The sequence below is a fragment of the Dama dama genome, chromosome 21 (assembly GCF_033118175.1).
Source record: "Dama dama isolate Ldn47 chromosome 21, ASM3311817v1, whole genome shotgun sequence".
NCBI lineage: Eukaryota > Metazoa > Chordata > Mammalia > Artiodactyla > Cervidae > Dama > Dama dama.
The window spans coordinates 29,275,593-29,563,950 of record NC_083701.1 but is presented as its reverse complement, the minus strand read 5'-3'; the positions used below and the strand labels follow the sequence as shown (position 1 = coordinate 29,563,950).

At 40.2% G+C, this 288,358-nt stretch overlaps 2 protein-coding genes across 2 annotated transcripts; one reads left to right on the top strand and one right to left on the bottom strand.

The window, feature by feature from the left end:
* Nucleotides 1-77,438: 77,438 nt before the first annotated feature.
* LOC133042622 (cytochrome P450 7B1) lies at nt 77,439-250,084 on the top strand. Its single transcript, XM_061123388.1, has 6 exons — nt 77,439-77,700; nt 217,857-217,993; nt 225,656-226,243; nt 226,708-226,914; nt 235,985-236,160; nt 244,220-250,084. Exons 1-6 carry the CDS (start codon nt 77,576-77,578, stop codon nt 244,505-244,507), a joined length of 1,521 nt encoding a protein of 506 aa, XP_060979371.1. The 5' UTR covers nt 77,439-77,575; the 3' UTR covers nt 244,508-250,084.
* Nucleotides 250,085-259,297: 9,213 nt separating this feature from the next.
* BHLHE22 (basic helix-loop-helix family member e22) lies at nt 259,298-260,386 on the bottom strand. Its single transcript, XM_061122820.1, has one exon. The coding sequence runs from the start codon at nt 260,384-260,386 to the stop codon at nt 259,298-259,300; it is 1,089 nt and encodes a 362-aa protein (XP_060978803.1).
* Nucleotides 260,387-288,358: the final 27,972 nt, after the last annotated feature.

Below are 288,358 nucleotides of genomic sequence, written 5' to 3'. Positions count from 1 at the left end.
TTTTGGGAGACTGTGGGGCCCTCTGGCTGAAGAGTGATCTTTCCAGAGTGGGAAATAGCAAATGCTTGGGAGTCAATATGCTTGAGTACTGGTCCTACTTCTATTGCACTCAGGAATCACCAGAGATGCTGTAAAATGCAGACTCCAAAGTCAAAGTGTTAGTTGCTCTGTCGTGTCCAACTCTTTGGAGATCCTATAGATTGTAGCCCACCAGGCTCCTCTGTCCATGGGATTCTCCAGGCAAGAATACTGGAACAGATTGCCATTTCCTTCTCCAGGGGATCTTCCCAACCCAGAGATCGAACCCCATGTCTCCTGCATTGGCAAGCAGATTCGTTATAATTAGTGCCACCTAGGAAGCCCAATGGGGCTGCTTCCTCACAGACACATTGTAGAAATTAAATGAGACAATGAATGGAATCCACTGGAGAAGGCAATGGCACCCCACTCCAGTACTCTTGCCTGGAGAATCCCACGGACGGAGGAGCCTGGAGGGCTGCAGTCCATGGGGTCGCTGAGAGTCGGACATGACTAAGTGACTTCACTTTCACTTTTCACTTTTATGCATTGGAGAAGGAAATGGCAACCCACTCCAGTATTCTTGCCTAGAGAATCCCAGGGACTGGGGGGCCTGGTGGGCTGCCGTCTATGAGGTCGCACAGAGTCGGACACGACTGAAGCGACTTAGCAGCAGCAGCAGCAGGAATCCACGAAGCTGGACTGGCACAGAGGAAATGTTTAATTGGAGATGGGTATTCGGTTCTTTAAGCTTTGTCCATGTATAGAATTAACTCATCAGAAAGCACAGACAAAACTTTTTGGACAGTGCTAATGTATGCATTGACCTCTGTTGAGGAGTAAATGTCTAGATAATTTTGTTTTTTGCTGAATCAGGAATCCTTCTTGTGGTGGGCTTGAAGGTAGGCTGAGAGGACACCCATTCTTCTGTAGTAAACAAAGTATATTGATGAAGCTATTTGCAGGGAAGGAATGGAGAAACAGATGTAGAGAATGGACTTATGGACACAGTGGGGGAAGGAAAGAGTGGGATGCATGGAGAAAGTAGGATCAACATATACACACTACCATGGGTAAAAAGATAGCTGGTGAGAAGTTGCTTTTTAATACAGGGAGCCCAACCAGGTGCACTGGGATGATGTAGAGAAGTGGGGCAGGGGAGGGGAGGGAGGCTCCCAAGGGAGGGAATATATAATTATAATGTATAATTATGGCATTGCTGTATAGCAGAAACCACACAACATTTTAAAGCAATTTTCCTCCAATTAAAAAATAAATTAAAAAAAGAACCATACAAAAATTTTTTAAAAAAAGAAACATTGAAAAAAAATAGAGTAACTGGTGAGGCTGAGAGTATATTGAAACTCTTTGTTGTGCTGAGGCAGAAAAACCATGCCCTAAATGGACATGTATAATTTTTTTTTTCAGATAATATAACTTCTAACTTTCTCATACACAATACATAGAATGTCACCTTTTGCCACCAGCAACACCCATTGACCTACACCTGACATTCTATGTATTGTGCATGTGGAAGGCCATGAAAGTAGGAAGGATGAGAAAGGGAGAGGGATGGATATAAGTGAAAGATAAAAGAAGAATTTTACTATTCTCCCCAGAACTTCCCCTTTAGCCCCTTTAGCTTTAGAGAAAACTTAGAGCTTGGTGTCAGGCACACATTTTTTTGGTACAGAGCTACTGAGGATCAACATACACATTTGCATGTGAGCTCTTCCCCACCAATTAAACCAGATGCAATGAGAATTCTTTTTTCTAGCATATTTGAATGTTGTTCTGGGGGGAAGAAAAGAGTATCCAGACACTTAACTGGCACGGGATGTTAAAACGAGAGAGAATTTGTATGCATTAGGCAGCAATATGCAAAGAGTCAATTCCCAATGCTCTATGCCAATGGAAGATGCACACTATCACAAACTGTGGATGATCTAACAGCCATTTGTGCTTGGCATTGATATGCTTTTGTAATTTAGTTTTGCCAGACATTTTTTAGTTTAGGCAAAAATGAAAGTGTAGTATTTCTTGAATATACAGGAATGATCCATATGAATAACAGGTTGAAGAAGGATGATTCAAAGCATATAATCTAGTCCCCATTAATTTTTGATGGAGGGGAGACAGAGAAGAAAGTCATCATTGGATGTCTGTGCTATATCATGCCTTTTACATTCAGTGTATAAGAAAATCTACAAAATAATCCTAGGTTATATTTATCCATTTTGTTAGATGAGAAAACTGATTCTCAAACAGTTCAGTTAACTTACTTGTACCATTTTTCAGACCTTATGTCGGTGAGGCACTTTTGTTTTGTTTTGGGATTATTGTTGTTTGCATGTGTTGCTTATCAACAAAGTATTGGGCTCTGTGTCTTTTTATTCCACATCCTTTTATCTTTCAAGTTCACCATTGTCTCAGAGTGGGTCTGTGAAACCCCAAGGGCTCCAAGGGGCAGAGTTGAAAACCAGGCCACTCTTCTCTAATTAAAATATTTCTACCGTTACTCTTAAAGTATTATTATGATGTAATTTGAGAGCAGTTTTAGGTTAATTATAGAATTGAGAGGAAGGTAAAGAAATTCCCCATATCCCCCGACCGGCACATGCATAGCCGTCCCCATAATGAACATCACCCTCCTGAATGGTATTAATGTATTTTTTACCAAAGATAAACCCACACATCATAATCGCCCAAAGTCCACAGTTTACATTAAGGTTCACTCTTGGTGTTGTATAGTCTATGGGTTTGTACAGATGTATAACAACATATCTGGCTCAGCCGTAAAGAATCTACCTGCATTGCAGGAGACATGGGAAACTCGGATTTGATCCTTGAGTCAGGAAGACCCCCTGGAGAAGGAAATGGCAACCCACCCCATTATTCTTGCCTGGGAAATCCTATAGCCGGGGAAGCCTGGTGGCTACAGTCCATGTGGTTACAAAAGAGTCAGGCACGGCTAAGCAACTGAACAACAACAAAGTTGGAGTGAGCCTTCACATAGTATTTTTAAAAGTATACATTGATTTTTATTTTCTGATTGCATGTATACCTGATAAAATCTTTGCTGTTATTTCTTCATTGAAATTTATAGAGTTAACTTTTCCCTACAAATATTGAAGAATTGATGCTTTTGAACTGTGGTGTTGGAGAATACTCTTGAGGTTGTCTTGGACTGCAAGGAGATCCAACCAGTTCATCCTAAATGAAATCAGTCCTGAATATTCATTGGAAGGACTGATGCTGAAGCTGAAATTCCAATACTTTGGCCACCTGATGTGAAGATCTGACTCATTTGAAAAGACCCTGATGCTGGGAAAGATTGAGGGCAGGAGGAGAAGGGGACGACAGAGGATGAGATGGTTGGACGGAATCACCGACTCAATGGACGAGTCTGAGTAAACTCCGGGAGTTGGTGATGGACAGGGAGGCCTGTCGTGCTGCAGTCCATGGGGTTGCAAAGAGCGACTGAGTGACTGAACTGAACTGAACTGAACAAATATTGTAAGCATCTATTGATTTTCTTCCTACTCATATATTACGGGTGAGGTTTGAGGCTAACCTGATTCAATGGTTTTAAAGATAAGCTATTTTTACTACAGGAGTCTTTTGGGAATATTTTCACTTTCCTGGCTGTCCAAAAATTTCAGTAGGAAATATGTTGGTATGTGCCACTTATTAAATTGGGCTTCCCAGGTGGCACTAATGGCAAAGAATCCACCTGCTAGTAGAAGACCTGGGTTTGATCCCTGGGTCTGGAAGATCCCTTGGAGAAGTAAATGGAAACTCATTCCAATATTCTTGCCTAGGAAATCCCATGACAGGAAGGAGCCTGGTGGGCTACAGTTTGTGGGGTCACAAAAGAGTCAGACATGACTTAGTGACTAAAAAATAACAAAAACTTATTAAATTTACCCATTTATGGTGGGGACTTGCAATGTGCATGCTTTTGCCTTCCTTTAGCTCAGGAAATTTCCAATATTATGTCAAAGTTACTGATATTTAGTTCCTCTTTTTTTCTTCAGACACATTATTTGTATATTGAGTCTCCAGGCTATATCTTAAAAAATTGTCCCATCACTTTTATTTTTATTTTTTTACTTTTTCTCTGAGTTCTAAGAAAGCCTATACTCCACATTACTGGCTCCATTTTCTGCCTTGGCAATTCTGCTTTTTATTGACCCCATAGGGCTTCTCTGGTGGCTCAGAGGTAAAAAATCTGCCTGCCAATGCAGGAGATGTGGGTTCAATCCCTGGGTCAGGAATATCCCCTGGAGAACGAAATGGCAACCCACTCCAATATTCTTGGCTGGGAAATCCCGTGGACAGAGGAGCCTGGTGGGCTACAGTCCATGGGGTCACAAAAGAGTAGGACATGACTATGCAATTAAACAAATGATGATTTTGCATTTCTTTGGCTTAATCTTTGCTTCAAAATAAGTTTATGCAGTTGTATATGAGTTTAGTAGCCTGTTATAGTTTATGTACATATAATTTATACATTTAAAATTAATTTTTTTCCCTAAGCCCTAATTAACCTCAGCCCACAGCTCATTAATGAGTTTTCTTTCAGTGCAGTGCATTAACTTCTCAGGTCTATTTTTACTTAATTGTTGTTAGATAATTTAGCGCAGTAGAGAGAGAGGTTAAGAAATGGATGCAGTGGATTCAAGTTAAATTAATACAAGTGACAGGAAGAGCTATTTAGAGTCAAATGTTACTGTGACTGTTCAGTCTTTACAAGACAACAAGAATACAAGAAGAATCTCTTGTATTCTGGCTACTGGTAAAGTTAATTGAGGAGGGAGAGAAAAGGAAAATGGTTTCAGAGGTTCTTACCTATACAAGAACACAAAATCTGAAAGTAAAAACCTACATCATGCCTTGGTGATAGAAATTAATGTGAATATCCCCAAATCCCATAAGTAACTTAGAAAATTGCTACAGAAGACAGAAGCCTAGGGTTAGTTTAATGGGGACATCATGAAGAGAGAACTTGGAAGTTCATGTAATTTATAAGATCATTTGTTAGTTTGGCAGGATCTAAAGGTATAGGGGTTTTACCAGCAATCTCAGCATTACAACACATTCTATTAAATTATCCCGAACACTTATGGTGATGCTTAAGCAATCGCAACATCAAAATCCCCAGCCTCCTTCTCTCCCCATGGAGACAGTTAGACTTAGAATGGGCTTTAGACATTGGGATTGGAATTGCAGCCTACACCATAGCCTCTAGTCCCAAAGCTGGGTGATTTCCCAAGTTTCAAAAATATCTGTTTTCAGCTCATTGCCCTTTCTATGTCTATTGCTCTTCCATGTGGGAAGCTGGACAAATTTGTAAAATAAACTTCGAGTTTCTTGTCTTTCTCCCTCTGCTTATTGCCACCATTTGTATTCCTTATGGAGTAAATATTTTTGAATCTGAGCTGGGAGTTAAAACAACTGGGAAACACTCACAGACTCTGAAAGTTATTGGCTCGCTCCTTTTCCTTCACATTCTTGTTCCTGTTTAGACTCTTCTCATACTAGGAAGCAGGGAAATGAATCACTTTTCCAGAACTTTAATGCCCGCCTTGTGTAACTTGATAAAGGCCAGCCAGGATGGCAGAGATCCAACAAAAACAAAAAAGGGCTAAAATAGGATTATTTTAGGGTTTTTTTGTCCAAATATATAGAGGAGCCAAATGCATTTTCACACACAGAAGTTTTTTTTTTTGTTGTTGTTGTTTGTTTGTCTTTTTTTGCGTTCACTGCCTATATAAAGGAAAACACCTTGTCTTTCAAAAGGGGAACTCCACCTCTGAAATTATGGAACACTGACACAGCATCATTCATCTTGGCAAAAGTTGACTGAGCAGATGATGTAGATCCACTTAACTTGGACTCAATCAAAGGTTTTGCTATTTTCATTTCACAGGCCAGATGTAGCTCATCATCGGTTGGAATCAATTCCAGAAGAGGTGTTAGAGTCTGTTGGTCCAAGAGAAAGTCTGATCCAGACACTGAAAAGAGCCATGAGGAAAATGGATACCATCTCCACTGATCTCCCAGCAATTTAGTTAGTCCAATATTCAGTTCAGATTAAGCAGTGGGATAATCGAGAAATGATGCTGTCAATATTTTAGTTCATTTAGAAGTTACTCAGTCCCCAGTCATTGTGAAATCATCTCCTACATTCTCTTTCTGTGATGATGCTCTCATATCTGAATGGACAGGAAAACTGAATAGTTAATAATACACACTCTTGGTTTCCAAAAAATGTAGGAAGAGCTAGAGACCAATTACATGCTCGGGATGTGTTTCACTGGGTTACTTGAGTCATCTGTGTTAACTTGAATCTGACCAGTAAATGCTTCATAATTTGTTGTTGCAACTCCTATATCTCAAAAAAAAAAAAAAACAAAGTTTAACTTATTGAATAGAATACAATGAGTCAGCATTATGAGATTGAAATAGAAGTTTAGAATCTTTTTTTCTCTTATGCACGTTCCTGATCAACTGTCATCTTCTCATTGCAACCTTTCCTGATAGCTATATCAAATGCTACTCTTTTTATTCTCCATCTTAATTATATTATATATAAATGTATTGGTTTAATGACTTCCTCTTTCAATAGAATGTAAGCTTCAGGAGGGTAATATGAGGTTTCCCTAGCAAAGAGACAGTACTTTGCAAATAGTGATAATTTAATACATATTTGTTGAATTAGGAGCCCCGTCCCAAAATCTTGTGGTTAAACTCACAGATGTTCAGTGACTAATTTCTTGCCCCTATCCCTTTATTTTCATTTTTTGCAAGGCTAGAATAATTGGAAGAGAAGAAGTAAAACAATAAATAGATTTTCTTGGCTGGAAGCAAGGTAAAGAAAGTACAGTACAGAGTCATTTTAGTTTTACGTTTTTAAAAAGAAGGTGAAGAATAGGACTAAGCCTTTGGCTCAGAAAAAAAATGTGAAAAAGAAAAAAATAATGTATCTCTCCTTCCATATCCTTTTGTAAAAATAAAGTCAATATTTTGAATATGATTCAAAATTTCTATGTCTGTTTTACAACTGCATTTTTTTTCTTTTTTTACTTTTTGACACCCTTCACCCATTTCTCGGGATGTGTTTCACTGGGTTATAAGCAATCCAGTCCTGGCTCCACTACTAGCCTTGTTATGTTACCCTTTGTAAGATGGGATAATTAAAGCAATCAATTCCAAGAGCTTTTGTAAGGATTGGATCAAATAATGCAAATGAAGTGTTCAATGCATAGTAAATGCTCAGCACATGTTAGTTAGCTGTTGTTAGTTAACATACAAAGAAACTAAGGCTAATAAGGGCTTCCTTGGAGGCTCAAATGGTCAAGAATCTGCCTGCAATGCTGGAGTTCTGGATTCAATCCCCAGGTCAGGAAGATCCCCTGGAGAAGGGAGTGCTAACCCACTCTAGTATGCTTCCTTGGAGAATTCCATGGACAGAGGAGCCTGGCGCTACAGTCCATAGGATTGCAAAGAGTTGGACACAACTGAAGTGACTTAGCATGCATGCAAGGCTGAAAGGTTACTTAAGTCTTCCAAGGCTAGTAGGCTACTAAATGGTGGAGATTGGATTAAAAACAGATCAGTCCATGGGGTTGTAAAGAGCTGGACACCCCTGAGGGATTGAACAACAACTCGTTTTGGAGTTATACTTTTTTCTTGAGAACTGTATCCAGACTTCTAAGTTACATACTTAATATCACAGAAAAAAAAGAGCATGTACTTCAAACATTTATTATAAATGTTACCTGCAATAGTCTAATCATAAGAGTGTGTACATTACAAATAACACACAAAATTAGAAGTCAAAGGAAGGCTATAAGAAATAAACACAAATTTAATATACTTTCACTTCATGTTATTACTCTTACTACCTCCAGGTAGGTGTTTGTCTAACTCTAGTTTGTGTCCCCAACCCTAGTGTAAAATAGAAAGCCTTGCCTGTAGCAGATGCTCAGTAAGTGTGGTGAATAAAAGAGTGTGAGCTGTAACTTTATGCTGTTATGCTCTATGCTCACTGCTATAACATACAGACATATTTGAATGCAAATATGCTCAAAAGCAGTGTCCTTGAATTGATTTTTAATATATCCACTAGCTTTCAGCTACGAAAGGTCAAGCTTCAGTCATCTTCCTCAGAGCATTAGTTAAAACAGAGAGTTTGTTATACCAGCATGAACAGCTGGTATCCCAAAAGGGACATTTACAAGGAAAAGGAGGAAGGTCCTCAAAGGCCTCCATATCCCATTCAAAATTGTTTGCTTAATTCTCCTATCTGTATGCCTACAGAAAATAAATTCTGTTGCTGTCTCTTTAAAAACTCCAGATCTGCTGGGGAATTTGTGATTGTTTTCTAACCATGGCTCTCAATCTTTTTTTTTTTCCGATGAATGGAATAAACGATAAGTATAGATCTTCAACCTGGAGGTGATTGCTTGTGGACCGGATGGAAGTGTGTGTTTTATTTCCTTCTCCACCAGATGAGAGGGTATAAAAGCAGTCACCTGTCAACCCACTCCAGCCATGAAATTCAGCAGCCTATTGTCCCAATCACTGCTCTCAATCACTCTAAACGGCCTCCAGGGGCCATCATTATTATAGGACATGTTCCTAAGAGTAGATAAATGGAACTCCACCTGCCAGCCTGCATAGGAAAAGATGGACATTCTTGGCCAAAAATATGAAAGGGCCTGGAGCTTTATTGACATTTACATCAAAAATAGTTAGCAATGAAAGCAGCTGTTGTGGCGTGCTTTCACCACGACGTGTTTGGAATATGCTGTGAATTGAAATACAGACCTCCTGACAAGCAATTTACCTTCTGTCAGTCTCCATGTGCTTGCGGCATTACAGGGTACTCACTGTGATAGGCCACTTAAAGCCACACATGTGTACAGTTTGGATGAAAGATTAACTACAATTTGAGGCAGGAAGTAACGAATTGTGGAGTGTCATTCATAATGGCCGACATTGTCATCTGCAGGGTGACACCACAGCAAGAAGGTGCCTCTGTTGTGACTGCCTTATGGAATCAGATGTCATTCATTCTAATGAAGTTCTGACTGCAATTCTAATAAGCAGAGTGCAAGACAGCTCAGGACTGGAAGCATTAATCTGCCTTGTTTGTTGACATTATAGTGATGACTAAAATGCCATTATGCAAGAAATTCTTTCAGAAGTGATTCAACAGGGGCAATTGTAACACAATGTATAACGGGCCAGAACAAAGGATGTGCCAGGAGTTAATTTCTGTATTTATTCTTCGCAGTTGGTTCAGTCCATTGAATTCTCCCTCCCTTTAAACAGTTCTCCTAGATGAAATATAAGGATGCCTCATAAGTAAAGTACTGGCTGCTTTGGCTAAGCAAGATCTAGAATTTCAGTCTTTTCAATACACAGTTCTGTACCAAGTTTTCGTGACAGTTTCAGAAAGCAGTGTAGCACGACAAATAAGAGTAGATTAAATATTTAGCTGTTCTTTCTCTAAAACTGTTGCCCCAAACCATGTTATCTGCCATTCTAGAAATAATCTTTAGTGAAATCGAAAGAGAACGCTAGGGGTAAAGGACCCACCTGCCAGTGCAGGAGCCATAAGAGACTCAGGATCTATCCCTGGAGGAGGAAATGGCAACTCACTCCAGTATTCTTGCCTGGAGAATCCCATGGACAGAGAAGCCTGGTGGGCTACAGTCCATGGGGTCGCAAAGAGTCAGATATGACTGAAGTGACTTAGCATGCACGCAAAAAGAAATAAACAACTGATGGAGTTTTTCCTCACTTAGACAAGGAGTTCATCATTTTCAACCTGATAAACTGCTCAGCAGCGAAGGGGTTAGTGGGCACCTGTCAAAGCTGGTATTTCTACAAGAATCAAACATCTCCAGAGTCAGTATCAACATCAACATCATGAGTCATTACACATTTCTTTTGAAAAGAGGACACAACACAGGGTGTCATTTTCCTTGCTTAGTGTTGAGAAGCTTCTCTGTATTTCTTTTCTTCTCCCTAACATTGAATTCTTTGGGTTCCTGGGGGTAGTGGCTGATAAGGAAATGATTCATACCTGTTTACATCTTCACAGTTCAGGTAGGAAGAAGGCATTTAGTACAAATGATGTCTCAAATATCCAATGCATTTGTCTTCCCTGCCGTTGGTAATCAATCCGTGAATCATTCCGCATACAATTCTATCAATTGTTGCCCCCCACCTTCGGCCCTAGAATCACAGACTATGTGTGTCCAGTGTTTCTATTTCTACTTCAGATCAAATAGAGGTCTAAAGTCCTTAATAAGCTCAGGAATCTAGCCTTTTAAACCTCCCGATACTTATAACCAAACTGCTCTGAGAATCTAAAACTATCAGCAAAAGCAATTTTTGTTGTTTTACACTCTATTTTGTCAAAAAAAAAAAAAAAGAGGTGGATATTAACATTGATTTAAACTTACTTCAGATGTATAGTCCTACTAACAACAATTCCAAACATGTTCCCTGAGTGTAAATATAAGCATGTATTTTGGAGATCACAAATTCACGGAATCATGTGCTACGATTGGTTCCTGGGTGTTTGGCAGGTATTGCTGGCTCAACCCAGAAAATCTATGTGAGGTGGGTTCTAACAGGTCTGGGTCTATCAGAGCAGAAGTGATATTGTGGGTAACTCCCTTTCAGCGAAACTGCCTGCATTGAGTCTTCTGGTAACTTCCGGCCAACGAGAGGCTGAAGGGACCCCCAGGCAGCTGTCTAGCTGCTGGCAGACCCAGACTTCCGAGGCTGTTATGCAAATTAGCATATTCCTGGAGCCCCTCCCCCAAAACAAACAGGCTGCCAACAGTAGCATTTCTATTGAAAGACTTACTTTTGACTGTTAACTCAGGCCTGTTCCTAATTCCTATTGCTTCTGTGATAATTTAGTGACTGAAAACAATACAAATTTATTATTTACACTTCTGTAGGGCTTCCCTGGTGGCTCAGAGGTAAAGAATCTGCCTACAATGCAGGAGATGCAGGTTTGACCCCTGGGCTGGGAATATTCCCTGGCGAAAGGAATGGCTACCCACTCCAGTATTCTTGCCTGAAGAATCCCATGGACAGAGGAGCCTGGTGGGCTATAGTCCATGGGGTTGCAAAGAGTTGGACACGACTGAGCACAACAGTATCAAGGAGAAGTGAGCTCTCACAGAGAGGACCTGGTCTTGTTTGATGACGGGCTGCTTCTTTCCCATACCAGCCTCTCCTGCTTGAGTCTTTGCTTTCTCTGGCCCCTGAAGCTGAGTTTAACAGATAACACATCTTTCATTTCCCTTTGTTAGACCTCCTAGTTGCTCTTGGCCTATGAAGCACTCATGTACCTTAATCTTTCATTTCCATTCATATAACAAGTTTCTTTTAAAAACAAATATTACTTATGAGGTAGTGCATTAGATTAAACTTTCTGGTAGACTGAAGGCAAACATTCACAGCATCACAATTCCAACAGTACAATACTGAGACCTGGATTCAGTTCTCAACACATTCTTTTCTATCTGGGTGACCTTGGCCAAATTACTTTGTGCTTCTCTCAATCTTAAGGACTTTTTAAAAAAAGGTGATAACTTGGCACTATTATTAATGATTAAAAAGGATGATATACGATGGTACCAGATATGTGGAATGGTTAACATATGTTTTTTCCTTCTTTTTCTCTCTTGTTGCCCAAGACAAACAGGAGAGCTGAACCTGGAACCAAATTAGAGGTATTTGAACATTAAAAAAAAAAAAAAAAAAACAAGAGGAGAATTTTTATTTGGCAATATTTAACGTTGGGAATTTGGAGAAGGAAACGGCAACCCACTCCAGTGTTCTTGCCTGGAGAATCCCAGGGACGGGGGAGCCTGGTGGGCTGCCATCTATGCAGACGCACAGAGTCGGACACGACTGAAGCGACTTAGCAGCAGCAGCAGCAGCAGCAACGTTGGGAATAACTCTAAAAATTTGGAATCTCAAGCAGAATGGCAGGTGCAGAGGTGTTTCTCAGTAAGCACCTTCCAGCTATTTGTCAAATTTCATCACATAGGTGTAGATCCCAGATTGCAAGGTATCACAGTCATTCTAATAAATTACATGGGCGATTACTTCAGATATACGATTACAAAATGACTGTGTAATACAAATTTCTTTCCTTAATACAGGAGAACATAGGGAAGTGGAAAATAGTAAAACAAAAGTCCTTGTCCTATCTCCATTTCATTCATTCATTTTTTTGCTTATTCATTAACTCACTTGATATTTCTTGAACATATACCTGTGCCACTTTCATGAACCTGGGAATACCATGATTAATAAAACTAGGCTGTCTCCCAAGATGGCATAGACAAGCATTAGCAACTGAGGAAAATGAATACTATGACAAAGAATGTCAAGATGCTTTAGGAGCAAAACAGAAGGGCATCCATTGTAGCCATTGAGGTAAAGGAGTCAGGGATGTCTTCCTAGAAGGAGAATGTCTAATATGAGATCTGATTGATAAGTAGGAGTTACCCAGTAAAGAGAGAGAGGAGCAAGGGTATTCTAGGCAAAAGCCGAGCATATACAGAGTCACGAGGAAGAGAGCACATGCCATGTTGAGGTGAATACAAGATGGTAAACATCAGAGGGATGACATTGTATACATGCATGCTAAGTCGCTTCAGTTGTGTCCGACTCTTTGCAACCCCTTGGACTGTAGCCCGCCAGGCTCCTCTGCCCATAGGATTCTTCAGGCAAGAATACTGGAGTGGGTTGCCAGGCCCTCCTCTAGGGGATCTTCCCAACCCAGGGACTGAACCTGTGTCTCTTATGGCTCTTGCATTGGCAGGTGGGTTTTTTTTTGTTTTTTGTTTTTTGTTTTTTACCACTAGCAACATCTGGGAAACCCATGGATGACATTAGGAAACTCCAGACTGTGAGAAACTATGGAAAAACCACCTGGATTCCTTGATAAATTTCATAAAAGGTGGGGGAGAAGCAGGATTGAACAAGAGTAAAAATTAAAAGATATTTAGAATATCAAACAATTACAATCTAAGTTCTTACTTGGATCCTCATTTCAGTTAACAAATAGTTTGTTAAATATTTAAAATGGCTCTTAGCCTGAGGGTTGGGAGCTGTGGTTAAAACCACAAAAGAGGTTTTAATGCCCACCAAAGAGGTGAGTCATAGGCTTTGTGAACCAGGGAGGTGGAGCTGGACTTTCTGCAGTCAGGAGCCACCGAAAATCTGCTGGTCTGTGAATTAAGGATGGGAAATGCCTCTACACACTTGGGAAATGGTAAGGAAGCTGGTTAATTTGGGGAGCAGGGTAGGGATGTGTTTCAAATTCAGTGGATCCAAAATACTCTGAAATATTTATCAGAAGATGAATGTAGGATATTTCTTTAAAAGGAGAATAAAAATGTTAATTAACCTTGGGGCTGTCCTGGGTATATATATCAAAAGTTTAAAGCAGCCATTGGGAGAATGAAAGAGTCATGTATAACTTCCAAAGAGAAGGAAGCTTTCAAGTAGAGGAAAACAGAAGACGGAAAAGTCCATTAAGTCCAGTAAAAAAAGGAAAAGGCAACAAAGAAGAGCCATGCTTTTTTTTTTTCTTTTGAGTTGAAATAATAAAAAAAATAATTGACCATATATGATGCCCAACAAATATGTCACACAGTTCTAAAATACTGGAAATCTGTAATAAAGATCTATTCCCCCAAGCCCATATATTTAGAAACTAAAGTGAGTCTAGCTAATTAAAGAGAAAGGAAAATCATACTAGAAATTTCAAATATTCAGATTTCATTAATTGGTTACAAAAGAAGACGAAATCATTTCCTTGTTCCTCAGTCTTTTAAAAGCCCATTGTTTCCTGAGTTTCAGTTTATTCTGCATCTCAGTGCCTCTTTTTGAGGCCTCTGCTCTATCCAGGCTGTAGGTCCCCCAGCTTCTCAGAGCCCTGTGGGAGCTCTGACGGCGGCTCCCTTTATAGCTCCTGATCTCTTCTGCCCTCGCCAGCAGAGGTTCGCCCTGTGTGTGCGGAGATGAGTACAACGACCAATCCAGGATCCTCTGTGTCCTGGAGCTCTTTCTGTGTGGCCCACACCGCACCCTCTCTGGTTCTCTGCTCCACAGGCTCCGGTTCCCCAGCCTCCCCTCACTCCAGACTGTGGCCCTGACTCAGCCAGTGCCCTGCGCGCCAGGTAGGAAAGTGCCTCCAGGCGGAAAGCCAGGGCAGTCCTTCTCTGGGATCGCAGCCCTGCAGGGCTGTTACTCAATGGCTGAAAGCAGGCCCATATATTTTTGTCCAGTTTTGATTATTTATAGCAGGAAGACAAGTCCAGACCCAGTTATACTCTCCTAGCAAGAAGCAGCAGTGCGACCTTTACTAATTTTAGCAATTTTCCCATTCACACAGAATGGGAAAAGGCCCTAGTGTGAGACGTGTTCTTTCTTGTTGTTTCTGCACCCCACCCCCAAGAATTTCAAGGCAATTTGAAATTTGATTTCTTTTTTTAAAATTGAAGTACTCTTGTCTGGAAAATCCCATGGACGGAGGAGCCTGGTAGGCTGCAGTCCCTGGGGTCACTCAGTGGGACATGACTGAGCAACTTCATTTTCACTTTTCACTTTCATGCACTGGAGAAGGAAATGGCAACCCCCTCCAGTGTTCTTGCTTGGAGACTCCCAAGGATGGGGGAGCCTGGTGGGCTCCCATCTATGGGGTCGCGCAGAGTCGGACACGACTGAAGCGACTCAGCAGCAGCAGCATAGTTGATTTATAGATATCCCAGTAGCTCAGTGGTAAAGAATCTGCCTGCCAATGCAGGAGATAGGGCTTTGGTCCCCGGGTCAGGAAAATCCTCTGGAGAAGGGAATGATAACCCACTCCAGTATTCTTGCCTGGGAAATCCCATGGACAGAGGAGGCCAGTGGGCTACAGTCCATGGGGTCACAAAAGAGTCGGATACAACTTATTGACTGAAAAACAACAACAATGTAGTTTGTTTACAATACTATGTTAATTTCAGGTATACAACAAGAATTTTATATTTTTACAGATTATGCTCCATTTAAAGTTATGAGAAAATACTAACTATATTCTCTATGCTGTATATTCCACCCTTGTATCTTATTTATTTTATGCCTAATAGTTTGTACCTTTTAATGCCCTTTCTCCATCCTGTCCATTCCTCCACCCTTATCTCCTTGGTTAACTACTAGTTTGCTCTCTATAGCTGTGAGTCTGTTTCTATGTTATTTTCATACAGTATCTGTCTTTCTTTGATTGGCTTCACTAAACAGAATACCCTCTAGGTCTATCTGTATTTATAAATGGCAAAATTCCATTCTTTTTTATGACTAAGTAGTATTTCATTTTATGTACACATGCATATGTCACATTTTTATCCATTCATCTATTGATTGACACTTCAGTTATTTCCATATCTTGACTATGGTAAATAATGTGACTATGCAAATATCGTTTCAAATTGGTATTTTTGTTTTATTTGAATATGTATATCCAGAAATGTAACTGCTAGATCTTATGGCAATTCTAGTTTCAGTTTTCTGAGGAACCTTCATACTGATTTGCATAGTGGCTGCATCAACTTACGTTTGCACCCATAGTGGCAGGGTTCCCTTTTCTCCACATCCTCACCAACATTCATTGTTTGTTCTTTTTTTGATAATAGTTATTCTGAGAAGTGTGAGATGATAACTCATTGTGGTTTGGATTTACATTTAATAGATGATTGTGTGTTAGTTGCTCAGTTGTGCCCGACTCTTTGTAAACCCATGGACTGTAGCTTTCCAGCTCCTCTATCCATGGGGTTCTCCAGGCAAGAATACTGGAGTGGGTTGCCATTCCCTTCTCCAGGAGATCTTCCCAACCCAGGGATCAAACCCAGGACTCCTGCATTGCAGACAGATTCTTTACTGTCTGAGCCATCAGGAAAGCCCAATAAATGGGTAGTGATACTGAACATCTTTTCATGTTCCTCTTGGCCATCCATATGTCTTCTTTGGAAAATATTTTTATTCAGGTCTTCCCCCCATTTTTTAAATTGGATTGTTTTTAGATATTGATTATATGAGCTCTTTATATATTTTGGATATTAACCCCTTATCAGACTTATCATTTGCAAGTATCTTCTCCCATTCAGTAGGTGCTGTGTGCTGGAGTGTATGTACTGGGGATGGCTGTCTCTGGCCTGATCAGAGACAGGACTGGCATCCACCCAGCTCTGTTCAAAGTGTGCACATTCTCTTTGGCAAAGCAGCCTCTGCCTTAGTGGGGAGCAGCGTAAGAGACAGACAGGCTGAAACAAGAACCTACTGTGTGCTGGTGGGTGCTTGGAGTGGTCCTGGCCACCCAGCCAGAGCACCAGGCAAATGCCTGAGATATTTTTGGTTAAGTTCATAATAGCTTATATCACAGATTAAGCTCCAACTTGGTAACAGAGAAATACTTCTGTTTTGCTTGCATATATTGTCTTTTGCCTTATTTTAATGGGTAAGTAGCATTTGGGAAGGTTTTAAGTTAGAGATGATTGAAACATTAACAACCGACTTTATATCATCCCAAATCATTTTCTTGCATTTGCCTAAAAGACTGAAATTATGGCCTACATCCCTTATTATTTTCAATTTTTATGGAAGATCAAAAAAATATGTAACTTGCATTTATATACACTCCATGGTAAAACATGGAAAAAAGTTTATGCAGATAGAGAATATTAAAGTATGAAAGCTACCAAGATAAAAAAGACTATTTACTTATGAATATGGCAATTAGACTTGTCTAAACTGTACAGTTTTTTTCTTATGAGATTCCCAAAGAAACTTCACAATAACATTTGCAAATGTTTCCGTAAGAAGGAAAGTTTATGAAACATGTTTAAATATTTATAGAATGTTAAAACTGAGGCATTAATTGGCAAACAACTTAATTAAAATGCTTTCTCAAGTAATTAGCAACAAATACTTCCCTATCTCTTTTGCATGCCATTTGTCTTGTGTTTGTTAAACCCGCCTGTCAGTCAAACTTTGCTTCAGGTAATTTTTTGGCTCTATGGGGAAAATCTTCAAAAATTACATCTGAATTTAAAATATTTTGATTATCATTTTTATCTAACAAATCCTCTTTTTCACTTCATCTTCTATATGTCCCAGTAAACCACCATCCTGGGAATTTAGGGCCTGAAGATGAAATTCCGCATCAAGGCAGAACTGAGTTTCCAAAAACACTCTCCAGAGAACAAACTGAATCAATCTAGAATCAACAAACAGTGCAGTTAATTAATGAGAACACCATAAGGGAGCTTTTTTAAACAATGTTGACGGCTGCTGCCCCAGGACCAATAGCACCAGAAGTTATTGCTGATTTGAAAGAAGTGACTCTGAGGGGTCCCCCAAGGCACCTTGTGCTTACATTAGCTATTTACCACAACTTTTCCTTTTATTTGCACCCCAGGGGGAGTACACTTATTTCCTAAATTACTTTTTAAGTGATGCTTCTTCCTGCCAGTAGCCTGAGGGGCAGCGAAGGTACCACAGAGTGAAGAAACGCAGAAACCAAATCCACAAAAGCACAGAACAGTCTGCCGAAAAATCCCTGTACTAGAGGGTTGTTTTCCAAACCACAAGTCCTAAGATGGCACAGAATGTACAGGGGCTCCTTCCTCCAGTCTGGTCTAAGTGGGGGCGGGTTGTGGGGAATGAACAGGGAACGGCGAAGCTGGAGGGAGCGTCAGAGACAGGTGGTAGTGAGGTCTGATGGATAAGGAAGATGTAAATACTTAGCTCACCGCTTCTTAAAACTCAGGCAGCTGAAAACCACTTAGACCTCATAATGAAGTCTCACTACATCTTGTGGTTTAGAGGCACTGATCTACAAAAGTTCAGTTCAGTTCGGTCGGTCAGTCGTGTCCGATTCTTTGCAACCCCATGGACTGCAGCACACCAGGCCTTCCTGTCCATCACCAACTCCCAAAGTTTACCCAAACTCACGTCCATTGAGTCGGTGATGCCATCCAACCATCTCATCCTCTGTCCTCCCCCTCTCCTTCCACCTTCAATCTTTCCCAGCATCAGCGTCTTTTCCAGTGAGTCAGTTCTTCGCATCAGGTGGCCAAAGTATTGGAGTTTCAGCTTCAACGTCAGTCCTTGCAATGAGCAATAAGGACTGATCTTCTCTAGGATGGACTGGTTGGATCTCCTTGCAGTCCAAGGGACTCTCCAAAGTCTTCTCCAACACCACAGTTCAAAAGCATTAATTCTTCAGTGCTCAGCTTTCTTCACAGTCCAACACTCACATCTATACATGACCCCTGGAAAAACCATCGCCTTGACTAGATGGACCTTTGTTGGCAAAGTAATGTCTCTGCTTTTTACTGCCCACAGAATATAAGTGCCTCAAAGGCAAGCAGCTGTCGTTGTTCACTGACAAACCTCAGCTTCAGGAACAGTGCCTTGGGACTTCTCTGGTGGTCCAGTGGTTAAAAATCTACCTTGCAATACAGAAGACACAGGTTCAGTCCTGGGTCTGGGAACTAATATCCCACATGCTGAGGGGTAACTAAGCCAGTGTGTTGCAATGAAAGATCCTGCATGATGCAATGAAGTTCCCAGGTGCTGCAAATAAGACCCAACACTGTCAAATAAATATTAAAACAAAGCAACAACAAAAACAATGCCTGGCACACGATAAACACTCAAAAAAAGGTTGCTGAATGAGTGATTAGATGCTTAATGACTGAAGTGAGTGGATTTGGTAATCACTTCCAGTGATTCTCCCAGCAATTGAGAGGACCTAAAGAAATCCTGAAATTTTAGAGTTAGCCATAATGGCAACCCACTCCAGTAATCTTGCCTAGAAAATCCCTTGGACAGGGGAGCCTGGCAGGCTATAGTCCATGGTATTGCAAAAGAGTTGGACATCACTGAGCCATAAACGACATCGATGTCTAATGCATGCTACAAAAAATAAGACCTATAAGATTCAGTCATTCCTTGTTGTTGTTCAGCTATCCACTCGTGTCCAACCCTCTGCGACCCCACAGACTGCAGCATGCCAGGCCTCTCTGTCCCTCACCATCTCCTGGAGTTTTCCCAAGTTTATGTCCATTGCATTGGTGATGCCATTGTACTGGTATAAAACCTAGTTGACATCGTTTGTTTTGACAGATCTGGGCATCAACAGTGATTAAAAGACAACTTGGTTCCTGCCCTGAGTTTGTGGTCTGATCAGGAAATCAAATATCAATCTAATAATTATACCAATATATAATTAAGAAAATGTAATCAATGCCTGAAAACAATACTGGGGCCTATGAAAGTATATAACAAGTGTTCAGAAAATTGGAGTGGTCATATATGGCCATCTTCTTATATGATAAAAATATTTTATCCATTCATCTGCTGATGGGCATCTAGGTTGCTTCCATGTCCTGGCTATTATAAACAGTGCTGCGATGAACATTGGGGTGCACGTGTCTCTTTCAGATCTGGTTTCCTCAGTGTGTATGCCCAGAAGTGGGATTGCTGGGTCATATGGCAGTTCTATTTCCAGTTTTTTAAGAAATCTCCACACTGTTCTCCATAGCGGCTGTACTAGTTTGCATTCCCACCAACAGTGTAAGAGGGTTCCCTTTTCTCCACACCCTCTCCAGCATTTATTGCTTGTAGACTTTTGGATAGCAGCCATCCTGACTGGCGTGTAATGGTACCTCATTGTGGTTTTGATTTGCATTTCTCTAATAATGAGTGATGCTGAGCATCTGTGGTACATATACACCATGGAATATTACTCGGCCGTTAAAAAGAATTCATTTGAATCAGTCCTAATGAGATGGATGAAACTGGAGCCCCTTATACAGAGTGAAGTAAGCCAGAAAGATAAAGAACATTACAGCATACTAACACATATATATGGAATTTAGAAAGATGGTAACGATAACCCTATATGCAAAACAGAAAAACAGACAGAAATACAGAACAGACTTTTGAACTCTGTGGGAGAAGGTGAGGGTGGGATGTTTTGAAAGAACAGCATGTATATTATCTATGGTGAAACAGATCACCAGCCCAGGTGGGATGCATGAGACAAGTGCTCGGGCCTGATGCACTGGGAAGACCCAGAGGAATCGGGTGGAGAGGGAGGTGGGAGGGGGGATCAGGATGGGGAATACATGTAAATCCATGGCTGATTCATATCAATGTGTGACAAAACCCACTGAAATGTTGTGAAGTTATTAGCCTCCAACTAATAAAAAAAAATATTTTAAATGCAGAATAGATAATTTAAGGAAGATAAGGGGTTTAGGGGTTCACAAAGCTAGAATATTCATCTCCCATCTTTTCTTGGGAATTCCAGTCTCAACTAAACCTCTGAAATAGTTATTCAAGATGTTAATTGTTTCAAACTATGCCGTGCAATTCCAAAAACTTTCAAAAGTTGTACACCCACATAGGACTATTTTAGTAGAATAAGTAGGCATTAAATTCAGTAAGTCTTAATTCTTTTTCCTATAATTAGGATTTTTAAATATCTTAACAAAAAAGAGATTACTCCTTTAATTAATGAATAATAAACTTCTAAAAGTTTTGACTTAAAAAAAATGTTTAGGTTTCATACTAAGCACAGTAATGGGGGGAGGGGGGGAATATTTATTGACTGCTTTTTGTGCACCAAGAACAATGCTAGTCTTTTACTCATTTTAAATACTTAATTGGGCTTCCCAGGTGGCGCTAGTGGTTAAGAATCCACCTGCCAATGCAGGAGACACAAGAGATGCAAGTTTGATCCCTGGGTAGGGAGATCTCCTGGAGGAGGGCATAGCAACCATTCCAGAGAATCCCAAGGACAGAGGAGGCTGGCGGGCTATAGTCCATAGGGTCATAAAGAGGCAGACATAACTGAGCTCACACAAATACTCAATCATAGTTTAGTTTGCTTTCTAGACAAGATTTCTGTTTTTATACTCTTTATTTTACTTATTTATGTATTTACCTATCTATTTATTTAATGTAAGAATGAATAAGGTGAAATAGTTTACATGCTGGTGACCATTTGTAAAAATTTAAAGAAAAATATGGATACAGACACAGAAGCATAAAGCATACAGACCAGTGCATAAAGCATTAGTCAAATAAAGATGCTCCACTGTGGAATCAATAAGTGAGTTATCTGGAGATCCCCTGGTTTTTTTTGTTGTTGTTGTCTTTGACTGTATGTGTCTGCGTGTGCTCAGGAGAAGTGAGGATGGGGAGGGGAATAGACTGTTAGTGTCCTACTGCTCACACTTCATTCTTCCCAGTTTCTTGATTTTGTAGGTTATTTGCTACCTAATAAAATTAAATTTCATCAATGATAAAAGCTACCAGAATTGGTTAGGAGTTATATTTTAAAAAATGATGGTGTCATGAGAACCTAACAACAAAAAAAAGACAGAAGAGCAGCTTGGATGTTTAAGCATAATCCATGGTGGACACAGGCAAAGGTTAGAGAGCCTATTTTCTAGGCTAGCAAGCTTCTAGGAGTACAGTGGGGCTGGGGGTGCCGATCTACATAAATTGCTCTAACTGACTCCACTGCTATTCAGAAATACTCAAGTACTTATGTCTTGGTGAACATGGTACTTCTCTTCACTTTGGTAGTCACATATCCTCCTGATCTCTTTCACAAGTTTGAGAATTCCAGACGGTAGGGCAAGTTAGCTAAATTGATAGGACATTCAGATTGGACTTGAATCCAGGGAAGAAAAGATCAGTAAAAGATGGACAGACAAAGATCTTACTTATCAAAATAAGTGTTTTTAGAAATAAAAACATATCTACTTGGCCTCCAAAGAATCTGATGTGTACCATTCAATGACCAAAAGAAGACTGAAGACCATAGGGAAATAATAAATGTGTCACAGAAAACTGGACCTGGAGAAGAAAACTGAAAATAAAGACATTGGAAAAATAACTTTTAAGGTGACAATATTTGAGAATAGTACTAAATGAAATACCAGGCCACCTGACCTGCCTCTTGAGAAATCTATATGCAGGTCAGGAAGCAACAGTTAGAACTGGACATGGAACAACAGACTGGTTCCAAATAGGAAAAGGAATACATCAAGGCTGTATATTGTCACCCTGCTTATTTAACTTATATGTAGGGTACATCATGAGAAACGCTGTGCTGGATGAAGCACAAGCTGGAATCAAGATTGCCAGGAGAAATATCAATAACCTCAGATATGCAGATGACACCACCCTTGTGGCAGAAAGTGAAGAAGAACTAAAGAGCCTGTTGATGAAAGTGAAAGAAGAGAGTGAAAAAGTTGGCTTAAAGCTCAACATTCAGAAAACTAAGATCATGGCATCTGGTCCCATCACTTCATGGCAAATAGATGGGGAAACAGTGGAAACAGTGACAGACTTTATTTTTTGGGGCTCAAAAGTCACTGCAGATGGTGACTGTAGCCATGAAATTAAAAGACACTTGCTCCTTGGAAGAAAAGTTACGACCAACCTAGACAGCTTATTAAAAAGCAGAGACATTACTTTGCCAACAAAGGTCCGTCTAGTCAAAGCTGTGCTTCTTCCAGTAGTCATGTATGGATGTGAGAGTTGGACTGTAAAGAAAGCTGAGTGCCGAAGAATCTATGCTTTTGAACTGTGGTGTTGGAGAAGACTCTTGAGAGTCCCTTGGACTACAAGGAGATCCAACCAGTCCATCCTAAAGGAAATCAGTCCTGAATATTCTTTGGAAGGACTGATTCTGAAGCTGAAACTCCAATACTTTGGCCACCTGATGCAAAGAACTGACCCACTGGAAAAGACCCTGATGCTGGGAATGATTGAAGGTGGGAAGAGAAGGGGACGACAGAGCATGAGATGGTTGGATGGCATCACCAACTCAATGGACATGGGTTTGGGTGGACTCCAGGAGTTGGTGATGGACAGGGAGGCCTGGTGTGCTGCAGTCCATGGGGTCCGCAAAGAGCTGGACATGACTGAGCATCTGAATGATACTGAACTACATGAAATATTTGCTGAAACAAGTATTAAGTGCTCAAGGATGGTAGAAATGCATGAAATGAGGACTGTAGAATAATAGAAAGGATATCAAATGTATGAACAAAAGCAAGAGAGGAAAGTATTAAGAAATTATTTTGGGACAATTTCCATTTATATAAACAACGATTCTCTGGTAAAGGGGAAGATTAATGTGATTCCAGAAAGCAATAAACACGAACAGGAAACAAGTATGCTTCAACAGTAACAATAAAAAGTCATATTTTTGTGAAGCTAGTAATGAGTAAACACTGTCCTCTTCTCCAGCAACAAACGACAAATCAAGGAACTGAATTAACTAGCAGCAGACTTTCAGAGAACTAAACAAGTAGCATTCAACTATCACATATCTTGGCACATTAACATTCTAACAGTCTAAAAAAGTAGGGAGCAATGCCAGACACCAGAGATAATCTACAAAAAGAACACAAATAGAAGTATTAAATGCAATAATTTTAACCCAGATGATGTTTGGCAGTCTGTGTAAATATTAGTGTATAACTAAGTACACTTAATCTTAAAATAGAAGTTCCCCAAAAGTTTTACGTGACAAAAAACAATATCCAATGTAATTGTAATTCTGAAAAAAAAAATCAGTCCAATTCTATAGCATTTGCAGATTCATTCTTGAATATGAAGACTAGTTTTAAGAGCCTAGGGCTATGGAACAAGCCTAGGTTATTCTTATATTACAAGCTAGGTTATATCTTCTCTAAATCCATAAGATTCTTTTCAGTTTGACAGCAATATATGAAGGGAGTTGTGGATTTGTATCAAATTAGATTCCCAGATAGCCTCTTTCTTTGTGGGTAACTTGCTCTTTTCTAGAATTCTCTCGTTGGGGCTTCTCCACAATTTAGCCAAACTCCATGGTGGCCAGGACATCTGGACGTTTACCTCAATGTGTTCAACACGTTGTCAGATCGAGAGATATATATGCATCACAGAATGGAAACTTTTGGTTTCACAGAGCACTGGAAATACCTCCTAAGAAGAGAAGTGTCTGTTTGGATTAGATGGTTTCCAGTGAAACAGATGGGGTACCAGCCTCCTGGGTTTAAAACTGGCAGAACCTTTTAGGGCATTCAATAAAAGAATCAACAGTGTTTAAAGAGGAAGCAGAAACACTGGGGTCAAAAACATGACATATTTTCACATGCCAAATAATAAAGTTAACACGTCTACAAGTTAAATGTGCCAATAAGTTTGATAAATTTGATTCTTTGACAGAGTACAATTGCTTGAAGTAATGGAAAATTTGATTTACTTTTTAAGATTTCAATATTTTTGTCCTGTAGTCATTCAATTTAGCACATAAATTTCAATGTTATAGAAAACATTTATTTTCCTATAGTCTAGAGTTAGGACAAACTAACCTTAGAGTGAGTTCAACCAAGGCTCAACCAAGAGTGAGTTCAGGTTAATTCAATAATCAATGTGATTATTGAGCTACTTAATATGCTCAAGCTGCTGTGCTAGTTTCAAAAGATGAGTAACACTCAGTCTCTGCCTTAAAGGATTCACCATTTAAGAATAAGTTCCTAGCATTTTTCCTGTTTCCACATGCAGCACATGGGCAAGACATTACAGAAGTGAGTTATAACCTGAAGGTTATATGGAAGTCACATATCCTCCATATGGATACGTGGAGTGGGCTTCCATATCCTCCAGCTTCTAACCTGAATATTGTTGATCTAGTAGAATGAAACCAATTTAGACTCAGTGGCAAAGAATCCGTCTGCCGATGCAGGAGACATGGGTCCGATCCCTGGGTTGGGAAGATCCCCTGGAGGAGGAGACGGCAATTCACTCCATATTCTTGCCTGAGAAATCCTATGGACAGAGGAGCCTGGCAGGCTGCTGTCCATGGGGTCTCAAAGAGTTGGACAGGACTGAGCATGCATGCACTTATAACAAAGGCTTTCAGGTGCTATGTAGAAATCTGAATCAAATACAGTTGAAGGAAGACAATGAGTTCAGTTTTGTATGTGTTCTCTTAGATTCTTTTGGGATATCCACATACACTATCCAGCATTCCAGCATTCTGGGAAAGAGGATTCCAGATTGAGAGAACAGCAGGGCCAAATATCCAGAATCTGTTTCTTATACAAGGTACTTAAGCAGGCAAGTGAGGATAGGATGAAATGAAGGGGGCGGGGAGATAACTGGAGATGAGAGACAGGAAGGGCCAGTCCCTGCAGGATTTCCTAGGACAATTTAGAATTTTGCCCTTTACTCTGCAAAAGAGAGGAGTCCTTGAGGATTCAGAGTAAAGGAAACCCTTGGCTGAAGTCAGCACTGAGGAAATGCGGGTGTTATTCAAAGGACAACAGTGGCCTGCCCAACAGTCTTGCTCAGTCACATTCATGAGGTTATGAAGGATGTCCTTCAAGAGAGAACTATACAAAAGCAGAAGACAATTTATATCAAAGAAGACTTTTTATATCAATTTCTAATTTTTATATATGTGGAGAATGGCTTTTATTCTTCCATTGAGTTTTAATCTTTTGCCACAATCATGTTATCAGACAAAATAATAAAGTTACAATCACAGGCAATATATAGACAAAGATAAAGGTAACAAAGAAAAAAGCAATCTAGGATCAAAATCACAGAAAAAACTGAAGGAAATAAGTAAAGAGTACAGGGAAAGGAGTTGGTTTAATAGGCAAAGAACACATCTTTCCAAAAGACAGGAAGAAAAATAGAAGTAGGAAATAGATGTGTTTTCAGGCATGTTGATGAGAGAGTTACGGGATTTCTATTAAGAAACCCTTACTCTCCTCTGTAACATATAAAAGAGGTTAATTTGCTTAGAGAAAGATTCTAGATGTTGGAATTGGGGACTTGAAGGGATTGGCAAGCATTTGAAATAGCTGTAATGGGAAATGGTGCTGAGAAGGCAGCTGAAATTGAGAACCATAAAAATATAATGTCACCATTCCTCACATTTATGTGATTTTTTTTTCTCCAGCGGCCCCCCAGCATCTCAGAAATAGAAATAGAGAAGGCAGATGTTTGGATTAAACGAAGTTTCAAAAATGCATATAACAAGGGACAGGCTCTGGGAGACTTGAACTTCCGGCCATGATGTACTAACAGGGATAGGGTTTCCCCTCACTCCTTGAAAACTACATGTGTGTGTGTGTTAGTCGCTCAGTCATGTCCAATTCTTTGCAACCCCATGGACTGTTGCCCATCAGGCTCCTCTGTCCATGCAATTTCCCAGGCAAGAATACTGGAATGGGTTGCCATTCCCTTCTCCAGGGAATATATCTTCCTGACCCAGGGACTGAACCCACGTCTCCTGCATTACAAGCAAATTCTTTACCATCTTGAGCCACCAGGGAAGCCCCCAGATTTACAATAGCTAGTATCTAATAAAAGAAACCCAATTCAGGCAAAGAAGCAAAAAAGTAGAATTCAAAACCAGGTGATAAATCAATCAATATTAAACAGACATGGAAATAGCATGTTGAGAAAATTATCAGACCATTTAACACTCTCAGATAGTGCTAAATCCACTGTCTCAGATATATTCTATGTAATAAAGGAACTCACGAGCATGATGAGAACGGTAGTGGAGTACATGAAAGAGACTTCCAGGGTGAAATATTCCCCATCTCCCCATGGGATTGAGGTATCTAAGTTAATGGTTATGTACTTAAGTGATGCACTGTGACTTTAAAAGATGCAAACTTTATCGCTAAACATAATCTCAAAGAAAGTAATATTTCTATTGATAAATACAGCCAAACCAACTGACATAAAACTATATCTAAACTCAGTTAAACTAAATCTAAAATTATAAACATTTTATTTATTTATTTATTTATTTTTATTTTATTTTATTTTTTTCATTTATTTTCATTAGTTGGAGGCCAATCACCCCACAATACTGCAGTGGTCTTTGTCATACATTGACATGAAATCAGCCGTGGATTTACATGTATTCCCCATCCCGATCCCCCCTCCCACCTCCCTCTCCACCCGATCCCTCCGGGTTTTCCTTTAGAAAGAAGTAGAAGATCTTTAATTTAGGCATATATTTCTCAGATAAATCACTAAAACCACAATCCAAAAGGGAAAAATTGATAAATTGATTTTATTAAAATTAACAGTGGGACTTCCCCCTGGTTGTCCAGCAGCTAAGACTCCATGCTCCCAAGGCAGGGGACCCATGTTCAATACCTGGTCAGGGAACTAGATCCCACATGCCACAACTAAGAGTTCGCATGCTTCAACTAAAAAAAAAAAAGAGAGATCCTGCATGTCCCAATGAAGATTGAAGATCCCACATACTGCAACTAAGAACTGGCTCAGCCAAAGAAAGAAAGAAATAAAAATAGATATTAAAACAATTATTAAGATGAACAATGTCAGTTCTTTGAAAGAATAAAAAGATAAGTCACAGATGAGAAAAATACATTTACAACTTACATTATCTGATTAAGGACTCATGTTTAGAATATATAAAAATGCTCAAACCTCCAAAATAAGAAAACAAACATTTCAATAAAAATGGCAAATGGTTTGAGCAGAGGTACATATATTATCTTACCAGAGATACAAATGGCAAAAATACACCCCCAAAGATATTTAACATCATTAGTCATTAGGAAATACACATTATAAATCACAAGACACCACTTTACACCTATTAGAATGATTAAAACGTGAAAAACCAACAATAACAACAAAAACTGCCAATACCAAATACTGATGAGAACATAGACCAACTAGAGCTCACATTCATTGCTGGTGGGAAAGCAAAATGGTAGAGACACTTTGGAACACAGTTTGATATTTACTCATAAAGTTAAACACGTGCTTACCATATAATAGGAAATTCCCTTTTTTTTCTTTTGGTATTTTCCCAGGAGAAATGAATACCCATGCGCACGCAAAAACCTTTAGGCAAATAATACAGCTTTATTCATAAACACTAAATACAAGGACAATCCAAATGCTCTTTGGCTGGCAAATAGATAAGTGCTGGTACAACCATACAGTTGGATATTACTCAGCAATACAAAGGAATAGATTACTGATATGAGCAACTAGATGGACGGACTTCAAAAGCATGATGCAAAGCCCAAAAGCTACATACTGTTTGGCTCCATTTCTCTGATATCCTGGAAATGGCAAAAATAAAGGAGTGGGTATCTGGGGACAGATAAGGGTTGACCTCAGAGGGGTGTGAGGGAAATTGTGGGTTGGTGGAACAGTTCTACATCTTGACTGTGGTGGTGAAAGCACAACCACACATATGCATCAAAGATCACAGAACTGTATACTTTAACAAGGGAATCTCACTGTAAACTATATTTTAATATCCGTGACTGAAAAGAGAATTACATGGAGACAGTTATAAATAAGTGTGTACCTATAGGTCAAAATTTTTGTACTTTTAAAAAGTTTTAATTCACCTAAGAAAAAAAAACACACACACACCCCCCTTGATGATTACTTCTTGGAATCTTTGATATAGATATTAACAAAAAACACATAGAAATGTAAGTATAAGCATGTTTATGATCATGTCACTGTTTGGATTAAGAAAAAAAATCAACAGTTAATGTAGCAAAATATATAAAGGATGCAACAACAACCATTAGGAGAATGGTTAAATAAATTATTGTGTGTGCATATACACGCATGGGCTTCCCAGGTGGCTCAGTGGTAAAGAATCTGCCTGCCAATGCAGAAGATACAGAGCGACTGAGTTCATACACACAACGGGTAGCATCATGGTCAAGAGCGTGGACTTGGGTCAGATCTTCCTGTTCAAATGCTGGTTCTACTACTATGAGTTGTGTGACTTTGGAAATATTACTTCCTCTCTGTGACTCAATTTTCTCCTCTGTAAAACAGAAATAATAACAACAGTATTGAACTCACAGGATTTTTGTGAAGATTAAATGCTACATACATGTCAGAATATATAAAGTGCTAGGTACACCACCTGATACATAAACAGTCAATAAACGCTTGCTATTGTTAGTAGTAAAAATTGAGATTTCAGCTCATTCTAGAATCTCAAGAGATAAGATCATGATTGCTTCAACTAGAGGATCAGAATCTAAGCAAGTCTCTTTTTCTTAATTAGTCAAGGGAAAGAACAACAACAACAACAAAAATCCATATATCCAAAACGGATAGGACTGAAATTGTCTTTTCACAAAAAGGAAAAGTACTCTCTACTCGTAATGTAATCCTGTAGATTAAGCCTGACACTTTCCCCCCTTTCTTCACCTCCTTATCCAAAATTGTGCCCAGGTGCAGAAAAAGGATTTGAGCTAGTAGAAGGGAATTCATTGCCATCTAAACTCCATATGGTCACAAGAGATACCAGAAAATGAAAGAAGGTTCAGTCAAAAAGACACTCGCAGTAAAACTGAATTTTTAAAGCTACATCTGTCATATTATTTGTGCCACATGAATCATTTGGTTGCAGTGAGGACAAAAGGAACTCAGTGCTAGAACTACAGGATGTGTGTGTATCCGTGTGTGTGTGTGTGTGGCACACGCCTGTGCCTTTCCCAGAACATATGTCATCCCACTCGGCTTTTGCCAAAGGTGAAATTGGATCTTGTACTAAAATATAGCAATACACAATCAAAATGTTGGGGTTTAGTCCTCGTTGGGAAAAAAAGCATTTGATTTGAACTTGGGTTAGGCGGCTTTGTTGACATTTTCCTATGAATGAAACAAACAAACAAAATGATGCTTTTATCTTTTCCATATTCTTCTCCTCTTCTTTTTCCCTCCCTGCCTTGTTTGTGGCATTCCACAACAAGAACGGAGACTTTGCAGGCAATCAATGCAGCTGAACCGTGTGAAAAAAATAAATAAATAAAATGGATGGAATGGAATCACTGGGCGACTCGCATGGTATGGCTACAGCGAGGCAGATCCTAGAGTTGGAATCATATCATTGTAGCATCTGCAGCGGCCTCCTTAGAGAGTACATAGTAATCATCTCTCTTCATGGTCAGTAACCACATAAGGACAACACCAGACGATGCCAGTGGTTTTGGTCCTGTAGCATTTATATGCTTCCCCGCAAAGACAGTCATGCCAGATAATATTCGTCAACCTTGTCCTTGGTCTTCTCTCTTGATGGAGGCAGATGTTTATTCTCCATCTGTACTATATGTCAGTGTAACTGCAGCCTTAATCTGGCAAAGGGTGCCTCTGATATGATGAGGCCATCACAGAAGCTGCTGGAAAGATTACTCTGGTGAATAAAATCAGTTTATGGCTAAAAACATTTATTCTTCATTTTGATAAGCTCTTAACAAATGGAAATTTGCCTTCCCACACTTTTGCCAAGCACAGGACTATGTTTATTTCTCGCTATATGGGTCACCGAGGATTCCCAGCTGTTAGCTAGAGTCAGTTGTGCATTGCTGCACTCAGCAACATCTGTTTCGCAAAAACAGTATCCAGCTTTTAGCGCTCAAATGGAGGTTATACCATATGCCGGCAGACCACTTAGTTTTTACCTTGGGAACTAACTTTACTCGAGTCAAGGTAACAGAGGAAAAACTGAATATTTAAATGTTACCCGGCTTCAGTCACATCTTCATGTGTGCCTGTCATTTCCAACTATATATAGTAAAGTTACTTCCAAGCATACACTGCAAGCTGTTCCTCTGTTTAATTATTAATTGGAAGAAAGTTTGTTTGCAAAACAGTTGAGATGTATTTTGTGATAGATGTGGATGTTGAAAGTAGTGCCATAAGGTGATTTTGCTAAGAGAGCAGTCTGTTAAAACGTCGATTATTAGCTACGGACAAAAGCAAATCAGGTGGATAGCCCCTAAGGTGTGCTGTGATGGAAATGTACAGCATGCCAAATATTTTCTTACATTACAGAATAGACTTCATTGCTTGACTTTTGCCTTGGTTCCCTTGTCTTAGCCCAACATACTTTTTAAATGAAAATAGAAAATAAAACTTGTGTTTTCAGTTTATAAGAAATTTAAACTTAAAAAAAACATATATTCAAATGCATGTTGGTTTAAAGTTTATATCCCTGTTACTGTTGCAACGTCATGGCCGACACTTGTGGCCCCATAGACTGTAGCCAGCCAGGTTCCTCTGGCCATGAGATTTCCCAGATAAGAATACTGGAGTGGGTAGCCATTTCCTTCTCCAGGGGATCTTCCCCACCCAGGGATTAAACCTGGGTCTCCCACATTGCAGGCAGATTCTTTCCCTGGTCTGAGCCACTGGGGAAGCCCTATAACTTTGGTTACCTTCTATTTTAAAGAATTTTCTGTTTCAAAAGCTAAGTCAAGGCCAGTCCTAGGTAGAAATGTGAATTTATTCATCTTGGCCCCCTGTGTAGCTGAGTCCCTCTCTCCTTTCCTTGAAATCTGAAGTTATCTATCTTTTGAGTTATCCTCAATGAACTTCACTTTCAACTATTTGCCAATAAAACTTTTCTGAAACATTTGCTAACAAAATTCAAGCCCCTCCCACCCTTTTTCCAGAAAAAGTCCCCCCCCGCACCCCCTGCCCCCGCACAGGTAACCTTGGGAAGGAGAAATGGTGAGGATGAGAGTGATAATGGTAATAAATAACTGATAGCCTTGTCCACAAACAAGTACCAAGATGACCAGTGTGGCTGTTAGATACCCAATTTGAAAACTTTGATTATAACGAATAGCAATCTCATCATATCCAATGAAGCCAAGGCAGAAAGAGCAAATAGATCTGACAGTGAACTCAAGGTGGGAACTGGAAACCAGAGATCAAAGTCCTTCTCTCCATTTCTCTGAGGCCATGCAGCCTTCGCTTTTCTCTGCAGTAGTTCACGTGACGCACAGACCACACATGAGCATACCCTGCGGGAAATGGCTATGGAAGCCTTGACTTTACACATCTACAGTCCTGATGGGGTGCTGACTCCAAATTCCTAGGATAGAGAACCTTCCTGGCCCAGGTGGAGTCATGTGTCCAAGGCTGATCCATTCAGAGACAAATGACCTCATAGAATAACATCAAGAGAAACTTTGCTGTTGTTCAGTCACTCACGTGTGCCTAACTCTTTGCGACCCCATGGACTGCAGCACGCCGGGCTTCCTTGTCCTTCATCATCTCCCGGGTTTGCTCACACGTCCATTGAGTCAGTGATGCCATCCAACCATCTCATCCTCTGTCGCCCCCTTCTCTTCCTGCCTTCAACCTCACCTAGCACCAGGGTCTTTTCCAGTGAGTCGGCTCTTTGCATCAGGTGGCCAAAGTATCATTAGCTACTGATGAATCTTTTTAGGCTAAATCTGCCTCAGTTAGTATGGTTCTGACAACAGAGAAAGCAAAAATATTTCATAGGTTTAATCCTGCTCTTTCACAAGAAATGTATATCTGCATACTTTGATATAATTCAGTTAATATTCAATTAAGAACCAAACTTTTACTGACCATTTACTATGTGCTACTGAGTGTTCAAGAACATTCCTTCTCTGGTCTTACCCTTTGGGAACGCTCAAGCTGCTAGGGGGTGAGGAGCGGAGTAGGTGGGTGATGTTTACAGCCCAGCACTGGATACTGCACAGGGTAGGGGAGGTGTTAGAAGTTCCGTAGAAAATTCAGAAAAACCCTTTCTTATGAAAGTGAAAATACTTCTGCTAATTTTTCAGGATCAATTCCTCTTTCATTGGCACAGGTGGGGCTGTGTGTGCATGCATACCTCATAAAAAATACGATGGGGATTTTTTTTTTTCTGAAGAAAGCAAAGAAAGGAAAGAACTCTGTGATAAAGCAATCGATGGGCTCTGAAGAATTTCTGATTTTCCATGAGGCTTGGGGACTCATCTTGGTCCAGGAGGAGGCTCACAAACTCCTCTTATCTGTAATAAAATCAATTTTATAGATCAATGGTCTTCCCTTTCTTTAGGATCATTGGGCCCATGATAATCTGATGAAGCTGGAAATCCTTTCCTCAGGAAGAAAAAAAAACAACTGTCACCTAATTTTTGCACATAATTGGAAAAAAACTTTTCCCCTCCAAAATTCTAGAAAAGTATATGGACTCCCTGACACCCATCCACAGAATCCTATTTAAGAACCCCTATTTCACACTGATGGAGAAGGAAATGGCAACCCACTCCAGTATTCTTGCCTGGAGAATCCCATGGCCAGAGGAGCCTGGTAGGCTACAGTCCATGGGGTTGCAAAGAGTCCGACACAACTGAGCGACTTCACTTTCACTTTCACTTTATTTCACACTGAACTTCCAAAAGGTAGGGAACAGGTGGGGGATGTCATCATATCCTCTTTTATTCCTACATTCTGGCAGAGGGTCTCCAAGAATTTTTAACAAATATTGAATGATAATAATAAAGTTGATATTTAACATCTAGCGTTTTTCAATGGTTAGCAGCAAAATTTTTCTCTAAGCAAACTGTAACTAATCTAATCTTCACCACAACTTTTGAGGTAGATTTTATTACCTCCTTTTTATGGAGGAGAAAATTGGTCAAAGAAGTTGCATAAGACATAAATGAATTCATTAAAATCCTTTCCAGGTCTCTTAAACCTAGCAGACCAAGGCTTAAGTTATATCTTTCTTTAAGTTCTTAAGTACTTACCTAAGTTTAGTTGAGAGATAGTAACTCAGATTTCCTATAAAGAAAAAAATTCCCATAAGGAAATAACTTGTGTCATTTCACAGAGAATTTAAAAAAAGAGAAAGAATGCCATGAAGTTCCACCTCTTCTTTTCTACAGATTATGAACACCAGTAACTTCCCCACATGGTTTCTCATTCATCACTTATTATTAAAAACAAAAAGTCTGTCCTGTGATTACCAAGGCAAAACTTCCAAACACCTAAGATAAGCAAATCTCACTATGGAGTTAATTTTAATGTTAGATCACAGATTCTTTCAAATGGACTGTCTAACATTTCCCAGAGAAGCACACACTATTATTTCATTTTTGACTCCATCTTCCTTCTCCATTGGTATTTTTGTTATGATTTGTTGTTGCTTTATTCTCCTCATTTCTTGTTCTATATTACTTTCATTTAAGTTTTCCCTAACCTACAAGCTTGATGAGCTGTCTATAAAGAAAGCAGGAAAGATATTAAAAATAAGAGGATTTTCCAGGTGGGTTCTCCCAAGCTCTCGGCTCTCTCGTTAGAATCAAGATTTTACAGTTACATCTGCATAGTTCTTTTTTTTAAAAAAAATAAAAAGTTTTATAAAGGGGAAAAATAGAAAAGGGTCCGAAATACCTCATCTCTCTTCGTCCACCACCATCCAGCTGTGCAGTGGCATCAGAGGACAGTACAAAGACCCAGGGTGAAACCCACTATGAGCGCACTGGATCAAAGACGCCAGCTCCCTTCACACAGGCAACAGGAGCAGCAGTCTCTACCTGTCAACATGCAAGCTAAAAGTCTTCATCCTGTATTTATATATCGTATTACATCTTATTGAGATTCGACTAGTTAGTAAGAATTAAGGGAAGGGCTTTCTCAGGTGGCTCAGTGGTAAAGAATCTACCAGCCAATGAAGGAGACACAGGTTCTATCCCTGGGTTGGAAAGACCCCCTGGAGGAGGAAAGGGTAACTCACTCCAGTATTCTTGCTGGGAAATCCATGGACAAGAGGAGCCTGGTGGGTTACAGTTCGTGTGGGTGACAAAAGAGTCAGACATGACTTAGTGACTAAACAACAACAAACAGCATGTATTTAGCATCTAGAGAAATGAAAGAAAATAAGGTGCAAATCTGTTGAACTAACTTACTGAAATACTTTTTCTACCTCTAGAATTGGAAAGAAAGTGAAAGTGTTAGTCGCTCAGTCGTGTCTGACTCTTTGCAACCCCATGGACTGTAGCCTGCCAGTCTGGGACTGGCTCCTCTGTCTATGGGATTCTCCAGGCCAGAATACTGGAGTGGGTAGTCATTCCCTTCTCTAAGAGATCTTCCCGACCCAGGGATGGAACCTGGGTCTCCCACATTGCAGGCAGATTCTTTACTGTCTGAGTCACCAGGGAAATCCCTTTAAATACAAATCTGAGTGTTATTTTAAATACAAGGGCCAGAGTGTCTTATTTTAAATTACTGATGGGATATTCTGATGAAACCTTTAAATACTCACCTATCGGGTTAACTTAAGCTGCTTGACTCAGCATATGGAGCTCTATGAGATCTGAACCCATGTCTGGATTTTACCGTTTCACTTTCCACCTCCCACCTCTACTTGGAGTTCCCCACACACACATACTCCTGCACACACCTTGCCTTTGCTCAAATCTCTTCTGCCTAGAGTCCCTTGTCCACCTTCATCTACTTCTATTAGATTCAGCAGAGGCAATGCCTCCTTCAGTAAGCTCTTCTGTTCCATGCTGATCAGTTCAGGTTCACTTTATCTGTGGTCCAGTAAGACTAGCACCTACTTCTATCACTGGATTCAAGTTGTTTTTATAAATAGGTGCTATTATGTCTGTTCAGTTGAGGTCAGTGCTGTCTATTTTGAGTTTGTATTTTCTGTCCCTGGCACGGTGCTAGGCATATAGGGAGAGCTCAACACCCTTCCTTTAAATCAAAGAAAGAAACATAAAGATGTTTTAAAAATAAATTATCCAGATTTATTGTCTTCTTTAAGGGGTTCTGTTGCTACTTATGCATCAGGAATCACATCTGAAGTCAAGATTTTATTATTTTATACCATGAAGTTTTTCCCTCTAATTCAAGTCTTAAAATGTTTCCCTGTTGATTAAATTCTTTGGGAAAATATTACAGTTGTTTTATGTTGCAAATTGCTTTTCATAAAATAGAAAACTTTTTAAAGTGCTTGTTTTAAAAAATGAATCTTTTGAATGCAATATTCATAATATTCCATATTAGATAGTGATATTTAATCATTTAATTTAGTCTCAGCATGTTAATATAAAAAGGTTTACATCTAATTTGGGCACTAATATTCAATGCATTTTAGGAAAATGGGAGTTTATAAATTTGAAATTTATAAAGCATTAATTATATAGCATGCTTAGTGCTTTACATAACAGATGTAATCTTCAGAAAATGTCCATTATTTGCGTGCCATTATTCTAATTTTACAAATGAGGAAACAGTCTTAAAAGTTTAATGAACTTTTTAGAAAATTAATTATTAATTAATTTGGCTGCACTGGGTCTTAGTTGCAGCATGTGAGCTCTTAAGTCGTGCCACATGGGATCTAGTTACCTGAGCAGGGATTGAACCCAGGTCCCCTGCATTGGGAGCCCAGAATCTTAGCCATTGGACCACCAGGGAAGTCTCTGAACCTTCATCTTTTCTTTCAATAGTTAGATTTGCTAAAATAAATGAGCTTGTTCATTATTATCTTCTAAGTCCTCATTCTTAACTCTGAAGCCACTCACTTCCTTCTCTTAACTTCCTTCTTTTTCTTTCCACTAGGAACCTGATAATAGAGATAGAAAGGGCTAGTGTATGCAACCAATTCTTAAGAAATTGGATAGAAAATAGTATTTATTATTACTTGCTCCTGATAAGAATGCCTTTGAGAAAGTCAGATAGACCTGTCCCATTTCTGTGGTCAGTGGAAAAGTCACTCTCAGATGAAGCATGCACTGAACTCTTCCTTCAACACATAAAAAGTCTTTCTTGAAAAAAAAAATCCATCTCCCCTATGCAGAGTTCAAATATTAGCAGTCTTGATCCAGCTAAACACAGTTAGAAGCAACTAAAAATACTCTGCCCTTGGCCACGGAAACAAGCAGAAGAGAAGAGACTCATTGGAGTTCACTCGCTCTACTGAGTTGTCAACCTCCCTTGGTCCCTCTGAGCACATTCACTCCTTGCTTTTAGCAAGTTTCTTTACATTGTTTCCAAGTCCACTTCACGTAAATAGCAGAAGGTCATCGGGAGAAAAGTAGTCAGTCCACTCAGATATACTGACAATCACAAGAGATGGCAGCTGAAAGCAAGGGAAGACCCTGGGACACTGCAGAAGTGTGTAGAATGTTAACATCCAGGAGTGACATACTCAAGAAGTTTGTCTAGGATCAACACAGTAGACTGACTTGCAACTTGAAATTTTCGAATAAGGGTGTTACAGGAAGAAGAACTTCTGGCCAGTGTTCACTGTCTCAGCTCAGAGTGCCACACACGGGTCCTCACTGGAGTTGAAATTTTAGTAAAGCTAAAGCTGTTTTAGTAAAGCTGTTTAAGACTGAGTATAAAACAGATCTCGAACAGTCCTGCAGTACTCCAGGTTAGGAGTCGCAGCAGATGACAAATACCTTTAATTAAACAGGGATGCAAATAGTCTCAACCTGAGTTTGCAGTGAACCAGGCTGCAAACATTAACTTCACAGGCAAGGTCCTCTCGAACACAGTTTACTTTTCTCCTTTCTCAAGTTTATTTAAGTAGCTTTCCTCCTCTGTATGTTGTATGCAATTTCAGCATGTTTTGTAGTTTTAAAAATACTGTTCAGTAAGGTGGGTACATGCATGTTTGAGTGTGTGTGTGTTTAATTTTTTGGTAGCAAGGAACTGCAATCTCTGATGAATTGGTTTCATTTAACCAAATTAACTCTGTTAGTTATATGAAAAATTAGGCAGTATTCTTATTCCGGTATGCAGAGAGTTACACAGAAGTACAAAATGTACATCAAGGGCCAATTACATATGAAGAACTACTGATAATTATGAAAGTTGGTTAATATTTCTGAATTATTAAGTCTGACAGCATAATCCTGCTTTCTGTGTTGTTTGGTCTATTGATACCAGATGCTTAATGCATAGTAAAATGTGACAGTGCAGTGGAAGTTAATGCTATTTTGCAAAACAAGGAAAATGACTGTGTGGAACGTGAAATGCAGCAGGCAGAAGTTAGAATTAGTTTTAAACAGAAGGGTGGCTGTATGTCTGAAGCCGTGTTAAACTTCAAACACTGTTAGATCTTATCTTAGCATGGAGTGGAAGTTAGAGGGCTGCAGTAACCTTCCACCATGACACCTGCTTAGAGACTATCCCTTCCCAGTGTCATTGGAACTCTTTCATCTTTGAGGACAATGCTTTGGGGTCATGGGTCATTTGCCATCACATTGATGTTCAACAGTGGTTCAGTGATGGTGACGGAAAACTTTTTTTCTTAAGTACTCAAAACCACTTTCTACAAAGCAGCACCAGAGATAAGAGAGAACCACGCACCAGAGGAGCTTCTCGGTGGCTCAGTGGTAAAGAATCCACCTGCCAAAGTAGGAGACCTGGGTCGATTCCTGGATCAGGAAGATCCCCTGGAGAAGGAGACGCCAACTCACTTCAGTGTTCTTGCCTGGAAAATCCCAGAGACAGAGGAGCCTGGCGGGCCACAGTCCAAAGGGTCGCAAGGAGCTGGACACGACTTAGTGACTAAACAACAACAACAACAAGTGATACAAGAGAGAAAAAGTCACAAGGTCTGATTATGCATTATACACGATAGGTTATTATAAGAGCAGATTAATACTCTGAATTATGAACTCTGACAGTACAATCACGTTATTTTCTTGTTTCTTCTGTTGATACCAGATGTTTAATGCAGAGTGAAATGTGACTGCAACATTATCTGTATGTGTAGCTAGAAAATACAAAAGTATACACTGTCATGAATGTAAAGACATATGAAACATATAAGACAAACCATATGTTCTTACTCTCATTTAAAGTAAGTGAATCCCCCATAGAAATGATAAGGGAATTTTCTATGACAAATGACATAGCATTTTATCTCTTTGATTATAAAATATGTCCCTTTTGTTAATTGGGCTTCCCCATGGCTCAGCGGTAAAGAAGCCACATGCAATGGAGAGCAGCAGGAACCATGGGTTTGATTCCTGCTTGGGAAAATCCCCTGGAGAAGGAAATGGCAACCCACTCCAGCATTCTTGCCTGGGAAATCCCATGGACAGAGGAGCCTGGCAGGCTACAGTCCACAGTGTGGCAAAAGAGTCAGACGTGCCTTAGCAACTAAACAACAAATAACAAGTTGCAGAGGTGTGGGATATGATGTATCAGACCCTGTCCACATAAACTGAAATTTCAGTTGGCATCAACCCTGGTCAGTGAAATAGCTTAATGATATTAGCTATGCATGCATGCATGCTGTCTTTTCAGTTGTGTACAACTCTTTTCGACCCCATGGACTGTAGCCTGACAGGTTCCTCTGTCTTGGGATTCTTCAGGCAAGAATACTGGAGTGGGTTGCCATGCCTTCCTCCAAGAGATCTTTCTGACCCAGGGATTGAACCTGTATCTCCCATGGTTCCTGCTTGGCAGGTGGAGTCTTTACTGCTGAGCCACTGGAGAAGCCCAATGCCATCAGCTAAGTAACGACATAAAACATGCTAAGTATATTTATGTATGTTATTTGGCTCTTAAATAATAGTATGCTTACCAATAGTTAAGCATACTACATGTATTTACTTAATTTTTATAATAGCCCTATGAGATGAGAACTAGCATTATCCTTACTTTACAGATACAGAATAGACAAAACCAGGTTAAACAAGTTAGCCAAGATTATTCAGATATTAAATGGCAGAACTGAGCTTTGAACTCAGAGAATCTGGTTTCTGAGGCCACAAACTTAAAATAAATGTTAAGGTGAGCAGAAGAAGATGGCGGAGGAGTAAGATGGGGAGATTGCCTGCCTCCCCACAAATACATCAGAAACTCATCAAAATAGGGAACAACTCCTACAGATCAACTTCTAAACAACAGCAGAAGATCCCAGGCCTCCAAAAATGCAAGCTAATCTCTTTGGAAGGGGAAATGAAACCAATATTGTAAAACAATTATCCTTCAATTAAAAATAAATAAAAAATACATGTTAACACTATCACTACCCATAGGCTACCTCTAACACCCTCATTCGACTCTCCCTTACATTCAGCCTAACTTGTTTAGGACACAAAGTCATGGCTCTAGCTGATGGGAAGCCTCTATCCTCTTGTTAATAGGACATGGGGATTTAAAAATATGCAAATATTCATACATTACTGTATGCTTTTAATTCTTTAACAATGGTTTTTCTACTTCATAGCATAAATGAGCTCTTTCAGGTAAAACAGCTTCTCTTACTTACCAGATCATTCAATGGCTAGAAACTTAATCCTCAAGTTTCAGTTTTAAAAGAACCTAAGCTATCATTGGAACAGAAGATGCAGACACCAGAGATGTATTAATAACTGGTATCAGATCCACAGTAGTGCCCCCTGCATAAATGGCAACCCTGGTTGTTCTCAGCATTTGTTTAACTTGAAATAAAACAAAATACAAAGCTCCAAAGAATTCTAGGCTCTTTATATACAAGATAGTCAAATTCCATGTTTTTTTTTTTTTTGCCACTTTTGAAAAGTATTTTGACAAAAAATAAGGTTTCATTTTAGCAAAGTATTTTAAGTGGTTGTTTTTTCTTTTTAAAAAATATTATTTATTTACTTACATATTTATTTTTGGCTGTGCTGGGTCTTCATTGCTGCATGGACTTTCTCTAGTTGCTGTGAGTGGGGGGCTACTGTTCAGTTGCAGTGTGTGGGCTTGTCATTGCAGTGGCTTCTTCTGTTGTGGAGTGACTCCTGGTCTCTAGAACACAAGCTCAATAGTTATGGCACACCAGTTTAGTTTCTTCGTGGCATGTGGGATCTACCCAGACCAGGAATTGAACCCGTGTCTCTTCCATTGGCAGGTGGATTCTTAACCACTGAGCTACCAGGGCAAAGTATTTTAACAAAAATAATTGCTTGGTATTTATAAGAGGATTATATATAGTGAGGGCTTCCCTGGGAGCTCAGTTGGTAAAGAATCCACCTGCAATGGAGGAGACCCTGGTTCGATTCCTGGGTCGGGAAGATCCGCTGGAGAAAGGACAGGCTACCCACTCAGTCTTCTTGGGCTTCCCTTGTGGCTCAGCTGGTAAAGAATCCACCTACAATGCAGGAGACCTGGGTTCCATCCCTGGTTTGGGAAGAACCTCTGGAGAAGGAAAAGGCTACCCACTCCAGTATTCTGGCTTGGAGAATTTCATGGACTGTACAGTCCATGGGGTCTCAAAGAATCAGACACGACTGAGCAAATTTCATTTTCACTTTATATATAGTATACACTTTCACTTTATATACAGTATACATATATATATTGATACTTGTTCAAATTTCTTTTATGTAGCTTATATTATTACAACAACTGTCATCAGAATTTCTTTTAGGAATAGGGATGTCTTTCTAAACAGACATTCTTTAGAGGGGAAGGAAGTGTTGAATTACTAAAAGGAAAGAAGAAAGAATGTCTATTGAAGAACATTAGCAGTTTCTCTCAGACAACCCTCCTCACACTCTCTCCCCTTATTGCCAACATGGTCAGGTTGTGTGATAACACTCAGGAATGCTCGTACAAGGAAGTAAACATCAAAGGAGGACTCAGTTTTCAGTCACAGTGCACACGGTTTAGGCACAGGTAACAGGAGGCACAAGTTAAAGAGCCCAGAAGGGGACTTCCCTGGTGGTCCAGTGGTTGAGAATCTGCCTTCCAGTGCAGGGGATGCTGGTTCAATCACTGGGCAGGGAACTAAGATCCCACAAGCCACAGAGCAACCGAGCCTGAGCACCACAACAAAAGATCTTCAGGTGGTGCGACTAAGACCAGAAGCAGAATTCTGAGGATGCAAAAATCTTAAAGAAGGCTTTCAGTCACTCCAGGCCCAGGAATTAAAATGCTGGAGGCGATTTCCACTGACCTATCAGTATAACCGAGCAGGATACTATGGGGTCTTTTGGGGACAGGCCCTTCCCCATATCCTCTGCTGTAGGTCCTCTCTGAAGCACTTAGATAATAATATCTGATGCATACTTCCTGAGTTATTTCAATACAATTCAGTCGCTCAGTTGTGTCTGCCTCTTTGCGACCCCATGGACTTCAGCACACCAGGCTTCCCCATCCATCACCAGCTCCCAGAGCATGCTCAAACTCATGTCCATAGAGTCGGTGATGCCATCCAACCATCTCATCTTCTGTCGTCCCCTTCTCCTCCTGCCTTCAATCTTTCCCAGCATCTGGGTTTCTTCAGGGAGTCAGTTCTTCGAATCAGGTGGCCAAAGTATTGGAATTTCAGCTTCAGCATCAGTCCTTCCAATGAATATTCAGGACTGATTTTCTTTAGGATTGACTGGTTGGATCTCCTTGCTGTCCAAGGGACTCTCAAGAGTCTTCTCCAACACCACAGCTCAAAAGCATCAATTCTTCAACACTCAGCTTTCTTTACAGTCCAACTCTCACATCCATACATGACTACTGGAAAAACCATAGCTTTGACTAGATGGACCCTTGTCAGCAAAGTAATGTCTCTGCTTTTTAATATGCTATCTAGGTTGGTCATAGCTTTTCTTTCAAGAAGCAAGCATCTTTTAATTTCATGGCTGCAGTCACCATCTGCAGTGATTTTGGAGCCCCCAAAAATAAAGTCTCTCACTGTAACAGATGCTAAAATCACCACCAAATGAAACCACCACTACTTGATGAGCATGTAGCCCCCAGACGTACTAGCCCCAAAGGTTTGATCATGTGAGAGTGGGACCATAAAGAAGGCTGAGCACCGAAGAATTGATACTTTCAAACTGTGGTGCTGGAGAAGACTCTTTAGATTCCCTTGGACAGCAAGGAGATCCAACCAGTCAATCCTAAAGAAAATCAGTCCTGAATATTCATTGGAAGGACTGATGCTGAAGCTGAAGGTCCAATACTTTGGCCACCTGATGTGAAAAGCTGACTCATTGGGAAAGACTTTGATGCTGGGAAAGGTTAAGGGCAGAAGGAGAAAGGGGTGACAGAAGATGAGATGATTAAATGGCATCACTGACTCAATGGACATGAGTTTGAGCAAACTCCAGGAGATAGTGAAGGGCAGGGAACCCTGGTGTGCTATAGTCCATGGGGTCACAGAGTTGGACATGACTTAACTGCTGAACAACAGCAAGCACCCAGTTAAATGCAACCTGGGTCCCATTATCAGCATTTGGAAGATACTGCAGTTTGTATAGACAGGCATTTGTGGATATGGAAGTTTTAGGGTACTCAAAGAACAGTGAACTAGAGGACAAACTAATTACTAAAGTTCTATGAAGAAAAAAACAAAAAGACTTAGGATATTTGAGAACTGCTTCTCTCTGAGAACAATTTTATTTCCAGTATATTTAATGACATAGTACACTGGGCAACTGCTGAATTTGGAGGGGTGGCTCTCAATACTGATTGAAAATTATATTCACCTATGACGAAGGTGAATAAATAGCCGTAGGAAGCGAGGGGGCCAACCTAGTGAACACCTGAGAGGCAGTTCAGGGTACTTGGTAGAAAAGATAGAACGAGAGTGAAATGAATTGGAGACACAGTCAGGAGGGATAATGTTGGGTCTTCTGGCTTGTAGTGAAAACTGACTTTCATTCTGCTGTTTTTCATAACAAAAGCATTTTATTTGGAAAAAATAAGATTATACTAAAATAAGGAAAGCACTGTTTGTATTGAAAGAAGATTGTTGATAACAGAATAATTATAGCAGAAGCTGGCATTTGATGTGGTCACAATTTGAAGAAGATGACGGAATTTGAATTATTATTTTAAAATTTATTTTTAACTGGAGGATAATTGCTTTACAATGATGCACTGGTTTCTGCCATACAACAATGTGAATCAGCCATAGCTATACATATGTCCCCTCCCTCTAGAACCTCCCTCCCACCCCAGCCCTCATTCCAACCTTCCAGGTTGTCAGAGTCTGGTTTGCACTTCCTGTGTTATATAGCACTTCCCACTAGCCACCTATTTTACATATGGTAATTTATATGTTTCAGTGTTACTCAATTTGTCTCACCCTTTCCAACCCCGTAGGGTTTCCCAGGAAGCTCAGTTGTAAAGAATCTACCTACCATTGCAGGAGACATAGATTTGATCCCTGATCCAGGAAGATCCCTTGGAGAAGGAAACAGCAACGCACTCTAAAACCCCATGGAGCCTGGAGGGCTACAATCCAGGGGGTCACAAAGAGTCAGACACGACTTAGCAGCTGAGTTTTGGTTTGGCTCCTTCCCCAACTGTGTCCACAGGTCTGTTCTCTATGTTCGCGTCTCTTCTCAGTAAGGAAAGAATCTGCTGAAGAGTTTTACCCAGAGAAGAGACATAAGCAGACTCATGTTTAACAGAATCATTCTGGGTATCGTGTTTGAGAATGCCAGCAAAGGGTCACAGGCAGGGAGACCAACAAGGAAACAACTGCAGTCATGCAAGTGAGAGATGAGGGTGTCTTGGATTGGGGTGATTTTTGATGAGGGTCAGGGGTCTGAGGATTGATGTTACCTACTTATAAAATAATACACTAAACTCTGTTTCACAGATTCTGGCAGAAGACATGAGACTCTTGGGTCAGAGACAAAGGACTTTATTGCTCACACCATAACAAGCAGCATGAGCGTCGAATTTGTGTTGGTTCCCCTTGTCCTGCCAAGTCCCTTAGAGGCAATATGGGTGGGCCCAAATGAATGCTGCCTAATTGGTGGGCATGTGTTGCAGCTGTGGAACATTGAGCTTAGGAAATCCATCTCTTTTACAGCACTAAGCAGTAAGCCAACCTGTTCTTTATCCCTCATCCCATGACATTGCCCCATCCCTTCAGGTTGCTCACTGCAAACATAACCCTAAGAAGTGTCCTAAGTGAGGACTGGGCAGGACCTGCCACTCTTGGGGTACTTGGGAAGAATGTACGGGGACCTTCAGGTGGTTGGCTAGCAAGTCGGAGTGAGAAGTAGTCAGATCCTCAACATATTTTTTTCAGTAAAGTTAACAAGATTTTTCTGGGGCTTTTGTTCAAAATATTTTTCTAAATGATCCCTCTTTCACTGGTTTATTTTGTTTGAGAATAGTTTCATCTGCTAAGGTCTGGGAGTATCTTATATTCACTTCCAGTATACTGAATATATCTCACCCCACCCAAATCTAAACTTCAAAATAGTGCATCCAGGTCACAACGTGCTTTAAGATTCTCAGATGAAAGAACAGATTAACATCTGAGTGTTTTACTTTGTCAAAATCTGTCAACTAGTAAGATAACGCAGTAGAAACAATATAGCTTATAAAAAGTGGAGAAATTATAATTTCATTTTTCTAAGGAAAATATTATTTTCTTGTCACAAATTCTACTACTTGTATCATCAGCTTCTAGAAGATACCCACTTTCAAACCATGTCTTGCATTTGTGGAAATTTCCAATTATAACCTTCTTTAACTTTACCAGAGATTCAAATATCCAAATTTGCAAGCTAATACTTGCATTATCCTTTCAAAGGGCCAAATGTATAAACTTGCTTTATCATGCACTTTTTTAAAATAACAGGAATGATTAAATTAATATTCAAGTTGTTACAAGCAACACTGCAGAAAACCAAGGTGTGTTTGAACTTCTTAGTTCCTTAGTCTAAGTTTTTTAGTTCTCCAGATTACAGTCATACAAAATCAAAGAATAATGAAAGCTCAACTGCTGGAGTATGATCAGTGAAAATCCTTATTAATATGTTCCACTGAAGCATGTCGTCCTGTTAGAACATTACTTTGTGCAGTTGTTCTCAATACAGACTAGACATTGAGTCACTATCTTTGAAAAATGTAGTCTGACACAAATGATTTTTGGGCTTCCCAGGTGGTGCTAGTGGTAAAGAATCTGCCTGCCAATGCAGGAGATTAAGAGATGCAGGTTCAATCCCTCGGTTGGGAAGATCCCCTGGAGAAGGGTCTGGCAACCCCACTTCAGTATTCTTGCCTGGAGAATCCCATGGGCAGAGGAACCTGGTGGGCTATGGCCAATGAGGTCGCAGAGTCAGACACAACTTAAGCTACCTAGCAACACTGATTTTCAAAGAAGGGTAAACTATAAAATTGGGGAGCACACATTTAGCAGTCTCCACACAGCTTGAATGAAGGCAAAAGACCCTGATTTTGCCAGAAAAGAGTGTTCCATTAATGAGAACTTGGACTTGACTTTGCTACAGGAAAAGTTTGTGAGTGTTTTTTTCCCCAGGGTAAAGGATATTCTCTTCTCAAAACCATCCATTCCCCATGCTTTCTTTTCTCCCTTCACCAAATCACACATTTATTTCACTATCAATGACTTCAACAGAGTTAAAGTATTTCCTGCTTGACAAAGAAAATTAACACACTCTTATTTTGACTCACATGTTCATCTTTAGTCACTTTATTTAGAATGAACTTATTCTGCCTGCTAAGTCGCTTCAGTCATGTCCGACTCTGCGACCCGTTGGACTGTAGCTCACCAGGCTCCTCTGTCCATGGGATTCTCCATGCCTTCTTCCAGGGGACCTTCCCCACAGAAGGATCAAACTTGCATCTCTTATGTCTCCTACAGTGGCAGTGGGTTCTTTGTCACTAGCACCACCTGATCGACTCTGCTCCACAGAAAGTCAAATTTCTCCCTTTATAAAACCAGAACCCAGTGACCCCACTAACAAACCACCAGCTTGTGAGGTGCCATATCAGCAGCCAACTGACCTTTGATGTCATATTTATCTTACCTCAACCTAAGATTCTAGGAGTTTCAATGTATATCATTTTTTCTTAGAAAATAGCAGACAATCCTTTGGAAAGCTGTTCATGTAGATGACAGAAAAATCTATTGTGTAGTCATAGTCACTTCAGAGTCCACTCATATGGTTCTAGGATTTGATTCATTGAAAGTTCACATTTATGGAATTCTTACTAAGTGCTAGGCATTGTAGTAAATGCTTCATATGCATTATCTCATATGGGCATGTGTCAGGGAGTGTTTAACGGGAGGATTCCTACGTGCTGTCTCTCATGAGTCCTTTGTCCCTCTTCAAGCGGAACAGCACGCTGCTCCCAGGGACTGAGGTCATTGTGTGAGGCAAGCATGAGTCTCCTTTAGTAAACATTCTCCTTAGGACAAAACAGCTTAGTCTCCTTCCCCTTTCTTGAGATAAGGATTGTCTTCTGACCTTGTGACTAACTTTAGCCCATGTTTCCTTGGTAACGTTTGCTGTACATTTGGTTTTCTGATCTCTATCATTCCCGAAAGAAGTTTCTTGTACTGCAGCCTATATATACTCAAAGAAAAATCATTAAAGCACCTTTGCTCCATCAGAGCTTGGGTCCCCGGGTCTTTTTTGTCTCTCTCTCTCTCTCTCTCTCCTTTTCTGGCTGACTCTCTGGAGCGTGGAGACCCGTCGTGCTCACTTTTCTGCCCGGGCTTCTAAGACCCCCTCGAGAGGGCGCCTGGTGCCTTCGTGAGCGATGCAAGTCCTGTGTCAAGGACTTTATTGGTCCTCTGCGTAAACCAAGGGACATCGGCCTCTTTCTCTCTTTCACTTTCTTATCGTCGACTCCGTACCTCCAGATTCCGGTCCTTTAAAGGGCCCCAACAGGCATGGGTTCTATTATTCTCAATTTCTTACAGATAAAAATCGAAAGCTACAGAAAAGGTAAAGAATTTGCTAAAAGCCACTTGGCTACTAACGATCCAGTGATTCTACTTATTTAATCATTTCCTTATAGACTACCTCACTTTATATTTCTTCTTGTTTGCAAAACAAATATGTAATGCTCAAGAAAATAATAATTGACTATAAAACTATTTTCACCTACAATGCTAGTGTTAGCATTCACTGTGTTTTTTATTTTATATAAACATACATTATTGTAAATATATTTACACAGAAATAATGTATAATTGAGGGCTTCCCAGGTGGCTCAGTGGTAAAGTGCCTGCCAATGTAGGAGCCGCAGGAGACTTGGGTTTGATCCCTGGGTTGGGAAAATCCCCTGGAGAAGGAAATGACTACCCACTCTAGCTTCTTGCCTGGAAAATCCCATGGATGGAGGGGATGGCTATAGTCCATGAAGTTGCAAAGAGTGGGACATGACTGAACACACATGTACAAATGTATAAGTATTTATAAAATATGAATATTCATAATATACTAAAAATTTAAAGTCTATCAAACCCCCAACTAAAGTTAGCTAATTAGAAATTCAACTTTCTTTGCTAGTGTTATTTACAAAAATTATTGAAAGGAAGAGATTCTGCTATTTCTTCTTTCAGGGTAACTTATGGTCTTGGCAAGATTAGCCTGCCTAATCTCTTTTGTTTATACTCTGCTAATTTGGGGAGAGAAAGCAGAAGTTTTACAGCAGCTTAATTTAGCAAAACAATTGATTAAACCAGTTACTCTTTTGTAGTGAAAATACAGAAGCTATCAGAATGCATGGTATCAGTGCTCTGATAGGACTTGAGCTCCATGGGTTTGGATGGGATCTGAGAAACAGATCTGTCTGGTATTTGGAAGCTTTTAGAATTCTTCCCCTACTCAAAATGCTTTGTTATCAAGTTGGTGAGAGGTAGGAGTGTGTGTGTGCTCAGTCATTAAGTTGCATCCAACTCTGCAACCCCATGAACTGTAGCCCACCAAGCTCCTCTGTCCATGGGACTTCCCAGATAAGAATACTGGAGGACACAATCAAAAAAGATTCTTTATTCATAATGCTATTAATATTTGGAGTGATGTTCTTCTCTAAAAAAATGAAAGTGTTACTAACTTACTGCTACGTTAAGATGCAGTAACAAAACTTTCATTCAAACTAAGTGGAAAAGCACAAGAATTATTAAGGATCTGCTGATGATGTACATGGGTATACCTCACTGCTAATTCTTTGTTGAGCATCTCACATCAACTTCCAGGAACCTTCTAGTTGCCCACTGTACCCCTCAATTTTGAATGAGACTCAGTATTTCTGATCCATTTCCATAGATATGATTGCTTGAAGTAGCACTGTTTTAGTAGGGTTTCAGCCTCCATATGGCTGAGATTAAAAATGAATACAACTACACATCTGTCAGATGCAACTCATTTTTTAATGAGGCCTCAGAATGTTCAGTGACGTTTCTGTTTGATCATTTTGTGGTATGGCATCACTTCTCTTATGAGCTCAGGAAAGTGACTATTTTCTTGTATTTCTCTATTATCTTTCATTTATTTCCGTTAGTCTATTGAAATCAAGCATATTCTTCTTTCCCTGAGGCACGCGACATGTATAAATATGCATCATCATTTTACCCTCTCCTTCTTTCCCACTCTCTCAAAGTAACCACTATTTACAAAAACTGACCACTTTTCAGTTATTGGGTGAACAAAAATTACTTGAAGATGCTCAGAAGACAAATATGCAAATAAGAATCCTTAGAGAGATCTCACATGTATTTCATTTTATTCATAAATGAACAAGTGTGTTTAAACAGCAAGTGATTCCATGAGTAGTTCAAATGTATAGTAACTAGAGGCATGTAAAAACAGTAAATCTAGATAGAATGCTTGTAATCCAAAAATCACGTTGGAAAGGATTCAATTTTCCATTCAGGAAAGTCTTCCTCTACTGATTATCCAGTGCTTTGTGGAAATTGGGTGGGTGGGGGGGGAAGGAACCCAAGGAGGAAATCCATGAAAATTAATTGCTGTTCTTGCACAAATCAAATAAATTCTTTTGTATGATCATCAAAAACAGGATATAAACAAACTGTCTTGATATCTTTCCTTTTCTCAATATCACTTGGCAGGAATCTACATTCCAGCTGATGAGGATCAGTCTGTCTAACTCAATAACAGGCTTATTTTATTCCCCACTGGCCACCACTGGAAGACTTGTGTGAAAATGACCTTTGTCACTTTCATGATTGCTAATCATGTCCTGAAGACTGAAAGAATGACTGTTTCCAGAATTCAAAAGAGATGTGTGATGTGATGTTTATTTCAATTTCAGTTAACTCTGCCCATCTTACAGAGAATTTGCTGTGACTACTTTGGGACAAACTGCTCCTTAGTCATGCTGACTTAATCTTTCTTTCTCAGCTTCTTACAGTGATTAACCTATGTTTACTCTTCCACAAATAGCAAGAGAACACACCAAAGTTACTCTAACTCAAAGATACAGAGAACAAATCAGTGATCAGGGAGGAAACAGGTGAAGAGGATGAAGAGGTACAGACTACTAAGTATAAAATAAATGAGTTAGCCAACATTTTACAGTAACTTTAAATGGGGCATAATCTATAAAAATATAAAATCATTATGTTGTACCTCTAAAACTAATATGATATTGTAAGTCAACAATACTTCACCCCCCAAAAAAAGCAAGATAAGTTTTTCTAGCAATTACTCTTAGCAAACATTCTTGTATTAAGGTCCTTTACATAACTGTCAGCAGCATTTGAAGCAGGGCAGGAAAATTATAGTTACCTTTTGTGGTAGACACAAAGGAGCACCACCCAGACTCCCTCTAGGGACGACCTGCTGCCTCACAGAAGGGACTGTGGTCAACGACAGGCTCCGGATCTCAATGTCTTCAGGATCTGCCTCAGCTGCAGAGAGAATCTTGCCCAAGAGCACATGCTTCCCGAACTGTCCACACTCAGTGGCAGTGGCAGGTAAGGCCATAAAGGCCTCGACAGTTTTGACCCAACAAGGGACACTCTGATGGTCGAACAGTCATTCAGATTTCCAACGGGTTTACCAAGACTTTGCAGGTCTTATATTGGTCGCAATTGAACTTCTTTTTCTAACCCACGCTTCCTTCCCCCGTTCTTTCAGTTACTGATCCCTAATAAACATCTTGCACCCCAAACTACATCTCAGGGTTTTCTTCTAGAGAGCCCACCCCATGAAAATTACTTTAGCTCTTTCTGTTTTTATTGAAGATGCTCTTCCTGTGACCCTGAAATTGATGATTGGTAACAAAAGCTGAGGACAAAGATGCCAACAGCCAATATCGATGAATTACGGATCAGGCTGCCTGCATCTCAGTCTGGCTTAGAGTGACCACACTGACCTTGTTATACCAACTTATTACCCCTGGACCCTCTCTCCACCCAGCTTTGTAAGCTGAAGGACAGCTGGACAGGGAGGAAACTTCTGGTAGGGCTGCTGCTCCATTTTCGTCCCCTCCATTATGCAAGAGAGGAGGGGAGTATGCCCCTTAAAGAGGATACCAAGAAAATCAGTCATGGAGATTCAGGATACTTGCAAAGTGGAGACTCAGAGTCTATCTCCAAACTTTTCTGTCACTGAGCTTCTTTAAGAGGCAGGAACACAGGAAGAGATAGAACTGGAAAATAAAATGAACAGCCTGCACTAACACATTTCAGGTTGGCAAGGATGTATGAGTTTCTTGTTGGTCAAATGAACACCATTTGATACCAGGCTTGGCCCGTCTTATGAGTTTCCCGTCCCATCAAGAGGGCTGGTCACCTGGGAGAGGACCTATCAGAGCAGAATCTATGGCTTAGACCTTAGGGAATGGGGTTGAGAGGGCAGAGCTCTTCCAGAAAACATCTTCTGCCCCAGGTGCTGGGGAGCAGGAGCTCAGGTAGTAGGCAAGGTGAAGTGGCAGCCAGCAATGCGTGATTGCCTTGTAGCTCAGTGGGTAAAGAATCTGCCTGCAGTGCAGGAGTTCTGGGTTTGATCCCTGGGTTGAGAAAATCCCCTGGAGAAGCAAATGGCAACCCACTCCAGTATCCTTGCCTGGAAAAATCTCATGGACAGAGGAGCCTGGTGGGCTGCAGTCCATGGGGTCACAAAGGGTCGAGCACGACTGAGCAGTTAACACTTACACTAAGTGATCAAAGAAGTAAATGTATTAAGGATTATAGGAGCTGTGTTTCTCAGAGTTGCCAAAGGGGCTACAAATACAGAAAGGAAGAAAACTAAAATGAATTCGGAACTATGGAATTAGACGTTATGTGTGAACTCACAGTGTTCAATATATCAACACATACCCAGGGCTGTCCACTGAGATTATCTGAGAACAACTACCCAACAGCAACTGATACTTAGCAAACAGAAGCTGGCTGCCCAACACTATCCTCCTCAAAAAGAAATCAGAGCTTCTTGGAAGACTGAGGCACAGAGTGTACAAGAAAGCCTGGAACATTTTGTTTGCCAGAAAGCAAAGAAATGCTCAAAAAAATGATAAGAATGTATCCGAAGAACATAGATTCCATGTTGAAGTAGTTTCCACTGGCCAAATGTTAGATAATTTGAGTCTGAAAGAGTGACAGGAAGGAAAAATAAAAGAATGACAAGAACAGAGTATATGCCTTTTAATAAATTAGGAATCATGCATCTACACTGATCTAAATAAATCAACAAATGAATAAATAAAATTCTGACAAAGAGTCGGACACAACTGAGTGACTAACACTGAAATTCTGCCCAGGAATACAATATTCACAAAGTTTCCAAGTTTCTCCCAATACTGTGCATGCATGCTAAGTTGCTTCAGTTGTGTTCAACTCCTTTGCAACCCCATGGACTGTAGCCTTCCAGGCTTCTCTGTCCATGGGATTTCCCAGGCAAGAATACTGGAGTGGGTTGCCATGCCCTCCTCCAGGGGATCTTCCTGAACCTGGGATCGAACCAGGGTCTCCTGCCTCCTGCACTGTAGGCAGATTCTTTACCTCTGAGCCACTGGGGAAATCCAAGATAGCCCTTAGCAATGCCTTTAAGGACCTCTTTCTCTAATTATAAAAAGTAATAAGAAAAATTGTGGAGAATATAGACAAGTATAAAAATATTTTAACCACTTTAACCCCCACCAGCCACTGTTAATATTTTGGTATGTTTCTGTCTAATCTCTTACTTTGGAGATGTAAATCCCTAAAATATTTCTTCTGTTTAACTCATATGAGCTTAATGATTAACCCCGGATACAAGTACAGACCACTAACCTTAGAACTAGTTATCTTAATTTTTAAGTTACTTTTTTAGATCTTTAAAATAAATTCAAGAAAAATGTATAGAATTAACTTAAATACGAAAATAAATGCTCGGTTCAGTTATTGGCAAAGCTTTAAGCATGCTTGGGACATCTTGGGTATGTGAATCCACTTTTTCAACTGTTATTTTTATGAAATCCCGATGCAAACTCAGTATGTTGAAAAAAAATTAACATTAAAAAAAAAGCAGAGATTTATAAAGAAGAGAACAACGGTCATTTGTATTAATATTTCGATTGGGTTGGCCAAAAATTTGTTCTGGTTTATCTTAAGAAAAACCTGAACAAATTCTTTAGCCAATCCAGTCCTAACAAGTGATAACCACTGGCTCTCATAATTTAAATAAGTCCTTACATTCAACAAGGAAATTCCCCACACTACTAACTAAAACAGTGCAAGTTATTAAAGCTAGTGTTCTGGTCTCGCTCAGATCACAGGTAACAAGGGCCACTCCACTCACACAAGGCATTGGTAAGTTCCTGCCAATCATTTTTCTTTCAAGAGAATTTAGGTGAAATTTCTCAAAGTCTCAAACCAAAGATGAAAGGGACAAGATGAAGGCATACAGAGGACAAACGAAATACTTCCTGACAACCAGAAAGCCCTAGTCACACTTAATATGATTTCCTTTGCTAATTCATCTTGGAAGTTGAAGTCTAGTCATTGACAACCTATCATTAATTCTTTAAAGTAAAACTCAGATCAGTTAATGTATATAAATATGGCACTCTGAGAATCAATGATTTGGAGATAACTGTTACATGTCATGTTGGCCTCTTTGTTTTCTTAATTGACAGAAGTGCAGAATTTCACAAGAACGAGGAGGAAAAAATATATTAAGAACGATTGCTTTTTAAAAACAAAACAAAACAAAGTCTTAACAAAAAAGTTTGGGCAATATCTAGAAAACCCAAGCAATTTCCTTGGCACATCTCACTTTTCACACTCCTTTTTCCAGTTATCAAGCATTCCCTCAGTTGTGCTCTGTACTTAAAACAAAATAACTTCTAATGACTCCTTTGTCACTATAACCATAGTGATAATTATGCTCTAACCCTATAGCTGGGGCTTCCCGGGTGGTGTAGTGGTAAAGAATCTGCCTGCCAATGCAAGAGACACAAGAGACGAGGGTTCAATCCCTGGGTTGGGAAGATTCCCTGGAAGGGGAAATGGAACCCACTGTAGTATTATTGCCTGGAAAATCCCATGGACAGAGGAGCCTGGCAGATCACAAAGAGTCAGACACGACAGAGCAACCGAGTGTGCGCACGCATGCACACACAAAGCCCTGTGGCTACTCTGGGTTGCTCTAGGAATGTCAGGTAATAGAGAGTTGGGGACAGGGGTTGGCTTTACAAAGAAATATTCAGTCACACACTATCAAGTCTAAGTACAGAGAACATGGAATTCAGCAAGAATGTGGAAGTTTCATCTTATGTGTCATCAGCAAGATGCTAATTTCTATAAATAAAGGGGCTATGTATTTAACTCTTTTAAACCACATGCTATGAAAACAAATAGATTTTTCACCTAATTTTGAGAGTATGTTTGGAATGCTCTGATTTATAATCTAAACTATACACTATGCACGATCATGCAAATTATGTATGGGGGTTGAGGGAGCATAATTTTAAATATTTCCATTATTTATGCTGTACATATTTTAAAAAAAACTTTACGTTTTAAATGAAGAGAGCTCCAAATGTTCACTGATGTTCTAATACCAAGAATTTCAATGTTCTTTTGGCTACAGTCATGAGAAATTATCCCAGACAAAAGGCAAGCTCAAAAATGAGTAAATCTTAAATTCACATCATCAAAAGCCTGAAAACAAAAGTGAGAATTCTAAGTGAGTCCGAAGGTGGTCTGGAAAGGATAAATCTCTTGAGGACACTTGGGAGAGGCATGTTTTGCAAAAGACACTGAGGCTTGAAGTTTGGTGTAAGGAACAGCTGACCACCCAGTGACGGGCATCTTCAAGAACCGCTGAAACCCAGGCATGCCCAGGTGACTGCCAATCCAATGGGCTTGCCACGGGTAGTTAAAAGTCCAGCCTGAGGGAAATTTGGCGGCCACTCAAGAGAGACATGCCATGCATATTAAGATTCCATGGACAGAGAAAACAAACAATGGTTTTAAACACAAGCCGGGAACCAAGGAAGGCAATATGGGTTCAATGGCTGTAATGTGTCATTATTGATAAATACTGAAAATAAAAGATCAGTGCAAAGGTTCCACACTGAGATCAATTAATGAGCTTCCAGAACTACTGAAATGGTTACTAATAGGGAAAAAATCAGAACAATTTTTTTTAAATGACATCAACATCAAAAACATTGTATGAACATAGGGTGCAGTAAAAGGAAAGCAGTGTGTTAGATGCTGGGCCTCACCGCTTCCCTTGGACCAGCTTCCCCTTTGAAAACCATGATGGTGTCCGTGGAGTGTTTATTTCACCCTGGACATGAACAGGCCACAGCGTAGAGGATACAAACTGCAGGCACTGGCTGTGACTGAGTTGCTTCTGTGTGTTACGTGCTGCACAGTGAGAATAGCATCCATGTGTCAATCATATAGCAAATGTATGTACGTATGAAACCAACTTTTATAAACTATAAATTATTAACTGTCTTAATTTTATTACACTTATAGAAAAATATTATAGCCTTGACATTATTTTATATAAAGATGGTTGAGTATCTTTTCAAAGAAAGCTGGGCAGAATTGCCTAAATATAAAGAGAGAGAAGCTTCCCTGGTGGCTCAGATGGTAAAGAATATGCCTGCAATGCAGGAGACTCTGGTTCGATCCCTGGGTCGGGAAGATCCCCTGGAGAAGGAAATGGCAACCCACTCCAGTATTCACTGCCTGGAGAATTCCATGGACAGAGGAATTCTATGGTGGGCTATAGTCCATGGGGTCACAAAGAGTTGGACATGACTGAGTGGAAACTAGCAAAGAGAGAGAAATAGGAGGGAACAGGAGAAAGAAAGAAAGAGGATGAGGGGGAGAGGAGCAAAGGAGACAAACAGCATTGTAGGTACTGACTCAGTTTTTAAAAACCTTTTATTGGAGTATAGGTTCTTGACAATGTTATATTATTTTCTGCTGTATAGCAAAGTGAATCAGCCATAGGTAAACAAATACCCTCTGTGTTTTGGATTTCCTTCCCATTTAGGTCACCACAGAGCACTGAGTGGAGTTACCTATGCTATACAGTTGGTTCTCATTAGTTATCTATTTTATACACCATTACATTTGTTGTTTAGTCACTGTCATGTCCTACTTTGTGACCCCGTGGACTGCAGCAGGCCAGGATTCCCTGTTCTTCACTGTCTCCTGGAGTTTGCTGAAAATCATGTCCATTGAGTCAGTGATGCCATCCGACCGCCTCATTCTCTGTCACCCACTTTTCCTCCTGCCTTCTATCCTTCCCAGCAACATGGTCTTTTCCAATGAGTTGACTCTTCGCGCCAGGTGGCAGCTTAAGCATCAGTCCTTCTAATGCATAGTCAGGATTGATTTCCTTTAGGATTGATTCATCTCCTTGCTGCCCAAGGGACTCTCAAGAGTCTTCTCCAGTACTACAATTGGAAAGCATCAATTCTTCAGGGCTCAGCCTTCTTCATGGTTCAACTCTCACATCCGTACATGACTTACTGGAAAAAACATACACAGTAGTGTATACATGTCAATCCCAATCTCCCAGTTCATCCCACCTCCCTTTCCCTCTTTGGTGTCCATACATTTTTTCTCTGTCTGTTGTCTCCATTTCTGCTTTGCAAATAGATTCATGTATCCCATTTTTCTAGGTTCCAAATATATGCATTAATATACAATACTCATTTTTCTCTTTATGACTTACTTCACTCTGTATGACACTCTCTAGGTCCATCCACGTCTCTGTAAATGAAACAATTTTGTTCCTTTTTTAATGACTGAGTACAATATACACTATTCCATTGTATTTATGGGCACATATTCTCTATCCATTCAGTTTTAAAATATAAACTATTAGAAACTAATGAGCTAACTTTTCTATAAGAAGATGAACCAGATACAGATTTTAGTTCATGGTTGAAGACTGGAGTAGACATTCCTACCCACAATATACTTTCTTTTCCTTTCAGTAGAAACCCTGCCCTCCCCATTATTTTTCCAACCTTAACGAACCTCCTTTTTTTTTGTACTTATGGTGAAACTACCATTTACAGTCACACAACTATTCCCAGAGATAGAAACACAACACAAGCTACATCAACCATACTCACCCTTGTGGGATTTAAATAACAGCAAAGATCCACAGATGCAGAAGGTGTCCATGACAGGATGATCCAATGGAATTATTAAAAATAGAGTTCTCAGGTTCCTGAAGCTGAAAGCCACAGGGATATTCTAGAGCTTATCTTTCATTTTGTCAAGCTAATCTAGGTTCTGTACATGGATCTTATTTTCTTGTTTAAGTTATAGCTCCTTTTGCTTTCATCAAAGGGTGATGCATCTCCACGGATGCAGGGACCATACTGAATTTCACTCATTGTTAGATTCCCTGTGTTTGGCTCCACTGAGTTTTTGGTAGGCATTCAACTATTTGCTGAATCATGAAACAACAGGGTGAATAAGTTCACCCAATGCCTAAAAGTATTTCCTGCTGTTACGATTTAACATTTTAGGGGCTTCCCTGGTGGTCTATGCTTCCACTGCAGGGGGTAAGGGTTCAATTCCTGGTCCAAGAACTAGGATCCCCCATGCTGCATGGTGTGGCCCCAGAAATTTAACATCTTAAATCTAAATAGTTGAGGTATTTCTCATTAAACATCTATTAATAAAATAATGTGACAGAGATGAGTATTAATATGAAAAATGGATTTAAAAGGGCAGAAGGTTTTGACAAAAATTTTTAAAAATGATTTTTATATTGTCCATTATATGTCCTAGTAGAATTAAAGTGCAATCCCTACTTACTCTTTGATGAATAACATTTTAACATACTTCTTTTTGTTCTCATCCATGAACATTATTGATTATCTGCACAAATTGTTTTTCCACAGCCATCAATTCACTATTTAATTTTGTAAAGCACTGTTATGGACTGAATGTTAGTGTCCCCCTTGCAAAATTCTTATGTTAAAATTTAATTCCTAATATGGTATTTGGAGGTGGGACCTTTGGAGGTAATTAGATCATGAGGGTACAGCCTTCATGAAAAGGACTAGTGCCCATATAGTAAAAGGCCAGAGAGCCTCTTTCTACAATATGAGGACACAACAGGAATGTTGTGTAGCCATGAATTGTAGCCATCTACAATTCAGAAGAGGGCTCTCAACAGAATCCTTGATCTCAGACTCTCAGTCTCCAGAAGTAAGAGAAATAAATTTCTGTGGTTTATAATCCATACGGTCTATGTTACTTTGTTGTAGCAACTCAAATTGACTAAGAGACAAATACATAGGCCAATAATTACCAAATTTGGTAGATATGCCTCTGAGTATCCATGAAGATTTTTCAAGAACTTTGTAGGCAGTAGATGAAAATCCATTTTCATATTCTCAACTTTTTGCAAAAATTGATCTGCCTGAGAATAGATCTAGGGTCAAGGCATCAATTTAGTTTTTTTTTTCCATTTCCTTCTAACAATCAAACTTCCCTCATATTACAAAAGAAGGGGTTATGTTTCACCCAATCCAAATCTTAGGGAAAAGTATCTGAAAACTTCCTCAACCAAATCAACATAAATTTTTGATAAGACTTTGATAAGGCTTATCTTTCCCTTTCTACTATGTTTTTGTCTTCCAGACAAACTAGGGCATTAGAAATAGGGTATCCTGCCCATGCTGGAATATTCTGAAATCAGATATATATGTAGGGTTGGGTTAAAGAAGAAGTGACAATCATCTCTAAAGATCTATTTTCTTCTATCCCCCTAATTCCTGTCAACAAAATTGTGGACGCTGAGGAAGATCCTGAGAAGAAAGCAACAGTAGTGTGTCAGTAATAAAAACTAAAGGGTATTATAGGCTATTTCTCATCGAAACTCATAGAAAGGCTGTAATTAATTATGTCCAATGTCTATTTCAGAATTAAAAAGTTAAGATTTGTAAACACACATGGTCCCTTCCCTCTCCCTATCTGGTTTCCTTTCAGAAAAACTGAGTCCACACACCAGTAGTTAGGGCAGAGCAAAATAACATGAAGAGGGGAAACAGGAGCACAAGCCCAGCACTGAGCGTCTGTCTGAGCATCATTAAGAAGGTGTCTGCACGGTGGCCAGGGCTTCCCAGGTGGTGCTGTGACAAAGAATCTGCCTGCCAAGCAGGAGACACTGGTTTGATCCCTGGGTGGAGGACATCTCCTGGAGAAGGAAGTGGCAATCCATTCTTGTATTATTGCCTGGAAAAATCCCATGGACAGAGGAGCCTGGTTGGCTACAGTCTATGGGGTTGCAAAGAGTTGGATATGACTTAGGACTGAGCATGACTTAGGACTGGCCACACTGCACAGTGGCCCCATGTGGGGTGTCAGAGCTAAGAGGTGTGAGGCGCTTATGGTGATGGAACAGTGGTGATGGAAAACTGTCCATAGGCAGGATTGATCAGATAAGTAAATATTTTAAGGATGATGGAATCCATGTTTCTCACTGTCAGAGGGGAGAGTTATATATGCATATGTATTCAGATATATTATACACACTGGTTTCCCTTGTAGCTCAGTCATAAAGAATCTGCCAGCAATGCAGGAGACCCAGGTTCGATTCCTGGATCAGGAAGATCCCCTGGAGAAGGAAATGGCAACCCACTCCAGTACTCTTGCCTAGAGAATCCCAGGGACAGAGGATCCCGGCAGGCTACAGTCCATGGTGTCACAACAGTCAGCCATGACTTAGTGACTAAACCACCACCATTATACCTATTAAAATGTATATTTCTAATTAACTTGTATTTTCAAGGTTTACCTATCCATTTCTGTAAAATTCTAAGTTTCTTTGATCAATAATAAGCCAATAATAATTGTAATGATAACTTAATCCAGATGAAGGAAGAATAGCACTTAGGTCCTCTGGTCACAGAGAATATAAAAAAAATAATTTCAATTTATATACCTAATTTTATAGCAGAAAGATATAAAATGTGATCAATAAAAGACCGTCAAGCATAAAAATATATTATGTTAGGATAAAATTCTGTAGGAGAAATGGAATGGAAATATGAGTTCAAGGAGAAAATGGGACAATGTTAAAATTTCTGGTTGTTAAAGAAGAGCTTATTCATGGATTTTTAAAATGAGGATGGTGGGCATAAAGTCCCTATAGCATTTAAATTATATTGATTAGAACATATTAAAGGATGACAATATGATTTCTATATCAAATGTCAATAATTGAAATATGCTGAAAATCACATCTTTTGATACTATTTTACCTTATGATGAAAATGTTTCACTGTTAATTTAAAATTTGGGAAAAGGGTAAAATAGTTTTTAAAAACTATCAGAGGTGTGCAAGCAATCCCTAAATGTAAATATTCCATCTGTCTTTTCCAACTAGAAAAACAGAAATTCATAAAAATTAATTAAGGTTTACAAGTTCACAATAGTAAATGATGAAAGCAGGAAGAGTCTGTTTGACTCCGATCTTCTAAACTTACCACTGTACCTTCAATTTCCCAGATTTTCCTCACTTCACTTCACTTCCTGGCCTGTTTATCTTTCCAACTGTTGGCCTGGCTGACCCACAGGGACCCCAAGATTACCCCTGATGCTGCAGTGCAGACTTGTAAAGGCAAGAGCCACACAGAGGCCCCCACTTCCCACACACTTCTCGTGAGCCCACGTGAGCAGATGTGTCCATGACGTCTCTGTAAGCTCCACCACGTCCACCTACCACAGGGCTTCAGGAGGCCTGGTTGGTGCTTTGCTCAGTGGTCCTCTGAGTTTCCCTTCTGTGCCTTCACTTCCCTAGCTCCTCCCATAATCGTGTAAAGTTTAATCAGATTAATAAATTTCCTATTCTCACAAATATGCATGACGGCTCTGCTTCTTGATCAACACAATTATTTTTACATAGAATAATTCCAGAGTAACAGGATCTTCGGAGAAGGCAATGGCACCCCACTCCAGTACTCTTGCCTGGAAAATCCCATGGATGGAGGAGCCTGGTAGGCTGCATGCAGTCCATGGGGTCGCTGAGAGTCGGACACGACTGAGCGACTTCACTTTCACTTTTCACTTTCATGCATTGGAGAAGGAAATGGCAACCCACTTCAGAGTTCTTGCCTGGAGAATCCCAGGGATGGGGGAGCCTGGTGGGCTGCCGTCTATGGGGTTGCACAGAGTCGGACACAACTGAAGCGACTTAGCAGCAGTAGCAGCAACAGGATCTTGGTATTAGCAATCTAGAACAGGTTCTTTGATTTGGCTGGATTTAAAGACCATCATGATCCAGTTTCCAGTTGCAAATAGGGCAGTGGTAGTCCGTGGCATGCAGTGGGCAAACACTACCTATATTTTTTAATATTTTTTTTTAGTTAATTTATTTTTGGCTGTGCTGAATCTTCATTGCTGTGCATGGGCTGTCTCTAGTTGCAGCAAGTGGGGGCTACTCTCTAGTTGAGGTGTGCAGACTTCTCATTGGGATGGCTTCTCTTGTTGTAGAACATGGGCTCTAGGATACACAGGCTTCAGTAGTTGTGGCACATAGGCTTAGTTGTGGGATCTTATTAATATTAATAGTTCCTGGATTAGGGACTGAACCCATGTTCCTTGAATTGACAGGCAGATTCTTATCCACTGGACCACCAGGGAAGTCCTCGAAGAACACTACTTAAAGTCTCACCTCTAGCCATCTGGAAAGACCTTGCATATCCAAGTGGTTCCTGCCATAGGACATTTTAGTGGAAATAAACATAAAACTACCATGGATTGATTTGGTTGTATCTAAATGTGCTGGGCAACATGGAGGGGGGAAAATGGGATTAGGGTTTTAAATTCATAACTCAAGGTCTTGGTAAGGAATTGAAAACTTCTATAATGGCCCTTAAGGTGACTTTTTTTATCCTCTGTAATCAAAGAATTGAAATTTCTAAAAACTAAACCCAAAATTCAATCCTGTGGATGGCTGAACTGCAAGGCAAATTTAATTCTAAGTTCTTAAGGTCTTTTAGAAAATTAATTAGAAATTTATTAGAAAAGAGTGAGTTTCTGAAATTTGGGAGGAAGGCACATACACAAATTCCAAGAAAGCTGAGGATTTTGAAGACCCAAATTCTACTATTTTCTTTGACAATCAAAGTGAGACTTCTACCACTTTCTGAGATTAGTCACCTTTTGTCTGAAGAAACTGTACAAGATCTCTTATTTTCAGGGCACTACTATCATCCTTAAGGCCTACTCCCATCACCTCTCATTGTTTCTAACTCTACAAACAGATTCAAATCCCAGATGACTCCAGAGGTTCAGCTACAGAGTATGACCCATGAGGATGTCCTCCTAAGGGATAGGAGGGAGAATAAAATTATTTTTTATTATAAGGAACTTGTACTCCTTGTGAAGCAGTACCGTGTTATTTGAAAGTGGTCTTGAATTAGTTGTAAATGTGTATTGCAAGTTCTAGGAAAGCCACTAAACACAGTAAAAGGAAGAAGTATAATTGATAGACTGAGAAAGAGAAAAGGAAAATTAATATGAAATATTCAATGAAAACCTCAAAAGGCAGAAAAAGAGTAGAGAACAAAATAGGAACAAGGGAAACAAAGAGAAAACAGTAGCCACACTAATACTAATCAAAAGAAAGCTATAATACTTTCTGACAAAGTGGATTTTGGGACAAGGAAAGTTATCAGGGATAAAGAGGGACATTACATAATGATTAAGTGGCCAATTCTCTAAGAAGGCATAACAGTCCTTAAAATGTATGTACCTAGCAACAGAACATCAAAATACATAAGGCAAAATCTGATGGAGCTGCAAGAAGAAACAGATGAATCCACTACTATATGTGGCTTCCCTGGTGGGCAGGATGGTAAAGAATGCAATCTGGGAGACCTGGGTTCAATCCCTGAGTCAGGAAGATCCCCTGGAGAAGGTAATGGCTACCCACTCCAGTATTCTTACCAGGAGAATGCTATGGACAGAAGAGCCTGGTGGGCTACAGTCCATAGGGTTGCAAAGAGTTGGACATGACTGACATGACTTAGCATGCACGCATGCACTTTTATAGATAGAGGCCTTAACATCCCTCCTTCAGAAATAGGCAGATAAAGCAGACAGAAAGAACATATGAACTCAAAAACACTGTCAATCAACTGGGTATCATGGACAGCCATAGACTACTTCATTCAACAACAGCAGAATATACATTCTTCCCAAGCTCACTTGGAACATTTGCCAAGACAGACCACATTCTGGACCATAAAGTTCACCTTATCACATTTATAAAGATAGAAATATTACAATGTCAGCTCTCAGATCATGATGAAATTAAACTAGAAATCAATAGCAGAAAGACAGGTAGAAAATTCCCAAACACATGGAGATTAAACAATATACTTCTAAATAATATTTGGGCCAAAGAAAAAGATCTCAAGAAAAATTTTAAAATATTTTGAAGTAAATGAAAATGAAAATACAGCTATAAAAATTTTTAGATGCAAAAAGCAATGTTTAGTGGGAAATTTATAGCATTGAATGCATATATTAGGAAAGAGAAAAGTTTAAAATCAGTCGTCTAAGCTTCCACCTTAGGAAACTAGAAAAAGAAGAGCAAATTAATCCAAAATAAGCAGAAGAAAATAAATAATAAGAATTGGAATAGGAATCAATGAAATTGTTGACAGAGACAATCAATGAAATTAAAAGCCGTTTTTTTGAAGAAATCAACAAAATTTACAAGCCTCTAGTCAGGTTAACTAGAGACAGTATGCAACTCACTAACATGAAAAGTGAAAGAGGGGCCATCACTACAGACCTCACAGGCATTAAAAGGATGATTAAGGAATATTATGCATCATCAAAAGCATAAAGAAAAAAAAAAACATAAAGAAGGCAGGAGTGGTAATTCCTACTGTATCCCCATTTTACTTCCTATGTTGACTATGCAGGACACAGGTAAATCCTCAGGAATGACAATGGTGTATTGTGAGGTTAATAAGATGATGATTTGAATTAGAGTTGCTGTACCCCATGTGGGCTTCCCCGATAGCTCAGTGGTAAAGAATTTGCCTGCAATGCAGGAGACCCCAGTTTGATTCCTGGGTTGGGAAGATCCCCATTGCAGCACACCAATACATCCCTGGACACTGCAGCTATTAATCTCAGAAATGCAGTTTGCTTTCACCTAGAAGGGTCAGCAATAAACAGTCACTGTCCCATCCACTTATATCAAGTCTTTAGCCCTTGTCATAATCAAAATCCAATTAGGAGAGGCCTTTATTGCTTCTTCATTCACATATTCACATATTCTTCATTCACATATTCATTCTTCATTCTTGATCTACTACACTGATTGTTATCATGCTGATTTGACCTTATGAAGAGGAAATTAAACTTTTCTAGACATCCCGTTAGACACATGTATGCCACCTTGATGGATTTTTTAAGGGGATGGTGATCAAGGGTCAAGAAAAGCAGGTTGCTGCATCTGATTCCTCCTACCTCCAGGAAGAAGCACAACAGTTACTAAACATTTTGGATTTTTAAGGAAAAAAAGTGTCTCATTAGGGTTTGACACCCCAATATGTTTACTGAGTAACCCAGAAGCCTTCCAGTATTGATAGGGTTCAGAGCAAGACAAAGTCCTGAACAGGTTCAGGCTGTAATGTAAGTGACTCCGCTGCTGGGTTCATTTGATCCAGCAGGTCCGATAGTGTCTGAAGTGTCTATGGACAACAGAGATGCCCTCTGGAGCCACTGAAGGTGAGTCACAGAAAAACCTATAAGATTTCACAGCAAAGCCATAATTCTCTGCTTATAACAATTCTTTTGAAAAACTTCTGTCTTGCCTCTGGGTCTCATGGAAACCAAACATTTGATTGCGGCCAGCAAATTACCATGCAACCTGAGCTGCCCATGGAGAACTAGGTCTGACTCATCAAGCCATGAAGTTGGATGTAGAGAGCAGCACTCCATCATCAAGTGTAACATGTATATATCAGGCTCAAGAAAATCTTAAAAGCACAATTAATTTCTAGAACCACTTCTCATATTTCTGCTACATTACTTCCTTTTACAACCTACCACAATTTTGTGCAGTCTGATGACTTAAAAAGAAACAAAACAAAACAAAACTCAGCCTGCTCTGTAAAGAGTATTGCACGATATGGTGACACCACCCAAAAATAAATGGCTACAACAGTACAGCCCATTTCACAACTGAAAAATGGTTTGAAAGTAAACCCTCCAAATGGACAGAACTTCAGGCAATGTACCTGGTGGTTTGTTCTTCCAGAAACGAAAGATGACCAGAAATACAGATCTTCATTGAATGATGGGTATTAGATGAGAGTTCAGTTGTACAATCAGTTATTTAGAAGAAAAACGATCGGAAGACTGTTGACAAGAGGTCTAGGGCAGAGATATGTGGATAAGCCTTGCCACATGGTTATTAACTGTAAAAGCATTTTTTTTGGTTTCATATTAATGCTTCCCAAAGACCAACTTCAGCAGATCTCAATAAATAGCCTCTTTTCTCAGCTATTCTTATTGTCAATCATGAGTTCACAGACAAGACGGTCATGGTGGCAGGAATGGAGATTATATGCCTGCAAGTTATTCATCTTCTTGTACCTGTTTTCTCATATTTAAAATAGAGATTATAAAAGTACCAACCCAGTGGGGTTATTGTGAGGGCAGATGAAAATACATATGAAAGAACATAGAACAGTAAGCAACACATAAAAAGTGATTAATAGATACTGAGTGATTTTCTATCTATGAAATATGTATAAAGCACTGGCTATACTGAAGGCCCTGTGTGAGGATGTTGTGAACTAGATAGTCAAAGTACCTGTTTTCTGAAGCTGACATTCTTGTGGAGAAGGTTTTCAACCGTTTATTACAATAAATGTTATTTAATGATAATGTCATAAATGCTAGCCAAATGAAATTCAATACTCTAAGGAGGCAAAGAACAGGTTGAGATGTTTTCTTTCTAAAACAGATAGCTTAACTAAGCCTTAAGAGAGACTGTTGTTAATCATTCCTGTTATTTTGGCAAGCGACTCTTGTCCTGTCAACAAACCATCTATTCTAGATTACTTCTTTAGAAAAATGAAACACACAAAATTACCCAGCCTCTATCCTTAAGGGTCCCTACTGTCTGTTCTTCTTATTTCTCAGAAACAACCAACTAAACCTACCCTTTGCTCCCTCCCTCTAAGTTAGTTCTGTAATCATGATGTTTTCCTCAAATTAAAGCTTTGTCATTGCGTAAATATTGACCCAAGATCTAGAAATATCTTTTAGAAAAGAGAAAAATTATACGGTAGGTTGATATGCATTATACATAGTACATATTTATAAGACATTTTCTAGAAATAATCTAGAAATGCATTACATATAGTGAGGCAACCCTACACAGTAGAAAATGTGCCAATAAAATTCAGATTTTATTGAAAATCCATTTGCTTGCAAAATCTAGCTCCTGCACTTGGTCAACCTCATAGGAATACTGTGTAGATAAAATGTAGATGAAAATATTTAGATTGGTGATCAGCCCATTGTGGGTACTCAATAAATATTCATTCCATTTAATTTGTGAACATTAGTTTGCCAATGTTCATTCATTTAACAAGTATTTATTGAGACTCTACTAAGTGGCACATATTCTGCCAAGCATGGTGTGTGCACTGGTGAGACAGTCAAGGTTCTTGATGGCCGAGAAGTTATCAGGTCTGTGTGTCAAGTGAAGATAATAAGATTCAGCCAGCTAGATTGTCCAGTGGGCACATGAGATAATGTTTGAAAAACCAGCAAAGAACTATGCTAGTTCATTCTCAGACTTCTACTTACCAAATAATTATGTTCTGATTCCTGATGCAGAAATGCAGAGAAAAGTAGGTGGGTAGAAGTCTAACCTATTCTTTAATTTCTGTGTGAGCATAGAAAGTTCCTTAGAGCATTGTATTACACTTTTCTTGGCTCGGGGCTTGTGTATATGCTAGAGGGTTAAGCAGCTTACTGAGAAATGGCAGATAAGAAATCTAGGTAAGGAAGAGATTTTTAGGCTGTTCAAAGAACTGATACAGAAGAAGCAAAAACCCAGGAGACATGAGAAAAGAGTATGGGATTTTGAGATTCTAGAATACCAGAGGCAGAAGAAGGAAATTCTGAAAAGCTAAACTGGCCCGTGGACCTTTCCAGATTAAGAATCGTTAAAAAGGTGGGGAGTAACAGGTAGAGAAAAGACATAATGTCTATAAGTGGGACTCTCTGAGACACCTACCAATGCAGAAAGGGCTCATGTTATTATTTGCCCACCAAGTATTCAGTGAATATCTGAATATTCACTGGAAGGACTGATGCTGAAACTCCAACACTTTGGCCACTTGATGTGAAAAGACGACTCATTGGCAAAGACCCAGATGCTGGGAAAGAATTGAAGGCAAAAGAGGAAGGGAGCAGCAGAGAATGAGACGGTTAGAGAGCATCACCGACTCAGTGGACATGAATTTGGGCAAACTCTGGGAGATAGTAAAGGACAGAGGAGCCTGGGGTGCTGCAGTCCATGGGGTCACGCAGAGTTGGACACAACTCAGTGACTGAACAGCAACAAGACGCTCTGACCAATCACTGTCATCACGGTAACTTTAAGGATGGGAGGGAAGGAACATTATTATTCTTTAATTTCCTTAACATTTACTTATATTTTTGAAAGACAGCATAGTTAATTTTGCTTAAAATTTTTTTAAATTGATATTTTTGATGATGATAATTGTATTTTGAAAATATTATATGCTCATTGTTCAGAAGAAATTTTTCTATTGCTTCTTGACATGAGAGTGGTTGGCACAAATAACTGGTGTGAACTGAAGTGCTCAGCTTCACAAAAGCAGGAGGTATTTGATATTTGAAGAGGAAAATTCTGGAGGGAGAGAAGAACCGGAGAGGCTGGACTCTGTCAGGAGGAAGAGAAACATATATAAGGCTGGACATTTTGGGTGTCCACTGGGGGTCTTGGAAGGTATCCCCTGTAGATAAGGGGCCTACTGCAGTCTACAGGTTTTAGTCTAAAGGTTTTTTTTTCTTTAACATTAGAAGCATTTAATAAACATGACTGCTATATCATCACAAAAGCTGAGAGGCTAGTGTTGCTGTGGTTCTGCTAGTAAGAAAGAGAGCAACTCCAAAATGAATGAATACAGGAATCAGCAGCACCCATCACCACCTGCCCTGTTCTGTTTCTGCGGCACTGGAACAGACACTCCATGTGTACTGATCACTGAATATATGGTGGACACTGTGTATTCAGTCGTCACTGGGTATGTACTGGACACTGTGTATTTGGTGAACAATGCATACGTGCTCACTGGGTTGTGTCACCCAGATTCTGTCAGGGTGGGTGGATCCGTGCTCCCAGCTTCTGGGAGTGCCACTAGTAGCTTTAGGAACTGCCTTTAGCTAAAGAGAGCTCCTTTCCAAGGTTGCCCACCCCCGCCCCCAGCCTTCCACCACCCTGAGGGCAGTCCATAGCCAATGGCATGTTGCTACTGAGCTCTGAAAGCCTGGATCTTCACCCTAACCTTGGGACAATTCTAGGGGCAGTGTGGACTCTAGATATCCTTGTGGGCTGAATCTTTGGGTTTTTTTTTTTTTAATTTTTAATTGGGGACTAAATTGCTTTACAATGTTGTGTTGGTTTCTGCTGTAAAACAACATGAATGAACCACAAGTATCTATTAATATACATCCCCTCCCCTGTGAGCCTCCCTCCCCCCCCTCCCCCGCCGAGTCTTTGGTTGAGGTTGCATCCTGAGCCAATTTCTCCCTGTGTCTGCATGTTTCAACCCCCTGGCACTTATCCTCAGACTCTGTCCTAGTAAAGTCCCATGCTGGTCTATCTCTCTCTGTCTCCCTGGACCTCTTCTGTAACAGGTAGAAACAGCAAAACCTGGTGGTGGTGGAGAGGTGGTGTGGATAGACTTTATTTCAGACTAGAGCTTTTGTGGCTTCTCTAAGAACCAGCCCAGCCCAAAACAGCCACCCCTACCCCCCAGAAAAGAGTTTGTGGGTGTCTATAACTTTCCCTTAGTGAACAGAGATAGTTGGGGGCGGTGAGGGTGAAATCTAGGTTCAGAGGCTAATGAGAAAACGAAATGTTGGAAAAGCCAGTGAATCAGAAACAGAGCTGGAGTCTCAAATCTTGGCGTGGGAAGTAGGGTCAGATCATGAGAATGAACTAAGGTTCAGCATGGGATTGTAAATTTATAAGCCAGAGTATTCAAAACTCAAGTGTGAATAAGGAATGCCAAGACTATTAAACAAGAAATGACAAAACTCTTGAATCTTTTCCTTCCTCTTGGAGATAATCAGAGCCATCTGTTCCACCATTTTTAAAGCTGCTTCAAAATAATTACAACCAGGCCTTACCTAAAATTGTACTTTATTAAGAAAAAGATTTACATTTAACAATGGTCTCTACTATTGGGTCACTCTTCATTCAACAGCAATTTTTTTTTTCTAATAAGCATGCTTGCTTGCCATGTCTGTATGTGTAAAGTGAGTGCTAGGTTGACATTCTGAGGAGAAAGAGAAACTAAAGGAAAAATAAGTGCAATTTTTTTTAATTTTAAAGAAAGACAGAATAAGAGGAAGCATTTGTGATTTAAGATATTTTTGCTCAGATTCAAGGCCAACATCTGAGGTGCCTTGCTATTTACTATGTGCTAACTAAACAATACTAACAGCAATCTTAGGAGATATATATGTATATATATATATATATATATATATATATTTACATATGTATAATTACTGTCTCAGATGCAATCAGGATAGCCACCTTAAGCAAATAAGAAATGGCACATTTTACATTTTAATTGGGCAGAAGTAATTATCAATAAGCTAACACCTTAGCTGGGCGGAACTTGTCTGATAAGCTCATTTCTACTCACACCCTCTGCCAATGGAGCAGAAGGTGCTCAAATATGAAAAAGAGGAGAAGTACCAGGCATTTTGACTGTCATATATTTACTGCTCACAATTTCATTCTCATAAAGCTATAGGCAAAGTAGTCTTCTGCCATTTTTCAGATGGAAAAACCAAGACTAGCCTCTGAGCTAGTGAGAGAGCTCTGAGGTAGGCCAAGGTATAAAGCAGAGAACCAACTGAACTCATGGGGTGCTATGGTTATGGACGGCTCAAAGTAAAAACAGTATCCCTAAAAATGGAGGCCAGAAGGACTGGATGGGAAAGGTTCGTGAAATAAAGCTCTAAAGAAGACAGGATGGTACTCTGGAAGGAGAGATGACTCTGTAGTACAAGCTGAATAATCACAGGTAACCTGAAACTCTTTTGAGGCTTGGTTTTTTGTATGCATGCTAAGCGGCTTCAGTCGTGTCTGACTCTTTGGGACCCTAATCAACTGTAACCCAGCCTCCTCTGTCCATGGGATTCTCCAGGCAAGAATACTGGAGTGGGTTGCCATGCCCTCCTCCAGGGGACCTTCCTGACCCAGGGAGTGAACCATGTCTCTTCTGTCTCCTGCACTGGCAGGTGGGTTTTTTACCACTAGTGTTACCTGGGAAGCCTAATTTTCTTTTGCCTCTAACAAATAGTAACGCCTACATCAGAGACTGGTTTTAAAGACCAGGAAAAACATGTCAGTAAAACACAAAGCAGTACCTGGCACATGGCAGGTCCTCTTAATCCTTGTTCCTTTCTTTGATTTTCTTCCCTTCCTCTGCCTCACTCTTTGGCCCAGAAGCAGTCTTAATTCTAACAGGGGGGTAGGAAGTCAAGGATAGTTAAGACAAAGCTCATGAGGAAGGGGAGAACGGTAACTGCAGTCATTCTTTTTAAAGATATGACTCAAACTCAATCTACATTTTATGTCAAAAGTTAATGGGAACTTGCAGGCGTGAGTACTCAAACCTGCTTTTAAAAGACTTCCAATTTTTTAAAAAAGAGTATGTGTGGAATTCTTCTTTGACAATTCCTACAGTGGGACTTTCAACTGTTTCCCAATAACTGGAGCCCACAAGCCTCCTTTCCCCAAAACATTATCTGTTTCCCAGGAACTCATAAGATTGCAGCCATATGGGTGCATGTTTTAAAATCCCCTCATCTTACCCCACAATCTCATGTTGACCAGCCTCCTTTCTTTCTCTCTTCCAATGTCAACCTTTCTAGTCCTCTTAGGTCCAGCTCTTTGAAAGAACAATCTCATCCACTTTTATAGCTCTGCAGGACGGGCATAGGGCCACGGACACAATGTGCACTAAACAGAAGTTATTGACCACACAGAGGTGGACTTGGAGGTCTCAATCACATAGGGGTGGATTTGGAGGTCTCAAGCCAATGTATTTGTATTTGCAAAGTCACAGCAGGACTGGGAATTCCCTGACGGTCCAGGGATTAGGACTCCAAACTTTTACTGACATACAGCCGGGGTTCAATCCCTGGTTGGGGACCTAAGATCCCACAGTCAAGCAGTCAAAAACAGAACAAAACAAAAGAAAGTCAGAGCAGGGGGATTAGGACATAGACGTTGAAATGCAGGGACATAGTCATTTTTCAAGTTTTGGTGATTTCCAAACACGTATGTAAAAGAGAAGGCCTCAAGGGAAGCAGGGCCAAGATTCAAGCCTTAATCATAGATTAGAAGGAAGACAGCAAAAAAGGCAGACAGCTAAGACCGCTTGGTGGATGAGGGTCAGCGGGGCTGGAGGCAGAAGGCTTTGGGGTATACCTGTCATCTGGACCTTCATGGCTCTTCCTTTAGAGGCTCCAGTTTATCACCCTCTCCCTTTATTTCCTCTGGTCCTATTTCTGTTTTTGCATGTATTTTTCTCTCTCCATGGGATTCATAATCAATATTTTCTGAAGATAAGATGATTAGGCTAGTTGCTATCTATTCTGAAAACATTTCCATATCTGGGTATCTCAAAATCTAAAGGCCACCCCTTGACCTTTAGACCTAACTGTTGATTCTGGTCTAATTAGCAGAGTCGATGTATGTAAGACACTAACGTTGGTAGCCAGTGTTTGAAGGAGAAACTTTTGGCTGATTTCTGAAGGGGATGTTGGGCAACTAGAATTTTACTGTTGCCTTACCTGGATGCCTTATGAACTCCTGTGTTGAAATTAAGCTAGTTACCAGATGTAGCAAAAAATATAAAGGATCCCGTTAAATCTGAATTTCATATAAACAACAAATAACACTGAATATAATATTTGGGATATACTTATACATGCTCCAATGGCTGCCTGGGTTCCAGACGTGTGTCTATATTCTAAATAGCAGAAAAGAGAATAGCAGAAGTAAAGGGGCTGGCCATGCCTATTAGGGACGCTTGTCTGAAGTAACACCTTAAACTTGGCATACTGGTGAGAATTCAGTCACAAGGTTATATCTAACTATTTATACAAGGAAGGCTGAGAAAGCAGTCTTTGTAATGGACAGCCATGTACTGAGTTAAAAATTGAGGACCCTTATGAGGAAGAGTGGGCAGATATGGTGGGTCAACTAGTCATCTCTGTCAGAGTAAGTGATGGAAATTGAGGCATGCTTTGGAAATAAAATAAATTGAACTGGATTGAATATATTGATGTTGACGCTGGGTTACAAAATCAAAAGGGGAATCAAAAAGGTCTTCAGATTTTATCTCAACCAGGTTAGTTTACAGTATGTGTGTGGTAGTCGCTCAGTCATGTCCGATTCTTTGCAACCCCATGGACTGTAGCCCGTCAGGTTCCTCTGTCCTGTCTTGTGGGATTCTTCAGGCAAGAATACTAGACTGGGTTGCCATTCCCTTCTCCAGGGAATGTTCCTGACCCAGGGATCGAACCCAGGTCTCCTGCATTGCAGGCAGATTCTTTACCATCTGAGTTACCAGAGAAGCCCCAGTTTACAGTATGGAGTCCCCTTTTAGCAGAAATAGCAAACCTAAGAGAAACACATATTCAAAATGTATTAAGTATATGCTACAAAGCAGTGGTCACAAACCTTTTTGGCACGAGGGACGAATTTCATTGAAGATAATTTTTCCACGGACCAGGGAGGGAGTGGGGATGGTTTGGGGATGATTCAAGCACATTACATTTATTGTGCACTTTATTTCTAATTTAATGCTGTCACTGATCTAACAGGAGGTACCAGTCCAAGGCCTGGAGGTTGGGAACCCCTGCCATAAAGCATTCTAAATAAGATACTATAGCAATATCACAGGGAGATAGCAATATCACAGTTGCCAACCATATTCAGTGGGTTGACAGTGTAGTCTTCCTCCTTCCACCTACCTAAGACACTGTGATTGACTGCTGGCACTGTCTGTTATTAATGCTATAAAATAAAAGGTTTAGCATGGTGCCTGGCCCATGGTAAACATTCAATAAACTAATGATGAACATTTTAACGTATCTTTTCAAACAGAAGAGTCATCCAGGAGTCAAATGAAAAACTGAAGCATAAAAGTTGAGGCTTCTTGTGAAAATTAGTGAGAGGGCTTTTCTTCAGTGGATACAGAAATGCGAGGCATTGATTCCATCCTGTAAACTGACTCTGCTGGCCAGGTAGTGATGAAAACCAATTTGCTTTTTCTCAGAGGGGACAGGATAGCTGTTGGCTCACTGTATGCTCATTTCCTGGAAAACTGAATCTATCACAGGAGATAGGAGGGGCAGTACAAAAAACCCTGGAATCAAAGTACAAGATAAAAAAGCTCAAAAACATTAGAGTTCTGCTTGCCCAGACATTCCCAGTTTTAAGGCCAAGGACAGCAACACAAGTAATTCAGTTTTGGACCATGAACTAAGGGCAAGGCACATGGAAAGTTATTCCAACTATTGGGTTAGTCAAAAAGTTCATTTTTTTTTTTTTCCCTGCAAGATGACTCTAGAGGTGTTTTGTTGTCTTTAACTTCATTAGAAACAATTTTGTTAGATTGTATTGTGACAACAATATCAGCCCGCATTAAAAATAAAGGGTGAATTTTTGTATAACCATTTTAATATTGAAGATGGAAGAAAAAAGCAACATTGATATATTATGCTTTATTATTTCAAGAAGGGTATGGAGAAAGTGCAGAGACTGATCAAATGGGTCAAAAGTGGAGATTTCTCACTGGTTGATGCTCCATGCTCCAGAAGACCAATTGAAGTTGATAGTGATCAAATCAAGACATTAAGTGAGCACAAGCAACCTTATGTCATGTGGGAGATAGCTGACATACTCAAAATATCCAGATCAAGCGCTGAAAATCATTTGCAACAGTTTCGTTATGTTCATTGCTTTGAATTTCAGTTCCACGTAAGATAAGCAGAAAAAAAGTTCTTGATAGTATTTCTGCATGCAATTCTCTACTTAAATGTAATGAAAACATGTTGTTTTTAAATCAAATCGTGACAGAGGATGAAAAGTAGATACTGTATAACAACATAGGACAGAAGAGATTGTGGACCAAGTGAAATGAACCACCACCAACCACTCTAAAGGTTGGTCTCCATCCAAAGAAGGTGATGGTATGTATATGGGGGATTGGAAGGCAGTCTTCTAATATTCTGGAAAACCAAGGGCTTCCCTGTGGCTCATCTGGTAAAGAATCTGCCTGCAATGTGGGAGACCTGGGTTTGATCCATGGGTTGGGAAGATCCTCTGGCGAAGGGAACGGCTACCCCACTCCATTATTCTGACCTGGAGAATTCCATGGTCTGTATGGTCCATGGGGTCGCAGAGTTGGACATGACAGAACGACTTTCACTTTCTTTCTGGAAAACCAAATGATTAATTCCAACAAGTACTGATCCCAACTAGACCAAACTGAAAGTAGCATCAGAGAAAAGTGTCTGGAATTAATTGACAGAAAACACATACTCTTCCATCATAATATCACAAGACCACGTGTTTTTTTGATGACCAGGCAAAAGCTGTTAAAGCTTAGCTGGGAAGCTCTGATTCATCCAATGTATTCATCACACATGGTACCTTCAGTTTTCTATTTATTTAAATCTTTACAAAATTCTCTTAACGGAAAAAATTTCCATTCCCTGGAAGACTGTAAAAGGCACCTGGAACAGTTCTTTGCTCAAAAAGCTAAAAGGTTTTGGGAAGATGGAATTACAAAGTTGCTGAAAAATGGCAGAAGGTAGTGGAACAAAGCAGTGAATACACTGTTCAGTAAAGTTCTTGGCGAAAATGAAAAATGTTTCTTTCATTTTTACATAAAAACTGAAGAAACCTTTTGGCCAACCCAATACATTATCTCAACTCCAGGGTCGGGGACCAGGGAGATAAGGGGCAGAGTGTAGGTGCAGACAAGATTGTCTAAGAGCGGGGTCTCAACTTCTATAGCAGGTGAGACAGAAGTAACCCGCCTTGGGAAAATGTGAAATGTGAAAATTCACACGTGTGTATTTACTCTCCACACCAAACTTGGAACGTAATTTTCAGCATTGTGTTAGAGAACATATAGGGTTTTCCAGGTGGCTCAGTGGTAAAGAATCTGCCTGACAATGCAGGAGATGCAGGACTCAGGTTTGATTCCTGGAATGAAAAGCAGAGAGTGTTAAAAGTCTGGAAGAGGGAAAGATTAATTACAAGACTTAGTAGTAATTTCTACCAGGAAGTGGTATTTGGGCTGGGTCTTGACAGGTAGGTATAATAGAATTTTAGTATTTAGGGGAAAGAGGAAACTTTTTCAGGCTGAGAACATCATAAACAAAGGTGTGAAAGGACTGATTGTGAGGGACACAGTGGCTCAAGCGTTTCAGTATACGGACCTATCCTAGCCATGGATGGAGGCAGATTGTGGAGGGCTTCTCATTTCAGGTCCAAGATTAATGACTTTATCACAAAGGCAACCAGTGAGAATTTTGAACAGGGTTAAATCTGGCTAACTCTGTGTTGTACGGATGTGGCAACTGGGAGATGGGCTGGAAAACTCAAAGGTCAGACGTATGGAGACCAGTTCCGAGGCCACTGTAACAGTCTGGAGAACACTGAAATAAAATCTTACCTAAAGGAAACAGCATGATGGTACTGGAACAGTCCTGGTTAGAATGGTTATTAATTACTTAACTGGGTGGCCAGAGTAAGTTACTTCACCTGAAAGTTAAAGTGTTAGTCGCTCAGTCTTGTTTGGCTCTTTGTGACCCCATGGACTATAGGCTGCCAAGATCCTCTGTGCATGGGATTCTCCTGGCAAAGATACTGGAGTAGGTCGCCATTTCCTTCTCCACAGGATCTTCCAACCCAGGGATCCGACTGGGTCTCTGGCATTGCAGGTAAACTCTTCACAGTTTGAGCCCCAGGGAAGCCCTTAAACTGAGCCTCATTATATATTCTCTTGCATACCTGCTCAGTCCTCTGGGAGTCTTTATGACCCCATGGACTATAGCCCACCAGGTTCCTGTCCATGGGATTCTCCAGGCAAGAATACTGGAGTGGGTTGCCATTTCCTCCTCCAGGAGATCTTCCGGACACAGGGATAGAACCCAAGTCTCCTGAGGCTCCTGCATGGTCAGGCAGATTCTTTACCACTAAGTCACATGGGAAGCCCTATATGTTCTCTAACACACAAAAAAAGTACTGCTCCCAGTTTGGTGTGGAGGGCAAATAAACATGTGTCAAGCAATGTGAATGATCATTTCTAAGGAAGAGATCTTTTCAAAAGTTTCTCCCTTGTCCTAAGGACAACTTGGGGGGCTTGTACCACTTCTGCTGTAGTCAGTACCTCAGCGTTCTTTTGTAACAGCTCGTTTCACGTGTCTTCTCGCTTCTGGAAGTCTTGCCCCATCAGGGCTTCTGGAAGGTCCCATCTGGGTCCCCGGTTTTCGGGCCCCTGGGACTGGCATGGGTGCCCAGCAAGCGCGGGAGGGAGCCGAGGAGCGCGGCGTAGACCAGGCAGGAGGAGGGCAGCGCGGCCCGCAGGCACCCCGCGGGATGGACGGGGGCGGGGATGGGGAGGCGTGTGGGGATTTCTATGTGGTCGCCGGGGCCCTAGCGCAGCGGGCACGGTTCCAAACCTCCTCGAGGGCCAGCGCGGTCCCTCCGACCCGGGGCGCGGGCTAAGGGACGCCAGACGCAAGCGACTCACTTCCAGCTCAGAACTGAAATCCCCTTCTCTCCGGCCTTTAGCGGCTCCAGCCGGGGAAATCCTAGCCCCTTCCCCCTCGGCTCTAGCCCTTTTTCCTTCCTACCCCCCGACAGGGACCCGAGGGGTGGGGGTGGGGGGCGGCGCGCCGCGTTCCAGAAGCTCCGGGCGGGAGGCGGTGGCCGAGCGGGGCGGTGCGCGTGGGTGAGCCGGAGGAGGGGAGTCTGGGAACTTTGAGACTCGGCCCTCGGTGACATCCAGGCGGCGCCACGGCCTGGCCAGCCTCCTGGGCCCTTGCAGAGTCGCGAGGCCGCGCCGCTCGGAGAGAGACCCCGGCTACCTTGATCTGCGCGCAATCGGGACGGCGGAAGACATGAGCGCGGGCATGGGCGGCTTCTGGCCGGAGCCGTGGCTGCCGCGGTCGCTCGGCTCCCCGGGCCTGGCCCTCGCCGCGGCCCTGCTGCTGCTGGTCTTGTGCCTGAGCGCGCAGCGCACCAGGTAAGCGCCCCGCTGACCCCGCGCCCGCCGGGGCCACGCATGCGTCCTGGGCCCAGAGCGCCCTCCAGCATCCCCGGCGCGCGGGCTCACAACTTGTGGGCAGGCCGGCGTCTCTGGGGGTCGGATGTTAACACAAAGCTTCCCTGCCTCTTTCTCAGGCACGCGCAGACCGTGTGCAAGCGTGGGCACCGAATTCGAATTCGATTCGCTGCTCCAGGCTCGGTTGTAGTCAGCCCTGGGTTTGCCATTACACACTAGGTGTCACGCATGGTTTCCAGACACGTTTTGGTGCCTTGCTGCAGTGAGTTGGTGCTTTATGGCCTAGCCTGCGAAGTATCTCAGGAGGGGAATTCTGTTTCATTTCATTTTGTTAGAAGTGAAATGTTTTAGGAAAATCCCAGTGTATGGTATGAATAGTACCTCTGGCTGCCTCTTTGGGACTCAGTTTACCACTGACCGGCATCTGGAAAAAAGAATAGTAACTCCTGGGATTTTTGTGGATACTTAATGAGCTTGCAGGGGCTTCCCTGGTAGCTCAGCTGGTAAGGAATCTGCCTGCAGTGCAGGAGACCCGGGTTCGATTCCTGGTTGGGGAAGATTCCCCAGGAGAAGGGATAGGCTACCTTCGGTTTCTTGGGCTTCCCTGGCGGCTCAGACCGTAAAGAATCCGCCTGCTACTGGGGAGACCTGGGTTCGATCCCTGGGTTGGGAATGGTCCCCTGAAGGAGGGCATAGCAACCCACTCCAGTATTCTTGCCTGGAGAATCCCATGGACAGAGGTGAGGAGCCTGGTGGTCTGCAGTACATGGGTCCCACAAAGAGTGTGCAAAGAGTCCCACACGACTGAACGACTAAGCACAGCAGTGAGCTTGTAGTGTGTATTTTATACACAGAACAGAACACAGAACAGAAAAAACAGCATATTAACAACAACAAACTAAGAAGTGCGTCACTTCGTTATCTGATTTGAAAAGGGGAAGAACAGAACATAAAAGTACTCACTTTGAAATCTGTTTGTCTTTTCTTGCTGAGTCACTTTTTCATAACACCAGGTTCTTCATAGCTTTTTTTCCTCTCCCTTTTTTGTCTGATCACGTGGGTGGATCTCGGTCAGGTGGGGAGGTTGGGAAGATCAGTGATTTTGTTGGGGACATGTTAGATCAGTAGAGAAGTCTGTTTCTGGTGCTTGGTGGCAAGGTCCAGGGAAGATGTTTAATGATAAAAGTCACAATATGAAAATGGAACATCAAGTCATGAGTAAGGTTGGTCACCTTGTGAAAGAGTGATGAAGAAGCAGGGGTCCCAGGGCATTCTTCTTATTGAAGAGCCAGGCAGAAGAAGATCACCAAAGAAGGCTGAGAAGGAGGGGCCGACGGCATGGGAAGAAAACCAAGGGAATGTGGTGTCTTGGAAGCTAGATAGAAACGTGTTTAAACAGGTAAGGGAGTTACCTGAGTCAGATGCTGCTGAGAAGTCTAGTTTGTTGAGGACAAAGGACCTTCAGAGTTGATAAGGCGGAGAATTCTCCTGCAACGTGGGAGACCTGGGTTCGATCCCTGGTTTGGGAAGATCCTATGGAGGAGAACATGACAACTCACTCCAGTATTCTTGCCTGGAGAATCGCCATGGACAGAGGAGCCCTCGGACTACAGTCCGTGGGGGTGCAAAGAGTCGGACACAACTGAGCGACTCAGCGTGGCTCACAGCACAACACAGAATTGATAAGAGTGAAACTGAGAGTTGATGGACATCTAGCCTGTTTGAAGTGGATTTAAACACTGTCTGTCCTACAGTAGTAGCTCCTAAGGTTTTATATTCAGATGAGAGTGCAATGTAGTATTATGTTTCATATCTCTTGAGGCAATAATTCCAGTAATTTTATTTAAAGGAATCTCTCCTGGTGAAGTAATCATGAAGGTCCTTAAAGATTTAATTAGCACAGTGCTCATTAGGGCTACTTATAACAGTGAGACATTAGAAAAAAACTGTTTTCCAAAAAAATACTGTTTTAGTTAAAAATATTATTGCATATCAGAGTCATAGAAACTTCTGTAGCCATGATGAAGACATAGAAATCTACATTCAAGATACAGTAAGTGAACAAACTTACAAAACAGAATATGTTCATGTACATGGTTCAATGACGTCCAGCCAAAGACCACTGGGAACACATCTGGAATGAGCTGAATTATTGCTTATCGCTATGAGAAAGAACACACACCATTCGTTCTGGATAAGAGTGTTAGAAAGGACCTATTAATGGGATTTGGGTTTCTGTTATGTGATTTTGGGGACAGTTCAAGGAAGCAAGATTTTGCTCTGTTGGTAAGATACTCTCAGATGGTTGAGGCTAGTCTGTGATTGGACGCCTTAATAAGTCTCCTTGATGAGGCAAGAGGAATGCATTGAGGCTGAATCAGCAATTAGTATAAAAGCAACAGACACTAGAATTAGTAATGTTTGAGGGATATTTGGTCATTTTATTGATGTAGACAGTGATTTCTGTCAGTATTTAGACATGGTTTCTGTCAATATTTAGACGTGATTATGGATTGATCTCATTTTTGACTTTGTAATAGTCATGGAGTGGCTTTCTTTGATCACTTAATCAAATGTTTGAGTAATAATGGCTTCACATTTGCTCTGTAGAAGTGTGTAGTGCCATAGCTATTGTCAACTGAAGAGAAATGCACAACCTAAAGTTAAGAGTTATGTTGTATCCGGAACCTTATGAAAACTATATAGCCCAATAGACAGCCTTACACATAGCTCTGAGGAACTGTTCCAAAAAGGCAAGGGAGGAGCCAGGATATATAGGAGTTTTTGCTGAGGAAGAAAAAAAAATAATCCATGTACATCAAAAGGTTACTTCTAATCACAAAAAAATAGGCATCTCAAGTTAATGACTTTAGTTCTTTTCTATGTATAGGTAGGGGCTTTCCAGGCAGCTCACTGGTAAAGAATCTGCCTACCAAGCAGGAGACTCAGGTTTGATCCTTAGGTGGGGATGATCTCCTGGAGAAGGAAATGGCAACCAGTCCAGTATTCTTGCCTGGGAAATCTCAGACAGAGGAGCTTGGCAGGCTATAATCCATGGGGTTACAAAAGAGTCGGATACCACTGAAGTGACTGGGCATGCATGTGCAAACATTCTTTTATAAGACTCTTTGTGGGCATATATTTATTTATTTCTTGGGTTAAAATCCTGAAACCTTTGAGAAGATTGATGGGTCATGGGGTAGAGACTTACACTCGTAACTGTGTTGGAAAATGCCACTTTTCCAAAGTATACTGTTTGTTATATACACTTCTACCAGTACATACTATTCAAGAGTTCCAGTTGCTCTGTATCTTCACCTGTATCAGATGTGGCCGGTCTGTGGGTTTATAAACCCAGCTTTCTAGATTCTGAATGTTTGTCTTCCCCGAAGAGAGTTGAATTTTGTTTTAGAGTGTGGATGTATTTCTCTTGAACTTGGGGAAGCTTAGCTTTATTTTTTTTATAAAGTCTATGGAAAGTTCCATATACTGGGAAATCCACTTCTGGTGGGATTGCCAGGGAAATCCAGTGGACAGAGGATCCTGGTGGGCTACAGTCCATGGGGTCGCACAGAGTCGGACATGACTGAGTGACTGACACACACATGGAAAGCTGAGGATATTTTCTAAGCGTCTTTTCTTTGATAGGATTCAAACCCTCAACTCTGTCCCCCCAGGAGTGGGCAGCACCTGAAACCTCTGTTCAGTTCTTTGAATCTTCCAACTGACTCCTTCCAAAGGGCTCTTTGAAATCTCCTCCACAGATCCACACTCCTGAGTTTGGCCAACAATTTGAGGGGTGATTATATGCATATTTTTTCTAGGTTTCTCTTCTGGATTTACACCCACTTCCAACCCCAAACTCTGACACCTCGATCAGTAATACTGTAGCATGTTGCTTGAGTTTCAGCTGCCTCTCCCTCTTGCAGATCTATCAGAGGAACTGCTGTGTACCCTGGACCTAATTCATTATGAGTCTGTTCTTTCAGGGGTGACTTCCCTTCAGTATCTGCCTTCTTTTGCTTGTTCTTTAACACATTTAAAACATTTTTTTTTGGGGTTTGTTTATTTTATATTTTATTATCTGTGAAAATGTTAGGTTATTTTAAGCTACTTCACCATTCCTGCTGTGTCTGACTCTTTGTGACCCACCAGGCTTCTCTCTGTCCATGGAATTTTCCAGGCAAGAATATTGGAGACGGTTGCCATTCCTCCTTCAGGGGATCTTCCTGACCCAGGGATTGAACTCACATCTCCTGTGTTGGCAGGCAGGTTCTTTACCACTGAGCCACCTGAGAAGTCCTACTTCATCATTAACAAGAACCTAAACCCACATTTCTAACAGTGATTATATCTAGGTGATTTCTTTTTGTGGGATAATTTTTTATCTCCTATTTTATGCCTATATTTTATGCATATATTCCAATTAATTGGAAAATATGACAATTTTCCAATTGTCATAATACATATGCCTTTCTTTCATAATATAGAATAAGCAATACATTTAAATAAAACTTTGAAAAATTATTTTAAATGTTTTAAATAATTTTTTCTTTTTCAAAGAACCAGCATTCTGGATCAGTGGTAGTGGTTAGGATTCTAACTTAGAAAGTATGATTTGAGTGGTTCTAGGAATTCCAATTCATTTCCAGAACATCATTAGTAACATATGATATATGTTTTTGTCCAATAATTAGCTACATTAAAAAAAAACAAAACACTGTTTACTAATAATAGACTTAAATACAGATACTTTCCAATATATTTTAGAAGACAACATCATATAAATACAGAGTCTGTGTAGCAACACAGAGTTGAAAACAAACACATCTCTGTTATTCTTTCTCTACTTCCCCATCCCCTGTAAAAAGGACCAAAATCAGTCCTACCAAAAAATATAAAATAAATATAAAATTGTTAAATTGTTTTAAATGAGATTAAAAGTGGCACTAAATATCATGTTTCCTGAAGAGGACACATAAAACAGAATTAAAAGCTTTATAATCAATGGGAGAAAGTATTTACAGAAAATGTCATGGGGAGAGGGCAGTAACAGATTTTTTAAAAATTTATTTATCTGATTATGCCAGGTCTTAGCTGCAGCATGTAGGATCTTTAATTGTGTAACACAGATTTTTTAATCTTACAGTTTGGGATATGAGAAGTCTGAAAATGGGTGTTACTGACTTTAGTCAAGGTGTTGGTAGGCCACATTCCTTTTGGTGGATCAATAAGAGAATCCATCTCCTTCCTTCTCCCAGCTTCTAGAGGCCACCAGAACTCAAATCTCTTTTTTCCGACTCTGACACTCCTTTCTTCTGAGAACCTTTGTGACTACATTGAACCACCCAGGATAATCTTCCCATCTCAAGGTCCTTAATTCAGTCACATTGGCAAAGTCCTTTTTGCCATGTTAGGTAACATATTGAGGTTAGGGATTAAGGATTAAGACATGGACATCTTTGGTTTTAGGGATTAAGACATGGACCTCTTTGGGGGATGCTATTCTTCCTATCAGGGCTTCCCTGGTATTCTTCCAATATTCTTGCCTGGAAAATCCCATGGACAGAGGAGCCTGGTGGGCTACAGTCCACGGGGTCGCAAAGAGTTGGACACAACTGAATGACTTAACTAACTCTAACTGTTCTTCCTATCACAGTGCTCCCTCTGACCTTCAGAGATTTATGTCCATTTTACGTGCAAAATATAACCACCCTATCACAACATCCATAAAATTCTCTACCAATTACAGCATCAAATCAAAGCTCAAAATCTCATCTAAATTTCATCAGCTTAGAAGTCCCAAGTTTCATTATTTCAATCATCTAAATCAGGTGTGGGCCTCTGGGTATGATCTATGCTAGGACAAAAATTCCCAAGAACCTTGTGGGCCTCCCATGTATGTCATAGTGATTTACTCTATCAGACTTTTCCACAGATATTTTCTGGGTAACCCCATTTATATTCCTGGCTTCTTCTGAGATGCCTGAGGGGAAACATGAGTCACGTTCCTAATGTTTTCGATGACTGACTAATTATATATTAATGAACGTGTATGACTAAACATGCCAACCTTTTGACTCTTCCCCTGTGTGTGTGCTAAGTCGCTTCAGTTGTGTTTGATTCTCTGCGACCCCATGGACTGGAGCCCGCCAGGCTCCTCTGTCCATGGGATTCTCCAGGCAAGAATACTGGAGTGAGTTACTGAGCCCTCTTCCAGGGGATCTTCCCGACCCAGGGATCAAACCCATATCTCCTGCATTGCAGAGAAGCCCTGATTCTTCCCAGGCACTAGCAAAAATTGTCCAGCCACATCCTTGACTTTCTCTTCAGAGCACGCTTTCCTGATAGTGAATCTTCTAGTTTTAGGGTCTCTTGCAATTAGGATAGGCTGAGAATTTTCCCCAAATTAATTTCTGTGTCCTTTGTACAATGCTTAACAGTTTCCCCTTAATCTGTAGCTTTCTCTCACACTTTCATATAAGCAGCAAGAAACCAGTCTGTCCTTTCAGCACTTTGCTTAAAAATCTCCCCAGCTAAATAGCCAAATTCACTGTTTACAAAATCTACTTTCCACGTTACTGCAGGACACACTGTGTATGATTAAGATCCATTTTCTCCGGTTTCCAGTAACAGGCTCCTCATTTCACCTGAGTCCTCAGCAGCAGTGCCCTTAATGTTCGTATTTTTACTTACAGTTTATTTGTGATAAAGTAAGTGTTCTTTAAGATAATTGTTTCAATATATATTCCTTCTGAGTCCTCACTAGTGGAATTGTTGATATCCATATTTCTACTTACCATCTATTCAAGGAGATCAGTTTTTTTTTTTAAGAGGAACAAATTATTGATACTTTATTTTTAAACTACTTTATTTATTTATTTATTCATTTATTTTGGCTGCACCACTGAGCATGTGGGAACTTAGTTCCCTGAGCAGGGCTGGAACCCATGCCACCCTGCAGTGGAGGCTTGGAGTCTAAACCACTGGACCACCAGGGAAGTCCAATCTATGTTTTTCCTATCATCCTCCTCAAAATTCTTCTAGCCTCTGCCCATTGCCCAATTCCAAAGCCACTTCTGTGTTTTTTGGTTTTTGTTTACAGTGGCACGTCATTTCCAGATAGCAAAATCTGTATGAGTTTCCTGCTGCTGTAATCAGTTACCACAGATGTAGTGATGTTAAACAGCACAGAAGGACTCTCTCTTAGTCCTAGAGGTCAGAGTCCTACTGGGCCGCTATCAAGGAGTTAGCAGGGTGAGACCTTTTGGAGGGTCTAGGGGAGAACGCTGGCTGAGAAAAATCTTCAACTAGAGAAAGACCTCAAAGATTGAGCCCAGGAGAGAACACCTCACTGAATGACATTCTCTGGATGATGCCATAGGGCGTCACCCTCCTCAACAGGAGGTTCAAAGGGTCCATAGTCCAATAACCACTGAATCATCTTCCTCAATATAAAGTGGAAGTGACAGCTACCGCACAGGTAGATATGAGAAGTGAAGTGCACATTTTGTAAAATGTGAAGTCACTTGGAAGACCGTTGGCTTGCACCATCAGGTTTCCTTGGTATTTCCCAGAAACACTTTTCTCCTCGTTGCTATTTAAGAGGAAAAAAGTAGAATGAGTTTCCTTCCCTTTTTCATTCTTCCACATATCCCCACCTCACCCTACCCCCAATGCTCTCATTGGTAAGAAATCCTATTTAAATATTTTAAGATAAATTGTAGTCAATGTAAACAATCTGATTTTTTTTTTTTAAGTTATAAGATGTCAAGGTTATGTAGATAACGAGTTGTTTTGAAATGTGGATTTGTTGACATCTCTGTAGCACACAAATCAATTATTTCCTCTTTCTAATTACTTAATTACTCCCCAATGAGACCCTGATGCTCCGGATCCCTCACGCTGTTACCACTGCCAAGAGAATGAGAGGAACTAGATTGTCATCATTAGTGGATGGTTTTCTTGTTTCTTCCCTTTTTCTCATGACAGAATGTGGGAGAAGGATGTGGGCCCCTGAAAGCAAAGTCATTATCTACTTGAGAGGATGCTAATTCAGCAGGTGGGTTTGTATGACTTTTACATAGGAGGTAATAGGAAGCTCTCCAGGCTCAGCTGAGACTCTTGACTAATTGACTGATCAGTTAGAGGTTGCTATACTTACCCTGACTAAGCCAAGGAGCTTGGATTGCTCTTACCTTTTGTGACCTTTCAGGCTGCATCACTGTCTTATTTTGTATCTTTTTAAAAAAAGGGTCCTGAAGATGGTGTTCCTACTGTGTAATGAGAGGAACAGCTGAGTTTTGGAAAATGCAGTACTTTGCTGTTTATTTGTATGTCATTCAAAGAGACTATTCTCTGGGTCTTGGGAAGTTCCAAACTGCTGACAGAATCTACACTGAGGATTGCTGAAACACTGGAATTACAATTTGCTGATAAATCCTGGCTATCCCTTTAAACAGGGGTTCTGAACCTCTGGGATCTAATGCCTGATGATCTGAGGTGGAGCTGATGTAATAATAACAGAAATAAAGTGCACCATAAATGCCATGCGCTTGTAATGAATCATCCCCAAACCGTGCCCCTCCCTGATCTGTGGAAAAACTGTCTTCCATGAAACTGGTTCTCTGCTGCCTTTGAATATTCAGACTTTATGCCAGATCAGCATAAATCTCTTATCATTATCAGAGTGAAATCTTGAAGTGCTTACCTTAGTCATGAGGGATAAAATTATGTATGTAAAATCATCCATAGCTCAGTGTTCCCTAGTAGTAGAAGAAGTGAGGTGTAAGGCAAGGAGCGAGCCTGTGAAGCCCCCTAATGGACCTGGGTCCACAATCCTTCTCCACCCCACTAGGAAGCTGACTTTTGAGAGGAAGTTACGGGAAGATGAAAATGAACATACCAGGCTCTGTGCTTAGCTGGTTTTGCACATATTGTCTCATTTAACCTTCCCTACGGTTCATGAGATAGCTGTGAAGCTATTTTTTCAGAAGAAGAGATGAACACAATGAGAAATGAACCAGTTTGCAGGGCTATGTGGGTAGAACTGGGTGTTTGATTCCAGGTTCATTATAGCTGTGGTAGACAGACTAATGCCCTCTTAATCCCCAAATTGTTCCCACCTTAATCTCTAGAACCTATGACTAAGTCCCTTGGCAGAGTGGAATGAAGGTTGCTAATCAGCTAACCTTAAAATGGGTGGTGATCCCAAACTATTTGGTGTGCTCAATGCAATCACAAATTAAAATGAGGAGAGGGAGGCAGGAGGGAAAGTCAGCTGACCATTGCTGCTCTGGAGATGGATTAAGGAGCGCAAAGATCAAAGAATGCAGGCACCTCTTGAAGCTGGATAAGCAAGGAGATAGAGCCCTTTCTAGAGGCTCCAGAATGGAGACTTACCCTGCTAACACCTTGATCTTTACCTGGGGAGAGCCACTTTGGACAAATGGCCTACAGAACCATCTGATAGTAAATTAGTATTGTTTAAGCTACAGATTCAGGGTTCCCAGGTGGTGGTAGTGGTAAAGAACCTGCCTGCCAATGCAGGAAGTGACATGGGTTCGATCCCTAGGTTGGGAAGATCCCCTGGGGCAGGGCATGGCAACTCTCTCCAGTATTCTTGCCTGGAGAGTCCCATGGACAGAGGAACCTGGTGGGTTACAGCAATGGGGTTGCAGAAAGTCAGACATGACTGAAGTGACTTAGCTCACTCACATGCAAGCCACAGATTCATGCTAGTTTGTTATAATGGCCCTAGAAAGTTAACACAACAGCCTCTTGCAAGGAAGTTCAGAGGGTGGAAAAGATTGGAACTGGGGTCACTTTTCTGGTTGCCCATGAGGAGCAGGATAGAAGGTAAGCATTTAAACATACTCTCTATCAGGCTTCTTTGGTGATCTAGCACTTATGAGTCCACCTACCAATCCAGGAGACACAGGTTCCATCACTGGTCTGGGAAGACCCCATATGCCTTGGAGCAACTAAGCCTGTGCCCTGCAGCTATTGAAGCCAGTGTGCCTAGAGCCGGTGCTTCCCAACAAGAGAAACCACCACAATGAGAAATCTGCGCATCACAGCTAGAGGGTAGCCCCCACTTGACACAACTAGAGAAAAGCTCTCAAGCACAACTAGAGAAAGGTCTCTCACAGCAACGAAGACCCAGTGCAACCAAAAATAAGTACATCTTTAAAAAAAAACTTCATAAAAAAAATACTCAGGCTTTGCTAATACATAACAATTGGAGATTACCATGAGCTATTCATTGATGTCTCTTCCTTATCCATCAATTCACAAGTAAGGTTTATTGTGTGTCTGTGTAACTCCATGCATCTTTTAAATATATATATTTTTTAATCCAAATGCACTTTCTGTACTGAAACTGCTCAGCAGAAAGACATGAAGCCCAGAGTGTTTCTGATGGGCTGGCCTGGCCTCCTCATCCCTGATGCAAGAGAGGGCTCCACAGCACTCCTACAGACACGCTTAGGCACACCAGTCACCAAAAGCAGAGAATAAATAAAAAACAACACACAGTAGATTTCTTCTTGAAGTTTCTGAAGTTTCTGGACCAACTAGTCCCAACCTTCAAAGCCTGGAGCAAGGGACTAGAAACACCCCTCACCTCCACCAGTGCCAACGGAAGCCCAGTTTTAAATTAAAAAATAAGTGAGTATATGTCTTAAATTCTCCTTAAAAATCTCGCAATTTGTAAATGTATATATTTTTCTTTAACATAAAAGTTTACAATATATGTTAAAGGTTCAGGAAAAATGGTTTCCAAAAAAAGGAAGAAAAAGCTAAAGTTATGAATTAAAATTGAATTTTTTTTAATCCTGTTGTTGAACCAGTGACTTTTTAAAAAGTATGCTGATAGGTTGTTGTTCCTTAGTCGCTAAGTCATGTCCAACTTTTTTTGTGACCCCATTGACTGTAGCCCGCTAGGCTCCTCTATCCATGGGATTCTCCAGGCAAGAATACTGGAATGAGTTGCCATTTCCTCCTTCAGGGGATCTTCCTGAACCAGGAATCAAACCAGGGTCTCCTGCATTGGCAGGCAGATTCTTTACCGCTGAGCCACCAAGGGAGCCCGCTGATAGGTTAAAGAAAGGAATATATTTTTTTTAAGTGTGATGCCGACTGTGGGCACTGAGGTTCATCCCTGTTTGCTGCTACCCATGGCCTGGAGGAGAAAGCAAAGGGGGACTCGGGGAGTTGAAGGGACCTGGGTGGCAGGATGCTGTATGTCCCGGGTTTCCCCCAAATTGAGTGGAGCAGAGAGCGCCGTCAGCTGCAGAGGAAAGATTAACGACTTCTTGGAGAAGGATATTTTTGTACTTTATCCGAAGTAAAACCCCATTGAAACAACTTCAGGTTACTGTTCTGTGAAAGGCAAAGGACAAAATTATAGAAAGCTGCTTTGCCGAGTAAGAGAAGGTGACATCTATTATATAATGCATTTTTATGGCCCAAGTGCTCATTTTTATGGCTTTGGCATTTTTTTCTAACAATGAAGTATTTGAGATTGGATCTTTTTTTTTTTTTTTTTAGTCTATAGCAAAGTGGAGAGGATTCATTAAGTCTGTAATTGCTTAATACAAAAATTAATAGAAATTTTATTAAAAGTACAATCATAACAGGATTTAAGTCCATTGTCATTTCTCTTCGTAACTTTATCCTAAATAATTGATAATAATGAAGAAGAAACTTTGAAAGCTTGACTTTAGTTTTTGCACGAAGCACAATATCTGACACTGAATAGGTCCTCAGTCAATACTTATTACAATGCAGGATGAGGGAATGGGTTTGGCGCAGTAATTGTTATTTATTTCAGTATAACTATTTTAGAGTCATAGGTATTGATATCAAACATAAAAACTACATACAAAAATGATAAATGTCATATGTATCAATTTTTCTGCAACTTTAATAAAAAGATTTCATAAGCGAGTGCTTACCTAGCATGAGTATTTAAATGGAGAACATATATTGGTGCAATGATAATTTATTTATTTTTGGTTGTTCGGGGTCTTCATTGCTTTGTACAGGTTTTCTCTAGTTGCAGTGAGTGGGGGCTGCTCTTCATTGTGGTGCTCGGGCTTCTCATGGCGGTGGCCTCTCTTGTGGAGCATGGGCTCTGGATCACAGGGTCAGTAATAGTGGTGCATGGGCCTATTTGCTCCTCAGCTTGTGGGATCTTCCTGGATCAAGAATTCTTTACCGTTGGACCAGCAGGGAAGTCCACTGGATTATTTGATTAATCTTAGTGTAAACAGTTCTAACTGAAAACATAGCAACTAGAGTGCCGTCAATTCCTAAAATTTCCTGCTTCTAAAAATTCAGAATTTAAAAATACATATTGTTAACTTCCAGGTCTAGACACTGGATTTGTGTAACTGGGCTTATGGTTCCTCTCCCCTCTGTTGGTGAATAGCGTGCTTTGTTGAGCAAATCAGAGCTTGTCTGTGAAAGAGCAGAGCCTGATTTGGGTTAATCACATAGATTCACACACATTTTGGTCTTTAGTACCCTGATCGCTAATAATGGTGGGCTGATTACTTGTAAGTATTAAAGAGACGAGGTTTTCTGTTTGAAAATCAGATTGCCCTGGTGAAAGCTCTGCTTTGTATCAGCTGCTCTTTAGAAGTCTGGTCCCCAAACCACTTTATTCCAGAAGACAGGCGGCTTGTTGTTTGGTCACGTCTAGTTGTGACCCAGCGTTTCGGCAGGGCTGTATTTTGGGGGCAGGAAGTGAAGGGATTAACATCTTTGGATGATGGACAGTTACCTGGTGGAGATGTTCAGCTACTCTGATATTACTGACTTTCCAGTCTATTTTTGTGTCTTGAGTACACACTCTTACAGAATTTGCTTGACTTGTAATAATGGTGGCCAACCCTTCTGAGCACTTCCTGTGTGCCTAAGAGACACTGAAGCAAGACGTTATAGCCATTAGTAGAATTAATTGATAGAATCCTCCCTCACAGTTGGAGAAGGAAATGGCAACCCACTCCAGTATTCTTGCCTGGAGAATCCCATGGACAGAGGAACCTGGTGGGCTACAGTCCATGGGTCGCAAAGAATCAGACACGACTAAGTGACATCACTTCACTTCACTTCCCTCACAATAACCTTCCTCATTTTTATAGGGGTACAAAAGTAAGTCTCATTGAAATAATGTTCCCAAAGTCACACAGCTAGAATACAGTGCAGTTAGGGTTTAAAGCCATAGTGCTGACTTCATCTTTAAAAAATTTAGCATTTTTTTTCCCATGTTATTTTGAAGTTTTCTTGCAATAATGTTCTGGCATATGCCCTTACTCTTGACTAAGAATGAAAGTATTAAGATCTAATTGACTTTTAAGCATTTCTAGTAAAAATTTAACTAAGATATGAATATGTACACTTGGACTTTTAAAAGAAGAATATGTTAAGATTGAAAAAATAAGCAGGCAGTGCTAGTCTGCTGTCTCCTTACATTAGATTGTATAAAAGTCACATTTGTTGGCCACCTTGAGAAAACATCTCTTTTTCCTTTTTCTATGTTACTGGCTTTTGCACCCCCTCACTTAATGGCTTAGCAGAGGAATTGAGGTTCACTGTATCATCCTTTGTTCAGAGACAGTGGAGTACAGGACAGATCATGCAGGACCCTGTCTCTCTCTCTCCTTCTTCTTTTTTTGACATATGCAAAGCTGTATATGTTTAATGTATACCATTTGATGAATTTGGAGATAATTATACATCAATGTGGAGAAGGCAATGGCACCCCACTCCAATATTCTTGCCTGGAAAATCCCATAGACAGAGGAGCCTGGTAGGCTGCAGTCCATCGGGTTGCTACGAGTCGGACACGACTGAGCGACTTCACTTTCACTTTTCACTTTCACACATTGGAGTAGGAAATGGCAGCCCACTCCAGTGTTCTTGCCTTGAGAATCCCAGGGACGGGGGAGCCTGGTGGGCTGCCGTCTATGGGGTGGCACAGGGTCGGACAAGACTGAAGTGACTTAGCAGCAGCAGCAGCATACATCAATGAGAGCTTCCCTGGTGGTTCATCTGGTAAAGAATCTGCCTGCAATGTGGGAGACCCCAGTTTGATTTTTGGGTCAGGAAGATCCCCTAGAGAAGTGATAGGCTACCCACTCCAGTATTTTTGCCTGGGGAATCGCCATGGACAGAGGAGCCTGGTGGGCTGCAGTCCACGGGGTCACAAAGAGTCAGACACGATTCATCAATGAAACCATCACAACATGTGTCATAAACATAATCCTTCATCTGCAAAAGTTTTCTCCCATCTACTTTCTTTATTATTATTAAGAACACTTAACATAGTATCTACATCTACCCTCTTAGCAAATTTTTAAGTATACATGACAACCTAGACAGTGTATTAAAAAACAGAGACATCACTTTTCTGACAAAGGTCCATATAGTCAAAGCTATTTTCCAGTAGTCATGAATGGATGTAAGAGTTGTACCCTAAAGAAGGCTGAGTGCCGAAGAATTGATAACTTTTGAATTGTGGTGCTGGAAAAGACTATTGAGAGTCCTTTGGACTGCACGGAGATCAAACCAGTCAATCCTAAAGGAAATCAACCCTGAATATTCACTGAAAGTACTGCTGCTAAAGCTGAAACTCCCATACTTTGGCCACCTGATGCAAAGAGCCAACTCATTGGAAAAGACCCTGATGCTGGGAAAGATTGAGGGCAGGAGGAGAAGGGGACGACAGAGGATGAGATGGTTAGAGAACATCACCAACTCAATGAACATGAATTTGAGCAAACTCTGGGAGGTGGTGGAGGACAAAGGGGCCTGCGGTGCTGCAGTCCATGGGGTCACAAAGAGTCGGACACGACTTAGCGACTGAACACCACCACCACCACAGTATTAATTAGAGGCACGATGGTGTACAGTGGATCTCTAGGACTTATTTATCTGGTGTAACTGAAACTTTGTACCTTTTGACTAATACCTGTCTGTTTTCTCCTCCCTCTAGCTCCTGTTAACCTGAATTCTAGTTTCTTCTTCTACAAGTTTGACTATTTGTGATTCCTCATATAAGTGATATGACATGGTATTATCCTTTTGTGCTTGGCTTATATGACTTAACATCATTTCCCTGAGGTTCATTCATGTTGTCACAAATGGCAGGGCTTCCTTCTTAAGGCTGAATAACAATCCATTGTAGTATAAACCCCATTTTCTTTATGTGTTTGCCCACTGATGAACGTTCAGGTTGCTTCTGTGTCTTGGGCTATTATGAATAATGCTTTAATGAACGTGGAAGTGCACATATCTCTTTGGGAAGTACACATATCCTTATTTCAATTTTTTGGGGGATATATACCCAGAAGTGGAATTGTTGGATCATATGGTAGTTCTAATTTTAATTTTTTGAGGAACTTTCTGTTTTTTTAGAGTGACTGTACCAATTTACATCCCCACCAACAGTACAAAAGTTCCCTTTCCTCTACATCTTTGCCAACACTTGGCTTTTTTCTTTTTAATAGTAGTCATCCTTACAGGTGTGAGGTTATATCTCATTCTAGTTTTGATTTGCATTGCTCTGACGATTAGTCATGTTGAGCACCTTCTCACATTTGTATGAGAAGGACATTTGTATGTCTTCTTTAGAAGAACATCTATTCAGTTCATTTTTGCATTTTTAATCAGGTTATTTTTTTTTTTTTTTTTTGCTATCAAGTTGTTGGAGTTACTTATAGATATTGAACAGTAAATGCTTTGTCAGATGTATGGTTTGCAAATATTTTCTCCAATCCCATAGGTTGCTTTTTCATTTTATCAGTCATTTCCTTTCCTGTGCAGAAGCTCTTGGGTTTGGCATGGCCCTGTTTGTTCAATTTTGCTTTTGTTGCCTGTGCTTTTGGTGTCCTATCCAAGAAATCATTGTTAAGAAGCTTTTCCTCTGTGTGTTTTCTCCGGGTTCCTACCTACTTTCCTGGTGGCTCAGACAGTAAAGAATCTGCCTGCAATGCAGGAGACATTGGTTCTATCCCTGAGCTGAGAAGATCCCCTGGAGAAGGGAATGGCTACCCACCCCAGTATTCTTGCCTGGAAGATTCCATAGAAATAATAATGAGCAGGCTGTTACACCTTAATCTTTTTGAAAACTTGTAAAATCTGATTCAAGATCACTGTTTTCAAAATGAAAATCACGTTGGCTCAGTGGTAAAGACTCCGCCTGCTAATGCGGGACACCCTGGTTTAATCCTTGGGTAGGGAAGATCCCCTGGAGAAGGAAATGGCAACCCACTCCAGTATTCTTGCCTGGGAAATCCCATGGACAGGGGAACCTGGCGGGCTACAGTCCATGAGGTCACAGAATCGGACATGACTGAGCAACTGAACAACGAAAACGACCTCTTGATGGGAAGAATAATGAGCAGGCTGTGTCACACACACCTTAATCTTTTTGATTGTAAAATTTGATTCAAGATCACTGTTTTCAAAAGGAAAATCATGTTGAAGGAAACTGAAATCCAATATGAAGGATATTTTCACCCTCTGGAATCCATTAAAGATAGTTTAGTGTATTTCCCGTTTTAACTCTGTTTCCTAAATGGATTCTGCAACTTGTTGTGTGGGGCTGCTGCAGTTACTATTGCACTTAGAGAAGCAGCATTAAATATTGTGTGAAAAAGTGTTACAGGCAGTTCAAATATTACTTGATACTGTAGCAAAGCATAGGGGTTTCTGATGTGTCTCTTGAATGCTTTCAGGCCTATAGTGAACTTTCAGTCTTGCTTTGGATTTTGAATGACCTTTTTCCACAGGGACAAAGAAGCTCAGTTCTGTATGCAGAGTGTGTCGCTTTGCCCTTATTTCTTTGCAGGCATCCATGCAACTTCTTTCACTATGCATGCAGTGTATGTGTGTGTGAATATATAAATGTATAAATATATGTGTGTATATATGTGTATATATTTCAAACTAGTTCTACCCTTTTTGCTTGTCAGTGTGTTATACCATATGGTATAGAGCATCATGCCAAAAGATAAAAATATTCCTAGAACATATGAAATCACCAGTCAACTGAAGAAGGGGAAAGACTTTTGACCACAGCACTTGTGACTCTGATACATCTGTGGGCAAATGGCAACATGGCTTAATACTGCAATTCTAAAAAAAAAAAAAGAAAGGACATATTTTGAAGTTAAAGTGCCTCTTTGTATTTAAGGGAATAAATCCAAAAGTGAAGTCTTTCAAATTTTTATTTTTCTAAAGGAATTGATTCAAATAAGTGTTTTTCTTTCTCTGTTGAAAATTTCCCGTATGTGTTTATGGAACTTTCCCCTCTTATTTTAATCTCTAGATTTACCGTGCAGGGAGACACTGGAGATGGAACTCACTCCATCGGTGGTTGGAGTTGGAGTCTTTGGACTGCAAATAACACAGCCATCACACAGCTTTTTCTAACTTATTCTTTGAGTGGGATGTTTCAACCTAAAAAGAAAGGTATAGAAAATCAAATCCTACAGTATTGCTAGGGACCGTGGAATAAAGTCATAGTGTCAGTGTGACTCAGGGCTGTTTGAGTCCCAGCCACAAGCAATAAAGAGTCTGCAGATGATAGAGACTAATGCCTTATTAGTGTAGACTAATGTCTGATTGTGCTACTTAGATTTCACTCATTTTACTTGTCAAGTAGACTCAGGTTCCTTTGCGCTATGTGGAATATTATTTCCAACTACTTAATTAAACAAAAATAGGGGGGAAACTTTAGCAGGTAGTTTCCTAGCCAAGGATTGAGTATATTTTTTTTTTACTAAAGAGATAAGCTATCACAGAAAATAGAGGAAGTGCCATTGCCATGAAATTTCTGGGTAACAGTTCTGTAAATAATTCTCATGTTATTTGACAAAGATCCAACCTTAATGTTTCATCTCTTCACTGATTATGTTTCTTCTTCTTTTGTATTTAATCAGCTCTTCTATTTTTCTTTTTCTTTTTTTTTACAAAATAACTCTGCCTGGGCTTGATTTTTACAGGGTGGATCTATAATAGAATAGTATTGCTAGACCAAATCTTAGCAATGCCCTTTCTCATTTTATATGACTTCTGTCTGAACCCTGTGATATTTCAAATGACTTCCTGGGCAGTGTTTGCCTTGCTTTGAGAAAAACATATAGTTCTCAAAAATGTTCAAACAAAAGTCTTGTTCCTGAAGCATCTACATATTTTATTTGTTCTTGTGCTTTTCCGTATGTTGAGATCTACTCTCAAGTGGTTTCTTTAGTTCCAAACATAAGTTAATAAAGTTGTGTGCTGCTGCTGCTGCTAAGTCACTTCAGTCGTGTCCGACTCTGTGCGATCCCATAGACGGCAGCCCACCAGGCTCCCCCATCCCTGGGATTCTTCAGGCAAGAACACTGGATGGGTTGCCATTTCCTTCTCCAATGCATGAAAGTGAAAAGTGAAAGTGAAGTCGCTCCATTGTGTCCGACTCTTAGCGACCCCATGGACTGCAGCCTACCAGGCTCCTCTGTCCATGGGATTTTCCAGGCAAGAGTACTGGAGTGGGGTGCCATTGCCTTCTAGGTAAAAATGTTCTTAATTACATTGCCTTGCAAGATAGATGAAAATTGCCTTCCACTTTATAGGCAACTATAATATTTTTAAAGGGCTAGTTTTTCCTCTTTTTAGATGCCAGTGTGACTGATTCGTGTCAGTTTTCTCAGTCTGCTTTAGTGGGACTAAGATAACTCAATCCCCATTTGAAACTCTGTATTTGTACTCTTTTAAGACAGTCATATTTGAGAAGAAATGCTGGCCAAATAGAACCAACAGCTGAAATAGCGTCTGTTTTTGGACTTTAAAACTGTCACTGTCTTATAAAAAAAAACACAGAACTGGAGTCTTAAGCACTGTGTTTCTGTGATGGGAAAGAGGGCCTTTAAGTAATTGAGGATGATTCATATTTGAGGCCATCTCATGACATGGGTAATACATTTAGAATAATACTAGGTTATTCAACCGGTTAGAATTGATCGTTCTTGATCTGTCAACAACTTCGAATACTGACAGTTTTCTAACTGTTTTGTGATAGGTATAGATTTATTTTCAAATCCACCCCCTTCCTTAAAACTGATTATTATCAATAAAAGGAAAAACAAGGAAGAAACGTTGCAGGAGCATTGTTCTGTCTGTCACAGGATGACAGAAAGTGACAGGAATCTTGATGATATCCAGAGCACACTTTTCACAGGGTCTCTGAAACCTTGGGAGTGAAGAAGAATACAGAACAGTGGGAGCTTTTTAATTTTTTTTTCCAACTGCTATTTCCAAATTTACTAAGATGCTACTGTTGCATGCAGGTGAGGAAAATAACCTGTATATGTATATCTGTATCCTTATTCAAAGAGAACAAGGATCATGGTATTTATGAAGTCCCACAGAAGAGGAAATGGTATGATAACATTTCTCACTGCTTCTGAGCCTCAGTGTTCTCATCTGTGAATGAGCAAGTCAGAGGACATAATCACTAAGGAAGTGATGTGATTCTACCAGAAGTCTGACATTCTCAAATTAATTCCCAAAATACATGTATTTCAGCTCTACAGAAGATACCTGTCCTCAAACACAGCATCTTTCTCTGGTTTAAAAAAAAATTTTTTTTTTTTTTAAAATATGGACCTCTTTTAAAGTCTTTATTAAATTTGTTAAAATATTGCTTCTGTCTTTATGTTTTGGTTTTTTGATCACAAGGCATGTGGGATCTTAGTTCCCTGACCAAGGATTGAACCCTCACCCCCTGTTTGGAAGGCGAAGTCTTAACCTTTGGACCACCAGGGAAGTCCCAGTATGTCTCTTTCTGACTCTATTATCATTCCTTTCTTTCTGCCCTTTTCGTCCCAGTGTCAAAGCTCCATCTCTCTGGAAGGTTTCCAGATCTTTCCTAAGCAGAGTTTGCCCTCTCCTCCCTTAGCCTCTCCCGGCATCTCAGAATTCACTTCACAGTGTGTCACAGCTATCTGTCAGTACGCATTGCTCCCCCGTCAGCGTGTCAGCAACTAGTACGACAATCACTTTTCTTTTCATTCATCTCTGTGTTCTCAGCGCTTAAAAAAAAATGCCTGGTGCATTTAGTAATATATTAGTAAGTAATGCATTCATAATTTAAAAATAGAACTTCCCTTGGAAAGAATCAATATTCATCATAATATGGAATTAAAAGGCTGTGGACAGTTTTCTCTGTAGTCATTATTGGTTCACAAAATGCTGGGAAACCTGACATGCAGATGTCTATGAAGAGCATGACCTATGACTCCACCTGAGTCAGAGCTAAGCCAGTTATCAGGAATTCCCCTTTGACAGTTACAAGCTATAATAATGGTTTCAGGGCCCAACATAGAGGACTCACAAGACCCTGAATCCCAGAGTAAATTCAAGGCTATGAAAAGCATAGCATTCCTGAAGACTCAGAGCAACACTGTTTCTGAGGATTAAGCAGAGAGTTGTTTGAAAGGGATTGAATAAGGACATTTGGAAATTAAAGCATGTCCATGGAACTTAGAGCAGAGACAGGAAGGCCATTTCAGGAATAATCAGATGAAACTCTTGGTACAAAACCAGAACAGAAGAGAGTGAGTTATTTGATCATTTACACTTGTTCAGAATATGTCAGGTGGCAATATATCAGAATGGTTCAGGCTATAGAACCAAAGAGAAGAGTTAAATTTCTAGTTGTGCTACTTATTTGAGGTAAGACTTTTCACAAGTTATTTTACCGCTGGGTATAGAAATAGTATTGGAGGCAGACAGGTGAGTTTGAAACGGTCTCATTGCTGAGGCCCTTAAAGGAAAGCAGGTGTTCACTGTTCAGTGACTTCAAGTGTGAAAAACCCTGAGGTAAGTAGACAGCAGAATAAGATGCCATTTTTGCTTCCGAGGAGTTTATAGCGGAGTTAGTAAGCCATGTACAAATAGGTCCCGGTCTTCAAAGTTCAGACTTCCCTATTCTCTTAAGTCCATATTGTTTAACACCTTTGTTTGCCATTGTGTACACTTCTGTTTCCCACCTTCCCTTCCCTTTGGTTCTCAAACTCCTGACACCTGGTCCACCATATTCACTCTTATCAGAGGACCTTGCTTCCTATTTTTCGGGAGGACTGAAGTTATCTGAAGAGAATTTTCACAGACTCAGCACCACACACACCTGCCAATCAGCTCCCAGTCCTTCATTCTGCCTTCCTACCTCATCCTGTGAGTAACAGTCAGTGCCCTTGTCTAACCCGGCCCTCATTTTCCACAAGAGGTCTGTTTGGGAGAGATCCACCACGATGTCAACTTGGAAGGGCCGCGTTGCCCAGATACGTGGTTGAGCACTATTCTAGATGTTTCTGTGAGGGTGTTTTTGGATGAGATAAATATTTAAGTGGGTGGATCTCAGTAAAGCAGATTGCCCTCCATACTTTTAGTCGGCCTTAATCAATCAATCAATTTAGTCACTCAGTCGTGTCCGACTCTTTGAGACCCCATGGACTGCTGCACACCAGGCTTCCTTGTCCATCACCAACTCCAGAAGCTTGCTCAAACTCATGTCCATCTAGTCGATGATGCCATCCAACCATCTCATCCTCTGTCGTTCCCTTCTCTTCCTGCCTTCAATCTTTCCCAGCATCAGGTCTTTTCAAATGAATCAGTTCTTCGTGTCAGGTTGTGTCAAGGTTGTGTATTCTCACCCTGCTTATTAAACTTATGTGCAGAAGACATAATGCGAAATGCCGGGCTGGATGAAGCATGGGTTGGAATCAAGATTGCCGGGAGAAATATCAATAACCTCAGATATGCAGATGATACCACCTTTATAGCAGAAAGCAAAGAACTAATGAGCCTCTTGATGAAAGTGAAAGAGGAGAGTGAAAAAGTTGGCTTAAAACTCAACATTCAGAAAACGAAAATCATGGCATCCGGTCCCATCACTTCATGGCAAATAGGTGGGGAAACAGTGGAAACAGTGACAGACTTTAATTTTGGGGGCTCCAAAATCACTGTAGATGGTGACTGCAGCCATGAAATTAAAATCAGCCTTACCCGCTCCATTAAAGGTGAGAATTGTTATCCAGAAACAGGGAGTGAGTGGAGTGGGGCAACGTGGCGGGATTCGGGCTCACTTGGGGTCGGGGCCGTGAACTGGTGGGGAGAGCTGTCAGCATGAAGGTGGGTTTTGCTCTGGCCACACTCACTGCAGTGGCTCTGGGTGGAGAAAGCAGAGCTTGCGCTTCTGCTCATGGCCCTGTGTCATGTGAGAGGGACAGGACTCTTGAAGGAGTAAGTCAGGGAGTGATTACGATGCCTGGCCATGGAATTTAAGCTGGGAGACAGGCCAGAAGGGCCGTCAAGTGAGAGAGGGACTCAGAAAATAGGGGGTCTCAGGGGGATGTTCCGAGGCACCCCATCCCTGCTTCCTGTCACTCCTGACTTCAGTTACATGAGCACTTCCCCTCTGAGCTGAAGAAGCGTGGGATTTTGTCACTTGCAGTTGAAAAAGTCTTGCCAATTGGACAGGAAACAGAAAGAAAAAAAGGGAAGGACCCAAGTGACAAAACTTCCACCCTTCAAACATATGGTTCTCAAGTCTCAGTGTGTCAGAATTATCAGAATTAAAGTGATGAATCAAATTAAGTGATGCTCAGATCCCATCCCCGAGATTCTGATTCATTTGGTGAAGTCTAAGGAAGTTGTTTTCAACACCCCCTGTAAAATCCAATCTTCATCCTGGCTTGAGAATCTTAGTTCCAAATCCTCTCAATTGAGGTCTTTCATGACAGCTTCAAATTATTTAGATGCTACAAATTAATCTTTGAATTCAATGATCGATAATTTTTGGATTATATCGGCCTGCTACTGGGAGATTTATGAGGAAAGGAAGAGGTGTTCAGATTTCCCCTGGATACACTTTACAGCCCTAGTGCCCAGCCACAGGCAGGGCCAGAGGAGGCCGGCATTGGACGGTGGGATCCCCCATAGCATAGGTGTGACCCAAGGGTGCTGGGCACCATGAGGATAGAGGTGTGGCTGCTACTCCCTGGGAGCTTACCATGTGGTTTTTGTGTTATTGTTTGTTTAATGTTTATTGTGAGAAGTGTATTGGTTTTAGATTTATGGTTCAGTAGTTTTATTCTGTGTGGTAGTGGAACACTTTATTGCAAATTAAGGCTCCTTAAGTAATTGGTGTGTAAAGTATACCCTTTTAATAGGCATTTACAACAGGACAGTAGAATTCCATGGACAGAGGAGCCTGGAGGGCTACAGTCCATGAGGTTGCAAAGAGTTGGACATGGCTGAGCGACTGCCACATTCACTTTTCTTTTGCAGTAGACTGTCCTAGAAAGAGCTTTGGTCTGTGTGTCAGCAACTCTGCTCAAGTTCTGTTCCTGTCCCATCCTAGCTCTGAAATTCAGGACAAGTTTCTCACCGCTTTTGCATTAGGGTCTCCACCTGTAAACTGAGGGGCTCCAAGATTCATTTCAGCCCTAAAATTCTATGACATAAGCCGTGGTTTCTCCCCCATTTTTTTTTAAAGATACAGAAGTGTTTTATATATATATATATATATATATATATATATATATAAATTTTATATTATATATAATATTATATATATAATATTATATATATATTTATATATAATATTATATATATTGGCCTCACACTGTTGGCCTCACCTATGGCTTATTGTCACTCCTTGTTTTTGTAGTATCTTGGATGGTGCCCCGTGAAGGACATGAATAGGCTTGGTGATAGTCTGCTTTCCAACTTTCCAGTATGGCTTTTAGTGATGCATTGTGGTGAAGAGTGAGGGCATGTGATCAGAGAACAGCATCATTGACACTAAGCAATGAAGATGGGTAAAGAAGAATGGGGAGAACACGGGCTCCGGGTGGACTTCTAAAAGGAAGGGGAGAGCACTGCTTCCTTGTTGGTCTGGGAACAGCCCAGGGAGGAGGTGGCAACTGACCCAGTGTTTGCAGGATGAGCTGGATCTCAGTCTTCAGGGAAAAGAAGACTTTCCCTTGTGCGCTTAGCTGGGGCGATGGGATGGAAGTAGAGATGTGGACAAAGATGGATGAAATTTGAGGGATGGAGGAAGAAGATCAACTTGCCTTGGAGGAGGAGAAGAAAGACTAGAAATACAGAAAGTTCAGACTGTCCATGAGTGGTTGATACTGCTGCTGCTGCTAAGTCACTTCAGTCGTGTCCGACTCTGTGCGACCCCATAGACGGCAGCCCACCAGGTTCCCCTGTCCCTGGGATTCTCCAGGCAAGAACACTGGAGTGGGTTGCCATTTCCTTCTCCAATGCACGAAAGTGAAAAGTGAAAGTGAAGTCGCTCAGTCGTGTCCGACTCTACTGTGAAATGTAATGGATAGAGCACATTCAAGTATTTTAAAAATCTTTTTTTTTTTTTACCTTTTTATTTTATATTGGAGTAGAGTTGATTAACGAGGTTGTGTTAGTTTCATATGTACAGCAAGTGGTTCAGTTGTATATATACATGTAACTATTCTTTTTCACATTCAAATATTAATATTTAAATATTTTTATGAAAGATTGAAAAACCAAAATGTAACAGGGAATGGAAATGTAACACGGGATAAAGCAATCTGTATTGAAAGATTGAGGGTAGAAGGAGAAGAGGGCGTCAGAGGATGATTTGGGCTGGATGGCATCACTGACACAATGGACATGAACTTGGGCAAACTTCGGGAGATGGTGAGGGACAGGGAGGCCTGGCGTGCTGCAGTCCCAGCGGTCACAAAGAGTCAGACACAAATGGGTGACTGAACAATAACAAAGAAATCTTTAGAAAAAGGGAATAAAAAATGGCTTTTGTACATCCCTTGGAGGACAGGCAGAGCATGGTGTGAAGGCAGTCTGCTTCTGGGCTCTCTGCTTTTATGTACTTTATAAACTTTTAATCTAACAGTGATATGCCTGAGACATGCTTGGATATCCAAGGAGTCTGCCTTTTCTTTAACAATCTTCCCACTCTTACTGAATCTTACCATTGTCTCAAAGTATAAAGATCTCTTTGCTGAAGAAAAAAGAGTGAAGATTCAAAGTATCTGTGTTTGTCAAGTCTCCTTTCATCAAAGCACTCCCCCAGCCCTCCCATGCATTTCTTAAGGGATTTGTTTCCAATTTTAAAGTTTAATAATGTATTAAAATGTGTAATGCATTTAATTTGTTTTGTTCAATGAGTGATGCTAATGATTTTATAATTTAATGATGGTTTAACCCAGAAGAATGAACATGTTTAGCAGAGTATGATGGTCATGATCATGAAAAATAATATTTTAAATTTTAATACACATAATACTTTTTGCAGAGATGTATAGTGGGGTGACATATGAAAAAGCTGGCATGTAGCTCATAATTCTGTGCAACTAATCTCATGTAGTTTGCAGTCTGTTTTGGAAAATCCATTAGGCATTAGAACCACTCAAAGGTAGGTGATTCTTTTATTGAGGAAATTGTTTCGATTGGGTTTGATTTTTCAAATTGTCAAGTCAGGCATTTGGGTTATACCTAAAATCAAATGAATCTTTGAATTCAAGTGTAGCCAACTATTGATTATATAATTTTATTAGTTTTATAATCTTAATCTCATAATCTCTTAAATTACTTCTTTGGGCCTCAGTGCTTTCCTAAGTAAACTGGGGATAATAACACATATCACAGTTTTGATTTGAGGAGTAAATGGGATCATGGTGTTAAATGCTTAGTATAGTTCAGGTACCAGAAGATTCTGTCAGTGGCCTTGCTCTTTCTTGCTCTCTCATTATATGTAGGAAATGTGTGTGTGTGTGCGTGTACTCGGTCTTATCCAACTCTTTGCGACTCCGTGGACTGTAGCCTGCCAGGCTTCTCTACCCATGGAATTCTCCAGGTAAAAATATGGGAATGGGTTGCCATTTCCTTCTCCAGGGGATCTTCCAGACCCAGGGATCAAACCCATGTCTCCTGCATTGGCAGTTGAATTCTTTACCACTAGTGCCATCTGGGAAGACCATATGTAGGAAACTCAGGTTGAGTATAGATCAATCATTAATTTAAATATGGCTTTAAAAAGTAAACCTCACTTGGGGGAAAAAAAAAGTAAACCTCACTTGGAAAATTATTAGAAAAAGCAATGAATATATTAGTTTTTTTTTTTTTAAAGAAAAGATTGGAAATGCATCAGAAGAGCAAATTACAAAGTAATTCCTCCTTGAAATATAAATAATACCTCTTAGTTCCCCTCTTGTAGTTTATATTTTTATATATTGTTTATCTACTTGCCTATCTACCTTATCAGTTTAATAATGTTAGATATACCTGAAAAACATTTATTATTCTCTAATAACCATAACAATGAATAATAGAACATGGAATCTTTTGGTTAATTTAGATTCATAAGATTAATGCATATAACAGTTATCTGAAAGCTCATTGAAGGGATTTGAGCTTTTACATGAATAATGGCCACCAAAACTAGCTTCCTCTTGAAAAGGATATGAACTATTAAAATAGACACCTTAATACTGTGTAAACTTGTACTGTCGTAAATGGTTGGTAGCCCTATTCACTGAATCATTTAACCAAGGCTTCAAAGGCACTATGAGAACTAAGTGAAATAATGTATTTTCTTACCTGTTTGTGTTATCTTCTCAAGCTAATTCTACACAGGTATTAATAATTCATTGTTTTAATTCCATTGCATGTTAATTATTATCAGTGTTACAGAAATTCTAGAAATTTGGGGGGCTCATTATTTGGTTAATATAAATAAAAGTGACCTAAATTAAGCATGTAACTGAAGAGGAATCTGAAAAGAAAATCAATATGATCACTCATGAGCAGGTAAGTTTATTTTCCTATTGTATCAAAAATAAATTTAATACATCCCAGTGACCCTTTCCAGATGTCTATAGACTTTTTTACAAATACGTACTGAGATAAAATTTCAACTATAATATTCTTGATGCATTAAAAAATTTACTGTAGTAGATTTTTGAGCTGTAATTAGGATAGCTACCATACTGTGTGATTCTCCAAAAGCTGAATGTATATGTTCTGTGCTATCATTTATAACAGTTTTTGCAAACTAAAGAAATTTTCACATCTGAAAAAATTTGGAAAGCAGTTCAGAATCTCAACTTTGGAACATGCCTGTCTTTCTCATTTCCTGCCTCTCTCACAAACCCTGCATTCCTCCTCACCATGGAATATGCAATAGGAACCAACCAACGGGTTGAAGACAGTACTATACACGGTTCACACAAGGTCTTGTGAAGAAGATGGGACCCCATCTTCAACCATATGGAATACCGGAATTTTTGGGAGCAACCCAAAATGGTAATACGAAGTCTTATTTAGGAAACAAAACTTGTATGACTAGAAATAGACCAGCCTCTAAATATATTCAGGTTTATGTGCATTCGGGTAGAAACTACATGTCACTCCGTAGGGTTTTAGGTGGTCAACAGAGGGCAAGCATATTTTTTACCTTAAAAAAAAAAAGTGTCCACCAGTCCAGGAACTGATTATATTTTCTAGTTTGATCATTTCAAGTCTTTTCTAACCCAGTGACAAATCTGTACTTCTATATACATATTTTAAAATATTGTCAGTCCCTTTGAGGAAGTAAATGTTCATTTCAAGACCATTTTGATTATGAATTTTGACTTCAGAGATCTCATTTCTACATTTAATTTTTAAAATTATCATATAAAATATTCTGTGAAATATTGATCCTCTCCTAGGCTTGCCCAACTGAAAATGAAGTTGTAAACTGTTGGAATTTCTTTATTTTTCCCCGAAATAATCCATGTTACCTATGATATGTAGTTATGCTAGAGTGGGTTCACATCTCTAGACTTTCAAGCATCAATATTTTTCTTATTTGTTTGCTGCTTCATCTTAAAGCAGTTTATTTAGCCACTCTGAACTTGTGTCCTTGTTCATAGGATAAAGATTTTCGTATTTCATAATCTCTCAGACTTCTTGCAGTCTGAATTTCTATCTTCATAAAAGTCTGATATCCTCTACTCACATTAGAGTTTGATCATTTTCCACATTTTTTAAAATAAATCACTGGCCTGCCATCCTCTTTGTTTGCTAGTTCTTGTAATTTGGCATATGATTATTCTTTGTTGCTGGCTGTTTCTTTAATTTTTCTGAAACCTTTCTTGTGTAGCTAATAGATAAAAGGGAACCTTTTGAGTTTTTTTTTTCTTAAATAATGTAAAGAGTATAGCTATTTAGAGATGTGTCCAACTCTTTGTGACCCCAATGGACTGTAGCCTGCCAGGCTCCTCTGTCCAGGTCCATTCCACTCTCCAGGGGATCTTTCTGACCCAGGGATCGAACCCAGGTCTCCTGCATTGCAGGCAGATTCTTTACCATCTGAGCCACCAGGGAAGCCCATTTAGAGATGTAAGTGATCATAAACATCATCAAGCCCATCCATCAAAAAGAAGAAAAGTGATGGCAGAATTGTTCATGGCCTTGATTTTGGTTTAGAGGGAGGACGTTTGGAGTCAGAAATTAGCAGCTTGATGACCTCTCACATTTTATCATGTATACCTCCTTTTAGCTGTGACATCAGAAGTGATGTCTCTCCTCTCATGTAAACACTGGTTGTGACATTTAAGAATAAATCTTTTATTGTGGTGAGCTACAGCAGTTTCAGGTTTCTGTAGTCAAGACTTCAGATTCTTCCCCCATCACTGGGTTCAGAGCTGACCAGGCCAGGAAGGTCACCCTAAGACTTATTGAATTTCCTCCTCCTTCCCCTTCCCACCATCCTGCAGGGCCCCCAAGGTGCTTGGAGAACTCCTTGGTCAGTATTTGTTGATCAACAGTCCCTGCCTTGGGCTTGTCTTCCTGTAGATGGTGGTCAGGTTTGCCCACTGCCTTAGATGGGAGGCAGCTCAGTGTAATAGATCAGGGACTGAGGGTTCTGCCTTCAATCAGGTAGGTGACATTGATCTCTGAGCCTCATTGTTTTAATATGAGGGTTTGTTTTGTTAGTATTCAGGTATGGTGAATAATGCCACACTGGGGGTGAGAGTGGGGGCACCTAGGGAAGCACCAGAGTTGGTCAGGAGGCCGAGAGAGCAAGGGAAAAATATAAGGAAGAAAGCTTTCTGTGGTTTCCAGAGGAAGGGACAGCAAGGCAGGGTAAACAGGCTTAGGATTGGCTAGTTTGAATGATTTTAGCAGGCTCTGGGGCATAGGGGCTGTTACTAGCTGTCTGGTGCCAGGCCATGGGGTGACTAGGGCAGGGGAATAGTCACCCAAATTGTGAGACTCCAAAATAAAGGAGGTGGTTGCGGTGTGAACTCTGGGTTGATGAGTTTGCATATGAAAGTTGTGCTTGTATGTGATCCATATCTTATCTCTAGGTAAGAATGGTTGGGTAATGCTGGGAGAGGCGGTCCCTCTAGTGTCAGTGAGGCCCCGGATGTCAAACCATCAAAAATAGAGTGAAAAGAAATGCTTACTACACTCACTAGCCTTAGAATTTTTCATTTGAAATAATGTGAGTAATGATATTATTACTAACTTAATGTTTGTAATACTCCTAATGTTATTACTGGAAACAGTACTATGATCTATTCACTATGTTGTTTGATTCTCCCTACAATGAGGAGTGGCATATAAATTATTATATCCTTTTTACAGATGTAAAATATGGAGATGGGGTTTCTTGGCCAAGTTTCCACAATGAGTCACTGTGTTTGTACTTCCCCTGCTCATTGTATTTAAAATAAAAGCAAGAGAGGACAGAATTACATGTATTGTGTATGTGCCAGATGTGTTCTTAGGTGCTTCAATATGTTATGTTGTCGTTTGATCACTAAGTTGTGTCCAACTGTTTTGTGACCCCGTGGACCGTAGCCCACCAGGCTCCTCTGTTCATGGGCTTTCCCAGGCAAGAATACTAGAGTGGGTTGCCAGTTCCTCCTCCAGGGGATCTTCCAGACTCAGGGATTAAACCCACATCGCCAGCTTGGCAGGCGGATTCTTTACCACTGAGCCACCTGGGAAGCCCTGTGTTATGTAATTAAATATTAAATAAATAAAAATGTTTTATAACACCGTGAAAGAAATTATTGTGCCCTTATTATGCCCATTTTGTCAATGAGAGAAATGAAGTTCATGGAAGTTAGGGAAGTTATTTCAAGGCTACATAATTAACAAGTGGTAGAACTGAGATTTGCCCCAGCTGGGTCTTCAGGACTCAGGGTAGCAAATGAATTTTATCTGGAGCATCAGCCTCAGTTAGCTGATGGAGGCTGGCTGAAGCAGTGCAGAGAGGATTCTGAAGCTGCGTCTGGGCTCATTGGGAGAGAGTGTCACATTGAGTTAGGGACCTTTGTCACGGGCGTAAAGGGCACAGAGCAACACCCAGCCATTTAGTTCTCATCCTCGAAGTAAACTCTCTTTCAAGCCCCTTTCAACTCCACAAACCTGTTATTCCGGGTAACCATGGGAATAGGTCATGTCAGCCTGCATTCCCCTGAAAGCAGAGCCTGAGACTGAGGCTTGTGTGCGGGTAGTTAATTTCAGAATGTGACCCGGGCGCAGGAGCAGAGAATGGGGACGGGAGAGCCAGCAGAGGGGAGTGTTGTGGAGGTGGCCGCCACTTGCACTCATTTTGGTGCACCCTCCTGAGGAGCATCGTGAGATGTGTCTGAGCACTCTCCACGGGGGAGGATCATGGGCAAGCAAGAAGCATCAGCGTAGACTCCTGTGTGTTGGACCAGGGCGGTTCTGTGAGTGTTCACTCCTCCATCCTGCCTGGTGTGTGTCCAGGGGGCTTCGGGGGTGTTCTCTGCTGCAGACAAGGAAGCTCACGGGTAGAAAGCAGGAACGGGCAGTGCATCTTGGAGAGAAACTCTTGAGATGCAGCCAGTGAGGCTGGTAAAGCCTGAACTTGGTCAGCTCGGTAGTGGCTGGTGTGAGCAGTGGGCTGAGAGGATCCTGAAGTGGTGCCCAGGAGGACACTGACCAGGGTCGATGTCTGTAACTCCCTCAGACCAGGGGAGGCTCCAGGACCCTTCTAAAGCCTGTAACTAGGGTGTGTGTGCTCACTTGCTCAGCTGTATCTGACTCTGCGGCCCCATAGACTGTAGCCCACCAGCCTCCTCGGTCTGTGGGATTTCCCAGGCAAGAATACTGGAGTGGGTTGCCATTTCCTCCTTCAGGGGATCTTCCTGACCCAGGGATGAAATCTGCCTCTCTTGCATTGGCAGGCAGGTTCTTTACCAGCTGAACCACCAGGGAAGCCCATAGTTAGGCTAGGAGAGTACTAATAACATGTTATCTGCAGTACTTCCCGAACTTTCCTTCTCTCCATCCTTCTTCTGACTGACAGAAACTTGGGCTCATCAATCTCAGTCTGTTTCTAAGAGACCAAGTATGCTGAGCATTAGCAATTCTGTTTTGTTGAGTATCTGTTATGTGCCAGCCTGGATGCTAGACTACGTAAGCCCACTTGATCTTTTATTTTTTCTAAACTTTTTATTTTATATTGGGTTATAGCTGATGAACAATATTGTGATAGTTTCAGGTGGACAGTGGACTCCCCCACTGGCTCAGTGGTAAAGAATCTGCTTGTAATGCAGGAGATACAGGTTCAATCCCTGGGTCTGGAAGATCCGTTGAAGTAGGAAATGGCCACCCACTCCAGTATTCTTGCCTGGGAAGTCCCATGAACAGAGGAGCCTGGTGGGCTACAGTTCTTGGGGGTGCAAAGAGTTGGACACCACTGAGCAAATGAGTATGTGCGCACACATACACACAAATACACACACACACAGGTGGACAGCAAAGGGACTCAGCCGTATATATACATGTGTCCATTCTCACCCAAACTCATCTCCCATCCAGGCTGCCATATAACATTGAGCAGACTTCCCTGTGCTATACAGTAAGTCCTTGTTGGTTATCCATTTTAAACATAGCAGTTTGTACATGTCAACTCCCTAACTATCCCTTCCCCTCATTCATCCCCCTGTAAGCCCACTCAGTCTTAACCACAATACTGTGAACTGTGTATTAATCCCCTGTCTTACACAGGAGGAAACTGAGGCTAACAGCCAAACTGAACTGCCTCAGGCCACTTCTGTGGAGCTGTACTTCAGTCCCCCCTCTAGCTGATGCCTAAGTCCATATTCATTTCACCCTGAGGTTGTCTGATGGGCAGATGTAGTAAGGTCTTGGCTCTCATTTGACAAGGGCTTGAGCTCTCACCCTGGGACTCTACCAAATGAGCTCACTTTGGGGATTCGGGCCTGTCAGCATCCTCCAAGTGAGTCAGCTGGGGACCTGGCTGGTCTCCACGATAAGAGCTGGAAATTCCCACTGTGTTTCTGACTCAGAGGTGCCTTTCTGAGCCCACAAATCTTTATAAACTGCCTGGGCAAGTACACACTGAAGTTGAAAGTTCCTAGAATCTGTACCTTTTTCCCCCAGAAGTACTGAAGGCCACTTTCTCTCTAGTATTCAAAAACAAAGTTAAACAGAATGTCAAAAGTTAACAAAGATAGGGATGTTCCTGATGGTCCAGGGGTTAGGACTCCTTGCTTCCAAAGCAGGTGGCACTGGTTCAATCCCTGTTTGGGGAACTGGGAACACAGCATGCAGTGTCACCAAAAAAATGGAATCTAGAAAAATGATACAGATGAACCTATCTGCGGAGCAGGAGTAAAGACACAGACGTGGAATGGATTTGTGGATATGGGGGGAAGGAGAGGGTGGGAGAAATTGAGAGAGTAGCACTGACATATACATACTACCGTGTGTAAAATAGATAGCTAGGGGGCAGCTGCTGAATAGCACAGAGAGTCGGTGCTCTGTGATGACCTGGGTGGGGGCAGGCTGGGGGTGGTGGGAGGGAGGCTCTAGAAGGAGGGGATATATATATACACACTTATAGCTGATTTAACTTCCCTGGTGGCTCAGATGGTAAAAAATTCAGCAGTGCAGGAGATGCAGGTTCTACACCTGGGTTGAGAAGATCCCCTGGGAAGGGAATGGCAACCCACACCAGTATTCTCGCCTGGAGAATCCTACGGACAGAGGAGCCTGGTGGACTACGGTCCATGGAGTCATAAAGAGTCGGACACGACTGAGCAACTAACACACATGCAGCTGATTTACGCTGTTGTACAGCGGAAACTAACAACATTGTAAAGTAATTATACTCCAATAAAAAAATAATAAATTAAGAAAAAGAAAAAAAATTAGCATCAACCTCTCTGCATCTCAGTATTCTCATTTATGAAACTTTAGGCTGTGGATTTTAAGTTCTTTAAGGTGGTGTCCAAAGTAGATTTTTTGAGACTGAGGCTACGCTGAATTGGATTAGGAGGAGCTAGAGGGCAGGGGCAAGGCTGCACTGGGAAACTGCTTCCTCAGTATTTAGCACAGAGTAGATTCCAATCTGCATTTGCCAGATGACAGTGAGGTTCAAAATGGACAGGGCACCTCTCCTCTGTGTTTCTTTCCTCTGCTCCTTGGTCTTCATCCTATTCCAACGTCTATCAGTTTTGCTTCCAAGACAAACCTTGCTGACTAAATGGTTGGACATTTAGTTGTGTCTTCGTGTGCAGGATCTGAAGTCAGTGTATTCTCCTCCCCAGGTGCATTTGCTTATTGAGATTTATAGTTAATTTTGAAATTAAGGAAATGTCACCCTTCAGCCAGTTTCATTTTTGGACTCTTCTGTGGCTCTAAACTCACTCCATGCATGCATGCATGCTCAGTTGTGTCCGACTCTTTTGTGGCCCCATGGACTATAGCCTACCAGGCTCCTCTGTCCATGGGATTTTCCAGGTAAGAGTACTGGAGTGCGTATCCATTACATTCTTCAGGGTATCTTCCCGACCCAGGAATTGAACCCAGGTCTCCTTCATTGCAGGCAGAGTCTTTACCGTCTGATCCACCAAGGAAGCCTTACTGTTAGTATAGAACAAACCTACATAATAGAAGTGATTTTGCCTCTTGGTCCACAAAGCTTAAAGTACTTAGCATCTGGCTGTTTACAAAAAATGTTTGTCAACCTCTTGTTGATAGGAAAAGAAACCAGACAATAGGAAGAGTGATAGACGTGGGAGAGGATAAAAGGGAAATGAAGCACAGGAAAATGATGTCACATGTAAAATGTAACAACAAGTAGAATGTTCTTTCTCTAAGCATGTGAAGCACTTACTTGGGGTCTTTGAAGGACTTGCCCACTTTGCCAAGCTCAGCAAAAAATGATCTTCTCTGTGTGTAACTTAAAACACATACACAGTGTGCGTGTGCACTCACACACACACACACACCCCTGCAGTGTGCTTTGAAGGAAATGTGGCCATGAGCCCCAATCCCATCTCTGTCACTGAAGTCACCTTGTGATCTAGTGAGTTATTTACCTTTCCTGCCTGAAGTTTGCTGAAGTTGCCTGTGGAACTTGTAATTGTTGAAGCCAGTGGCTTCTCCCCCTTGTTGGTCTCCTGAAAGTGTCATCTCTGGTTTCCAGGATGCTCCTCTGTTCTGAAATCCTTTGCATATATACGGATCTTGCACGTGAGTCTTCACTCAGCTCTCTGCCCTCAGAGCTCTCATTCCTTCTCGAATCTGGTCATGTCACTCCTTTCCTCACCCCAGAGATGGGCCGTGGCACAAGGGGTAGTCTCTCTGCATGTCCAGCCAACCATGCATGCTGCCTGCCTCCTTCCTGAACCCAGTACCTCCCCGTCCAGGCCTGACTCAGCTTGCAGCTTCATCTACCTGCATCCTCAGTCCATTCTCTCCTCTCAGCTCTGCTGTACTAACTTCTAGTCCTTCAGGGCCCCGTCAGCCTTGATGCCTGCCTGTTAAATAGGTCATGTTGAGCATTTGAACATTGCTTTAAAGTTCATGTATCAGACCATCTTTCTAAGCACTTCAGGTGACTGTCGAAGCAGTCACCACTCCGGTTTTGAGCCCTCTTGTGAATCTTAAATATGACAAGGATTAGTACATCAAGTCTGCACAAATATATCCAGTACTGAAGTCATCCCAGTACCAGAAAGGAGCTCCTGCACTTCTTGCACAGGTTTTGTACAACTTAATCAGGCCATGCGTGTCAGGCCCCTGCTTCAGATTCTGCGAGGCCTCCTGTTTTTCTCAGCAGAGAGTGCACATCCTAGCTAGGGTGGCGGGGCCCTAAGAGAAGCCCCCTCCCACCCTCCCTTCCCGCACCATGTCATGTGCGGGCGCCAGCCAAACTGATCTCTTGGTTCCTTGGGTATGCCAGGCTGCTTCCCCTTACACCCTTGCCCTTTCGGCTGGGACTCGGCCCCCACATTTTCATGACGTGTTCAGGCTTGTCATCCAAAGTACAGCTCAAATGTCATCTGCTCAGAAAGGCCTTTCCTTGTCACCCTGTGTAAAGCTGTCCTCTCCCCTTACTGAATGAACCCATTGTGTTTCCCCTATGGACTTATCACAGTCTGAAACCTTCTGGCTGGTGGTTTGTGTACTTATTCCCATCTGTTTACTGCGACCAGAATCCGAGCTTCATGAGAGCAGGAATCTTTTCTATTTTGCCATCGCTCGGACCCCTCAGTTGTCCTGCTCTGTCTTTATTCCTTTAGGATGAACATGCAAAAGTCAGTGCAAAAGGTCTCCTTCATTCCCTGAAAGGAACGGGTTGCTTTCTCTCAAAGCGAACATTAACCTTTGGTGCGACGGGGTCACACATTTGGGTTTTAAAGAAATCTTCTCTCCCTGGTGGCTCAGATGGTAAAGAATCTGCCTGCAATGTGGGAGACCCCGGTTCCATCCCTGGGTTGGGAAGATCCCCTGGTGGAGAACATGGCAACCCACTCCAGCATTCTTGCCTGGAGAATCCCCATGGACAGAGGAGCTTGGTGGGCTATAGTCCATGGGGTCACAAAGAGTTGGACATGACTGACTGACACACGCATATATTTGTGACTGATACACACACATTTGCGTAAGACAGACAAGAAGTCAAGTTTGCTTGCAGAGCGGTGGGAGCTGATATAAGGATGTTAAATGTTGGCGGAATGTTTAAGACTTCAGCCAAACAAAATAAATATTTTGCAGGCTATCAGTAAACTCACATCAAGAACAGCCATAAATAGTGGATATTTGGCATTGCTTTTTCTGTTGTTTTGAAAAATTGCAATGCTTTCATGAGAAATTCCTGTCAGTCTTTCCAAATGTGAGTCCATCATCTTCATTTTGAAGAGTATTAACTTCTTAAAGAGAACTCTTGAATTATGGAAACTTCTAAGCCAAAGTTCTTCTCTTTAAATCGTCAGTGAAAAATAGCATTTCAAACACTGGAAGACCTTAGGAATCCGTATTTGACCTTTACTTTATGCTCACCGTGTTAACTGTTCCAGATTATTCATTGTGTGTGTGCTATCTGTAGATTCTCTCAGATTTCTCCTCATCCCTTTAACAAGTAACAGAAGTAGTGTATTGGCTTCCCAGGTGGCGCTAGTGGTAAAGAACCCCTCTGCCAATGCAAGAGACACAAGAGACGCAGGTTTGATCCCCAGGTCAGAAAGATCCCCTAGAGTAGGAAATGGCAGCCCACTCCAGTGTTCTTACCTGGAGAATCCCCGTGGACAGAGGACCCTAGCGGGCTACAGTCTGTAGGGTTGCAGAGTCGGGTACGACTCAAGTGACTAAGCACACGCACAGAAGTAGCATATGCATAGTGGGTTTTCCAGAACTTTTGTAATCCCTGGCTAGAAAACCCACATCAAGGTATTTGGTAAGAAGACACTGATGCGGACCTTTAAATTATAGAACTTTCTCAGATTTTACTTTTTTTCCTACATTGCAAGAGAAACTATAACAAAAATCACACATATGTATATATTTACATATAGGGTCAAAGTTTCTTATATATATAGACTTAAGTATATATAGACTTACATATATAGAAAAAGACATAAGGTTTTGCAGTTTCCCTTCAAATACTGTACTGTATAATTTCACACAGCGAACATTAGAAAAAAACATTCTCTCCTTGAGTCCCATTCTGTATCTCTTACCACCTACCTCAGCTCTACATAATATCCCATATGTCTTTCCTCATTACCGGCATATTTTAAAGTCATTAGAACTCTGTGGGTGGCAGAGATACATTGGAGAAGCGCTCATAATTAATATAAACCTCGTGGGGAAACTTGAGAGTTGATCTTGATATATACATATACGTATACACACACAGAGAGACACGATTTGTTTTAACAGAAAGTTGGACATGACATTTAACTATGAAAATCTATGCCAAAGTATGTAGCCTTGCTTGTAAGTAAACTCTCTTTACATAGTTTTTACATAATCTCAGCTGTGTACCATGTGTGATCTAGCTAGAGCACTGATTTGCTTACGGGACCTAGAACTTAAAGATTTTTTTTTTTTTTCCTGGTATACATGATGGATCAGGTACTGGCATCTGCTGGCAATGAGTGATATTGCTTTCTAATTCTATAGGCAGCCTGGCTTCCCGTAACAGTGCATCCCTGGAAAGCAGACCATGGTGTTGTTTTTTTAGAACAAACATATACATGAAAGGATAAGTAACAAAACAGAGTGGTGATGATCATTTACATACTGGCTGGTGTGTGGCATATGGAAGGAAGAAAATGAACTTTTGTTGTGAATGTACTGTGCCCATGTGGTGGTGTGTTCTTCCCCATGCTATCAGAGAGGTTAGAGATCAGAAACGTTGAGAAACTGTCCAAGCTCACAGGTTGAATGCAAGGAAAATCTATGCCTGTGGGAAATAGTTAGGATGACCTAGTTTTTGAGGCAAAAAAAGAAAAGGCTATTCAGAAGGATTTGGACAGCAATGAACAATCTTATATAGTGCCAGTTGTAGGGTATCTTGCTTCCATTTTTGAGGGGAATGACAGTTTTTCTGTATGCAAATAAAGACTTAAAAATGTGCATGCCATTTGACTAACCAATTCCAATTCTGGTCATTTATTCTCAGAAAATAATCAGAGAGGTGCTTAAAGATTTATTAATATATATAGTTATTGCATCTCTCTCTCTCATACATATATACTATATGCTTCCCCAATGGCTCAGTGGTAAAGGATCTGCCTGCCTAGCAGGAGACCCAGGTTTAATCCCTGGGTCAAAAGGAGGAGGGCAAGACAACCCACTCCAGTATTCTTGCCTGGAGTATTCAATGGACAGAGGAGCCTGGTGGGCTATAGTCCATGACTGAGTGGGTGAGCACACATGTGCATACTGTATACTATAGCATTTACTACAATCAGGAAAAATAAATGATCTAAATAACAGCCAGTAACAAAGTGTTGTTAACATAAATTATAGTATATCCCTATAAATGAATTACATTCATCCATTGGAAATGTTGTTTAGGAATATTATTGACATGAAAATTATTTATACCATATTACGTAAAAAAGCTGGTTTATGAGGTCATATGATGCAGCTTTCCAAGTAAAACTCTATATGTGTAAACGTGAGTTGTGTGGGCTTACATAGAAGATTTACCAAAATACCAATAGTGGTTATCTCTAATAACATGGCAGATCACATTTATTTTCTTCTTTCCTCATCCCTCTTTTATAAATTGTGTTCAATGAAAATACATCATTTAAAAAATTTAGAACAATTTAGGGACTTCCTTCATGGCCCAGTTGCTTTCCAATGCAGGGGTGCAAGTTTGATCCATGGTCAGGAACTAGGATGCCATGTGCCTCCAGGCCAAAAAAACAAAACAGAAAACAGAAACAATATTGTAACAAATTCAATAAAGACTTAAAAAATGGTCCTCATAAAAAATCTTAAATATTTAGTAAAATAAAATTTAGAGCAGCTTGTCTTCTAAGAGAATTAAGAATATGATAACAGGAAGCAACCGGGGGACTGAGACTACAGAACCAAGTGGGATGGAAGTGGAGAGGGACTGGTATCCGCAGCAGGAAGTTAAGGGGAAGTGAGGTTAAAGAGCGAGGATTTCTGGCACTGATGGAATTGGTGGCTTCCTGGCTATCGTAAAGGGAGGGCCTAGAAGTGCTTGCACTGGTAGCGTTGCATGCATGCGTGCTAAGTTGCTTCAGTCCCGTCCAATTCTTTGCAACACTATGGACTGTAGCCCACCAGGCTCCTCTGTCCGTGGGATTCTCCAGGAAAGAATACTGGAGTGGGTTGCCATGCCCGCTGCCAGATGATCTTCCTGATCCAGGGATCAAACTCACATCTCTTATATTTCCTGACCCAGAGATCAAATCCACATCTCTTACATCTCCTGCATTGGCAGGTGAGTTCTTTACCATTAGCACCACCTGGGAAGCCCACCAGTAGCATTGGGGTTGTTTAAATGGCAACTTGGTGACTGCAGAGTAGCCCCAAGTTAGAAATTGCTTTTGTCCTAGAGAAGCTGGGGGGCCAGCAAGACAGTAAAAGATGGGAATGAGGGCTGGCTCTGGGAAGAGGAGGTAAAGCCAGGGCAGAGGGAGAGACAAGTCCAACTCAGTGTTAAATGACTGAACAACTGTCCCAGCTCGCCGCGTTTCCCCTTGATAATGATCCAGACAAGCTTCATTCCCTCGTCCTCCCCCACACTTGAGATTTAGAGAGCCATTTGTCTGCAGATGGAAGAAGCATCATATCCAGTGTAATAAAGGTTGCTTTAGGCTATTAACGTACTTGGAACGAGTTGGAAAACATACAAATAAAACTAAGCCAACAGATGGAACCAATGTCTTTTTTTCCCCCCACTTAATTTTCCCCTAGGAAGCAAAGGTGATTAAATTCATTCCTTTGACTTCAAACATGCCCTTAAATTGGGATCATTTGCAACATCTAGATGTTTGAAACCTTGCAAAAAGTTTTTGATTGCGAAGTTTGGGAAAGAAAAAGACCATTGGATTTGGGTCAGTGGCTCTCGATCCTATCTGTACTGCCATGCCAGACTGAGAGAGTCACTTCAGTGCCTCAGATCTTAGTCCTGCAAAGCGAGATAAAGCTGGAAGATCCTGCCAGCCCTGAAACCCCAGGACTCTCTTGACCTGAAACTGTATTCTTCTTTCCATGGCCATATCTTATCTCATATCTACCTATCCCAGCCCCTAAATAAAAGAGCCCCCAAAGAGAAACATCCCCCACAGAAGGTCATACTGAAGGGAGAGATGGTTCTTTTTTTTTTTTCTGCAGTGTCCTTACAGACTGACTGTATAGCTAAAAACCCAGGAGCATTTTAACATTCGCTTATTCATCTATTCACTCATTCAAGAGATGCTGAACACCTGGTTTTGTCTCATGTAGTGTGCTGGGTCTTAGGTAAACAAAAATTAAAAAGATCCTGCTGTCAAGGAACTTTCTGTGTCATGAAAGATCTTTAATTTTCCTGCTGTATATTCCCCTGGAGGTTTTGAACCTCCTCCTTCTTCTCCCCCTTCCACCCACACTGCTTTTAATAAGACGTATAATGATAGAGCTTGATTGCATTTATGGATTGTATGGAGGTAGAGAAATATTGAAAACCACTGGCCTGATGCAGGAGATAGACTCATATACAGGCAATTACAGATCACCATCATATGATCTATGAGTGCCCAGTGACTCAATCATGTCTGACTCTTTGTGACCCCATGGACTGTAGCCCACCAGGCTCCTCTGTCCGTGGAATTTTCCAGGCAAGAATACTGGATGTGTTGTGTTGTCACTCAGTCATGTCTGACTCTTTGTGACCCCATGGACTGTAGCCTGCTAGACTTCTCTGTCCATGGAATTCTCCAGGCAAGAGTACTGGGGTGGGTTGCCACTTTCTCCTCCAGGGGATCTTCTCTACCCATGGATTTAACCCACGTCTATTGCATCTCCTGCATTGGCAGGTGGGTTATTTACCACTGAGCCACCCGGGAAGCCCCATATGATCTATGATAGGGTGATATTTTGGGGGACATGGGCCACAGAAACACAATTGTAGGAATATACTGACCCTGACATCCCGTCTCCCATCCTGTTTCCAGGAATTTCTTACATAACCAGGGACTTGGGCTCAATGAACAAGTATTATAAGTCTATTTATTAAGTTGCTCTAAAATTCATTTCATTTCTTTCAGCCCCCTACTGCCTCTCCCATAATACCATTTTCCATCATCGTTTACCTGGATCACCTCCTACCTGGTGTCCCTGCCTCCTGGGAACCCGTTTTTCACATCATAGCTAGAGTGATCTTTCTAAAACACAAATCTAATTATGTCTCTCTCCTGCTTTTGTACATGGAAACCCTTAGTGGAAGTTAGGTGAACCTCCTCTGTGCCTTTATCTCATTCAGTCATCATTCAATTGCCTGCATAGTCATCATTCTCCTCGACCACACAGAAAACTCTCTGAAGGCGGAGACTAGTTTCTTCATCAGTAGATGAACGTACCAAGGACTGCACCTGGCACAGTGTGAGGGCTGGACAGTATCTCTTCGACGGATGGAGGATGCCGATGTTGAGGTCGTATTTAGTTGAAGTCATTGGTGTAGGTGACATCTGGATTAGGAATTGCTTGGTAGGTGAGGGTTTTGTTGAATGACTAGGTAAATAATGAAGGTTACTTGGGGCTTCTCTGGTGGTTTAGGTGGTAAAGACTCTGCCTTCAATGTAGGAGACCTGGGTTTGATCCCTGGGTGGGGAAGATCCCCTGGAAAAGGAAATGGCTACCCACTCCAGTGTCCTGGCCTGGAGGATTCCATGGACAGAGGAGCCTGGCAGGCTACAGTCCATGGGGTTGCAAAGAGTTGGACACAACTGAAGCAACTTATCACAAAGGTTAATAGACTAAAGACAGACGTAGACAGTAGAAACCCAACACTCACATATCACTGCAAGGTAGAGAAGGGTCAACTCTGAGAATGACTGAAAAGATGGGAAGACACTCAGGAGAGAATGCAGAAGGGTTTGGAGAAGCCAGAGTCTCAAAAAAAATAATGCTTCTTTGTATTTATAGGGCCCAGCACAGGAGTGGATGAAGAAATGGGTTGGATGAATGATGGTCAGGAAATTCAGATTCAGCAGCCAAGTTGAAAACCACAGAGCCTGAGAAGATCTCACTGGGTCTGGCAGTTAGGACATCCTTGGTCATCAATGGGATAATTAATTACAGTTTTTGTGGAGGTTTTGGTGCAAGAGCTGGGGGAAGGGGGCAGTGCAGGTGAGAAGGGAGAGATGGTGAGTGGAGAAGGAAGGAAAGGGAGCGCCTAGAAGTGCAAGGCCCTCTTGGAGAGGATGAAAAGGGAAGGAGAACTCTTGGAAGGAAAGGCAAGGAAAACTTCGGGGGCAGTTTCTCGCCCAAGAGACATCTCGTAGACCCCGGAGGAGCAGTTGGCAAGAGGGGACCAGCACTGATGCTAAGGTCATAGAGATGCTGCTTCTTACATAGCAGAACATAAAAGGTCATGACCGAGATTTTTCCACTTTCAAGTTCTCAGCTTTGCTACTGGGTGACATGTTAATAATAGTAACAGACTTTCTTCTGAGTACATTTTCATTATGTTTGTCTTCTCATGATAATGATAGTGGTGGTGATAGTAATAATAATGGTGAGCAAGGTACTGTGATAAGTGCTTCTGTAAGTACCATCTAATTTAATTAGGCTAATAATGATATAGATAAAATTATTCTTCCCATTTCACAGATAAGTAAAATTAGTTGAATCAATGAATATTTTTTATTAATTTAGAAATAGGGTTGATGAAATGAATTTAAAATAAGGTCAATGAAAACACAGAATTATTTTTATAAACTTGCTTTGTACTTGAATCTGAGGAACCAGATCTTTCATAAAATGAAAGTATACTGTAATGTTGGAGATTTCTCAATGCAGATTGAGATATAATACTTTCCACAGGAGGCAGTTGATAATGAGTATGTCAAAATGCCCTTTTCATCTCTTTTGTGTCCTTAGAGTATTACCATATAAGCAAAAGGTATATAGAAAAAATATATAGCATTGGGTATATTTTAAGTAACAAAACATTAATTTTAACTTGTTTACTATCCTGTTTCTAGTAATTTATTTTTGAAATGAAAATATTTCTCCTGGCTAATGGGTAAAAATTTTCTTGCTCTTAATCCTTACTATAAACATGCTGAAGGAAAATAGTTTTGAGATGATAGCTCACATATAAAATAGAGTTATTTTTTCTTTTAAGGTACCAAAATGTGAATGCATTTAGGATCAATACTAAAGGCGTCACAGCCTTTGGAATGGACTGACTACAAAATATTTTAATATAGTCTATAAGTGAGTGATGACAACACACCAGCATGTACACAAGCATGACGGCATCTCTTGTGTCTGTCCCCATCCATCACTCAGAACAGGTTTTTCTCGTGGTAAAACAAAGCCAGGGACAAAAATGTATTGCTTTTAAAGTAACCTTACAGGCCTGCTTTAAATAGACAACAGAAGCTTGGGAGCTCAACGCTGAGGAATCTTAGCTGCATTGTTAACCTACCTTTTTGTGTTGCAGAATTAGTACACATAACATACATGAAGGTCTTCACTGCGGTTTTAACCAAAGACCTTGGCTGTGCTGCCTTAAGAAAGGGATCCCATTCTCACCTCGTAAATACCCACTTCTTTCTTTTTAATTCAACTTAGATTCGGCAAGAGAATTCAAGCACATTTGAAAATTCTAGTGGAGAGAAATACTCCTTCATATCAAATAGATTCAAAAACACACATTGAATGGTTGACTCAGGGGCTTTCACTAAACTGGCCATGAATGCTGAAACCATCTGTTTTTCTGGACGTTGTCAGGGTGAGTGTGGCGGAGGCAGCTGTTTGCAAAGGGACGCTTTGGATGATGAACCAGCCCATTGTTCCTAAGCAATTCACTTGCTTTCAGAGGCTCTACCCAAGCGTACTATAGAGCAATCAAAATCAAACTATTGTTTGTACCAATCATATTGATCTGAAAAGAACGTGGTGGGATGACCCCATTGTAGATGCAAATAGTTGTTCTGAGCAGCTGTATGCTGGCCAATATGTACCTCAGTAGGAAACAGGCTTGGAGGCTAGAGGGCTCCCTGTACCCTACTGAGGGAAGAAAAAAGATTATACCAGATTAAACTGCAGTTTAAGGGGACTGGAGGGAATGGAGACACAGGTCTATTGGTATTAGTGGCAATTTTCTCTCACACAAACATTGTCGACATTAGCTCTAGGGTGGTAAAACTACTCTTGTGTATGAAAGCTTTCTGCAAACTAGAAATCTAGATTCTCCATAAAATTAGATAAGGACTTAAAATGATAGCACAAAACATGATTTGCTTTGGTTGGAAGTGTTGAGTCCTTTAGTTCTGCAAATTTTAACACTGCCTAGAGTTTTACAATTGACGTACAACTCAGATAAATGTCGATACAATCTTGATATTGCAGTCTTTGTATGACTATTAAAAAGGACATTTTGGTCAATGCAGAGAGCAAGTGGAAGCACACAAAAGGAAAATTATACTGGCTAATTTTTAAAAATAACCTGAACGCTATCTTTTATCCATTAACTTTTAAGCTTTTTGGTTGTCCTTTGTCACTTCATTGCATGCATGCTATTATCTTCTCATATAAAATTTAATCTGTTGAACTAAATGAAGGAATTAGTATCTGAAAGACATCTTTCATTAAGCAATTAACGAATCTCTCCAACAAATCTACAAAAGCATATGTGTTTATATTTAATAGTTATTTGTTTGATCAGCCAGTTATAACACATGCATACATTTTGTTTTAGCCGTGATAGTACTACACCTAAACTTATTGTCGTTGTACTATAGTCCTGATAAAAATGTGGCTACAGCTGGTTATTTGCTAAAGGATATATATACATATATCTGTAGTTTATTGCCTTTAAAAATTCCTCTGCAGTTCATTATAGAGCCATGACAAGTCCCTCAAGCAGAGCTATTTGGTATTGGATGAAATTTTGCTTTCTGTTGCAGCATAAACCAGAAATAACAGGGTAGATTTAAGAAATTCATAGATTTGTAGAATATGTTTGAAAAAAGACTCAATACCATATGTACCAACCAACCTTTATTGTCAGATACAGGGGCCATGATAAGACTTGTGAGTCTTTCTTAAGAAAATATCTTAGTCATTACTTCAATTTTGTCATTACTTTCAATTACTTCAATTAAAACACTTTAATTGGCAACCTACCATGCTTCTGCTGAATATATTTGGTTGTCTTGGTGTCACTGCGAGTACAGTGTGGGGTGGAGCCTATAGAGCATTCCATCATGGGAAATTCAGTCCACCACTAGGTTGGCAGGCCCGTGTATGTGAAAGGAAAATACTAAAAGCCATTTCTCAATTAAATCTCTGATTTTTACTTGAGTTGACTTATACTTGTGGATGGAATGGCTAGGAAATACTTGTCAAATAAATTTCATTGGTTCTAATGTCGTAAATGTTTTATGTACACTATTCATAGACACAGACAGTATTTCACTTTTCTAACACTCAACTGATAATATTTCCTGTCTACTTTTTTTTTTGTCCCACTCTCACGATCTCAACTTATTACATCTGTAAAGCCTTTATTTTATTAAATTAAATTAATTTACTTATTTTAATCAGAGGCTAATTACAGTATTGTAGTGGTTTTTGCCATACATTGACATGAATCAGCCATGGGTGTACATGTGTTCCCCACTCTGACCCCCCCTCCCACTTCCCTCCCCATCCCATTCCTCAGGGTCATCCCAGTGCACCAGTCCTGAGCGCCCTGTCTCATGCATCGAACCTGGACTGGTGATCTGTTTCACATATGATAATATACATGTTTCAATGCTATTCTCTCAAATCATCCCACCTTCGCCTTCTCCCACAGAGTCCAAAAGTCTGTTCTTTACATCTGTGTCTCTTTTGCTGTCTTGCATATAGGGTCATCGTTATCATCTTTCTAAATTCCATATATATGTGTTAATATACTGTATTGGTGTTTTTCTTTCTGACTTACTTCACTTTTAAGAGATTAAGACCAATTATAATTTTTAAGCCAGTGTAAAGGGTTTATTCCATAAAGTGATTTCCAAGTTATATTCCTAGTATGAATAAACATTTGGCCATTTTCCCTTCTCATATCTGTAGAAAGAACTTTTGCTGTGATAAGTGATATTCACAAGGTTGACCTGAGGGGCAATAATAATACGTCATCCACCAAAGAATAATTACATAATGTTCATAATATTATACTTAACAATAGCTAATTATGATTGGGTTTTTACCCATGTCCATGGTGAAGTGCAGTTCCTTTATAGGGAAAGAAACAACTTACTGCCCCAAACTAACAAAATGAAAGGGGTATTAGAATATGTTGTGGGCTGAACTGTGTCCCCGCCTCCTTCCAGCTGATGGCTCACCAATGCAGGAGACACAAGAGACGAGAGTTCGATCCCTGGGTCAGGGAGATCCCCTGGAGAAGGAAATGGCCACCCACTTCAGCATTCTTGCCTGGGAAATTCCGTGGACAGGGGAGCCTGGTGGGCTACAGTAAATGGGGTTGTGAAAGAGTCAGACAGCTAACAACTTGGCAGCTAGACAGCAGCAGCAGCATAAGTGGTATTTCATATGGCATTTGTCTTTTTCTGTCTGACTTACTTCACTTAGTATGATAATCTCTAGGATCATCCATGTTGCTGCAAATGGCATTATTTCATTCTTTTCTATGGCTGAGTAGTATTCCATTGTATGCATGTACGATATCTTCTTTATTCATTCATCTGTCAGTGGACATTTAGATTGCTACCATGTCTTAATTGGCTACTGCAGATAGTGCTGCTATGAACATTGGGGCACATGTTTCTTTTCAAATTAGAGTTTTCTCCAGGTATATGCCCAGGAGTGGGGTTGTTGAATTATATGGTAGCTCTGTTTTTAGTTTTTTAAGGAATGTCCATAACCGTTCTCCATAGTGGCTGCACCAGTTTACATTCCCAACCGTCTAGGAGGGTTCCCTTTTCTCTACAACCTCTCCATCATTTATTGTTTGTAGACTTTATAATGATGGTCATTCTGATCACTGTGAGGTGATACCTCATTGTAGTTTTGATTTGTATAAATAATTTGTGATGTTGAGCATCTTTTCATGGTCATCTGTGCGTCTTCTTTGGGAAAATGTCTGTTTAGGTCTTCTGCCCACTTTTTGATTGTGTGGGTTTTTATTTTTCAATTGTTTGAGCTGTTTGTGTATTTTGGAAATTAAACCCTTATTGGTTACACTGTTTGCAATTATTTTCTCCCATTCTGTGGTTGTTTTTTTGTTGTGTTTATGGTTTCTTCGGTGCACAAAAGCTTAAAAGTTTGATTAGATTCCATTTGTTTATTTTTGCTTTTGTTTCTATTGCTTGAAAGACTGACATAAGAAAATATTTCTACATTTTATGTCAGAGAATTAAACTTGGTTTTGAATCCATGTTTGTATGTCTTCAAAGCCTTTCTCTTAAAAACCCATGCTGCCCCCTCTGTTAAGCAGGTGGTCTATCAATATTATTTAGAAATGATTTCAGCCATAAATGTAGAACTATCTCCTCTAAATTTTTAACTCTCATTATTAGAAAGGCTAGTTCACAAAAATGGTCTATTATCTAAGAATTTCATTAATAAAAGTTAATATTACATATTAAATAATTCATCTTTGGTAATTTTATTTCCATGAGTGAATTTACTGGTAAAAGTTCCACTTGTATTAATTCTCTAGTGTGTAAATGTAACAAGATAAATTCCTCCAGGAGATGCTAACAGAAAGAGTTTAAGTTTATAAGGAAAATGTGTTATAGATAGAAGATTATAAAATAAATAATTTAGGAAATTAATAACATTTTTTAACGCACTCAGTGTGTTCATGGGGAAGTTCAGCTTCTTTCTAATGAAAAGAAACAGTTTACTGCTCCAGTCTAGCAAAATGAAAAATGTATTTTTATTTGAAAACCATGCCATTTACTCTGTTTTTCTTTTTTATTGGGCTGAACCATATGATTCTGGGATGGGTTAGAAGTTGAAGCTAAGAAACAGTCAAATGATCTACTTAATCTTTGCTTATAAATTCTCCGTGGGGGAGTAGTAATTTATTTTAAAAGACTGTGGACATAATGATACATTTTCCTTTTGTCCTCTTCCATCCTGTCATCAGCTGATGTCTTAATATTAATACTTATCATAAAGGAAAACATTTTCTAGTTTTCTGCATATAGATCCTGTACATGTTTTGTTAGGTTTATACCTAGATATTTCATTTTTGGTGCTATTTTAAATAGTATTGTGTTTTCATTTCAAACTCCAATTTTCATTGATGGTATATAGGAAAGCAGTTGCCTTTTATATATTAATCTTGTATCATATAACCTTGCTATAAGTGATTATTTGTTCAAGGATGTTTTTGTTCAATTCTCTAGGATGTGTACATAGAAGATCATGTCATCTACAAATAAAGAGTTTTATTTTTTCCTTCCTCTCTGTCTCTCACCATCTGCATACCTGTTGGATTTCTACCATGATGTTACTTGGAAGTGTTGAGGGGTATGTTCTTGCTATGTTCCCTGTCTTAAGGGAGCATGTCCAGTTCTTCACCATTAAGTATTCTTCCTTTGTTTATGTAGGTCCAGGTTGTTGACCTATATCTTTTTCCTTTTCTCTGAAGAAATTCTTTGAACATTCTTTGCAGAGCAGGTTAGTGGTGATGAATTCTTTCAGTTTTTATTTGTCTGAGAGAACCATTAGATCTCCTTTATTTTTGAAGGTTAAGTTTGGTGCATATTGAATTCTGTTTTTTTTTTTTCAACACTTAATATTTCAATCCACTCTCTTCCTGCTTGCATGCAGAGAATTCTGCTGTAGTTCTTATCCTTGTTCCACATCAGGTAAGAGTTTTTTGTCCGCTGATTTCTTTCAGGACTTTGTCTTTAGTTTTCTTCAGTTTGAATATGACATGGCTAGGTGTGGAATTTTCAGGATCACTGCTTGATGCTTTTGAGCTTCCTGCATATGTGTGGCTTGATGTCTGTCATTAATTTAGAAAATTCTTAGAAGAAAATGAAAGTATTTTTTCTGTTTTGTTCTCTCATTTCCTATTATTCCAATTATGCATTTGTTACATATTTTGAAATTTTCCCATGGATTTTGTATGCTTTATTCTGTTTTTTCATTCTTCTTTTCTTTTATATTTCAGTTTTATGAGTTCTGTTGAAGTATCTTTAAAGCTCACTGATTCCTTCCTTGGCTGTGTCTATAGGTGAGCCCAGCAAAAGCATTCTTCATTTCTGTTCCACTTTTTACACTTAAAAATTTTTTTCCAGTATTTCTTTCTGATTCTTCCTTAGAGTTTTCATCTCTCTGTCTACATTATGCATCTTTACTTAAGTGTATATTTTTTTCCATGAGAGCCATTAATATATTCATTGCAGTTATTTTTGATTCCCTGTCTTACAATTAATTCCACAATCAGTGTGATATTGGAGTCTGGTTCTGAGGCTTGCTTTGTCTATTCAGAATGTTTTTCCCATTGATTATCAAAACTGTTTTGTACAGTTTGGTTTATATAGTTATCTCTGTGTTTCTGAACTACAGTGCAAAGTAAGGACTGTCTCTGTGTGTGCATGTATATCTGTATATGTGTGTATGTGTGTGTACATGTATGCACATTCTGCTCAAGTAATGAAGTACTTAACACAGGAAGCTTCCCCTTTGTTTTGATGTATCAGATAACATAAAGCCATCTGAGTGTCTATCTTTAAATTAGTTATTATCTTTTAGCTTCTCTTTGATTTAGTCATGGGAGTTTCTTTCCTCAATCTGTTATTGAGCTAGAATTCCTATTATGAAATTTTCTCTTTTTTGTTTTTTATTTATTTTTTAAACTTTAAACTTTTTATTTTGTATTGGAGTATAACCAGTTAACAATGTTGTGATAGTTTCAGGTGAACGGTGAAGGAACTCAGCCATACATATACCTGTATCCATTCTCCCCCAAATGAAATTTTCTCTTAACAGACCTTTTCTGTGATTGCATTTTGAAGAATTTTGGAAAAAGAAATTCCCTAGACATTTTGAAATTAATTTCAGCTGTTTTCCTGATTTTGTAGAAGTGTGTGATAATTTCCCGGAGTTTTTCTTAATGATAGTAACAATTATAATAATCACATCTGTTTACTGAATATTTGGTATGTGTCTGTTTCTTTGCACAAGAGCTTCATATAGATTATGAAAGAATATAATGTTTTTCTTAAAAAGTCTTTTACACATCGTTACTGTTGTATCTTAAACTTTTCCCCAGTTGAGACCAGGGGCTGACAGACTGTAGGGAAGGGTCTTATTAAGATCTAGGCATTTCCCGTTCACTGCATGAGATCAGGTGGCCCCAATGGCCTATGACTTGCCCTCCAGAGAACAGCTGCAGGTGCTGACCATTGAAAGCACCAGGAGGATCTAAAATTCATTTTTACATTATACTCAGTAACAAAATACTTAGTAACTTACTTGTGTGATCTAAAAACTTAAACACAGCCCCAGTTTAGAAAAGGAACCAACCTGCTGCCTGGAGGTACTGGTAATGAATGATAATTATACTCTCCAAATCCTCCAGTAGAAAACCCAATGAGTTGTATTTACTTCTTTCTGGCATTATAAAAATTATGTATCCTTTTATGTGCAGAGACAGTTCCTTGGGGATGAAGAGTTACGCATGCTTATTAGCAGAAGAATATGTGCTATAGCAGGCACTGCATACGCAACCCAAGACTTATGACCCTTTTGTCCACATGAGTGGCAGGCATAACTTCTGTGTTGTGGCAGTGAAATGAGAGGATGAAGAGATGATGATGAAATGAAGGACGATCATTTGAATGTCCTTGCCCTAGACTTTAGTTAAATATTCAGATACCTTTCAAATTAACCATGCTGCTTCAAAAGTTGGAATCCAAGTGGGATTAAAGCATTACTTTCTTGCTGAATTTTCTGTGTTTTGAAATGGAAGATACCTTCGGAATTCTCTCTTAGAACTGGCAAAGCACTTTGCCCTGCTATGAACCTTGATCATTGGTTCTACATCTTTTAATCCAAAACGACTTTAAATTGTTTTCATTGTTTTTTCTAGACTAACTTTCCCTGACTCTGTTGGCAAGTATATTAGCATAATCTTTGCCAAAAGAATTTTACTTGGTTAGCTGTTTCCTATAGTCTTTTTCAGTTTAGAAGAATGAACTAATAGGACTGAAGCAGTCACTTTGATGTTGGAATCCTTGTGATAATTATTCTTTTCAAGAATTCAGGTCCTTGGTGTCATTTACTCTCATGATCAATGCACATATTGTGTAAAGACCTGATTCATGAGAATGATCATGAAAACTGGTTCATTGGCTAAATATACATTGAAAGATCTCAAGTGAACAGAAACTAATTGTGAAGAACAAGTAATTTAAGGAAAACAATGAATGCTCGGCATTATGTCTTTAGGAAATCTTGTCAACAACAACAAGCAGTGAATCATTACATGTATTGTTTAAAAGAAGAGATATGAGAACTTAGGCTCTGAAATTAAATAAACTATAAGAGACTATAGATTTTCTTAGATCACCATCCTTGGAAGCAGAACTCCTGTGCAGGAACTCCCAGGGGAAACCTTAAGGGAATGGGGAAAACTGGTCAGTGGGGGAGGAAACCATGGAAAGAGCCTGATCTCAGGAAGAATCTCCCAAAGGGTGGGCTTCAGCCTAGCCCTGCAGAAGACCTCTGAAATATGAATTATGTGTTGAAGGATCGTACTCTGTCACCACATAATCACTGACCGACTGTCTCAGGGTGTGTAAGAAGGTCACAGCCCCTCAGGTCCTTCCCGCTTTTTACACCTGCAGCCAGGTAGCCCCAGCAGCCTGAGAGTCGTCCTCTGAAGCACTGCAGGCCAGGCCATCGAAAACTCCAGATTTCATTTTTCTACATTTTTGTAACATAGGATCATTTGTTTAACAGACATTGTTGACTCCCTCTTATTCCTTTTTACCATTTCTGCATGAACCCCACCTTTACATTGCTGTATGTAAAATAGATAACCAGTGGGAGTTTGATGTATGACACAGGGAATCCAAAGCTGGTGCTCTGTGACAACCTGGAGGCGTGAAGTGATGAGGGAGGCGGGAGGGACGTTCAGGAGAGAGGGGACATATGTATGCCTATGGCTGATTCCTGTTGATATATGGCAAAAGCCCTCACAATATTGTAAAAATTATCCTCCAATTAAAGTAAAATTTAAAAAAAAAGTGTAAAAATTCAGGAAGGACATTTAAAATCTGGATAATTTCTCAGATTAAAGAAAAAAATAATCAAATTGACCATCCCAAGAATCTTTGTGTGTTGCTTTGTTCTTAATCATATAACAAACAGATGAAACCTGCTACTGATTGAGCTCCTACCAGTCACTAGCTCTTTGATTCTCAGGGCAGTGAAAATGGGTATTATTTCTCTCACTTCGAAGAGGTAGAAACTCTGCCGTGGTGCACCAAAAGTGATTTTTGAATGAGCAGATGAATTTTGCTCACCTCTTTGAATTTAAGATGGGGCTTCCCTGGTGGCTCAGATAGTAAAGAATCTTCCTGCAATTCAGGAGACTTGGGAGATCCAGGTTCGATCCCTGGGTTGAGAAGATCCCCTGGAGAAGAGAAGAACTACCCACTCCAGTATTCTTGAGTGGAGAATTCCATTGACAGAGGAGCCTGGAGGACTACAGTCCATGGAGTTGCAAAGAGTCGGACACGATTGAGCAACTAACACTATTGAATTAAAGATAGGCCGACATGTACTTTTATTCCATTTATCTCATTCAAATAAGTAAGTAAATGGCTCACTCGAGACACAGTGTCATCTCTTTGACTCTAAAGCCTCGGGTGGTTTAATCTGTTCCAGTGTACAGAGGGTTCACGATTTGCGATGGTTCAACTTAATGGTTTTTTAAGTTGACAATAGTGTTAAAGTGATAACACATTCTGTAGAAACTGTACTTGAATTTTGACCTTTTCTTGGATTTTCTTGATGCTGGACAGCAGCAGTAAGCCACAGCTTCCCATCAGCCATGCCATCACAGAGGTAAACAACAGATACACTTATCACCATTCTGCACCTGGACAACAGTGCTCTTTTTCACTTTCAGTACAGTATTCAATGAAATTACACCAGATCTTCAACCGCTTTATTATAAAATAGGCTTCATGCTGCAGGATTTTGCCCTGCTGTGGGCTAATATAAGTGTTCTGAGCATGTTTAAGGTGGGCTTGGCTAAGCTCTGATGACTTGTAGGTTAGGTTATTAAATGCATTTTTGACTTAGGATATTTTCTACGTATAGTGAGTTTATCAGGACATGTAATCCCATTGTAAATGGAGGAAGATGTAAAATACCTTTTTGAAAGAAAATTGTTTTTAAATACCTTTAATCTCTATTTGCCAAACAATAATAACTCCCTGTATTATTACAGCTTCACACAGTTCACCCAGTCTTCCAAATCCTTAGCCATTTCATCTTCACCACCACCATCCTTAGAAATTAGACAGCTGATATTCAGGAGGTTGGGTAACTTACTCAAGGTCTCAGAGCCAAGAAACAGTAAGGCTCACGTCAAAGTCAGTTCTCTTGACTCCAAGGCCAGTGGTCTTTTCAAAATCAGTTGTTTTGATCATGTACTTTTTTTTTTTTTTAAACACTGTGAGTTTCCCCCTGGGATTCAAAGTGTTTTACAGAATTTGTGTCACTACAGGGTCAGTGAATACATATTTGCTAAGCTTTGCCATGAAATCGCGTTCAAACAAAGGACTTTCTGACCCCCACACCAACATTTATTCAGTCTCCATATTTTCTCAGATATATGGACCTCTATACGGGTGGTCTGTGGTTCATTTTAAATCTCTTCTGAAACAAGTCTGATAATTAAAAGATGAAGAGGTTAAGGAATAAGAGAAACAATGGTTTCTCTTGGTTTACGTTTTTCTTTTAAGGATCAGAGGGCTGGAAAAGGTTTCTTTTTTATCTTAACGTGTTCCTTCCGTAAAAGGGATCTATTTTTCCTTTAGTTTCATCTCAGGAAGATGACACCTTAATTAGACTCCAGTGGGCCAGTTTAATTAAAAAATGTCAGTCAGATCCTCATAAGGGGACCAGATATCCATGAAACGGACCGTCTGTTTCCTTTGTGATTATTCAGAAATCTCTGACCCTGCACCCATGCGGTGGAGATGGCATGCGGCGGAGATGGCATGCGGCGGGGGTGTGGGGGTGGAGGGTGGGGAAGAGCTTGTGAGTTTCCCTTGCTGGAGGCAGAGTGGGCCCTTGGTAGGCCAGTGAGGGAAGGAGAGATGCCAGGTAGATCATCAGGACCCAGATTTCAATGCTGAGAGACTTTCTCTATCGCTGTACTGAACTAAGGGATTCATGGGCATGAGTTCTATTCTCATCACTATGAAGACAGCTAAGAATTTAGCCATTCTTCCATCCCTGTTCCACTTTCCCACCTGTCTCCCTTTCTCCCTGCTTCCCTTTCTCCCATCTGTAGGCGCAGACCCTGTACTTTCGTGTATACGTGTCTGAGAACCATTTAGTGCTTTTTCAACTTGAATCCAAACAGCCCTGTGAGCTAAGAGGTCACCTCCCTAAACCCTAGGGCAAGCGTGGTGAGGGGTTTCAGAACCATGGTATATTGAGTTCATTCCCTCTTCTGGGTGTTTTAAAGACATGATTTCATTTAATGCCCACTTGATTATTACCTCACTTTGCACAGAAGTGGAAAATGGAGGCTTAGAGAAATTCAGAGATTTCCCCCAAATTATACAACAAGCATATGGAGAAACTAGGAATTGATCAGCAGAGCTACTCATGACCTGTGAAGCTTCTAACTCCAGGTGCTTCTCAGCCATCTCTTCTTTATTTGTGAAAATGGCTTTAGTATGATTATATGTGTTACATGCTTATTTGAAAAATCTGGTATATTAGAATAAAATGCTGTTTTCACTGAGGATCTCTTAAAAATATTAATAATTCTTGTTATCAGCCAACCTTTACCGATATCTCCTACCTCTGTCCCCCCCACCTCCAGAACACTTCCAGACCTATATGAAGTGACACAGCCCTTCAAATGTTAGTCTAAGAGCATATAATTGGAAAAAATTTGCAGGTGCGCACACAAGCATGAATAGGGAGTTTGCTCATGTTAGCTATTTTAAAAATATGTTCTCTTCATCTTTTCACTCAAGAACGTATCATTGAAAACTTTCCTGGCCAACTGGTATAACTATCACATTCTTTTAAAGGTATATAATACTACACAGGAGGCATGATCTATAGGTTTTCTACTTTGCTTCAGTCTTTTTTTTTCCCTGAAGAAACAATTTTGTACTAAATATCTTTGATTACATCTTATTTCATATTGGTGCTTTTATTTCTATGGGATAGACTTTCCCAGAGGTGAGGTTTTTTGGGTTGAAGAATTTATGCTCTTTTAAAATTTTAGTATCTCCAGATTGTCTAAGCAGTTTCTAGGACACGTGAAAATGCCATTTATAAAAAACCCATCAGACGTACATAAGAATGGACGCACACGTTCCCAACTCTAATTTGGCTGTCTCAAACCCTAACTGTCCCTTATCAAATGTGTTATAAACATCTCAGTCCTGGATTAGGTACAAGCCAGCCTCCACAGGATCACATTGAAAACAGATCTCCGGAGATAATATGTTTCCTTATGTATGCCTCTACTGAATGTCTGGGTTACATAAAACTCACAAAAGTTCTAGAGTTTACTTACAGGACATTTGGATAGCAGATTGTTACTGAGAAGATCAATTTGTGCATTTGTGTATAGAAACACCCTCTATGATGTATCATTATAGAGTCATGGGAATTGAGAGCTGGAACCGTTCGATTAATGATTCCTTCACGAATTGCATAGAATCTTTGAGAATGATATCTTGACAGCATATGCCTTCGGTACACGCTATGATGTTATCTCATTTTTGGTGCTTTCCTGAAAGCCTATTTTCAACATGTTTTTCAAAATGTTTAAATTTTTTAAAAGGACAAGGCATGTATTTAAAGTTATTTTAAAGACCACTGATTCAGGGCTAATGGTTGTACAGTTTATTAATCAAATGTATTTAGCAGGAAAAAAAACCCAGTTACAATTCACTGACAATTGGGGTTTTACTCTTTTTAACGTTATTTTAATGAGCTACAGATTTGAATGTGGCCTTTGTTCATCTGTTGCTTCCGCTCAATTGCAGTTTCACCCTAAGACGACACAAGACAGATTGATCAGACTTCCAGTCATTGTGAGGCTTAAATGAAGTGAACAGGGCCTTATGTTTCTCTAAACCAAATGAGAGGATTAAGGCAAAAAAGAAAAAGAAGGCAAAAAAATTAAAACACTCTAGACTAGACATTCTTTAAATCATGTTTGCTCTTCTTAAATCTTCTGCTTCAGTATCCCTGTTTTCCTAGAAGAACGTCAGAAGATGACATCATAAAAATGAAAACTTGCAAACATCCCAAATACTAGCAGGTATATAAATGTGAGGGGAGATCTGCTGTCTCATCTCATTTGTGACACATGACAATTTCAGCACAAATGAGCATTTAAATTACATTAGATCTTCTTTAGTAGATAACAGTATGTCCAAACTTTAAAAGCTATCTATCATCTAAGTGAAATGAAAGTCAGTCGTGTCCAACTCTTTGTGACCCCATGGACTATACAGTCCATGGAATTCTCCAGGCCAGAATACTGGAGTGGGGAGCCTTTCCCTTCTCCAGGGGATCTGCCCAACCCAGGGATTGAACCAGGTCTCCTGCATTGCAGGCGGATTCTTTACCAGCTGAGCCTCAAGGGAAGCCCATTATAGTTTGTTAAAAATTGTTCCACATTTATATGACATATTGAAATGAAAATAAAATTCCTTTGTATTAGTAACGATTTTTGTGGTTAATATTTTCAACACTGTACGTGATTGGGGGTAACTTTTCTGATGAGCTGCCATATAAGGTCTGGCACATACTGGACCAGGTTTGGCTGCTCTTCTTTCTGTTTACAAGGATGGTCTGCAGAGGCCATAGCTTCCATCATGCAGTTTTGCATTGTGTTTATCACTCGCTATGCTGTGTGTGTGTGTGTGTGTGTGTGTGTTAGTCGCTCAGTCGTGTCTGACTCTTTGTGACCCCATGGACTGTAGCCCACCAGACTTCTCTGTCCATGGAATTCTCCAGACAAGTGTACTGGAGTGAATTGCCATTCCCTTCTCCAGAGGAACTTCCCAACCCAGGGATTAAACCCTGGTCTCCTGTGTCGCAGGCAGATTCTTTACCGTTTGAGCTACAGGGAAGTCTGTAATGCTGCTTGAGCTGAAAAAAGAACTTCACAACCAGAAAACAGAACTTAAGAGTGGTCTTCCTAAAGCCGTAGGAAGCTATCTGGCAGCTTGGACCAACCTCATTCAGTAAGAAATTAATCACAGTTTCTGAACGTTCATGACTCAGTCTTCGGAAATTGAGAGCATTGTATACCCCCATTATGTTATTTAAAAGAAAATTTTTTTTCCTTTGGTCACAACTCAGAGCATGTGAAATTTTCCCAACCAAGAATCAACACACATCCCCTGCAGTGGAATCAGATTCTTAACCACTGAACCACCAGGGAAGCCCTCATGTTATTTTTTTAAAATTATAAATGATTTATATTGAATGCAAGTTTCATAAGTTAACCTTCTTAGGCAAGAACATCTTCTAATTAACAATAATCATATTTTTATGAATTAGCATTCTTTAGTGGAGCAATCCAGATTCGTTGGACTTATTTGAACAGTACAGTAAATGCAAAAAAGTAATACTTAATGATTCTTAATACTTAAATAATATTGTATTATACAGGAAATAATACAGTGTCAATATAAATATGAAGTATTTTGTATATTAGATACACTCCAGGACAGTTGTAAGTCACATGTATTTTTTAGCTTTTTATTTTATATTGGCATATAGCTGATAAGCAAGGTTGTGATGGTTTCAGGTGCATAGCAAAGTGACTCAGCCATACACACAGCAAGTAACATATATTTTTAAAACTGCAAATTTCAGTGAGAGTCCGCTACTGAAAAATTCCTATTCCAAGTGCTGCATGTTACAAATATGAATTTTTTCATCATCCTTCACCTTCATTTATATGCTGGTTTTGTTTCAAGCAAGACAGACCTATTTTGCTTTTGTTTAAAGCAAGGCATACCCCCATTATGTTATTTCTCTGAGTGCCCGTTGCTTATTTTAATACTGTTTTTTTCCTTTTGATGATAGGAGCAATGTAGTAAGACCAAAACCATGTAAAATAAAATATAGAAGCTAAGGTGTTTTTAAAAAGGAGTGGGGAAACACTGTATCTATGGGATCCTAGAGAATTCACTTAGAGCTTTCTAACAGCCAGAGCAGATGTGTATCTTGTACTTGAACTTGCAGAGTCACTTGGTGAATGACAGGGTTGTTTGTGATTTCGGTGAAGGTAGGTTTTGTTTCATTGTTTGCTAGTTAAAATTCATGTTGAAGTTTTAATGCATTCTCTGTTAAAAGAGAACACACCCACAAAACAAACATGCAAGAAATGTTGCAGGTAAAGAAGTAAGTAAGTAAGAGTCATGTGTTTTTCTGTCATTTGTCGTTTGTGATTATGTGTGTGACTTTGTACTATTTTAGATTTTAATTTTGTTTTCTTTTTAATAATCTTTGGTTCAGAGAAAAGCATTTTATTATACATTTCATTCTCAGTACATTTTTGCATAAAGGAAAATACCTATTTGGAAGTGATTTACAAATAGATTAAATTCAAAATATAATTGACAGCCCTTTAGTAAACTGCTGAAAAAATATATATAACACTTCCATGTCACAGAGACCATTATGTTAGTTATTAATTATGATAAAATTTGAAATTCATCCATGTATAGTTTTGTTAATTACATAATTTAAGAGAATATTTTTATCAAAGAGATTTATATGTTTTAACTAATACATCTTTTAAAATATGCACATGAATTACATTCTGGCCTCAGACAAAGATGGATGACTTAAAATTGTGTAAAATAATGACACACAACCAATTTTAAAGAGCTTAATTTCCTTTTGATGGCATGTGTGTACACCATTGTGTGGATGTTTTTGCATTGCTTTGAACATTAACATTTTCTCTGAATATTCTGTGTATCTAAGTAAGCATGATTGTGGTTCATTTCACTTAATGGTCATTCATATAAAATTAAAGCTTTGAGAATATTATTTGCTTCAACTAATACCAGCTATATTACTCTTTTATAGGATGGCTGATATTTTCACATAACAGAGAGTTTCCCGTCTCTTGACTTTTTTCATTTTATTGTACCATTTCTTTTACTGAAAATAGACTTATAATAAGTTCAAGGTGAAGTTTTCAGGCTCAAAGCTATTAGTCAGTTTTCATGTAAACAATCAGCCACAACCATTTTTGACATCATCTTTCTATTCATTCACCTTTGCATCCTGTTATGTAAATAACCATACCTGTGTGCTTTTAAAAATCACTATTTCTAATGTGTACATTAAAAAATCCTTAAGTATTCAATGCTTTTCTGCAAATAAATGTGAAGTGGGTGTATTGCGCCTTAGATTAAAGGCCAGTAAGGCAGACAAAAGGGACACCATTGCAAATTAAACCATAATGGTCTAAAGTATTATTAGGAGGTTCACAGATACTATGTTCCAATCAGGCTCAATAAGGGCTGAATTCCTATTATGTTTCTAAAGCCTTCAAAAAGACATGGGAAGGGACCCAAAGTTAAAGTCGTCAAATAAAACGCACTTAGGCCAAGAGCACATGAATGTATGACTGGGTAATAGGCCTTTCATCTTTGAAATAAAAACAGTCGAGTTCAATTGGAACTGAAGTTTCCCCCCTTTGAGAAAGTTTATTTTAATGAGTGTCCATTTTATGCGTGGGCTGCTCTTTAAATCCGGCCTGTGCCATTGAAATGTTACCCAATGAAGACGCAAGACAGATTGTCCAAGCTTGCGGCTATTGTTAGGGGTTGATGAAGTGTATGGGCCCTTATGGTTGATAACAGACGTAGATGGTCAAAGCCAATAAATAAAACTTTAACTCTGATTGTTGGGTGCTTTCTGCTGAAAAGGTTTCCATTAGCATGGATCTTTGGTTTTGAAGGACTTGTGAACCCAAAGGCAGCTTGTAGCTCTGTCACAAGCTTAAGTCACTTAGACAAGCAGCAGTCTGTCCTAGCTGATCAGCTCAGTTTGGCTTTTAAAATTCTAGACCTTTTTTTAGAAATCAGCTCTGTTAATATCTTGACAGACAGTTCTGTAACTTAACAGTATGTGAGTGCGCGGCACTGTTGCTTTCTCACAGACGTGGTTTAAGGAGGAGGTTAGTTTGTACTTTGCTTTATGGGGTCTTAGTAATGAAAATTATAGAATGAACCATTTAGTATGTTTTAAGGAGTTAATACTTGAGGCTGGGGAGGGGAGGAGGATATTTTACAAACAATGAGAGGCACAGGATCATCTCAAGCATCCTAAATGTTGGTTACTCACCCTTACAACATTCATAAGCTCTCTCCACATTTTTATTCTTCTAAATTTAATTTCATCTAATTTTTTGAGTGATGGGTACGATCATTTGAGTACTTATAGTTGTCCTAAAGGGCTTCCCTGGTGGCTCAGTGGTAAAGAACCCACCTGCCAATACAGGGGATGCAGTTTCAATCCCTGGGTCAGGAAGATCCCCTGGAGAAGGAAATGGCAACCCATTCCAGTATTCTTGCCTGGAGAGTCCCATGGACACAGGAGTCTGGTGGGCTAGTCCATGGGGTTGCAAAAGAGTCAGACATGACTTTGTGATTGAACAACTGCAGCAACAGTTGCCTAAAACCTACCAAAACCATTTGTCATGAGTCACAGTTCCTTGAAAAGCTTGCCCCAGTGACCTCAGAATTATGCAGCACTAATTTAGGACTTCAGAACGCATTGTACCCTGTGACAGTTTAAGTCGTGACTGTGGTAGTATGACAGGTGGAACCAGGATGACCTTGAAAGCATAACCCTGCCCTCACTACCTCACCACTGGAAGGTTAGCTAGGTGCTTTAGGGAATCTCTCATATTCTCCTTCCCAGTCACCCCGAGGAAAACCCCCCTGTGATATATTTGAGACAGAGATCCAAGTGGTGGCCCTCAGCCTGCATCTGCCATGCTACACGTGTTCTTGCATGCCTGGAACAGACCACTCAGCCCATAGGAAGCTCCATTGAACTTTTCCCCACCCCAAACAACCACTGGCTAACCACAGACCTAGATTGAACATGATGGTTGCGTTATGGAAAAGTGGACGTGGGATCCTGGACTGTGGCAGGATCTTCTCTACATTTTGTGGTAAATCTCTGAGTGAATAAAGTGACCAGCAAGGGTGACTTCCCTGGTGTTCCAGTGGTTAAGACTCCACACTCCCAATGCGGGGAGCCTGGGTTCGATCCCTGGTCGGGGAACTAGATCTGTAAACCCTGGCGCAGCCAAATAAATTTTCATTTAAAAAGTGACCAGCAAGGATGACACTGAGAGAAGTCAGGGGCAACAAGGAAATGAGAAAAGGTGGGTTAGGAAGCCTAAAGAGAGGGTAGCATAGGTGTTGTTGGCTAATTCACTTAAATTACCCAAAGGGTGTCCTTTTCTGTCCCTTTTTTTTTCCAGTGGTAACGTGTGTAGTTTATAACCATGCTCACAGTTAGCGATTTCCTATCTGTTCCTCAGTAAAGATTGCGGTTGTTGTTTTCTCAGTATATTTCCATGGAATCAGACTTTAAAAAGATTGTCAAAAAGTTTCCAGCATTTTTCTCTTCCAGAAAGGACAATCTAAGTATGAATTTAGAAAAAACAAGGGGTCTTTTAAAACAATGGTCTTTGAAGAGGAACACAAATCTTCATTCCTACCAAATTTCATGGTAGATATGTACAAATTTCCTTCTAGAATTCTGGTCTGTAATTCATGAGTTCGAGGCCTTGAGAGATATCAAGGTCTCCCATCTTTTACCCAAGTCCCCTCTTTCCTTATTCCTACATTTGGTTGTTTCATGCTTTGCATTCCCAAATAAGGAGTATGCCAGCTCTATTCAGACATAAGGAGAATGGATCCTTCTTCTTTCTAAACAGCATCCCTGTTCTTTATATCACTGGAGTAAATATTTGTTGAAAATATGCTAAAATGTTGAGTTTGTCCTGGTGTTTTTTTGAAACCTTTAAAAATCTCATCACCACCACTTGCAGCTATTTGTCCTGAGAGCAAAGTGACGGGGGCATCAGTTTTCATACGGTATGTGACACAGAACCAGAAATGGGACGCTGTCGTATCCGCATCTCTCTGTCACCGAGGAATGACCTCAGACTTCCTGATCAGTTCTGACAAGTCACTGACAGTTTGCAGGAGAAGCACATATGTGACAAAGGACAAGCAGGGGCTACACGTATAAGCAAGAACCCTCCAATTCTGACTAGAGGGAGTCAAGTTGCTGACAACTCTGGTATTTGGAGGCTCTTGTTTTTCTTGTTAAATATGACTTCAAAAGATCACAGGTTCTCACTCTTCCAGACAGGCAGGTTTTCTGCTGATAGAGTCCATGACTAAATGGCAGGTCACACCGATTTCAGTGCTAATGTGTTCATGGTCTTTTTGCCAGTTTGTGTATGAATTTGCACACATTTATGGACATAATTCTGGATCTTGAATGATAAAGGATAAATTGTTGTTAGTTACAAAAACTACAATTGAAGTGTTTTAAAACCATGTTTAGCATAAAAATGGGCCCCTTTGGCTCAAGTTTGAGTCTTAAAATGTTAATGTCTGTCCCTTTCGCAGATGTAACAGAGGCCACATAGAATAGTGGTTAGGAGCTTAGATATTGAAGCCAGATCTCATGGGTTTGAGTTATGAATCCACTTAAGAATTGGGCTACGTTCACATGGAACTCTGTTCAATGTTATGTGGCAGCCTAAATGGGAAGGAGTTTGGAGGACAATGGATACAGTATATATATGGCTGAGTCCTTTTGCTGTTCATCTGAAACTGTCACAACATTATTTGTTAATCAGCTATACACCAATACAAAAGAAAAATGAAAAAAAAAAAAAAGAGTTGAGCTATGTTGCGCACAGTAGCTGATATTTCTGGGAGTCAGTGTGTCCTTTTTTTTTTTTTTTTTTTCTTTTTTTCTTTTTTAATTTTTATTATTATTATTTTTTTTTCCCAGTGGGTTTTGTCATACATTGATATGAATCAGCCATGGATTTACATGTATTCCCAATCCCGATCCCCCCTCCCACCTCCCTCTCCACCCGATTCCTCTGGGTCTTCCCAGTGCACCAGGCCCGAGCACTTGTCTCGTGCATCCCACCTGGGCTGGTGATCTGTTTCACCATAGATAGTATACATGCTGTTCTTTTCAAATATCCCACCCTCACATTCTCCCACAAAGTTCAAAAGTCTGTTCTGTGTTTCTGTGTCTCTTTTTCTGTTCTGCATATAGGGTTATCGTTATCACCTTTCTAAATTCCATATACATGTGTCAGTATGCTGTAATGTTCTTTATCTTTCTGGCTTACTTCACTCTGTATAATGGGCTCGAGCTTCATCCATCTCATTAGGACTGGTTCAAATGAATTCTTTTTAATGGCTGAGTAATATTCCATGGTGTATATGTACCACAGCTTCCTTATCCATTCATCTGCTGATGGGCATCTAGGTTGCTTCCATGTCCTGGCTATTATAAACAGTGCTGTGATGAACATTGGGGTGCACGTGTCTCTTTCAGATCTGGTTTCCTCAGTGTGTATGCCCAGAAGTGGGATTGCTGGGTCATATGGCAGTTCTATTTCCAGTTTTTTAAGAAATCTCCACACTGTTTTCCATAGCGGCTGTACTAGTTTGCATTCCCACCAACAGTGTAAGAGGGTTCCCTTTTCTCCACACCCTCTCCAGCATTTATTGCTTGTAGACTTTTGGATAGCAGCCATCCTGACTGGCGTGTAATGGTACCTCATTGTGGTTTTGATTTGCATTTCTCTAATAATGAGTGATGTTGAGCATCTTTTCATGTGTTTGTTAGCCATCTGTATGTCTTCTTTGGAGAAATGTCTGTTTAGTTCTTTGGCCCATTTTTTGATTGGGTCATTTATTTTTCTGGAATTGAGCTGCAGGAGTTGCTTGTATATTTTTGAGATTAATCCTTTGTCTGTTTCTTCATTTGCTATTATTTTCTCCCAATCTGAGGGCTGTCTTTTCACCTTACTTATAGTTTCCTTTGTAGTGCAAAAGCTTTTAAGTTTCATTAGGTCCCATTTGTTTAGTTTTGCTTTTATTTCCAATATTCTGGGAGGTGGGTCATAGAGGATCTTGCTTTGATTTATGTCGGAGAGTGTTTTGCCTATGTTCTCCTCTAGGAGTTTTATAGTTTCTGGTCTTACATTTAGATCTCTAATCCATTTTGAGTTTATTTTTGTGTATGGTGTTAGAAAGTGTTCTAGTTTCATTCTTTTACAAGTGGTTGACCAGTTTTCCCAGCACCACTTGTTAAAGAGGTTGTCTTTTTTCCATTGTATATCCTTGCCTCCTTTGTCAAAGATAAGGTGTCCATAGGTTCGTGGATTTATCTCTGGGCTTTCTATTCTGTTCCATTGATCTATATTTCTGTCTTTGTGCCAGTACCATACTGTCTTGATGACTGTGGCTTTGTAGTAGAGTCTGAAGTCAGGCAGGTTGATTCCTCCAGTTCCATTCTTCTTTCTCAAGATTACTTTGGCTATTCGAGGTTTTTTGTATTTCCATACAAATTGTGAACCAGGAAGAAATAGAAGATCTTAACAGACCCATCACAAGCAAGGAAATCGAAACTGTCATCAAAAATCTTCCAGCAAACAAAAGCCCAGGACCAGATGGCTTCACAGCTGAATTCTACCAAAAATTTAGAGAAGAGCTAACACCTATCTTACTCAAACTCTTCCAGAAAATTGCAGAAGAAGGTAAGCTTCCAAACTCATTCTATGAGGCCACCATCACCCTAATTCCAAAACCAGACAAAGATGCCACAAAAAAAGAAAACTACAGGCCAATATCACTGATGAACATAGATGCAAAAATCCTTAACAAAATTCTAGCAAACAGAATCCAACAACATATTAAAAAAATCATACACCATGACCAAGTGGGCTTTATCCCAGGAATGCAAGGATTCTTTAATATCCGCAAATCAATCAATGTAATACACCACATTAACAAATTGAAAGATAAAAACCATATGATTATCTCAATAGATGCAGAGAAAGCCTTTGACAAAATTCAACACTCATTTATGATTAAAACTCTCCAAAAAGCAGGAATAGAAGGAACATACCTCAACATAATAAAAGCTATATATGACAAACCCACAGCAAGCATCACCCTCAATGGTGAAAAATTGAAGGCATTTCCCCTGAAATCAGGAACAAGACAAGGGTGCCCACTCTCACCACTACTATTCAACATAGTGTTGGAAGTGCTGGCCACAGCAATCAGAGCAGAAAAAGAAGTAAAAGGAATCCAGATAGGAAAAGAAGAAGTAAAACTCTCACTGTTTGCAGATGACATGATCCTCTACATAGAAAACCCTAAAGATTCTACCAGAAAATTACTAGAGCTAATCAATGAATATAGTAAAGTTGCAGGATATAAAATTAACACACAGAAATCCCTTGCATTCCTATATACTAACAATGAAAAAACAGACAGAGAAATTAAGGAAACAATACCATTCACCATTGCAACAAAAAGAATAAAATACTTAGGAGTATATCTACCTAAAGAAACAAAGGACCTATACATAGAAAACTATAAAACACTGATGAAAGAAATCAAAGAGGACACAAACAGATGGAGAAACATACCGTGTTCATGGATTGGAAGAATTAATATTGTCAAAGTGTGTCCTTATCTATAAAAGAAGGATAGCTAAGCTCATTCTTCACCAAGTTGTGAGGAGTATGTGGGTTACTCCCTGTGAAGCTGTTAGAACAGGTCTGGCATCTGGTGGTTCAGTTCAGTTCAGTCGCTCAGTCGTGTCTGACTCTTTGAGACCCCTTGGACGGCAGCACGCCAGGCTTCCCTGCCCATCACCAACTCCCAGAGTTCACTCAAACTCATGTCCAGTTAAGTTAGTGATTCCATCCAACCATCTCATCCTCTGTCGTCCCCTTCTCCTCCTGTCTTCAGTCTTTCCCAGATTCAGGATCTTATGGTGGGTGCCACATAATTATTTTTAAATTGTATTGCTGAACTGTTGTATATCCAATGTGCAATTTCTATGAAATGGCATAGTGTAAAAAGAGAGGGTCTATGAGTTCATAGTTTTGATCATATTTGGGAAAAAAATGAAGCCATTATCCCTTGAAAATTCTTTTGTTTGCATCTGTCTTTCTTCTCCTTTTGGAATTCCAATGAATTACATTGTTTAGACTGCTTTTTACTGTCCAACAGGTCAACACAACTGTTTTATTTCTTTTATACCTTTTTTTCTTCCTTTTGGATACTTTCTATTGCTATTTCTTCAAGTTGACTGATCTTTTCTTCTACAGTATCTAATAAAATTTGCTGTTGATCTCATCCAGTATAGTTTCATTTCAGATTTTTTTTTTAATCTCTAAAATTTATATTTTAAACCTCCCATTTCTTTTGAAGTTCATGTTTTATCTGATGTTCTGAGTGAGTATGGTATGTCATCTGCCAATTTTTATTCTCTTTAATGTTTTTGTGGCAACTTTTATCAATTGACTTTTTATCTGTATTTTCCTACTTCTTTGTTTGCCTAATAGTTCTTTTGTGTGCTGGACATTGAGGATTTTATTTGGGGGTGTCACATTTTTTTCTGACAGTGTACTTTGTTCTGGCATGCAGTTAAGCTTCTTGGCATCAGTGTGATTAATTTGAAACTTGCTCTTCAACTTTATAACTTTGGGTCCTGAAAGGATCATTTGACAAGTCTCATACAACACACTGACAACTTTTGTTTGATGGTGCTACTTATTCATTCACTTATTAATTAGCTCTCTATTTTATCCATTCACCTACCTACTTTATTGAATTTCTCTGATATGGTTAAATTGAATAAGTATCCTCAAGGAACTTAACCGTTCAGGAGAGAAGATCCATGTAGAGATATCATCAGACAGTGATACATGCAAACTGCTGGAGAATCTGCTAGTATCTTTCTTTTCCCATGTGTATATATGGATGTTCAACCAAAGTGTACCCTTGTACTGAACTTTCTTTTCTCTGTGATGATTCTCTCTTGGCTTCACAGTGTTTAAGAAAATTTCAGTATTATAAAGATGTATACTTATATACGTATATGTATATATATATATGTATATATATAGTAAATACGTATATTAGGAGGAGAAATGTATCTACTTTTATAACAATTCAAGCATTGATTCAACCAGTATATGTTGATTGGCTACCATGTGACTAAAACTGAAGCTACAACCATGAACAAAACAAAGTCCTTTCAAAATGCAAATTCAAAGGGCATAATCAAGCAGTGATAATGTATAACGAATTACAAAATCATGACTCTGTATTTATCTTCCTGCTTTTAAAGTGACATAATGATTCTAGCATTGACTTACTGGTAGAAAAATTGCCCCTTGGACAGGCCAGCTTATTCCTCGTTATGAGTTCCAGATCCAAAGTGCTGCTGAAAATGGCTAGTTCCAGAGAAATGTTTTTAAAGAGGGTTGCTGATGTACCTGTGAAAGTACTATTATTGTACATACAAATTGGATTCCTTTTTGTAGAGTTCCAGGGTATGAATTCAAGAAGATTCTTAATTGCAGAAGAAAGGCCAGGCTAGGAGCTCCTAGCTAACATTTGGAGCTCCTAACTCCACATGCTACTACTATTCCTGCTGCTGCGATTTCCTGAGTATCAGTGTCTGCTGGGGCCCTGCTCAGTATTCTGTGAAGTTCTCCACTTAATCTTTCATCCTTAAAGAATTGTAGGATGTGAAGAATAATAATAGTACAGAAGAGAAAAAGTGAGGATGGCCATAAAAATCCTTTTTTAAAGTATTTATGAAAATGAGACATACCAAGACAGAAATAGTTTTCAATCTGCATTATTGGAAGCGCTATAATAAGACTATTAGCACATCCTGTGCTGCAGATTGTAAACTGCAGTTAGCACTGTTGTTTTGAGCTCCCCTGCTGGCTCAGACGGTAAAGAATCTCTGTACAGGAGACCCAGGTTGGATCCCTGGGTCGGGAAGAGCCCCTGGAGAAGGAAATGGCAACCCACTCCAGTATGCTTGCCTGGAGAATTCCATGGACAGAGGAGCCTGGTGGTTTACAGTTGATGTGTCTTTAAGCCTTTCCTTTCCTGATGCCACACCTGTTGTGGTCCCACCATGGCCCCTTCCCAGAGAGTGAAGGGGACGGGCTGACCTTCAGCTCCTGATCCCAGGGCAGTGGGGCTGCGGATGCAGACAGACACCAGTGGGCTTAGAGTGCAGGCACGACTGAGCAACTAACACTTTCACTTCTCTCATTATTGTCGGTTTGATGACTGAATAGGTGGCTTTCTGAGCAAGGCTTATTTGGAAGATTCAAATCAAATTCTAGAAGGAAGGTTTTCTAGAAGGAAGGCATAGTGTAAGAATACTGGAAGGACTTCCCTGGTGGTCCAGTGGTTAAAACTCTTGCGTTTCCAATATAGAGGGCAAAGGTTTGATCCCTGATCAGGGAACTACACTTCCACATGCTGCACAGCTTGGCAAAAAAAAAAAAAAAAAGAGAGAGAGCTGGCAATTTAATATAACTCTTACAAGAATGTCTCTAGTATCTCCGCCTTCCTCAACAGCAAATAACCCCCTTAGCTAGCTTTCCCAAGAGTTACCTAAAAGATGAGTGGCAGATGAGATTAAAATGGTCAGGGGACATATGCCCCAGGGTGCTTTTCACACACCTTGGCTTCCTTCTCTAAGGCTGGGGCTCCTTCCATAGGGAGACAGATAACAAGATCTACGCTGAGCAGGAAGCCTTTCCTGATGCCACGCCTGTTCTGGTGCAAATGGCCCCTTCCCAGAGAGCGGAGGGGTGGGCTGACCTCCAGTGCCTGTCCCAGGGCGGTGGGGCTGCAGATGCAGACAGACACCGGTGGGCTCAGAGTGCAGTTGGGAAAGCGTTTCCACTCAGCTGTGAAGTGTCTAAAAACAAGAGAGCTGGTTTGCAGCTGATTCTGCTGTTCACGAAGTTGTAGCGAATCTGTGTCTGTGCTGAGAGACAGAGAATATTAACGAGTGTTGCTGGAACCAAAGTTTCCTCTAGCTTTGTCTGCTGGTGGATTACATTTTCAAAGATTTGAAAAATGGAACTTCTGCTCCATCCCTCCTCCCAGCTCTATACCTCCCCTCCCCCTTCTAAACATACCAGAGGGAAAGAGACAATGTGCAGTGTGCTTTTTTCTAGATGTGCAGTTTGTTATGCTGGTAGACAAGGTATTTTTAAGTTGGAAAAGATATGTGTAGTTTTATTCTTTAAGCTCTCTAGGGAGAGTTCCCACTTTAAACTGCTACAAAGTAGGTATTCCCTTTTAATAATTAGGTTGCTTGAAGATTTTATATAATGTTTAATATTAAGTTAATTTGGAGGTAAGATATTTTGTCTATTTTTATAAGGTGCTTTATGCCTCTATATGTTCATATTATATATATTTATACAAACATATTCCAAATAAATATATAAAAATATATGTTTTGCAGGCTGCTTTGTATTTATACATCTGTAACTAAACCATTGACTGATCCATTCATGAAATTTTTTGAGTTCCTACTATGTGCCACATATCAGCCCTTCTAAATTCTGTTAACACATTTTGCTCTTAGTTTTACTTTTATTATCTATTCTGGGAATTTTTCATGTGTCTTTTAATTTTATTATTTTCATCTCTTCAGTTACCTGCTGAAAACTCTTCAGTACTGGGTTTGAAATGGCTAAATGAGAGGGTATCACAAACAGTATAAAGCAGCAAGTGGAAAGGTCCAGGGTGTCTAGTAATTCCGATACTGACTTTACACATTTTAAAAATGTTTTATTCGTGCCTTTGTGGTTTGTCCTGAGAGACATCTTTCCTTAAAGATTCCATGGACAACAATATCGTGCTCGGTCAGTTTCCCAGAGTACCAAAGAAGAGTTGATGGGATATTGGCTCATCGTGAGAATGGGAGGAGGGTGACTTGCTGATGAGTAGGGTAAACTGGTAGCAGCAACAGGGGCCAACGAGAGAGCAGAAGACGATGTCATAGACCCGCCAAGGTCAGTGTATTTAAGAGAATAAAGCTAAAATTTCATTCAAATCTTTTGTAATCTTAAACGAAATATATACATTATTTACACACGAGACTCAAAGTTTAGTCTAGATAAGATTTGTACTCTGTTGCCCAACACTTGTTTACTCAATGTTTGGTATTGAGACAGACTGACAGATAAGGAAGGAAAAAATGTTGCCTTTGCCTCTTTCTGCTCATGGCCAGTGTTCCCAGAGGCCACTGTGTGTATTTGGATAGTGGGAAATGACAGCAATCTTGCCTGGATTAGAATTATGTCTCTGGGCTTCTCTGGTCGCTCAGATGGTAAAGAATCTACCTGCAGTTCGGGAGACCCTGGTTCGATCCTTGGGTTAGGAACATATCCTTGAGAAGGGAATGGCTACCCACTCTGGTATTCATGCCTGAAAAATTCCATGAACAGAGGAGCCTGGGGGGCTACAGTCCATGGGGTTGCAAAGAATCGGACACGACTGAGCGACTAGACCAACGCTTTTACTCACTTTCACTTTTTCAGGGACTTCCCTGACGGTCCAGTGGTTAAGACTCTGCACTCTCCATGCAGGAGGTGTGGGTTTGATTCCTTGTCAGGGAACTAAGATCCCACATACAGTCTGGTAAAAAAAAAAAAACAAAAAAAGAATTATATCACTAGCACTTCTGATTCCCAGTGTAGTTCCCCTCTACCTTTCTTCCTCCCCTCACTGCCCATATACCCAGAGTATATCTCTTTCTTTCTGGTTACACTGTGATAGTGAATTATAAAAAATAGCCACATCCAATTTCCTATTGGTAAGTATTTACCAATAAGACCTTATTCAAAAGTCCAGAGTTTATCATGGGTCAAGTTTACAATTGATTTTGGACTTTTAAATCTTTGGAAAAACAAGTTAGAGGCCAAGAAAAATGGGAAAAAAAAACACCAAAGTTAATAAAATGTTAATATTTTGGTGAAATTGTTTACCAGTATAACTTGGAAATAACTGACCCTACAGCAAAGAACAGTCCAGGAGACACTGTCCATTTTGAATCACAGCTGAATTCCATTCCCAGTGATTTTAAGTCATGTTTAAAGTAGAATCTATTAAGATTTTAACCAGCTTTTCTAGTCTGATATGAGTTTGAGCAAGCTCCCGGAGTTGGTAATAGACAGGGAAGCCTGGTGTGCTGCAGTTCATGGGGTTGCAAAGAGTTGGACACGACTGAGTGACTCAACTGACTGACTGACTAGTCTGATTGGGTTGGTGAGGTCTCTGTTTGCTCAAAAGAGAGGAAGAGGTTCCTCTTCAGTCCTGAATATATGCCCCTGGATTACACGTTTGCCCAGAAAAAAGAACTTTCACCTGGAGGTGACATCAGAAAGCTGATTGACTAGTCAGTTATCAGGGGAATGTGGACTTGAATCAGACAAATATGTTGGAACAGATAATAGACTCTGGAATTTGGGAAATAATGTTGGCTCGGATATTCATTTTTTTGACCTCTAGGGACCCTCAAAACTAAATGAACATGAACTCCATTAAGGATGAAAGCATTATCTTAGTAAAACTCTGAGGCTTTCATTTTCTCTCTTGAAGGCTTGTTTGCTACAACACATATGTTGCACAGCATATGCATTTTGAGTTATTCAGGTGTAGATTCTAAGTGCATACTAATGCATTCTGTTTAAAACGGAATTATTCAGGGTTTCTAATGCAACTTCTGATCCTATGAGCCACTCAATGACATTAAATAGATATATTGTTCAATTCCACTTTTGATAGTGATCTAAATACTTTCTTTTAAGAAAGCATTTTTCTGATAATAATCTTTGCTCTCATTTCTAGGGGACTTCCTATGTGTCAATGAGGCATTACTGTTACTGCACTACTTTAATAGAGATGAGATTCAAAGAGGTGAGCACCTGTAACGTGAATAGCTAAGACAGGTGCAACCCAGGTCTTCCTTGAAAGCCAATCTTGGTGGTGATGTTGGAAAGCCTCTCTATCTAGCAAGATTGTTGTTTATCGGAGTTATTATAATACTTTTGGCTTCACAGGTGGCGCTAGTGGTAAAGAACCTGTCTGCCAATGCAGGAGACATAAGTGACGAGGGTTCCATCCCTGGTTTAGGAAGGTCCCCTGGAAGAAGGCATGGCAACCCATTCTGGTATTCTTGCCTGGAGAATCCCATGGACAGAGGAGCCTGGCGGGCTGCAATCCATGGGGTCGCACAGAGTCAGACACGACTGAAGAGACTTAGCACTCATGCATATAGTATTTTTAACACAGGATGAAATGGACTGGATTAAATCCGGTTGATGAGAATCGAACATGGGCATGCCTAGCCACTGAGTCGTGTATGACTCTTTGCATCCCCACGAACTATAACCTGCCAGACTCAGACTCCTCTGTCCATGGGATTTCTCAGGCAAGAATACTGGAGCGGGTAGCCATTTCCTTCTCCAGGGATTCTTCCCAACCCGAGACTGAACCCACAACTCCGTCTCCTGCATTGGCAGGTGGGTTCTTTGCCATGGCGCCACCTAGGGAGCCCGGATTAGAATACTAGAGCTGTTATTTAGGACAAGAACTTATTTCCCTTGTCCTGAAGCAACCAAGATTTCATGCTGCAACATGTTTTTCAGAAACCAAATACAGGAAAGAAGCTTTCAGAGTTGCTAAACTTTTGACAACTATTTCTGTTCCGTTAGAATTAGAACCGTAATGACCAAAGTTTAAAAGATTGGAAGTTACACACTTAAATGACTAATAATTCAGTATGTTAGTCTATGGGAAATATATGGGAAATTAGTATATGAGAAGAATAAATGTTTGTAGAATAACTGTCTTCCTAGCTTAAGAGTATGAAAGAGCCCCTAAATTACATATTCTTCCTTAGTACTCATTATTGGTACATTGTACTCAGAGTTTGATAGTCAAGTTTACCATGAATTCTAGCCTCACCTTTGCACGCTATAGTTTCCTTGAATTAGGGTCAAGTCTACAGATGTATAAGATATACTTTTGTTTCAAAGACAATTCTACTGAATATATCTCCCAAGAAAATATTATCATAAGCTTGAAATTTGCTAGCATCTGACTAGAGAAATTCTTAATACTGTTTTCTTCTTCTAGCAAAGTATTTTCAAATAGGCATTTAATAGTAAGCAGTTCTTATATAACTAAAAAATTAAGGCTGGTTTTAGACCTCCTGGGTTATAATAACCCATTGGAGTTTGGAAGGCTTATATACACCACAGTGTTAAGTGCTCCAGACATCAAAGTGCCTGGATTTTATTGTTCTCGCTGAATCACTGTATTATCTTGATACTTTCTAGCATTTTCAGTACAATTATCGAAACAGTTATAGTGGCTCTAAAGGAATGTAATTGGAAAAGAAAGATGGCCTGTACTGGATGAAATTCTTAATTAATCTTTCACTGTTAAATTGTTCAAAATTAATCAAGTATATTGCCTATAAGGAGGCAACTACACTTTACATACCTCAGTATTATCATCACCAAGTCATATATTAAAAGTTAATTTCTGATTTAAAAGTGTACTTTAACTGCAAAGCCATCAATCCTAAATAATTCCATTACCAAAAAAAAAAAAAAAAATCTTATAATACCAAAGAACATGATAGCGTACTTTTGCTTAACATTTGAAGAGTTTCTTTTTGTTGTTGTTGTGAGCTTTGCAACATCACATTAGGATGTTTGTTCTTACTACTAACCTGATTTGGGAATACTATTCATTCACTCATTGATTCATTCATTTATTCCTCACATATTCATTGAAAAAGTTAGATTTTGCGCATTGAGAATAATGACTGAAATGCAATAGCAATTTTCTGTTGTGTCAGGAGGCAATAAACAACTTGAGTTCTAATCGTATTTGCGGATAAATATCCTTGGGGCTATTTGAGAAAATTATGAAAAGGTGGTCTCCCTCCACCCCAACTTGTTTTGAATTATGCAGATTATACTCTTCACTGGTTCTCAATATTTTTACCACCTTAACACACCATAGTGACAAGACACACCCCACCAGACACACTTGGCCCCTAGGGCAGTGCTTCTCGGCTGGAAAAAGAAAGTCACTTGTCCCTTTGCTGGAGCTGGAGATGAGTGAGTCCCTTGGCTCGCTGCCCTGTTCCTAGGTTCAGAATCACCAATAAATGATATCTTCCTTAATTATGGAGCAGGCCACAGAGGTAAATACCTCAATACATCCAGTGTAAGACCCGTATGTTCCTAATACAGTCAGTAGAACTACATAACTTTAGTGGATTTTTTTCCCCTAACAAATCAACTAGTTATTTAATTCAATCAATTAACTATATTTTTGTGTGTTTTGGTCTTCCCTGTGGTTCAGATGGTAAAGAATCTGCCTACCAATGTAAGAGACCCGGGTTCAAACCCTGGGTCGGGAAGATCCCCGGTAGGAGGAAATGGCAGCCCACTCCAGTATTCTTGCCTAGGAAATCCCAGGACACAGGAGCCTGGCGGGCTATAGTCTATGGGGTCGCAAAGAATCGGACCCGACTGAGTGACTAACACTTTATGTGTTTCACAAGACATAACGTATATAACATTGGCTGGGCACTTTATAAAGATGTGATTATGAGCAGGACCATTTTTTCTTACATTATGACTTAGTCTGTCATTTTTTGTGTGATTTTTAAAATTATATTTATTTTTAATTGATGATTGCTTTACAAGATTGGTTTGGTTTCTGTCACACATCATGTGACTTAGCCATAGGTGTACATGTGTGCCCTCTCTCCTGAGTCTTCCTCCCACCTCCCACCCCATCCCACTGCTCTAGGTTGTTACAGTGGGGTGTAACAACTCAAATTCCCATTGGCAATCTGTCCGACATATGGTGGTGTATATGCCTGCATGCCACTCCCTCCATTCACCTCACCCTCTCCTTCCTCTCCCCACCCTTGTCCGTAAGTCTGTTCTTTACATCTAAGCAGGACCATTTTAAGATAAAGGTGTAACAGATGTTCCTCAAAGCCAGACTAGCCTGAAATACTGTATTTCATGGAATGTAGTCAGGTCTGAGATGTTTTGATGACGGACGGCTCTTGATTTTACCAAAGGTGTCAACAGCCGCCACCTGGCTGGCAGAGGCTATAAGGAGCTGTTTCAAAAACGTTAAGATGTAAAGAAACGTGCTGTTGTTCTTAGAATCAATGACATAGGTTACTAGCTTTTCCTGAAAAATTCTGATAAATACTGTATTCTTTTTTTCCCCCAATACTGTATTCTTAAAACCTATTTGTAAAGCACATAAAATCTATACATTAAGAAAGACTTAAGTTACTTAGCTAAGGAGTATCATATGTATCCAGTGGGATATGTTGATTGAATGCCTTCAAGTTGGGTAAAATCTTTTCTGTAGTGAGCTAGTCATACAATTAAGTGGGATGATGCATGAGTAGAATGGACAGTTACTTGTCTTTTTATTTCTTCACCTTAAGAATTATCTCAGCTTTGCCTCTTTTAAATAGATACATTTCCCTGAGAATTAACCTATCAGATCCCTAACAACTTAGTATGAGGTGTTTTTTTTTTTTTTTTTATTGTTTTCTCTCCTGGCTGGGAATTAGAAAAACGCAGCACACAAAAGGATGCACTGAAGAAAAATTTGTGCTGTTTCTCTGTTTTGCTCAGTCTCCTATAAAGACTTCATTTACCAACTACAGTGTCAGTTTTAGAAAACCACGTTGAGAAACCAGCAAACCAAAAGTTAAATGAAGATGGCATCTCTTAAAAGTTAAAATGATGCATGTACTTTAAACTGTGATGTTAGATGATCAATTAAAATGCTTCTTGAAAAAGGCAGATTATTACATTATTTGTTAGTTCAAGCATCTGTAAAATTTCCAAAATATGTACTCTTACTGTGTAAAGATTCAAAGGCTAAATTAAAACAATCAGGTGTGCCAACGCATTATCTCAAATTCATATATTTTCTTCCTTTTCTGAATGAGGGAGCTGGTGGGACCAACAGCTGTTTCTATTATGTATTAATAGTTTAGGATGCACTGCTTTCTCTTGTTCACTCTGTGAACTATGAGGGTTTCTAATGCTTCATACTTGAGTCAAGGGATTTATCCTGATGGCCTTGCTATTACTTAAGATTTTCCTGGTTTCTTTTGTATGGTCTTAAATTTGATTTAGAGGTATCATCAAATTTCATTTGCATTAAAGGCACAAAATAAACAAGCATGCAAGAGTCAGACTGCTTTATACAAACAGTAGAGCATCATGTTGGGGGAGATTTTCCCATCCTTCTGTTATGTAAGCAAATCATGCAAACCAAGATAATTTGTCTTAAAAAACTAGGTGATTTTTTTTTTCTCCTATTGAATAGGGGCTACCTTTTATTTTGTTCAAAAACACATCTTTACCGTGTATTTTTTGGCACAGAATAGAAACATTGAATGAGATAGCATTTTGTTGAACAAGATAGAATTATTGAAAGAAATAGAAGACAAAGCCCCCAACCCCTTCAATAAGCTCCTTTCAGCCCATCTCCAACATGGTGACATTGCTACCGACAGGGTTTGTCACCCATAAATTTCCAGCTTATTCCCATCTCTTCATAAATTGACTAAATTTTTTGAAAGAAAAAATATATATAGGTGTATAAAATACCAGTTACAGGTTGTGTTCTATTTAGCCCTTGATTGAAACGTATTGCTGCTCAATATCTTTTCGCTATGAAAATTATAATATGGAACAGAGATTAGAATGAAATTATCATGGCTAGAAGGCATTTACTCAGTGGTGGCAGCCGCATAAACCTGGGTCCTGAGAATGATGATAATGTGTTAGGTTCTGCATGCCCGATATTATTGCCGTACATTATGTATGTTTCATTTATACTATTTCGCACACACCAGCAACGCTGACAGATAGGTAATTACTCTCTGCGCCAATGAACAGTTATCAGCAGCACCACTGTTTATTGCTGGAATGAAGTGCGTTTGTCAGTCAAGGTCACTTGTTTGTGTGTCCTCTTTAATAGTTCCTTCACAGTTGTTGAACTTTGCACGTAGTTCTTATGGCAGTGTTCCTGGAGGTTGCTCTACTACTTAATGCGTTTCTCAGGTTACCAAAGTCACTTGTATTTATCACTTTAATTGATAAACAACTAAGTTGCGGGAAGCAGAACTGAAGATGTGAAAGAACATATTTTGCTCGTCAGCTGATCCCACGAGGTTTTCAGTAATGAATGACCGACCCCATACAGATGCTTTCAGCGCAAACTCTCTGAGCCAGCCTGAGCTGGTGAAATCTCATTTTATAACATTAACCTTAATTTCAGCTGCTGATGGATACTGACACCATTCCATAACTACTATAGACCTAACATTTGTACCCTCTAGAAGGATTTTTCTTTGTTCATTTCTTGTGTGGTGCAGAAGTGATTTTCATGCTTAGTATACTTAGGGAATGGGCTAAATCCATTTGGTTTGACTGTAAACCAGTCATGTTTATTTTTTAGATATGTGCCATTAAGCCTCTCCATCCCATAAAAAATGTTATCAGTCTAATGCTGGTTATCATCGTTGTGTTTAAAGCACCGGTCTTGTTCCAAAATGAACATTGCATGGTGCATCTTTGAGAGTAAAAATAAATTCGATGCTGTTGTGTCTATTCTGGGCAGCCTGTAATTTCATCTGTTATAAAATAAAGAAAACGGTTGATCTTTTTTATTTTTGTTTGTTAGCTGCAGTGCTTTATTAGAAACTGGAATAACCTCTAGGATATAATAATTTATCCAGTCAAGATAACTGGAGCTATTTCCTTAAGCCTGTGATCAGCTTGAGTTTGTGTGTGGGGAGATTTATACTGCCGTCGCTTATTACCAAAGAAACAGTTAAAAAGGATTTATTGGGCTGCACATTATGTGTGTGTCTGGAATTTTTGTGTACTTAACTTCTCTCCTTGCCTGTCTCTGTTTATCCTTTCTTAGCATTATTGTCAGAGAGCATATCTATACCTACTATTAAGTGTAAATTTTGTTCTGGCATTTAAGCAGAATCACGTCCATTCATTAAACCAAATGATTCTCTTATTTGAAAAAATATATCAGCACAAGGTAAGATGACCCCCTCTGTACCAGGGACTTTAGTTCTCTGGTACTGCAAAAGTTTCCTGTTTCATTATTAAAGGATTAAACTGTGGTAAAAGGTGCCTGGTGACTGTGACTGTTTTAGTTAATTTGATTATACCAATAAAAATAGAATTTAATTCCTTAGCAGCCACTGGGTCTTTTCCCTGACAGTGGGATTGCAATGTATTTAGGGGCTGATCTTGTCCTGGGAGGGGCTGAAATTGCCATTCAGGCAAGGCCAGAGGGGAGAGGTGAGCAATTTGGTTCTCTCATGAACCCAGGTTAACACCATGCCTCTTCGTTTTCAAAATGCTTCCTTTTCTTAGTTCTTAGTTACCAGAGTGTTACAAAGAAAGGGTTTTGATCTCATGTAGATAGCATAGCATTAATTACCCTGACACTAATTAAACTGCATCAAACAAATACCACCGTGTTCCTCAGGGGGACAACAGAAGGCAGTTTAAAATAATTACTGGAGCTTCATGCATGTGTGAAGTTTTCATTACTCTTAGGACACAAGCAAAAGAGATTTGATATCATTAAAATAGCCACCTTTTAGTGATTGCAACAACCACCAAAAAAAGTGACTAAAATTTCCTGGGAGCATATTGATGTCTAAATAGTAATGGCTTCAATCCTTGGGAATGGTAACTTTTCCTTAAGAATTGCAAGTCTGCAGAAGCAGGAACAGGTGTTCCAGTTCACATTCTGGTATGATTATGTATTAGCTTATGTTTGTCAGACCATTTCATTAACCACCTACTGCTATCACATATACATATACTTTGTTCTTTCTGAACCATGAAATGAAATGCATATATCTTCACTAATGCTTGCTATCAATGTAAATGAGAAAAAGAGGCTTAATTACCAATCATAGTTGCTGTGAAGCCCACACCTCTGTACACTTACAGGTAATAAACATCTTTTCATAAGTAGGACCTGAGATATATTGAGTTCTGCCTATAATAAGAAATGGGCATCTTGTCCTACTTTTGTGTTAATGGATGGTATTCCCCATACGTATTTAGACACACTGCAACGGGACCATGTTGGAGCAGGCGTCTTCTCTCCAAACTGGAGGTGGTCATTTATTTCGAGCTCTTTTGTCATTCTGGAGGTAAGCAAACCTTTATGGTCGCAGATAATGGATTTTTTTTTTCTGCTACTGGAGGAGTGTACCAAATCTGTAGCCATGATGATTAGGATTGGAGATGGTCTCTGTAAGAGTAACTCTGAGGAAGGGCTGGTGTGGAAATGATTAAAGCCTAGCTAAAGAGAAGGCTGAACAGAGCAGTGGAAGGGATCAACCAGATTGTGGACAGTTACGGTGACTGTGGAAGCTGCACGTCTGATCCCTTTCAGGCCGTGTGTGTATACGCCTGTGTCCCTGCACATGTGTGCATGCGTGTGTGTGTGTGTGTGTGTGTGTGTATGTGGGGTCAGATGTATTCTCCCCTGGTCTGCTCTATATATGCACACACTGCATAGTCCATGGTCCTTGTTCACAAGGTTGCTTCCCCTGTTTATTTCAGTGACGTAGGAACAGGGGGATTCAAGTTGCCTGGCTTCCAGCACCAGATGCCAGCCATCCTTCCTGAAGGGTGTTGGGAATTAAAACGAAAGAGTGGTCATTGCCAGATTTATGCGACTCATATTTCATTTGGTGAGTGAGTTTTTGAATGTGATTATGGAGTGGTCCTGTGTATGCAGTACTGCATATTATAAGCCATTTATTTTTTTTTACTTCCTCTGAAAGCAATAATTTGAGGGAATTATGTACTAGAAGGGTTTTTCAGCGATTTTTTAAAAAATTAATATAATGCCAGATATTTCAGAAACCTGTTTAGGAAAATAACACTGAATTCGTGTTTTAAAATTGTCACACTAAGCAAAAAAAAAAAAAAAGGATCAGAATTGATCATAGAAGAATAAAATCTAATCCAGTTGTAGAAATTTGATGGGTCCAAAAAATATGCAAAAAATATACTTTTGTTCCTTTATAGCCAGATGGTTTGTCCTATTTTAAGCTGATAGTATCTTCATACATCTCTCTTGAATGTCATTGGTTTTAACTGGCAGACAGTCTACTATTAGAATTTTCCTTATTCCTGGATGATCTAAAGTATATTTTTGGAACATTTGGATGATCATACTGTACACTAGGAAAATTTTTTCATTACACTTAGCTCATACTCAAAGAAGTGTTTATATAATTAAAAAAAAAAAAAAAACCCTCTAAAAATGAACAGTTCTTTTGACATGATGTTGACAGAAGTCACTTTGATGTAGTTTAGAGTCATGAATTTTCTATCTGTTCCATTTATCCTGGGGCTCCATCAACTCAGACATCCTGATCTGTCATTTTGCAACTCTTTGTGAAGGCCTTGACAGATAGAGGTTTTGACAAGTGCTGGACATCAGCAGCAATGCAGAATAAGCAGTGTATATTTCTCCAGGTAAAGTGACAAAATGTCTAAAAGCGTCAAAAGAACTGTGCAGTCTTCAATCATGTCTAATATTGTAAAGCAGGGCTTTCTTTACTTTCTGTGTTGTAGCATCAAATGATGGCCAAGATTGGAAATTTTGTTGGAACATGAGATTACAGACCTTTTGTTTTATTTAGGAGTGTTTACAATAACAAGAACAATTGGGGTTGCTCAAAACACCGTTTAGATTCTTACTGAGTGAGTGATGGGAATTGAAGCATAATGTGATTGGGCTCTTTAAAACTGTAGCATGCCATTAGGTATTTCTCGCAGTACTGATAGGAGGAATTCGGCTTGATTGAAAAATCCTTTCTCCTTCTTCAGAGTCAATGGTTTAATTGAAGAGAGCCTCCACTGGGCACTAATTAGACTTATTGGCCAGGACGCTAACTTTTCAGATGTCAGTGCCTGTCTTAGTTCCATCTCCATTTAATGACTATGGAATAAACATAAACGGTGGCCCGCCGATGTTTGTTGTTCTTTTCATATAATTATTTTGCGTCTGTACTCACTCAAGAAACAGCTGTTGAAAGTTGAGTGGAATGCAAAATGGCACCGCCCGAAGATGTTCTTGTTCATGCGGCCGGCTCCTTTTTGATGTGATGCCTACTGGCAGGGTGGTGTGGTGACTTCAACTTCTGTGACAGCCGTCAGTGCTACTGACCAGAGGTTTCAGGTTTTCTAGTGAAGGCAAAGAGTTAGGGAAGGATTCCATAGTTTAGTTTTCCCCCCCTGCTGCTGGATCTAAAGCTTCTGCCAACAACCATCTAAATCAACACCAGGCCGACGTGCTCTGCAGACCGAAGGTCACCCCAACATCTGGCCCCACTGTCTGCTTCTTTCAGGTTGGTCACTGGGCAGCATCTGTTATGGAGTCTGATTCAACCTCCCTTTGATCTCTCTGACAGTAAAAAGAAGCTTCTATCACCCATGATGTGTTAGGATTTTTTTAAATTCCAAAGCATGGAAAACTGGTGGGATTTTTGTATGTCTTCAGCTCTTTTTTTTTTTTTTTTTTTAAGCTGGACATTCTGTTTGACAGAGACACAGAGTGAGGTGATTCTGCTCTTGATTTCCAAAATATTGTCACAGTTGCTATGTCTAATATGTGAAGACATCTAGTCTAAGCGAGCCCTGACACGTTCCTCTTGGTCAGCCTATAAAGAATGAAAAGTGAACCGTGCAAACTGTTTTTCTGTGTTGGTTTTGTATCGACTCTGAAGAATTGGTGTTGATATCTGTTGTCTGTTCTCCTGACATTTCTATCTGTGGTTAAGAGCTCCTGCATCTCTCATGCACTAGTATGGGATGTAGGAGGCAGTTTAGGGATGCTACATAATCCTCGGGTCTGTATTGGTGGCGGCTGTGGTCAGTGTTTGCCCATCTGACGAGTGAAGTCCCAGACTGAATGTCCTTCCCCAGGCCCTGGTGGTTGGATCGCATGCTGTGTATAGAGGCTGCAAAGCATCTCCATCTTCTTTCAGTCCTTCAGCCCCTTACCCTTCAGGAGGACTCTGATGATTTCTAGTCTGGAGTTCAAATTTATCAAACAGTCAAGGAGAGCATACCCTGTGCCCGGGTTCATCCTATGAGCTGGGTGTACAGAAGAGGTCAAGACAGTCATACTCCCCTGGTCTCTCAGAGTTTATAATCTGGATTGATTCAGGGGTTAGAAATGTTCATGTCGGGAAACAACTCAAGGATTCAAAATGCTTGGCCTTCCGTAAGAACTGGCAACTCATTACTCCATTGGTGCGTTCATGCTAGGTCGCTTCAGTCGTATCCGACTGTTTGTGACCCTGTGGATTGTAGCCTGCCGGGCCCCTCTGTCCATGGGATTCTCCAGGCAAGAACACTGGAGTGGGTTTCCATGTCCTCCTCAGGGGATGCAGGGATTTAACCAGCATCTCTTATGTCTCTTGCATTGGCAGGCGGGTTCTTTACCACTAGCACCACCTGGGAAGCCCCTTCTGTATTTGTATGTGAATATATAATTATGATAGTCCACAGCTATGATTATGAGATTTTAATTCTAGTTCAAATCAAAAGTCCAAACTCTCAGGAAGAAGTTATAGTGCCATCTCCAGCACCTGACACAACTGCTTAATACACATTTGTGGAGGACATTTGAATTTCTTCTGTTTTCATTCATTTCCTAAAATGCTTGTCAGTTTCCTTCTGTTTTTCTTCATTTTCCAGAATATTATAGCCATAGATAAAATCTTTTTTTTCCTGTGTGATTTCACTTGGACTAAAACAAGATTTTTTTTATCGCATTTACCACAGTTTTCAAGGTACTTTTACTAATTTGGCATCATTTTTCTTCCCCAAATCCCAGAAATTTATAAGAAACATAAAATTTAACTCTTAAGTCCATAGTAATGAGATCATTAGGACCAGGAATCTGCATATATTATTGTTATTATTAATTACTAATTTTTCATTTTCATTCCGTCAAAGGAATTCCCTAGGAGTTTGTTCTTTCAGTTAACAAATGCTTCTGAAAGTGTTTAAGTAATCAACAAAAACGTAAAAAGCTGTAAATGATATGTCTAAAGGAATGAGACTCTTTCATATGGGAATCAGCCTGCATATGTTATAGGCACAAGTTCACGCAAAGTGCAGACTTAAGGGGAGGATGCTAATAAAACTAGGATTATTTCTCCTCAGTCATATGTAGTCAAAACAGAGTTGTGATACCCAGATGCCAGCTCCCTCTTCTGCATCACTAGTCCAGTGATCCAAGAGCAAGTGATTTGAGCTCTCTGGTTCCCAGGTTTTTATATTTCACCTGTAAAGCAAAGTCTCAGGATTAGATGGCAAAAATAATCACTTATATCCAATTTTTTGCTTTGCAATATAGCATTTCCACCTATATTATCTCCTCTAACCATACATTTCAATTCTAATGTTTTAGGAATCTGTAATTTCATTTTAAAGGGTACACATTTGTCATGTAAAACAAAGCCCTCATTTAAGGCATCAGATTATCATGATTCTGTTTACTGATACCTGTTTTTGGAAAAGTATTTGTTTGTGGAAATTCAGTCACCAAGATGCTAAGCCCTGGTACTGGTAAACAATAATCATGGCTTTATTAATAAATTTGATAATGAGTCTTTTTTGTTCTAAACATTTAATATTATAAACGCAGGAGGATGAATTTGTGTCTGATCAATTATAGGAACTATAAGCTAAATAATAACATTTATCATATACACTTCAATACTTTAAGAATAAGATCTTCATTTTACAGTTTCTTAGATTTATATACAACTACTTCATTTGAAAATATAGTACAAAAAATTATCTTCTCTTGAAAATACAAGAGATAAACCGTTTTTGTCAACAAACCAGGGAATTTACATAGTGCTATATTATTTTGGCCACTAGAGGGAGTCCGCCTTGTCACTAACGCCCAAGAAACCCAGAACAGGAAACAGGCTGTATTAGAGCCTCATTGATCATACATCCATTGTCTCCCCACAAAACGCATGCATGCACGATGTCACACAAAAATCATGCCAATACAAAATAAACTCAATTTTATCAGGCCCATTATTTTTCTACCGCTCCCGCCCCCTCCGCCATGGAAGTTTTCATCATATGTTATTTTGTTCTTGGGGGGAAAAAAAGTGCAACTTTCAAAAGGTGATAACTTCACAGGCTTCCTTGTAAGAACGGAGATTCCTTTCGTCTCTCCACACGAGGCGCAGCTGTGCTGGCGTTTTTCACGCTGACCTACTGATATCCATCTTCCCGAACCTGCGGGGACTTCTTTGGAGGGCGAGAGGGTAATTGTGTCTCATGTCCGGTCAGTCCTCAGCTCCTCTTCTGAGACCACCAAACAAGTGGCTGTGTGTGTTTTCGCAGAGCCGGTTTATAAATGAGGAACTGAGCCGAAACCACCTGCTCACTCCACTCGGCCCCAGAAAGCAGAGGGAGAGCAGGGGCCACGTTCCCTGCTCAGCACAGCTGGTTTTAGCCAGCATAGTTCCGATTTGTAAAACTTCAGGTTTTCGACAGGGCCCCTTAGCTTTTGCTGAAATAGCTTACCTTACCCCTTAGTGACGTTTGATGTTATTTATTCCTGGATTATTTGCTTCCTAAACATGGGCTTCCCAGGTGGCTTAGTGGGTAAAGAATCTGCCTGCAATGCAGATGCCAGAGATGCAGGTTTGATCTCTGGTCCAGGAAGATCCCCTGCAGGAGGGCCCAGCAACCTGCTCCAGTATTATTGCCTAGAGAATAGAATCCCATGGACAGAGGAACCTGGTGGGCTACTGTCCATAGGGTCGCAGAGTCGGATGTGACTGAGCATGCACTCACCCATGTATGCAGAAGTCAGAGGATCACCATACTGGGTGTTATTGACAATACAGGTGATTATTACAGACATGTATTGGTATTTAACTTACCAGTTGGTTAGTTCTCATCTTCAGATGATTGGTTCTCATCTTCAGATAGAGTTTTCTTTGTTATTTTAGGGGATCATCCTTTTCCTCTCAAACCAAACCCGATTCAGAAGCCCTGGCATACTTGTCCAGCACAGTGTTTCTCGAAGTCTCTGTGGTGATACACCCTTCCTTTCATTCCTCTTCCAATTGGTTGTGGATCAATACTTCTGTAAAGTACGATAAAAATAAATGCCTAAACGAAATAAGCATTGGAAATACTATCTAATTGTTTCTTATTACATTCATTGGACATAAAACTACTCTGAAATTGTCGTAAGAGTTTCTAAACAGTGTCCCTTGTGTTCTGAATCTCATTGTGGACCAGAATGGACAGTCTTAGGCCTAGTAGCATCTTCGCTTTTTCACAGCTTCCTGGTGATCCAGTCAGAGAACAGGGAACCTTGTCTTTCAGAGTAGCAGAGAACAGCAGCTTTAACAGAACTCACTTATTTGCCCTTATCGGGAGCAAGGGAGGAGCTGGAAGGTTTTGCTTCTGAGCTGAATATGTGTGTTAGTCGCTCAGTCATGTCTGACTCTTCATGACCTTTTGGCCTGTAGCCCACCCGGCACCTCTGTCCATGGGATTCTCCAGGCAAGAATACTGGAGTGGGTTGCCATTCCTATCTCCAGAGGCTCTTCCCGACCCAGAGATTGAACCGTGGTCTCCTAAACTGCAGGCAGTTTCTTTACAGTCTGAGCCACCAGGGAAGCCCAATATAAGGTTGGGATAAATAGAAAAGGGGCTGTATTAAAAAATTGAAAAGCAGAGTTGATGGCAGTGCCAGTTTAATGGAAATAAGGTTTCAAATGTTTGACCCTGAGCATATAATTAAAAGTTTGTTGCAAATGATATTTTCTAATCAGCTTTCACTGTAAAAGGTTCGAAATTAAATTATTTTTGTCTTTGAATTTGGGGCAGGAGTGAAGCAATTAAAGGAAGTCTTCATGTTCATGAAATATTCAATAGGTAAGGAATCTGGAGAGCCTAGTAAAATAATAGACTTGACCACATTGCCTTATTTCTCTCTTTCTTTTTAGTTGCCCTTTTGACAGAGGACTAAGAGTAATTTTGTCTCCCAAGCCTCAATGCATATTAAGGATAGATTAACTAAACAAACATGCTGGACTGGGGATCAAGAGACTCGGTTATCATCTTGTCTATTTACTAGCCACTGGCTTTAAGCAAATCACTTTAGGCTTCAGTTTTCTCTTCTTAACATGGGAAGACTATTAGTACTTTTTTGTCTTCCTCACAAGATTCCTAGGAGGACCAGGTTAATTAGGCAGTTGGCTTTGGCGGCCATCAGGCATGTTATACCCATGCAAATGTGTGTGTGTGTATATATGTGTGTGTGTGTGTATATGTGTATACATATACACATACATGTATATGTGTGTGGCATTATTCCTCCTTTTCTATTGGAGTATAATTGCTTTGCAGTGTTGTGTTTGTTAGTTTCTGCTGTACAACAGTATGGATCAGCTCTATGCATACATATATCCCCTCGCTCTTAGTCTTTGTTTTTCTTAATCAAACTTTTATTTTCTTGAACTCTCCTCAAATACACATTTTAAGTTCCTTGTTAACTCATTCCATGTATATTTTATGGTCCTTTCTACCTGGTGGCTCAGACAGTAAAGAATCCACCCATGATGCAAGAGACTTGAGTTTGATCCCTGGGTTGAGAAGATCCTTGAGTAGGAAATGGCAACTCAAGATCCCCTTGAGTAGGAAATGGCAACCCACTCCAGTATTCTTGCCTGGAGAATTCCATGGACAGAGGAGCCTGGCGAGCTACAGTCCATGGGATTACAAAGAGTTGGACACAATTGAGCAACTAACATTTTCACTTCATTCATTGACTCATCTATCCATCCATTCAAATATTTACTGAGCACCTTTTAGGAACCAGGGTCAATGCTTTGTGCTGTATAGACAGAGGCAATGAAAAAATAACCTGGGTCCCTGCTCTTGAGAATCACAGATGGTTACAATGTAAGGAATGGCTTCAGCAAACTTCTCTTCTATGGGCTGTGAAGGTATATGCAGCTTGATAGAGGAGGTTGTAGAAAACCTGCTTGAGTTTACCTTTACTTTGCCACAGCTACAACTGTGAGTCACTCCGTCCGCTGTGATGAGGCTTCTGCTTTCTCTCTGAGCTCCTCAGAGACATTCTTCGAGATGTCTCTGGCCGGTTTCTGTTGTTGTTACAGACAGAGCTAGCAGCTGGCAGCCCAGCACAAGGTTCTGGCTCCATTCCTGTGCTCCAGGGCCTGCCTCTTGCTGGAGACAGACCCTTTCAGAGAGACAAATACTAACATGTCCTAATCAGGACATTGGGGTAACTTGAGATCCCATTGGTTTTCCGGTGGGATCTGTTCTTCATGAAACAGAATCAGGAGCAATGGAAGGTGGATAGCCCTGGGACTGCCGTGGGCAGGTGCCAATTGTCAATGTACTGTGTATTCATTTCCATGAGGCTTGCTCCTTTCTGCATCTGTGAGTTTCTTTGCTAATAATATTTTGCCCACAGAGTACACGTGTTTAGTGCTGATTAGTTTCAGCCCTTCCAGACAGAATCTAAATATGGACACTGCGCCTTGCAGTATAAACACCTTTGTCAGGAAGTACAGCCCTGGGGGGTGTTTCCAGAAATTCTGTGATAAGCGTGGTCGGTATTAAGGAGTCCTGACCTAACAATTATGAAGCAGGATGCCTACAACCGTGGCTTACCTCCTCTGCAGGTGGAAGAGGCGGGGTTGGGGGAGGAATAAGGACCTGTTGAGCCTTGATTCTCTGATGACCCCCAGGCTGCGGTGGCATACACAGACTTGTTAGTTCCTCAGGCTACACGGAGGTGGAAGGTACTTTTTGTGCTATTACCATTTCACTGAAGGTGTTCCTTTATATGCCCATGTTGTTTCTGCACTTGAGAGTCAGAGGCTAGCAGAAACTAGCCTACTGCATGTAGGTGTGGAAAGGACCTGGAGGCCACCTTGGGCCACCAGCGTCCTCCAGCCCAGCTGGCGTAACAACCGTGAACTTGTATTGTATTGGTGTTGGATGCATGTGACAGTGAGCCTCCTGCTTTCCTGGTCTTCTGGAGCCTTTGACAGGGGACAGAGGTGAGAATAGGAGGCGGTGAATATTCCTTTGGCTTCTCTGTTCTTTATTTTAGAGCTTTAGGAAAAGCTGATGTCATTTTCTTCTGTGGTCACCAAGCCAACAGTCCCTAAACTCTATCCCCTAGTTAATAGATGCATTTGCTTTGATACATGAGGAAATTGATACTTTCTGGTAAAGACTACAACTTTGAGAAATGTTTATGTCAATTTAGTTTGGATGTTGTTACTGAAGCTGAAGTTCCAATAGTTTGGCCACCTGATGGGAAGAGCTAACTCATTGGAAAAGACCCTGATGCTGGGAAAGGTTGAGAGCCAAAGGAGAAGGGGGTGACAGAGGGTGAGATAGTTAGCATCACTGACTCGATGGACATGATTCTGAGCAAACTCTGGGAGATAGTGGGTGACAGAGGAGCCTGGTGTGCTGCAGTCCACGGGGTTGCAAAGAATTGGACGTGACTTAGCAACTAAACAACAAAAACATAAAGCTATCGATGTTGCTATACAATGTTTAAATAATACCTAAGCTGTTGATATGACTCTTCTCACTATTGTTGTTAAGTTGCCTCCATCCCCCACCCCAAACAGCAATTATCCTGGGAGCCACTCCATCTCAGAGCACTGAATTGTTCATAAAACGAGGAGGGGGGATGGAGTGGTGGGTTCCATGCAAAAGTGGCACATGTGTGAGCCCTTCATACCATGAGAATTCAGTTCCATTTCTTACTGGAAGGCATAAAACTAATTGCTTATGTGCATGTTTAAACCACAAAAACGTCCTGGCAGAAAGTGAACGCCTGGGGATATTTGCATCCACAACCCACAGTGGAATGAACAGGAAGAATAGTTCCAGCTACAGGAGAAGCAGAAGGCAGCCTCGGACATTCTCTTCAATTTCCAAAATGTATTTTCTCCATTCTTTTTTTGAATAGAGCAAGTCTCAAATATTTCTTCAACCACAGCTCTGCATGTATATGTTATTGAAAATGTATGTTACTCCTTCAAATTTGGAGAAGAATAATTCTTGTGGGGAGGTGGTATGTGTGTGTCTTTAACCAGTATTTTCTAAGCAGAAAAATGGGATTACTGATTACAAGGGCCTTAGAATTTCTTGAATTCAAAGAAGGCTGTGACTAGGAGTAACTCTCTTATCTCCGCCCCACCCCCATATGCCACATCTGGATTAGTGCATGATTTTTGAAATAGAACATTTGGTGGCACTAGTGGTAAAGAACCCACCTGCCAATGCAGCAGACGGGAGAGACACGGTTCGATCCCTGAGTCGGGAAGGTCCCCTGGAGAAGGAAACAGCAACCCACTCCAGTATTCTTGTCTGGAGAAGCCCATGGACAGAGGAGCCTGGCGGGCTACAGTTGTGGTGGACTCACAAAGAGTCAGACATGACTGAAAGCTACTTAGCAGTAGCACTTGCATGATAAACATGGAAAACTGGATGGTGTCAAACAGTTGGTTTTATTTTCAAGAATATGTAGTGTTGGGACTTCCTTTTAGAGTTCCAAAAAAAAAACTATTAAAAAAGAGTATTACATCACCATACATTTCTCCTTGTTTATGAAGGGAAGATATATTTTAATGTAGTAAGTACACAGCTGCAGTTTATTTGAGGCATTTTCAAGTGGAGATGCCTTTTGAAACCCAGAATCACATAATTTTTTTGATAAATGGTTAGCCAGATCGGGGTTGTGTATAATCAGTAGAGACAATGGATATTTAAATGTGGACTAATTTAATTAATAAATAATAGGGAGAGTATTATGCTTCTTATGATTTGAGGGACAATAACCTTGGATGAGATGGCTAGATGGCATCACCGACTCAATGGGCATGAGTTTGAGTAAACTCCAGGAGTTGGTGATGGACAGGGAGGCCTGGCGTGCTGCAATTCATGGGGTCGCAAAGAGTCAGACATGACTGAGCGACTGAACTGAACTGGACCTCTCTGGATATATGTCTGCTGATGTCAGTTTAGAAGGTAGAGATCCTAGTGGTTTCTGTCAAGGAAGTAGGGGCAACATGTGGGTACTTTAGGAAGGAATGCAATTACTCACATGTTCAAGAAAAGCCTAGAAATAAAATTGAATTTACCATTCAGTTATGAGTATTTTGAATTTATATGTTCACTTCATTATTCCTTTAAATGATAAGTACCGGGGACATTGTAAGTAGATTTTTTTTTTATTTTATGAAATTTATGTTTTCAAGTTTGATGTTCATCTATATGTTAAAGACTTTATCTCAAAAAGTATGTAATATATTTGTAAACAAATAAGTATTTTTAAGGGTAAAAAATGTTTATACAGCTATTTTATAAAGCCACCTTAATACTAGGAAAGAAATGAAAGACTACTTAAACTTAATGACATACATCACAAAATCTATTTTTAAATCAACAGCTTTTTAGCACCCAGTGCCTAGAAAACCAGAACTCCAGAAACTTGCACTTCAGCAAAAGTTGGACTCCTGAGAGCTTCCTGGGAGGGATGCATTTTTAAATGAAGTGTAAACTGCTCACATGTCCTTATTGTTCTACAGACACTAAGTTGTGTTCGACTCTCTGCAGCATGCCAGGCTTCCCTGTCCTTCACTATCTCGAGGAGTTTGCTCTAATTCATGTCCTTTGAGTCCATGATGCCATCCAACCATCTCACCCTCTGCCATCCCCTTCTCCTTTTGCCCTCAAATCTTTCCCAGCATCAGGGTCTTTTCCAGTGAGTGGGCTTTTCGAATCAGGTGGCCAAAGTATTGGAGCTTCAGCTTCAGCGTCAGTCTTTCCAATGAATATTCAGGAGTCATAGGTGTGTCTTTTTCATTCAGTTTATCAACTTGCAACGTTATGTCTGACATGTAGTCTATATATCATCAATATATATTGTTAAATAAGTGAGTGAATTAAAAAAAAAAAGTGGGAAGGAAAGAAAGGTCCTGGAAAACGGAAAAGCGTCACAAAAAAGCTAGTTTCCAAGGCTTTACACATATTAATTGTAGCCACGATAGTCCCCGCCTCTAAAGCTTTGCTTGGCGAGATGATGGGGGAGAACAGGCGTGCTCTATTAGAAGCCACCAGGACCCTGTCACAGGTCCTCTGATCCAGCTTGAATTTGGGATTATATGGGCAAACCTCTGTGTTATCACCATGGCTGTCACTGAGTTGGGAAATGAGTTTTATGCTGACGATAAGAGCTGAGAGCATAGGAAGGACGATTGAGTGTAATTATTTGGTACTAAATGCACTTGTCTGCATGGTGATGCTTGATGAGGGAGCTCTGCAAGCCCGGGAGGCGGCTGGGAAGGGCACCGTGACCTCCAGGGTGTCCTCTCTCATCCCCGGTACCTCAGCTTCAGTGAGCTCACGCCGAAGAGACTCTTGTGGACAACCTAGGGTAAATCCACTGGAATGTGAGACAGATTTTATCCGGGGAAAAATCCGCAATGAACAGAGTGAGGCTTTTATTATTTATTACTCCTTCCACAATGTTGAAAGCAGGTGGAGCTGTTTTCCCAGCTATCCAGAGTGAAAACACACATGTGGAAAATACTTGAAGAAACTTTGAATTGGCCAAGGAGTACTTTTTTAAAGAAAAATTTACATTTCTTGAGCATCTATTATGTGCCACACACTTTTAGATGCTATCAAATTTGTGAGGGGATACATTTATTTTTTTGAGATACAATTGGCACACCGTAAAACAGCATCTTTTAAAAGTGAACAGTTTTATCCGTTTTCATTATATTCACAAGACTGTGCAGCCATCACCACTATCTGATTCTAGAACATTTTCATTACCCCCCACCACCAAATAGCTCGTAAGCTACTCCCCATTCCTACCTGCCCTCATTCCTAATTGTTGTTGTGTAGTCCCTAAGTTGTGTCCAGCCCTTTTGGGACCTCATGGACTATATAGCCCACCAGGCTCCTCTGTCCATGGAATTCTTCAGGCAAGAATACTGGAGTGGGTTGCCATTTCCTTCTCCAGCAGATCTTCCCAATCCAGGGATCGAACCCTTGTCTCCTGCCTTGACAGGTGAATTCTTTACCACTGAGCCATCTGGGAACAGCCAAAAGGAACCTATCAGGAAAGAAAGACTGTATTTAAAAGGAACACTCAACTGGTGAGACAAACTAAAATAAGCATGTACAACATATGAGAGAAAAATGAAGATGTGAAGAAAGAAAAAGTGGGAGGTTTCCCACAAAATGAGGACAGGAAAAGAGCTGGTTTTCTTATCCTCCATTAAGCATAAATATAAAATCTACTATACTTAAAATAAGGGGAAAAGTTTTCAGTTCCCTTTAAAAATAAAAAAAAAAAATAGAAATTAGTAAGCAAGAAAAAAAAGTTGAAAAACACATGACAATTGCTATAAAAAAGAATGAGCCATCTCTGCTAGCATTCACTGAGCCTTTTGCCCAAAATGTTTTTTTTTTTTTTTTTTTTAAGAATTGTATGTAACTGATAGCAACCAAAATATTTTCAAAAGCAAGAAAACATGTTTAAAGATTTTTTTCGTCTATCGACATAACACAGATCCTAGGAAAGGACTCCTGCTTGGTAGACTGTGGGTCTTGGGGAGTCGCCACCAGTGGAGGTCAAAGCTAATAGATTTGCTTAAGGGGCAGTGTGAAGGCCGACGTCTTCCTTTAAAAAAGGGTTTCCTCGTTGTTTCCTGTCCATCAGCCCTGGTCATTGGCCAGGGAAGCAGTGGTGATAAAAATCCCTGTCCACTTCCACAAGAAGTCAGTAAGGTCTAGCACAGAAGAAACTGATTTTGATCAACCCTTCCTCCTTCAAGCTAACTGTTGGAGGCATGAATGAATGTGGGAAAAAACGGGCATTCTAGCTGGATTATCTTAATAAGTTGAATTTCAACCAGAAATTCAGAAGGTTATAAAAGTTTTACAGATCTGTTAATCATCAATTTTACCTTTTCTGCCCCCTTGAAGCTCAGAACACACAAGGACTGTCATAGGTGTGCAACCAAATACATTTTCAAGAGTCTCTTGCCCAATTGGATTACACTGTCCTGCTTTTCAGAAACTGTCACCACGGTCTCCTTGTATCTCCCTCTCTCCAACTCCTAAACAAATAAATAGATAGATGCATGCATACACACACATACACACACACATGATGGTCTTGGATATATGGCATTACTGTTTAACAAAACCAGTTTCCTTAAGTTCTATCAGAGTTCTGGTTTCTGATTTCTTCGTATATGAAAGTTCCATACAGACCTCATCATATATGAAACACTGTAGTCTTTGCACACAGATGTGGCTGTCAGTGTATATTCTCTGTCTCAAAGCAGTATTTTCCTCTTTATTTCTCTACGGATGCAGTAATCATCTCCAGTAATTGTCATGTGGCCACATACCGATGATATACCTTGTTTTGCTCAGCTCTGCACATCACCACATTACCCCACCTTTTGGTTGAAAAGCTCATCTTGGTTCATCTTGGCTCCTTGACTCCTTGTAGGTGAGAGGCCCACCCTGGACCAATCTACTGTTTTTGTTAGACCCAAGATCGTGTCATATTATAGCGCTTGGTGAGGATGGTGTGAGCAGTGGTTCCTGGATGCCATGGGTGTCCACTGAATCACAGCAAATGAACCAGCACTTTATTTGTAACTAATAAATTGGCTCTGTTGTCACAAGAAGGAGTTTTCTTGCGGGGAACAGGATAGGTTCTTTGTCTTGTTCTAATGGCTTTTCCAGGGGAAAGGAGTTGATGCTAAACCGATCCTGCTGGACTAGTGATCCACAAGAACCGTATGAGGTCTAACTCACTCACAGGGCTTAGGGCACGGCAGTTGGTGGACTTGAAACCTTTTCTAGTGAAATGAAATTCGCTCATCGAATCCCCAAACTCTGCTCCTCAACAAGCAGGCATTGGAGCCTAGCCCTGGGCTACATGTGTGGGAGGTTTTGTTCATAGTCTCAGATACAAAGAGTGAGACAAGGGCAAAGTCAGGGTGAAATGAGCCATAAAGGCAAGACATACAGATTAGAGGCTCGGCCTTAAGCATTTAGGCAGAGAGAGGGAATTTAGGTAGAAGACAGGAGCTTGGAATTAGTGCACCAAAGCAGAATAAAAATACCCAGAAAGGAGTGTTAGAAACAGAATTAGCTAGAATTATGGCTTAGCCACAAGCAGTCCTTCTAGGGGTCCTTTAAACCTTGGGAGGGAACCATGAAATGCACTAGGGGAGCTGATTCTGACATCACAATAATAATAACAATAATAAGAGCAGCTAATGTTATCAGACGCTTTCTGTGTGCCGACATCCTTGCTGACTGCTTTATAACAATGATCTCATTTGGCAAGACCAGGTTTTATAGTGAGTTTATTTTAAAATGTAGATCCTACAATGCATTTCTCCGTGAAGAAATCCAGGGCTGTGACTCCTCTTTATGTATTCTTTCCGTCACATAACCTTTGGGAATATTTTGATGAATCCTTAATTTTCTGACATGCGATGATTTTAGATTAGGTTTTTAATGCGATGGTGATAGAGCTTTTATGCTTTTATGGCTTGTCCTCCTCAGTTGCTTGAGAATGTTCTGGTGAGCAGTTAGTTCTGTACTTGTGTGTAATTATCATTTCTCTGGCAATTGTCTAATATAGTCATGAGGAAATCACTGCTTTTTTAGCCCTTCAAAATGTGCTATTTACCTTCTTTCTGTGGGTCTTTGGTAAGAACTTCAAGTTCTTACTGAGCTGTTGTTTGCATGTTATTGTTATCTTTTATGACAAGTTATATTGAAGCATATTATGTTGGTCAGCTTGAAAAGGTTTTGCTTTTTTCTTAAGATATTTGATTGTCCAGTGAGCACGAGACTGCTTTGTTCCGAATATTAATGACCAGTTAGGGCAAGAAGCATCACTTTTTGTTTTGAATCTATTTTGCCATGAGTGTGTCTTTTTTTACCCCCTGTAACTCAAAATATTGCATGAGTATTAGGCTTCTAAACCACCTTAATTCCAGTCTTACATGTAAATATATTTTGTCTAGTGGGCTTTTCTGTTAACATTTCAGAGTTTTTGTTTTCTCAGCATAATGTGCTGCCTTTTACATTAGAACAAAAGCCCCCAAATGTCGGTTCATCAGCTGACAATACCAGTTTTGTCTCTTAATTAGAAAAGAGAATAAAGCTGTTTAGGGGTGTCAATAAAATGACAGATGCATCATTAGCAGACGGTGATGGTGGATCAGTTCTGTGCAAATACTTGGAATGGAATTAATAGGAATTTCTGCAAGCATATTTAAATCACAGGCTGGGGTGGGGGGTGTAGAAAGCAGTGTTTCAATGCAGTGAACTAGTAAAAGAAAACGGGAATGCACGACCATTTAAGAGTGAATTAAGGGTGCAAGAGAAATCCGGTTGCAGCCGAGACTGTATTCTTGAGAAATTTATATATTATTAATAGATCACAAATGAGCCATTGTGGATATTGTATGATTAATTCATTTAATAAATATTTATTGAGGGTCCACAACATGCCAGGTGGTAAATTTAATGAGAGTACAAGCCCCAAGTCCAAACCCAATGTGACTGCCCCTTGTAATTAGGAGGACAAAATTGCAATCCAACCATAAATCTCTGAAGAGGTTCTTCGAAGGTTTTGCATTGGATGGTCTCAGACTGTGTAAAATCCAGGTCACTCGGTGAGATTCAAGGGAAAATTCCATGTAGTTCACATTTCCTGAGTGGCTAGCAGGTGCATGGGGGGTATGTCATGCACAAGATGTTATATCATGGTATTCTGTAATCAAGAAGCACTTAACCATGAGATGAAACGTTGTGCTTGTCAATTACTACATTCCCCGGGCTGAAAATAGTGCCCCCAAAGAGTAGGCACCTATCAATATTTACCAAAGAATGGGTGAGAAAAGAATATGTATAAATTTGAACACAAACAATAGACTATTTGGATACCATTTTAAGAAAAATATGACTTATCATGGTAGAAGGCCTTCGTTTTCTTTGAAGTCTATTCTCTTGCTTATTTATTCTGTTGACACACAGAACATCAGAGCTGTCCCACGCACTGTGCTTGAACTTGGACTTGAGAAATGAAACACAGTCTCTGCCCTCCAGGACTCCCCAGTTTTTTTTTCATTGCATCTCTTTTTTTAATCGAAATATAGTTGATTTACAGTGTTATGTTAGTTTAAGATGTACAGCAAAGTGATTCAGTTTTACATACATATATATCTTTTTTCAGATTCTTTTCCCTTATAGGTTATTACAAAATATTGAGCTCCTTGTTGATTATCTATTTTATGTATAGCAGTGTGCATGTATTAATCCCAGACTCCTAATTTATCCCCTCCCCTTTCCCCTTTGGTAGCCATAAGTTTGTTTTCTATGTATGTGAGTTTATTTCTGTTTGTATATAATTTCACTTGTATGCTTTATTGTCGTTAAGTCTATAAGTCGTGTCCAATCCAACTCTTTGAGATCCTATGGACTGCAGCATACCCGGGCTTCCCTGTCCTTCACTATCTCCCCCAAGTTTGCTCAGATTCATGTGCATTGAGTCAGTGATGCTATCTAACCATCTCATCCTCTGTTACCCTCTACTCCTTTTGCCTTCAGTCTTTCCCAGCATCAGGGTCTTTTCCAGTGAGTCGGCTCTTCAGATCAGGTGGCCAAAGTTTTGGAGCTTCAGTTTCAGCATCAGTCCTTCCAATGAATATTCAGGGTTGGATTGACTGGTTGGATCTCCTTTTAGTCCAAGAGACCCTTTTATAAGATTCCACATACAAGCGATATCATATGGTATTTGTCTTTCTGAAAGAGGTAAGTCCTGGGTGTTCATTGGAAGGACTGATGCTGAAGCTGAAACTCCAATACTTTGGCCACCTCATGGGAAGAGTTGACTCATTGGAAAAGACGCTGATGCTGGGAGGGAGTGGGGGCAGGAGGAGAAGGGGACGACAGAGGATGAGATGGCTGGATGGCATCACCGACTCGATGGACATGAGTTTGAGTAAACTCCGGGAGTTTGTGATGGACAGGGAGGCCTGGCATGCTGCGATTCATGGGGTCACAAAGAGTTGGACACGACTGAGCGACTGAACTGAACTGAAGGAGCCTCCAGTTTAGCCTTTATAGGATGAGTCATTGGGTTGCATTAGAGATCTGCCTGTGTTCCCCCATGATGTAGAAGAGTATAAGATGGAACAGACCTCTGAGGGTTGGCCTCGGAGCTGTGTGCAAAAGTAATTTTTTTTTTGGTAAATCTTTGTAGGAAAAATGTGTCCGCCCTTAGGCAGGATCTGGATATGTAATCCTGTAGGTGACCTTGGGATTATGCTTGAACCTCTCAGGGACATCCTCTCAGGTGGGACCTGCTCCCTCACTCCCCATGTCAACCTCCTTTGCTCCAGTGTTGGAGCAAGTGTATTTTAACACTCAGATATGATTTTTTAAAATGATTCCTTCTTCTATGTGACACAATCATTGAATAATATTAATAAGTTATGTTTAATATTATACTTTGGCCACCTGATGCAAAGACCCTTTTCATTGGAAAGACCCTGATGCTGGGAAAAATTGTGGGCAAGAGGAAAAGGGGGTGACAGAGGATGAGGTGGTTGGATGGCATTTCTGACTCAGTGAACATGAATTTGAGCAAACTCCAGGAGATGGTGAAGGACAGGAAAGCCTGGCATGCTGCAGTCTATGAGGTCACAAAGAGTCAGACACGTCTGAGCAACTGAACAATAACAAGTTATATAATGATCCTTCATAAGTATAATCTAAAACTTGCATTTACCAAATAAAAATATCATACCTTGCAATTTGTACCATTTCATCATTTAAATTTTTGAGCGTAAATAAAAATTCCAGGCATGCATAGAATGACAGAATTGTAACACTGGATCTGTTTCTTCACCATTGTAACCACTGTGCTATCATATTTATTTAGAATCCACTGTTGAAACACAGAACTATGTAGAACCACTGGGTTAGGAGAGGTGAATTACTTTCAAAATGAGTTTATATGCTTTTGCACAGTGAAGAATTTACTCTTGAAATAAAAGTGTAGTGTGGAGTCTGGGTGGGTCAGGAGAGAAGATTGTACATCTGGTAGTTCTCCTGACAACTTTCAGGTAGAAGACCATGTTTCTGAAGGGAAATGTAAGAGAAATTTACTACCTTGAATAGGCCCAACACTTGCTTAGAATTTACGGTCAACAAAAGGTTTTTAGAGTGAGGAGTATGTTGTCATGAACATCATTTAGAGTTGCTGGTGGCTGGTGATAGTTAAAGAGTAGGCCGACGCTTAGTAGTTTCATCCTTATATTTCAGTTCTCCGCACAGCATCCTTCTTATTGTCTCTGCCTCGGGTGGCCCCGTCCCACCTCTCTGCCCTTGAACTGCCACTGCGCCTGACCACCTGATCCCACCTGTGGGCCCAGGCCTATCTGAACAGCTGAATCACTTCACTGTACCCCTGAAACTGTTGTTGACTTTTAGTCCCTAAGTCGTGTCTGACTCTTTTGCAACCCCCATGGACTGTAGCCCGCCAGGCTCCTCCATCCATGGGATTTTTATCTTCTTGACCCAGGGGTGGAACCCGTGTCTCCTGCATTGGCAGGTAGATTCTTTACCACTGGGCCTCCAGAGAGGACCACACCTGCAATTAACTTATTGTAAATCAATTCTACTTCAATAAATAAATGAATGGAAGAAAAAAGAAAAATTTAGAAAATATTCTTCTGCGTATGACATAATGTCATAAACATCAGCTTGCTTAGTTTCTGCAAGCTATGCACAAGAAAATGCCCAGCTCACTTTACCTTTGTTCCTTTCCCCGTCATAACCACAAGGTGAGGAAAGTAAGCTGGAGTATCAATGATATCAATTTTTAAAAGTTACAGTGACTTACTCATTCATGCAGGTGTGTCTCATACTTGCCAGATGCCAGACCTTTGCCAGGCTTCAGGTAAACTGGACCAACGAGGTGGTGAATGCTTAGGGAAATATCCCCTCTGGTATAGCTTGGTCCATGCCAGTGACAAAGGTGGACACACTCAGCTCTGGGAATGTAGGTGCTTCTGGAAATGGGAAACACTGGAGCACGCAAGAGAAAAATGGAACTGAATTTAAAATATCCGTCTCTGTGTGCATTATAGCTAGAGTCAGTACTCAGCTGTTAAAGCCGGCAAAAATTCCATTACTTTAATTAATTTCTTTGTGCCGATTCTTCCTAGTAAGCCTTAATTTTAACAAAGTTAATTAGGTTGAAGATTAAAAATCCCATTAGTGTCGATCATTCACTTCTTGGCTCTGTCAACAAGGTGCTAAAAATGTTGCTCAGTTCCGAAGGGGCAGACAGAACACTCAGAACACTTTGGCATTTTTGGGGATTAGGTATTTTGCACCATTTTTAAGGCTTTAGATGGATATCATTTTAAAGCATATTTTTGTACTTTTCCAAACGTCATGTGTCTCAGATCCTTTAGACTTGTAGCTATTTATTTTCCGAGAGATCTGTAGCAGTGGTGTGTTTGCTGAGAAACTCTGTCCCGTCTCCTCTGATGATCTAATTTGCAGGTTTGCAGGGCATGGATTTTTAATCAAGGGCCTGTTTCCACTGTCACCTTGTCTGCCCGTTTATTATGGTTAAAGACTCAATGGTGGCTAATACCTCACCCAGAGCAGGAAAGAACAAACAATTAATAGACTCATGAATTACCTGCAGGTCATAATTCTGTTCGGAATACTGGTTTGAGTTATGCTTTCTGCTTTGGCTTCTACATCCGACTTACAATGGCAAAAATTACAGAAATACAAGCACATATTAGCACGGGCTCCCAGGAAGTGGCTATAATGCCCATGCACTAGTCATGCGGGCAGAAGGGAACAAGACCAGAGCAAGGAAGCACCAGCCACAGGCCTAAACCTATTATCTTGTTCATGATTGAAAGTCAGTAAGAGAAAGGAAACCAAGAGTGTGGGAGAGGCAGGAAGCCGTCTGACATCAGGTTCAAACAGGGGTACTGCAAAGGCATTCCACTTCCTGAAAAGAAGTCAAGAAGGGGGAGTTTGATTAAGGGTTAGGATTATAAAACAGAGAGAACATTATGAAGAACAGTGTTTTCCAGGTAGATTCATATAAACAAACATAAGATGAGGGAAAATCAGAACATGGTACAGCCCCATAAAATGTGTGCAACCCCAGGGCCCATGAAAGATGGAGAAGAGACCAGAGCAAATGGGTATCTAGATAAGTTACTTGAACCTTCAAGGTTGGGAGGAGGGCAGGGGGAGAGAGGAGTTGTTCTGTGTGTTAGTCACTCAGTTGTGTCTAACTCTTTGCGACCCCACAGACTGTAGCCCTCCACGCTTCTCTGTCCATGGAATTCTCCAGGCAAGAATACTGGAGTGGATTGCCATTCCCTTCTCCAGAGGAACTTCCCAATCCATGGATCGAACCCTGGTCTCCTGCATCGCAGGCAGATTCTTTACCTTTTGAGCTACAGGGAAGAGGAGTTGCATAGCAGTGCATGAAATGTTTTGCACATAGTGGATCATCAGAAATGTTGGGCTCACAGGAAAAAGTCTAATCTTTCCATGAGCTACTGCCTATAAATCCCTACCCTTGACATTATTACTTACCTGTGTGCTTAGTTGTGTCCCCACGGAACTGCAGCCCACCATGCTCCTCTGCGGAATTTTCCAGGCAAGAATGCTAGAGTAGATTGTCGTTTCCTTCTCCAGGGGATATTTCTGACCCAGGGATTGAACCTGTGTCCCCTGCATTGTCAGGTGGATTCTTTACCATTGCGCCACCTAGAAAGCCCATGATTAGTATTATTATCATGCAATAAGTTGAATCAGTGTGAATAGGTGGGACACATGAAATGCAAAAACAAAAACAATAAATAACAAAAGACCACACCAGGGTTTTATTTATAAATGGTCTCTTGCTATACTATCATTGAGAACTAGGACCTAGGCAAGCACAGTAGAGATAGCTTCCTGTTAAGAGCCTTTTCAAAGACTTGGGTAGCCTCTGCCTGCAGAATAAGAGTACCTACTCATGGCAGAAGAAAGGGATTTCTTTGAATGAAAGGGGTTTCTCTTTGGGCATCAAGTTCATCATTGAAATAATGACGATGAGAAATTGAGTTACTTTTGTGGTCCATTTTAATCCTACAAAATCTATGATTCTTGACTCTGAAAGTTATTATCTTTGTGTCACTTACCATAGCCTTTCCCTTCCCCCTCTTCTTTGCTGAAAACACACACACACACACACACACACACACACACACATACACACAAACTCTTCAAATCCATCTTCTATGACCTCACCCCCAAAACATGGCCCCATTACCATGAAAATCCTCTTCAAGCTGGTTGAACAAAGTATTCTGTCTGTTTCTCAGAGCATGGATGTTAATTAAGTCTTTAACACCACGTCTTATCTCCCCGCACACTCCCTAATCTGGTCAACCTCTGCTGCCTGGGAGCATCTGCTTGAAAATGCTCCAAAGTACTTTCTGTATTCAGAGCATCAGCCGCTACTCACACTTCTTGCATCACAGCTCAAGAGAGGAAGTAAAGAGGTCTCAACTCAGTCTCATCTCAGTTAATCCCTCCCAATAGGTGGAATTGGTATTGCAAGACATGGTATCTCTCCTTGAAACTTTTTGAACCTTTAAAAAACCCATCATCTTCATCATTCCACTCCATCATTCCATCATCCATCATTGTTCTGGGATGGCTTCACTAGGCTTTATTTTGTCTAGACCCCCAGGTCTTGAGCTGGTGTGGGACAGGTACAGTGCCTCTTGAGATGTAACTAGACACTTTGAGTCTGACTTTCTTAGGTCTAACTTCTGAAATGGAGGTTGTCATTTTGCCACTGTACTTCATTTGCATTTTCTCCCTTGGCTTTGAACGTAACTACTCTGTTCATATTTGACCCCTGTGAGACCCTGCTGAACAGAATGAGTATCTTTTTAAGCAAAGTTAACGTCAGTTCTCACATAACATTTGAAAGCCTGCCATCCAAGAACAGTGGAGAACAGACAGAAGAGGATGCACTAGCTGATGTAAATCTCTCTTTGCCTTGTTTGGTCACCAAGCTGTGTCCGATTCCTTTTGACCCAATGGACTGCAGCACGCCAGGCTTCCCAGGCTTCCCTGTCCTCCACTATCTCCTGGAGTTTGCTCAAATTCATGTCCACTAGGTCGCTTTGTCTACACCTGGTCTTTAGTCATAACCTAAACAACAACGCCTCTTATGCTCATACTAGAAGTCAATTTGTGCTTAGAAACAGAACCTTCAAGTCTGCACTTTTTTGAAAGGCATCCCTAGATCTTACTGTCTCATCTGGAATGGTTGTCTACTCAGATCTCCCCTAAGTGATATGAGTTACAGCTGTTGGATGAGAAGGACATCTCTTGGGTTAAAATTTAGAGGAATCTCAACTTTCTTCCCCCCAAATTCTCCCCCTTCACCCACACACACACACACACACACATACACCATTCAATAATAAAAATAGTAAATGTGAATTCCAGAAAAACTTCTGCTTCATTGGCTACTTTAAAGCCCTTGACTGTGTGGATCACAACAAACTGTGGAAAATTCTGAAAGAGATGGGAATACCAGACCACCTTACCTGCCTCTTGAGAAACCTGTATGCAGGTCAAGAAGCAAGAATTAGAACCAGACATGGAACAACCAACTGGTTCCAGATTGGAAATGGAGCACATCAATGCTGTTTATTCCAAATTGGAAAAGGAGTACATCAAGGAGTACAATATACAGCTGTCATGCTGCTCATTTAACTTATATGCAGAGTACATCATGCAAAATGCCAGGCTGGATGAAGCTGAAGCTGGAATCAAGACTGCTGGGAGAGATATCAATAACCTCAGATATGCAGATGACACCACCCTTATGGCAGAAAGTGAAGAAGAACTAAAGAGCCTCTTGATGAAAATGAAAGAGGAGAGTGAAAAAACTGGCTTAAAACTCAACTTTCAAAAAAAATAAGATCTTGGCATCCAGTCCCATCACTTCATGGCAAATAGATGGCAAACAGTGGCAGACTTAATTTTCTTGGGCTCCAAAATCACTGCGGGGCATGACTGCAGCCATGAAATTAAAAAATGCTTGCTCCTTGGAAGAAAGGCTATGACCCACCTAGACAGCATATTAAAAAGCAGAGACATTACTTTGCCAACAACTGTACATCTAGTCAAGGCTATGGTTTTTCTATTAGTCATGTATGAATATGAGAGTTGGACCATTAAGAAAGCTGAGCGCAGAAGAATTGATGCTTTTGAACTGTGGTGTTGGAGAAGACCCTTGAGAGTCCCCTGGACTGCAAGGAGATCAAACCACTCAATCCTAAAAGAAATCAGTCCTGAATATTCATTGGAAGGACTAATGCTGAAGCTGAAGCTCCAATACTTTGGCCACCTGATGTGAAGAACTGACTCATTTGAAAAGACCCTGATGTTGGGAAAGATTGAAGGCAGGAGGAGAAGGGGACAACAGAGGATGAGATGGTTGGATGGCATCACTGACTCAACAGATATGAGTTTGAGCAGGCTCTGGGACTTGGTGATGAACAGGGAAGCTTGGCGTGCTGCAGTCCATGGGATCACAAAGAGTTGGACATGACTGAGCAACTGAACTGAACTGAAATGTGAATGGCTAGATAATAGGAATAATGGACAAGAAAGATGAAATACAGAATGTTTTATCCATGATAAATAACCCATCACATCTTGTGGGTTTAGAGTAGGTGAGTGTTTACGTGCTTTGAAGAAAAAGAGGAGGAGAAAGATGTGAGAAGAGACAGAATAGGGTCAGAAAGGGATCGTTGTCCTGCTTTGTACTTTGTCTCCCAACTCTGTTTTATCTATATTGTGTTCAAATTAGTGCAGGTAAAAGGAATTGCATACCCAGAACGACTTAATCAGTCACCTCCACTCATTAATCAAGCCAGAAACAAGAGCCTCCAGCTCCAAGCTGATGTAATTTCAGTGTAAAGACTTTCTTCTCATTAAGGTCTTCAACTCAGCTTGTTTTTTTGTTACCTAAAATTAGAACGGCCAATCTTCCATAAGACCTTATTATTAATCTACTCATTATTTATTCAAAATAGTATATTGAGTGCATACTATGTAAATCACTTTATACAAGCTCTATCGAAGGAACAGAAAAAAGTCAGGAGAGTATCAACTCGTGTTTCAGCATCAATGTCATCACTTCAGAGACGCCTTCCCAGTTCGCTCAGCCTAAGTGGAGGTCACCAGCCACTTGCAAAAATACTCATCTTGTTTTATTTTCTACACAGCCTTGGCCCTCACTCTATTTCTTTTGATTAGCAGTGTATTTAAGTGATTATTAGTTTGCCCCTAGAAGAATGTATCTTCCATAACAAACCTTAAATCTTTTCAGCTCTCATAATAGTCCAAGTTTTCCGGAGAAACAAAACCAATAGGATAGAGATATACATAATAATATACATATATACAGACAGATATATGTTATATATAAAGTATATGCTATATAATGTGTATATGTGATATATATAATGCATGTATGTATATAATGTATATATTTATATGAGATTTATTTTAAGACATTTTCTCATGGGATTGTAGAAGCCATCAAGTCTAAAATCCATGGGATAGATTGGCAGCCTGAATATTTTAAGACAAGAGTTAAGCTGATACTATCTTGAGGCAGACTTTCTACTTTCTCAGGGAAAACTCAGTTTTACTTTTAAATCCTTTCAACTGATTGGATATGGCCCACCCTGTTATTGATAGTAATCTCCTTGACTTATTAAAAGTCAGTGGATTTTTGCAATTTGATGCTATAGCTTAACCAAGTTGACACATAAAACTAACCCTCACAGCTCTATATCTCTAACACATAGAGCAATGCCTGGCACATTAATCCTGTTGCCTATGTAGTAGTTAATTCATTGTATAGACCTTACAAGAAGCCCTGTAAGATAGAGCCCGGCCCTCCAGTGCTTATGATCTGGATGGGAAAACACATTCCACTCAAGGAAACAATTAAGCTACAGCGGTGGACTATATGTGCTGGGTCAGTGGTAAGGAATCCACCTGCCAATGCAGGAGACACAGATTCAATCCCTGGGTCAGGAAGATCCCCTGGAGAAGGAAATGGCAAGCCACTCCAGTATTCTTGCCTGGGAAATCCTATGGGCAGAGGAGCCTGGTGGGCTACAGTCCATGGGGTTACAAAGGGTCAGACACGACTTCTGGCTTCAACAACAATGGACAATGTATGATTCAGAGATTAAATGAGTGATACTAACACAATTAAAAAAAAAAGGACTAGGTTTTCAGAGAAGGGAGCATCCTAGTTAGCAGGAGGAATGAGAGAAAATCTATTTGTGGGTCTGCCTGTCTATGTTGGGCTGTTAGTTCATTGTCATTTTTCACTGTGTGGCAATAACTAACAGCCTAGTAGGGTGGGTTTGCCTCTGCCCTTGCTGGGTCTGGAGCTATCTGTCTTCATCTCTACTGATGAGAATGGCAGTGAGCTGGGAGGATGTGGTTTGGTTCCTGTAGAATGAGTGGCCCTTTTGTCTCCTCTGAGCGGTCGTCCTCTTGGATCTTGTGGGGTCGGCTCTTAATTGGGTGGGGGAGGTGACTCATTTAACCTACTTTGCGCCTAGTGACTTTAATGTTATATTTTATTGACGGTAATAAATGTCATCTTATTCATTAGTTTGTCAGTCTTTTTATCTTGGGGAGAATAGTGCAAACTAACCTTTTTCTTATTTTTGTACTTATTCAGATCATCTCCTAAAGTTATCTCTCCTAAGGAACCTAGAAGACTTGAAGCAATTATACCTCCGTGTGTGTGTGTGTGTGTGTGTGTGTGTGTGTGTGTGCGCGCGCACGCTCACACACTCAGTAGCTCAGTTGTGTCTGACTCTCAGCAACCCCATGGACTGCAGCCTACCAGGCTCCTCTATCAATAGGATTTCCTGGGCAAGAATACTGGAGTGAATTGCGGTTCCTTTCTCCAGGGGATCTTTCTGACTCAGGGACTGAACCCGAGTCTCTTGCATCTCCTTCATTGGCAGGCGGATTCTTTACCACTGAGCCATCTAGGAAGCCTGTTTATCTATATGTGGTTTTAAAAGGTAACTATAAATATTTAAGCACACGTGAATAAGAAAGCTGGTGTAGGATGAGGTTTGTTTATCGCTTTGTCCCTACTGCTGGTTGCTTTTGATTCCATGTGTGGGGCTTTGTGTCTGAGATGGGGGCTCCCTGCGCTTATGGAGAGGGCTTGGGTTACAGGGCATTGGGGAAGGTGGAGTCCCTACTGTTCTTTAGGGTCTGCACTCGGGTGTGGCTTAGGGCAAGTTGGGTTGTTGTCATTGTGGGAACAAATTCAAAATGGAGTGGGAATAGCCCTTCAACATTCTACAAAAAATTGTGAATGAGGTCTTTTTATAAAGACATGTTTTCTTTAAAATGGTAATTACAGAAAAAATAGGAGGACATAACTTCCTATACAAAGTTTAACTGATAACAGGGGTCTCTTGTCAAAGCCCCTTCATCTTGTACCCTTCTCCACTCTCCCCGTCATCACCCCAGGCTCTATTGGGAACTTGGTTTGAAGCCTCTCAGATCTTTATTTTTGCATTTATTTTATATATGCATGAGAGAAGGGGTCATTTATATAAATTGGACCATATTAGAGTTACTATTCTATGACTTACCTCTTTCAGTCAACAGCATGCCTTAGAAATCTTTCTGTATCAGTAAAATATACTGAATTCAAAGGATGAAAGGGTATGAATATCATCATTTGCCCCCCGCTATCAACAGCTCTGGAAATTTTCAATCTATGAAATGTTTCCTATCTGAATGGGAAATTTGAAAACTTCCTGTTGTTTTAATTTATTTTCACTGCTGTTTCATTCATTTGAGTTCTGTATATTGGCCATGTACCTTTTCCACTACCTGTTACATTGAAGATTGCCTAAGGGTGTGAAGATTGCCTGAAAAAGAGTAAACATTTTAACCATGGAATCTGTTTAACAGAGTCCTTGACTGTTAGGTTTATATGTCTCTAATAAGAAATTTAGGCTTTGTAGCCTGTAAAGCAATTTTCTTCTGTGATTCAAACATATTTTGGTGGACTCATAGTCATTAGTGGCTTTGGATAAAGAACATTTTATCAATTAGAGGAAACTTATTCTTGTGATAAAATGTAAATAGAATCATCATTCCCACCTTGATTTAAATTGCCATGTCCAGCAATTATGAAGTCCTACAATCTCTTTTTAAACCATTTATTTTTAGTCAATGTTCATAGTTGCCAATTTAATAGAGACTTTTTCCCTTTAAATACAGTACAAAGCAAGACAGGATATCAGGCTCCAGCTTCTTATTTCATATACCAACCAGTATGTCAAGTAAGTTGCCAAGCCAATCCATCATAAGGAGCTACAGATCTCCTAAGTAAATGCCAGTAAAAAGAAATAGATTTAGTAAGATTAATAATCACTTTAATTTATAGCACTCTGTCCCCCAAAGACACTTGGGAAGCTTTGCAAACGTCTGAACCAAAGTGCAGTTTAAACCACTGGGAACCAGATATGTAAACTTGCTAAAAAACAATAAAATATGAGCCTCATATAGTGGTCCTTCATATTCAGAGATGACACATTCATATTATATAGTTATCAGTTCAACAAGTTTTTACTGCATTTTATTTGTTCTCCCCAAAGCCTTATTTTTGATAGATGATGCCTAAGATATACAGGGAGCGTCCTTTCAATATCGTGTGAGTGATGAAAAGCAAAACAAAACAATTTATCAAATCACACTGCATACATCCCTATAAATTTGGAGAGTGATGAATCTGTAGCCCCATAGAACTTGGCATGTCATGTATTCATCAAAAGGTAAAGCCCCAAACATCGCAAACACTGCTGGGGATAGGAAGGCCGATCTTATTTGGGGGGTTGGGGAGGGGAGTAATTACCATCTGAAACTATTCCTATATGAAAAAAATTCTTTAAAAGATGGAACAGTTGTTTGAAGAGTTGTTTGAATTGTATAGAGATTTTGATATGAATATTTGCACAAAAATTTGCCTATCTGATATGAATTTTTTTCTATTTAGCAAAGTTAAGTGGGTTTACAAAAGCAATCAAAAGCACCTATTATATATTATCCTATATCTAATATTTATAGTTGTTGATGGAGATCCAAATAAAACACTTCTTTAGGTTGTTAAAAAAAAGGACTAGATAATCATTTATCCCCCATCTTTTAAAGGAAAATGTTAGTCACTCAGACGTGTACGACTCTGTGTGACTCCATAGGCTATAGCCCGGCCCAGGCTCCTCTGTGTTTGGAATTGTCCAGGGAAGAATAGTGGTGTGGGTTGCCATTCTGTTCTCCAGGGGGTCTTCCCAACCCAGGGACTGAACCCAGGTCTCCAACATTGGAGGCAGATTCTTTACCATCTGAGCCATTAAGTTTCAAGGAACCAAAACACAGTTCTTTCTCACATCACAGATGTTTTGCAAATATGAATAAGAAACATATTCACCTAAGTTACTGTCTCATGGCAAGGTGTCCAGATGGTACCTCATTAGAGGTGAATCTCATCTCCTGTAACTTGGTGAGTAGATTAGTGAATCATTCCAGTATGCTTTAGTACAAAAGGATCAGACGATAATTATCTTCCTTGTCTGCTTCGAGAGCTCAAGATTTTTACAGATCACTATTGTCATCAGGTCCTGAAAAACGGATGTTGTTTCCTAGGAGCATTGGAAAAGTGGTGGCTTTTTAGGGTTCTCTGTCTGTTGTTACTGTTGTTTAGTTGCTAAGTTGTGTCCCACTCTTTTGCGACTCTGTGCACTATAGCTCACCAGGCTCCTCTGTCCATGGGATTTCCCAGGCAAGAATACTGGAGTGGGTTGCCGTTTCTTTCTCCAGGGGATCTTCCCAACCCAGGGATCGAACCTGGGTCTCCTGTGCCTCTGCATTGGCAGGTGGATTCTTTACCACTGAGCCATTAGTGTTCTCTCGGCCCATGTACAAAATAAGAGAGAATTAATCTTCCCTAGCTCCTGGCCTGGCTCTCTTGGGCCAGGGTGCTCCAAGGAACCACCTACTTCTCTTTTGCAAGGAGATTCATACAGTGGCCCCTGAGGGAATTCTGCCCAATTTCAAATTACAGTTGACCCTTGAACAAGGTGGGGATGAATCCTTGTATAACTTGTAGTTGGCTCTCCACTTCTGCATCCATGGATTTATCCAACCCAGGACCAGGTAGTGCTGTAATATTTACTGCTGAAAAAGATCCATGTATAAGTGGACCATGCAATTCAAACCCGCATTGTTCAAGGGTCAACTGCACTTACCTATTATGAGACGCTCACCTCAAAATCTTTCTCTTTACTTGATTCATCAAGTATGTAATTCCACTAACACAGCTTAGCACATAGTATTAATAGTAGGGTTTGTTTATTTTCCCTTCTATTTCCCCAGTCAAAGTCCCCCCTCTCTTTGAGAATGATAGCTGCGTTTAATTTAGGAATATATCTTTCAAATAAAGCAGAAAGTTTACTTTGACAGATAGTCCCTGAACCCATGAGAACTCTGACTTTTTTCTATAATATCCAGTAACTTTGAGGTTCTCTGGGTGAGAAGCTGGATAGAAATAAGGGAATTAGAGTAGAAACCTCATCTTGTAAGGCATGTATAAAGACTTGAGAAGTAGAACAGATGAACATTCTAGCATGTGTGGTTTCACTTGAATTTCTCAGATCAAATACAAATAACTACCTTCCCACAACTTCCTTTCAGTAGCCAACAGTGTTTGTTATTTGGTGGCATGTGTAATATTTTTAAGGCAGACAATGACTATAGCAAACCAGCTCAACCATTATGTTAAATAATGGATAACCAGTAGGGTTGAAGGGGGAATAACTGGATAGTGAACTCTTTTTTTTCTCTTCCACTGAGTATTCTGGTGAGTTCTACTCATTCTTATTCACTAAATCAGCTGTAAGTTAGCGTCATCAAAGCTAAGCATTCTGCAAAAGACAAATGCACTCTCCTAGGTGGTCACTTCAGATTTTTCCCCTGCCATTTGCATTTCCTCTGGGAGATGGGCCTTTTGGGTTATAAAATGCATTTGTGATAACAAGAAAATGTAGGCTCTCCTGGCAGTGTAAAATATATTTGTTTAGCCCGAGCCCCAGTTAAATTGAATGATGCTAACCTAAAACAACGTTTTAAAAGAGAAAAATGGTATGTATGTGCATGTGTGTTTGAGTGTATGCAGGACTTTATTTATACAAGCTCATTTCTTTTGTATCAAAAATTGATACCCTGGGACTTTCTTGGTGGTCTAGTGGTTAAGACTCCATGCTTCCAATGCAAGCGATGCCAGTTCGATCCCTGGTCTGGGAGCTAAGATCCCACATGCCATGTGGTGTGGTTCCCTCTCCACCCCCCAAAAAAACAAATAAAAATAAAATTTTAAATAAAATTTTTAAAAGGATGGGACTTCCCTATAGCTCAGATGGTAAAGAATCTGCCTGCAATGCAGGAAACCCACGTTTGATCCCTGGGTCAGGAAGATCTCCTGGAGAAGGAAATGGCAACCCATTCCAGTATTCTGGCTTGGAGAATCTGGACAGAGGGGCCTGGTGGGCTACAGTGTCGACACGACTAAGCAACTAACACACCAAAAAAGGGCAGTGCCTGGCATGTAAGTGGGGTTTTATTTGTTAAATACATTTTTTGTTAAATGTGGAAGTTACCGAGTTACTAGCTTTGAAGCTTTCTCTAAAGTAACATTTTTAAATGTCAATATAAAGTAAGTTTTGTGCTTGTAACTGTTTACCAAAAAATGCATCTTTATTATTGCAGATGTGAAAAACTTGGAAAAGCACAAAGAAGCATTAATCACAGTCCCACTACTCAGAAACAATCAGAGTTAATTTACCATTTTGGTGTGTATATAGCCTTCAAGTCTTTTCTTAGTGCGTATATTTTATAAAGCAAATCATTTTAGAAAGAACATTAACATTTTTGCAGAAACAGTACATTAACTTTTCAAACGCTTGAAGTGCAACTTCTCTGTGTTAGTGAGAGCTAATATATTAGGACTGGGCAGTCATTAAAAAATTTGAAGAAATTTTATTAGTTTTTTAAAGTTGCTCTAAAGGTGAAGCAATTTGTCTAGGTTAAAACAGTTTGCCCAAACTCAGTTTGTCTAGTTTCCTTTATATCACTTGTTAAATATCTTCTTTTCTTAGACTGCCATTCCCCAACATTCCTGCCCTTTTATATGAAATGCCCTCTCCTCCTTGAAGCCTCTCCAGATCCCCTCATAAGAAGATGCCCTTGATCTCCGAAATTCAAGGGTACTTGGTATTCCATATGACCTCACTCTCCCTACCTTCATCATCTTGTAAGCAGATAGGGTAGAAGATCCTCAGAGGAAGAGAACCAGACCTAAACTTTCAGAACATAAGAGAAGCCATTTTAGGCTGGAGCTATTTTGTGATCTTGGCTACAGATCTTTGCAGAATAGTCTCAGTAGTCAATGATTTTAAGGCAGCAAAAGAAGGTAAAAGTAAACAACTTTTACCAGGCCAGGAAGATAACCATATCAGAGTGGCAGAAGACAATGGAACAGTTGTAAAGACTCACAGTTCTCTTTCAAAGGCAAAGATTAGCCTGAAGCATATTTTTGAGCTGTTCTGCAGAATTCAACACCCACCCTGCCCCCCACACCTTACTCCTCAATCACCAAGTCGCCTAGAACCCAAAGAATGACGAAGCTGACCTTTTCTGACGCTCATAACTTCTTCAGTCATCTACAGCTGAACTGTATCATCCTTTGCTTCAGTTCTAGGCTGAATTCTCCTCAGCTCAAGGCCCTTCGTGAATATGCATATACCATCCAAAACCCGCCATGAATATGCATGTACCCTTAGCTTAGAACTTTTTTTTTAAGTGTTTTCAATTTTGTTGTGTAGGGAGACACTACTTTGGGAAATATCCCTGGTATTCTTACTTGCTGTGAGTAATAAATCCTTCCTTCTCCCACTCTGGCTTGGTGTTATCTTTTGGCTCAACAACCCCAAGAGTCAGATTGGAGTAACAATTTGATTTTTTTCCCTCCCTGCTAATAATGGCCTCTTAAGGGAGGGCAGAAATCATAGCTTTTTATCCAAACATTATATACAGAGCCTGATTCAGTGCCTCTGACACAGTAGGCATCGTCTGCTGAATTAACGTGTGTCCCATGGACTGTAATGAGCTAGTGCCATTTTCATATATGACACACAGAAAATAATTGTATGAGTTGCCAGAGTCCAATTCATGGCCAGCCGTGGTCTGGGTTTCTTTTTATGATGATGCCAATGTGATTGGCAGAGACAAATTTTAATTCCATGCTTAAAGCCAAATTGCAGTTGGCTTGGGTTCCTTTGGACATATGAATGATGCCATTGTTTCTGTTGGTGTTTCAGCTCTATATTCTCTCTCAGTTTTTCTCATGCTTCAGTGCCTTTAGGACAGACAAGAATTGGTAGATAAAGGACAGGTGCAATCGAGGTTACTTCCCGTGGAGATGAAGGCTCAGCTCATAGCATTGTCCTCTCCCCGGGGTCCCTCAACCTCTTGCACTCCTGGCCTTTAAGTCTGCTGGCATCAGCCAAAGTCAAGGAAATTGAGTCAGAGGGCGACAGCTTAATGGCATAACAATTTGGGGGCGTGGTTCCCTGTGCCATTCAGGAGGGAGGGTGAGCTAGGAGCCCAAAACCTATCTTCTGACTCAGAGGTGAGCAGACCATTCAAATCCCAGCATTCCTGCTGACAGTGGGAGACAAGTTTCTTACTTCTCAAGTCTTGGTTTCTCTCTGGAAAAAAAGAGTACAGATAAAAATCTGTTTCAGAAGGTTATTGTAAAGATTCAGTTCAGTTCAGTCGCTCAGTCGTGTCTGACTCTTTGTGACCCCTTGGACTACAGCACTCCAGGCTTCCCTGTCCATCACCAACTCCCGGAACTTGCTCAAACTCATGTCCATCGAGTCAGTGATGCCATCCAACCATCTCATCCTCTGTTGTCCCCTTCTCCTCCCGCCTTCAATCTTTTCCAGCATCAGAGTCTTTTCCAGTGAGTCAGTTCTTCTCATCAGGTGGCCAAAGTATTGGAGTTTCAGCTTCAGCATCAGTCCTTCCAATGAACACCCAGGACTAATCTCCTTTAGGATGGACTGGTTGGATCTCCTTGCAGTCCAAGGGACTCTCAAGAGTCTTCTCCAACACCACAGTTCAAAAGCATCAGTTCTTCAGTGCTCAGCTTTCTTTATAGTCCAACTCTCATATCCATACATGACCACTGGAAAAACCATAGCCTTGACTAGATGTACAGTTGTTGGCAAAGTAATGTCTCTGCTTTTTAGTATACTGTATAGGTTCTTCCAAGGAGCCAAGTGTCTTTTAATTTCATGGCTGCAGTCACCATCTGCAGTGACTTTGGAGCCCAAGAAAACAGTCTTTCACTGTTTCCATTGTTTCCCCATTTATTTGCCAAGATTAAATTGTAAAGATTAAAGAAGGTAATTCAAAGCTTTTAGCACAGTATCTGACAGAAATGTGTGTGTTAATCATTCAGTTGTGTCTGACTCTTTGTGACCCCATGGACTAGAGCCCACCAGACTCCTCTGTCCATGGAATTCTCCAGGCAAGAATACCAGAGTGGGTTGTCATTTCCTTCTCCAGGGATCTTCCCAACCCAGGGATCAAACCTGGGTCTCCTGCATTGCAGGTGGATGCTTTTCTGTCAGAGCTACCAGGGAAGAAATGAGTTCTATTATTATTAAAATTAAACTGGAACCAATAATAGTGTGTGTGTGTGTGTGTGTGTGTGTGTGTGTTGTTCTTGTTGTTATTCAGTCACTGTCAGTCTCTTTGTGACCCCATGGACTGCAGCATGCCAGGCATCCCTGACCTTGACTGTCTTCTGAAGTTTGCTCAAGTTCATGTCCGTTGAGTCCGTGATGCTATTTAACCATCTTATCTTCTGTTGGCCCCTTCTCCTGCCCTCAATCTTTCCCAGCATCAGGGTTTTTTTCAATGAGTCAGTTCTTCTCATCAGGTGGCCAAAGAATTGGAGCTTCAACTTCAGCATCAGTACTTCCAATGAATATTCAGGGCTGATTTCCTTTAGGGTTGACGGGTTGGATCTCCTTGCTGTCCAAGGGACTCGAAAGAGTCTTCTCCAGCATATACAAGGGGTGACCTGAAAAATAGTGAACTCCTGTTGGCTAGATGATTCAAATTGCAAATAGGCCACATCTGATATCCCGCCTCCCCACCACCACAGACACTAACACCGATGACCTTGGGCATGGACAGGGTGTGACCTAAGACACAGCAAGGAGGAACAGTAGGAGCAACTTTTGCTCTTCCCTTGCCTGGGTGGCTCCTGAAACGGCCCAGCTGCAATCTGTATCTCCAGCCTGTCTAGAGGAGCCTGAGTGGGCCTGATGAGGGAGAAGAGTGGCAGGGAGGGTGCACTGAGAGCCAGGGAATGCTGGGCAACTTCAGAGGAAAGATTGGGTGTCTAGGGAACAGGTGGGTGGGAAGTATGATGCTGCCAAGTTTAGTGTTCAGAAATGAAATTCTTGGTCCTCATGATCTAGGGCTGAAGTTGAGAGCAACTTGGTCTCTTTAAGCCAAAACAGTGGATGAAAAGAAAGCACTTGGAATTTAGCAGAGAAATGACAAAGAGGGCAGTCATCCATGCGTGGTTGTTCGGAGTTGGGATACTGGTTGAGGTGTGAGAGCTAAAGAACCCAGGACGTGAAGGGTCTGCGCTGTGTTGCTCTGCTCCATCACGTCCTCCACGGACTGTAGCCTGCCAGGCTTCCCTGTCCATGGAATTCTCCAGCCAGGAATATGGGAGTGTGTTGCCATTTCCATCTTCAAGGGATCTGCCCAACCCAGTGTTTCTTGAGTCTCCAGAATCTCCTATATTGACAGGCAGATTCTTTACCACTGTGCCACCTGGGAAATCCCATATGAAGGGTCACTCTGTTGCAATTACCTAACAAATGTTTCCTTTGTATTTGAAACTTTCAGGAGTTAGAAGGAGTCCTTGGAAATTTAATGCATTTAAAAAAAAAATAAGATGTTTAGATCAAAGAGGCCATGTCCATGAAAGGAGAGGGGAAAGTGAATCATGGCAAACCATATTTCAGGAGCTTTATAATCTGATTCAGAAATGACTGCTGTGGATTCAGCTCTTACACATTCCTGAGTAGAGTCTCCATCCACTTAGTCATTCATGCATACAGTCATTGTTTTGGACTATTCAAGTGTCGGGCACTGTGCTAAGAGCTGGGAAAACAGAGATAAATAGAGGGCACATCAGTAGGCATTCAAGAATAATTAGTTGTGCAAAATGAATCAATATATGATTCCCCATAACTACTATAAATAAATATTTATAATAAGGTAGCAGCAATCTCACAATTATTTACAAAGCATCCTTGAAAACAAAACAGTTATCATCTTCCAGCCAGGAGAGGGTGGAGGGAAGATCAAAAAATGGTTCATAAGAAGCAGTTTGTTTAAGCTGAGTCTTAAGTGATGTCTAGTTGAAAAATAAAGGCATTCTGGATACAAGGAAGAGTATGTTTCAGAAATTACCTTTTTTCTGAATTATATGAGTGTAGGAGTTGAACGAAGGGTAGGAAAAGGAAGAGGGGTAGATGAAGTCATGTGACTTGGAGGAGAAAGGTGGAGTGGCAGATGGGGGAATACAGGACTGGAGTCTAATAGACTGGGTTTGTTTGAATCCCATCTCTGCCAGGATGAATGAATAACTGCTTTGTGACCTTGGAAATCACCTCTAAGATTTCATGTCTTCATCCACTACGATAAAGTACTCACAGTATCTTGTGGGGTTGTAGTGGGAATTTGTGGCCATGTGAGTGAAATTCTGGATATGTAGAAGTTACTTACTATTTAAACACCATGAGACTTCCCTGGTGGTCCAGTCTAAGACTATGCACATGCTCCCAATGCTGGGGGCCCTGCGTTCGATCCCTAGTCACGGACCTAGATTCCACGTACTACAACTAAGAGTTTGCATGCTGCAACTAAAAGACCCCACATGCCACAATTAAAAACAAATAAGTAAGTAAACAGGATGCTAAGGAATTTGTGCTTAAGTTTGCTTGTTCTAAGGAGCCAATAAGGATTTTAATCAGCAAAGCAGCCTAGCATGCATTCACATTCTCGTTTATTGAGAAAAATAGAACTGACACGATTTGAGCAAGTTGCTTAACCTCTAAGTCTTTGTTCGTCTAGAAAATGGAGACAGTAATAGAATTTACCTCCTCACTTTATTATAAAGATTAAATGAAATCACGAACAGCCTTTAGCACTGTGTCTAACTCAGTAGTAATCTATCAATATGTATTCATTATTATCTTTATCTTCTATATAGGGATGAGGCTGAAAGCAAAAAGACCAGCCAGCTAGAAGGCCTTTGTTAGGGTCCAACTAAGAATCGAGATGGGGCCACACCTTGTAAGATGGGCTGAGTAGCCAGGTGTTGGATATTTAAAAATTAGAGTCAACAGGCCTGGGATCACTGAATGTGGAAGATAAGCATGCTTCACAACATGCTTTTTCCTCTATGGAATAAAAACTGTAGTTGAACTAATTTTCCTCAAGTATGGTATGTATGTGCTCAGTCACTTAGTCATGTCCAACTCTTTTGTGACCCCATGGACTATAGCCTGCCAGGGTCCTCTGTCCATGGGATTCTCCAGGCAAGAATACTGGAGTGGGTTGCCATTTCCTCCTCCAGGGGATTGTCCTGACCCAGGGATCAAACTCGTGTCTCTTGCATCTTCTGCACTAGCAGGAGGATTTTTTACCATCTCGATACCTGGGAAGCCCTCCTGAGGTATGCATTTCTGTTTAACAGCATCCATGTCCAGTCAGGTCTACATTTCCTGGAAGTCCCTATTAATGAACCATTATTTTTGAGTGTCACAAAGGAAGGGGTTGCTTTGAGTTCAACAGAATTGGAACAAGTAGGAGAGACCACAGTTGGATTGAACAAATCAACAGAAGTCCAGCAGGAGCTGTGACTTCCAATATGTACCAGATCTGCTCCCCTCTACCCTGCACACTAATCTAAATATATTAGAACGATTATTAACAACGTTGAACAGTTTAACAGAAATCAGCCTAAGCAATGCAAACCATCTGGATATAGCTAGAATCAACTGTTCTGTCTCCACTAGAAAAATGGTTTCAATTATCTCTGGTTCTCCAAAAGAAGGAGATTCAAAACAGAAACTGGCTTCCTTACAAATAAAGAGCTGTAAGTCAGAGTCGTTGAACTGGCAGAAGCTAACTTCTTAGAACACCACAGTGCCCTGATGTGGAAGATTTGGCCACCTCCTCCCAAACCTTTACAAAGCCCTGTTTAATTCTTGTTGGAACTTTAATCTGGAAGAAACTTACAACATCTGATGCAAAATCCCTCGTATTCAGGAAGGGCCACCCTCACACTTCTCAGATCTGTGAGAATGTGTGTGAATTTCCAGGATTTCCTACTCTTGTCTTTGATGGCAATTCTTATTAAGGCTTTATCCTTTATGAAAAGGATATATGAAACTCTGCATGTTGCAATTTAAGGCCACCATGTTTCACTCTCATTTAATCAGTTAAGAACTGCAAATCATCATACATTCTGTTTCAGTGCAGGCCTCTAGTTTTTTTTTTGGAGACTTTTTTTTTTTGATGTGCACCATTTTTAAAGGCTTTATTGAATTTGTTACAATACTGCTTCTATTTTATGTTTTGAGTTTTTGGCCCCCAGGCATGCAGGATCTTAGTTCCCCAATCAGGAATTCTGCATTGGAAGGCGAAGTCTTAACCACTGAACCACCAGGGAAGGCCCTGCAGGCCTCTTTTAAGATCCTGCTCAATTTTCTAAAAGTTTCATAATGTTTTTCCAGCCTCTCAATTATTTGTGAGTTTTATTCCCATTGGCTCTTCGTGGGTGGGTCTCATATACCCCAGAATTTTACTTTCCCACTGTGTGCTGATAACCACCAAGCCTCTCATCTCTTATAACCTCAAAATGTGTGTATATTATTGCCTGTGGAATAACTATGGAGCTGTCCCACCCGCAGGTATCTCAAAAGTCCCAGTTTTCCTCCCAACCCCACAGTAGCTATTGCTCCTGTATTCTACTTGAGAGGAATCATGATCTAAGAACTTTGTTCCGAGTAGGGGTAACCAAGAGTGTGCTAATCTTTTAAGACAATCATTGCAAGCATACAGCGATCTATATACAAAGATACTCATCATAAGGTAGTGCTAAAATTGGGCTTCCCAGGCGGTGCAGTGGTAAAGAACCTGCCTGCCAATGCAGGAGACGCAGGAGACTCAGGTTCAGTCCCTGGGTTGGGAAGATCCCGTAGAGGAAGAAATGGCAACCTACCCCAGTATTCTTGCTGGGAAAATTCCATGGACAGAGAATCCTGGTGGGCTACAGTCCATGGAGTCACAAAGAGTCAGACTTGGCTGAACACACACAGTGCTAAAATAAGGAACCATCTAGGCGTCCATCAGTAGGAAATCAACTAAATTGTGCTCATAATAATAATGAAAGTGAAAGTGTTAGTCACTCAGTCATGCCCAACTCTCTGCGACCCTATAGACTGCAGCCCACCAGGCTCCTCTGTCCATGGGATTTTCCAGACAAGGACATTGGAATGGTTTGCCATTTCCTTCTCCAGGGGATCTTTCTAACCCAGGGATCGAACTTGAATCTTCTGCACTGTAGGCAGATTCTTTACCAACTGAACTACCAATAATTAATAATAATATTTTGACATTTATTTAGTCCTTGCTAAAATTGGCAGGCCCAGTTATAAGAACTTTATATATATTGTGCCACTTAAATCATTACAACTCTGTTTGGATTTATTCAGGGGAATTGACACAGCCCATTTTAAAGGATACTATAGGTATAGATCTAACTCATATTGAAAAATACTCACCAAATTTTGTAAAGTGAGAAAAGAAAAGTATGAAGGTATATGTAATAGCACAATATTAAAACACATCTAAGCTTAGATGTGGATATATACAATAAGTAGTTTCTCATTACAAGCACTTTGCACAGTTTCAATATGAACAACTTTTTAGTTACCATGTCTTAGTTACCAGCAGTGCTTTTCAAATGTCAGTTGCTATAGTCTATTACTGTGAAAAGTGAAGTACAAACTTTGCTGCTAATTCTTTACTCCACGAATCACCATGTAAGTAACAGATGCAAATCCTGTGACAAATCACATTAGTCAGTACTTTCAGTGTTGATCAGTGATTGGCCATTGCATATTTGTTATTAAGTCCATGCAAGCATGTGACATTACTTTGCCAACAAAGGTCTGACTAGTCAAAGCTATGGTTTTTCCAGTAGTCATGTATGGATGTAAGAGTTGGACTATAAAGAAAGCTGAGCACTGAAGAACTGATGCTTTTGAACTGTGGTGTTGGAGAACACTCTTGAGAGTGCCTTGGACTGCAAGGAGATCCAACCAGTCCATCCTAAAGGAAATCAGTCCTGAATATTCATTGGAAGGACTGATGCTGAAGCTGAAACTCCAATACTTTGGCCACCTGATGAGAAGAACTGACTCACCATTCCCTGATGCTGGGAAAGATTGAAGGCAGGAGGAGAAGGGGACCACAGAGGATGAGATGGTTAGATGGCATCACCAACTCAATGGACATGAGTTTAAGTAAATTCCAGGAGTTGGTGATGGACAGGGAGGCCTGGCGTGCTACAGTGGAAAGGGTCACAAAGAGTTGGACACAACTGAGCGACTGAACTGAACTGAAGCATGTGGTTATGAAGGGTACAATGTTGGAACCTGATCCAAACTTAGAAAAGAATGGAACAGTTGGCCAAGGAGTAGAAAAGATGCTCACTCCATCTCATATAACTTATATAACAAGAAGCAAGCAACACCTGGTCAAATTACTCTTAAGTTTTTTGTCTGTTAAAAAAAGGGACTTCTCAGTGTTTCTAATGTTTTAAATTACAGTGTACTAAATAAATATTAACTTTACCATTTTTTCCATTTCACTATACAATTAGACCAAAGACTTGATAAAAACTTTTAAAGATCACAAAATAATCATAATTTTCCCCACTGATTATTAAGATCACTTTGAGTTTTATGGCCTTCATGCCTGTGAAAAGCAAGGCTGCATATAGTAGTAAAAAATAAAAAGTCCTTCGGATGACATTGAGATGCTAACAAGATTATTTGGGGATGGTTGCGTTACTGATGAGCTTTTTTATTATTACTATTTCTTTTTTATAATGGTGAAGGACAGGGAAGCCTGGCATGCTGAAGTCCATGGGGTTGCAAAGAGTTGGGATGCAACTGAGTGACTGAACAACAACAACTACAATGAATAGAGATGTTTAAAATCCAACTTAGTTAGTTAGACATCTTTTTCTTTAAACATGTATTTTTGAGTTTCTACAACTGGAAGGAATTTGGTGAGTACTGGACATTGAAGAAAGAAAAAGACGAAGGTCACAGAGCACTCCAAATATCTGCCACGTTACACATAATTTTTGTGCTGTATGTCAAGTATAATAAAGATACAAAAAAAAAAAAAGAAAAAAAGGAGATTACTGGAGAGAAAGCTAAGAATTCCTTTTGGGAAAACTGAAGAGGGCCTCAGGCTTCTTATACTCTAGAATTTAAGTTTTGCCCTCAAGGAAAAATGGATCCTAATTGGCCACCAAATTTTATCCTGGAAATTACTAAAATCTAGAGCCCATTTTCTAGAACCAATTTTAGTTCTGGGCCTCACAAACAAAAAAGGTGAAGCTAACAAAGTAAGGGGAAAATATGTGAAATCTTTCACCAAAAATTATTCAGATACTGATTTTATCTGTTTCCTTCTGTCTCTGAAGCTGGACCACAGGGAATTCATCCTGATTTGTCTTGGTTTTTGTTTTCCATACCACTTTTTACAAAAGTCAAAACATTTTGTGGTCAGAGTGTTGAATAGCCAGGAGCACAGATGCTGCTCGCCCTGCCTCTGGGCCCAGGGACGAGACTGACACAGGCTGCTCCTGAATGCTGCCTGTCTGCCTTATCACTCCTTATGTTTTGCCTTCAGTTTTCAGAGTTTTCAGATGGAAGTTTTATGTGTTTATATGGTGGTTTAAATTGTAGCAATGTCCCCAAGCACACTGCAGTTGTGAGTGACCTTATTATAAGTGTTATTATTATGTCTTATTATAAGTCATTATAAGACTGACAGCATCAAGTAGGGACACCTTATAACATCAGAAAATGGAATTCAGAAAGAAAATCTGAATACTGCATGAAAGGATTGTACAACTGAGCTCTCTTTTTTTTTTTTTTCTGATATCTTCAGTGAATTCTTGTTGGTTAATCTTTTACTTCGGGACCTCATATAGAGCACTTTTCTTACCTGTTGAGAAATGATGATAAATGAGAAGCTTTACTAGTGTCTTGGCAAGGGAGTCTCTCTGATGTTTGCTCCTGAGAACCTTTCTCTGGAAAGCAGTGTAGACAGCGCTTCCCAAAGTGTACTTTGTGGTTCTGATGGTAAAGAATCTCCTGCAATGCAGGGGACTTGAGTTCGATTCCTGGGTCAGGAAGATCCCCTGCAGAAAAGAATGGCAACCCACTCCAGTATTCTTGCCTGGAGAATTTCATGGACAGAGGAGGCTGGAGGGCTACAGTTCGTGAGGTTGCAGAGTCAGACACGACTAAGTGACTAACACTTTCACTTTCACTGTGGCAAGGAGGTGACATCAGAGTAGAATCATCTAGTGAAAAGTTACCACTTTGCAGTTTTCTTTAAACCTTATTAAGTTCAAAACCAAGTCTTCACTCCCGTGAAAGTGAAAGAAAGATGTGAAAGTGTTAGTGGCTCGGTCATGTCCGACTCTGTGACCCATGGACGGTAGCCCGCCAGGCTTCTCTGTCCTTGGAATTCTCCAGGCAAGAATACTGGAGTGGCTTGCCATTCCCTTCTCCAGGGGACCTTTCCAACCCAAGGATTGAACCTGGGTCTCCTGCATTGCTGGCGGACTCTTTGCCATCTGATCCACCAAGGGAAGCCCACCCTCCATAACGACTCACTAAGTCTTTTTTTTTAACCAATAATAGGGTCCAAGCTTGGACCTTTCAGCAGACTAGAATATCCAACTAGAATTTCATAGCAATGTTTTGTTTTGTTTTCTTTTTGTATGGTAGTGATTTATTTATTTAAAAAAGATGAGGGTTTCCCTGGTGGTCTAGTGGTTAAGAATCTGCCTGTCAATGCAGGGGACATGAACAAGTTCAGTCCCTGGTCTGGGAGGATCCCACATGCTTCAGAGCAACCAAGCCCATGTCCCACAACAACTGAAGCCCGTGCGCCTGGAGCCTATGCTCTGCAACAAGAAAAGCCACCAAAACGAGAAGCCTGAGCACTGTAACTAGAGGGTGCCCCCTGCTCGCTGCAACTAAAGAAAGCTTGTGCAGCAATGAGCACCCAGCCCAGCCAAAAATAAATAGATAAGTCTTTAAAAATAAATAAATAAATACATGAGTTCCTTTAAAGATGGATATTAAGAAAACAGTATGAGCCAGTGTTTCATGAATATAGCTAAACATTTTGCCAGTGGTCCTTGAAGACCTAAAGTTTGGAATATCAATAACTTGAACAAATTGTAGGCTAGGCCTAGAAAGGCCTAGATTTATATTTGGGGTCTTTGTAACTTTAAGATGGTTGCAAGCCATCAGCCTGTCTATGTCTCAATGTTCTCATCAACTAAGTTTTAGGTTAAGCTGTATGTGATTTGCAGTAATAGCTAAGAGACTTTCCTTTAAACTTGAATGTTCCCAAATAATTTACATACACCATTGAATCTTCACAATTACGCGATAAGGTACGTTTGCAGAAAACATCTGCAATATCTTGCAGAGCCAAGATAACAAGAGAATATTTTTTCTCAGTTTATTGTTGGCTGTGCTGGGTCTTATCGCTGTGTGGGCTTTCTCTAGTTGCTGCGACGAGCAGGGGCCACTCTCTAGTTGTGGTGTACCGGCAGCTCATTGCAGTGGCTTCTCTTGCTGCGGAGCGTAGGCTCTCAGTGCGGGCAGGCTTCAGCAGTGGCAGCACGTGGGCTGGGTAGTTGCGGTACACGGGCTTAGTTGCCCTGTGGCATGTAGAATCTCCCCAGATCAGGGATCGAACCCGTGTCGCCTGCATTGGCGGGCAGATTCTTATCCACTGGGCCACAGGGAAGTCTCCTAAGAGAATACATTGAGTAGAAAGAAACCAGGAGTCAAATGCAGATAGTCAGGCTCTAGACCCCATACTCCTCACCATGAAGATCAACAACGTAGGCTCTCAGGAAGCACTGCAACATTTGCTTTAAATTCCAGAGATTCAATGTGTCCATCACCTTCCCCCAGATTATCTCCCAACTGTACCATTTTATGTGGTGGAAACAGCATCAGCCTTAATGTGGACCTGATGGGTGAAGCAGTGCAGACGAGTGGCCTGAGGGGGAAGATCTGTCCATCTGTCGGCTGCCCTTCTGGCTGCAAAGTGGAAGAACGAGCCACCTCTTCCCAGTGCTGTCAGAAGGGAGAGAGACCATTTCCATCCAAAGCCAGGGAGCTTTGGATGTTGCGGGATCACTGAAAACATTCTCCAGGTCCTATTTCCCCAAAGCACAGATGATCACAGTGCATTATGGATAATCTCCGCTGCTCATCCTCATTTCCCGCATCCACTCCCGGGAGTTGGACAGGAAACCTGGTCTGCTGCCGTCCATGGGGTCACAAAGAGTTGGACATGACTGAGCAACTGAACTGAACTGAATTCCCATCAAATACACCTGTATATATCTTTATGATCTAAAGAGCAGGCAGTCATAATTGCATTTTATACACCCAGTGAAAACTAAAAAGTATTGGCTTTTTCTTGGACTGACCTCATTATGCTCTGTAGAGGAAATTCTCAGGCACGTTCTAGAATAAGGCAGTTTTATCTGGTTAAAAGGCCTCATGAAGGCCAACTAGCATATTTTCTGCTGCTAGTTGTTTACACTTTGAATGAGTTTACACTTTGAGTTATAAGTGTCTCAGAAGGTCCAAATTAAAAAAATAAATTTTAAAGCTATTATAATTTAAAACTTAAAAAAAATTTTTGCAAGGCTGTGTTAAAAAATGATTTTATCCCTGGCATAAAAAATTAAATATTTCTATATAGGAATGATCCATGACTTTCTAATTATTTTTAAGAAAGGAAGGCAGTTTATAATAATACATCTAGTTTTACCTATCTACTTCATTTTATTATTAGGGACAGATACACAAGTTTGAGTAAACTTGACCCATACTAAGCACCCAACACATATCTTGCTTTGGGGAGTTGTGTTATTAGAGAGAAGCTTCTGTTAACTTATGCCCTTGTTTATTTTGAAATTAAACAAAGTGTAAAGTAATTTTATTTTAAACATATGCACAGATTCCAGAGCATGTGGGCATAGAAGGCTGATGCTAATACTTATTGGCATGAAGGTACCACTCAGACTATTATTTTTTTAAACCTCAGGTCACTTTGGGAGACTGACAGTTGATTGTTTTAAAGTGTGGAATTTACTAATGACTTGAATCTCCCATATCTCATTTAGCAGAAATTGGATTTCTAGGGAATTAAATTTTGAGAAAAGGTATATAGTAGTCTATCTTCTAGATCAAACATAGGAAAAGTATTCCCATAGTTAGTTCTTACTAAATACCTTTGACATAACCTTCTAGTGATAAGAGTATTATTACATCAGAAGAAAAACAATTATTATAAAGTTGCCAGTGACTAGCAGAGGCCTGAATAAAACAAATATTGAATCAAATAATCTGGTTTCCTGCTTCACAGAGATAGCAATGAGAGAAGGCCCATCAAAACACCACTTAACAAGCACTGAAGTTAAATAATGTGTTGGAAAAAAATGTGAACACATCCTGCAGGATGGTGAATAAACCACTCTGAGAGTTGCATGTTCATGTGGGGATCTGAGCATAATTTCACGTGACCAAGGTAGATTCAATTGTTAAATATTCTCTCAGTTAAGTAACATCATTCCTTTCTTGAGGGTGTATGCAAACCAGATATACAGGATAGAGGAGCAGATATGTGGTCTAGGGTTTTAAACTCAATAGAGTGATGGCAAGGAAAAATGAAGTACAGAAGCTTTTTAGAAAAACTGAATCAAACTAAGAAGTGAGTTCTAAGTCAGAACACATAATTCCGTAATTCGTAATGAGCTCTACCACGGCACATGTGACCGTGTATCTGGGTAATCTCTGTGTATATTCCTGACCCTCACCTCCAGAATGCTGAGCCCTCCCAGGGAAGAGCCTGTGTCTGTTATTCTTCCTTGCGTCCTTGTCACCTCAAACAGCATCTGACACAAATTGAGTACCAAGTAATTGTTTGAATTAATGAATTGATTGATCCATTGATGAATGGCTGACCCAGGTAATTGAGATGGCTACACAGAGCCAAAATTCATTTGAAATTATTGGCACCTAAAAGGAATGGTATGACCAGATAAGAGACAATTTTAGGATCTTCTGTGACTCGGAGGTCAAATTAAGGTGATAGGTTTTCAGGAGTGAAAGCATGCATGTTAGTATAAAGCAAATATGTGTCCTAGTGATTTATATGAAAGTTGATAATTAAATATATGTTATAGCAATTTGTTTCAAACTGTTCTACAGGCTTCCCAGGTGGCTCAGTGGTAAAGAGTCAGCCTGTCAGTACAGGAGATGCAGGTTCCATCCTTGGGCCAGGAACATCCCCTGGAGAAGGAAAGGGCAACCCACTCCAGTATTCTTGCCTGGGAAATCCCATAGACAGAGGAACCTGGTGGGCTACAGTTATAGGGTCACAAAGAGTTGGACATGACTTAACGACTAAACAACTTACTTCCATCTACTAGTGGGGATTTAAAAAAAAAAAAAAAACAGACATTAAACTAGACTAAGGTTCAATTTCCAAAGTTTCTAGAGATACCCCTTGGAATGTAGAGGTAGGGAAAAGGTATGGATGCGATGTGGAACTTGAAACCCTTTTGCTACCACACTCTGGCTGGTATCAAGTGGCTCATTTTGTTTCCAGAGAATTAATGTTGTTTCCAAAAATTAGCTCTCATAAGACTCATTCAGGTAACCAGTATTGAATATGGAAATGAGATTTTTGTTCATAGAAGTTTATTACATTATAGTTTATGAATCACAGTGGCTAGGTGCCAGACTTCCTTTCAAGCTAAGCAGGCTCTTTGCTCTGCTCCTCCAGCTGAGTCTTTTATTTGAAGTGTTTCTTCATCTTGGCTCATTTAGCCACCAACAGAAGTTGCCCTATGGGAGATAACATCTTATGTTTATTTACTTTATAGCATTATCACCTCTGGGCTCGTTGCAAGTGAAAAACGTATCAGAAAAGAGAAAAATCTGATTTCAGAAAGCCACGACTCCCTTAACCCTGACATTGTTTTTGTTCATGCTTTTTATTCTACTGAGAGTTAGCACATTTGCCTTCTGATGGGTGGTCCGTGCAAAGAATTAAATGTTTTACTGACATTGGCATCACTTTGGGCAGGTCCAAGTTCAAAATACAGTTACATGTGTGCTTGCTCACCTACACACACACATTCTCTCTCACACACACACACTTCTTCAAATGAACAAGAAGAATCTTATCAGTACCTCAGTTCTCTCTGCCAATTCCCCCTAATCCTCCCAGCCTCAGAAACAAGATAATAGAATTTATGGGAGTGTTGGAATAATTTTGGAAACAATGCAGTGAACTAGTAGCATCCCTTACTTCACTCTGGAATTTTACCTGAAACTTGTATAACTCTACACCCATCATCTTTTCCTCTTTTCTGACTTTTAATGTTAACATTACATTTTCTTATAAGATCGTCTATCTGTTCTCACCTCCATAAATAGAAATGAACTCTAAAAATTTTTTTATCTGCAAATATTACTCCAAATGACTTTGGCAATAATCTCCAAAAGAAATAGAATTAAGACAAATTCAAAAAGTTGTTTAATGTTAACTATTTATAGGAAACAGATTTGCATATGTGTGTATACTATGTTCTACTCCTGAAGTCCCTAAAGCAAAATTAGAATTCATGAAAGATAACAACATCCTCCACTTAACTGGTAGAAAGGCAGCTCATTAAAATGATGAGGCCCCTTCCAGTCATGATATGGTGAAGTCCACCAGTCTCACCAACACACACACAGCATTGTTTTCAAACGTGAAAGGAAGCTAAGTTCATGAGACGTTGATGAAAGCTTCCATCATAAAAGAGAGAGACTATGACAAAGAAACAGGAAAAAAAAGAAGAGACAGACAACTCGGGGACAGAAAAATTCCCCCCAAACTATGTATAGTTATCTTAAAACATAGAAGAAATTGCATTTATAAAACAAGAATTAAATGTAATTTCTATAAGGTATAGCAGAGAGCATAAAAGACCTCTTGGAAATTAGAAATCTAAGAGTAGAAATAAAATAATGTTTGAAAGGGATGAAATCACAAAGTCTCTTGCTGACTGGAGCAAAATAAAAATTGATGGAAAATAGGAGAGGAGCTATATGAAAATTACAGGACCATATGTCTGACCATATTGAGAGTGATTTTAGAGAGGACTGAAAGAGATTGATAAGAATTAGTGATGGGTACACAGAAAGCAAGGCAAAAAGACAGAAATAAAGCAATTGAACACTACCTAAATAATGTGCCTGATAAAAACACTGTTGATTTCACAAAACACGTGGGAGGGTGTGCAAAACAGGAGCAACATGTGCAAAGGACACTGCAACAAGAATATGTAGAAGGTTATCTTTAATAGAACTTTCAAATTTGCAGGATATTATTAGAATTATCTCTCTACAAATAATCTGTATATGTCTTCTATGCCCTATGGTCTAGTATTAGTGATAATGGAGTTCCTGGAGTAGTCATCCATTCCTTTTATGCAGTGACTTAGAATCAGCAGCCAAAGTTAGGAACCAGTGTTTGGAAACGAATGGTATTTTTCCTTTCTAAATGCCCTCTAATTCATGACAAGATCAAAACTTTGCCTGTCTTGGTGCTATGCTGTATTACAAATGTAGAGCTACTATTGACTTTTGCTATGTTAATGTTTTACCCAATTTTAAGATACGGTTTTGTATTATTGCATTGTGTACACCATGCAGTATATGGTCCATAGGCTTTTCCTTAGCTCCCCACCTTAGGAAACCAGAGTACCCTTGAATTGCCTTTCCTACAGTTCTGATGGACTTCCTGGTGCCTCAGACGGTAAAGTGTCTGTCTACGATGTGGGAGACCCAGGTTCGATCCCTGGGTCGGGAAGATCCCCTGGAGAAGGAAGTGGAAGCCCACTCCAGTACTCTTGCCTGGAAAATCCCATGGACAGAGGAGCCTGGTGGGCTACAGTCCATGGGGTGACAACTGAGCGACTCCACCACCATGGTTCTGATCAGCTGGACTTGATTATTTTAGTGTTGGCTGTCATAATTTGGAACTTGGTTTCTTCATGGGCTTGAATTGATAAACCATCGTTTGATAGCTTGACAAAGCACTTTTCATTGTTGACACTCGTCTCTGTATTGTCATTACCAAGGCTCTCTGGGCTAGTTCTCTGTATAATTCAGTTTCCACAAAACTGTAGGTTCTGATTTTTGATTAAATGTTTCAAAGTCAAATGATTTAATCAAATATAAGAAATGATGAGCTAATGGAATTGATATCTCTTCCATGGAGTCCAATCAAATCCTGTCTGTAAAATAAATTAGCAACTGATCATCTCAGAAATTACAAATACAGTTGCATGGTTTTCTATTTTAATTAAGGAGTTGAAATAACGTTTCATGATGAATCGATCTCCCTCTTTTAGAATTATTTAGGCCATTTCAACATTCTTAACTGGCTTCCTCCTAAGCTCCAGGGCTCTCATGAACCCCTTTTGTTCATTTGAGTGTTTTTATTCAGAGATATAGAACCCGGAAAATGTAGGAGGGTGATTCTGGTGCCCCATTTCCTTGCCAGCAAATCATATATGGCAGCACTAAACTAAAATGTAAATTAGGCAAATGAAGGAAGTATGCCAGCAAATGAAAATAAAATGTCTTGAAAATTGGTATTCTATTGAAAACTTTTAGGAACGAGAAATTAGGAGAAAGTGGTGATTAGATTTATGGTTTAAATGATCCCAGGGGTAATATGAAGATGATGATGAGGATGATGAAAGCAGCTAATACTTGGTGCTTACTATCTGAAGTCATTGTCTTCAGTTCTTTTCTGTGTACTAACTTAGTTAACTCTCACATGAGGGAAGTACAGTAGTATTTCAGGTGTACAGTAAGTAGTATTTTAGGTGTAAGTACAATAGTATTACAGGTGAGGAAACTGAGGCATAGATAAGTAAGTTGGTCCAAGTCACCAAATTGGTGATTGTCTGCAGAAACCCAGATCTGAGCCACCGAGTGTAGCAAGATGAATCAGGAGTCATTGTAGCAGCGAACATAGGGACAGATGAGGGCTGGACCTATGCCCTGCTTAGCCCAGGGTCAAGTTCATTAAGAAAACAAAATGGTATCAGTATTGTGGTCATTAGGAAGCCTGCTTGAGACTCAACTAGGTTTTAAATTATAGTTTTATGAAATATGCCTTGACATTACTATTCCATGGTGCCAACCTGGGCATTTCTCCTAGCTTAAAAAAAAAAAAAGCTCAATCATAGACTTCTCGGAGTAAAATCCTACATGGATGTGGTTTTTCTTTTTAGCCAAAGAAGCATTTACAAATCACTCACTTGATCAAGGCATTAGTATAAATCTGCTAATGGAATTGAGTTCAGACAGGCACACGGTACAAACTAAGCTTTGTTCAGATCACACAATTGCAGAGATGAACTGATAGTTAAAGATTCAACTGGAATATGGCTTGAAGAGTTATGCTCTAGGGTATGAAAATATATTTAGTCATGTTAGTATTAGTTTTGCTGTGATTCCATGCTAATAATGAAGAAATTGGTGACCACTGAGCATCGGTTGCTTTTACGTTGCCATTACGTTTAATGCTTCGATCAAAAGCGCTTTAACTGTGAATATCTTTGCTACTGAGAAATCAAGTCAAGTTTTTAAGTCAGTTGTCATCCTCATAGAGGCAAAACATTCCAAGAGTAAACGCCTTGTTTCTGATCCCCCGGATCTTCCTAGAGTGGTAACAAAATTTACCAAACAGCAAAGATTAGAATCACTGATAGACTGAAAAGTCGCATTTTTTATCCAGGAATTTTTCATTTATTTTTTGTGAGGCAGAAGTTGTGTGAACACCAGATGCCAATCACACAGCACCAGTGGATTTGCAAGATTATCGGACTGGGGAAAAAAATGAAGGTTAAGCACGGGGTACAATGGAGATTACTTATGGTAATGAATTGTATAATTTTTCTAGACAGCGTTGGATTAATGTTCATCCTGAAAAGAGATTACAGGAGATCTGGTTCTTGCAGTAAACAAATATTAAGCAGATCATACATGTACAACATATGAATTGAGAGTCCTAAAGCACATATGATTTATCATTTACACGGGGGAAATTAACCTGTTCTCTACTGTGCAGGTGAGAGTCATTGGAGTCTTGTGAGGGGTGGAGGCAGTGTCCTTGGAGCCACAGCGCTTCTTCCTCTGAGTGGAGACTTGAATAGTGGAGGCTATCCAGTTGTCATAGCCCAACACCTGCACCCTTAATTTTGACAAGCACCACTCCCCTTCCTGTGATCATCATGGAAGCCAACTTTGCCTGCCTTATTTGCAGGTCACCTGGACCCTGGAGGAAGTAACAGAGGATCCAGGTGGCACCATGCATCCATACTTTGTACTCTTAAAGAGTCTGATCCCCGGTGTCTACTCTTCCTTTTTGGCTTGTGGTTGGCAGTGTGGGGGAGGAGATAGAACAGGGTAGGGGGAGGAGATAGAACAGGGTAGGGGGAGGAGATAGAACAGGGTAGGGGGAGGGGTGTACTGAGTTTTGCGCTTGCTCAGGGTGAACCTCCACCCACCCCCTCACCCACCCACCCCCCACCTTGCGAACATTATGCTCATTTTTAGACTCAGCCTTTGATTCTTTTGTGGAGAAGTAAATGGCAACCCATTGCAGTATTCTTGCCTGGAGAATTTCATGGACAGAGGAGCCTGGTAGGTTACAGTCCATGGGGTCGCAAAGAGTCAGAAAGGACTGAGTGACTAACACTTGATTTATTTGTAGAGTTTTTGCCATCAGCTTCCTTTTTTTTTTAATTAAACACATTAAGAAAAAAAAAATGGGGGCCTCTCAACATGTGGGATCTTAGTTCTCACCACCAGGGATGGAATCCGTGCTCACTGCAGTGGAAGCACGGAGTCCTAACCCCTTGATCTACCAGGGAAGTCCTCATCAACTGGTTTTTAGAAAACGGTGCCCTGGGCACCTGGTTTTCATGTTCACACTAAAATAGCATTTTCTTAAATTTCCAAAACAATACCCTGAGAAGGGTACACTTCTGTGGGATTCTTTTCCAAACATGTTACAACCTCAGTCTAATCATGCAAAAGCATCAGACAAGCCAGATTGAGAGATGTTCAACAAAACCAATGACAAATAATCTTCATAAGCACTATGTTTCTGTCTTGCAAGTCAGAAGACCAGAGGATCAAATCTCTATAATTTCACTACCCCAAAGTAGTGACCATTAACATCTTAAAGCAGACTAGACTCTTTGCATTTATGTGTGCTTAGTCACTCAGTCGTGTCTGACTCTTTTCAGCCCTTTGGACTGTAGCCCACCAGGCTCCTCTGTCCTTGGGATTTTTCAGGCAAGAGTACTGAAGTGGGTTGCCATTTTCCTCCTTGGAAAATGGATCTTCCTGACCCAGGGATTGAACTCACATCTCCTGTGACTCCTGTGTTGCAGGTGGATTCTTTACCCATCGGGGAAGCCCATCTTTGCATTTCTATTCCCATATTTTCTTTAGGAAAATAATATTATTCTGTTGTGCTCGTGGTTACTTAACTGCTTTATTCACTTAAAGGTGTATTGTGAACAAATTTCTCTGAGAAGTAAGTGTGCATGGCCTCTGAGATGAATGCCTCTGTCTGTGGATAAGGACTCAGGGCTGATTCCTTTACACCATGTCATTGCTGTCACCCTTCTTCACACTGTGGAGCTGAAGATGCCACCAACACAAGCCACTGAGAACATTGCAGTCAGGGAGTGCGTGTGTGCTAAGTCGCTTCAGTGGTGTCTGACTCTGCAGCCCCATGGACTGTAGCCCTCCAGGCTCCTCTGTCCATGGGATTTTTTCAGGCAAGAATACTGGAATGGTTGTCATTTTCCCCTTCCAGGGAATCTTCCCAACCCAGGGATCGAACCCACTTCTCTTACATCTACCTGCATTAGGAGGCAGGTTCTTTACCAGTAGTGCCGCCTGGGAAGGTCAGGGAATGGCCTCCTGCAGTTTAGTTCCCCATCTACTTGAGCTGCAGACATCCAGGGGAAGTTCATGATTTGCTCTGAAAAGTGCCTCCCTTGCTGGAGTTGAGAATGAGAAATTTCTTGAGCAGGTTTTCACATTCAGTGGACAAATAGTAGGAGATATGGTAAATTGCACTTGGTCATGTTCCTTCTGCACCTTTTAAGTTCTGTCCACCTAAAAGCAGGGATCTCTGTGACCAGTGTGTTTAAAGAATGACTCAGACCCCACACATCTGCTGTGATGCCATCTTAATTTGGGGGCTGACAGCTCAAGGGGGTGGGGGGCTTCCACCTAAGGCCTCCCACTTATTGGCAAAGGTGAATTTGTGACTGAAGCCAGAGTCTGCCACCTTGATGTTCAAGTCAGCATCCAGGGTGGATTGTCCAGCTGCAATACTGTGTGATGGACATTCTCTGGCAGAAATTGCCTGAGGCCTATTTCTCTTTCATGCTGCCATGATCCCTTGGTTGATGGAGCATCCCTCCTCCGCCAGCACACTCCACGACAAGGCAGAGTGTTTCCTCCGTGTCCATCACTTTAGACAGTTTCATGATGATGGGGTGATCTAAGACCTTCATATCTTGACTTTGCGGGACAGTATCTGGAGCCCCAAGGAATTCTCCTGGCTCCTGTGAATGATCTTCACAGCCACCTCTTTCTCAGTCAGGATGTGCCAAGGCCACCTCACCCTGGTGAAGGTAACCTTGTCAATAATTGTTGCCCATATGGGTTTTCTCCTCAGCAGAGATGGAGGTAAGAGGCCTTGAAGCAGATTGCATTTGCTGTCGAGATAAGGTGCCCCCAAGATCAGCTTAAAAGTGGAGAAAAGTTGGGGGAAAACTGGATCCAAATCACCTCAAAAGAGAATCCTGAAAAGCCCACCTGAAAAGCTGATCTTTATAACAGAGTCAAAACACAGAGCTAGACAAAAATGAAGTTGAACAGCGATTATTAACAAACTGGTATTTTTAAGTAAGAAAAGTGAATTTTTTAAAATGGGGTAAAGAATAAAAAAGGAAAATGAGAGAAAGAAACAAAGGGAAAATGAGAAAAATAAAAAAGAATAAAGAAAAAGTGAAATAGAAAATAATAGCAAACAAAATAGCTAAAAACCCCAAAATGCCAAGGAAGAAACTAACTTTGGTCAAAGTCCTTCAGGTCACTGGAGACCAGCTTCCTAAGCTAAAAGATACAAAAACTCTTAGTCCAGGCAGGGTCTTAAATAGACGGTTGGAGTCCCATAAGGGTGGCTCCTTATTAGGTCATAGGGAGAAATGTACCTAATGAGAATAATCCACAGCCAATAGTCTCAGGTTTTGGTTTCCAGAACTCTTTACTCTTAAAAAAAATTGGGACTTCCCTAGTGGTCCACTGATTAAGACTTTGCCTTCCAGTGCAGTGGGTACGGGTTCAAACTCTGGTCTAAGAACTGTTTCCACCTGTCTTTTGGCCAGAAAACCAAAACATCAAACAGAAGCAATATTATAACAAATTCGATAAAGACTTTATAAAATGGTCCACATCCTGCCCCCTCAAAAAAGAGAGAGAATGTGGCAAATTGTATCAATTTACATGACCAATCCTAAAACCTAGAGTTGCCTATCTTTAAAAAAAAACAACTCTCTAGCTTTAAAAATTTTTTTTCCATTTATTTTTATTAGTTGGAGGCTAATTACAATATTGTAAAAATGGAAACTGATAATATATTTCACACTCAAAATTCATTATATATATATATGCTTTATCTTATAGTGCAATTTGAGGTTCACACTAAAATGAGAGGAAATTGCAGAGTTCCCGCAACCCCACTCCTGACCAACCCAACACTGTAGTGTTCCCTTTTATTAACATCTTGCATCAGTGTGGTACCTTTGTTACAACTGAGTCAACATTGGTTCACTACTATTAACTAAAGTCCTAAAGTTTACATTGGGGTTTGTTTTTTTGTGTTGTATATTATGTGGGTTTTGACCAATGTATAATGATGTGTATCTACCATTACGGTGACATACAAAATAGTTTGCCCTAAAACTCCTGTGTTCCACCTATTCATGCTGTTCTCCTTCCCTGTTAACAGCTAGCAACTACTAATCTAGCAAATCTCCATAGTTTTACCTTTTCCAGGTCATGTGGTTGTAATCATACAGAATGCAGCCGTCAACCTGAAATATGTAGTTAAGGTTCCGCCAAGTCTTGTTAGGACAGGATAGCTATTTCCTTATATGGCTGAATACCGTTCCACTATATATGGACTTTTATAGAAGCTTGCCTATCCATTCACCAGTGTAAGGACGTCTTTATTGCTCCCAAGGGAAAACTAACCATGCTCTGTGTACCAGCTACTTCCTAATACTTAACCTCAGCCTGATGGGTGAATCTCTAAACTGAATATCTTTATTCTCATTTTCAGGTGAAAAAACTGAGCATCTAGCTACACATAGCTAGCATATGGGATTTGCAGTCTCCTAGAATGAGTCAGATGTGGAGAAATGTAACTTTAATTCTTTATACCTGAACTCAGATTTCTGAGCCCCTGTTTCTGCTGATAGCAGAAAACATGGAATATTTCCAGTGAAAAGTGGCTCAGTCACTTCTCCTTTAAAACGTGGTCTCTTCTGTACCAGGAATAAATGAGATTTGGGGTTCTCTCTTCCCCTTCCTTTCTGTTGATCCGGTGAGTCCCATTGTACAGATGTTCATGTGGTTCATCTATGGCTTCCCGGAGGTGCCTCCTGGCTAGGGTTTTGGGAGCGGTCCTCCACCTTTGCATCCCTTACTGAAGTTCCCCAGCTGATTTTAACTCACTGAGTTTCTGAAGAAAGCAAGGCATGTGGTTCTGGGCTTGCCTGGCCCCACCTGGGTGCTCCCTGAGGTTGCTCCAACACATCTTCCACATGTTCTCTCTCGGAACCTTTCATCCATAACCCTGCGATGATGCTGCCTCTCCACAATGTCCCGAAGGGCATGTTGATTCTCTACTTTTCAGAGCTGCAGGAACATTTTTAGGTATCCTGGTGCCCCCATTGGAGCCAAAAAAGAATGGCGGAATAGAGGATGTTTCAAGAATATAGTTCTAAGAGACACAAAGAGGCAGATGACATTTTGCAAATAAGTAGTTTCCAGAATAAGTCAGCAAAGCATGCATGAAACAGAGCAACTTCAAAAGTGCCTTGCTCAACAGCACAGTTTGTTCAAAAGGTCAGTATTATCGTCAGATACTGCAATGCCCTTTGGTTGTGTAGTTTCTGAAATTTAACCACCTACACAAAGAAAATATTAGTTAGGAAAAATAAAAAAAATTACTAAGGTACTGTTACAGATATTAGGTGATCTGACACAAATATATTGTCTAGAAAAACTTTTCATCAACATGTAATTTTATTTTTTTTCCTAGATTGTTGTGCATGTGTCAGGGTTGCTCCCTACTTGCTTAGAAGGTTGTTTTGATAACTGAGATTCCTAGCCTAGAATGATCATGGGAAAAATGGAGAAGAAAATACTTTGACACATGTAGACTGCTTTGGAAAGTGCTGGCTCTAAATGTCCAGGGGTACAATGTGAGGGATGTCAAATCTTTTACCTGTTTATTTCATGGAAGGTGTAGCATAAAGATGAATTTCATGCATCGTTAGAAACCAAGTATTCTCTGTTGGTCCATTCTTTTAAATTTTAAGTGCTGCTTTTTCACCAAAGGGAAATGCCTTAAATGTCTTTTGTATTCTATAGCTATTTTATGTATTTAGATTCTTCTCCACTGTTTGCTTCCAGATAAGTCTGGACCATACTGGCACTTTGCCTGAACTTTAAGATGTGTCCTACAAGTTGTAGGGAAGACCTTGTGAGCAGTGATACTGTGGTCTCTACATAGAACTTAGGATCAATCATTGAGAATCTTCGTAAGCTTTAAGTTGTATAATTTACAGGATATGATCTTGTAGTCTCTAAAATAGTAAAGAAGGTATTTGAGGAAGTGTTTATTATTTGAGTGGGGGAAAAAGAGGGATATGGACTGTAGATTTGAGGGGAGAGATTGGTGACCCACCATTGCTTCAGGACTTGTTCCTCTTAAGCTTTGGAACTGGAGCATCCCCAATAAGCATTAAGCGTCCTATCCCTTCACTCAGCAGTGAACAGTTGGTACTTCATTTTCAAAGTCACAGAGCATGAGAGAGACAGATAGCAGTATTTGCTCTGTGCCAGGTGTCAACAGGCCTTTCTGGATCGTGATGATGATGTCTTTCCTCCCTAAATAATTTTTACAAATATAGTGATGGAGACATTTCTGCTAACTGTCTTCGATGGGTCATAAGTTGAACTAGCAATATATTTTTTTTTCCCTGAAAATATGCATAGTTGTGACATGGTATTTAATAGTTAGGACTTCCTTGTAGCTCAACTGGTTAAGAACCTGCCTGTGATGCAGGAGACCAGGGTTCAATCCTTGGGTTGGAAAGTTCCTCTGGAGAAGCGACTGGTGATCCACTCCAGTATTCTTGCCTGGAGAATCCATGGACAGAGAAGCCTGGCGAGCTACAGTCCGTGGGGTCGCAAAGAGTTGGACACAACTGAGTGAGTAACACACACACCCATTTAATAGCTTGAGGCTTATTTCTACCCAAATGAGCACAGCTGTAAGAAATGATGACCCTCTCATCTTCATAGCAATAAAATGGCTTCCTAATGTGTTTCCCTACCTTTGAATTTTCAGTTCATTCCTCTGGATTTCCGAGCTCCATCCTTTACCCTCTCCGAAACCCCATGAAGAATGTATGACTTTTGACCAGATGACAAAGCACAGAGGATGAAATCAGTTGCATTCAATTATGATATGACAAAAAGCCTTTCAAAATCTTTGTCACAGTGTAGCATTCAAGCAACATCAAACATAATAGAGTAAAACTAGACCGAGGAAGAGAGTTAATATTTTGACAGGAAGTTTTGTGAACTAGATCACTTGCAAATTTCAAAAGAGTCGTTGATGAATAGCTTTGGTAGTTTCTAACTTGGGGGTCTACTTTCCAATCGTATGTGCCATGTATTCTCAAGGATTAATCTTTGGACCTAAAATTAACTGTTACAGTATTTTGTTGGTACGCTTTTATATTTCTCAAAAAAACAAGTCTCCATTGCTGAGTTGCATTCAAGAAAATAACAGGGAGTGAGTTGAAGAGAAAGATACATGTTTCTTTTTTGGGAGGGGGTGATGGGTTTCTTTATTTTTTATTTATCTGTCTATTTACTAATTTATTTGGCTGCATAGGGTCTTAGTTGTGGCACATGGGATCTCCGTTGTGTCCTGTGAGCTCTTTCGATGTGGTGCGTGAGCTCCAGAGCACTGTGCTCAGTAGTTGGGGCAAGCAAATTTAGTTGCTCTGTGGCATGTGGAATCTTAGCTCCTCAACTGTGTCCCCTGTACTGCAAGGCAGATTCTTAAGCACTGGACCCCCAGGGAAGCCCCTAAGACACACGTTTCTATGTTGTATTCCCTGTCTTCCTATTCTAAGTATATGTCTTTAAACAACAGCTTGTATTTTGTAAATTACTATAAAGATAATTTTTCAAGTTTAATTCTACCATATTGGGTTGTGGGAAAATAAAAGCTTCTGATAGGGTTAATCTAGCTACATAAAATTCCATGCTGAGTATGATCATAATCTTGGTCTTTGATTAGATCTGAGCTTGTAATATCTTGTGATTAATCAAAATGGGTTGTATTGCGTGTAGTATAAGTCATCTTCACAGATGGGATGGGGAATCATCAGAGTTCTCTTGAATATTTGTTTTAATCCCTTGTAGGATAAAATGGCTTTGGATCTTTTTTTTAACTTTAAATCAGATTGAGTTCACCAAATAAATAACTGAGAAGAAATTCTGAAGTCCAGTTTTGCTAGGATTATTGGTCAGAAAAGAAGAAACTTGGTTTTTAATTCACAATATTTCAATGATTCATTGAACATACTTCATATATTTAAAAAATCTTGTTAAACTTAATAAATATTCCTATTTGTTTATAGTTTGAATTAAAATCTTCATAAAAGAATATTAATAAAAAAAGCTTTCATAGAATAATATGGAGGTTTTTATTGTTCTCAACAGCACAACAGATTTTTCAAGATTAATAATTGCCCCTCTTCTAATTATTAATTCCAGTCTAATTGACATCTGATAACAAAGAGCTTTACTTTGGCAACTAAACTACCTGACATCTAACCCCCAGAAGCACAGCAGGAGTGCTCACACAAAAAATGTTTACTGAATGTGTCTGTCATTTCAGCCAATTGAGTCTCGCAAGATACAATTTCTCACAAATGTTGCTCACCAAAAACTGTAAATTGAGCTGTCTGCCCCAGAGCCACACATATGAAGGGGCTCAATAAATACATGTCTAAGATTATATAAGAATCACTGAATAAAGGGCTTCCCAAGAGGCACTAGTGGTAAAGAACCCTCCTGCCAATGCAGAAGACATAGGAGACAGGTTCTATGCATGGACTGGGAAGATCCCCAAGCAGGAAGAAATGGTAAGCCACTCCAGTGTTCTAACCTGGAGAATCCCATGGACAGAGGATCCTGGAGGGCTACCGTCCATAGGGTCACAATGACTGAAGTGACAGCATTCACCGAATAAAAGAATTGGGAGAAAAAAAAAACCCTGAAATTCTTCCGGTCTACTTGTAGACTGGATAAATAACCCACGGGTGTTAGAATGATTTAATTTTTTCTTTTCTTTCTTTTTTTTCCTATAGGAGACGTGGTGAGCCTCCATTGATAAAAGGCTGGCTTCCTTACTTTGGACAAGCCCTGAAATTACAAAAAGATCCTCTGGGTTTTATGACTTCTATTCAAAAGCAGTATGGTGACATTTTCACTCTTCTCCTTGGAGGTAAATGACATTTCTTTTAAGTTTCTTACTTACAATTTCTCACCTGTTCTTTAATGTTGTTATATTTTTCTCTAGGCAAAATTGGATTATTTGTATATTACTTTACTTGTAGAGCAATACAAAAGAAATCTGTTTTTGAGTGTAGTAATCCTAACATTAAAAACCAAATTATAGAATTCTCTTGAGAGTGCCTGTGGAATACCACTCTCCTGTTGTCACATGTTACTGGGTTTGGTTAAGCTTGCCTTTAAGAATCATTTTTTAAAAAGCCAGAATGCATCGACGGACTTGGTTTTGTGGAGCAGTGTTAGGTTTAGAGAAAATTGATCAGACAATACAGACAGCTCCTATATAAGCCCCCTTCTCCCTGGTCATAACTCTCCCTGTTATGAACATCTTATGCTAGTGTAGCACACTTGCGGCAACTGATGAGCCAGTGTGGATACATCATCAAGTCTGTGGTTTGCCCTGTGGTCCACTCCTTGTGTTGTCCAGTTCCTTGGGTTTGTCCTGTTCCTTTGTGGGTCCTGTTCCAAAATGCATCATGTCATGTATCCGTCATTATGGTATCACAAGAGTAGTTTCACTGGCCTAAAAAAAATCCCCTACTTCTCGTCCCTTTCCCCTGAGCCGCAAGCACCCACAGATCAGGATGCACCTTTTAAAGCTATTTATTTATTTGGCTGTGCTGGGTCTTCACTGCTGCATGGGCTTTTCTCTAGTTGTGGCGAGTGGGGACTACTCTCTAGTTGCAGTACATGGGCTTCTCATTGTGGTGGCTTCGCTAGTTGAGGATCACAGGCTCTAGGGCATGAGGGCTTCAGTAGTAGTGGCTCCTGGGCTCAAGAGCACAGATCAGTAGTTGTGGTGCGTTGACTTAGCTGACCTGCAGCATGTGGCGTCTTCCTAGACCAGGGATCAAACCTGCGTCTCCTGCATTGGCAGGCAGATTCTTTACCACTGAGCCACCAGGGAAGCCCACATTTTGGGGGCAGGTGGGCGGCACGCCATGTGGCATGCAGAACTTCCCTGACCAGAGATCGGACCCATGCCTCTTGCATTGGAAGCAGGGAGTTTTAACCACTGGACCACCAGGGAAGCCCAGAAAATATTTTTAACTTAAAAATATTTTTTTTATGATTCTAACTTCAAGAAGATGTTTACAAAACAAAAAAAATATACACAGCAGGATCACTACATAGTCCAACATCATGGTGCTGATAGGAGAAGCTGGAATGTTCTCAAATCATCTTCCTTTAAGGCCCAAGCTCTCCAGCTGTGTAGCTATCTCTGGCTGCATAACAAACCTCCCCCAAATGTAACGCCTTGAAACAACAATTGGTCTTGCCCAGGTCACTTATGTGGCTTGAACCATTTGACTGATTGGGGCTAAATGTCCCAAGATGACCTCATCACATGCCAATTATGACCTCCTTTGTCCTCATGATGATGTCCTTATGTGGCAGCTGATATTTCAAGAGGATTAGAGGAAAGCTTCGAGGCCTCTTGAGGCCTGCGCTCAGATGTCATAGAACCTTGCTTCCACCACTTTCTGCTAGTGTGAGCAGGTCTCAGGCCAACCCAGATTCAAGGCTAAGAAAAGAGACCACCTCCACTTCTGCCTGGGCAGAGTGGCAGAGTTGCAAAGGAGCACATGTAGAAAGAGTGAAGAAATTTATGGTAGCCATGTTTGCACAGTCTTCCACATCAGCTTATCACCTGGGCTAGCCATTCTTTTTCTTGCTTTTGTCTGTCCCTTGTATGTCTGGGAGGCTAATCTCTACACACAAGATTGTCTACACTCCTCTGCCCTCCTACTTCTGGTTAAGTGTGCAGATAGGAGGCTCTGTTCCAGCTCCCTATCCCTGGGCTCTGATAACTTTCAGTTTCTTTCCCAAGAAAGTTGAAGACAACAGGTGTGATCTCACTCAGACCCCCACATACCTGTCAAATGCACTGGCGTTTTACAGTGATCCTTATTACCTCCCCCCATGTTATGCCTAATGCCTCTTCTCCAGTCACTGTTAGTATCTCCTCTGTCAAAGCATTTAATAAATTGTGACTGTATTGTTAATTCACATTATCTATTTCCCTTCATTATTATCGAACTCCTCTCTTGCCCACATTTAGTTCACAGCTCAGCACTGATTGATTCACAATAAATATTTGATGAGGAAATTCTCAATACCTTAGAGCTGATGAAATACTATAACACAAATAAAGGCCATAGTTGGGGCTTCTAGCCTAAGCGAACTATTGGCTTCATATTACAAAACTGTATCCTTCACTTAGAGAAAGTAATTCTTGGGGAGGGATAAATTAGGAGTTTGGGATTAACATATATACACCTCTATATATAGGGCTCCGCTGGTGGCTCAGACAGTAAAGAATCAGCCTGCAATGCAGGAGATCCAGGTTCGATCCCTGGGTCTGGATGATCCCCTGGAGAAGGAAATACAATTCACTCCAGTATTCTTGCCTGGAAAATTCCATGGACAGAGGAGTCTGCCAGGCCACAGTCCATGGGATTGCAAAGAGTTGGACATGACTTGGCTGCATAGTACAAACTATTTTCTTCACTTAAGAAAATCATTCTTGGGGAGGGATAAATTAGGAGTTAGGGATTTACATATACACACTATTATATATAAAATACACAATCCACAGGGACTTCTGTATAGCACAGAGAACTCAGTCTGAAAAAGAATGGATATATGTATAACTGAATCTCTTAAATGCACACCTGAAGCTAACACAACATTGTAAATTAACTATACTCCAATATAAAACAAAAATTAAATTTTGAATGGCTGATTCATGTCAATGTATGGCAAAAACCACTACAATATTGTAAAGTAATTAGCCTCCAACTAATAAAAATAAATGAAAAATAAATAAATAAAAGCAGAAAAAAAAGGTCACTTTTAACGTTAAAAAGTAAACCTTATATTCTAATGAGTAGATACAACAAATTATTGACATTTTCAGTTTTCCTTTCTAATACAGTCTATAAAAATAACCTCAGATGATTAAGCAGAAACTTTAAGGCAGATTGGAATAATTTTATTCACTTTTCAGAAAACAACCAATTTCTGCTGACACTTGATATCTTCATCTCAAATACCGAGACACTTGCTGAATTTCTAATTTCTATTGACCATGGTTATGTTTTTAAACTCCACAATAGACAACCAGAGTTGAATACATACCACTACTTCCCTTTGGTTTCTTCCTAGAGTTTGAATAAATTCCTGTCAAGAAATCCTTTTCATGTACTTGCTTCTAATGATCAGTTGGCAAAATAGCTCATTTGGAAAATGTGAAACGGGAAACAGTGTCTCCCACCTTTGTCCCATGATGTGATTTCACTGAGTATATGTTCTCTCGTGATGAGCGAATGATTGTCATCCCCAAAAGTCTCAAGGGACACGAATGTCATCTTAATAAAGAAATTAAAAGGTACATCTTTTCATGGGAAACCACGTAAATTCGTGACCTGTCGCAGAAAATAGTTCTCTAATTGGTTTTGTGTGGTGGTGCAGCGGAATCGTTTTCCCTAGATGTCACCGCAGCGAAGCACCACTGTACATCATTGTCAACAGCTAGCGAAATCTCCCTAATAAGAGCGGGAGGATAATGTGGTCATCCTTACCAAATAAAAAGTTGGCTCCTAGTCCACTCTTCCAATGAATATTTTCAGCTGGAGATTTTAAAATGGAGAGCCAAGTATATATGGAGATTAAAAGGTGATAGTTATGGAAAATTTCTATAAAATTCTAGTTTATCTCTTATTTATTGACTAGACATTTCTATTCCAAATAGTCAAATGGTTGTTCCGAATTCCCTTGGATGTCTTCCTGTACAGCACCAAATATCTGAGATGAAAACATCAAAATTCAAGTTATAATGATCCAGATGTCAAACTTCTTGTGTAGAAGACATCAGAGTGAATGACTTATTTTTTTTAACGTTTAGTGACATATCATTACGTTGCTTCACCTTCCTAAAAGAAGTAATTTTGCAGGAAGTGAAATGGCTCTTAGATTAGTAATAGATCACGTGCAGGTTATTCAGGAATGATGGAGTTAATATCTTTATGTTGAGCCAGTTCCTAAACAAAGGAGGACAATGAAATGTTTGGTAAAGAATATATTAAAAAATTTGACCCCATTTCAAATTTACTGCTCAAAAGAATGATTTTATATATATATATATATATATATATATATATATATATACACACACACACACACATATATATTATTTTGCAGAAGTGAGCTTCATTTTGACATTTGTTCTTTGAAATTCTTTAAATCAATATTTCACATCACTGCTGATAGCCTTCCTTTCTCTTTTGGAAACATGGCAAAAGATATTGTTTCTATCTTGTGATCTTTGTTAACTAGACGAGTTGCCTGTTGACATTCGGCATTCACTTACATAAAAGCACACCGGAACAAAAGTTAATTTTGCTCCAAGAATCCTTGGCCTTCAGAATAACTTTTCAAATTTCCTTTGTTAAGAAATTTAAATTCATTTTATGAATGTATATGTGTTTTCCTAACTGTCTGATTAAAGATTACAAAGAAACTCTGGTTTTGCATCTCACATTAGCAGATGGTGGACAGATGGTTTAAATTAATATTAATTTTGGAAAACTTAGCTTAAATTGTTTATACTGAAGATTAAAAGTTGGAAAGCCAGCTAGCATCTCCAGTGTTATTAGTACTTCCAAACCCACTTGAAAAGTAAAATTCAGAAAATCAAAATGTCTTACTCAGCAGTCCACATCTTATTTGGAAAAGAGAGTCAGTAAAACATAATGCTTTGATATTGAAGAAAATCAAAATAAGAAATGAGAAAAAATATAGATCCTGGAGTGTAAAGAGCCTTGGAAAGAGTGAGAATTTTATCTACAAATAAATTGCATTAAACTGATCAGTAATGTTTTAAAAAAGAACCTATGTGACAACTGCCTGTTAAAAAATAAGCAGTTATTAAAAATCAATTAATACTTGGCTGCTAATCAGACACCGTTTTCCACATTTAGCTTTTACTGTTTTTATTTGATATTAACCTCATAATTTCTTCCCATTTCCTCACCCTCAAGGTGAGATAGAGAAAGGGAGAGAGAGGGAATACCTATGTATTCATGATGAATTATAGATAAAAATCTCTAAAGTACATGAAGTACTTCAGTTAGTCTGTGACTAGTGGCTTCTACTGCCATGACTGAATACAGTTTTGTCTTTCTGCTTAGATTTTGATGATTACAGACAATTAGTAACAAAAAATTCCAACTATTCTCTAAAAGTTATGTTTTACAAACTGAGCCTTTTATACATTCTCTGAATTTTAGTGACGAATTTAAAATAACTCTGTAAAGATATGTAGCAAAACCCTTTCATTTAGAGAAAAGTATGAATCACCACCTGTGAAAATACACAGCCTTGCCTAAAATTATATCTTTTGCAACATAAGAGAATTGACTCTTTTTTTCAATTATTTGTCAGGCAGATGCTGGTAATTTTATTTAATTAAGCTGCTATGGTAAAGCAGGTGTCATAAAATATGCCCAAATCCAGTTGAATCAGTTCTGCTCTCCTGGGGGGTTGGGAATCCAGTTTATTTTGTAGATATAACTTTGGGATCTGATCAGAATGAGTAGTCATTCGAGTTTTACCCTCATTCCTGAATTGGCCCACTTTATTAACTAAATCAAGGGGAAATAGAGTGAATACAATTCAAGTCATATGATTTATTTTTAGGGAAAAAGCTGTAGCACATGTGTATTTATGTACACTAAAGCCTTAAATTATGCCTTAAGACTGAAAAACAAAAAAATTTATCCTATTTCTAGGATTAGGTTAAAATTATTCAAAACTTCGTTGTAAAACTTGTCCCAAATTGAATTTAATTTCTGTAATCCTGTTTGAGTTACCAAAAATAATAAGTGAGTTGTTTTTCTAAAAAAGGTTCACATACACACACACACACACACACACACACACACAAATGATGACATGAAGAGCTGAGCATAGATGATCTGACAAACTTTCATGTCTAATTATTTATCGTTTTCTAGAAGACAGTAACATAAGCATTACAGTTTGTAGGATCAACTAAATTTCATGTGTGTTCTTGAAAAGGAAGGCTTATTAAAGCTAATATTGAGTATTGAATGCATATGACTTCTCATTAGCAGGAGTCTTGAAGCAACCCTTGAGTGAGAAGGAAACACAACAGTAAAGGAAAAGCGTAGTGTGTGGACTGTTTTCTTGTCTAGGCTCCTGCCACTAAAAAATGGCAACATAATCCTGGCCTTTAGCTTCTCCTGACTTTCTTTCACTGGTAAATGCCCGGGGTGGTGGGGGTGGGGAGGGTGCAACCAGGAATCTCCAAGATCCCTGTGGGTTTTGAGAGCTAGACCACACTATGAGTCTGTACCTTAGAGGTGGTGGTGTTGCAGTTCAGTCACTTAGTCATGTCCAGCGCTTTGCGACCCCGTGGACTGCAGCACCCCAGGCTTCCCTGTCCTTCTATCTCCCCGAGTTTGCTCAGACTCATAGCCATTGAGTCGATGATGCCATCCAACCATCTTATCCTCTGTCACCCTCTTTTCCTCCTGCCTTCAATCTTTCCCAGCCTCAGGGTCTTTTCCAATGAGTCAGCTTTTTGCATCAGATGGCCAGGTTCCTTAGTGTGCCTTCTTATAAGAACCACTTTAAAGACTTGTAGGTCCCATCTTGGAGCCATCTGAATCAGAATCAAGCAGGAATCTGTATTTTTAACCAGCATCTTAACTTTGGACCAATATATGAAAATGCCAAATGTCATCTCAAAGAACGCTTGTTGATCACTCCAGGCAGACAGAAGCAGATTCCACTTCCTGCTGTTCTTACATTGTGTCCCCGCCTCTGCTCTCTCACTATCCATAATGATGCAGTGGTTCCTTTACATCTTTATCTTAAGAGGAAAGAGACTCAACCAAGTACCTGGATGTCAGTAAATGTTGAGTAAATTCATGAAAGCGTGAATGGATGGGTTCTAGTTTGGGAATCTTCTTTTGATCACAAATCAGTATGATACTTTGACTGTGTTAGTGAATCTCCCTGACCTACTATACTCTCATCTATAAAAATGAAAACATTGGTATTTGTGATTTGTTGTTAGTTGAATTAGATGCTCATTTGTGAGTACTTGCTTCGCGCCAAATCTTCATTTATTTGAGTTAAAATAATTGTATTCAATCAAAGCTAAGATAATATACCTTACCAATTTGAGCTGTTTGTTTTCTGATTCTATTATTGGGGAAAAATATGAGAAATGTTTAAGTAATGAATGTTGAGACTATTTAAAAGATAAATATCTTGGTAGTTCATTAAAATAAAAATCTGAAGAATAAGCTATCTTTTTGAAAGTTATTAACAATTTCATAATATTCAACTTCAAACTTCTAGGGTTTTCCCACCATCTTCCATTTTAAAAGGAAACATGTAATGGAATTTTGAATCAAATAGATTGTTATTGTATCTTGCATCTTTTGAGATATGAGTTATTAAGGTCTTTCTAATTTTGAGTCAGATAGTCTCAAATTTCAGATATCTTGTTTTCTTTTGTTGTATGGCCACATGAATTCATATTCTCATTTATTTCTTTTAGGAAAGTACATAACATTTATCCTGGATCCTTTCCACTACACATCAGTAGCAAAAAATCAAAAATTAAGCTTTCAAATATTTACCGGTAAATTCTTAAAGAGAGTATTTTCTATCAAAAAGATGACAACAGATTCTGACCTCATCAACGAGATTCATAGTACCTATCGATTTTTACAAGGGAAGCATTTGGACATACTGATGGAAAGCACAATGCAGAATCTAAAGCAAGTTTTTGAACCCCACCTTTTAAAAACCACAAGTTGGAGCACAGAACGTTTGTTGTCATTCTGCAACTCAGTAATATTTGAAATGACATTTACAACCATATATGGAAATATTCTTGCTAATGATAAGAAAACATTTATTACTGAGTTAAAAGATGATTTTTTAAAATTTGATGAAAAATTCACACGTTTAGCTTCAGGCATACCCATTGAGCTTCTAGGAAACATCAAGTCTGTTCGAACTAAACTTATAAAAGACTTGACAATAGAAAGCTTAGCTAAGTTACAAGGACTGTCTGAAGTTGTTCAAAGAAGGAATGATATCCTGGAGAAATACTATACGCCCAAGGACCCTGAAATAGGAGGTAAGAAACTTCTGAATGATAACTTGTCTAAAATAAAATAATTTACAATAGACCTTTGAAATAAAAAGACAAAATGGCGACCTTGAGAATTTTTATGCTCTTTCTAATTGGCTAATGATAAAATGTTTTACTCTGAAACAACCCTTTGTGATAATTGATTTTTTTTTTTTTTTTTGCTGAGATGGTAATGCAAGATACTTAATGGTGATAATGAGAAAGAGTATAACTAAGCTGCATTTACTCCCCTTATCTCTTCTCCCTCCTCCCCTCCCCCACCACACACACATTACATTTTAAACTATTCTCATTAAACAGAAAATTAGACTTCAGAAGCCTATTGGTCCTCATTAGCATGCACTGATCCTTGGCTGGGTCTGTGTCCTAACATCTTTTAATTAGCACACTGCAAATCTAATCAGTGTAATAAACGCTATTAATCTTCCTTTTCACTTATTTTCTCCCAGCACATCATTTAGGCTTGCTCTGGGCCTCTGTGACAAACACTGTTCCAACCATGTTCTGGGCAATGTATTACCTTCTACGGCACCCAAAAGCTATGGCCGCGCTGCGTGATGAAATTGACCATTTGCTGCAGTCAACAGGTCAAAAGAAAGGGCCCGGATTTTCCATCCACCTCACCAGAGAACAATTGGACAGCCTGGTCTACCTTGGTAATTTATTTTTATCTGTTATGAAGAAAAGAGGGTACCTCTCTGCAAACTCAGTTTATCACTCAAAGCTGTTTACCAAGAGGTGGAGGACACAGCTGCCTAATTGACATAATAATACCATTTACATCAATTATAAATTATGTAGTTTATAGCTGTAGATGCTCTCATTGCATGTAAACATTAAGGCCTAGGTAATTAACTATGTAAGGTATGCAAAAGGCTAAACCAAAGCTTTGCAATTATTTGAAAAAAAAAAAAAGTTTATGCCTATTAAGTCATTTGATTCTGAGCATCTGTTGGTGTGCTAATGCTTTCCAAACACTGCAGTAGTATCTTAATAAGAAAGGTATTTGGGATTGAAAAAGAAAGTATTTCAGACAGACAGCTTCTGTGTAAAAACATACTTACTCTTCCCTAAAATGGTGTCTTTTTAGGCAGAGATTAGGATGTCATATACAGCTTATAGTGTATAATTCTCCAAAACTTAGTAAGAGTGATTTTCCCTGGGAATTCATGATTTAAACATACTTGGGGGAAAAAAAAAATGAAGGAAGAAAAGGAGGGAGTGAAGGAGGGAAAAGAGCAGGCTACAACTACAGACTACTTCATGTGAAATGTCCATGTTTTATAAGAGTCACTGATTCATGAGATATGTGTGGTCACCCTTTCAGATATGTTTGAAGTCAGAAGTGACTAAGTTGCTTTTAAACATCTATGTAGGTCTGTGTGCCAGTAACAATGAGCATTTGATGACAATGGATTCTCCTTTCCCAGTTTTGATAAGATGACTGTCATTATGTAAATAAATTTTAATTCCCAAAGTTAAATTCCACATCAGTGAATTATTTGCTGGTTTTTTTTTTTTTTTTTTTTTCTGTATTGACCTTTCATCCTGTAGCTTTCTTTACACTCTATTCCAGGTCCCTTTGGACAAAGATGTTTGTTGTTTCACTCCTTTGACAATGTAACAAGTATTTTAGCCCACATTAGTCTACATTTTTTTCATATTTTTAAAATATGTTACAGGTTCTTTGATGGGGACTTCTGAGAGTAGAGGCCCTACAGGTCTTGATCAGTGTTGACCACCAGTTGACATTAAAAAGACTGGTCCAAGTGTTTGAGAGATTGTTCCCCCTGGTTAGGATAAGACCCATCAGAGGCAATAGCAGGAAGCTTGCCTTGTAGTGACAGTTGGCTAGCTTATTCAGTCATGCTGTTTTTAGCATATATTATCAAAGTAATTTTATATTTGCTTGGAGAAGGAAAGTAGCCCCAGCATTATTAAAATATGAACATTATTTTCTTTTTCTTTTTCAGAATTACTGGGGACCAAATGCACAAATGGGGCTTCCCTGGTAGCTTAGATGGTTAAGAATTTGCCTGCAATGCAGGAGACCCAGGTTTGATCCCTGGGTCAGGAACGCCACCTGGAGAAGGGAATGGCTACCCACTCCAGTATTTTTGCCTGGAGAATCCCATGGACAGAGGAGCCTGGTGGCTATAGTCCATGGGGTCACAAAGAATCAGACCTGACTGAGCAGCTAACACCCTTTCTTCAAATGCACAAAATTTGCATCAAGTTCTGTGTAGTTGCTTTCACATGGATCTACAGTATTTTCTGGGTAGAAGATTTATGGTTCCTATGAAGATCAAGGTTGCATTTCCCATAAATTCAAGTAATTTATATTGCATTTTATGAATCAGATGATATATACTGGGAAATAAAGCAAATAAACTTCAAGGAATATGTGTTTGTATCCAGTACAATTTAGTTGAAATTCATCAACTCTCTTTTTACTCTCAACTTCTCACTAATTCAAAGAAAAGATTATTTTAAAATTGTGCTATTAGAGTTGACGGGGCTTTCCAGGTGACTCAGTGGTAAAGAATCCACCTTCCAATGCAGGAAATGTGGGTTTGATACCTGGGTTGGGAAGATCCCCTGGAGGAGGAAATGGCAACCCACTCCAATATTCTTGCCTGGAAAACAGCATGGACAGAGGAGCATGGTAGTCTATAGTCTATGGGATCCCAAAGAGTTGGAAATGACTTAGCGACTGAACAACAAAAACATTAGAGCAGGCAAGTTTAAATTTATTCGAGCAGAAGAAACTGCAAGTTCCAGAGCCATGACTGGGGCCATTAAAGTCCATCACTAGAGTAGAGACCTCATCATTCACTTATCATCAATGAATGGACCACCACCAACCCCAAATGCCTGGAGATCCCCCTGAGTACAGGCAGCACCTTCAGCGATCTAGAAGGTAAACTTTGTTCATGACAGTCTCAGGTACCAGCAGAGGCCAGTGTTGTTCATTACTAGAAGTGCATCTTCTAGAAAATCGGGTCTTTTTTTTTTTTTCTTTTTCTAGATGACAGTTTAATGCAGATTGAAGCAATTTCTTTAATATGAATAGTCCCAGAACAGATGACCTCTGCATCTAGTCATAACTGTCTCATGGGTATCTCTATCAGAAGAGTATGAACTCTAAGCTGAGAGGCAAGATTTACAGAATTAAATATTTACAGTGCACTTCATGGACTGAGTGTATGTGCATCTCATCTCCTTAAGAAAAGAGTTTTATGTATCCTAAGTATAATTTCTTTAAAGAAAGATATCTTGAATTTTTATTATTGTAAGAAAAAGTATCGCAAGGATGAAAGGAATGCTAATTTATTTTTAAACCAGGAAGGGGAATTTTTATATTAGTAGAACATACAAAGGGAAGGGAGTTTTTAAAAAATATTTTTACTTATTTAGTTATTTGCTGCACAGGGTCTTAGTTGTGTCATGCGAGATCTTTCCTTGTGACACTCATGTACAGTAGTTGTGGTGCATGGGTTACTTGCCTGTGGGGTCTTAGTTCCCCAACCAGGGATCAAACCCATGTCCTCTACCTTGCCAGAGAGATTCTTGATCCCTGGACTACCAGGGAGGTCCCAAAAGGAGTTTTTTTTTATTCATCCAAACAAAGAGGCAAGAGGAGTTCTTTGTATCTTGATTCATCAAAGCCAGCTGTGATGTGCTCATAGAAGAGACCAGAAAATGTGAGCTAGAAGGTGATAGAGTTAATTATATTCTTAATTTCAGGATGAGACAGTATGAATGACAATATTAATAATTATTATTTTATTATGCAGCAGACTTATTAGCTTACTTCATCATCATCAAGTATTGACTTACTTATATACATGTAAGTAAATTCAAGAATAACTTATCTAATCCTCAAGTATATTATCTTCATTAATTGTTGGGTAACAAGGTACAGAAAGATTAGTTAACCAATCTAAATCATACAAATAGATAGTGGCAGAGCCTGAAACTGATGTCAGGTCTACCTACCAATCCATAAACATTGTCAACTCAGGGAAAAATGCTCTAGAAATGTACCAGAGACCTTGACCATTATATTTCACAAGTATATATATCATGAATTCTCAAATGCAGTTGGGTTTGAGGGTAAGGTTGGGGTTAGAGGTTCACATTATAATTTTGTGGTTTTTTTCCCTAATAAAAATAATTTTTTAAAATTTTAGAATAGTTTTAGATTTGTGGAATAGTTACAAAGACAATACCCATATACCACACACACACAGTTTGCCTCACTGTTAACATCTTAGTGTGACGTATTATGTTTGTCATAATTGTGGGTGTTATTTTGAAAAAACTCATTCATTATTTTTAAAAATTGTGTTATTTTAAAAATTAAGAGTGTCTATAATTTAAACAGCAATAGTAAAGTTTAACAAAATCTTCTCTTCCAGTGGGGCTATACGGGAGGTACAAATTCTACTTCATGTTAGAAATTTCCAACCGGAGGAGGGGGGAGGGGCATCTCCCACAAGGTGTACAGCAGAAATAAGTGGTGGAATTTTTGTCAGTAACATAAGGAGACAGTGGTTAAAAAGTGAAAAATATTGGTTTAGATGTTTATCAAGTTTTCAACTCGGCACAAAGCAAAGAGAGCTAGATAATATAATGAATGCTGGAAACAGGTGTTGAAAGGATTGAAAGGGAAATTTAAAGTGAATGCAGATTATTGTACGTAGGTCCAAACATCAGCTGCGTAAGAATAGGATAAGGAAAGAGACGAGTGGCCCAGCAGGGAGGGTTTAGGCTCAGAGCTGTAGTTCTGGGGAACTTTCCTGGTGGTCTAGTGGTTAACACTCTGTGCTTTGAAGGCAGGGGGTATGGGTTTGATCCCTGCTTGGGGAACTAAGATCCCATGTGCTACTGCTTTGGGAATCATCTGCGGAGCTTTAAAAAGTACTCAAACCTGGTCCCACCCTCAAAGGTTCTGATTTCAATGATCTGAAGTACAGGCTGATGGCTTTACAAGCTTTCAAGGGGACTCCAATGTGCAACCATGAGTGTAAAGGTTTTCCTTAATGCAGTGGTTCTGACGCTATTGGCCTGAGATGGAGTATTTATTTTTTTAAAACCACCTCAGGTGATTGTAAGCGAGCCATCAGAGCCAATACTTCTGGGACATCAGAAAGCTTAACACAAGTCAATGGTGATATTACTTCAAAAATCTGTTGTTTGTCTGCATCCAACAAAATATTAATAGAAGTGTGGTATCTAGGGCAGACAAAGTAGTTCCTGTCTACTTTCCCAGCTGAAATCGCACACCCACCTCTGCCACATTTTAAGAGGCACATTGACTAATTGAGTTAAAGGCCGTTATCATCTCTGATGTACAATTAAAAAATGACACGATCATTGTCTTTAAATATTTTTAAAGGGCTGTCATACAGAAGAGAGATTCAAAATTTTTTGCCTTTGTGTTTTCTAAAGGGAGGAAAATTTCAGCCAATACGGAAAATAACTTGCTAACTAAATGGACTTTCGGAATTCCATCGTTGGAGTTATCCAATTAGAAATTTAACAGTCTCTTCAGTAGGACCCTGGGGAGCATGCATAATCTCTGTTCTGTTTTCCACCAATAACAGTGGCCCAGTGTCCTGAGCAGAGAAGGACCTTGATAGTCCGTTTATTGACTCTATGAATGTTGAATTTACATTTCTGTGTTTTAGCAGTGAACCAAAAACTGTGTCTGCAGTGCAGAGTGAAAGTAGGCATGTGTACTGATTCAGATTTATTTTTAACTTTACTTAAAATATACAATTGTTGAGCCAAAAAGTAGTTATTTGGCTTCAGATTATCTGATGATGATAGTGTCTTATTTATTGAATAGCTTCTCACCTGTCTTGAAGGCAGTTACATAAAAACTGGCATGCACATCTGTAGCCTCACTCCATTTCTCACTCTTCTAGAGCACTATCTGCAGAGCCCCCAGCCCCTTTCCTGTCCACCTTCTTTTTAAAGACCATCCCAGCCCATTTCAGCAGAGGCTGGCTGTTATTTCACTCCAGCCATCATTGCTATCCACTGATCACCATGGCTAATCAGATGGTGTGACAGTCTGCACCAATCATTAAGATGACCCAAATTAACAGCCTGGCCATGTCACAGTACATCCATTCCACACATCCAGACATGGCCTAAGTGTGAGGCAGAAACTTGGATGTGCTTGTTTGTGTTTGCATTGTAACATGCATTATTGATTGTCATAAGCGGCTTCAGCGCTTTAAATCTGCAAATGAGAATCATCTGTCAATTATTACAGCCAGAATTGAGATCTGGGGCAGAAGAGAAAGAGTATATATCCTTTTCTACCTGCGTTTCCTTTTATTTACCATTTTCTTTCCCAGTCACATTGTGACGCTTCTTAGCTCAATATACTCCTCAGCTATTTGCTTAGAAAAGATACTTAATCAGAATATTTTTATATCCTGCAAAGAGAAACAAATCTCTCCTAGTCAAGGGAAGGAGACAGGGCAGGCTCAGAATTGTAAGTTCATTGTGGGAATTCTGCAGTCTAATTTCCTGGGGATACTGGTCAGTAAAATTCAGTTCTTCATAAAACATCAGCAGCCTTATTATAGTCACAATTGCAATTGTTGGCACCTTGCAGTGGCTGGTATAAATGATCCTCCAAATATTTGCATTCTTGATAGCCATTTCTCTACAGTGCGTTTAGTAAGTAGAGGGTCCTATTACCTGCTAAATGTAAGTATAAATTAACAACCCATTATGCACAATAAGTTTTATAAAACATTTACAGATAGAGATCACATTTAATTAAAATTAACTTGCCTATGAAAGCCAAGTGCACTAATGATCACAATGACCTTTTATTACCTGCAGTCCCTTGTTTTGGCTGGAATGATTGACAGCTTGCTGTTTGGCTACCATGTTGAATTTCAGCTGACAAGACTTTTCATTTTAACTCAATTTGCCCGCCTATCACAAGCTGGTGGCAGGCCAGACCCAAGTCACCCAGCTTTGCCTCAGCAGCTTGCTCTAGTTCTCATTAGTACGCATTTATTCAGTGGAAATTGGAAGACAAATGCTTGAAGGCATGTGAACTAAGTATAGCAAATTAGGTTTAAAGACTGAATATTTATAAGTGTATGGAAAGTTTTTTTTTTTTTTTTTTTTTTTAATTCTAGAGCGAATTGAGAACTGAGTGCTAGCTTTGGTATAAAAGAAATGAAGATAGAAGGGGGGAAGGAAGATTCTAAGAATAACAGTACTATCAGGTTTCTCTTTCCATTTTGGCAATATGTAAACTCTCTCTGACAACACCTTCTCAAACCAACCTGGCCCCTCTTTTCGTGGAGTGCTTGTACAATGAAGTTTAGCACCTCGAGTGTGAGAAGGGGGAAAAAAATGAGGGTCATGTTCATCTGTTGCTTGGTTATCCCTTGGTATGTTTTCAATTGCCTTGTTTGTTCGGCACTAGCACAGAAACAGATGTTGCTCTGGCGTGTAGGATAATTTACTCTACCTCCTGGTGCGGCATGGACGCCCTCCCAAGGCCCAGCTGGTCTGTCAGTGGTGCTGGCTGGTGTCTGCTCAACTATGACAACTACAAGTCGAGGCTGCAATTTTTTTTTTTTTTATTGTGCAGTTGTCATTCTTTTCAACATATAGCCCTGCCCGTGTTCTTCCTGGGGCCGGTAGCGAGGCTATGGCTTTTGTGTCTGTATACCTTGTGACGCAGAGCCATGGAAGGCCCCCTGTCCTCTGAGGATAATAATGTTCATGACTTGTGTCCTCGGATGATGATCGCATGACCGCTCAGACCCAGAGCCGGCCTCATCTCACGCACATAACTGGTACTGGAAGGTAAAACAGATTTGTCATTTGCGATCCCACCGCTAAGCCACACTTTGGGCTCCATTATTGTGATTAACTTCCGCCTAAGATACGCTTGCCCGATTGTCATTTGTGATCCTGTGGTGGCCGCAAGCTGCCACGCTTCCCCCAGAGCAACGTCAGCCAATGGGATTAGACCGTGTTATTCGGACCGTTCGGTGCCTGCCCCGTCACAGTGGCCAGCCCGCAATTACTGTGCTTTTGTATTTCTCCCTCCCGCACCCCTACTGGACCGGGTGGGTGCCCAGCTCTGCTGCATATGTCAGCTACCATTTCACACCACAAGCTAACATGATGCTGCGTTGCTGTTGATTCAGCAAGAGCCAGCAGCCGCGCATGGGAAGCTGACCCCTGCTCTGCACCATGGAAATGCCGGTCGCTGGTGTCCTGCCCGCTGAAATCCATCGTGTCAGGTGCCTTGTGGCTATCCGCAGTAGAGTCCCTGTTCCAAAACCAAAGTTCTTTTCTGGCCTCATCACCAACAAACCGATTTGACTCTGCCTGATTATAATAACGAAGGCAGTCTAAAAGAATATGCACGGTCTCACTGTGCGTCACATCGAATCACCACACTGGCCACACAGAGTTGACCGCAGCCTCATTTCTTTAGACAAATGCATGCTTAGGGAAAAACCTCCTGGGAGAAGGTCCCGAAAGCTGTTAGATATCCCCATGCAAGCTGTGCATAGATTTCAATTTTCGGGTAATAGCATTTATTTTTATTTGTTTGGCTGATGCAAGCCCTCCCTGAGTGGCCCGCTTCTATCATCTAATAATTAGTCATTCTACATTTCAGAGCTTTACTGAACACTAAGAAACTGGACTCTGTGTGTGTGTGTGTGTGTGTGTATGTGTGTGTGTATGAGATTCTCAACTGCAAGCCATAAACACAACCATTTGTTACCATGTGGAGGAGGGAGAAAACGCTCAATTTGGAGCTCTTCTTTCACACTGCTGATTAGAAAGAATCAAGCTTTTTATTCTAGGACCCATTCGGGCTGGTGAAAACATAGTCAGTTTTGATTATGAAGGCAGAGATGCAGACCTAGACAGCAGCTACATGCTGATGTGCATGCTATCAGAATGATTTATGCAAATTATGCATATTATTCCCAAAGGAATTCCTCCTCAAACTGCCAGGATAAATTGCCGGAAATTAGCCATAAAATCTGTCGTGCTAGGAGCAAAAGGTGAAGGCCACTGGGAAAGCAAGGACATTCAGCTTCTGGAATCTTCCAGGTTATGATGGTGGCTGTTATTTTCCCTGGATGCCACGGAGAAATCTGGTTTTCTTCTGAATACTCTAAAAGTATTTTCCCTTTGAAATTATTCCAGCAAATGCTGACTCACATTTTATTTACAGCTAGCATAAAAGAAATTAAGTGTTAAGCTGTCTCAGAAAGCACTACTACAATTATTTTACTATTAACTGCCTAAGTGGATATTAAATGCCTAAGCCTGGCTTTGAAGGCATCACTGTTCAGAAGGTTGGTGAAATAACTCACCAGGGGTGTACTTGAACTGGGATATGGTTTTAATTTCCAAAGTGTGTACCCCAACACAGCTTTCCTGTCTTGCAGATCAATCTTTCCTACAAAAAATCCTAATTAGTGACTTTCTGTCCCAATACAACACAGTTGTGTCTTGCCTGTGAAATGCCCCACACTTTCTCACCCCTCCCCTCCTCTCCCATCCAGAGCCTGCATCCGCTCCCTCTTGCTGCTGATTGGAAAAGGATTTCCCTGTCAATTGAAGTTATTGGTAATGAGCTTTGATGGTTAAATGAGAGTACTTTTCAGGAGCAGTTGTATTTTAATAAAAATGATGCTTGCTTGTTTCTTTCAGAAAGTACCGTTCTCGAGGTTTTGCGACTCTGCTCCTTTTCTGGCATCTTTCGTTTCGTTCAAGAGGACTTGACACTTCATTTAGAGAGCCAGGACTGCTGTCTGCGAAAGGGAGACTTTGTTGTCATCTTTCCTCCCATCTTACACCACGACCCTGAAATCTTTGAAGCTCCAGATGTAAGTAAACATCCAGCCAGCATCGCTCCTCTTAGATGCTGCAAGCACGTTCCTTCCCTCGTGGTCTCTCTTTTGCCGCCTTTTTCCAGAAAGAATTTGAGAGAGCTTAATGACTCCAGTTTTTCTTTCCAATGGAAACATCATCCTATTTACTGAGAGCTTTCCTTAAGGACCTTTCTTTCAAAGGTTTTGTGATCTATAAATAAAAATACAGAGAAACTAAACTCTAGTTTCATCAAGTGAAATGAACATTGGTACCACGATGGACACTATTCACTTTAGGCCAAAATTAAGTCTTGCCTGGCAGAGATGTGTTACAAAACCGTGGAGGGCTAGCTGTTGACAGGTCACTTAGAGAATAAACAATGGTAGACTGTTCTAAGTGTTTCCAGTGTGGGCTTGACTGTCCCAGAGTCTGATACCGTCCCTGCTTTAGTTAAGCTCTCTACTTTTTCACCTCTTACTGAAGGCATGTGCCCCTTCTTGATCAATTAGGATGGCACTGTGAACTTGAGATTGTAAAGCTGCTGCTCACGGGTGAAGCTCTGAGGGTAATTGTGTCATCTCCTTGTATTTTTTTCTGAAGCTGGAGTTAATGAATATCAAAGACTGGAAATTAATCCACCCTGGCTCATCCCTTAATACCACTTCAGAGGTTCACCACCTGCATGCAAATTGCAAGCAGTCATCTTCTGCCTCTGCTTCCCAGGGAGTCAGGTTGTTGCTGCAGTGGTTTTTATATGTAAAATGCCATGTTTCAGAGAGAAACTTCCATGCACTTTCTGAGCAGTTTAGAGCCGAACCACTTCTAAACCCAGTTTTTAAGGTGTTTGACAGCCAGGCTGGTTTAAAATCTGGTTGAATTTTGGAAATTAATTAGAAAGGGACAGACTTCAAATGCAATGAGATAGTTTGCATTTTTTTTTTAGATAGTTTCCATTTATTTCATCAGCAAAGACAAAATTTCCTAAGTGAGGGGAGAATATACATATAGTTTCTGTGTGTTTCAGAAGAGGTCTTATTTAACTAATCATGGCAAATCAGAAGGTGGCTATTAGTGAGTGAATGAACACTGTTCAGACAACAAGCTTCATCTCCACGTTTGTAAATATATATAAAAAAAAAAAATTCCACACATAGTTAGGTGTTCAATAAATAAAGCAAGTAAATAGCAAATCTTTGAAAAATACTTCAAAATTTGAAATTAGTTTCATTTCTATCTACAATTTTTAATTTAATTTCCACTTTGTATTTTTATTTTGTGATTATTCCACTGTCATTAAATTTATCATTCATGTCATGATAGTAAAATCTACATTCAAGTCATCAACAAATAATAAATGTTTCCCCAACCACAACTGTCATTAAGAATCTCTGGGCTCCTCCGCCTCTGTATCCCCAACCTTACCCCCATGAGTTAGACTCATGGGTTAGACTTTTAAGAAGTTAAACATCTTATGGAAAAACCTGAACAAAATTTTTAGTCAACCCAGTATCAAAGGTAAACATTGGAAGTGTGCTCAATTATATTTTTTCTGTTCAAAGCTAAATCACAATCCCCAAACTATACATAATAAATAGTAGTCAGAAGGGTTTGCCTCATACTCATTTGGTGGGAAGAACAAAATTGCAGTCCTGTGAACCCTGAGTTAGCATCATTAGGACAGCTCTAACTTGACTTGATGAGCATTCTATACTATTTACCAGACTTACCATTAGTTAGTTATGCCTGACTAATGTTAAAATCAACTAGCTAATTTTTGTTATGATATTGTTCTCTTGAAATTAGTTGTGGAATGGTGAAATGTGATAGCTACTGGCACAGAAAAAAAATGGTATGGGGCAGAACCAATTTTATGTGTTTGGCAAAGTCTTACATAATCATTCATTCTATAAACATTTATTGAGCACTCACTCCTCTCAGGCTCGTGGGTTGATTTCTATTGTGCTTAATAACTTAGGATAGCAATAAGTAGATGCTATCAATGCTCATAGAACAGATGCCCATCCCCAAACCATCATGTGCTAAGAGTAAGAAAAGAGAAGAAAATTCTGGAAAGTTCTGTCCTTGGTTATTTGTCACTGACAGCATTGTCCGAGGAGCTTATCAGAGGCTCATATTCCTCACTGCCTGACTTTGGTACCCTACAGATATAGGAAGACCTGGCCTTCCTTAGATACAGAAAACAACCACCAACTGTTAGGCCAAAATCATGGAGAAGATGAACTCCAGATATAATTATAGTTATTCTTGGAGAAGGTGGAGACTGAGAATCCTCAGCACAAGATGGGTTCCTCCTGACCAGTGAGGCATGGTTTCAGGATGCTCAAGCCCAAGAGACCCTGGAATATTACATTCTAAAAGTAGGCCATGTCTTTCCTCACACATCTCTCTATTGTTGAATGTCCCTCTTGACTTGTCTACTGAGAGACTCCAGTTGACCTCACAAGACTCTTAATCAGCATCTTTGACAGTGTCCCTGATTTCCACATCATTCCTCAGAGAATCTGCCGCCGCTCGCTCTGTGGCCTGTGTAGCCTGTGTTAGGGGGCACACCCCATGGGATCTTGCAGTGACTTGTTCGCTCATGTGCCCATATCCTGTAAGTTCCCGGAGGGGAGAGACCCTGTCCTCAACCTTCTGTGATTTCTCAGTGCCTGGCACGCAGGAGGGTACCCAGAGAAGGAAGTAAATAGGAAGTGCTGAGATGGGTGAGTGTTCTGAAAGTGAAATTATATTTCAGTTAAAATGTTAAATCACTGCAGAGACCGCACACTCAAATGTGTCCTGGACCTAATTAGAGCCAATAGATGAGGTGGCTTGTGTGTAAATATTGCAGTACCATTGGGAGTGGTTAAAAACTCTGGTGAAAGGACCGCCCAGGAGGCCTGTGAGATCATTTGGCTGCTTCTGAACCAACCCTCAGTTCTTACAAGCACATAGACCTTGTCTATGTAACCAAGTCATTTTTATTATTAGTTTTTTAAACTTCAAAAACAGACTTTTGGGTGAAGGTTAGAATTTTTAAATGTTTGAAAAAATTAAGGTCTAAAATGCAACGTGAACTAAACAAAAAATGTTTGGAGACGTAATTGGGCCTGTAGGCTACCAGCATGTAATCTGTATTGAGAATTATTTTTTCCTAAATGTGGGTTCCTTAGCTTATTGTGATGTTAACCTGTCAGGTGGCACTTGCTAATGTGGGAAAACAGATTGGAAAGTGAAATTTAAAACAGTGGGAGAGAACAAAGGAAACCCTCCTCCCCAGTTCTTTCTTCTTCCTTCTTTATCCATCTAAATGCCACCCAAGAAAGTCTGGATGATCTCTTAATTAACTCGGAATGGGTACCTTTTTAAATGGGTACCTTTAAAATTTTCTGAAGGCTTCCTCAAATTTATGTCAATTGTCAGCCAGAATTCTAGCCACTGGCTTTCAAGTAATTAGTAAATAGTGATGATTACTTTTCTGGCAGAATGAAGCATCCAAAAGTAGAGCCATGGAAAAAAACAAACAAACAAAACAAAAAGAAAAAAAAGAAAAAAAAAAAAAAGTAGAGCCATGGAGAAGACCAAATGTATTGGTTGGTTTCTCTGTGGAGGTGCTAAGGTATAAAGGGAAGCTGGCCCATAGGGAAGAAATAGCCAACATTTTAGATGGTGATACATTTCTATAACTAAATAGCCTCTAAAGAAGAACACAGTGAAACAAAGTAATTACAAAGCCATTGGAGTACCCCCTACCAACCCCAAAGCTCTGAGTTAATGTCATGCAAGCCTTCCCAATCTACTTCTCAGAGGTGTAGGGATTAAAAAATGATAAATGAATTTGAAAGCCCTTGAAAAAATTCTAAATTACTGTCAAAATTGTTTCATCAATATTCTTTGGATTATTGTCACTGTTATTAAAATACATAGATCATGACAAATGTGGAAACAAGTCTTAATGATTTTGTGTCTCTCAAACTGGAACAGCGATTGTGCCATTAGTACGTTTCAAGGAAACAAACCTATGTTGAGCATCTACTATCCAGAAAGCACGTTGATAGGCATAGTGGGTGATATAGATATAACAAAGGCCCCTGTCCTTAAGAGTTTATCATTTAGGGATTTGTTCTTATGATGCAGCTGTGTTCTCATAATCACGTGCTCTGTGTTGAGAGGATTTCTGCTCCGCCAGGGAACTGACACTAGCATTCCTACCATGTTGGAACCAGCAATGTGCTGGTGAACCAGCACGCTGCAAAACCCTGATTTTGTCAATTGTCATGGTGTAAATGCTCTCATCTTCACTGATTTCCTGCTACCAACGTGAAGACCCTGAACACAGTGTGGGGGAGAGATGTGTATGTACTTTCTTGCTGGTACAAACTGGCCACAGCATACCTCTGATTGGAATCCAAGTCACGGAGATAAAAAAAGAAATCTCTGTACTTAGTCATCTTGCTCCCAGGAGGTCTGGCTATAAACCAGGGCAAGTTTGCAGCCTCTTAGTCATACATTCAAAATAGTGACAGTTTTTATTTCTAGGAAGTCATATCTTTTATCTAATCCAGATTCCTAAACCCAAAATGATGAATTGAGTGAATACAAGAGCTGATCATATGGATATGAACACCTATAACTACTCCAACAAGACTATGTTTTATGCCCTTTACTTTTTAGAAATATTTTCTTGGCCATACCACATGGCATGTAGGGTCTTAGTTCTCCAACCAGGGATCAAACCCACACCCCTGCATTAGAGGCATGGAGTCTTAACCACTACTGACCACCAGGGAAGTCTCTATGCCTTTTTAAACTTTAGTGCTTCCTTCACATGCTGGAAATGCTTAAAAAAAAAAGCTGTTGACTTGAACTAAACATAAAATTTGGAGAACTCAGATTAGGGTGTTATGCAATGTTCCTCAGTCACTCAGACCCAAAATTCTTCTCTATCCAGGAAATTGTATCGTCTACCCAATCTTTATTTCTAGCACTAAATATTATACCACTTTCTATTTGTAAACATTTTCTATTTGAATATTCATCTACTCTTCATTCTCCCCGTCTTTATTTACTCATTCAATATCTCTGTTTTCTTCAAAAGCTTGAAGATTGCTTTTAAAATATACTTTATTGTCATGTATTTATTCATTAATTCAACAAACATATATGGAACCTCACTATGTGCATAGCACTCTGGTGGGGACTTTGAAAATATGGAGATAAATAAGACAGTGTGACGAGTCTCATCTCTTGGGAGTTCTTGGCTCTGTCATCTCCTGTGGGTTAGTTTCGTTTTCAGCCTGGTGACAGAATAGCTGCAGCTTTGCAGGGATCTTATTCTCATATAACCAGATCCATAGAAGGAAGAGTGATGAACCGTTTCATTGTGTCTTTCCTTCTTTTTGAGAAGGGATGTTCTCCCAGATGGCACCGTAGACTCTTCACTTGTAGCCCTGAGAGACTGGTCCACATACCCTGTCCTGAATCAGTCAGAGGCCGGAGCAGTGTGATCACCATGGTGGGTGCCTCAATAGGTCTCATACGGAAGAATGATGATAGGGAGCAACCAGTGGAGGAGTAGACAATCAGCAGAAGAGCCGTGGGGAATCTCGGTGCCTAACGCTCGTCTCTTGGGATTTCTCTCTTTTCATCCATTGAATAATACTGCATTTAATGGTCCCTTAATTGTGTAGCACTGAACTGTGATGGTAGTGTACTGCCACATGATGGATCCTGTTTTCATTGTGTTCCTGATCAAAGATCAAGGCATCTCAAGCTTCCTGACTTTTTGTTCTATGTCACTGTGACCTCAGAATCTCTGAAGTGAGACTATTACACCCCTTCTTTAAAAAAAAAAAAAAGACTATATTTCTAGCAGCTGTCACAAGCCCTTTCTAGTAACATGGAACCTGCTCAGGTTCTCCATGCCCTGGCAATGGGAAACAGACTGAAAACAAATTTTAACTCAAAAAGCTATTTATGGGGACTTTTCCAGCAGGCCAGTGGATAAGACTTCACCTTCCAATTCAAGGAGTGCAGATTTGATCCCTGATTATAGAGCTAAGATCCCACATGCCTCATGGCCAAAAAACCAAAACATAAAACAGAAGCAGTATTGTAACAAATTCAATAAAGGTTTTGAAAATGGTCCACATCAAAAAAAAAAAAAAAAAAGGCTACGTATGCCCATATTCCCTTTGAGCTTGATGGTAGCCACAGAACGAAAGAAATTGGCCTTTTCCTTTCTTGCTCCATAATATAAACAACTAAATAGGAATTTCTGTGATATTTATTGTGAGGAAATTGACTGGGAGGTGATGGAAAACTGGACAAGTGATATTACTGGTTGACTAGAAGTCTGAGGGAGTTGCATGTGTACTCACTGAAGGTGGCAGGGGAGGGGGAGGCATTTTTTTGTTGGTCACTGTGGCTTCTCAGCTGTATATCCATGTATACAGAGGAAAATCGAAATGCCATAACAGTATCTGGCTTATTTATGATATCAGCATACTATGAAGTCATAGCTCAAGCTAAATTTTCCTTCTGTATATTCTGACTTAAACTATGAGACTGACTGCAGTGAGAGCTTTTCAAATGTAAAAGTGACATCCACTGGTTTGGCATAGGCAAAGAATTCTTGAGAAGAGCATGATCTTAGATTGGTCAGTGAAAAGGAGGAAGCAGCAGTTTTGAACTCAGGCAGGCAGGCCTGGGCTCCAATAACGAAAAAAGATTTACTGAGATACAGTGCCAAGTTGTAATTCCATCTCCAGTAACAGAGTCAATGTCCACAGAGAATGTCCTTATCCATGCTACAAGGATGGACAGGTATTTGTAGGTTAGCACTGGTAGATCCTATTCAGATACATCCCAGAACTATCTATGGCAAAATATGCCTGCATTCTGATGCAGATTAATTTTCCCATTATGATCTCATCAGCTTGCAAGTTTAGGGGGCAGAAGTGGAATAGAAACTACCCACGATGTGTTTTAAAAGCTTAATTAGTTATCAAGATCAGTATCCTAGGTAAATGACAGTAAAACCAATGTTTTTAAAGGAAATGGTTTCACCGACATGAATATTGGCATTGAGCGAGAAAATTAGATCATTTGATAGATTCAGAATCTATCTGTGTACTGTGGGGTTTTTGCTATAATCTGAATGCCTTCGGTCTGACCTGCTTCTTTGCCTCTGGCTTCATAGTTCATAGCAAAGTTGTGTACTGAGCAGGTCTAATGCTAATGAGCACGGCATACAGGACAGACTTCGTTGTTGTCATGCATGCCACGTGCATTAATCTAATCAATGGTGTAATTTACCATGGGCTGAAATAAGGTCACTCAGTGTCCTCAGAAACTCAACGGAGAGTAAATTAAGATGGCGGACCAAACACCTTCCATAAACCAGTCTCATAATTTTCTGTAATAAATAATATAACTTACTTATGAAAACATATCAGAAACCAAGAGAGTTAACCCAAGGAGCACTCATTCTAAAGAGAACAGTCATAGAAGAAAGTCAATAAAACATCGAAAAGCAATCCAGACAGACTTTGTATCTTAGTGCTCTTCTTTTCTAGTGCTTAATGTGAATCTTATTATTTTATATCTGTTTCATCCAAACATAAGCACTGAATCCTAAACTCATCCTACTTGTTCATCTGTAGCAGCCTCTCTGGTCAGTGGAATTCACTATTCCCTAGTAACCATGGAGGCCTTGCCCTTCCCTTTCCACCCAACCTTGGTATTTCTGGTATCATTAAGTCGAGACCCATCTTAGAGAACAAAAGCAGAAATACTTCCTCTATTCTTAGCATAGGAAAAAAATGTTAAGAAAAGTCCTACAGAAGAGTCTGGATTTCTGTTTGATATGAGAGGAGTAAATATCTAATAACATTGGAGATTTTTGAAAGTTCATACCTGATTTGCACTTAGTTAAGTTTTATTTCCTGGTGTTTGCTGGATTGAAAGAAACCTTTTAAGATGGGCAAGGAGAGCTAGCATCCTTGTGAACTGAACTCAAACTTTTTCATGAAAAGTTTTTATTTTAACATGCTGTTTTCTTCTTTACAGGAGTTTAGGTTTGATCGTTTTACAGAAAATGGTAAGAAGAAAACTGCCTTTTTTAAAAGAGGGAAAAAGCTGAAGTATTACCACTTGCCATTTGGATTGGGAGTCAGCAAATGTCCAGGCCGATTTTTGGCAATGGTTGAAATAAAGCAATTGTTGGTTGTGCTTTTAACTTACTTTGATTTAGAAATAATTGATAATAAGCCCTTAGAACTAAACTATAGCCGCTTTTTGTTTGGTATTCCTTACCCAGACTCTGATGTTTCATTTAGGTACAAAATAAAATCTTAAGCTAAAAGGAAAGGAAAGAAATCTATCTAGAAAACTAACCTAAATGTCCTCAGTTCATCTATTTGTTTTTAATTTCTTCAAGTGTAATTGCTTTGTTTATTTTAAAAATGCCAATTTCTATTTGATCTGAGATCAGTCCCATCTGTACTTGATCACAAAACTGATCATAAAAAAAAAAGATGGTAGCATGAAAATGGACATCAAAATCAACATAATGATAAATTTAAAGTAATTTTTTAAGTTTCTACATATTGTGATTTGCAAATGTCATTGTAAGTGCGCCTTCACAGTAATAGATCTGACACTGTGGGATTTTGTTAAGTCACAAATTCTTCTATAATATGTAAAAATATACTTTATGTAATAATGGAAATTTATGCTGTAAATGAACACAGTCTAACAAATTCCAAGTTCTCAGAGAAGAAGGAAATTAAATTTCCATGAGATACACTAGATGAAAATGTTCCCTTCAAGTATAATATCAATAATATCTATATTGCTGGGGTACGTTTGCATTAAATGAGGTTTGCGGTAGATTAAATGCTTCAACTTCACTTCAATATTTAATCACCCATAAACGTACTTTATTACTTTGTATACTGTGGCTCAGTAGAACAAAATTTCTTGTTATATAAGGCTACTCATGTTCAAGTTAGATACTGATAAGATTTATCAGTATAAGAACACACAAAACCTATTATATATACAGCAATTGCCCTAGACATTAATATTAGGTTTATTGTAGGAGTAAATGTTGAGATCATTACAGGATTGATTATAGCGTTTGACTCCAGTGTAAACTGTAAGGGTTATGCCGTTTTGTAATTAACTTTCCCAAATGCTTCGATTTATGTTAGCTGAGAAACTAGATAGCAGTATTTGTTCTTGACGCCTCACCTCTTGGACTGGGATTTGATTTGTAGTGTTTGAATTACAGCATTATGTAATGCAGTATAATTCCATATGCCAAAATGTAGCATCAGCTGGATGGTTCAAAGATTGCTAATATCAGATTGCCAAATGATGGTCTGTCATTCAACTTAGGCAGGTAAATAAGCCCAGTTATTTCATGGGAACTTCTAGTTATAACTTTTAGTTATTTCATTGAAACTTCTAGTATTTCAGAAATGTGCTTTCGTTTTTGAAAAGGAAATTTATCTTTAAAATAACATTATAAAATACTGAATCGTATTTAGTAGCTAAATAGCTTTTCTAGCATCTATTTTTCTCCTTCCTGAAGTTCATGCACTAAACGCTCCTTAGTGAAGGTCTGTCAGTCAACTTTGTTTTTGCCAGTTTGACGATGCTTTCCTTTTTGTCCTCGTTCCTGCGTTTGCCTTGTTTCCTGTTTTGATATCTCATGTTGTTAAGAGGTGAACCTTCATTCGGTTTAATTGTTCAGTAGGCAGTCTGCCTGTTTTCTCTGACAGCTTTAACATGCTCTCTTTGTCTTTGATGTTCTTAGTTTCTGTTTATTGTGCTTGCATGCCATGATGTCTTTCATCAAGCGTAGAATGTTCACAGTCATCCTCTCTTTGAATATTTCCTCTTTCAGCTCTGTGTCTTGTTTATAGTCCATGTTGTTTGACCGTTTCTCCTTGTATTTTTTTTATCTCTAATTTATATTCTAGGCCATTTCTTTGGATCTTTGTATCGCTTTCAGTTTATTCTGCTCTTTAACTCATCCATTGGGTTTGTTTCTTCTGCCTTTTTATTTTAACCTCAGGTTCATAGGATTGAGTGATCACATGCCTTATACCCCTTAGTTCACGGTACACAATTATAATTGGCCCAAACAAGGCTTTATTTACTCATTCTATTCTATCCCTAATCCCTACCATTATACCCTTCCCCATCATCAGGAAATATTCTAATGTGTTTGTTTATTTGTAGGTGTTTTTATAAAACATATGTTATTATCTTGGGTGCATGTGTTTTTTAATTTTTATAAATGTCTATTCTATACATCATATTCTTCTTAATTTTTTACTAAGCACTATACTTTAAAGGTATATCCATATTACTTTATATGTATTTGATCTATTGCTTCTAACTACTGTATAGTATCTCAGAATGTGTACCCACGATGTTTCAATGCTCTATTCACCCAGTGATGGAAACCATGTTGGTGGGACAGTTAATTTGGGGGAAAGGCCAAAGCAGAACCTAAAACTCTTGCCCGCACCCATCCTCTCACTACTGCATGCCCCACCCTCCGCTCTGGGCTGCCACAAGCCCTGTTGTCAGCACCACCCGCCCACACCTGCACACACAGACACACAGTCCATGACAGCCTTCATTCTCTGAGATGCTCTAGACTTGTGTTTCATGCTCAGGTCCTTACCACCCTCTCCCTTCTATGGGGTCTCCAGAGCTGATCTGAGCCAGGGTGCCAGCCGTCAATTTGTCAGCTTTCGGAATTTCAATTCCCCTTCATCTCATAAATTTAGTGGTTACATTTTCAATTTGAGAATGTAACCTTTTGTTCCTCCTATCTGCCCGGTCATTTTTGACAGTATTTTGTTCCTTCATCATATACTCAGTATCTTCTTTCATTTTAAAACTATATTAAGAAACTTATATTCATATCTGGTATTTCCACATCATCAGTGTTTTATGGGTCTGATCCTGTAGTTTGTTTTTCTTTTAGCTCTTCCTCAGAATTGCTTGTTTACTGGACTTGTTCTTTGGAATTTTATGTCTGGAATTTTTTTTAAGACCCGAATTTAAAGTTCACACCTCCAGAGAAAATTTGTGTTTGCTTTCACCTAGCTGCTGTGAAATTAATCTCTCAAATTCAGATCAATTTAAAATTTCACCTTGAGTATTTTGAGAGGGGATGGGAAACTACATGGGCTTCCCCAGTGGCTCAGGGGTAACAAATCCACCTCCAATACAGGAGATGCGGGTTCAGTCCCTGGGTGGAGAAGAGAATGGCAACCTACTCCAGTATTCTTACCTGCAGAATCCCATGGACAGAGGAGACTAGCGTGTTACAGTCCATCGGGTCGCAAACAGTCGGAGACGACTGAAGTGACTGAGCACGCACACGTGGGAAACTGCATAGATAGGGTGGGTTCTCGCCCTAAGTCACGGAGAAGGCAACGGCACCCCGCTCCAGTACTCTTGCCTGAAGAATCCCAGGGAAGGGGGAGCCTGGTGGGCTGCAGTCCATGGGGTCGCTAAGAGTCGGACACGACTGAGCGACTTCACTTTCACTTTTCACCTTCACGCATTGGAGAAGGAAATGGCAACCCACTCCAGTGTTCTTGCCTGGAGAATCCCAGGGAGGGGGAGCCTGGTGGGCGGCCGTCTATGCGGTCGCAGAGTCAGACACGACTGAGCGACTTAGCAGCAGCAGCAGCAGCAGCCCTAAGTCAGCCAGATTGCAACCCTATGAGTAGAGATAAGCAAGAATACCCAGTCCTCTGGGAGTGAGGTTACTTCCTAGTCACTTACTGAAGATGTTGCCTCTGCAAGTTCTTGCCTTTGTGCACAGGTCTTGGATTAAACAAACACACACATGCACGCACACATGCCCCACCCCCTCGGGCTGCAACCTTTATCCTGTCCTGTCACAAAGGAGAGCCCATTCCTTTTGTACTAGGACATCTATTCCACCATATTGCCTGATGTGGAGACCTCCAGATTGTAAAATTCATCTTAGTAGCACACTTCTGTGCTGCCATAGCAGGGAGAGCACAGAAAAGCATTCCATTCTAATTTCTGCTTAATTTATAGGGAAAGGAGTTTAGAGTGGAAATATTATATAAAAGCAATGGATGGAGTATTGTGACAGGCTTAAATCTGGTCATTAAAGATTGTCTATGAATAGAACAAATGTCATAGAGAATAAGTTAAAAGACATGAAATTTAGCTATGACATAATTGATTTACTATTATCAACAAGTCACTTTGCCTCTCAGTGTTTCAGTTTCCATATTTGCAAAATAAAAATAATAAGGCCTTTGGATGCCAGGGTTCGTTATGAGGATTGAACACAGTAAGATGTGTGAACTTATTTTGAAAAGTGTAATGCAATATCCAAATGTAAAGTTGTAAGGAGATACTTTGACAATGCTGAGCCTTTTAAATTAAAAACTGTTTGTATATATTTGTTTAAGGGAAGCATTTTTTGTTATTGGTTAAATGATTATTCATTTATTCAGTCAAACATTTATTGAGCATTTCCTCTTAGATTGATACTATTCACTGGATTACCCTTCTTCAAGAACACACAGTTTATTAGAGAAAGCAATATATACCCAACTAATTGATTATAAATGTAGTTGTCATAAATTTGTCTTCCTAAAACTGTTTTAAAATTCTGATTCAACACTAGTTCTAACTGACCTCCCATCACTCATTCCAAATTAGTGTTCTGCAATGAGAAATTACTATGTGCCTAATTAGATACAACAAAACATATACATCCAGTATTGAGATTATATGTTAAAGATGTCCAAAACAAAATACAGTCACTGAGGCATCAGAATTTCTTTAAAAACTGTATTTTACGTATAGTAAAAACCCACCCTTTTCATTTTTATAGCCCTTCCTCTAAATGTCAAATTAAAGAAAATGAATGACTGGCAGTATTATTTTATATCAGTGACCAACTGAGGCACTCATTTAGCAAAAACTAAACGCTCTGAAGATATTCAGGAAAAAGCTATTTGTCACTAAGTAAACAGTGTTGGTAAGCAGCCTATTTGGGAACTTTTATCTGCCTTGTTTGGCCTTCCTGACACACTTCATTATAATTTGTCCATTTTATCATTAAGTTTGGGTCACAAATCTAAGGCAAAGGAGCTTCGATGCTCAAAATTTGCATGATTACCTCAGTTTATTTTCTTATGAAAAATAATTTGAGTAGCCTTTCTATAAGCTAATCCTTCTAATTGAACCATGGAATCTTAAAACAATTTCAAAGATCAAAGCACAAAAATTATCCAGGTTTTGATCTTAGTATAAAATAACATCAGTAATTTTAAAACAAGAATTATATGCCCTGAGAATGTACACTGATTTAACCTATTAAATTTGCCAGTATTGCAAGCCATTATTTACCGAGTTGCATTATTAGGTATTCATATTCACATACTCAATTAGGAAAAAGTTAGCAAGCCAAGATTAAGTTCCCTGTAGCATTATTTTAAATTACAGTGGGTGATCACATAAAACTCTCTAATGTTTCTATTACTTACTCTATTTCAGAGTGTTAATCTGAGTCAGTGATCATTGGTGTTGGAAATATTTGGTTTAAATGTTTACTTTGTTTATAATATTTTCTTGAGTAAGATTAATTTGTGAAAATCTCTACTGAACAATTTTTAAAAGGAGTAATTTGACAACACTTAACATTTTAAAGTATTTTTTAAGCAGAAGAGTCTCTATATTGTAAAAAGAAATCCTAAATATTTAATATTCTTGATGTTAAAATGGTGTATAGGTGGATTTATGAGGAAGCAAATTATCTTGAAAAGATATTAGGTAAGAAATGCAAATGCTTTGTAAGTCAATTTAATGTGTGTTTTTTTTAATATGCAATGAGCCAATAAACTAACTTTTAAAGCACAGGTGAATGACTGTCTCCTTATTTCCCTACTAGGAGCATGTTGGGTGACAGAAGATTTTATTACAGTTAGTAAATGATTTGGGAAACAATTTTACTGTCTGGAGATCCTCAAACCCTCATCTTTCCCCACCACATACATATAATTCTTATTTTCTCATATTTTCAATGAAAGAACATTAATTGTTACATTCAGAACATTTTTCAGTATGCACGCGTGTGTATTCAGCCACTTCGGTTGTGTCCAACTCGTTGTGACCCTATGGACTGTAGCCTGCCAGGCTCCTCTGTCCATGGAATTTCCCAGCAAGAATACTGGAGTGGGTTGCCACTCATTTCCTTCTCCAGGGGATCTTCCCAACCCAGAGACTGAACCCATGTCTCTTGTGTCTCCTGCATTGTGGGTGTATTCTTTACTGCTGAGCTACCGGGGAAGCCCATTTTTCAGTATAGTTTCACGTGTTTATGTGGGAAATAAAAACAGATACAAGAATATCAGTGACTAATAGGTTTTTAAACTTTATTTTAATGAGGTTGACCTTGCTAGGCTGCTGTTCTTAATAATAGATTATGATTACAGACTATGATTCTGTGGAGAGATGTATAAGAAAACAAGAATGGGAGAGAATCTGTTTCTCTCTACACAAAAGAGACGTGGTCTTTGTTTTCTGTAGATCACTTTATCACAGATAGTGAATGAAGTTGAGTAATATTTGGACAGTATTCTGTGTATTCACGAGATGAAATGCTGTAAATAAAACACAGAACACAGAAGAGTGTTGATGAAATGTGGCTCCTTCAGTCACCATACATACAGCGCTTCTCTGGGACTCTTGGCTTTCCTAAGGAACAATTCATTCATGTTTTAAAGGACTGCCTTGGACTCTGAGGGTGTTTCTGTTCATTGGAACTAGGCAGTTCAGTATGGTTGAACACTTAGGGTCAATTATGTCGTTAAATGGACAATCTATGAAATCATCATCTTGGCTTTCAGTTTTACTCTAAAACACACTTACTAAATAAACAATAATTTTGCAGAACTGTCTGGCATTATCCATGGTCATGTGGGGTAATACTGTGCATTTTCTACTCAGGATATAGTTGAATAGGGGGAAAAAATACTCAATGGCTATGCTGGATAATTTTTAATGTGATACAGTTTTTTGTTAATTTTTTGAGGTATAGCTTATGTTCTTAATTCCTAACTGTATTCACTTTTATAAGGAGAGACATGATATACTGCAGACTATCTAGAAAGTAAATATTTAGAAATAAACTCATGAGATATTTTATTTCCCTTACAATTTATGTTCTGTGCTCATGGAAGAAGCTAGGGTGATGGAAGTAACAGTTAAAGGTACTAGTACCTAATGGTTTGTCATTGGGTCAAATTTAAACACTTATAAAGCACATATTAACTGGTGATTCTTACTTGTTTGCAAGAGAACGTTCACTCCATATAACTTTTATTTCTAAGAACTAACCATTATAGTTCACATGAAATGTATGTCATCATTACATGACAACACACATTTTTAAGTAAATGATTTTGTCTTTGAGATTCAAATGACTGTTTAAATGAAATAGACTTTCATTCCATAATTTCTAAGAACTGGCCAATATATTTAAAATTTTATAAATGCCTTTGTTTTATACTTTAGATGGAATATTTTTGAGGTATTTGAAATCACTTTTGAAATTTTAAATCTAAAAGCATACAAGAAGTAGTACTTTCTCCAAAATTCAGTATTTTTTAACTTTATTTTTAACTAATTTTAGACTTACAAGGAAAGCTATAAAAATAGTATTCATTTTTTAAAAACAAAGTCCTCAGACTAAACAATGCAGGACTCAGCCAGTTGAAGATCTTAGTTAATCCCTGACCTTTGGAGATGTTTATCCACAGAAGGGCAACGCACAGAAGTAACACCAGAGTGGCAGAGGTAATTTGAGTTTGTGTTCCACCCAGATCCTCCATAGTTCAAATCAGTGTTTTGTTTTCATAAAAAAAAAAATAATTTTTCTAAGTTGTAAAAAGAGCTAACTTTGTTGAATAATTCCAGATTTTTCTTAATTTCACTTTCTCAAGAAATCTGCACTTTAAAGAATTGTATTTGCTTGATGCTTCTGCAGTAGAAAATGTAAATTATTCACTGCTCCTGCTTTCTGATACATTTATAGATTTAATAGAGTTCCTTTCCTCCTTCATGGCTGTTTATGTTTCCGTGGAGGCCTGGTTAAGAAAATCTTTTTTTTTTTTATGGAAGTCTTAGATGGAGGGGACAAGCTGCACTTAGCACTTGAATTTTGACCATAGCTCTCCAGAAGGAGACTATACGTGGCAAATGCAGCTACACTTGCTTGAATAGACAGTGCATGATTTAATGTTTTAACCAGTTGGGTACATAATCTCAGTCTCGCTCACAATAAGAAATTATTTGTCTTCCATTTCCTAAGAGGAGATAAGGATATTAACAAAGAAATCCTTATACCAAGTTCTTCAATAATTGCCAAAGCAGAGTAAATGCATAAAATGAGGTTAGGCCATGAAGCATTTTTATGTCTAAAACTAAATTCTCATTTCTAAACATCCCTATTAACATAGCAGATTTGAGTTGCAACCATCCTCCTAATAAAGTTATGAAATCTTTAAAATTGGGAAGCATTTGTAAATAATGGGTCCTTTAAATATCCCTGAACTTTATTCTAAAACTTATAAAGAGAAATAATAATTGTTTTATATAACCACTGATACCATTTTAGCATTTGATGAAGATGTTAATTTATGGTTGGTTAGCAGTTTATGGCTGTCATTAGTTTTTCAGTTTGGTCCACATTAGAAATCTATTTTTCTTTTTTATTTTAATCTGAGACAATTATATAAAGATATGGTTATGTTTTATCTAAAATGTATCATTCTAGTGTAGCATTTCAAATTATTCACAGATCATAGTTCTTATATGTGCATATATGAATTTAAAAATACAGCAATAAAATGCTTGAAACAGATCATAAATTTGCTTCATATTTTATTGCATCTCTGAATCAGGTTGAAAAGACAAGGGCAACTATGGTCTTTGGGAGAGAATTAACTCTTTCCCAATCTGGGGAGGAAAATGGTATCACACTGTGCATAATTAAAGCCAGCTCCCCATCAGAGCATCCTGGTGACTTAGGTAGGCTTGTCCATCACAAATTGGAAGCTAGGTCTGCGGGTGGGTGGTAACTGCAAAATCCTCTTTCCCTTTGCAGTCTAGCCTTCCCAGTCCAGTCATTTCTCTTCCAAAGCTCCTAATCTGTGTTTCCGTACAGTCGGAAGGAGGGGACACAAGGGAAAGGGCAGGAAAGCGCTACATGCACACTCACATGCGCTTAGGGTACCTGATGGTTTTGCAATAGTCCAGAAGTCTCCTGGATTATGTTAAGACGAGTCATTTAGGAAAAGTGGTAGAATTTAACTAAAATCGAGCTTCAGGGAAAGCGAGCTAATTTTCTTTGCCTGGCTGGGAAGAGATGAGGTTCTTTGGGGTTTAAAACTGAGGTGCTTTCGCAGAATTCCAGGGTTTGGCTGGTCTGTGGGTGCTTCTTATAAGCCAGGAATCTTCCGGTGAACTCACCAGGCGATGGCGGGTGCAAGGGACACCCCGATCCTAGTGCCTTCCCTCGAAAGAGTGGAGGCAGAGCCCTTGAAGTTCCCTTTCTATCCCTAGGAACGTGGGGGCTGAATGGCCTTGCGCCCCACAGGAGGGGCCCAGAACTTCAGCCAATCCAGGGATGCTCTGCTGCTGTGGAGCCCAGGTCCCTCCCGGGGCGCAGCCAGAGCAGCGCAGGGGCACACGTTGCGGACATCATTTGGTCTGCAACACTGGGCTGGCCTGCGGGAAAGCCGCTCCCTCCTTCCTCCTGCCCTCCCAGGTCCCCAGCACAAACACTGGCCCTGACCCTGGCCCCGGGGCGGAACAGACACCTGGTTACTTCGCACAGTCTACAGAACCCTGGTTCTGATAAACACACATCAACTGATCAGAAAAGCCAGAGATCCGGCAGGGAGAGAAGAAACTCCTGTCCTGAGAACTGTTTGTTTGTTTTTTCCTCTTAAGTTACCTTTTCTCGGTTTTCCTTCCTGTTTCCTTCTCCTATGCCCAATGTCTGACTTAAAAGGCCAACTTTAACCAGCAGCTCATTGGCTTGGCAGATCCAGGGGCATCCAACTTTGTAAGCGCCAAGGCAGAGCTCGAAAAGGCGCGACTCATTTATGGTGCCCACACAACAGAAAATGTTCATTCATGTAAAGTTGCTTGGCAAGTGATTAATTTAGTCTGACCTGCGTTGTAATTAAAAGAATGCTTTTGTTTCCGACGTTTGTTTCGCAATTTAATTCTGTTTAGAGGCAACATTGTCTGGTTGTCCCACCCCATCCCCCACTTCCCCACTGCATTACACTTTCATCAAAGGTTTTTACTAAGGAGCCTCTTCTGGGCAGGACTCATTACCTTCCCGCCTGTCACCAGAGCACGCTGGGGTCTCCGCTCAGCGCGTCTCCGCCCGGCAGAGCCGCCACTGTGTGTTGCGAACTGGGAAGTGATCTCTCATCATTATTTTTCAAAGTCTGGGAAGTGTATTATCCTTTTTCCTAGTGGTAATTAGTTACCATAGCATCTAATACGTAAATGTGCCCAGAGCACACCATTAACAGTTAAACGGAGGATTCAATTTAACACATGATTATATCTTTCATAAGTCATTACATTGGAAAAGTCAATGCCACTCAGGCTGGAACAATCTCAGGGTCCCGGGCGCGGAGAAAGGTTCGGTTCCGGCGTCAGGGCCAAGAGCGCTTGGAGACGTGAACCGGTGAGCCTTGGCCCTCCCCAGTGAGCTGTTGGCAGGAAGGATGGTGCTGGGTACGACAGGAGGGAGCAAAAATTTAAGCGCAGCACGGGGTCTTAGAAGGGATGCCCAGCTGCAGAGAATGAGAGCGCATCGTTGCGCGCGCGCTCAGACAAGCGCGCGCGCACACACTCATGCGCGCGCACACACACACTTACGGGCACCGCAGAGAGGGAGGAGGGTCTAACTAGTGAGCTCTCCGAAGATGATCATTTGCGGGTTCTATAGGAGGGAGTCCACGAAGAGCCCCAGAGCGCTTAATTCCTGTAGGTGCCCAATGTCAAATTGGAGATGGGATCTAAATAGGAATTCGAAATTAGAGAAAGATATTGAAGTTAGACACTAGAGAAGGAAACCGGTGGAATAAAAGGCCAAGTGAGATTCTGGTTCCTCGCTCACTGTCTCGGCCTACAGTCAGTTCTCTAAGAAACTCAAGCAGCCGGAATCCTTCCGGCGGCGCACTCCCCGCAGAAGCACCCCAAGGCGCCGTGGATGCAGGCTCTGAAGCTGACCAAAGTACTCCGACAGACGCCGCCGTTTTAGGGGCCAGGGTCTCTGTTCTGGCCCAAGGGTACTTCAGCAAGATCACCCTGACCCTTTGGTGCTCAGTCACCCAATCCTGAAGTGGATGCTGCGCAATGGGAAGACATCTGGGGCCAGAAGTGTGTGCACCAACTTTCCACCCTGGGCTGAAAATACAGGAGTCCAGCGGGCCTCGGAAAGCGGCCCAAGGCTTTGCCAAGTGGGGGAAGAATTGTCTCTTCAGTCAGTGGTTTCCCCTCCCTAAAAACTGCTGTTGAAGAAACTTTACAAAGGTTGGCTGAGGGCAGGGAATTCCACCAGTAAATCACCGAAAAGTCCTCTCTTGTTCCTTTCAGCTGTCCCCCATTTATTCCTAGAACTCAGCACTGGTCAAATCCTGTATTTGGAAAGAGAATTTATGTGTCTGAAATTAGCAAAATGAAACTAAATATTATTAACCCTATTATTTGCATAATAGCTCATATTTGTCTGACATTTATCCTCTCCTTTCCCCCACCCCCATCCATTTCCAGTTTTTTCGGACAAAGTTTGGAGATTGAGTTATTAAAGGAGTATGAGGACGGTGAGTATTTCTTTTTCCCCTGAAGTTCAAGATTTCTTATTTGTACTATTTCTAATCAGAGTTGAACATCACAGAGGTTACAGAGAGTATATTAAGGAGGTCCTCTTAATAATGAGAACTATTAAGCAGTAAAATCCTGCAACAAATATGTCCTCTACAATGTTAACATGCAAAATAGAAAAAAAAAAAAATTCGACTGATGGTGGCTCTGGTTAATTCCTAATCAGAATGATGGACAGCCGGGCCAGAACAATACAAACTAATGGCTGTGTTGCTGAGCACTTTACCCCTTGATTAAAGACACCCAATTATGGCGCAGAACAGTGTCGTAATTATGTTTCTTAATCACATCCAGGAGGTTTAATTGCCTTAACGATGTGTTTCATTAAATGAATTTAGGTATTATAGTCGACAGTTTTCATACACAGTTGTTTTCAAATTAACATAATATTAGACATCGTCATGGAAATTGTTTTAATAATCATAATTAGACGCACCCAGGCTTTGTCTGGTAAATGCTGAGAGACGGGGCTTCTCCTGCCTGGGGGCTGCCCTGGTCTCTTCCCTCCCTCTACCCCCACTCCCAGACTGGGAGGGCTTCAGCTTCAAGGCCCTTTGCTGTGATGTTTTCTGAAAAGTTACAGGTTCTGATTAATCTTTTTTGATGGCAAGTGGAGCAGAAAATATCCTCCCTCACCCCCTACTAAGTTTGATGGCATTTAGGGATATCATTATGAGCTGAGACTATACAGACCAAAACGCAATCAGCAAACTGCCTATAGAGGAAACACTCTTAACTTCACGACCACCATCTCTATAACCTTCACCACAATAAAAATAAAACCTTCTAAATGTGAGGGCATTAGGAAAGCCCAAATACAAGCCTATACAGCCATTCTTTAATAGAATCAATGCCCAACCCAATCCAAACATAGTCCCTACAAATCTCATTAACAAGCAACACTAGTACATTGTAAAAATCTCTATGGACATTGTTTACACATATCATTCAACCTGGTTGACTCTTTGATCACACAAAAAAGGGGAAAGCCACAATAGAATGCATCCTCAGAGAATCCAAATTCATCTGTTTTCCTTGGCTTTCTGGAAGTTGGAGATAGAAATTTTTGAAATAAGAACTCTTTAAGAAACTTTACTCTCTCTGATGGGCCTTGGTGCCATTAGTTAACAATGCCATACAAAGTGGGAAAAGATTTCCAGGGAGAGAAGGGCCTTCAAAGTTCATGCCAGCAGACAGGAGCTCTAGACCTCCTCTGTGTCTCATCACTGACCCCATTTCTCTCTCCTCCAATGACCAGGCCCAGCCATCCTCTTTTAACAAGTAAACAAGTGAACAAGGGCTGCTTCTAATTGCATATCCCTGACAGAACTTTAGTTTCACCTTCTCTAAAACTCCTTTCTTTCTTGTTACCTTTCAAGCAAAGAGTTACACAGAAAAGAGGTGATGGCTCCTTCCACAAAGCACAGCATAATAAAATGTTTGATCAAAATATTTTAATAAAGATTCTTTCTGACATAGATACACATACAAATGGTCGTACATAGCTGTCATAGTCTGATTGACCTATTTAATATATATATCATTCTTTACACATCCAAAACCCGCCAAGAGATCCATCACAACTCCCCACTCACCATCCAACCTGACAAACTGAATTTGTATTATCTGCAAGGAGTGGAAAATAGCAGGACTCCATTTTTTAAAAAAGGTTTTCTGGATTTTCATAGGCTAGAAAGGCAGGCAAACAGCCATGCAAACTAAAACTGAAAGCTCGCTTTGGGTAAATAGCTTCTTGCTCTTCCTTAGTTTTATTTTATTTCTTTTTAATTGTTTTTTAGAAAAATAACAAAGAATATCACACCATAGGCAAATCAAACCAGTCTTTCAACTTAAATAATTCTCCACAGTTAAAATAACTTATATATGTACACATATATTAAAAGCAATTAAATTAGACCTTTTAAAAATGCACAGCACAGCCTGGAAAAAGTATTTGTTTAGCATGTTCTTACTTATAGGATCTATTGCTGTGATCTTTCCTTTTTAGAATGCAAAAGAGTTCCCTTTTGGAAAAAAAAAAAGAGATCAATTCATTCATCAATTAAGAATACACCTTTCCTGTAATTTTTGGACTGAAGCAATTTATTAAAGCTCAATTTAAATACAGGGATGATGCAACTGAAGATATCCAGGTGACCTTTGATAAACCTAAGCAGCTCAGATACATCAATATGTCTCTTCATACTTGTTGGCAAATAAACCCTTTTAAACACTTGGCACACAATATAAGTTAATCTATAAAACAGAATTTTAGAGGCATTAAAAAAAATCTGCACATAAGACCCCATGACCTTAACATATGATAAATACTGTTGATGTGGAAAGGTCATTGATGAATAACAAATAAATACCATGAATCGTTAATACATCATTGCAGAGTGGAAAGTAACAAGGTGCACATAAATATTTTTAAATGCAGTTTCTTTCAGCCACAGTCAGTTTTTTTATATCACTCTTGCCAAAACTTTTGAGCATTTTCACAGGATTAAAGTTCAGAGACAATAAAAAATACAAGTCTTTCATAGCAACGTGTCTCTTTCTGTTGTTTTTGTTTTTTTTTTTTCACTTAAATAAATCTACATTTCAAGTTTTTCTCCTGGCTCAGAATCAAAATTTATTTTCAAGTGCCCTTTCTGATTTGTCTGAATGAATATTCCGTCCCACAAGCCACCCAACCCCGGACTCCTCCTTTCCCCCTCAGCACTAGCCAAATTCACAATTATCAGTAGGATTACTGTTTTGCCCTGGAATACCCTCCACGCTTAATAACGACTACTTCTCAACTTGTTTTTTAACCTTAAAGGCAAACTGCTTCCTCGCGGTCTAGGCTGCCACCAAAGTTGCCACTTTCCGAGGAAAAAATAAAGACATCTATCCTCCATACCAACTTCACCTCACTCCCCACCCCAAAGACCAAGATTCTGGGGTTGTCGAGGCCAGAAGTCCCGAGTGTCTCTGATACTTCTCAGTTCTCGCCTCCGCTTTGTCTGTTCTGCAAGTGCTTCACAACTACGAGAGGACCAAATAAAAGGGGTGGTGAGCAGCTGTGCACTGTCCTCTAGCTTTGGGGTCGGCCTGGTGTTTTTCGGGGCGGGGTGGTGGTGGTGGTGGTGGTGGTGGGTGGGTGGGGGGGTATGTTTAAGGCTTCTCCGTGCACTGTTTGCAGAGGCTGGAGGAGACGCTATTGAACAGGGCGCACTTCTCCGGGCAGGAGGCGGCCGGGGGCAGCCCGGCGCTGAACGGGTATCCGGCCGCCTGCTCGTAGGCGCCAAGCGCCGGGTGCAGGGCAGCGGCCGCGGCCGCCGCCGCCGCGGAGCTGGGCAGGGAGGCGGCGGAGATGGCCTGGCCCTGGTTGAGGTAGGCGACGAGGCGCCGCATCTCCTCCAGGGCCTGCGCCTGCATGAGGATGTAGTTCTTGGCGAGCAGCAGCGTGGCGATCTTGGAGAGCTTCCGCACCGAGGGGCTGTGCGCGTAGGGGATCACCGCGCGCAGCTCGTCCAGCGCGTCGTTCAGGTCGTGCATCCGCCGGCGCTCGCGGGCGTTGATGTTGAGCCGCAGCGCCTTCTGCTCTTTGGATTTCTTGCTGCCGCCGCTGCCCCCGCCGCCGCCGCCGCCGCTACCCGCGCCGCCGCCGCTGCTCGGGGCCCCCGGGGGGGCGCCGGCGCCGCCGTGGAGGAGGGCGTTGGAGCAGCCCTCGGCCGCCTTGGTGCCGCCGCCTCCCGCGCCCGGGGAGGCCCGCGGGTCGCTGCCTCCGGGCCGCAGCACCAGCTCGCAGCGGCCGTCGCTGTCGTCGTCGGGGCTCTGCTCGCCGCCGCTGCTCTCGGCCACCGAGCCCCGGCCGGCGCTCTCGCCGTATTTGAGGCACAGGGCCGCCCCGGCCGGCAGGCTGCTCAGGCTGGGGTCGCCCCCCACGCCGGCGGAGCCCACGAGCAGCCCGGGGACGCCCACCCCGCCGCCGCCGCCGCCTCCCGCGCCGCCGCCTCCCCCGGGCGGCGGCAGCAGCAGCCCTGCCCCCTCGGGGTCAGCCGGCTCGAAGCAGCCGAGGGGCGACGACGAGGAGGACGCCGGGCGCTCCCGGGGCGGCGGTGCCAGGGACAGGTCCATGCCCGGGGGCGTGGAGCGGAAAGCCGCCTCCAAGCGCTTGGCGGCGGAGGCGCTCAGGCTCTTGTGCAGGTAGAGGTCGTCTTCGCCCGCGGCGGCCGCGCCGAGGTGCAGCCCGCGCTCCATGGTCCGGCCCCGGCGCGCAGCCCGGGCCCGCCGCCGCCTCCTGGGCTCGAGAGTCGGGCGGCGCCTCAGACGCGCCCGAGCCGGTCTCCGGGGCTGGTACGCGCGTCGGTCCCGGAGCTGCTGGCAGCCCTCTCCCCTTCTTTTTCTTTTTCGCCTTCCCCCGCGCTCGCCGCCTCCTCTTCTTCTTCTTCTTCGTCTCCAGCCGATGGTGCTGGCTGCTGGGGCTCACCATGGGCCGCGGCCCCGCATGGTGGGAGGGTGGGCGCGCAGGGTGTGGAGCCGCCGCCGCCGCCGCCGCCGCTCTGAGCCCAGCCCCGCGCCTCCTCTCCGCACCGTTTATCTTGCTTGGATTCACCTTCAAGAGATTTCCGGACCCATCAACCAGCCGCCGCCACAGACGGGGGAGTCTTTTACATCATTATCTCTGAGTAGGTTATTATGAAGAAGAGTCGCCTGTTGGGACAGCGCTTTCTACCCAATCAGGTTAACGTTTTAATTAATAGGATTAAAACGGTAACAAACAATCGCAGGCGCTATCTGGCCGCGAGTCTGAATAGTTTCATTTCCCAGGTCTGAAGACAGGCAGCAGCTAGAGCTTTATAAAAGGCGCCTGCTCCATTATTCTGCCTGCCATCTGTATACACAGCTTAGCGCATATGTTTGCAAGGCGCTGGGTCCTGTTAGTAACCCAACAACTGCCTTTAGCTTGACATGTGTGGCGACTTTCACTCATCAATGAGCACACTAAAAGCCCTACTTAGAGTCGACGATGTTCTTTGCTCCTTCAGAAAATTGTAGATCGGCGGCGAAGCCTGGGAGTCCAGGGAAAAGCAGACGCCCCCCCTCCCCCCCGCAACCGCACCCCGTCCCCCCCCGCCCCCCGCCCTTCTCGCCACTGCTGTCTTATTGCTACATGACCCTTCCGGGGGAGACTGATACTCCACTCCTGTTCATAGGATGACTCTGATCTGGATTTGGATATGGGACTTTGGGGGGGGGGGGGGCCACGGTGTCTCCGCTGGCTTGCCCTAAATTCACCCAAGATTCTTAGCTAGTAAAACAGCAAAGCAATCGCCCCCCCTACCCCGCCCCAACACACCGCCTTATTCCGCCCCCGCCACTATGCTCCCTGCCCATTTCCTACCCGGATTGGGCCCGGGGAGGGGTGGGGGGAGTGCAGCCCATTAGATTTTTTGTAAAGGTGGTGGTGGTGGGGGGTTACTTTCGCAGCCGCCTCCAAACCACGGCTACAGTGATGGTGATGATGAAGCACACGATTTCCTAACCAGGAAGAAACTGATTGCTCAAACTTCCCTCCAGATTAAAATCCAGTGGTTTCAGAATAGTCAGCTTCAACGGGGGTCAAACCCTCTCACACACTAAGTGGGACATCAGTGCATATTTATTTACCCGGAAACGTCGCCTCCAAGGCTAGGAAGCCATTCAGGGACAACTGGGTCTGCCTCGATTGTTCTTGGAGAGAGAGGAAGCCGAAGTGTGGAAACAAGTGCTGCTCCCCGGATGAGAAACGGGACTCTAGGTCCTCCAGCTCCTGGGTCCCGTGTCCGGGCGCACATGGTATTTAGCGGCTGGTTTTCCATCCTTACAACATAAGAAAAAACAATATTTCCCAACATCTCCAATAAATCTTCCTTATGTGGCAGAATTACTGAAGCCTATGAAATTTTTGGTTTCTCTGGTTTCATTAAAAACCTTTTAATTGTGGCTTTCAGAGTTGGCCCCAGGTGTTGGACTCTTTTCATTACATTTTGCTCTAATGTGATGAAATTCTAATTCTCTCCTTACCATATGGTTAAATCTCCCCACTGAGAATTAGTTGAAAAAGGAGAAATAATCTATTAATCTCTGTAATAGATTCACAAATGAGGTTCGCCACAGAACCTGTTTTTGAATGGTAATATCGGAACAGTTGGACGCCTTATTTCAGAAAGGAGGGATGAGGACGGCAGAGAAACGTCTGCGTTTTCACCTGGAAAGCAGGGAAAAGGGCCCAGCTCTATCTTTCCAAAATAACTGCCCGAGATTGAATCTCACGGGATCAGAAATGCTACGCAGTCGTCGGTTACTTTCGCCCCTTGGGGTTGACTGGAACCCAAAGGTGGAGAAAGAGCTGGCGGGCTGCGGGAGGCTTTCCAGCCTGGGACCCCGGCCCTAGGCTCTTGAAGGCTCGATCCGGCCCACGTGTCTCGCCCGGGACCCCCCAAGGCACGTAGATGTGCGGGGCGGCCCCTGGCTCACCGCTTCCCTCGCCCCTCCCTCCCCCGGCGCGCGCAGCTGTTAACCTCGGGCTTTAAGATGCTGAAAGACACGCTCCTGTAACTGTTTTTCAATTAGCAGCTTTGTTTTCACCGGGATCGTAAACAAAGGTTCTCTATAAACGTAGGTGAGTCGTGTGTGTCTGATACTAAATGACCCAAGAACTCCGGCCACTTGGGGGAGGACCGAGGCTGGCACCGTCTGGGCTCTGAGCGGAGTGGAGACACGTTTCCGGTGTCGGACTTGGTTCTCCGTCCAGGCCGCCTTTCTGGTGCGCTGGCCGGCTGGATTCCTGCCGGACACTCAGTGGGCACTAGACAGACGAAGGAGCTACCGTGTCCGGGCCGAGTTGGGGGAGCCTGGGCACAGCTAGGAGCGCCACACGGAGCTGTGCCCTGCAGAACCGGACTGGCCAAACTGGGGCCACCACCCAAAGCGGTCAAGGCTCCGCTAGATCCCCGACCCTCGACAGACCCCAGTCCTCCGCTGCTGTCAGCTAACTACGCATATCATGAACTTTTCCCTGGACCCCACTTCCGGTCCACCTTCCTCCCTCCTCCCTCTCTGGCCACCCGAACTTCTGAAACAAACTTTGGCGCAACTTCATTTCACTCACTAGGAGCTCCAAACCTCTTTCTTTGAAGGTTCAAGAAAATCCCCCAGGTCTCCCCGGAGGAGGTGGCTGCTTAATAGTCCCTGGAAATTTAGCTTGGGGAAACTGCTGAAGAATTTATAGAAGCTCTAAACGTGGGCCTTATAACAACCGTCGGGGAATGGTCTTTGAGGTTTATGCACTCGTAAACTTTTGCTGATTGCTTCTGGGAAGTTGTCAGGCACTTAACGCTGCATTTATCTTACAGGGCAATGAAAACACATCTGCCCGGTGTCTCGTTACCTGGTTTAATCGTCGCCAGCCCTGAGTCACGGCCTAGGTTCTTTCTCACCACTTGAGGAGAAATCCCGCCGCCTGATTTCGGGCCAGCAAAGTGCTGACGTCAGCTGCTCACTTAGTACCCCTCTCTGGCCGCAGGAACTCCAGAAATGTCTGCGCTTGAACTTCATTCTGCCACGAAGAGGGGAAAGGGCCTGGGTTCCTCATCTAACTGCTAAGTCACTTCAGTGGTGTTCGACTCTGTGCGATCCCATCCCTGGGATTCTCCAGGCAAGGACACTGGAGTGGGTTGCCATTTCCTTCTCCAATGCATAAAAGTGAAAAGTGAAAGTGAAGTCGCTCAGCCAAGTCCGACTCTAAGTGACCCCATGGACTGCAGCCTACCAGGCTCCTCCGTCCATGGGATTTTCCAGGCAAGAGTACTGGAGTGGGGTGCCATTGCCTTCTCCGCCTCATCTAACTAGCAAGTTGGAAAGAGAGCAGAGGAAAAAACAAAGGAAACACTTTCTGGTGGTCTGGGAAGGGTGGGGGGAGGGTGGGGTGGGGTGAGGTGTGGAATCAGCCCTCGAGGGAAACTCCTGACCCACAGATGACCCCTGGGAATGAAACCTGGAAGCGAAATCCTCTGATTCTGCAGTTTCAGGGATCAGTGTGAGTTACTGAAGCAATGGGGTGACAGGAAACGCAGGGAACTGTTCCCTCTAGCCAGTCGAGGTGGTGGCAGCTCAGGCCACGCCGTGGTCCAGACGGCGGGGTGGGCGCCGTCCAGGGAACCCCAGCAGGGTACCCTTGGTGCTGGGCTGGTGGGCGCAGCGGTGAGGTTTGGCAGACACGTATCCGGACAGGGAGCATTCTTGGCCGAGTGTTGCATACCAAATTTACAGACGCCAGCGCATGTTGTGCAAAGATGAATACAGTTTTGTTTCAGCAGGAAGGAACACACCTACGGCTTTGAAAGGACGCTTAAACACTTAACAAGCCACCCCGCATTGAAATGACAGGGCTATTGAATTTCAGATCAAACTGATTTTTTTAGGTCGTACTTACATTTCTTGGTGATCATCTTCATTATTATTTGCTTCTAATTTGAAATAGGAACCTGAATAAAATCAGAACGGTACACAATCGAATCCATCATTTAAGAGCAAAGCCAGGAGTTCATCTTTGTTATTTCTATAGCCCTGATAAACAGCTTATTATTTATGAAGATTTAAAAGTTAGGAGAACCCTAGAATACTGGGATTTGAGTATCTGTGTTTTCTGAAAGGGAGAATTGGACTTGTGTGAATGTGTTTTCCTTTATCTATTCGAGGACATTCTAGAAGGTAAAAAGCAAAGTTTGGCCAAAATGTCACGAACTTTTGCTTGGGAGCTGCTTGGAAAAGCAAATTCCCTGAGAGCCATGGAAACTGCCTGGGCTGCACTGCCCTCGAGGCGGAGGAGCCCAGCCTTGGGGATTGCATCAGGCCGGGACCACGGTGACCCCGGCGGAACGTCCTCTTGGGAAACCGCCAGGGAGCTGGGGCTCCGAGCCCTCCTCCGCCTTGTCCAAAGTGCGCACAGGCAGGGCGCATCCCCAGCGCTTCAGGCCCTCGCATTCTTGGCCGCTCTCCAGCCCCAATCAGAGGCACGCTGACCTTGAACTTGCATATGCCTACAGGCTCCCCTCGCCTGCTCGGCGCTGTTTGGTGAATCTTAGATCGGTTCGAAGTCGGTACAGCAGAAGTTAGTCATCCTGCGCCCCCGCCAGCTTTGGGAACGCAGGATCGATTTGGTGGCGGAGAGCTTCAAGCCCATCGAGCTCCTGAAGTCAAGCCTTTCGGCTCCCGTTTGTTTATTCATCAGTCTTGTCTTACCCTCTTGGCTGGGTCCCCCACAGCTCAGTGCGAAGAGATGCTGTATGTCCGCGTGTGCGTTGGGGGTTGGCGGGGCTGATGGGGAGGAGGGCCGCGAAGGAGCAGGGGCCGCGGGAGGTGGACCAGCCCTGGCAGCGCGCCAAGGTCCGCAGCCTTACGGCTGAAGTGCTTGGCAGTTCCGAGGACTTCGACCTTGGAAAAGCAGAAACCTGTTGATATAAAGTTCTTTCGTGAGGATTTTCTTCCCCTTTTCTTTATCTATTTTAAGGAAAAGAGGTTGATCCTCACGACTCTTTGGCGACTAGCTGGCTTAAGTGTGAACATTGAAGGGAAAGGCTCAAACCGCCCCCCACCCCACCCCCAAGACAAGCAGCTTTTTCGGCGCGAGGATGCGCCCCAGGCGGACGCTCAGGCAGGTCCCCAGGCTCGCAGCGAAGGGCTCACCTGGCTTCCAGGTGACTTTTAAGGGGATGGGCGTGGTATAGCCCTGCTGGGACTCCAGCCGTAGGGCAGGATACCCAGATAAAGGGAAACAGTGAAAAGAGTTTCCGAAGAATTCACTGCCTTCTTGGTTACCTGGACATATTCCTTTGAAGTTGATAATACTTATTTTTGTTACGTGCGTTTATCTTTTGGGACCTTGGAAAACGTTCGATTTTGGGGGGGGGGGAGAAAAATTGTTGGCCTAAAAAAAGTGAACACTTTTAGGGCTTGTCTTGATGTCCACGGATTAAGAAGAAATAAACTGAAGAGGGCTCAATTCTGCTTTGGGGTTTTAGCTTTGAGATTTAAAACCCACAGCGCCATCTCCTGGCAGTGAGGAGAACGTAACGATGGATGACAACAACATACTTAAATACTGAGAATGAAGTATTCAAATATGAGAGACACTTTATTTTACGCCTCAAAAATTATTTCAGTGATAAATTGATTGCGATGATAAAAGATGAGCTGAAAATTTATGATCATTAAAGGCTGTCAGACACAATCCCGGAAGCTAATTATTTGTGAATAGAAGTTTGTATGCTGTTTTTACACACATCGTTTTTATAGATTCGGATATAGTTATTATTCTAGGGACTTGTGATAAAATATGATTCTTTAATTTATCATCAATACATAATTTGATGGAAGAAATTAAATCCCATATTAATTTCTAAATCAGGATTTGAACCAGTTATTTTATGCAAAAGATACTGTAACTTCATAAATATCTCAGTGCTCTCAGGCGTTAATTGACTAGTGAAAAGCAATTGCTGAATTACTATTGGGATATTTTAATCACCAAAGCATTTCTTGTTAGTATGGGTTTATTTATTAAAAGCAGTTGTCTTTTTTTTACTTTTTCTGGGTTATGCTTACCATGTAATATGATAGAAAGGAGACTACTGTGAGATGATGCTATGTTGAAACAAGTTCTCCTCCTAGTGCCTCATCGAATTTTACTAATCAACATTAGTAAAGAATCTGCCCCATTTTCCTCAATAGCCCTTCACTTTCTTGAACAGTCTTCTCAACTCACAATCTTTCAGAATGTCTAATTTAGGCTTTCTGAGCCTGAAATGTCATCTGAAGCTAAATTGTTTTCCAAAAATTTAATGCACATAATATAACCATGGATACCTAACACTTTTGTGAATTAAAATATTTCTAAAGTGTATTTTTGCAAGCCCTGCTCCCTTTTGTAAGTATGATCAAAATCCAGTAAAGAGATGATATCCCAATTAAGAACATTTCTCATCTATGATAATATGCCCAGGCCAGCTGCTTGAAATACAAATGAAAGTAGATATGCTTTTTGTAGTGTACAAAATATTATGAGTATCCTTCAAAAATATTGTAGATCAAACAGACAAATGTAAACTTCACTTCAGTTGAAAGATTAATTTTATTTGATTAATTAAAGTGAAGCTCTATTAAGCCAAATATTTGGACTCATTTACTCTGTCAATGTAAGCCTTCCTGTTTGAAAGAAATTTGATTATATATAGGAGGAACAAGATAAACAGATGGTTAGCTAGAGAGCTTTTCACAGTTGAAATTTTTAAACTTAACATGGATAAGTTTGACACCTTCTCAAACATTTTCGATGAGGTCATTTGATCTATTCTAGCAATGCAGTATTGCTGCACGTAATCATTTTAACTTATGTTTGAGAAACATTTAACTTGGTTTTTCTATTAGTGTATTTGGATTAAAATGGTACTGTTTGAGCTGCCCACTTAGAAATACACACACACACACACTTACATACATACACATATACACATATTTGTGCTATATTTTCTCAGTGTTAAGTATTAAAAAAGGAAATCACCAGTGATAAGGCATCATGACATGAGTGTCTTAACATTAAAAATAACATTCCTCTGATGAAATACTTCATTTGGGGATGTGAAGGGGGGCATCATTTGCTACAATGCCATTGGCAGGAAAACCAGGATATCTGTCTAATGTCCAGCACTGCCCTTGTGGAGAAGAGATGTCACCAAGAGGCAGGGAGAAATGAAAGTTAGTCCTAAAGTGACATTAAGAGTTGGGCTTCCCTGGTGGCTAAGATGGTAAAGAATCTGCCTGCAATACAGGAGACCCAGGTTCAATTCCTGGGCTGGGAAGATCCCCTGGAAAAGGGAATGGCTATCCACTACAAATTCTTGCCTGGAGAATTCCATGGACAGAGGAACCTGGTGGGCTACAGTCCATGGGTCCTCAAAGAGTTGGACAGGATTGAGCAAGTAACATTTTTACTTTCTTTCAGGCCTTAGGTACTTAAGGAAAACAAAAATTCCCATTGCCTTCAAAGATGAGAAGTTGAGGTTTTCCCAGGAAGGTTGTTTGTGATTCATGTACATTAAAATCCTTACTCCCCTGAGTTACTTCCCATATTCCTAGTGTTTTTGAGAACAAGGGTCTTGGGGCAAAAAAGAAAGAAAGGGAAGGAAGGATAGAAAGAAGGAAGACTGAGGAAAGATAGGTATGAAGAATAAAGACCAAAAGCATGTTTTCGGTATTTGTGGAAATTTGCTTGTCTCATGAAGATGCACTTTGCTTTTCTTTTAAAAAGAACTTTTTTGATCCGTGGTCAGGGAACTAAGATCTCACAAGCCATGTGGCCAAAATAAATAAATGAATAAAATAATAAAAAATTGTAAAAAGTATTTGAATTACAATTTTTACATATGTCCAAACTTGATTGCAGTTATCTGTGAATTACTTTAAAAGGTTTGAGTAGGTATAATAGAAATAGCAGACCCTGGGCAGAGTAACTGTGTGATCTTTGGCAGTTCTCTTGATCCCACTTAGCTTCAGCAGAAAAATGGATCTATTCATCATGCCTTTTCTGACCTCCTCTGGGTATCAATCAAAGGAAATGATGTGGAAGCATTTTGTATGCACTAAAATGTCATGTGAATTTAATGTTAGCACTTTATTATGCTTCTTTGTGTCATCTAGACCAGTCCAATCACCTTTAATTATCATTATTGGCTTGCATTTTATTTACTTTAAAAAAAAATCACAGCTTTCAGGTGCTGGCAGATTTTAGAGCATCTCTCACTGCTGAGTCATTTTGGAGGATCGTGGAATTAGGAGCTGCAGGTGCTGGGCTTTTTCTGTGCCCATCATCAGGGCCCTTCGCCGCCACTGCTCTCCTCTCTCCGGAATATCCCTACTGCCAGGTAGCTGGGGGTCCTGGTTCTCTTCCTTGGATCTTGAATGGATGAATTTGCCCCTAGTCAATTATAAAGTGGGCACCATAGTGTGATTTGATGGACCTAACTGGTATATGGATGGAGAAATGGCCATGGATTTGGTTCAAGGTCAGTTCCCACTTGGCTGTTCCCCTGTGTTTCTGTCTCCTACCACAAGCTTCTATTTTAAAGATTTCAAATGTGGACCATGCTTTTCAACCGAGCGACATTCATTAAATTAATGATCACATCATTTTTCTTTCTTCCGTCTTGATCACTAACGTAAAAACTTTGTGAACGCAGACCTATCACTGGCCTTGGTGTGGTACTTGTCTCTTCCTTCCCACCACTGGATAGGTCAATGCTCTTATTATCTCTGTTGTTGCTGGTCCATCAGGCAGTTTTCAATTCAGTTGACAGTACTCACTTTGAAGCCAATTTTAATTAATTTTTTATGAAAGACTTATAGAGACAATGCATGTCAAAGTTCTAAATGTATTACACACCTTCTCTTCCCTTACCCACTAATTTTGTTATTTTTATCAAGAAAGGAAATCGGGTTTGTCTGAATTATTTTTCTTTTTAAACTTCAGCTGTTTATTGCCCCCAGGTGAAATTTATTATTCTGTAAGTATTTGAAGATAATTTCAACTTAAATTTTGTTTTATTATTTTACTAGAATCAGAGTTACATCAATTCTCTGTGGACTGAGAAAGGCATTTAGGATAGCCTGATGATAATACTATTGATAGAGATGCTTTGTATAGATTTACAGTGGAGTTCTCCTAAGCAAGGCAAAAATTCAGACACTCACACAGAGAAAGTTTGACACATTTAACTACACATTTAAAAATTAAAATTCCTGTTCTGTAAAAACAAATAGCAGATACATCAAATATACAAAGAGCTTCTACAAAACAAGAAGAAGATATCTGATAGAAAAATAAGATAATGTAATCTGGCAATTAATAGAAAAAATATAAATTTCTAAAAGAAAAAAGATATTAAAAGATATTCAGGAACTTCCCTGGCAGTCCAGTGGTTAAGACTCCATGCTTCCAATGCAGGGGGCACTGGTTCAATCCCCAGTTGGGGAACTAAAAGATCCCGTTTTTTTTGGCTGCAAAGCATGGCCAAAAAAAGATAATGATAAATTAAATTTTAAAAAAGAATGAAATAAAATGATGTTCAAAATCTTTAATCAAAAGAAAATAAAAATTAAAGCAATTTTAAATAGGAAAAATGTTTAAATAATAATAATATATAGAGCTGTAAGGGAAATGATTATAGTGAAAATCAGTACAATCTTTTTGTGCAGGTGGTTTTGAGTCTGATGCCTAAGAACCAATCCTACAGAAATAATGGCATGAGTACTGTAGAAATAGTAAAAGTGTTTTCCAAAATGGCAAAAAATAAGAAACAATGTTCTTTAGTAAGCAAATGATTAAATAAATGATGGTTTCTTCATTCTATAAAATAGTATGTGGTTATAAAAAGTAAATGAAGTCAATCTTTATATACACTGACCTGGAAAAACATTTCTGATACATAATTAAGTTGAAAAACCAAGACAGAGAATCTAAAGAGTCATTTTTGTATTAAAAAAACGTGGACCCACACAGGGAGGGAATATATGTATACCTATGGCTGATCCATGTTGATGTATGGCAGAAACCAATGCAATATTGTAATTATTCTTCAATTAAAAATAAAGAAATGTTTTAAAAAATCTGAAAGAAGTTTACAGAACAGTTAAACCCTTGTTCTCTCTGGGAACTAAGATTTGAGATTCAAGGGTAGGATTTTTCACAAGTTATTTTAAATAGCTTGATAAAGATTATGGGTGACAGATATTTACTGTCTGTTATGCATGTAGTTGGGAGAAGGCAATGGCACCCCACTCCAGTACTCTTGCCTGGAAAATCCCATGGACAGAGGAGCCTGGTAGGCTGCGGTCCATGGGGTCACTAAAAGACACAACTGAGCGGCTTCACTTTCACTTTTCACTTTCATGCATTGGAGAAGGAAATGGCAACCCACTCCAGTGTTCTTCCTTGGAGAATCCCAGGGATGGGGGAGCCTGGTGGGCTGCTGTCTATGGGGTCGCACAGAGTCGGACACGACTGAAGTGACTTAGCAGCAGCAGCATGCATGTAGTTTTTTTTTAAGAAATAAAAATATCAATAAATGATTAAATGAAAGTGTTACTATTTCCTGTAGGTTGTTTGCATCATTATTCATTCTCTTTTCATTTTAAAATTAAATAATAAATTATAATTAAATAATAATAATAAATCAATTATTATTTTAAAAATATTAAGAGTGATTTTCCTGATTTTAAATACCTGCTTTCTGTAATTTTGCTTCTGATGTTTTATTACCTAAAACCATTTTCTTTCATGTTGTTTGGATCCAGAGTGCATTTAAAAATGATGGTGATATCTAGTGACAATATATATCTTTCCTTAACCACAGATGTGCTGTGCTGTGCTTAGTCACTCAGTCGTGTCTGACGCTTTGCGACCCCATGGACTGTAGCCCGCCAGGCTCCTCTGTCCATGGGGATTCTCCAGGCAAGAATACTGGAGTGGGCTGCCATGCCCTTCTCCAGGGGATCGTCCCAACCCAGGGATTGAACCCAGGTCTCCTGCATTGCAGGCAGATTCTTTACCAACTGAGTCACTAGGGAATTAAATTTTTGAAGAAAATTTATGATATTAAAATATATATGATTACTTACATATTATATATGATTATATTACAGTGTTAGTGGCTTTATTGAATTTCAGTAAAGAATGACTCAGTTTTACTTTGTAAATTGAGCCATTTTGAACTTTCATTTTAGCATGATCACAGAACTCTTTTTAAAGAGCAGAACAATTGTAGACTGTTATGGAGCAAGAATTCTCATTCCAGATTTGACAAAGTGATTTGGGGTTCTGACTTTAACCTTTGATCTCCTTGCATGTATTTGTATTATCATTTGCGCGTTCTGTTGCCTGGTTCAAAAGTGAAAGAACAATGGTTTTTGCCTCTGAGGTTACTAAAATTCACACTTTAATCTTTCAGGGGCTGCTATTTTCCAGTCGCACTCAGATGTCTGATTGTCAGCTTTTATGTCTCCGAAAGTACTCCTCGCAATTCAGGTATAGTAAAGTATGTAGCTTCAGCTCGCCTCTATGTACTATATAACTTTTATAGTCATTATAAAAAATAATTTATTGAAAAAACTTAAACCTTTTCCAACTCAGGTGACTTTTGATTTAAATGTCTGTGGTCCTGGCTATGGTAATCAGTGGTAGCAGATTTTTTTTCCCCCCTGAATTAAGTTTGCAGTTTATATTACAAAGTTTAGAAAATATGAAAGTAACATCATCTCAAAGATAACGGGTTAGAAGAAATGGCGCATCTATAGTCCATGTCTTACCATTACTTGCTTTGGAATCACATTTAATACAAGGCCTAGAGAAATTTCCTATTCTTTGTGTCATATTTTTCCTCTTCTATATATTTTTACTTTATTTGGGCTGCTGTGTAGTAAAGTCTAAAATACAGCAAGCCTCACTGTGCTGTGACTGTTGATTGAAAATAGTTTGTTAGGTGAAATTATGAGAAGCAACTGAAGCTATTAACAGTAACTGCAGATATTTAGAATAATTAATTATTAAAAGGTTTTTAGGAGGTTATTTAAAAGTGATGGTTCAGGTAACAAATCTCTGTGAATGCTTAAATGCTTAACCTCTAAAGACATAAACTCTCAATATATTGTGATCTGAGTTTGGAAGCTCTGTGCTCACAGTGGTTATTTCCTATGCATACAGAGGGAGCTGACAAGATCAAGGTGTCCGCTGCAACCTTAGACAGTCTGGTCAGGGATTGAGGCTGCTACTTGCAAGGTATGTTTCACTACCAGTGGGTTGCTTTGTTACCTAGACTTTGGGCCTTGAAATGAAATCACTCCTTACTCAAATGCAAATGCACATGGCACCAGGCTATTTTTATATTTGCCAACTGAGCTCTTCTGACTCGGACTGTGGTCAAAGCAATTAAGTCATCTTTCATCTGTGGGTAGTTTGATGTGCCAAGACCCAGAAATATCACTTGTGTTCATCATGCAACCATTTAAAAGAAAGCAGTTTGCAGACGACTTAAAGTCAGGGCAGCTCTTGACTGTTTTTTCGTTACCGTCAAACTCCCTATATTTTCTGGTTACTGATGCTTTATAGCAATTTTTTTTTCTTTTTAAATGCATGGATTATTTTTCACTTTAAAAATATGATATAGAAGTAGACATGTTGAATACAATCTCAGACTACAGTAATGAGGAAAGCATGTTTTCCTTATTGAATGAATACAGGCACTTTTTGTAGGACTTGATGTTAGTTAAGGTATGAAGACATGATAGTTACCTATAGAAGTTTTAAAATCAGTCTCTTCTCCCTACATCAAAATATATTGATGCATAATGAAAGATAAGAGAGCAAAGCTTCTTTAAGAAGGGCCTTAAAGAGATTTAAAAAGTGCTGACTTACTTAATAGGGTATCTTAAATGAATGCATGGGAAAAAAGAACCTCCCCTACTAATGAAGTGTCAGAAGAGGAAGTGGATTAGTGAGGCTGACGGATGACAATGTTTCTGAGAAGCACTGATTCTTAGTGACTGCGACTTGCAACAGAGGTGACAGTTTTGAACCATGGGTAGGCTAGGGAGGGAAAGGAAAAAGCAGAGGGCTCCAGCAAGAATTTCTTCAGCCTATTTTTGAAGAGTAACGGTTCTGCAAGGAGAAACTCTGCTTCAAAGCTCATTAGCAGGATCCAATGTGATCCTCATCTTGCTAAGAGTAAGCAGTGAGTTTAAAACTCACCTGAAGGTGCAGAATCCTGCCTCTGTGAAGCATGTCAGAGTAATTTTGTAACCTAAATTAAGGTAAGTGGTGACAAAACCTATTTAAGCATCCCAGCAGTGCATCTATCTGTACAAACTGGATTCAATTCACACGTTGCAATCCAGCTCAATTGGACGCAGAGCAACACAGCAAATATTCTGTGGTTGAGTACAGGGCTTTCTTTAAATTTTATTTCTAAGATGATTGCTCTTGGAAATAGGTGTCTAATTAATTTTTTCTTAATTCAATTCTGTTTTGATAAAAACTAAAGAATTCTGAAGGAGACACGTGTTAATTGTTGGCAAGCTCTAGATGCTACGGGGAGAGGGGATGGTTAACCAGGATGAAATGATTGTAATGAGGTCAGTGCTACCCTAGATGGCGCCACTGCCACCTAGTGGCGAGAATTTGTGGACACGGTACATGTTCCTGCAGTCTCTGGTTAGTCAATGTAATTTCAGCAGCAGTAAATGTTATAGTCGCTATCATAAAATAAATTTTCTACTTGTGATTGAAACTATCAAAATTTACTTCTTTTTCTTTCCTTCCAGGAAAGACACCCCTTTTATCACAGTCTCTCCTTCTTAACTCTGCATACACTCCATTGCCCTTATAATTGCATATGCATAGTTTACTTTAGAAAAGAGATAGAAAATAATCATAGCAGACTAGACTTGTAAATTTATTTGGAGATTACAAAGGCACTTATTGCAAAATGGACCATTAGACAGGCAAACAGATACTTCTTAAAATCTCATCTTATAATACAAAAATGAATTGTATGGATTTTCCCCTTGCTCAAATGCATATAACGTAATTTCAACACTTCCCATGCCTGTAATTACTTTCGGTTGTTTAAGGGTGGCTGCCGAATGGCTTCATATATCTTAGCTTTCTCTCATTCACTGATTCTCATCTTTATTTGTTTCTAACACATCCTTAAACACATATTTGATGTTTCATATTCGTTGTATTCAGGTTTCATCTTCTTTTCACTGCGGTTTGAGTTTAATTTGTGACTGTGAATAATTACACATTTTGTCTTATGTCTTAAAGAGGAAAAAAAAAATACTTGCAGTGTTATTCTATGAGCCATGTATAGGAACGCAGGTCGCTCCATTACTTGGACTGTGAACTCCAGCGCAGCAGGTGAAATAAGTGAGGAACAGCCATCTTCTGAGACACATTCAAGCATGATGTTCACGGGGGGATAATAAAGTCCATAACTTTTCCTTGACTTTCTATCATGAACTTCAAGGAGTCAAGGGACCTAGTGTCTGATTCCAGTTTTCTCATTCATTAAATTACATGACCCTTAACCTCTCTGGGAGTTTCCCAGGTGGCACTATTGTTAAAAAAAACCTTCCTGCCAATGCAGGAGACATAAGAGACACAGGTTCTATCCCTGAGTTGGGAAGATACCACTGGAGAAGGGAATGGCAACCCACTCCCAGTATCCTTGCCTGAAAAATCCCATGAACAGGGGAACCTGGCAAGCTATAGTCCATGGGGTTGCAAAGAGTCAGACACAACTGAAGCAACTTAGCATGCAACCTCTCTGATCCTGTTTCTTAATCTATAAAAGAGTCTACATAGTGTTTTCCTATCTGGCACCTATCAGAGGAAAGACTGACTGATTTCTGATTTCTTCATGGCAACATTCAATGCCCAGGCTCCCAAGGGAGTAAAAAATGCCTGATTCTGTGGCTAAGTGAGACCTGAGAATGTTACACCCATCAAAGCTGTCCATTAAGTCTGAAGGCAAGAGGCAGCTAGTCCCAAAGAATTCAGTACTGTTGAGTCATTCCTTAAAAAATGACTTGATGCTGAGATTTCTCCAGTTATGCTATTAATTAAAATAGAGAACTCAGGAATGCAGACAGCTTGATGAAAGGAATGGAGATGAGCACTTCATTTCAGTATAAAACTAAGACAAAACATATATAGGGATTATTAGAATTGGGACAGAATATAAACTTTAACAGTCCAAAAGAATATTTAATTAATAAAAAATAAAAGGAGAAAGTGTTGGTGTGAGAATCTCCTCAGCTTTCTGTATTATGAATCAGTAGTGTTTGAAAGTATGTTAAAATATACTAAAAGTAGTATTTAAAACATGGCTATAGTTTACAAAGTAACCATGATAATTCCAACCACTCAATTCTTTTTCATTGTGATTTTTAGTAATTTTGGTGGTGGTTTTAGTCACTAAGTCGTGTCTGACTCTTACAACTCCACGGACTGTAGCCTGCCAGGTTCCTCTGTCCATGGGATTCTCCAGGCAAGAATACTGGAGCGGGTTGCCATTTCCTTCTCCAGGGCATCTTCCTGACCCAGGGATAGAACCCGATCTCCTGCATTGCAAGCAATTCTTTACCACCCAACCACCAGGGAAGCCCTTTTATTAATTTTAGTGGTAAAAACTTATCCAAAAGTATAATGTTTTATATTTCAATTTTATTTTGCTATCAAGTGCAAAAATTAAATAATTTTAAAACATGCCTAGAACAGTCACTGTGTTATAGTCATTTATGTCCCTTATTTATCTGTATTTATTCATATAGAGATGTCTAGGTTGATGTTCACTTGTGTTTCATAAGAATAACTTCTAGCTAGTTGGATTTGAAGCCATTATTTCTTTTTTTTTCTTTTTGGCTGGAATATCATAAAAAATCCATTATCATTTATGAAAGTATTTTTAAATAAAAGAATAAAATCTGGTGTTTTAGCTTTAGCGCATACCATCGCATTTCCCTATGATTTTTTGGTTTTGGGCTTTGTTGGTTATAGACTTGGAGTAAAGCACTTAAATTATTTTGTTAACTTGGGTGACTAAAATAGCTGGTACTATTTGACATGCTGAGTGCGTAACACAAAGATAGAATTCAAAATTAAATATTCTACCAGATGTACCCATGCTCCATACGTGTAGTTTGCAAATGTTGCTTATTGTGCATTATGCTTATTATGATTTCCTTTGATACCTAAAACTGTGAACTTTTGTTAGAATATGCATTATTTTGCCTCCAAACTCTTAACTCCATGTTGTTAAAATTGTATATGTGAAAGTCTGGCTCTTAAAAGGAGGGCCCTTTGGGTTTCTCAAATGGAGTCTGAAAAAGGGTTAAAATCAACTTAGGCAAAAATCATTATTTGCAGTGTGAACATGGATATGTAATTTAAAATTCAATTTAGGTTTTGGGGAAAACAAAGCATTTTTGGAATATTTGATAGTGATTAATTGACAACAATATGCTGTTTAGACTTTTGTGAGTGCACCCACTCAGAAATACTAGGATCTGGCATAGAATAGTACATAGGAATGTACTATCCTTATCCACTGACAATGATAGAACTTTCGCTGTTATCAACATGTGCAGATCACCCAAACAGCCCTCGCAAGTACATTTAGGTGATCTATGCCTTCTACTACTTTTTCATCTTAGTTCTTTCTTAATCCTCTCACTGGATTTCCCAGTTGGCACTAGTGGTAAAGAACCCACCTGCCAATGCAGGAGACATAAGAGGTGCGGGTTCAGTCTTTGGGTCTGGAAGATCCCCTGGAAAAGGGCATGGCAACCCGCTCCGATATTCTCGCCTGGAGAAGCCCATGGGCAGAGGAGTGATAGGATTGCAAAGAGTCAGACACGACTGAAGCGATTTGGCACGTGGCACACAATCATCTCATAAATTTTTTGCTTTAAAATTATTATTTTTTCTTTCATTTGTCTTTTTTTGGGTAATATTGTCATTTTAGCCTGCTGGGAATGTTGCAATAGACACAAAGAAATAAAACTTCATACTATACTCACTCACTGAGCCCCTTCCTCGTACTTGAGCATGTGCCATGTGTTAAGCGGCACGAAAGGTGAGCAAGGCGCAGACTGTTCTCTCAAAAACTGACAAGGTAGGAAGTAAGATGTGGAAATAATAGATCAATTCTGGTTTATTTGTCTCTGAAGTGAATGCTCTTTCATTGCTAAAGCAACAGCAGTTTTGAATATAATGAGAGCATGAATTTTGAAGTCATAGATATGAGTTTGAACCCTAGCTCTGTTGCTTAATAACTCTGAATTGAATGCCAGTTTATTCGAGCTAAAAAAATGGAAGTGATACCTCATGCAATTGTGATGCAAAATAAATGAGAAGATATTTGTAAAACTAGCCCACTGTCTGGCACATAGTTTCCCTTGATAATAATTAGTTTTCTTCTTTATTTAACTTAGAATATTTGCAAAATAACTATCAAATGTATTGCTATTTATCTGCATATTATTTTACTGTATTTCACACTGTATCTTTATTGTATGTGAATCTGTGTCTGTACCTAACTTTGTGGATTTCCTTCTTACTGGTTATTATATATTTTTAAATTAATTTTTTATTAGAGTATAGTTGATTTGCAATGTTATGTCAATTTCTGCCGTACAGCAAAGTGAATCATTATATGTATACATACGTCCACTCTTTTAGATTCTGTTCCCGTATTGGCCATTACAGAGTATTGAGTAGAGTTAGTTCCCTGTGCTATACAGTAGGTTCATATTACTTATCTGTTTTATGTGTAGTAGTATGTATATGTCAATCCCAATGTCCCAATTTATCCCTCCACCCCCGCCTTTACCCCCTTGGTAACCACAAACTTGTTTTCCACTTCTGTGACTCAACTTCTGTTTTGTAAATAGGCTCATTTTTACCATTTCTTTAGGTTCCATATATAAGTGATATCATATGACATTTTTCTTTCTCTATCTGACTTACTTCACTCAGTATAACATCTCTAGGTCCATCCATGTCACTGCAGATGACATTGTTTTGTTCTTTTTTATGGGTGAGTAATATTTGGTTTTATATATTTTTATTCACATTTGGTTGTACATTGGCTTGAAATTATTCCCATTTCTTTTAGTATTATCACAATTGATTGATTGAAACATTAGTGCCTGTGCGTCTAAATTTTTTTTGCAATCCTCATGGTGAAAGCAGGCAGCCGTTCGTCTTCCAGTTTTCAGCAGGACCTGTTCTTGCCTCTAGTTTTTAGAGGAAGAGGTGCCTTTCCTGCTACCGTGTCCCTCCCATGAACTTTGAACCACGCTGTCCCATTTTCCTCTAGCTACCGTCCTGCTTTTTTCCATTTCATGCCAAGGTTCTTAAAGAAGAGTACTGCTTCACTTCCACTTCAACCCTCAAACCATTACAGTCTGATTTAGCCTACCAAAGCTCAGCGAAAATTGCTTTCACTAAAGGCATTTATGGCAACCAGATTCCAAAGTTCAATTCACTTTAAATACATTTTTCTTCTTTTTAAAATATTTGTTATTTTATCACTATTTTAAAATTTATTTGGTCATGCTGAGTCTTAGTTGGGGCACACCAGATCTTTAGTGGAGGCATGTAGGATCTAGTTCCCTGATTAGGGATCAAACCTGGGCCCCCTGCATTGGGAACATGGAGTCTTAACCATTGGACCACCAGGGGAGTCCTGAAATTTTTCTTCTCTTACTTGACCTCTGCATCATGTTTAAGCATGGACCCTGGCCCAGCTGTTCATCAGCCATGCTGACCAAATGCTGTATTCTCTCTCCACTTTGTATAAATATTCTGTCTATGACAGTTTTTGCTCCTTGCTCTGCCCCTTCAATCCATTTTTTTTATATGGTTTGTGATAGATGTTTATCCTAATAAAAAATGTTTAGGTCAAAAATATAACTTTAGAAATAAAAATATCTTACTAGTGATGGCAACATATGACTAGGCATGGTAGCAAACAGTTTTAAAATATCAGTGGTTTAATAAACACAACTTACTTCTCACCCATGCTGAGTCAAGGTGGGTGTTCCTACTTGGGCTGCTCTCCTGGGTTGCTTTCCTTCAAGTTAAGACTCTGGGATTCAGACATTTTCTTTCTTTCTTTCTTTTTGATGCCACTCTCTTCAACGTACAGGGCACTGTGGGAAGGAAAAGGATTATGGCAAGAGCACAATTATTAATTATCCACCTTAGTCTGGACATGACACACATCACTTCTGTTCATATTCCATCAGTTGGAGTAGGAGAAATGGAGTTCCTGGTTGAGCAGGTGCCTCCCAGGAATGACTCTAAATTACAGAAGGGAAGCCTGGATCTTCAGTGTTAGCCAGCCACAATTTATCACATTTTTCAACTTCTATATGACTTCAACAATTCTCAGTAATGATTGCATTTACTCCCCCAAAGGGTAATTAAGTGCTCTTTTGTGTCTCACCAGTGATGGCCATTAACATTCACTGTTATGTGAGATGCTGATGCATTTAATGTTATAATGAGGTCCCAGGGAATGTAGCAGATTGTCTAAGAAGAGACCTTGTCTGTAGCTTCTCTCAAGTAAAACAACTTGCCAGGGTTTCTCTGCCTCATTGATTCACACTCGTTTTTCAAATCTCAGCTGAAAACCTGCCCTTCTCCCTGGACTATGCCTCTTAATTTATATTTATTTTTTCCTCTGCTCTTTTTTATTTGACTTTATATTGTTTAATTAAATCAGGTTATATTATTGTGTATTGAAGATGCTATGCAAAAGAAAATTGTTATACAACATTTAGCATTTTTTTTCCACTTGCTGTTTCCAAAGCACTTTACAGTGTTCATTAGTAAATTGTCACAACAATCAAGGGAGGTAAATTAATTATATCCATTTTTTGAGAAATAGCCCATCTCAATGAAGGACAAAAGAGTATACTTTGCTTCAGAGATACATCTGTGCTAGAGTCCTTCCCCTTGGCCTAACTCCAATGGAAGTTTATAATGATAGAAATAGTAGAATGATTTCTTGATGTCCTACAGTGCATCTGTGGAGAGAGGAGCCTGATGGGCTACAGTCCATGGGATCGCAAGAGTTGGACATGACTTAGTGACTAAATCACCACCAGCACGATGCATCAGAAACCATGCTAAACACTTTACAAGGGTGAAATCTTTACTTTTCAGAATATCCCCCTTAGGTACGTGCCTTGAGGTATTATGCCTGAGATCACCCACCTTACAACCTGAGTTGCCTCATTAACATTGTTGGAAGAAGAAACAGTAGGTCCCCTACATACGAATGAGTTCTGTTCCAAGAGCATATTCCCAAGTCCAGTTTGTTTGTAAGGCCAACAGAGTTAGCCTAGGTACCCAACTGGCATAGCTGACTACATAGTACTATACTGTAAGAGGTTCATAAAACTTTTCACACAAATAATACATAAAAACAAACACAAAAATTAGACATTTTTAATCTTATAGTACAGTATCTTGAAAAGTACAGTAGTACAGTACAACAAGGCTTCCCTGGTGGCTCAGATGGTAAAGAATCTGCCTGCAGTTCAGGAGACCCGAGTTCAATCCCTCCATCAGGAATATCCCCTGGAGAAGGGAATGGCAACCCACTCCAGTCTTGCCTGAAGAATCCCACGGACAGAGGAATCTGACGGGCTACAGTCCATGAGGTTGCAAAGAATCGGCATGCCCAAAGTGACTGAGCACGCACGCAGAGTGCCACAGTTGGCATTCAGGGGCTGGTATGGAGTGAACAGGCAAGAAGAGTTACTGACGAGAGGAGGGACAGGAAGCGGGAGATGGAAGAGCTGAAGGATCGTCAGCAATAGGAGATGGAGGCCAGGCTGCCACTTCACTCAGGCCTGACATTGATGGCACAGGATCTGGTTCTTGCTGGAACCAGGTATGTTTGCATCTTTGAAAGTTCTCAGCTTGAAGGCCCATATTTAGGGCACATAGTGTAATCTAATGCAGCATGAGGCCAGTGATGTGTAAGGAACTCTGGGCCAGCACCATCAACACACGTCACAACTATTCATTAGTTACCCAGAATCTCTTGTCTGGATGTTCTGTGGGAAAGACCTCCTTACTGATATGTTTCTCTGCATCATAAGGACAACCTTCAGTCGAAGTGAATCCAAACTGCATTTTCTATTGCAGAGGGTATTTGGGTTTTAAAACTTGGCAAGCTAGTAGTTTAGGGAGGTACCCAGAGGGCAACCTCAGACTGGATCATAGGAGATACGCCCTTGGGGTCTCTTAAGGAAATTTTGGTAGAAATCGCCAACTGATGAGGCCAAATTCATGCAAAGTTTTGAAGTGACATTTTGATACCACCCTTCTTATCTTTTTCTGTGCTTTTTTCCTCCAATGACAAGCTCATCCTGTTTAGAGAGGCTCCTTTCTGAATGTGCTGTCTGTTCTTGTCCTTTTGCACTAGGTAATGATGCAATTTAATAACCTCAGGCCAGATAAGATGACTTCCAGTCATACCAATCCCCTGGGAGATTCCACAGGGGACTAGCCCCACACTCAAGCCTCTTCTGAGGGGTGTCTCCTTTCCATCCTGCCTGGATTTCTCCCACACGAACCTACTATTTTTAAAGCTAACTTTAATACTTCCAGTAACCAACAGATAATGTCTTACTGTTAGAGTGACTAGGGACTTCCCTGGTGGTTCAGTGGTTAAGACTGCACTTCCAATGCAAGGCGCGTGGGTTTGATCCTTGGTTGGGAAACTAAGATTCCACAAGCTGCATGATGTGCTCCCCCCTACCGAAAAAAGGAAAAAAAAGTGACTAAAGGATTATATAAAGGTATTACTTAGTATAAATGTAAGGGCTGGGACAAATAAATTAGCTTTTCTAAAACTAAGAGAAAAGAAAAAACAAGGAAATGAGATCACATAACATAGTAATATATAGTCAATGCAAACACACCACAGTATGGCAGTATTGAGAGAAAACGTATCAATAATATCAATTATTGATATTTAATATGTTTATTGATATAAAACATATCAATAATAGTGGTGCTTCCAGACGGGTCACGGTGGGCGCAAGTGCTGAGCTAGGGCCGTGGTGCTTGGTGCTAATGTTAGAATGAAGTGAAGACCTCACCTCACCTAGGATGAAGTGAGGCCTTAGATTTCTTGGAAGGACCAAGCTCTTTAGTGCATAACTGAGGAAAAAAGACAAAACAATAAACCTTCAAATAGTAGCAATGGTATCCATCAGCGCATTAAAAATCAATGTAATACCCAAGAGGAGTTCACTGGAAAAAACTCCAAGATGTTCAGTGTGATCATCTCCACAGATACTGAAAAGACAGAGAAAATTGAACACATCTGTTCAATTGTTAAAAGTTCAAGAAAATAGGAATGGATAGATCTTTTACTGGCCTGAAATATGTCTTTCTCAGGGGGAGAGTCAGCTTCTTACTAAATGAGGAATTAAGTTCCACTAAAGTCAGGTGTTGTCATGGTATTAAAGTGTAAGAAGCAAATGTTGATGAATCATTTTGTAATCTAAAAGTGGGGGAAAATCTGACTATGAGTCAAAATTCAGAAGTAATATAAGAAAAGATGAAAATATTATATGATATGCTAAAAATCTTTTGCATGGTAAGAAAAATCAGACAAAAAACAAAGGGGAAACATATGTTTGCAGTTTATATCAGACAATATCTAAATATAAACGTTTCTTGAAGCAGAAAAAACAATGAGCAAAATATATGAACAAATATTTCGTTTAAGACATGAAAACCATTCAAAAGCACACAAAAATTTCCTTAGGTGTTTTAGTTGCTAATTTGTGTCCAACTCTTTGCAACCCTATGAAGCTGGCCAAGCTCCTCTGTCTGTGGCATTCTCCAGGCAAAAATACTGGAGTGGGTTGCCATTCCCTCTCCCAGGGAATCTTGCTGACCCAGGGATTAAACCCCTGTCTCCCATGTCTCCTTCATTGGCAGGCAGATTCTTTACCTGCTGAGCCATCAGGGAATCAGTATATTCAATGTAATAGCAATACAGGCTAAAATTATCCAAAACACACTTCTCAGATTTGCAGTTGACAGAATACCAAGTTTAGTCCATTCTCTATTGATAATGGTTGGAGGCAACAGGTTCGCGCGAGTATTTGCTAGTGACAATGCAAAGTGAAACTCCATGAGGAGGAATTTAGCATCACTACATAATAAATTTATCTTTAATTCAGCTATTCCACCTCTAGAGATCTATCTCAACATACATAGGAAAAGTTTGAAATGCTTTATGCAGAAGTCTATTCCCTATGGCATTATTTATAACACCAAAATACAAGAAACAATCCTAATGTCTGTTGAGAAGTGACCAGGTTGTACAGATTATGGTTCAGTGAAGGGATCATTATTATGCACAGTTGAAGGGGCTTCCCTGGTGGTTCAGTGGTAAAGAACCCACCTGCCAATGCAGGGGATGCAGGTTCAATCCCTGGATTTGGAAGATCCCCTGGAGAAGGAAATGGCCACCCACTACAGTATTCTTGCCTGGGAAATCCCATGAACAAAGGAGCCTGGCAGCTACAGTCCATGGGATCACAAAGAGTCATGACTTAGCAAGTGAGCACACACTCATACAGTTGAATACAATGCAGATCTCAAAGGTAAATTTCTAGACACAGTAAGTGGGTAAGTGGTTACCTGGGGTTGGGGATAGCAACATGGATGAACTATTAAAGGGTGTGAGGGATCTTATCGGGCTGATGAAATGTCCAAAAAATGGATTATGTTGGTGATTGTGCAACTCAGTAAATTTACTAAAAATCATTGAATTGTATACTAAAAAATGGGTAAAATTTATAGCATGTAAATCATATCCTAAAAGAATATCTGTAGGCTAAAATAAAATGCTCTTTTGCATATACTAATTGAAAAAAGCAAGATACTGATTGATATGCAGAGTACATAGATTTTCATTTCTTTCAAATGTTTTTAGTGAACAGAGCAAGGAAATGTATATTTTTGAGAAAAAACTATCAAGAATTTCTACTGTTTTCCATGCAACTTTCCATTTCACAATTTGTGCTTAATTTTACACTTTTATCCTTTTTATCTCTTTTATTTTACACTGAAGTGAAACTATCTCAGCCAAAACGAGCCTTATGAGACATGACAACTAAATGTATTATATTAACTGGGGTGGGATCCTACAATAGAAATAGGACATTAAAGTAAAAACTAAGGAAAACTGAATCGAGTGTGGACTTTGAGTCATTTGGAAAATGTATCAATATTGTCTCATTAATTGTGACAAATGTACCATGCTAATGTAAGAGGTCATTAATAATAATAAGGGAAAATGGGTGTGTGAAACATATGAGAACTCTATATTGTCTCTGTCATTTTTCTATAAAGTAAAACAATTCTGAAATTAAAAGTTCATTTTTAAAAATCTATTAATTTTATGTCAAAGGATATAGGAACCAATGTGACAGGGCTCCCACAGGCCAAAAAATGGGACAATTTATAAGTGGAAATGACTGGCTGACAGTCATCTGGTTGCACATGGATATACAAAAACCCATAGGTTCATGATGAAAAATTAAAAATAAAATAATTGAAAACTATTTGAAGTAGTTAGGTACCAAATTCTTACTCTGAAAATTCACAATTAAAAGAACACGATTTGGGGTAATTATAGAGCTCTAGGTCATGAGAAAATTAAATCAGTCCAGACCAATCTTAGTGTCAGTAGGTGAGACAATCAGGTATTGTTTGTCTTATGACAGAATGCTATATGAAGCCCATAGTAACACTGATGAAGTATTTTTATTCTTACAGGGGAAAAAAAAAAAAAACCCTAAACCTGAGTCTAATCAAGTGTTTGGAGCTAGCTTCTATTTACAGGAGTTGTAGAGACAAAGGAATAAGTTACCTGACACCACAAGGAGGTCGACAAGTATATCTGAACAGTAGGAACACTTTTTAGGATAATGAATCTGGTTTCTGTCACAATTGAGTAACAAGAAAAAGGAAAGAAAGAGAGAAAAAGGAGCAGAAATTCTTAGGTTAAAGGAGATCTAAGAAGAGACATGAAATCCAAAGTAGTGTGTGAGCCGGGTTTAGAAATGATTCAAACCAACCAGCAATTTAAAGACATATTCTATTTTTTTAATTTAATTTAATTTTTAATTGAAAGATAATTGCAATATTGTGATGTCTTCTGCCATACATCAACATAAATCAGCCACAGGTATACATATATCTCCTCCCTCTTAAACCTCCCCCCCACTTCCCTCCCCATCCCAGCCCTCTAGGTCATCACAGGCCACTGACTTTGGGTTCCCTGAATCATTCAGCAAATTCCCACTGGCTGTCTGTTCTACACATCATAATGTATATGTTTCAATACTACTGTCTCAAGCCTTCCCACCTTCTCTCTCTCCCTGTCCCACTGTTTAAAAAAATTTGTAGAAATTTTAAAATTTTGTATTGAAAAAATTAACATAAAGGTCAAAAACAACTATATTTGGAGAAACTATTTGCAGTGCGTATGTATACAAAGTTGATATTTTTTGATACAGGGAGTTGGAATGGAGGTGAATGAGCCAGTGTGCTTTGGGATTCTCAGATACATCTTAATATATTGCCATTCATCTTAGTAGATAAGGAATATTTCCAGAAATAGGAGCCTTGGGAAAAAGAGAAAGAACAATTCTAGGTCTTTTCATACATGTCACCTGACTGGCTTCTGGAAAATATATATTAATTTATGCTTCTCTGAGGGACCATTTTTTAGAACACTTGCTAATCCCTAGAATTTTAGCTTTAAAAAATCTTTGGTGACTTGATGGATGAAAAATAGCATCTCATTATTGTTTTAATGCACATCTCCTTGATGACTAGTGCTTTGTACATCTTTTCATATGCTGTGGACTGGTAGGTTTCATCTTTGTAAAGTGCCTTTTTCATCTTACTTGTAATCTTTTCTACAAGTTGTTTCATTTTTCTAATTTGTGACAGACTTTCAATACCTCAATTCTTTTCTCATCATATGTTGATAATATTTTTTCTAGATTTTTTGTATTGTTTTAATTTTTTTCTCAATGGATCTTTGATACAGATAAGTTCTAATTTTATATGATTAAACATTGTTTAGTCACTAAGTCTTGTTTGACTCTTTGCAACCCCATGGACTGTAGCATGCCAGACTTCTCCCAGAGTTGGCTCAGATTTATGTCCATTGAGTTGGTGATGCTATCTAACTATCTCATCCTATAACATCTTTTTAAAAAACGGTTTTTGTTTTTGGCACAATTCTTGCAAAGGTTGTTTCTGCAACATGATTACATAAATCATCACTTTGGCTTTCTCTTAATATTTTATGGTTTTATTTTTATGTCTAAATCTAAAATCCACATGGAATTCATTTTGGTGCTGTATAATATATGAACTACTGTAATTTGTTGTACAAACGATTGGTAGTGTGTTCCAACACCATTGAGTGAATAATACATTATTTCCTCAGTAATAGGAAGTTCTAGATTTATCAGAAAATAATAATTTTTTAATGTAGTTAAAATTTTTTTTGTACTCAGTGATTGATAATTTGTGAGATGTATTTTTCCCTTTCCCCTTAATGATGTGGCCTTCCTAATCCCATTTTTAATCCCTTAATTTTTCTTAATATCAATCTAAATTAACTATCTGAGATAGAGAAAAAATTTTTTTCCTTTGTGGGGCTGTGTCAAGGCTCTAAAGAAGTTTTGTAAGTAACATTATTTTGTCATTTATACACATATACAACACCAGGAAAGGCACACACTGAAGATATAATTTAACTCTAGGTAGTTATAGAGTTGGGCTTCCCTGGTAGCTCAGCTGGTAAAGAATTCACCTGCAATGCAGGAGACGTTGGTTTGATTCCTAGGTTGGGAAGATCCCCTAGAGAAGGGATAGGCTATCCACTCCAGTATTCATGGGCTTCCCTGGTGGCTCAGATGGTAAAGAATCTGCCTGCAATGTGGGAGACCTGGTTTCGATCCCTGGGTTGGGAAGATCCTCTGGAGGAGGGCATGACAACTCACTCCAGTATTCTTGCTTGGAGAATCCCATGGACAGAGGAGCCTGGCAGGCTATGCTCCATGGGATCACAAAGAGTTGGACATGACTTGAGCACAGTTAAAGAGTTGCTGAAAGCCTTTGGACCTAGTTAACCTTGAACGCTGCCTTGAATTTTGGTAATGCTTTCCTTTTTTGTGGGAAGGAGTTATTTGTATTAAATCCCTTTTGGAGTAATTCAGAGTCATCATGTTTTCTCTCCTTCAGTTGTGAGACATGCACAGTTGATCCCTAATGACCACATCTAACCTTTATTTATTTTTTGGCCACACCCCACCACATGTGGAATCTTAGTTCCCAGATCAGGGATTGAACCTGCGCCCCTTGCATTGAAAGTGTAGAATCTTAACCACTGCACTGCCAGGGAAGCCCCATGGACACTTGAAGGAAGAAAATATTTGGAGAAGCCAAAAAAGACAAATGAGTAACATTTGTCAAGAACTAATGGAGAGATTTAAAGATCCCCCAAGGAGAAGTGA

What these genes read in the sequence shown, in the direction of transcription:
- BHLHE22 (XM_061122820.1), bottom strand. Translation starts at nt 260,386, where the DNA reads ATGGAGCGCGGGCTGCACCTCGGCGCGGCCGCCGCGGGCGAAGACGAC.
- LOC133042622 (XM_061123388.1), top strand. Translation starts at nt 77,576, where the DNA reads ATGAGCGCGGGCATGGGCGGCTTCTGGCCGGAGCCGTGGCTGCCGCGG. An exon ending in TTTCACTCTTCTCCTTGGAG is followed by an intron (nt 217,994 to 225,655) that starts GTAAATGACATT and finishes TATTTCTTTTAG; the next exon opens with GAAAGTACATAACATTTATC. An exon ending in CAAGGACCCTGAAATAGGAG is followed by an intron (nt 226,244 to 226,707) that starts GTAAGAAACTTC and finishes ATTTTCTCCCAG; the next exon opens with CACATCATTTAGGCTTGCTC.